This window comes from Gasterosteus aculeatus, chromosome 20 (assembly GCF_964276395.1).
Source record: "Gasterosteus aculeatus chromosome 20, fGasAcu3.hap1.1, whole genome shotgun sequence".
NCBI classification, from domain to species: domain Eukaryota; kingdom Metazoa; phylum Chordata; class Actinopteri; order Perciformes; family Gasterosteidae; genus Gasterosteus; species Gasterosteus aculeatus.
Window position 1 is genome coordinate 16,910,965 of NC_135707.1, and position 222,322 is coordinate 17,133,286.

General features: G+C 46.0%; 10 protein-coding genes across 15 annotated transcripts; 5 read left to right on the forward strand and 5 right to left on the reverse strand.

Annotated features, from left to right (window-relative positions):
* Positions 1–3,172: 3,172 nt before the first annotated feature.
* On the forward strand, positions 3,173–15,517 carry fbxl4 (F-box and leucine-rich repeat protein 4). The gene is given in 10 exon segments (XM_040165325.2): positions 3,173–3,785; positions 4,703–4,812; positions 4,814–5,328; positions 6,336–6,672; positions 7,891–8,135; positions 8,363–8,576; positions 9,871–9,942; positions 11,153–11,277; positions 11,450–11,637; positions 12,214–15,517. Coding segments are annotated over 10 exon segments (2,040 nt in total). The 5' UTR covers positions 3,173–3,715; the 3' UTR covers positions 12,378–15,517.
* A 6,383-nt stretch (positions 15,518–21,900) lies between these two features.
* Positions 21,901–25,673, reverse strand: pou3f2b (POU class 3 homeobox 2b). Its single transcript, XM_078095444.1, has one exon. The coding sequence runs from the start codon at positions 25,466–25,468 to the stop codon at positions 24,320–24,322; it is 1,149 nt and encodes a 382-aa protein (XP_077951570.1). The 5' UTR covers positions 25,469–25,673; the 3' UTR covers positions 21,901–24,319.
* Positions 25,674–32,213: 6,540 nt separating this feature from the next.
* Positions 32,214–80,316, reverse strand: LOC120810024 (proprotein convertase subtilisin/kexin type 4). The gene is made up of 11 exons (XM_040164229.2): positions 80,107–80,316; positions 79,387–79,490; positions 70,258–70,371; positions 51,382–51,492; positions 51,136–51,229; positions 49,219–49,404; positions 41,892–42,015; positions 37,527–37,681; positions 33,645–33,722; positions 33,428–33,543; positions 32,214–32,909 (listed from the first exon to the last, which is right to left on the reverse strand). The coding sequence occupies exons 1-11, from the start codon at positions 80,152–80,154 to the stop codon at positions 32,732–32,734; spliced, it is 1,308 nt and encodes a 435-aa protein (XP_040020163.2). The 5' UTR covers positions 80,155–80,316; the 3' UTR covers positions 32,214–32,731.
* LOC144382996 (neuroendocrine convertase 1-like) lies at positions 79,547–159,927 on the reverse strand. 2 transcript variants are annotated; one of them, XM_078095445.1, is made up of 11 exons: positions 159,148–159,786; positions 157,546–157,686; positions 155,310–155,488; positions 142,481–142,573; positions 134,331–134,412; positions 132,716–132,819; positions 126,667–126,772; positions 83,665–83,702; positions 82,885–82,964; positions 82,595–82,683; positions 79,547–80,687 (listed from the first exon to the last, which is right to left on the reverse strand). In XM_078095445.1, exons 2-11 carry the CDS (start codon positions 157,565–157,567, stop codon positions 80,440–80,442), a joined length of 1,041 nt encoding a protein of 346 aa, XP_077951571.1. In that variant the 5' UTR covers positions 157,568–157,686; positions 159,148–159,786; the 3' UTR covers positions 79,547–80,439. The 2 variants fall into 2 exon arrangements, with proteins under 2 accessions (XP_077951571.1, XP_077951572.1); XM_078095446.1 differs by lacking the exon at positions 157,546–157,686 and having other exon boundaries at positions 159,148–159,927.
* A 115-nt stretch (positions 159,928–160,042) lies between these two features.
* Positions 160,043–175,354, forward strand: mms22l (MMS22-like, DNA repair protein). 3 transcript variants are annotated; one of them, XM_040164224.2, is made up of 26 exons: positions 160,043–160,182; positions 160,543–160,756; positions 160,974–161,099; positions 161,331–161,383; positions 161,764–161,851; positions 161,977–162,154; positions 162,311–162,404; positions 162,643–162,773; positions 163,161–163,274; positions 163,362–163,538; positions 164,238–164,300; positions 164,383–164,502; positions 164,611–164,846; positions 166,954–167,170; positions 167,272–167,561; positions 169,963–170,144; positions 170,346–170,496; positions 171,434–171,573; positions 172,141–172,283; positions 172,481–172,637; positions 172,719–172,864; positions 172,962–173,173; positions 173,316–173,482; positions 174,121–174,217; positions 174,302–174,469; positions 174,600–175,354. In XM_040164224.2, the coding sequence occupies exons 2-26, from the start codon at positions 160,584–160,586 to the stop codon at positions 174,673–174,675; spliced, it is 3,699 nt and encodes a 1,232-aa protein (XP_040020158.2). In that variant the 5' UTR covers positions 160,043–160,182; positions 160,543–160,583; the 3' UTR covers positions 174,676–175,354. The 3 variants fall into 3 exon arrangements, with proteins under 3 accessions (XP_040020158.2, XP_040020157.2, XP_077951619.1); XM_040164223.2 differs by having other exon boundaries at positions 160,058–160,182; positions 160,559–160,756; XM_078095493.1 differs by having other exon boundaries at positions 160,101–160,182; positions 160,639–160,756.
* Positions 175,351–197,715, reverse strand: klhl32 (kelch-like family member 32). Of its 2 annotated transcripts, none has more exons than XM_078095494.1 (11): positions 197,331–197,715; positions 195,683–195,804; positions 192,381–192,558; positions 189,061–189,168; positions 185,368–185,466; positions 183,391–183,606; positions 180,700–181,426; positions 180,509–180,567; positions 178,327–178,519; positions 176,982–177,076; positions 175,351–176,740 (listed from the first exon to the last, which is right to left on the reverse strand). In XM_078095494.1, exons 2-11 carry the CDS (start codon positions 195,703–195,705, stop codon positions 176,579–176,581), a joined length of 1,860 nt encoding a protein of 619 aa, XP_077951620.1. In that variant the 5' UTR covers positions 195,706–195,804; positions 197,331–197,715; the 3' UTR covers positions 175,351–176,578. The 2 variants fall into 2 exon arrangements, with proteins under 2 accessions (XP_077951620.1, XP_040020167.2); XM_040164233.2 differs by having other exon boundaries at positions 192,381–192,561.
* Positions 197,716–198,204: 489 nt separating this feature from the next.
* Positions 198,205–206,699, forward strand: fzd6 (frizzled class receptor 6). Of its 2 annotated transcripts, none has more exons than XM_040164231.2 (8): positions 198,205–198,415; positions 199,437–199,838; positions 202,830–203,026; positions 203,102–203,681; positions 203,762–204,181; positions 204,665–204,813; positions 204,896–205,270; positions 205,368–206,699. In XM_040164231.2, exons 2-8 carry the CDS (start codon positions 199,653–199,655, stop codon positions 205,504–205,506), a joined length of 2,046 nt encoding a protein of 681 aa, XP_040020165.2. In that variant the 5' UTR covers positions 198,205–198,415; positions 199,437–199,652; the 3' UTR covers positions 205,507–206,699. The 2 variants fall into 2 exon arrangements, with proteins under 2 accessions (XP_040020165.2, XP_040020166.2); XM_040164232.2 differs by having other exon boundaries at positions 198,298–198,428.
* A 389-nt stretch (positions 206,700–207,088) lies between these two features.
* LOC120811083 (collagen triple helix repeat-containing protein 1) lies at positions 207,089–211,287 on the forward strand. Its single transcript, XM_040166239.2, has 5 exons — positions 207,089–207,314; positions 208,163–208,240; positions 209,760–209,978; positions 210,089–210,305; positions 210,837–211,287. The coding sequence occupies exons 1-5, from the start codon at positions 207,198–207,200 to the stop codon at positions 210,977–210,979; spliced, it is 774 nt and encodes a 257-aa protein (XP_040022173.1). The 5' UTR covers positions 207,089–207,197; the 3' UTR covers positions 210,980–211,287.
* Positions 211,288–211,336: 49 nt separating this feature from the next.
* LOC120811082 (solute carrier family 25 member 32) lies at positions 211,337–214,536 on the reverse strand. The gene is made up of 7 exons (XM_040166237.2): positions 213,977–214,536; positions 213,586–213,736; positions 213,409–213,494; positions 212,753–212,907; positions 212,454–212,567; positions 212,150–212,295; positions 211,337–212,016 (listed from the first exon to the last, which is right to left on the reverse strand). Exons 1-7 carry the CDS (start codon positions 214,170–214,172, stop codon positions 211,890–211,892), a joined length of 975 nt encoding a protein of 324 aa, XP_040022171.2. The 5' UTR covers positions 214,173–214,536; the 3' UTR covers positions 211,337–211,889.
* A 237-nt stretch (positions 214,537–214,773) lies between these two features.
* Positions 214,774–221,877, forward strand: dcaf13 (ddb1 and cul4 associated factor 13). The gene is made up of 11 exons (XM_040166236.2): positions 214,774–215,018; positions 215,317–215,516; positions 215,640–215,747; positions 215,842–215,931; positions 216,036–216,191; positions 216,361–216,438; positions 216,539–216,621; positions 216,752–216,916; positions 217,470–217,605; positions 220,788–220,951; positions 221,487–221,877. The coding sequence occupies exons 1-11, from the start codon at positions 214,949–214,951 to the stop codon at positions 221,572–221,574; spliced, it is 1,338 nt and encodes a 445-aa protein (XP_040022170.1). The 5' UTR covers positions 214,774–214,948; the 3' UTR covers positions 221,575–221,877.
* Positions 221,878–222,322: the final 445 nt, after the last annotated feature.

A 222,322-nucleotide genomic window follows, 5' to 3' on the forward strand; every position in this document is an offset into this window, starting at 1 on the left:
CTCTGTTGTCAATCAAATGCACGGCCCTCGGCCCCGGGTTCTTCATGTTTCACTGCTGAGAGGACTAGATGCATAAAACATGCTGGACTCTCAGAGGTATTCAATTTAATGTGAAGACTGAAATCTTCTGCCATCAGGAAGCCATATTTTTAACAGCGCAAACCAAAAACCTGTCTGAAGTACCATCATTTATGACCATCCGTTCATAAATCACAAGTACTTATTGTGAATGCAAAGTCGCACAGTGCATGAACTGGGAAAATACATGCGATGTAGTGCTACGTTTTTGTTTTGTTTTTCCTGGGAAGGTGTTAAAAACAGGAGGTACAGTGCGAGGCTGCTTATCACGGCCTTCAATCTAAACCAAGATGGGCAGGCGTGCCTGGATATTCTCTCGGCCTCACGAGACGTTTCCCCGTGTGGGCTGACCGTGCTGGGAGAAACGCACCCGTTCACCGTTCCATTCAACAAGCAATAACTGGCTCCTCAGCCTCTATGCAAAAAAAGAAAGAAAATGGAGAGCAGCAGACTCGTTATCTAACTGGCTTTTGACAGCTGCGGCCTAGCGGAGGGACAGGAAGTGTGAGAGCGCGCGTGCGTGTGTGTGTGTGTGTGAGTGACACACAAAGAAAAAAAAAAAAAAAGAGTGCGAGCGTACGCATGTAGCTGTGCATGCGCTGAAACGCGTGTGTCCATCCTCATTTGCATCGGTGTGTGCTCGGCCGTGTGCATGTGAATGTGTGGCACAGTGGACCAGAACAGAGCTCTGACAGTAGCAGGGCCGCTGCTCGCTGATGCCTGCCTGGAGGAGCTGACAGCGGCTCGGCCCGTCAATCACAGAGCATGCCCACTAGCCCCTCCATTCACATCATCCTATCTTGTTAACTCTAAATCCGGCTGGGCACTGTTTATACACTCTGTGTGTCTTTGTACGTGTGTGTGTGTGTGTGTTTATGTGCGTGTCTCGGCGAGAGTGTTGGGGCGGTTTATCCTTCTCTTTGATTTGTTTCTGCGTTATGGTCTTCGCCACATGTTTGAGACGGAGATCAATCCAGACAAAGTGATGAAAAACTGCTGCGGGATTGCTGAGGATCTTGTGTGGGAGTTGATTCTTTTTGATTTTGTAGAAACAAAATCCAAGCGGCGGATTCAATGCATCGACGCCAAAGTGTCGCTGGTTAATCACAATGTTCGAGAAGTATTACAATCAAGGCACCTTGCAAGCCTCCAAAAATGAGACAGATTCAGTTGCACCAGATGTATTTTTATCCAAAGGTCTCCATTACAGGCCAACCATTGTTTTTATTGGGAGAAAGTGATCAAGAGCTCCTGTAGTAAAATGTAATCTCACACTAGGGATGCACACTAATGAGAGCCCGGCTTGTGGTTGGTCCGTGGAGAAGCGTAGCTCTATTGGTTTTGGTCAGAGACATGACCACCAGACACACATCCAAGTTCCACAAGGCTCTTAATTATCAGCTCACAGATGTCTCAAAGATGTGCTTACATACGAGTATGTTGTATAGTTGTGACGGCTGCAGACAATCAGATATAATATTTATATGTGGTCAGTCCTTTACTTTGATGTAAGATTTCAAACCATGTTAGAGGCAGTTTAACTAACATAAAAATAAAACATACACACAATTTGTGGTTGTATTTCATATGATAAGTGTCCATCGTTCAAATCAAATAAATATCATCTGTAGGTCGGTTTAGGGTTTTGGTATAATTCATTTCATATTACAATAACAATATGTTTTGTCCGTGTGTACCTCCATGATGTTTCGAGCAGTTTGGATTTAACTTTATTGCACTATAAACGATAATATAAGCGATTCCTCATAAGATATAGCATAAATGTACTTTATTAACATCAGGATCATTTATAGACATTCCATGCAATATGCAACATTCCTTTACTCCACATGGTCAGATTTCCATTCACTAAATTTGCAATAAGTTTTATTGTAATCTACAATAGTTTTCATTCTGTTCTTGTTACATTATTGTTACTTATCTACCTTGTGGTATCAAACTGTGGATTTTATTTTCTTCTTAACGCAACAACCCTACTTTGACAGGGACAGACATTCAGATATTTGTTGAATATGAATACCGTACAGACACTTTCTGAGCCATTTTCTGTAGCGCTTCATGAGAAATTGTGATTTAGTTCTGTCTTCCATGTCAACTTAGATTTATCGATTGTGAGCTGACAATATACCAGATCAAAAGTCATTTTATGAAATGGCCAACCAAGCATGTGTATGAGGACGCACTTGATACTAAATAGAAATTATTTTCTATTTAGTAATAATTTTCCTTCCAAAAAAAGTGATAGTTATGATCTTAAATGGTTTAACTTGTACTACAATTAACTGTAGCATTATCATAATTGATCAAAATTACACATGTTAATAACCCAGTAACTTTAAAAGAAAAGTCCCCCATGTGAAGGTGCAAAAAATTAAAGCTGTTTGATAAAAACTTTTAAACGTGTTAACTTGTCTTATTGAAGAAAACATATTTAACCATAATGTTGTTTAAATTCTCAAATATTATCCACTTCAGTCAGTCTGTAATTAAAAGTTTAGAGGTTTAGTTCTGATTTAGTATGTGTCACATATCCACGAAACACTAATCCACCAACCTCAACTGTGAAGAGAAAGGGTACACTATTATACCTATATAAATATATATATATATATATATATATATATATATATATATATATATATATATATATATATATATATATATATAGGTATAATATATATATAGGTATAATAGTGTACCCTTTCATACACATGCTTTGTTGGCCATTTCATAAAATGACTTTTGATCTGGTATATTGTCAGCTCACAATCGATATATATATATATATATATATATATATATATATATATATATATATATATATATATATATATATATATATATATATATATATTGTACTGTACTGCATTTGAACAAAGAGATATCCAACGTCTCTATGTAAGAAAATAATCGTGCTAGTCTCCATCCATCCATCAGGAACTAATTATGCATCCATAGTTAGAACACTACTAAATAAACTAACAGCTTTCCTAAAAAATGGCTGATTTATTGGACGGAAGTGATGGGGCTTTTACTGTTCCCTCGTAATTTCTGGCTTCCACCAACTTCAGACAGATTACGACAGTCATCTATACACCGGTGCAATAAATTGGATAACTTCTCCAGAATTGATCACTTATATCCCTACTGACGACAACAACATATGCCGAAATTCACTTTGTTCGGTAAACATAATCCCTTATTAACTCGATACTGTAAACATATCGCAGAAACCTTGGAGGTCATCGTGGATACGATTGGATATAATGTGAGTGTGGTGAGTAGTGGAATTATCCGATAGTTCAGGAAGGCATCACAAGGTAAACGGCAGGAATGTGTTTTTTTTGTGGTTGTTTGTTGAAATGTCCTTTAAAAAGGGAACAAGAGGATTGGTCATCATGACTGAACATGTCGATCTACGTTCCCCGTACATTTAAATTATGAGCCACCCCCTTTGATTGCCCGATTCTGCAGAGCTAGCTACGGAAGCTAACGCTTATGTTTTGACAGCTGAGCTTGTTTGAATTGCCATAGGCTAACTAGCTAACGTTGGCTAGCTAGCTGACGGACGGCAGCTTCTTAACCGTTAGCTAAACAAACAACATAAGCTGTACGGATGCAGCTCCCCTCGTTGAAACACGTCACTTCAGAGAGCAACACTTTCCTTCGAGGTAACGCTAGTACAAGTAAGTGCAACGTTAATGCCTCTGCTACCGAAATGAATTTAAAGTGACGTTAACCTGGAGCGACGGTGTTATGAAAATGTATCCAGCGCTAGTTACTGTAAGCTAACGCTAGCTGGTCGCCTGTCCTCTGCGCACCGTCACAATGATAGCAGAGATCATCATTTACTGACGTAATGCTAATCAGGCTAGCCATTTCTCAGTAGCATTGATAAAGACAACTTGGTAAGGACCAGCCGAATGGCTATGTGCTGTTTGCTACGCGTAGCATTACCTTCAGAGCTGTTTTATTTCACTGCACATACAAGCATTCATGCAAAGGCTTTACCATTAATCCCCAAACATGACACACTTTGATTTAACTATGTGCTAATGTTGGCCCAGTATTTTCAAAGACCTGTCAATCTATTTGAGACTGATACCAGCGGTCCCTGTCCTGTGGAGCTTTTCCTTTTGTTTACATCTGGATCACAGGTTGTCCATGTAAGGCAGCCTTACATTGTACAGCTGATTCACTTCAAATAGGAATATCTGGTGAAATGTTGCTAAAAACCTAAATACTTTGAGCTTTAAGGCTTCCTATCAGTTACCTTGGGCAATGCACAATAATTCCAGCTCGCTGAGACAGTAAGTTAGTTCACCTCTGGCAGGACGCCGTGCGCTTCTCAATAAGCCTTAAAAGCTGATCAACTCCAATCAATCAGCCCTAAAAGCAAAAGTAGAGCAGGATCTGTTGCTTTCCATTATCTTACATGTGGGTGTGTTTTGGTAAGCTTCCATTTAGGTTTAGCTTCTAATCTAGGTGGCACACATTCGCCCCCCTTTAACCAACACTGGGAAGTAGATAAGCGGTACTCCGGTGTGTCTCAGACCTGCTGCCGTGTCGTACTAACTTGTGTTTGTCTCTGCCTTACCTGCAGGTCATGCACGCAGCCGGGCCTCCAGCCTGCGCTCTGCACACTGCCAGCGATTGAGCCGGTGTCCTTGGAGTAGGTGGAGGCTCTTCCTCTCTTTCTCCCCGCTGCCTCCGATCAACCTCCGCGTTCCCTATGTTAACCCTCTTGAGCATGTTTTACTATATCTGTCTGCGGCGGCGCTCCAGGAGCGGGACTCGAGGCGAGGCCCTCACCAGCCGGAGGGCCGTGGAGTCCGGCCAGCGTGCGGTGCTACCGATCAGTGTGGAGGTGGAGCAGTACGCCAAGGAGGTTCTGGACTTCAGCTCCCACTATGGCAGTGAGAATAGCATGTCGTACACCATGTGGAACCTGGCCGGGGTACCCAACGTCTACCCCAGCTCGGGGGACTTCACTCAGACGGCTGTATTCAGAGCTTACGGGACGTGGTGGGAACAATGTGCCAGTGCTCCGCCACCTTTTCGTCGGACCCCGAAAGCCTTCCACAGCCAGGATTATATTGAACTGGGTTTCGAGGAGCCGGTCTACCCCACAGCAGTGGAAGTGCTTGAGACTTATTACCCTGGAACTATTGTTCAGATTCTGGCCTGCTCTCACAACCCCTTCTCCCAGAATCCACCAACCGATGTCAGGTAAAGACTCCCACCAACCTAACTAACCATCGCCAGTCATTCTCCTGCGTTTAAAGTTGGTAATTATTAGTGTTATTAAACTGCAAATTGACCACATGTTATGACTACTGCCTAGCAGATCGAGACAACTGCCCCTCCGGTTTCGCCCAGATGCCAAACGTTGGTGAGCGCACCGACACGCATGAGGGGCCTCGTGCAGTAGGATTCCGAGCGTATTACTGTTGGATTGCTGTCACGCTCCCCATGCGGACATGCGCCTTGTTGATAAGCATTAATATGTTCTATACGTGGCCTTTTAGAGATCAATTATTGACAGAGACCCGGTGTTATTAGCCTACCCAACGAAACGCTCCACGGTTAAATCACGGCCAACCCGGTCAGGTGTGGAACCGACCTCACAGCGTGAGGGAAGAAGATGCCATGAAGTGGAAACTTGTCTGCTAGTTTTAGTCGTGAACCCTGGAGACATTACTAACCTTTTATTTACATTATTAAATGATCATTTATTACTTTGCCTTGTAATTACAAATTGGTACCTGACATTTATATATTCTTTGTGTGTTTTGTAATATACCTAAGTGATTTATGAATAATGTTATAACTACTTTAGGAATTTTGCAAATGTTGGACTGGAATTTTAGAGAAGCACAGTGCACTTTTCAATCAAACAAAGGAAACAGGAAAAGCTAATCTCTGGAAGGCAAACAAGATCCACTGCTCGATGAGTAAAAGGAATTTGATTGATGAACTGCTTGTGATGAGTGTGTGAGGCGCTGCAGGGAAAAGCACCGGGAGCGTGGACAGAAGGTCGGTACTTTAGTAGAACCTCACAGACCGCACGGAAATCACTCAAATCCCTGATTAGTATTCTACAGAGGACGATAGATTTATATCACTAAACTGATTTTTAGTGTTTTATGAGTTTAAAAAAATGATTCATATATGTGTGCGTGTGATGGCTGCGGACTCCACAAACCAACTGTGTTCTACGCTTTTCTTCTGTCCAGGTGGGAGGTGCTGTGGTCAGGGGAGCCCACCAAGGTGCTGACACCCCAGGCCCGTCAGTTTTCCCCTACCATCAAGCACATCGGCTTCCCCACCAACCTGCTGCGTCTGGAGGTCAACAGCTCCCTGCTGGACTACTACACCGAGCTGGACGCTGTGATCCTGCGCGGGGTAAAAGAGAGGCCGATGCTGGCCCTCTACAAGATGCCTATCATTGACATAAACGACCTGAGTGACAGCGAGGAAGAGCTCTCTGATGTGGGCGGTCCTTTCAGACAAGGAGGAGACGGCAAGAACCAGAGGACGGGCAACGGCTACTTTGACAAGCTGCCCTATGAGGTGATTACACACCTTGATGAACACAAGTCGTGACCCCATACATTTTTGACCATGTATGGGGTCACGTCCTGTGACCATTTGGTACCAGCTTGGAGGTCCCATCATGCTAGTGGCCCCCATGTCTGTAGTAGTGTGTGTCGTTAAAGGCAACCTGAACAGCTCATAAGAATCATTGAGTTCTGACAAACGCGTTGAAGGCCTTTCCTTCTCCTCCGTAAAGCTTCTTTTCCTTCAAAGAAAATTGGTACCGGCAGGTCAGACTTCTTATATTATAAAACTGCTGGTTCTTTAGCGCCACTTGTAGATCGGTGGATTAGTATAGAAGTATGAAGAGAAGCAACTTGAATTAATTGGCATAATGTTATTAGCAGGAGCATTACAGCTTTACAGATGAAAAAACTATGTGAATTACAAAAAAAGGCCTTTAGTAAATATTCACATTAGCAAAAACAACACAATGCTTCGGCGTCAACATGTCTGCGGGACGATAACAACAAAAGGTAATGAAGCTGTTTTCCATCACTTTGTGTCTACGTGACCAATCGTGGTCAACGGTTTTTTGTAACGACTGATGATGATCACAACCTACAGGAATGTGTATATATACATATATTGATATATTCTATCAACCAGCGCTGCGCACGTGAACGTTCTGGCTTGGACCCATTTCGACACGTGATCCCTATAAGCCGTCACGGACACAGTCGTTTTCATGCCATGCAGACGTGTTGTTCTGAGACGAGCTTTAGAACACTGGCAGTATACTAGATGTTCCTTCTCTTATCGCTCCTTCCAAACCGCTGCCATTAACCGCAGTCTTCACAACCTCCGCGTGCTTGTTTCAGGAACACAATGCAGCGATTAACTGTCAGCTTGAACACTGTGTATTGTTAATTCACTGCAACACACACGAGCGCGCAGTCATCCTCTCCCTTTGAGACGCACGCCAACACAGTGCAAAACAAGCCGGCTCACCTCTGCAGTGATCCTGCTATCAGCGCTCCGTTTCCCGGGTAAACACTATTTTGATCTGTCTGCCAGAAGGCAGGACGCTATTAACATTCTCCAGACGGCTTTTCTCTGTTCTCTACAGTTCTGCTCTTTAAAGTTCTGCATTTTACTTTGGATTCCTGCTATGTTTTCCTTGCTGACTGAAGGGTATTTATATTTCTTCCTTCCTTCCTCTTCTGACCCCTTCTCCCCATCTCCCCTCCGCAGCTCATTCAGCTGATACTGAGCCACCTGACCCTGCCGGACCTCTGCCGTCTGGCCCAGAGCTGTAAGCTGCTGCACCAGCACTGCTGCGACCCGCTCCAGTACACCCAGCTGAGTCTGCAGCCCTACTGGGGCCGGCTGAGTGACGCCTCCTTGGGACACCTGCAGGGCCGCTGCACCCTCCTCCAGAGGCTCAACCTGTCCTGGACCGGCAACCGCGGAGCTCTCACCCTGACCGGCTTCAGCAGGTCAGGCTGCCACGGGCTAGAAAGCAGTGAGATGACCTTGGAAAACTAGCAAGTGGTCACAAGCATTGTTTAGAGGGGGGGGACGTGATTCTTAAATTCGTGGACAAAAGCAAATACAGTCAAGTTAAAGGGCTTAGTGTCTAAAATAGAGACACTAGTATTGTGATGCATCTGTTTCTCTCTACAGCCTCTCACGCCTCTCCCTCTCCATCTATTGTCCCCCTCAGCTTTATGAAGGCCTGTGGTCTCAGCCTCGGCTGCCTGGAACTGTCCTGCTGCCACTTCCTGAATGAGCCCTGTCTGGAGGTCATCTCTCAGACTTGTCCCGCGCTGCAGGACCTCAACCTGTCGTCCTGCGACCGCCTCCAGCCGCAGGCCTTCGCCCACATCTCGAAACTAACACGCCTCCGCAGGCTGGTGCTCTATCGGACCAAGATAGAGGTAGGCCCGGTCAACAGGGTGTCTGGGGAAACCACCATCAATCAAAATTACATTTTTGTCCTTTTTTCAAATTGGCTTACGATTTCCTTGTAGCCCAAATGGGTGTCCTGGCAGTTTGTAATGTCCAGGTTCATTGGCTACCTTATAAACAAGGCTACATTTATTTTCATAACCATAATCAAGCTTTTGTTGATCAGCAGTTTAAATTGGGGTGTTGAAGGCTTGAGGTTTGTTGTGTTCTACTGGGTCAGTTAACCGAGATGTAGCACTGTTTCTTCATTCACTGTAACAACTATGATGTTACAGATGTTGTGACGTTGTTACGGATGCTAGGCTAATTTGCAATACAAATGGATTGATCAGACCTCTATGGTATTTAGAGGGAATCTTTATCTTACTTTTGTTTCTGCTAGGTAGCTTGCAAGTGTTGCACAGTAAAATACATCGAGTCATGTCTACCACGTAGATGTAGACAAGAATAAGGTGGAGCAGAAATGTTTTGGTTCTTCATATAAGTGAAGTCTATCAAGTGATCATCTCTTATATTTTGAACCCATGGGGGGGGTTCCAACCCCCTTTAGCTACCGGCTGTGGTTTGTTCTCCACGTGTTAATTAGCTTCAATAACAAGAAGATAAATGTATAGTAAAGATTTGACTTGAAATGAAACCATTTCTTTAGAAGCCGTCCCGTGATGTGCTGCTTATTCCATGGTAAGTGTTAGTTTGGGTGTAGCGCCTTTTATGTTGTCGTCTCCTGGGATGAACCCAGTCGACTCTGATCCAAGGGGGCCTCAAAGCCACGCACTGCGTGCCTGCGTTCGGGCTCGGGCCTGCCTTGTCGTGTGCAAACAGCTGCCTTGTCGTGTTTTGCTGTTGCGCCTCAGCGTTTCTCCGGTGCTGGTCATGTTTCACAGCGCCGTTGTGGGCAGGAGGCAGTGTAGAGTTTCGGCGCTGGAGACGTGCAGCGTTCAGCAGGTTGTTTACTCCCAGGCAGACAGAGCAAGCTGTGTGTGTGTGTGGTGTGTGTGTGTGTGTGTGTTTGAGGCTCTGACATCTCGGCTGTCATTACGCTGTCACTGCTCTAATTAAATGGCCGGCTCGCCGGGGAGAGAGACGCTCAATGAAGATGCCAGCGTCGGGCCGAAGCGCACACAGACAAAAGGCTTTCACTTTCCCTGTTGTCGTGATGTCCTGATTGCACGCAGTAGCTCCTCAGATATAACGCGTGTGCCAAACTGGAATGGATCCCACAACGTCTCTGCACCTTTCTTGTCTTGCCGTTGTCCTCTGCAGCAAACAGCCATTCTGAGCATCCTGACCTTCTGCATAGAGCTGAAACACCTCAACCTGGGAAGCTGTGTGAGGGTGAGAACGAACACACACACACATATATATATATATAGAGAGAAAACCCTTCCAAAAGATGGCCGAGGCACCAGTAGTGTAGCTTAACAGAGCGCCGATTTAGGGGAACAGCTCGCCTGGCTCCATTCAAAGGTACAGACATCGGCCAGCAGCTCTGAAGCTCACCAAGGAACATGTTGTGTTTTGCTTGTTAACTTTATACACAACTGAAGTGTAAAGCAAACAGCAAATTGGCTTTATCTTTGGATTTTGTACAAATCAAACCAACGAGATCTAGAGTGGCATGTGGAGTTTTAGGGGTGCAAACTGATGGATTTAGTTAAACGCAGCCAGGCGAGTGTTTTTGAGTCTTAACGTTTAAGAGATGGAAATGTGAGTTTATTTGTCTCATTTAAAATTCTGCCAAAAAGCATTGCATGAATTCCCCAAAAATGTCAAGCTGTCCTTTTTAATAATCTTATGGTGTTAATGGGGGAACAGATATGTAGACATTAAACTGCAATATCATTCTTAGTATCCCACGTTAATTTGAATAAATGAGACATTACAGTAAATGTTCAGTGTATCATGGCGATAATTGTGGGGGAGAGTCAGTGCCTTTTAATGTGTATTTTCTTTTAAGATAATTAAAAAAGAAGGGAAACCGTATTTTTGTAATTTACAGACTGTCAAATTTGCAAAGTCCCCGACTCACTGTGTCACTATCTGAGTTTCCACCCAACATTCGATGCAGATTAATGAGTAGCATTTAAACGAAGCTAAAATAAAATTCCAAATATCATTGCAAGTTTGACAAGTTACACTATGGAACGGGAAAAAACGTAATGCAACAGTATGCCAGTAGTTCAGTTAGCCAAACCCACCGCAGTCTGGCGTGGGCGCCGCGTGGCCTTGGATTCTGTTTGATGAATCCGTTTCTATTCACATGACCTGTCTTGTACACGACACTCTCTCCATTCCAGTTGTAGTTGACTGGGAATCTTTTTATTTAAGATTTTTTTTATTTAATTTTTTTTCCCTAAATCCTGCACTGCTATTATATATAACTATTGCTGCCCTAATTTACAAATCACAAGCTCTGAGCCAGTTGACTAGACCTGAGGAGGCTGCTGCAGATTTTCATAGTTTGAGAGTCCATTTTAAAGCTGAACCCTCAGAAGAGCTTCCATGACACTTCGTAATGTTGAACTGCCGCCTGTCTCTCCTGCAGATCGAGGACTATGACGTTGTGGCCAGTATGCTGGCTGCCCGCTGCCGCTCACTCTGCTCCCTGGACCTGTGGCGCTGCCGAAACCTGACGGATCGAGGCCTGGCCGAGCTGGTCTCTGGCTGCAGGTAGACGATGCTTGTTCGCTGCTGTAAATAACGGTTGTCCTATTAAGTCGCTCATTGAGAATACAGGATCCTGTCTTAATGCCACTATAACATGCTTATCCAGTTTTCAGTGAATTTGCATGCTTTGTGCGATGAGTCATCCCTGTGCTCTACGTGCTCTGTGGGTCCGCAGGATGCTGGAGGAGTTGGACCTGGGCTGGTGTCCCACGCTGCAGAGCAGCACGGGATGTTTCCAGCAGCTCGCCCGCTGCCTGCCGCGCTTACGCAAACTCTTCCTCACTGCCAACCGCACTGTCTGCGACTCGGACGTGGAGGAGCTGGCAGGGAGCTGCCCCTCACTGCAGCACCTCGACATACTGGGTGAGCACACGTGGAAATGTCTGATGGTCAGAATTGATTTCATCAATTGAAGCTGTTAATGTTTTATTCTGGGTGAAGACGGGAAGGGACATAACCCACTTTGTCCATTTACTATACTAATTTAAAGGGTTCCCACATTAAGTTATTTATTTGTAAACAGGAAATCTGAAAGGTAAATGTTAGTATGATTATTATTACTTATTCAGGCTCATGTGTCAGTTGTGCTACAGTAGTTGGGCTGGTGTGTATGGTGGCGCGACAAATAAATATAAGCTCATTATTTGGTTCTTGAACATGTTATGTAGACATAAGCAGTGCTTTAAGTGCGTGTGTCAGAAATCGCTTGGTTATTATTTTATTAGTCTTATTAGTTATTTGCGGTGAGTCCAGATGCTCTCCACATGGTTTTTTGGTCATATGCCAAAACCGCGGCGCTGAGCCATAATCGCATACATTACTTACATGCTCTGGGTCGCCAGAAATCTATTTGATTTATTTTTGAATGATCTTCTTTATTGCTATATTCTTACTCCTCTGTTAATGTCTTCGTCCTGCATCTTCTCATCTAACGTTCAGGTACCCGTTTGGTGAGCGCTGCCTCACTGAAGAAACTCCTCCAGTCCTGTCCACGACTTCTCCTCCTGGACGTCTCCTTCTGCTCGCAGATAGACATGCGGGTTGTCCAAGAGCTCTCCAGCCTCTTCCCCAAGGTGGCCATCAAGAAGAGCTTCACTCAGTGACCTCAGTCCGGATGAAGTAAGAGGAGGGAAGCTCGCCCGCAGACACTGCCACAAAATGAATGAGGCAGGACGGATGTTGTCCGTCTGCCTCCGTATCGCAGACAAGATCTTCCAATGGAGGTGATTTGATATAACTGGTTGAACACAGTGAGGGACTTTCACTAACAGGATTATAGAGCGTGAGACGTTTTTGCTAATGTTCTTTGGACGCTTAAAATCAGGGTTGTTGCAGTAAAACTGCTCCATCTTCCCAGAATCGGAATCACCACTAACGTATTGCCAAGCAACACTATGCCCGGGTAAATGCCACTGGATGCAAAACGTCCCCCCCCCCACAACGAGAAGGGAGAAGGGGTGAAACACGCCCTCATGGGGGACAGTCGGAGAAGGAGCAGGAGCTTTTGGTGGTCACTTATTTATGGTAGCTGGTATTGTGCTAGCGCCTTTTTTTCCACAGTGTGCAGGAATCAAGCTGGCTCTTTTAATGCACGGGGTTCATTGTGAAGGCATCTGCTAAAATGCGATGAGAAGAGATCTGCCTCGAGGGTGTTAAAGATGAAAACAATAGAGTCAACGCAGCATTATTTAACACAATGTGCAAGTATCGCAGTATTTGTTGCTGCAAACCGACCGTAGACACAAAACATGAAAATGAATACACCATCTCAAACTGTCCTTGCACCTGAGATTCCCAGATAACAAGTTTTTATCAAAAAAGAATATGTGAGAACTTGTGAAAAGCATTTGTTGAAATTTCCACATGTGCTATAAATAATATAGTAAAAACACCTACGGTGTAAAATAAAATCTGCACAAGTGAAAAGAGAAGTTATAGTGTGAAATCTGTTATAAAGGTATAAAATAAACATTGAGAAAAGAAGTTAAGTGACCGATCTAAGTTAAGGGTACGCATGATTGTCAATTACTTGATAGATTCATTATTTCAGGTCAAACTGTTAATGTCAGACAGTTCTGATGCAACAAATATATTAATACATCTTCTGAAACCATAATATGAGGACGTCTCCAACCACAATATATGGGTTCTATACAGCATTTTTATATGTATATATGTATGTGTATATATATATATATATATAAATTAGGAATGACTTTAATGGAGATGTGGCATGGTGATGGCCTTCTCTTTGAGCCAATTATATATACAGGACCGCTGTTAAACTCAACGTTAGACTTTTGTTGGATTAAATCTGTAGAGTCACCGGATCTAAAGTACCTGATCCGGGTCCCTTTCTGTTTACATCTGCCCTCTGAATCTAACACGGCGTTGAAGGTGCCTTTCACACAGGAAGCGGTTCGCGCTGCACGCTGATGGGCTCCACAGAGTCGTGCTTTCGTGCTGAAAGGCCCTTTACGTTCCACTGGTTATGACCGAGGCTTTTCAACAAAACTCTGGCCCAGTAAGGACAGACAAATGTATACAATTTTTAATTATTTATCTTTTTTTTTTTTTAAGTTTGGCAATTAGGTGATTGGATTGATGATTGTGTTTGCTTAGCTTAGGTCATTCTTTTGCTTAGCTGTTGTTTTGGTTGTGTGATTATAAAGGATGAGCGCTTTGTCTCCAGAGATGAATGATACAGTTTGAAAGCCACCGGTTCCACGACGCTCTCCTGATGTTGCATGCTTCTCCTGTTGTCCTTCACGCTGAGCTGTCTGTCCCCGCTGTTTGACTACAGCCACCTCTTGGTGTATTTACCTACCTAAGCTTTGCCGATGAGATGGAGCAATGTGGAATCAGTGGGGGACGGTATGTGCAAACACTCTTATGTGACCTCAGTATTTGTCCTGAAACTCAGGGGTTTTAATATTTCATCTGGTTTTAGGTTTTTTTTTTTTTTTTTTTACATGCATTTTGCTGCTCCTAAAACCAGCACGAGTCTTTACAGTGTTGCTCTTCGAGACAAACGCACACCGCACAGACGTGACTGTGACTAAAGTTCTAGCTTATTGGCTGTGGAATGTTTCTGTAATTGTACGATTGTTAAAAATATATTGATGTCCGCGATTATTTCATAATTTAATCATATTTTATTAATATAATTTATTGTCAATTGCTTTGAATACATTTCTTTTTTGTCTTTCTTTTTTCTTTAAAGCACATGCTCCTTGTCAATATTTGTGCCTTACGCTCCTGTTTGAGTGTGGTGTGATGTCCGTGTGGTGTAGGTTGTAGTGAAGAGCTTTGATTTTATGGCCTTCAACCAAAGCAGAACGCAGACACCTGGTCTTTAATCCCACGGCTATATTTGACCAGTTTAAATGCCATTTATTGTAAATCAGCAGTTAATATGCCAAATCATATTCATTTATACTTCCCTGTGTGATAAAAATGTTATTTAAACGTTATTACGTTACCCCTATACGCATAAACAGTACTAAACATTTTGGGAAACTTTTTTTTTTCACAAAGACTGGAAGAGAATCTCCAGCTCTGCACAAATAATGGAAACAGAGGGAGGCTATTTGCTTAAATGGAGAGAAAACGCATTTCCCACAAGACCACAGTTGTCTTCTATGTGGTTTGTTGAGCGGAACACATGCAAAAAGCATTTGACTATAGAATGAATAAATTACCTACACTAGGTCAAGTAAATGAGGTTTAAAGCGGTTTGAATATTTGTTTTGACTAGTGGCCGCAGTGACTTTCTTTGGTGGAGGACAGTAGAGTGCTGAATGACTTGGCCTTCTATGACAACAGTTAAACTACATAAAGTGAGTTTTCCAAATGCGTATTTGGATCAAAGTTAATATCTTTAGATTTTTAAAAACCCAGCTCCTCTCTAAACGCCAGCCGACCTCCTGCTTCCAGTCTTTGTGCCGACAGGCTAAACGTTTCCCAGACCGATCAAACCGACGGTCACCGTCTTACCAACGAAGCCGTTTGGTCGAACACCTGCCAATGTTGGTCTGGCTTTAGCCTCCTACCTTGAGCAAGTGGGACGCTCTGCTTCTCTGTCGTGAATATGCATCAACCTGTGTGCCATCCGTAGGACATGCAGATGAGCTCCCTGTGCTGCAGAATGAAAGTCACTGTTCTGTGAAAGGATTGTGCCTCTGTCACGATGAAACTGGGTGCTTCAATTTCACTAGATTTTAAATAAACTGAATGCGGATGACTCCGTCTGTGCGTGTGTGTCTTTTCAATGTTGCCAGTAGCGGAATGATCCTTTCTGCCATTGTAGAGTATTAATACCGCAGAGAGAAGTGACATTAGCTGGTCTTCTTAACGGCCTTTTAATGAATTGTTTATGCCTAGTTTAATGATGTATTTTGTGGCCCTGTAATGTGCCCTAATGACGGCGAGCAGGGCGGCCTCCGCTGAAGCGTTCATTTGGACGGCCTCCCCAATGATTATTCCTCAGCCAACGACGCCGCCGCCGCTGCTGTGTGCGCGACAACGGATACAAACGTGATTCATGGGAGGCTTTTCGCTCTGCGCCACCGCTTGATTTCTTGCTGTCACGCTCCTCCATAAGGCTGATACATCCGAGTGGGATCCACGGCAATTAGTTCCGCTTTTTATTTGTCTTTAATGGATCTGCAGCAGGAATTTATGGATGGAAATATTGTTCCCAAATAATGAATCCAGCACTAAACACTGTGCAGGTTAGCTGGATAGCACATGGTTGCACTTACTTACTTTCCTTCCTTGTTCTTTTTTTTCTATTAACAAACCAGAACATACCGTGACAAATATTGCAGCAGTATTCTCATACATTCTTCCTCATCAGGCTGAGACTCGACAGGCCACAGACCTGCCTGAGACACCCGTCATTATGTGGATCCAGTTTCTTAGACTCTAATAATGGAGACGTCCTTGTCAGTCCTCACGCTGCTGCTAAAACGTATTATGTTTTGTATGAGCATATAAGAAAGGTCAGCGCTGCTAAATAACTCATAGGCATCTTTTTGAAGCGGCGCTAATGGGGAAAGTTTCTTTAGCAGAGTCTGTGTTGGTGAGGATATTCATTTGAAAACTTGGTCGGATCGTGATACCCTGTAGTAGTTATTAAAATATCGAATCCTGATTTAATGCCAGTGGTGCAAGCGTGCTGCCTCCAATAAACTAGGGGGCAGTATGCAACCTCCAAAGCAATGTTAAACATTCCATTTAAAGTAGTGGTGGAATATCTTGAAGTCGTAAAAAAGCAATTAAACAGTATGTTGGAACAAGTCGAGGTATAAAATGTTAGATACAAACTTTGGTTACAGCACTTTGTGGCAGTTACTTAGAGTTCAGAACCGTGGACAGCGCTGTTTTCTGCGTGCAGAGCTGATGTGTCGAGGTGCAGCTTCACTGTCCTGCACATGAAGTTCATAGTTAGTACGCATAGATAATAACAGGTACACATCACAGGACAACGCACGCTTATCGGCAACATTGGTAAAAAAAAATGCTTTGGAAGTAATTTACAACACAAAAAGTTGTAGAGCATTAATGTAGACAATATAGATTTCTAAAATGATAAAACAGTCTGATATTTGTTATTGAACATGACTTATTACAGTGCTTGGACTACAGTACCACAGAATAGTTTTGTCTAATAATGGACAAGATGTGGTTCATATTTGGAATGAACACCAAATCTCCAGAAACACTGGAGTCTTTGACACGTGAAGAAGAGATCAGGAGATGGAAATCGAGAGGATTTAAAAATATATATTTTTACGGTTTTGAAATTGATCCAAAGTTACAGATCGAAATCACAGGCCGCATTTATTAGTTCTTTCTGCTGCCTTGTGGGTAAAACCTAGAAAATACAAAGAATTAAGATACGAGTTCTCTGTAAAGGAATTAATGAAGTTTGCTGATTTCCCACAAAGGTGAACGGTCAGCTGTTCTACTTCTATGTGAGAACGTTGAGAGCAGCACAACCACCGTGTGGCAACTGCTTTATGTGTATTTTTTCTGATGATATTTGTCAGATAGCATAAAGTTGTAGTAGAGCATGTGATGACTTTAGTTGGTTTAGTATGTTGAATTGTACATAGTTTATTCACTTGATATTGATATCACATGATATTGTCATGGCAGAGTATGTTAGAAAAATGTCTATACTATATATAAAAAATTAAATAAAAATCATAATAATGTGCCAGTATGGTACGTTGAAATGTCTGTAGAGTAGGAAAACCAAATCATATGAAAAACATTGTATTGTTTGTTAAAAAAAAGACTTGAATAGTCATTAATTTATTTATTTTCAAAATCGTATACAAAGAAGTCGTATGTGTCAAAAACGTTACGTAACATTCATAATATAAGTATTAATGTAATTGTATAGCATGTCAAACAAGTATTCAAGAGTCAGAGAAATATGTTGAAAAGGTGTAATTTGCAATGAATCATTGTATAGTGTGTAAGTCATACAATGTATAAATTGTATATGACAAAATAATTATAGAATCATATACTGTATCAATAGTCATAATATATCATAATATAATTGTATTGCCATTAAAAAGTAATTAAAAGCGATTGTACTGTTTGCACAGTTTTCCACATTATAGTTTGTTGGAAAAACCTCCAGCAAAAGCCATGATATGGTATGTCATGAAAAAAGCATTTTTCAAAACCCGAGGTACATTATGACAAAACAAGTATGTATAAGTCATCAACGAGCCAAAGTATAGATTTTTTTTTTAAAAGCTTGCAGCATTAAGCGATTAAAAAAAAAAAAAATTATGTCTGTTATTTTTGGCCTTTTCAAAATATGCTGCATACTGTGTTCCTGAAATTAGCTTATTGAAAAATAAACCAATGCAAGGCCCAAACTGTATTAATGTTTCATGATGTCAGTACTCTTAATATCGTTTTTAAATAGTACAACTCTAGTTTGATTCTTGCTGAAAGTCAAACGCTTTTATTTTAAATAACATTTTTGGTGTTCCTCAAGGTCGAGGGAGTGCGACCATTTTGATCAACTCTCGAGCCACTAGACACACACACACACACACATATATATAAATACGTGTGTGTCACACTATTTTCTAACAAAGCAGCCGCTTAGAGGCCAATGTCAGAGAGGAGGCTGCACAGAAGCTCCATGAGACGGCCTTGCAGGGCGACGAGCATGTATCACAAACAGGCCGAGCAATTATATCCTGAATGATTATGCGCTGAAGGGGAGACACGATTCGCCCCACTGATCAGCAAAGTTCATGTGAAGTTATGATTAAACAATAACTCGTTTACAAATGAATGCACGCGTGCATTTGTGTACTTAAGTGTGCAAAGTGTAATTAGCTGCGATGCATCTGAGTGAGATTGAAGAACAACAATGTCAAATGGTGGAATTATGTTCTGCTCATGAGCTTGTATCACTGTTATCTGTGTGCTGGGGGAGGTGGACCAGGAGGAGGAGTCTGTCTGTGTGCGTGTGCGTGTGTGTGTGTGTGTGTGAGTGTGATACCGAAGACTGATTCATCCTCACGTAATACAACGATGGACATGATGTTTAACAGGGAAACATTGTTCAAACGCATTACATTTGGATCTCTGGGGGTAAATAAAGTTAGCCACAGAAACATTAGACTTTTTAAATAAATGTATCACCAATTGAAATTACCCAAAAGTTGTATTAAAACACTATGTTGTTTGACACAACGTTAAATGACACCATGTGACTTTGACCTTGTATTAATGCTGTTCGATTGGACACGAACCTTTTGTCTCTCCTTTGTCTTGTGGTCATGGCAGGACTCAATGTGCTGAGTCTGCGCTAATCCACGTTGCTTTGGATTGTTCTGTGTATTCAAATTTCAGGTGTTACTTATTCCACTAATAATGTCACCGTATTCAAATGTCTCTCAGTGGTTCCAAAACTATGTATTTGAAGCTGCATCACTGAAAAGGTTTTTTCTTTGACTGATTCAAAGACCACAGAAGTTTACAGGCTAAAAAGTAGTTTTTTTTGTGCTAGACCACTTCACCTCAGACCTTACTGCTGAACATAGACGGTTTATGCTGCTCCCTGATCAATGACTAATGTTTCTTCTGGTACCCCTTCATAAAAAAAATTAAACAGGTGTAAATACACTATGTTAACTTGCTGATGCTCCAAGAGTTCCCTCTTATATTGTTCTGATAAAACTACTGTAAAATACAAGCATGCAATACACTATAGTTTTGAATTCCTTATTGAATTTTTTCGCACAATGCGTTTAATTATGGTTAATAAAAAGAAAAGCATGCGATTAATTAAGTTATTATATAGAATGATGTGAATTAATACCTTCCCAAAATACCTTGTGAACAAAGGCTCTACCAATATGTTATTGTTGCTTCCCAAAACTGTCTATACAATACACCTAATGTTATTCCTTTGGGCAATAAGTATGTTATTCTGACATTTCTAAAATGTTACTTTAATGAAAATAAAGTGATCATTTGGTAGAAACACAGTCCAACAAAAGGCGCTGCAGATGATGACCCTTACTATCTTTGTCGTTATGTCACACAATGCTTCTACATCTCCATCAGACAGCAAACGTTACATTCAGCCTCTGCTTAACATTTCGGCCATAAGCTGGTTTGGTAAAGATGTGACTGTGCTCGTTGATTCCATTGACCCAAAGCCCTCCTATACGTTAAGATGACATCACGGCTTGGACTCACCCTCGGGCCGCTAGGTGGCGCTAGAACACCGATGATCCCTCTCTGCTTCTCCTCGGCTCAACACCAGGACGGCGGAGTAGATCATCTTTTTTTTTTTTTATTCCTCCTTGGGTGCCTAATGGGAAATTTCAAGTCACCTAAATAAAACGGAAGGTGTAATTAACGCGACGCGCTATTAATTGCATCTACCAGAGAGCGGATGAAGGGCGCCGGGGCGCACTTTTTGTGATTACCGGGCTCCGCAAAAAGACCGCGGAGATCCGACACGGGGCTTTATTTCCGGGTGTCGTTTCGTGCCAGGCATCCAAATGGCAGGTCAGAAGTGGGGCGACGATGATGCAGAGAGGGCGACGTTTTATTCTACCCCCCCCCCCCCCCCCCGCGCATCAATAACCGACCCGCAGCAGAGATGTGCAGCGCATTGATGCAGATGTGATCTGTAACCTGCACCGCTGTATTCCAGAGGAGTGTGTGTTTAGAATCCCGCAAAACAAGTCAAAGAACCGCACTGCCAGATGCACCCGGTGCAACGAGTAACCACCCGCGTGAGAATAAGAAATCCCTTTGTCTTCCTCTGCGTGCTGGTGATCTGTTTTTGCCACGGAAGGCCGCTACATGTATCTCACTTTTTATTCAGAAATTAAAAAATAAAAGAAACATCCCTGGCATGTAATTGCAGAGAGGGTGGATTCTTAAAGATGCTTCAGAAAATAGTTATTTCAATACACAGTTGTTGTGTTCGTTCGTTTACGGTAATTATTGCATTGGTTACGTCATCAGTAACCAATCGGATATCGATTTCCGATCGATCGGCTCCTTCGGAGGTAAATCTCACCCGACTGCTGCAGACATTTTGAAGTTGACAACGATCCAATTGTAATTCATATTATTGAGACGCCCGCGGAGGGCAAACACGTCTGGCGTTTTGTTGGTAAACAACTCTGCATTCTGCCCGTTTGCTCCAGAATATAACGAGCCAGAGGAGATGCTCATGCAAATATCTCACCACAGGTTCCGGTGGGAATATTATCGAAAGAATGACGTTCCACAGTGAATATGAAATCACCATCAGGGTCACCGCTGTCAATATCACTTTCAGTTAGAGTTTCCGTGGTGAAATATGTGTTATCTATTGATCCTGAACTCTCTGTTTGAATCCGGACAAAAGCAAAGCCGTCAATTTGGAATAAAATCACGACAATGTCACAGTCTCTCATGCTGTTTAAAGTCTGGTTGTTCTTATACGCTTAACTGTAAAGGGCTCAATTTCAATCAATCAACCCAAGTGAAGCCAAATTAAAAGCATAACATTTTTGTCTCTTATATTTTTTCACTTTATACAAAGATAGCGAAAAAACATATTTGACAAAAAGCAGAGGAATGATCATGAATAAACTAACTTTGTGAATTTTAAGGATGAATTTCATGAGGTTACATTGGAAATAGAATTTGTTTGACATGTTATACGAGACAATACATAATATTGTTTTAGAGTGTGACTGTGAAGACAGAACGGGAAACCCCATAAAACCGCAGGGGATTTGTCACGTTGGAACCCTTTGAGTCCTCCTGAGGACCGCTATTGGTCCTCCAACCCCACTTTGAGAAGCCCTGATTTAACCCGAACCGGAAGCTGAGGTTTTCCCAGCCGAAGCCGGTCCACCTGAAAGCAGCCCCGGGCACAAACAACACATCGTCGGCTCGCAATCTTCCATTCATCAACCCTGATTTTCTCTCAACCATTAATTCCACCCAAGCGAAGGAGCTGGAAGCAGGAAGCCTGTCTGGAGCGCAGATGCTGGAGCAGATATGCGGATGTCACGACAGCAGCGGTTTCTCTTTCGCACAATGGGAAAAAAAATAAAAAATACATTCAGCCTGGACGTTGGAAAAAAGCTGTTTAATATCAACCCCGTTATTTCAAAATGTGCAAGTCTGTTGTTCGTGTGTCAAGTGATGAAACACCTACAGACATTTATCACCTCTGCTGTTTCTACCCCAAGTTCATCCAGTGGATATGACATAGCCTATATACCCCCCAAAAAAAAAAAAAAACAACGACTGGTTTAACAAGCAATTAAATAAAACAACAAAAACAGCGTCGGGTTGCTACAGGTCTACGTCCCACAACTTGGAATTCCATTGAATTATGAGATGAATTTGATTAATTAAAGCTACCGAGGAGATATTTCAACGCCACAAACGTGTCCTGCTTGTGGTTTTCTGTGGGGGACAAATAACTCAGGGGGGGGGGGGAGGTTTTGGGGGATAGAAAAGTATTGTTTCACATGAGACGGAAAATAAGACAAGTCCCTGGATGTCTGTTTTTGCATAAAACCAGACACCAAGCAAGCTACGGAGAACAGATGTATATACATTTAGTTGTGTTTTAGGCTGCGACAATCCCGCTCAAAGGAAACACCAAACGTGTCTCTCTTCTTCCCTCCGAAACACAGTACCTGCTCGGTGACATTTCATATATATCTCGGATTTTTGTGTCAGCTATAAAAGCCATTGTATAATAAATTACAATCTCACTAACAGTGCTGAAAAATAAAATAAAATGTCTAAGAGCATGTTCCCTCTTGTAATACAGCAACATAGACGAAGATAAACAAAATGGCTGAAATGAAACGCATGGCAACGACCTCACAAACAAATTAAAATAACACCCTGTTAATAATAGTAATAATAACAATAATAGTAATAATGTTTTGATCATATGCTGCAGTTTTTGGAACGTCCCTAAAATTTATCTTGGGGGGAAGGGGAATCTATAAAGGCATTTTTATCTTTCTTTTCAAACCCACTAATCAAGATGCGTATCTCGGTTTTTATCCTGATTCATTATGGACAATTCTCTACAACGGTGTTATCGATTAATCTGAACTCCTCGAAGCAGTATACTTTGATTGGTATCTCAAAGCCGACCCTAAAAGGCAAAACAGAGCTCCTCCGACAATTTAAAGAAATGAACTTGATTTCACATGAATAGAAAATAATATCATAATGACAATAAAAAATAAAAAAAACGAGCATAATTCCGGAGACAGAATGAACGTTAAATAGCACACAAACACAAGGCAGGAGGAAGGCTAGACTGGATTCTATGAACTCAAACTGTTTTTGAAAACATCAATCCCAAAAGTGCCCCAGTGGAAAAAAAAGAAACAGGGATGAAGCCATGACTTTTAAAGTTATACAATATTTACAAAAGTGGATCCAAATGTGATGCGAGAGGCGGTGCCATATACGTGTGTAGATATCTCTACAGCTACAGCCCATCCTGCTGTGGAAAAGTGCCAGATAATCCAAATCAATCAATCGCCACGGAGCCCTTCTTGAAGCCCGACGAATGTCTGAGGGGGGAGAAGCATCGTTTAAACGCTTGTTTTGTGTAAAAATAGAATGGACCTTTTTGTTTAATACTGCTCTCTGACTTACGCTGGAGGTCATGCCGTGTATTTAACCAAATCACTGCACTCTGGTCCAAAACTGTTTAAGGAGTTTAGCCTGCGAGCTGCACAAATGATGATAAAAAAATACAAAATGATAATATAATAGTAATAATCTATGTTCGTAACTAAATCCTGAACTCTGCTCTCAACGCATAAACAGGAGCTGGAGGACCAGCAGAGTCTGGATGCTGAGCGGCCGACAGAGGAGACCCGGGCGATGCTCATCCACAGCTGGACTCCACTGGACTGGGGCTGCAGCCTTTACTGGCCCTCCAGTTTACTCCATTAACGCAGCTCCTTTGACACCCCCCCCCCCGTTTTACCCCCCAACTCCCTCCCAACCATCACTGCTGGACGCACAATTTAGAGCTACAAAACTAAACGCCTTTGTATTTTCTTTCCCTTTTACGCACAGGGAAAATGTGTCTTGTGATTTGATATAAAAGTGGCGAATGGAAACCATTCAGCTATGCTTTTAGTCTAAAACAGGTATCCGCCCCCCCCCCCCCCCTCACCACCCTCCCCCCCTCGTCAAGTATAATTTCAATACACAATAGGGGCTACACCTTAAAACTGCGTCGACTGGAGTCACAGTGCTGGGCATGTATCCTCGGAGAACACAACACAGGCTTATGTTCCTTTAGCGCTGGGAGAGGAGAAAAATGTCCTGCCCCCCCCTCACTTATTTCTCCGATATTCACCGCAGATTTTGTATAAGTACTCACTGCAATCTATTATACATAAAACACCCACTATAGCGCGTCATAGTTCAGTGATTTATATATAACATTGGGGATAAATAAAAGGGATAACGGTGTCCTGGAGGAGCGGTCCAGCGGAGTTCATTGGACCGGGGTCTGGACCCCGTGGTGCGGCGGCGTGTCCCCGTACACATCCTCGCTCCCCGGCAGCGCTCCTCCGGGAGGGGTCATGCGTTTCTCCTTCTGTCTCCGGTTACAAAACCAAACCCTCACCACTTCTTTCTCCAAGTGCAAACTGTCCGCGAGACCGATTATTTCCGACGCCGCCGGTTTGGGGCACTTTAAAAAATGGCTCTCCAGAGCTCCCTTTACGCTAACCTCGATCGAAGTCCGTTTTTTCCTTTTCCTCCCCTGCGCCGCTATTTTGTCCAGGCTGGTCGGGCTCCCCGAGGTGGAGTCCGCCTCCTCCAACCACTTGTTCAACAGGGGTTTCAGCTTACACATGTTTTTGAAGCTGAGCTGCAGGGCCTCAAACCTGCATATGGTGGTTTGGGAAAACACATTTCCGTACAGGGTCCCCAGGGCGAGTCCCACGTCCGCCTGCGTGAAGCCCAGCTTGATCCTCCGCTGTTTGAACTGCTTGGCGAACTGCTCCAGGTCGTCCGAGGTCGGCGTATCCTCGTCCGAGTGGTCGTGGTGGCTCTGCGGTCGGTGCTGGTGCTGATGCTGGGACGCGGGGTGGCCGTGGTCGCTGAGGTGCGGGCTGTGGTGGTCGTCATGACTGTCTCTGAGGTTGTGGTGGTGCATCCCCTGCCCCCCGCTGCCCGGGATCAGCCCGTTCACGCCGAAGCCCGGCTGTGAGTAAATAAGGCTTTGGCCGTTCGTCGTGCCCATGCTCGGAATGTGAGCCGCGGTGGTGGTTCTCCACGCCCGGCCGTCGTGGTGGTTCCCGTGCGTCTGGTGCACCAGGTGCGGCGGCCGCGGCTGGTGCTGCAGGTTGTTGCTGGAGTTGTGCATCTCGTCCCGGGCGCCCTGCACCGCGGGTTTGATGTCCTGTTCCGCGCCGAGCGGGCTGGAGGACCACGGGACTCCCTCTCCGTGGGACAGCGCCGTGATCCACTGGTGCGCGTGGCTGAGCGTGTGGTTGTTGCTCTGCAGCGGGTAGTCGCCCTGCAACAGGCTCTGCGCGTCCCGGTACGCCGTGGCTTGTTGCATGCTGCCGGGCTCCGAATGCACGATGGATGCGCTGGAGGTGAGGATGTTGTAGTGGTTAGACGCTGCGGTCGCCATGACTCTCGGAGCCGGACTGGTCGCTGTTATTAAAGGAACCTCGCATTTGACAGATCCTCTCCTGCCCACAGGCGGCTCTCAGGCACTCTGCCAAGTGGACGCCGAGGCGCACCTGGACTCCGCCACGCCCCCGCAGCTCATTGGACGTCAAGGGATGATGGACGTGGTTGCCAGGGGTAACGACGCATTGATTGGCCGCGGGGAAGTCTCCACAAACACTACTCTCTTTGTTGGAGAGGTGCGAGTTGAGGCTCCCGTGGAAGCGGAGAGCCGGAGTGCAGGATGGGGAGACGGAGCACCGGGATCAGCAGTGCAACTGTAAGATACAGTTGATTTACTTATTATGATGATTATGATGTTTTATCAAGGAGACTATTGTTTCCCATTTTGGGAAGATCAAATGATATATGATATGTGTAGGATATGCAATTGTTTGAGGCAGACTTTTGTCAATTGCAATTTCAGAGCACATTTATGTTATTAATTGTCAAGGAAAGATGTGCGTGCAATGCTGATTTAATTAAGAGATTTCACCTTTTAATTGTAGCAACGGTCGTTAGATTTCAAACATGCATATCTTTATCCTCTGCAGATCCAAGAGGCCTGTCTGTAAAATGTGTTTAATGTTTTTAGGAGTGCTGTATACATTTCTGCAGGACGTTGTAGGTTTGTGTTATCTGGTCAACTTGGTTTGTGTGTGTATGGAATAATACACTGCATAAAGATGTCCAATCATTAGTTTTAGGTGAAAATAACAAATTTAAAATATTTACATTTTTAAATTAATTTGCTCGTGAAACAACCCGACCAGGCTGAATATAAATGTGCATGTTGACACGGCAGCAGGTAAACAATCGCAAGGCTATGCACTCTTTTGATACATACAACTATAATACAGTTTGATTTTCTAAATCATTTGGCAAAGGAAAAAACTCCGGCATGATTAACTCAAATCCATTTCATTATAATTTCCTTCTCTGTAAAAAACCTAAAAATACATTTTGATATTATGTTATAATATCTTACTACGTCGTGGTAAAAAAATATATTAAGTCTTGGAAATATATATATATATATGGGCAAGTAGAAACTTCTACCGGCCTATAAAGTAAATAGATCCACTTTTGTGCCCTAAGAAAATATGTTTATTTATATATATATATATATATATATATATATATATATATATATATATATATATATATGCATACATGCATAGATTAATTATTTGCATATATATATAAATTCAATTTAATATTATGTATATATATCAAATGTTTAAACATCAAACTAAGCTATTTATGTGTTTTTCAAATTGTCCCTTTTACAATGTAGTTTGAAGCGTGGCTGCTGCTCCTAAATGGTTGCTTACAACCCAGTTATGGATCTACGTGTGATCACTGAAGCTGGGTTGGATCATTAGAGCCCCTTAGGTCTGCCTTACATCCCTAAAAGAGATTTTGAAGTTATTTTTCCTTCCTACATACATCTTTTTTTTAGAGTTAATTGTGTGTGGAAAGCTCCTCTGCTCATCATCCAGTAGAGTAAGAAAACACACAAGTGAAGAGGAGGATTAAGTCCATACTCAGGCCTCCATGTCCAGGGTTTCTATCCCGTCCCAGCTGCCGTCCCCCCTGTGTCAGCTTCAGGGACCAGGACTTTGTCCAGAGAGGGGACATTCCTGGCCGACCGCTGCTGGTTGCCATAGGGAGAGGTAAATGAAACAACGGCGGTCGAGTCGCTGCTGCCCCCCTCCCTGTTCCTGGACTATCTAAAGGCCTCTATTTAGAGAGGCTCTCTGCTGCGGGACAAAGCCCTGGCAGGGATAAAGGAGGGAGGGGTAAAGAGCACAGGGCCCAGAGAGGGAGAAAGGACTAGAAGAACTGAAAAAGATGAGAGAGATTATGTCTGTCCCCAAAGCTGCTCCTCACACTGCAGTTAGATAAAGCAAACTGTGTGAAGAAAAATACAAACACAACTTCAAAAATATATGGCCAGGCAGAAGGCTTCAACTTGCTAACTTCTGGAGCAGTATCTTAATTTTGAAAACTAGAAAGCAATATTAATTCCTACTGTATAGATGCAATTAAAAAGCCCTTTTTGTCAGTCTGTGGCCTATAACAATTAAATCCACCAGAAATAAAGTAATACATACTAGCCACAAATTAAACCTATAAATCAATGGAGGCAGTTCTTCAATATTCACAATTTTTAACTTCTAAACTATGCAAATGACTTAAACTGTAATTAAACATTTTATCTAATAATTTGGAGCTATAACAGTAAAATTAAATGGCAATAAAAAAGTAATTATCATTATTTTTTTACAATAAATGATCAAACTGCAGTAAAAACAGAAAACTAAATACAGAGTTCACACACACACACACACACACACACACACACACACACACACACACACACACACACACACACACACACACACACACACACACATCATTCTTAGCTTCTTAATTTATACAGAAAGTTCACACAGGGACACATGTCGTGTTTATAGACTGAGGTCTGTGGACAATACAGGGCTGGTAACAAAGGGAAAGTGCTAATTACAAAAGGCTCCAGATTCCATGCTTTATATTTTCTGGATAAAATGTTGATATTGTAGATGGGTGTTTGCCAGCTTTTCTTTTGTATTGATGCTGTTTTTAGTGGCCAAAATAGATCTTTTGAATCCCTGCTGTTACTAACAAAGATGAATAAAGCATGAAATCTAATCGTCCTAAAATGAATGGTTACAAAATTGCATATCAAACACATATTTTGTCATATTAATCATTTAAAGGCAAACCTAAATGTACCAGCCTATCAAAGAAAAGATTGGATATTGCATTTAAAGACATGTAGTCTTTACAGATGTAACAGCAGCTACACATCTGTAATGTTCTCTGATGTTATTGGTCGGTTTACGTTGATGCTATCTGTAAATATAAGGAAACCAGGCCTATAACGGTCAGTCAAGAAACAAAACATGCTCATATTCAATCCATTCTAACTCGAGCTCTTCAATTAAGTATTGCTGATTGGGCCTTTAATGGATCTCATTTGGGCTAATAATCCTTTATGGATGTGAATCCAGCTGCAATGATGGCACATGAAGACGCCGGGATTTAACTCATGGGAGGAAAAGTTTCCAGGCACGGCTCAGTAATTCATCCTGGTAATATTGAACATTATTGTGGCGTAACATTGAAATCGGCCAAATCAAAAGAACATTGTGGTAATTACGCTGTAATTCAAGGAATTACCACATCGCCACACAGGCTTAAATAGTCGTGTTGGGAGAAACGCAAAGCACATTATTTTAATGGTCTAATATGCAAACTATGGCTCGTTTCAATTACATGGCTTAACAATGCATAAATGATGCAAGCCTTGTTATTTGGACTGCAGGGTCGTCAGTTATTCAATCACTCGGAGGGGCCAATGTTAGGGGCCATGATGCCTCCCCTCCTACAGTAAAAACACGGCGCTGAGCAAAGAGGGCCGCTGCCAAACTACATTTAAGGGAATAAAAATGAACAGCAGAGAATGTAAGCGTTAAATTAACAGTAGGATAATTATATGACCCGTGTGCTGTAAAGATTCAATTTCTAACGCTCTAATTAGGCGACTGTCTCCTCATACATCAGCTCACATCCCTCTGCCAATTTCTCACCAGAAAGCGTCCTGTGAGCGGAAATAATTAGATTTTATTAAGACACGGCTGGCGTAATAAAGAAAATCAAAGGATGGGCTGGTTGAATAAGATGTGTTTTTTAAATCATTGATTGTTCCACCCACACAGTCCACTGAGCCTCGCTTAATAGCAAGGACATTTGAGTCCAAACTAGAAGCTGGGATCTGTCTGATAATACTAACTCGTATAATGAACTGTCCACTGCCTACTGGAGGACGAAATAGTCCACATATTCAAAAATCAAAATAGTACGGTTCCACAATTCTTCTTCTCCATACTACCAGTTATAATGAGCCAATCATGGTCCCACGTTCAACTTACACAAGTGCGATGCAAAATCTTGAAAAAGTACACCGACTATGAGTCGACTCTAAAGTAAGAGACATCTTGTGTCTCATTGTTCAAAATCAAACATATTTGCATATTCAGAGAATAATTATTCCAGTAACTGTATCTTGAATCCTGTCTTCGGGGGATCTTTAAATTACTTGTTTTGTCCAAACAACAACCGCAAACCCAAAGATATTAGTTTAGTATCATAGAGGTTGAATAACTGGAACGGTTTCCCATTTGAGATGCTTCAATTATTTAACAAAAAAGTAAAATAGTTGCTTTTTGTTTCATATAAATTGATAGGTACTTTCCCATATTGAATATTGCTATGTCTAGACTATTACAACAGGAGATACAATCCAACGAGGAACAATTAGATTCTTACCAACTTAGCATTTAGTGCCACAAAGTCTCCGATGGAGCATTATGGGTTTATTACAGTCTCATCTTCAGGGAACAACCCCGTCTAACTGTATATTTCTCTGCTTAGTATCCACCACAACTTTGACTTGTTTGTTCTCTTTTACTCTAAGAGATTGTAGCAAAATGAAAGATATCCTGCGTTAGAACAAAGTAACTTTCATCGTTACGCTATGGAATATCTACAGCCATTCAAAACTTTTTTAATCATGCACAGATCAATTGCCACAAAGTAAAAACAAAGACGTCATGTTGCTGAGGTTTATTTCAGATTGTTCGGATATCAATAATTCTCATTCGCCTGGAGTCTTACATAACGAGAGCCCACGCCCAGGCCTTTCATCCGTACTGTAATGGCCGTGTGCATCAAAGAGGGGGGAGATTGACAGGCTGCATGGGAGGATTATTACAGTGGGTGAGTACCGGGTCGGGAGGGATAGGAGAGGGAGTAAGAAATGGGCTGAGGACGAGGAGGAGGAGGAGGACAATGAGAGAAAAGTAGAGGAGGACAAAAAGTGGGGAGAGAGTTAACGAGACGGAGAGCATTAATTGTGTGCATTGTGCCGGGGCTCTTTTGCAGAGTGTGGCTGTGGAGGTGCGGGCGCTAACCCCTCCAGCAGCCCGCCGTGATCTGAGCCAGCTCTCAGACTGCTGTATTCCAATGCAATTAGGCCACTCAAAGGCCTGCTTAAAGCTGCACCCTCCCCCCCTCCACCCCCGTTCCCCAACCACACTCACACACACACTCAGATAGCAACAGCCCCTGTGGGTCCCCTCCATTGTAGCGGGGAGGTGTATTCTGCCCCTCTTTGAGGCCCTGGATGAAGAGACCACCCTGGGGAGCAGAAAAAAGGGAGGATTACCTGTCTTTTTGTCCCTTCCCCTCTGTCTTTCTCTCTTTTGGTCTCTTTATCTTTCTCTCTCTTTTGGTTCAGGAGTTCACCTCTAAATCGGCTCAGAGCTGAGTTTGGGTTAGCTCATCCAGAGAGACACTACTTTTTTTTGTTTTTTTTTAGCAGGAGGAAACAGGAAGAAGAAGAGCAATGAGGCATTTCTGTGATGGATGTCATTGTGGGACTCCTTTAGCAATATCGCTTTCCCCTTCCTCTTTCATTATTCATGCAGTCATATATTTCAACAAGTGGCGCGGGGTGTGTAGCTCACTAGCTCGTCCCCATTGGCACCGGCGCCGCCGCCCCGCTCAGTCGGTCCCCTCTGTGTGTGTGCCGTATTAAGAGAAAGCTCTTTGCGACGGTCCTCTTGGCTGCGTGCCTCGTTCCCCAGAAAGCATTTAAAGCAGATTACCAACCCAACGCTACACCTCCCTGATAAGAGAAGAGAGGGGGGGGGAAGAAAAAAAAAAAAACCTGGCACATTAACACCTGCAATACTACTCAATGGCATCAACAGATTAACGAGGTAATCCACACAATGAGGTCTTTGATTCGTGTGCTTTGGCAGTCAATAACGGCAGGCATAATGCACACTGTTATTTCAGACTGTCCCAGCACGAGAAAACCTGGCAGAAGCCGCTCCCTTTTTTTTTTTTTTTTTTCCGTCTTCCGCCCCCCAACCCGTCAGATGAGCTTTTGAAGAATTTCAACTGGTGCATCTGCTGTGTTTGCCTGTTTCCTTGTCAGGGAAATAACCTGCTGGCTTCTCCTGTGACACAATATGAGGGGAAAAGGGGAGGAATCACAGGCCTTCCGAAGGCTGTTTAAACAGCAGGGCTGAGAAGCTCTCCCTCGTCCCCCCCCCCCCGCCTATTTTTCTGCAGAAAGACGTGCTTATAGGATGTGTGCATGTGTGCGTGTGTGTGAGAAACATCTCATTGCTCATGTGCAGCTCGATTAGCCCCACGTGCCTCGTTCGTCAGACGTGGAGGCACAGCAGATGGCAGGAGACGCTCCATGTTACCACGCTGAGGCACTATGTAACGCTGCTCTAATTGAAACATCAATACTGCCCTGTCAATACACTACTGCTACTTTACAAAACACCATCACCTACACACCTGCCATTGACATCTTGGTTTCACGTTGAGCTGGGAAAGAAAAAAGTTTCAGGCCGATTCCACAAGGACAACAAAATCCCTTTTTTTCCAACACTGTCTGCAATGGTTTGTGGTCTTTTCAATATCCTAATTTCAATTGAACACTTGAGCTGGTTTCTGTTTGTGTACAGAGTTGCGGCGTAGAGGAAGAAGGCAGAAATAAGACGGAGAATCTCCTCTGTTGCATCTCCGCTGTGGCCCATTTTAATGAATTGATAAAAAGTTAAGGGAGTTCACATGGCTGTGATCAGTAATTCAACTTTATTGGAAAGTCAGTAGAGAACAGAGAGAAATTAGGCGGCTAGAAATTAATTTGCTATTTGTCCAACTCAATGATGAGTGACGCAGCCTCTTTAATGAATGGGTAATCCATTTCTTATTGCACCGAGCTGAATTCACCCTTCAATGGAGTGGAAAAAAACAAACATATCTTTCACTAACCTTTGCAACATGCGAAAGCAAAGTGGGGGAAGATGAGTGCAGAGACCTGGTCCACAGACGATTTGTTTTAGCGTCGGGTTTATATGTTTTTGTGTGTGTGTTTCCGGGGGGAGTGATTGAGTTTTACAGCTACTGTAAGTTAGGAACCGCCAATGCATTATTTGGGCCTAAAACAAGGTCCCACAGTCAAAGTGCTGGACATGGAGCTGCCTCGTGATCAACGGGTTTCCTGCGACGTATAAAACAACAATCTTTATTTAACCGTGGTTCATATTTGTTTTTTCAGTTCCTCTCCCCCCCCTCCTCCCCTCCTCACGGCTCACAGCTTCTCCTCCTCCCGGATCTGAAGCGTCGGACTGCTGACGACATCCTGGAGATTCTTTGATGGTAAAGATCCGTTTTCTCTGTCCACATCACGCCTGATGGTGTTGGTCCCATGCAGCTCCGTCGTCACAGCTGAAGGTCGTGACTCGGTGGAGGACGTCTGTCGGATGTAACTGTTGAATACAGTACGAATCGCAATTTGGTCAAATTACACGTATCTACAAACATGAAGCCCCTTAACTATCACATAAGCAAAAGAACGACAGGAAATGCTTTCACACGTGAGGCAGAATGAAAGAATTAATGATCTATATAGTACAATAATTAAATTAATTAAAGATTTTTCAAATACAAAAGTAGACACACATTCTACACAAAACACAAATTTTCTATTTGTACATTAAAAAGGAAGTACAGTGAATTTAAAAACGAATGGAAAATATTGCATTAAATCTTGTTGTGTTGATAAAGGCTAAATGGGAAGTTTAATTGAAAAGTAGTAAAAAAAAGCAGAGACATATTTGTTTAACGGTATGAAAATAGAACGTCACTCAAACCTCCTCTCCACTAGAGAGGCAGAAAACAAGAGCACACAACATTAGATCTGTGTGGAGCGATGGGACGTTCTTTTAATTAATGCACAAACACAAATGCCACATTTCCGTCACGTTTTCTAGAGTTCTCTTCGTACCGTTTCAGATTTGACTGGCGCTCTTTTAACGATGTCGTCTTTTTGCGTCTTATTCTTCTTCTGCTGTCGTTTAAGAGAATAAGCCCCACCGACTTTTTACTTTGATGAAGTCCCTCCTAATATTCGCATTAGTAGTGGAAAGAAACAAGAATTATTCTTCACAGATTTTCTGGATGGAATCAACTGATCTATCTGGACTTGTGGCGCTGCAGCTTACCTGGAACGCCGGACTGGAGGTCAAGAGCTTGTTGAGGGCGGGATTATCCAGGCCTAAATCCCCAGGGACCTTCCACATCTGGATGATCAGATGAACAGATATTTGGTGTTAGAGACCAATAAGTGGCAGCATAGCATAAACAGCCATAGATCTCGTCCTGTTTGCCAGGATATAAGCATTGGATTTACTGTGATTAAGGCAAAAGGTGTAGCTCCAAATAACCTGTTTTAAGGTGACGCACATGATAAAGATTTGAAAAAGAAGAGTTCAAATCAACGGAGCAGGGCGGAGATCTGCTCCCTACTAATAATCCTTTCATTAAAACAGGAAAGCTGTTAAAGCTACGACTTGTAAACTAAGGGGCCCCTTTAATCTGATTATTATGAAAATACTTTGACGTATTTATAGTGGTGCGTTATTCGTTCTTGTTAAGACTCTTTTAGGTCTTCCGTCTGTTGCACTTCACACCAGCACCACTTGCAGCAGGGGCTGTGACTCTTTTGACACCCCTTCCCCCTCCACCCTCCCCTCCCCCCGCTTCTCCCTCCCTCCACGTGGATGTCGTGGGTAAAAAAAGAAAAAGAAAAGAGAAAACACCAGAAGATATCTGATTCCAGCCTGTTAGCTCAAGGGAAAAGAAACACAAAATGTCCACAGGAGCGGCGTTACAGACCGGTGGCTCAAGTTTTTAGGGACTGTTGACGTCTCCGAGTGGTGAGGGATCCCGAGCCGGCAGCTGACAGCGGGGGCTTCAGGGATACAGTATTTACAAGGCACGTGGAAGTGGGAGCGCTGCAACAGACGGCACCGTACATGGCGCTTTCAATTATTTCTCGCAGCATTCAGGAAAATAGAAGCTCAGCGGGGAGAACAGTATGAAAAGCTCAACTATGAAAAAACGAGAACTCCCGAGCTACAATAAATGGCACCGTGCGCTGCTGTTGAAAATAGTCCATTCTCTAATACAGGAGAAACAGAAATAATGCAGTGAAGTGCAGAGACGGGAAGCCATGATGGAGCAAAAACCACAGCATTAGTCATTGGAGTTTGGGTTTGATAGCATCTAAAAGTGTGTTTTCAAACTGAAGTTGATCTGACACCTCATGCAAGAACCACTTGTGGTCCAGGCCCGTTGCACAACTCAGTACAGATAGTCTTCCTTCCTCCACAGGCGGGGAAACACAGGATTATACTGTCCTACCCGGAATGAGTTAATATGGGTCTTAATATGATTCTACAGCCGTGCCAGCAGCTCTGTGAGGCTGTACGCTGCACAGCGGCGCTATGAGCTAAATGCTACCGTCAGTAAGCTGACAGGCCAACGCCTGCAGCACCAGACGAGGCTTTGGACACGTTCAATTCAATCCAAACTTTTAACTGGTACTCTAAGATTTCTTGTTTACCTTGCTCACCATAACATTTGACAATTAGCGCTAAACACAAAAGTACAGATAAAACCAAAATAGGTATATACAAATGTTTAATATATTGCCAAAATCATCCTTTAGGAACGATTGATGTCGCTTCAAATGGCAATCCATGAGATACTTCAGACCAAAGTAGTGGATCGACCAACGGACTGACACTACACTTCATCTGTCACTGTTCTCAGAGATTCAAGAACTTATTTGCATTTATTGTATTCTTTTTTTTTTTACATTATACTAGTGTATCTGTCTTTTCATGAAAAATGACCCAGTTTGGTTTATGCATAATCTTCATGATACCTTTACCTATAATGGGGATACCTTTTCAATGTCACACTGACCTTCCCCCATTTAAAGTCCAAAAGTAAAAGTTAACATGTAGAACTTTCCCCTGAAAACTAAAAACATGAAACGAAAATGTGTGATCAAGTACCAACTTGCCGAATACTTCACAATACGACACAATGACACAATACGAAGATATCTGGATCCTTTGTTTGAGAGACAGTAGCTCATGTTCACAAAAAATAATAAAACATTCCTGGGCCATGGAAATAACAAATGGCCATTCTTCATTTACGTGATTAATTTGCTTGAACGAGACGTTTTTGCTGCAGGTATATTCACCCATAAGTTCTGATCCCCTGACACCACCACTGAATATCAACTTCCTAGACGTGATGTGATCTGCTTTATAAACCGTTAATCCCATCCATCCATGCATCCAAGTGTCTTTCAGCAAGTTGAGATGGCCGATTCATGTCAATCTCAGCAGTTCAGAAGGTTCAGTGAATCAGGTTTGAAACTTACGAATGAAAGTAGGAAAGACGTTGAGGATACAAACACAGAAATGATGTCGCACGAGGCCCAAATGAGTTCATGGTTTGAGGTTATAATAACACAACAAACGTGTTTGTCTGATCTGCTTCCTATTATTCTTGTAACCGTGCTGTTCTCAGCAATTAACTTACTGGGGTGTTTTATAAGCAATAGAAATTATGACAAAACAAGAGGTAATAAACCGAAAGAACATGGTGCAGATCGGTACATTTGGCTTATATATTGTGGCACTGGAATGCTCGCACGCCTACACCGCATCCTTTCTGTCCTCTAAGTCATTAACGGAAACAGATGACAACCAGTTTATCCCAGAGCTGATCTCTGTCTCCTCCTTTAGATGAGAGGCTGTTAGTGAGCGAGCGAGAGGGAGAGCGAGGCTCCCAGACAGAGATGTTTGTTTCCCAGTCTCTGTGGGACGGCCCTCCCCGTCCTCCCACCAGCCAACCAACCAACACCCTCCACCCCCCCCCCCTCCACCCCCAAAACCTCGTGGATCAAACAAAGGACATCATTTGTAGGCCAAGTATTTTTCTGAGCGTCTCTCTCTCCTTGGCTCTGCGCACCAATCCAATACAGCCGTAGGAAAAAACAGCCCCGGTGCGTGTGTGTATATGCGAGTGTGTCTGGGCTGGGGGTTGGAAGGTCTGTTTGCCTCTCCGCCGAGCATCGATTTATCCTTTTCTCCAATTTATTTCTCCTCCTTGCCTCTACGATCCATTCAGATCTGCCTCTAGGGGAGGAACTCGGGGTAAAGACGTTGTCAGGCCTCGTTGTTTCCTCCTGTGAGCGGCTCAAACTCCGCCTACAGGCCCGGGGACCGTGCAGCCCTGCAAGGACATGTCAGGCATCAACTCGCACACAGACCGAGCTACCTGTTGTCCAGCAGGACACTTGTCAGAGCTGTAATTGGCCTCATAATGCAGCCTAAAGGGCGTAGATAGAAGGCTTACATGATTGTGAGAGGATAATAGTCTGAAAGGGAATTATAGTTGTTTTAGTTCGGACACTGTGCTGAAAGACGGGTCAGTGGACCATACAATGTCCTCTCCTTTGAAAGGGGAGGCATGCCCTGCTCTAGTTTCTCTAACAACTGCAATAGCTCCTCATAATCAGGCCAAGACTCAGCGTATGAGCAGATATGATCAGAATAACAATATCTCAAGTCCCCGTTCAACTGTCTCTGTGTGTGTGTGTGATTCTGACATTTTCAGATGTTATTACGGCGACTCGAGGATTTGTATCCTGAAGCGTCGGCACTGTCGACAGCGTTGAACAGAAATGCTGCATGTGCACAAATCCCGCCGTCGTACCGTCCCCCCGCCCCCCTCCCACTCACACACAAAGACAAACACACACACACACACACGTATGGCAGAGATCTGCGAGCCATTCTTCAGTGTCAGAGTGAGCGACGCCTGGCACATCCTTACACCTGAAGTTGATCAATGCCGATATGTCCAGGGGGAAATTGAAATCCATAGGAAATTAGGCGGCACCAGTGATTTATTGGAATAGTAAATCACAGTGTGTGTGTGTGTGTGTGTGTGTGTGTGTGTGCGTGTGTGCGCACGTGCTTGAAAGATGTGCGTTCCCGCTCTGTGTACAAGTACTGTACCTTGTGTCTGGCTGGGACACTGATATCGGCAGCGCGCACCTTCCTGTCTCTCTCCATTTGGTAGACCCATTGAATCAGCTCCAGAGGTCGGTGCGCCTCCCTGTGAGGGACGGGGTGACGCAGCCCCATGGACACAATGCTCTGCAGGGGTCCATCTGAAAGAGATAAAGCATTGGACCGCTGCTAAAGCTTGCTATGGCACCGTTCACCTCAGTAGCTCTGTTTTGAAACAAGTGTGCAGTACAAGTACATTTTGCACGAGTGTTTGAAATCTTGCCAAAGATAATATTTAAATAAGCCCTTTAAATGCGTTCACTGCACCAGATTAATACAAATAAAATTCTTCCAAGGTCACTTACAGATTTGAATCCCTGAATTTTTGCTATTCTATACAGCACTTAAAGTTGCACATCTCGAGCTTCACTATGTTATCTTTTTTTTGTTGTTAGTGGCGCTGCTGTTTACTATTTAAATTGCCTACAGATGTACGAGGGATTTGCTAAGAAATGGTGCAAAGTGTATTCCGGTGCTACTATTTGCAGCTTTATCTCATTGATATCCTCCTCACTGTTATCTCCACCACTGTGTCAGAGCTCTATCACACTATTTAGTTGGCATAATACAGGGCGCCTCTTATTGTGAAGGAGTCATAATAAAATGTTTGAAGACCAGACTAAAGAAGTAAAAATTGTCAGTTTGGCGAAGAACGCACATACACAGCTATAACAAACAGAACCTTCTCAAATGATGCTCTGAGCAAATATAAGACCATTTACAGGTAAATCCTGCTAAGCTTATTATTAACAAAAAAAAGATCCAAAAAATCATAATAAATTGATTGCAGAATTTCTTTGGCAAAATTGATTGAATAAATAAATAAATATTCAGCCTTTCTAATTTGTTGCATTTGTTCAAAAGGAAAACAGATACTGCTATTCCCGCTTCGTCTATCACATAATGTCTGATGCTGATGTGAGTGATTAAAACAACTGACTTTCTGCTTAACCTAAACTAGCTGCATTAAGAGCAACACTAAGCTCGACTTTAGAGAGTTTCTATTACGCTTTCTCTGCTTGTTAAAGTAATCTGATCCATTCAGGGCGGAAACCATAAGACAGGCACACTTGCAGTACAACGGGAGAATCTCAAATATCGGAGATGGCATTCATGCGTGAATGTTCAAATGAATCCACGGGGATATTGTCAGAAATAAAACAGAGACAGTGTGTAGCGTGAACCCCAATTCAAGGATTACCGGCCCCCACACACACGCTCCCACACCCCTTCACTTGCTGTTTTTTTTTTTCTTCTTCCAGGTACAATGCTTGTGTTCCAGCTTGTTTTTGTCCTGCTTTAATTGCTTTTTTTCTCTTTTTTTTTTTTTTTTTGCAGAGAAGAAGAAAAAGACAACAACAAGGCGCCGAGAGCTGCAGCTAATGGAAAGGCTGTAATTGTGAATGGGGGCATTCATCTGGAGACGTCGTCCGTGAATTGCGCCGCACAAAGCGCAGCGCCGGGCTGCTCAGATCACCAGCTAGTCACCAAACACGCACACACACACATGCACACACACTGACGCACACACCGAAGCCCCTTAGATCACTGGTGCTCGGAGGAGGAGCGTAATCACACCTCGGCCCGGGAGCAGGACAACGGGGAGGGGAGAAGGAGTGATGGACTGGGGGCGGGGGGATTTATACAACGAGAGGTGAAGGAGGAGACAGGGTTGTGAAATTGGAGTTTCCGACCATTTCATTTGGACCATGCAGCCCACGAGGAAGATCAGATAGAGCCACATTCGCTTGACCCCCCCACACACACACATGCATACACACAAGCAAAAAAAAGCATGGTCTCTTTCCCACATAGGCAAGGCTGCACGCACATACAAAGTGTAACACACAGACATACAAAACTTAACAATATGTGTGTAACTTCAGATCAGAGAACTATCTAACGAGCGCTGCGCCTCTCTCCTCCAGCTGAAACACACACACACACACACACACACACACACACACACACACACACACACACACACACACACACACACACACTCACACACACTCACTCACTCACTCACTCACCCCCCTCGACCAAACAAACACCATTAAGCCAAAACCCACATAAAGACGGCTGAAAAAGACGCATCAAAGTGACGGTACGTGTAAAGACAACCCTCATGTCCGCGCGGCGGCTCCTGTACCTCCAGAGAAACATCAGGAAACGACAACTCAATTAAACACACCGTCCCTGTTCAATTACTGCCACATAATCACTGCATTTTAGCGTCACTTGCCACCAAACCAACACAAACACATGCAAGCACGCGTACAGAGTCAGAGAAGCAACGCACACACACACACACACACACACACACACACACACACACACACGCGCTGGAGCTTCATCCTCCACAGCGTGCGCTTAAAGCTCGGTTGTAAAACAATTACATGTGCAACTGTGTCCACTGTACTGTAAACAGCGTCATTCAGTTTCACAGTGTCTGTCCTGTGCTGTTGCCTTTACTTTAGCAAAAAAGCACATTATAAATGTTATAAATGTCTTAAACTGTCGGAATACAGAAAATTACATCTGCAAGTAGGTCAACTGAGGTGTGAATGAAAGGAGAGCTCCAGCGTTTCAGCCAATTCTTGACAGGCTGAGATTCTAGACATCCATTGCTGTTATGTAAGAGACCTGCATTAAAACCTCCCCTCTGTTTCTTCATGTAACTGTTTGAGAAAGCTGTTGAGTCAACTGATTCTCAGATTTCTGGTGCTGTTAATACAGTGCATGATTCTGAGAGGTGTTTCTCATATTATGTCAACCCTTTTTACATAGAAGAGCCTCATTTGGACCATTATGAAGCCTGCATTTGTTGTAGCTGGGTGAACCAAATATAATGGCAACTGTACTTTCACTACAATTCACTATTATTTGTGAGACATGTGAGATTCATGGGCTCAGGTGGGTTATATTAATCATAAAAGATTCATAAACAAACTTTTGTGCAAACCATTCTTATCATAATTTGATTAAAAGAGGGGATTTTTAGGGTTGGTGCTCGACGTCTTGGCTCTAAGTCTTAATGCAACAGCAAATAACCATTCTAAACAATAGTGTTTAAATGTAAAATAACATCAATATATCCAAATTGATGTATTCTAAACGCAGCATAACAGGAGTTTGTCTAAAATTTTAAATCAGAAAGGAAAAAATGTTGGAATGAAACATGGAGCCGGCAAACTACTGCAAAATGATGGAATTGGGGAAAAGAGTGAGGAATGGCAACACTGTAGGAACCTGTTAATGAGTAGTGTGTGTGTGTGTGTGTGTGCGCGTACATGTGTGTTTGTGGAAAGCAGATTGACTAACAGCTTGAACTTGGGTTTGATCCAGAAGCACGGGGAGAGAAACATGGATGGATGGAGAGAGAGGGAGAGGAGGAGGGAGAGAAGGAGGGAGAGACATCGATTTCTCAACAGAGACATCAGCATCTTGACAGAAAGAGCCGAGAGAGCAACACACACACACACACACACACACACACACACACACACACAGGGTTCCCACTGTCCTCCGTGACCTTTCCGTGTCCCTCCAGGTTTCCTGAACCAAGCTGAAATGACTGAAAAAGTGAAGCTACTACAAAAATGTAAATAAATCCTTCTACAAAATGTCCAAACATTCAAAGGTACATTTGTGAAGGTCCTTGATTTCTCCTGATTATCTTTCAAAAGTCCATGGTATCCCAGGACCACCTTGACCGGAAGAACCCCCCCCCCGATGACACAGACCAACAGCATGGTGTGGTTCACGTCTCTCTCCCAGCATGCAGCGGTGATTCTAACAACCCTAAAACCCCCGACAGGGAGACGCAGGACGCTGCGGTTGCTTCATGCTGGTGTGGCTAACGAGAAGTGTGTGTGTTTTCGAGGTCTCGGGCACCAGGAGAGCTGACTCACACCGTGGGAGAGGAGCCGGCATCGGAGAGGTGCATTCAGGGGTCACTCTGTAATTACACATCACGCCCGTGGTCCTGCGGTCAGGGGCCCCACTGACCTCCTCAGACCTCGGTGAGAGGCTCAGAGCGTCAGCGGAAGGCAGCTGGAGGTTCGGAGCGGAGGGTTTGCAGAGCTTCCAGAAAACTTCTGTCATCTCATATTGAATGACTCGTTTCTCTTTTTTTTTTCCGTTTTCATTTGCTGCGTTTAATCAGCTGATACATTGATTCATTTGACTTCCAGTGGGTGTTGTTTCTAGAAAGTACACCGTGTCAAACCTCCACAGCAACCCCGCCTCCATTCTCACCTCAGCTCGCACGTGTTCAAAGCAGCGCGAGCGCTCGACGCTCTCACGTACCGTGCGCGGCCCGGCGTGGGCGGTAGGTGCCGTAGAGGATGAGTGTGGCGCTGAGCACGGCTCCGGATGCCTGTTCGTCACTCGGCCTCGAACAGCTCATCGCTGTGCCTTTGTGGTCGGTCACCTGGTAACAAACAAAGTGGAAAATCATTCCAGCGATAAAAAACAACAACAACACACTCTTCATCGGGAGAGTGGAAGTCTGCTCAGTTTGTCCCAGACAAAGAACAGGGTTCTACTTCCGGTCCAAATCCTTTTCTATGAAGCTCCATGAATCCCAGATAAACAAGCTCGTCACATGATCAGTGGCGCCTGTTTCCTACACAGTAACGGGGCATCTGTGGGGAATTATAGATCAGCTTGTGGAAAGGCTCCTTTCATATTTTAAACCTTAACCCTTTCTCTCTATGTTAGATGGAATAAAACAACTAATTATGCTCAATACTCGTTTTTGTTCCTCTCTTCCAGAGCTGAAATCCTTTAGTTTGTTTTCATTCAGCTTGTCGCACAGGTGTGATGAATCGGATCCATTCTGACGTCATTGAACGTTGACTTCAACACCAATGACTTGTACCTGCCCTTATTGACTTGGATCCTGAAACGTTTGGCCGTGCAAACCATCCGACAGATCATCGCAATTAGAAAAAACAAATCCGTCAAATTTGAATTCTTACTATATTTTATCAGCTGCTTACTATAAAAGTTCAAAATCACTTTCAGCATTTGGAGTCTTTGGTATTTACAAGAGAAAAATCATGAAAGTGAAAAGCCCCTGCCGCTCCTAGCTCAGCTGTCCAGCCTGCCTGTGTGTGTGTGTGTGTGTGTGTGTGTGTGTGTGTGTGTGTGTGTGTGTGTGTGTGAGTGCACCCGGCAGACCAGAGGCCGGACATGTCGGCCCCCCAGCCGAGTGCTGCATTGATTTGTTGTTGGTAAACAAACAGCTGGATGCTACAGGTGGATCGACCCGCCTCGCAGGCCTTTCAGCCTCCCAGCATGCCTTTCTGCAAGTTAGACATGGCTCACAGTTGAGCTGCGACCCCTCATGCCACCTCCTGAGTCAAACATTTTGAGTTGCTCGGATGTTTTTAATTGAGCTGAAGTTAATTTTTAATGCGTTTGCTATCTGGACAACAGGAAACACGGAATTATTTATTTCTTAGAAGAAAAATATCCCATTGTCCTGTTTGGTGACGACGTCAGCCACTCTATGCTGTAATAATGACATATTACATATTAACTACAGAGCATTAAAAAGTGAGATATCCGAGCAGAGACAAAACCAGGGCATGAATGAAAGAGAAAATAAACTGAATTTGAGACAAAAGAGAGACAAAGAAAATGAAGGGATTAGCAGAAGCAGAGGCACTGAGGGTAGGATTTCAAAGCAAGGGAGACAAAATACAGAGAGAGAGAAAAGGGAGGTGGAGGGATTAGTGATGGGGAGCGATGGAAGGATATGGAGACGGGTGAGCGCCGCGGAGACGAAAGTGAGACCCAGCGATAGAGGATGAGCCTGAGAGGAGAAAAGAATCCACAAGGTTACAGAGTCAGGAAAACAAAGAAGAAAACGAGGGATAAAAGCGTCGGAGGAAGACAGAGAACAACACTGACAACGACAGCTATGAAGGAGGGGAGTCCTAAACACGATTTATACAGAAGGGAAGCTCGACGAGGACGGTTTGGAGACGGAACTGATAAGATTTCTTCCTGTTGGAGAAGGTTGCACTGTTTAGTATCAAAAAGTTGTATCAAAAATGTTTCCCAGGAGGCCGTGCAGCCTTTAAGCCACCAGAGCCTTCTGGTGCTCCAGCTCCAACACACAATTCCAACACATAATAGTAAATAACGCAGTTTTAGAAAAAACGGTTAGTGGATTAGAGGAGATGAGGAGGGCATTTGACTGTATGGCTTGTGCGTGTGTCTGGTTGTATAAATCAAAAAGTGAACCAGTGGCATCTTGGCATACTCAGCGGTAATGGACAGGATAATAAATGAAATATGTCTTTGCTAATTTTTCTAACTAATCACTCCTGGGTTTTTTTTGGCAACATCAACAACAATAATAGTCAAACTCAAGGAGAATCCAACCATAATTGTTATTACATACTGGGAAATGTCATTCATTTCCCGCTCTACAGAACATCTTTATTGAGAAAGACTTACTTATTGCTACAGAAAAAGACATAAATAAAATAGATACGTATTATTACTTCCCTCACCTCACAGTGTGGTATCTGTGAATGACAGATGTAAAATCAGTAACACGTGAAGTAACAACAAAAGCATTCAGTGGCTAGTTTTGACGGAATAAACGAGAGCCTCAAAATAAAAGCCTAGGAAGGGAACCTGTGCGTGTTGGCTGTGCTGAGGGGGGGGGGGGGGGGGGGGGGCAGTCAGATGGGAGGGGACGAGGTGTCTTGCTGTGACTACATATGTAAAGCAGCAGGGAAGCAGCAGCGTGTCACACTGAGGCTCTGGCCCAACCTGGGCTCCTCGCTGATCCCTCCAACACATCAATCATCCAAAACAGGGCCATCATGCCCACATCGCATGCTGAGAGACACACACACGCACACACGCACACACGCGCACACGCCTCAGCACGCACACACTGCAGCGTGCTTAAACACAAAACCACTGAACAAACTCACACAGCGTTAAACCAACACAGGTTTATTAATGGTATACACACATACTGCACAAATATGTATTGAATAGCAAACACATGCATTCATATACAGTATCACAGTGCGCGCACACACACACACACACACACGTGCAATTACACAAGTGACCATTCTGCAACACAATTCAAGAAAACCACACAAAGAAAGTGCACATCGTAAATACAAACACCTACAGTGCAAGCTAGCACGCCCCCCCACACACACACACACACACACACACACACAGTCACACTCCTTCTGCCTCCCAGTCCAACACAAAGCACCCAGACTAACAGAAATAGGTATCCTGTGCCTGCAGGGCGCCCTCGCCCCCCGACCATCTGTGACGGGTGCCAACACACAGTGGGTGATATTTACATGGAGACCCCCCCCCTCTTACAAACAGGCGTAAAAAAAAAGAAATACCCACAAAGGGCCTCACCGATCGCTTGATCTCCCAAAACTCATTAAACATGCAGAAATATGCAAATATATGCACCTCTAGAAATCCACCTTGGGCCAGAGTGAGGGATCGTGCACGCGTGTTAAGGTGCGTGTGGCTGAGGGTACACGTTGGTGAGAATGAGCGTTCCAGTCTGGCAACTACATACAGAGGCTGTGAAAGCGCGCAGTTTGGTTACTTTTACAAGTAATGCAACTTTAGAAAGGCAGACTAACATCACGCCTCCACGAGGGAGATGCAAAGGCGGTCCTCTACCTTTCTCCTTGGTTCTGGTCGATGCGATTTCACGCTGGATGTCAAGTGGTGGCCAAAGCTGGGTTGCAAAATTCCCCTCCCACGTTGCCCTGTTTGCTGAAGTAAAGTAACAACACTAGTTTGGCAATTATTAAGTGAGGATTCAGGATGCGCTTTCCACTGTGCTGAGGTGTAGAACACAACCAGTCAATGGAATAGATTGTCAAGAAATGTGTCAACATGGCATAAAACAAATAAAACGCTGTTATGTAAAAACATCCTCATGTATTTTAGTATAAAGGGTGCACAGGCACAAACGATGTTGAGTAGTCCGTTGAGTGTGATTGAATTGATCAACTGTAGTTGGAGATTGTTTGCAATTTCGAATGGATTTTAAGAATATTTTACATTTTGCATTAAAAAAAGTAACATTATATTATAGACCCGCGCAGCCCGACGTTGTCATTGCTCGGGCCCTAAATGTAAAAAGGTCTTATCATCATGACGGAACTATTCTTGTAAACAGTAGAATGTGTAACAAAACAAGCTAAGTCAGAACCATGAATGGTACGGATTGACTAATACATGGTTCCTACTGGCTGCATGTACAAATCAAACTACATAGTTCCTCCCTTATCTGCTTGTTATTCCATCATCAGTTTGTCACTGCGTGTGCAGTTTGTGCATCTCCAGACAAGCACCGGGGCTGATGAGGATAAACATATGATCTGTCAGTCACAGCCGGGAAGAGGGGCTGCCAGTGTGTGTGTGTGTGTGTGTGTGTGTGTGTGTGTGTAGCACAGTGCCGCAGGCTAAATAGTGCCATTATATTCCTACAGCAGCACTAGTCACAGTCAGCTTGAGAGATATCGCTGCTCAAAGACCGCTGCACACGCGCACACGCACACACACACACACACACACACACACACACACACACACACACACACACACACACACACACACACACACACACACACACACTCCCTGTGGGCATGGCAGCATGAAGCCAGGTGGGTTAGAACGGAAGAAACGTATTTGTATTTATATATCTGTGTGTTTTCATCTGGGTATATTGTGTAAAGCACTATAGTGCAGAAATGCTGCCCAAAAGTCTGCTCGTCAACATTATGAAAGAGACGTTTTTCTCTCACCTCAAGTAGTATCTAATAAGGCTTTCATGAAAATACATTTTCCTTTCATCTTTCCAGTCTGTGAGATGTCTCCACACCAATACCACGGTGGGACTTTGCGATTGTCTTTCATATTCCAATAAAAAAAGCAACATTTCAGTTTCATTTCGACATAAACCCCTCACAGTTTGTTCTGTTCGGTTGTAATGCACAGATTCCTGACAGATATACTTCCTTGAAGGTCATCTTTCATCTCTGTAGGAACCACAAACACGATTCTATCCACCTGCATTTTATTCAGGCAGAGATCTCCGGAAAAAAACCCCAATTAATCCCAAACTATCTGCAGGGATTTTGTATTTGGGTGAAACCATGAATTAAACCAGCCAGAACTAACTAACTAACTACACAGTTTACTAATAGATGAACTTTCATATTGTCACGTTTCACAGTCCTATAGCATTAAGACAGAAAAGCACTAAAGGAAAAGACGAGAGGGAGGTGTGTGTGTGTGTGTGTGTGTGTGTGTGTGTGTGTGTGTGTGTGTGTGTGTACGAAGGAAGATGAAGGACACACAGGGTCAAAATAACATTTGATATACTTCCATCTGCTTATGAATGAATCCTTAATGGTTATCACAGATATTAATATTCATACAGCATTGATGTTAAATTCCATCAGTCAGATCCGTGCAATTTAAATCCATACTGTACATTGCTGGCAAAATCCATCCTTATATTGTGGAACACCGCCTGCAATACTGTCTGTGATAAACAGCACAGAGTGAAGGCACCACAGATGGCGGTAGAGCGAGCAGAGGGGGGAGAGAGAGAGAGAGAGAGAGAGAGAGTATATTTCCAGCCATGTGGTCCCGTCTCCTTCACAGCGCTGGAAGGTCAGCTGAGCCTCGAGCCATAACACTCGCTCCCTCTTCACTTCAGTCGCGCTTTTATAGCGGCAGCACCACGGCGCTCTTTGACAATTGTCATCATGACGAATCAATATAGACCCTCCGCAGAGGCTCCTCTTCCTCCTCCTCCTCCTCCTCCTCCTCTGCTGCCCCTGAGTTTTTAAAACAGTGATCCGGCAGATAGTCCGGTTAAAGTCTCTTCCCAGGGCCTCCATTTTATAGTCCACCCTTCACTCTCCAGCAGCCAGTCCAGCACGTCCTCTGTCTCGTCCTCCGTTTCTCTCTCTTGTCCTTTCAAGAGTTAATTGGCGTACCTCTGCAATTTTCTATTTTTGCAGCGGCACAGACAACGTCAAAAACAATCAAATAACAAGAAATGTTCACAATTGTGACAAACACAATGGTTGTATTATTCCAGGTGTTTGGAATAGTCCTTCCTGTAGCTTGTATTGGCACAGTGAGAACGTTTTGGGTGAACTGTGATAGTGAATTGACTGAATCTGTAGTTTCACAGTTCATCTTTTAGGTGTGTGTCTCCTTTTCCTTTTTCTCTGTTCCTTCTTGCCAGAGTTGTAACACTCACACGTCCTATTTTCCCCACCTTGTAATTGTTTTTCTACATGTTTCTCTCCATTCCGCGGTAAAGTTGACAAACAGCGTAAAACCAATCAGTGTGTGTGTGTGTGTGTTTGCGGTGTGCCAAGGCATGCGGCACGTAAAATGCGAGCGTTAATTCGTGTTGCGACTCGCCTCGGCCCTCCGTTAATGAGCGGCGCCGTCGTTACGGCGCCCGGCTTCTCCGTGTTTCCTCCCCGTCTCTGTGACATACTGGGCCTTCGTAATTGGTCACAGAGGGGACAGTAAATCTGCGCGAGGACGTGGGAGAGACACAGCGACGGTGAGAAAGAATGTGTGCGTGTGTGTGTTTGCAGGAAGGTGTGTGTGTGTGTGTGTGTGTGTGTGTTTGCAGGAAGGTGTGTGTGTGTTTGCAGGAAGGTGTGTGTGTGTGTGTGTGTGTGTGTGTTTGCAGGGGGTGGGTGTCTTTCATCTTCACAGCTTTCTATCTGTAAACCTCCAACTGTTAACAAGGACTGACGCCTATTTTTATGAACGCACACACACACACACACACACACACACACACACACATATATATAAAAAGAGAGACCCCCCCCCAGCTTCTACCACCCACACTTCTATACAGTAAATGACCTCAGCGCTCTACTGTCTATGAGTATGGATTCTAATCAGACGTCGGCAGTATTGTGTCTGTCAAACCCGGCCAAGGTTACTTAACCTTCCGTCTTAATTTCCCTCCCATTTTAGCTCATTCTTCCGTATCAAACATCCGCACATCTATGGGAGGAGGGAGAAGAAGAGTGTGTGGAGGAAAATGAAGATTGCCATGCTCGGCTGAAACTTGCAGATGAAAGTAGAGTATGATTCACATTGCTGCAAAGTGAACTGAACCGAGCTGCGCTATTTTTAAACTTCTTTATATCGCAGCTACTGGAGGGGGACCATATGAAGCGGAGCATTTTATTCCTATATCATGAGAGAAGGTATGTGAAATAAGCTAAATAGGCGGAAAATGATGTTGAAATGTGCATACAAGCTTTTTCAAAAAGATATTTAGGAAGAAGTCATTTTGAAGAATTGAGATTTTTGAAGGGCACCTTCAATAATACATAGAACAAACAATACATACTTTTTTTTTATCATCGTTTCTCCTTTTTTTCTAGACTTCAGAGTAACTAAAACAGTGATTACCTTAAAAAGCTAAGCAAAGCATGGTGATGCTTAGCAGGTACCACCTTTAGCATGCTAACCTTCACTAACTAGCACTGCTGCTGTTGCTAAAGATCAACAACTACAGGGGAAAAAAAAGCAGCATATCTGAGAATACATTTCCCTTTGGTACCTTGAGGGACCAGAGGCCCCGCGGGTGCTCCCCCCAGCAGTGCACCGTCATCAGGGTCCAGTTTTTCAGGCCTGCAGCGGAGGCGTCGTTGGGCCGCGTATCCAGCAGCAGTGATACGGTGCCAGCTGGAGACTCCAGACTGATGGAGAGGTCGCCGCGGCACACGGCGTCGATGCTCACGCTCACCTGCTCACAGACGGGTGGCAACAAACGGGAAAGAAGCGAGGCGTGAACAAGGACAAAGATGGAGTGGTACAGATGTAGAGATGAAGCAGTGAAAGAAAAACACAGTGTGAACACGTTATCGTTCAGGCTTTCTCGTAAGTTAGACAGCCTGATAGGGAGCCACGAAGGCTGGTTTTTATTTCTTGGTAAACACACTTTACTTATTTATAACTTGACTTCTGACCCAGAAAAGTTTGACACTTGACATCTTTCTTTTTGAGAGTTTGATGACAGTTTATACCACTCGTGTCTGTAAGCTGAGTTAAATATCAAAATAGAGGCGGTTAGCTCATCTTAACATGGGGGAGATATAGAAGAGATGAATCTGCAGTTTGAATCCAAATTCAAATTCAGGTTTTTTTTTGCTGTGCATGCAATGATCTGTCAATAATATGAGATGAAGACAAAAGAAGCAAAAAGAAACAAAAATGTCTGAGGGAAATATGAATCAATGATTTAGATAAGCACATGCAACCCCCCCCAAAGCCCCCACCTCCATGATTCCCACCCAGTAAACACTCTCTCTGTCCCTGTTCATCACAAGCAGCACATCTGGTGTGACAATGGCACATCGCAGAGAGAGAGAGAGAGACACGCCAAGCCGCAAAAAGACTGACAGCCCGCTCCTGTTTACAGCGTGTTGCCACGGCAACACGTCCATCAATCACACCTCGCAGCGATGGCCTGACCCACGCTTTCTGCCAGGGAGCAGAGCCGCAAAGATGAAGCCATTTCAATTTACATGCCGACACACTTCCGCTCTCTCCCTCTCTCAATCTCTCTCTCGCTTCCTCGCTATTTGTAGGTAAGTACACACAACAAACTCACAAACATCCACTACTTGAGCAAACTCAGATGTGCACGTACACGGACACGAGTGACTGCTGCGACCGTCAAACATGAACTGACTGATGCGCTCAGCGGAACACAGTTTTGCCCGTTTCTGCAAATGACATCGCCGAAGCATTAAGCTTCACAGTCTGATCCTTTTTTTGTTTTGTATTGTCTTTTCTCAGACAGGACACATTGACACAGAAACACAGAAAACCATTTCCATGAATTGTTCAAGCTTCCATATTTACAGGCAGAAATGAATACACTTTGTTTGTATTTCTATAAAGTCAAGGGACATTGAAAGGCTGTAAAAGACAATTAACAGTAGATGCACAACACACAAATACAAGAAAACAGACCATACGTCGTCCTTCATTTTAAAAGATTTTTCCTAAATTTTTTATATACTCTTTCTTGCACAGAGTGACGTGAACATATGCTTGACGCACTCGTGTCTGTCCTTTAGAATATCAATCTACAGCCAGTGAACTCAGCTCATAGCAAAGAGACTCCCGGAAAAACCCAACCAGGACAAGTTTGGGTTTTGCTGGTTGCCTGGAAACCACAATTTCTAAAACTCATACAAACACAATTTAACATGTTAATCGGTGAGTTTGGTGCTGGCTGATGGGTTTTGGCACCTCTGAAGAGAGCCCGACTAGCTACACTGAGCTAAGCTAACCGATTGGTGGCTATATACGATCTAACGGACATACGAAACAGTGCTATTGATTTACTCATCAAAGTAAATATCTTACAAACCAAAAGGTCAAACTAGTTCTTAAGGTCTGCTCCAATAAGAGTAGTTATCCATAGAAAGAAAACAAATCTGAGGGTGTCTGAAAACTGCCACCTGACCTGAACGTGCTCCAGAGTGTTGATGGCATCAGTCGTCCCGAGGCAGGCAGCTGATTGAAAGTCCACAGTCACCAAGCCCCCCGGAGAAAGGGTCCTGAGCAATGAGAAAATCATGGCTTAAGTCACCCCAGACCTTATTGTGGCACGTTTAATAGATTCTTATAGACATCTACTGTTACAAATATGCAGATACACACTAAGCATTGATGAAGACGAGATGGGTTTATGGCATCGTAATAGTCCAACCTGGTAGGAGTGAGTGGGCCTCCTTGCATGCACTTCCTCTGTGGCATGACAGTGCTGAAGTGTGCGGCCTGCTGTACCATCAGCCCTGCATCCAACAATCCAAAACCATACCTGCAACAAGAAGGTGTGTTTATGTGTAGGATAAAGAAAAGCATCCTTATGTCCCTCGCACACACACACACACACACACACACACACCCGTGAGCTGGAGGCTTCTCACGTAGGCGGCTGAAAGTGCTGCAGGATGCGACATGAGGAGGCAACAAGTCATTGACGAAGACGATGTCCTCTGACACAATGGCTTCCTGCTCCGTCCTGGATGAGGCTGAGGGCTGCTGTTGGTACCGCCTGTAATTGCCTGCAGGATTGATTCTGAACAACGTGCCATCTCGCGGACTGTAATCAAGCCTCATTATTCATTCTTTATTCTCTGGGTGCCGGAGACACAATGGCCGACCCTTAAAGCAGCGTGGCGACGGTATGACCGCCGCCTATCTTACTCCTTCTCCTCCACTCTGCCTCTCCGGCTTCACCGCCTCTTTACGTGTCTATTGAATCTTTCATCTTTCCTCTTCGCTGTGTGCTTTTCACAGAGCGGCCTGATATTCAGTGTTCCTTTGCCTTTCCAAAGTCTCACTCTCCTCCAGAAACTGCATTTCTTGCATCACAACCCTCCTCGGCCACTCCGGCGATGCCGCAATCTCGTCTTAATTGTCCCTCACATCTTTGATTTTCATGCACATTATCTCTTTCGGCTCCCTCTGGTTAAAATCGCAGCCCTCTGACTGAGTAACAGGGCTGTAACAACCTCCATCCTCCCTACACCCCCTCCTCGTGGAAATCCAGAGGGGGTGACAAAGAGCTAATTTCTGCCATTATTACCATAGAGACCGTATGCCGTTAATCTGCAATAAGTGAAATTCATTATCCTGATGACGGGGTCTCTGGGAGCAGCGGAGGGAGAGACAGAGACAGGAGAGAGGAGAGAGCTGATCAATAACTCAATCTGCTGCCCTGCATGGTGCTCCATCTCCTCCGTCAGCGTGTCTGAGGAGAGGAGGCAGGAGCTGCGGCGCTCCTCACAGCACGCCGGGGCGATCAATGGACGCAATCTAATCAGGCAACACCGCCGCCGCCGCCGACTTTTAGCATGTGGGGCCAACATAATGGCATTAGGCAGCAAGTGTGAAGGGTTGAGGTGTGCCGCTAAAGTTCAAGGTCACATCGCGGAGGGAGGCGTTTGTCACAGAACAGACCAGAGAAATGAGGAGAGGACTGACGCGCATCCTTAATATAGAGCTAAACGCAGCATCATTTGGCTCTCCAGGTTCCTAATGTGCTCGTGGTAGATGACTGGAGACAAAAGTGGTTTTTATCAAGTAATCAATGTTTGTTAGAAGTCACCAGAATGAACTGAATTACAAGAAACTGTTTACCTGAATCCTCTCAAATACGTGTTCAAAGATTCAGTGAAAGTTAAAAACAAAAATTACAAAACGGTTCTTGGTGCATTTGACACCGTAGAGAGGCACACAGTGCTTTATAAGTAGAGAGAAGGGTCACATGATACGGGTTCCAAGCTGGAGTCATCTCGTTCATAAAGACACCTGTCTCTGAAAACAATGCAAGGGTTGTGTTGTTTTTGTGGCGGTTGTTGGACGGTTGTTTGGGATGCAGGACGGCGTGAGTAACAGATCCCAGAGACGGCTCATCAGACGCCAAAGTCATTAATAAGTCTTATAGAATCTAAGCAATATTATAATTATTGTATGTGTCTTAAAAACTAAAGGAGTCCTGGTATTTCTGAAAATTCTTCACCATTGTTCAAAATAATGTTCAAGATCAGATCTAAAGATAATTTGATACAATGTTCTGTATTTTCATTTCATCCAACAGACACTGACAAAACACCGGTGACGATCAGGGCCAGAGTGTGTACTAAATTGTACACGCAAAACCAGAGCAATAACAACCGATCACCAAAGCTATTTGACAGTCGGGGGAAAACTGATCATCTGAAACTGTTGGGGAGCCGGGCTTCCCATCCTGCTCGATTAAACATACCTTCCCCAGCCCGAACCCGTTGGCCAGAGCTGTGCACCTATTAAGTTCTACAGCTCCCACAGATCGATGGGGCTCGCTCCAGCTCCACGGCCGTAAACCCGCTATCTGATTGAGAAAGCTTCAGGAAACAGGTTCAGCCACGACAGAACATGATGAAGATAGACAGATATGATGTCACCTGACGTGTCCGTGAGACACCGCCGCTCCGAGAAAGACTCCCCGACCCTTTGCATCCATCTCATCATGTTCTCATCATCTCATCACCGCTACTTTAAGCAAGTGCCTTGTGTGTAAATGTTTACAGACTGAATAGATGTCGTGATGTGTGTGAGTAGGTACATCACAGGATTTGTAATACAGTGTTAATGAATGTGATTGATATTTAACGTGATAGAAACCCACAAAATGCAATTTGTGTCAAGCAATTAGTCACAAAACACAGTCGTCAAATCCTCAAGTTGTTCCTTCTCCACCTCCTACGTGGTCGGAGTGACAGCTGATCTTCTGTCCACGCAGCGCACAAGACCCCGGCCCCCCCGCCTCCGCAAATATCAAATCTCTCGCATTTTCTCTCTCCGCTATTGCTTCTCTGCAGCAAATTCCCTCGCAGACTCTCACTTCCTCATTCTTATTATCCATTGGGATGAAGGCCACTCCCCCCCCCCCCCCCTCCATCCCCTCCCTCCCCTCCGACCGCTCCATGGGGCCTCTTTGTAACTGTCGAGGAACCCCTTTCACTTTTTGTTGAGCGGACCTTGGCGGGTCTTTTCTCCGTTGATATTCACACCATCTGCCAGCAGCAGAGGAAGATGCACGCAGGCCGACCAGCACTGAGACGTCCACATCTCCAGGGCTGAGCGCCTCGCTGGCTGCACATGGCCTCAACAACAGTTTTTTACAACTGGTATACGGCAAACAAAACTGTTTTTTTATTTTATTTCAGCAACCCAGGGACCTGGCTGCTGCCGCATCACCCCTTGTTTTTCAGTGGTACGTCCTGCTAAGTCCCCCCCCCCCCCCCTCTCAATAAAAGTGTCTGTAAAGAATCACTCAAGCCGCACTAAGCAGCTGCCTGTGAGTTAGGTCATTTTCCCAGGAGCCACAGAGTGGGCATTGGCAGGACCTCAAAAAGAGGGGACACCATCTGTTCAGCGCCTGAAAAGGTTGGTGACACCTTCTGTGGTACCAACAACTTCTAATTAAGTGGCCAGGAATGCAGCAGCAACTCCATGGCATGATTGGTGGGCTCGCCTTAGTTATCCTGACGACAACACAGCAGACCCCCGGTCGGTTTCACGCATCTCGCCATCACATCTGCCCTGGGCTAATGAAAAATGAGCAAAAAAAAAAAACTATAAACACTTGATGGAGGTGACACTTGACTGTAGAAGTGAACAAAAACTATATTAACGAGCGTTTTCTATGTTGTACCCCTTAATTGAATGTTAATTAGGAGCATAGAGAACTGCATTAGCCCTTTGCTCGATCCCCGCGTGGTTTGTTTCTGTTATATCATGATGCACTAATTTCATTAATATCAGGATTTTAATGAAATAACAAATGGACTTAACATTCTTCTGATTTCCATCGCTCTTACAGCCAAATCTGCTCCACAGAAATGTTACTAATTAGGCCTATTAAGTAATTAAGAAGAGGTCTTAATTATATCTGCGCCACTGGGACCAACACGGCTGTAACCATGAAATGCTGCTCCGCGCCGCTTTGTTGGGTTGGATGTTATACAATTTAATCCATTTAATTGTTCTGAATGTGTGTGTGTGTTTTTTAAAGAGAAAACTGATTTTGGATGTGTTTTTGGGCCGTATTAAGCTCAATTTGCCTCACTGGAAATTAGAGCGAGAGAGAGGAAAGACGCGGCGGCCTTCGAACGGCACAGCCTTAAAATGTCAAGCGAATTATCTTAGAGTGAAAAGTTTAATGAAATATATTGCGCTGAGTCAAATGAGGGGTTTGGCACAGGCCCGGCCATAGTCTCAGGAGAATGGCCACCAAACGGCCGTCTCAGTCGCTCCAGCCATCAATCACAGCAGCAGCACAAGGAGACGTCTCTGGAAGCCGCGATGATCGATACCCCGTGACCTCACTCTCAGTGTCCACCATATTTTGATTTGTAGCTTGAGTGTTATTCAAACACAAATTCAAAAGAGGATGAAATTCAGGAGAGAGCTTTTGTTGGACGCCAACCAAGGTGCAGTCCTTTTAGATGTCTCTGTCCTTGTGGGGACTAAGGGAACGGGGGGAGGTTGTGTGTGTGTGGGGGGGGGGGGGGGGGAGGGGGGGCTGCCGCTTCCCTCCTGGGTCCCGAATGCTTTTCTTACCCTCCGGACAAAGCAAACACGTAACCACAACCCTTTGTTTGCCTTTTCAAAACACACAACTTTTCCGATGCCACATCACTAAATGTGAGGGAGAAAACAAGATGTACACAAGTTGTTTTTGTGTATTTGTTGAACGGTCAAACATCTGCTACATGAGTTTGTCATGGAAGCCACAAAGAATTCAAAAGTTTGGTATTCTTTAGGTTGCATGAAATGGTTAGCAGCTATCCATAAACAGCGACATTACTCATGTTGAGGGTTATGCACCCTCAGCTGGAACCCAAATATGCAAGGTTGCATTACAAGTCTGTGACAGAAAAGGTTTTCTGTCACAGACTTATTTTCATCAGTCCAAAAATCTTTTTTAAAACAATTCTCTAAAACGGATGTCCTTGGGTCACCAAAACGTGCAATGGGGCAAAACCAAATAACATTGAATATTCGTGGTCATCGCTTATTGCTTCGCGTGGCAAGACTCAATGCTCAGTATGCAGGCGAAATGGGATTTAGCTAATCATACCGGTGACATAATTTAACTCGGAGCGAGAATAAAGGAAAGAGTTGAGCAGGATGAGTGCAGAAGCAGTTGTGGAACTTTATTCTGAAATGTCTAGCCCTCTAGTAAAATAGAAAAATTGCTTCTTGTACATGAATTATGCATTAGTAGAGGTTTGGAAGAGCACTGCGTCTCTACAACCCCCCACCCGTCTTGTAGCACAGTAGGGTGGAGTGTGTGTGTGTGTAGGGGTTTGGGTGGAGGGGTGTGCAGGCACCCCTCTGTCTGCCTGCTGCAGCCCCCCGCCGGGAGACACGGCACCCCCTGCAGGAGGTGCAGCGCTCCGCTTCCCCCGTCCCTCGGGGGGGAATCGCTGTATGTCACGCACTAACACACACAAACACACACTTTGCTCATTCAGCCCAGTTTATCTGCTGACCCATCAATCAAATGCACATCCACACACACACACACACACACACACACACACACACACACACACACACACACACACACACACACACACACACAATTACCATTAACATTTTGCAACTGCGCACACGTATAACGGGGAGTAAATACAACAACTCGCCAGGCTTGCAAAGGAAATAAATACTTTCAGTTGAACTGCTTTCCCCTCAAAAGTTCTAAAAGGAAGTTACTGAGAAATAAGGACAAGAGCTCAAAGCTGAGACATCACATGCCTTAATAAACCTGTTACCTCTAAATAATACAGACAGACCCCAAAACAGCCTACACTTCACCTCAATAAGACAACAAATACCCACACATACATCATTGCAAAGCCCCTCCAACAATAAGTGGTGGTGGGATCGTTAGTCTGTGGACGAGCTACACGTTCCCTCGCCACGCCGAAGCACATGTATATAGACAACAGCTGCAGCGAGAGAGGGATTGGCTCTGCAATGAAAGAAGAGGGGGTCTGGATAATTAATTAATCTATCTGGCTGGGCCAGTTTACAACACCAGGATGGATGGAGAGAGAGAGAGAGAGAGAGAGAGAACCCGCTGACCTGCACAACCTATAGCTGCGTTAAAGAATGCATTGGGAGGGTACACGCCCCCATTTCACAATCAAACGCACACTCCGTATACATCAGCCACCTCACACACAAACACTGTGAACGTTGATATTTATCCAGATTTATGACAGACTAACAAGGTTATTGATCTTCAGTCCATCAGCAGGCTGCTCTCAACATATTTTCCAAACATGAAGCTTTATTTACAGTGATAAACGTGAGAACACAACGCACCACCTTCTGATAAAATCATTTCCCACTGAAAGCATCAGCTTTGTATTACTGCATTTGAGATCTAATGTGTCTTACAAGGACACTGGCTATTGGAGTTTGGGGGAGTTTACATTGTTAATGAGTAGAACTAGTACTTCATTGTATTCTTGTTAGTAGCTTGTTCCATCCCATTTTCACATCTGGAACTTTTTAGGGAAACTACCTGTGTTTTGACCCTCGGACTGCAAAAAAGAAGAAGATTCTTAGTTTTACAGGAGGAACAAGGATCTGAATGATATACAATAATACTATATATATATATATTGTAAAGGTGTGTCTATTTGTACCAAACCAAGGGGGGTCGGCGCCCAGCCTCAAGCAGCTTGAACCAAACCAGTGCGGTACAACAATCACTTTGTTTCGAGAAGACACTGCTCAGAGAATCGTGTCAAAATACACTTGTGTCTTGCTACGTACTGGCAGAGTGAGACGAGGAGTGTGAGAGAGGAGTGTAGCTTCACACAATCCCAGACAGTTTGTCAGACTCGGGAAGCGATCTTGAGAGTATTCTTTCTCCCTTTTTTCAGAACGAGCTTGCCTTAGTGGTTGTCAGATCTAACAACAAGATTGGAGGATACAACACACACACACACTCACACAAACACACTCACAAGCCTCAGCTGAGGAGGGAAGGGGCAGGTACATCACGTCTATGGTAATAGAACAGCAGATGGAACAGGCAGGCACGAGCAGCACGGTGTGCTTTGACACAAACGCGCACACTCTTGAGCGCGCACACATGTGCTTCAGACAGCGCGTTGCAAAAAACGCATCGGCAGAACCGCGGGACAACGAGCTGATTTCACCTCGGGGGTGACGAAATATTACGTCAGCCGCAATCCACATGCATGCTTAACAAGATGCAGGTTTAACGTTCTCCTTTCAATCCGGGGAGTGAAGGCCAGCCGCAGATGTCTCCTTCCTCATTAGAAAGAAAGAGACTTGGTCCTGGAAAGGGACTGTCTCTTTCCGTCTCTCCTGGGCATCGTGAGGCGACGGCGTAGCCACTGGCCCCCGATAATCTGAGGGATAAATCATCTTTAGTCGCTCTCTAACGGCCCGGCAGACAGACAGGCCTAAGTACCTGGGAGGGTGGCACCAGGACCTTTAAAAACCTCCGGTGATGACGAGTACTGCTGTGAAGAAAACAGTTCGCCGCCCCGAGCTTCGTCCTCTCGCTCCACCCCTCCCTCCGAGGCTCTGGCTGCCATTTTGGCTGCGTCTCAAGGCGCGATTCCGGCTCAATCTCATGTCACAGTTTTGGCCGTGGTTCAATTCTACCGCTGGCTCCTGCTCAGCCTCCATTCTGGCGGTGGTTCAAGCTCCGCGGTGGCTGTGTGTTTTTGGGGGGGCTTCGTTGTGGCTCTGTTTCAGCAGTGCCCCCGCCCCCCGCCCCACCCCTTCGGCTGCAGCGCCCCAGGTAGCTGGCCTCCCGCCCAGCCTGCTGATCAGTGGGAGATCCGGGCTCAGGCCTTTTGTTTGGGGTGGCATTTTGCCTTTGTTTTCCCATCTCGCCTGTAATCTAAACACCCAAAACATCTCATGCTTGACAAATCGGCCCTGAGACGAGGGAGCAGCGGAAGACAAACGGCTGGAAGCGGTTCAAGCCGAGAAAGGACTGATGGTGTCCGACTGGGCCTGACCTCCCAAAGGTTAAAGACACGTTCGCTTACAAAGCAATCAATTACCCAGGCTGTGTGGGCGCTTTTAACCAACCTCCCCTCCCGCCTTCCACACAGCCGGCGTTATTGATGAGGGTCCCCGCGTACAGCACACTCCAACCTGGAGTGTGCATTACATTTCACAATTGAAATAAATCTCAGATTATTGGTGTTGCTGCCTACCTGAACCCCTCTCACGCTTTATATCATCTTTCTGCATCCGCCATCTCCTTCCTGCCCCCCCCCCCCCCCCCCGCCCTCCCTCCTCTCTGCAGGTTGTTGTAGCAGGTTTATTCTGGTAGTTGGGCTCCGGTGGCCCCGGCAGGCCCCTCAGCTGTTCCGCTGGGTTTGTAATTACCATTTCATTAAGACTGACAGTTTCCAGGGTTGAAGCACCATTTCATCCGGGTCTCGTGGGGAAGACGCTTGCCAAATTTCCAGCGTGAGTGGCAATTATCTCTCTTCGTGTCTGCAATTCACCATTTTGTACTTAGTGGCTTGACAACGGCTAGGAACGTTTTGCGGGAGTAATAATAGGTCTGGGATATTTACACTGTGGCCCACTCAGGCTTAGCTCTGTGAAGAGCCTCGTATGAGCTATCAGAAGAGATGAAAACAAACTGGAGGGAACACTGTGGAGACAGTCACTGGAATCCTGGAGAACTGATTCAAAGTTGAATTTACTTAAAGGTAATTCTGCTCAGTGTCTCTTTTGGCAAAAATGACTAAGTGGTGAACCAAGTTGCTAAGTGGAGCAACTTGGTTCACCTATAAAACTACTAACGAATTATAACGTGTTTCCTGCCACGCAAGAAACAAACACAACGTAAGACTGGATGTCATGTATGAACACAGTAGCAACGTTTGGACAAACGTGCGTATTAAAGTGCGAAATTACAGATAATATATTCACATATTTTTTTTTCTGCATGCCAAGCTATGAGCATGCTAAATGGCGCCGTGTCTGTGCGAATTTCAGATTGTCAGTTAAAGAAACATGCAGAAGTCGTTGTACTCGGTGCGGCATTGCGAGTATTTATGACGACGAATACGGGCCGGGTGAGCAGGTTATCTTTTATTAAACGGAGGATTTTGTGCACCATTTCCTGCGGGGTTGTAGCTCTGGGACGAGATGTGTCTGTAGAGCAAATGGGAGACAGGAAGTGCGGGAGCGTGTGTGTCAGTCTACGTGTTTACTCCTCCCCCCCCTTAAGAACAAAAAAAAGGCGTCCGCTGAGTTATAGTGACATGACTCACGCGATGTCTGCTACGAGTGACGACTGCAGCTCTTTTAATTGCATGTCTCCTCTGAATGATGGGACACTTAATTCCAACACATTCCACACAATTGCTTTTCACACTGGCAGAGGCCTGGGGAGGCGGAGGAGGGTTTTCTGTGGCCATATGGAGCGGGAGGCTGAGTGATCTGGAGCTTCCTGCCTCAACCCCCGAACCACAATGGCCGCTACGCTGTACCGGAGCTGCAGACGGGCAACATGAAGCGGCACGACTAACGAAACAAGTGCCGCACAAACGCAAAACGCACACATGCCCGCAGCTGGGATGTGGTCGGCTTTAGTCTGGGCAGAGCAGCACAACAACAAGCACACGGATAATCATCAGTCGCTTACTTGCGGTCAAACACACACATACACAACACACACGCTCGGCCTCAAACAGACTCAGATATGTTCTCTGTCACACACACAGTAGCATGATATATTCACATGTATCCTCTCAGATAAACACGCTGACAGGGGGGCGTCCACACTTTGTCTCTCCCACACACACACACACACACAGCGGCATAAAGTGTGTTAACACTCCTGCCAGCTCGTGGTAGCACCATCAGGCACCTGCTGTCCTGTGAACGGGTCACTGCTCCTTCGTCTCTCTCATCGCTCAGTCAAGTTGCTGCGTTTCTGTGGAGTCGGGTTGGACAGCAGCTTCCGTGACATTGCATCACTTGCATTGAGAGTCATTCACTTTGTATGTTTTTATGGCAGGTAATACGTTCCAAATCAAATGATTGATTAGCAAATTAGCACTAACACAATTGCATTAGCAACCCGTCAAATGGCTTTCTGTAATATTTCAAACTAACAAGTATGAGCTTAAAACTTTAAAGCCGGACGATGACAAGATAACGATATCATCCTTTAATGTGCAGCACACACACAACATATACCTTTTAAAACGATTCAACCTGCTGTCAAAACTGTCACGCTCCCCATGTTCTGATTCAAGCACTTGTAGTTCCACTGCTGTTTTCCTGCACCTGTCAGTCAAACTGTGTGTGTAGCGCTGACGTGCTGCTAGAAGGAAAGCTTCTCCGGGGAAAGTCCCACCAGACAATAGTAGTTCACATATTCAAGTTTGCATGACTCATAATATGATAATGAATATATGCTGATTATAACTTGAAACATACTGAATTAAGGGACCTCCGATATGTAACTGTTAACCGTCAGCTCAGCCAGAGGAACTGTTCATTGATGTGACCCTGGAAATACCTCGGACCCCCACAGACCCCAACCGGCCGCCGTGCATACAAAGTAAAGAGAGAGAGATACAGACAGTACATATAGAAAAAGACAGCAAGCCCACTAATGCACTTAGTAGCCAGGCCTCGACTTAGAAAATCCCGTAATTACTTAAATTGATATTTATTAGCTCTAATTAGAGAGGGACACTGGGGGGAAAACAAGGTTGTGATTCCTGCAGAAAGATCAGAGGGGGGGAGAGAGAGAGTAGAAACAACGAAAGACACCAAAAGAGAATGGTGCTCTAATTGTTCTTTGTTGTATAGTGACTATTTAAAGAGAAATAAAATCAGCTGACACTACTCACATGAATGTGGAGCAATACACGTTTTGGTGACTTGACATCTTGCAGCACTGTCTTAGCAAAAAAAACACTGCAAAGACGTGTCTTTACAAGCTTCCATGTGGTTTCCCCCTGGAAGCCGATCCTGTTATATGTGTATCATTTGTTCATGTTTCCTTTTAATAACATTAGATATTTACACAGCTGACCGGCATATTTAGCATTCTGAAAAGTCAGCTAGAGCGCAACGTAAGTTTAGTGTTGCTAAGAAAAGGAAAAGTCCTAAACAGAGTAAATTCTGACAAATGCCATTTATGTGTCAGAGCGTTCACTCGATATATATCTCTTCTTTGTGTTCACATTAACTTGTCCAGTTGTGACTGAGAACCAAGACAAGCGGTTCTGCTCTGCCAATCAGTGGCAAACAACCACACGATGCAATTGGAGCCCAGTCTGGCCAGTACTGGACTGGGAATATGCGTTTCCATCCCAACACCAGCCTTCCAGTCCCCTCATCCAGCCTTCCCTCTTACCGGCACCGTGTTTGTGTTTCTAGGGGGAGCTGGCCGACCCCTGACCCCGGGCTAATGAGAGCGATAACGAGGATTAAAAGGGGGTGACTGGGAAGGTGTCTGAGAGTGGGGTTTAAACAATTACACCGGGCTGCCAACATGCCTTTCTTCATGACTCAGGAAATTACAGTACCCCCCCCCCCCCCTCACCACACGCTTTCAGCCAGCACACAAAAGAAAAGGCTTATGGAAAATAATAAATTATCGCAGGGCCACGTTAACTTGGATATAAATCGCCGGGCAATTATGTTTTAATAGCCCTTTAAGAGAATGAGTAATTGGGCTGACACTGCTGGGGTTGATCAGGCTCAACCGTCGCTCTGCCTTTGTGCCCGACGGAGGCGATCCGGACGTCTGAGTGTCGCTCGACCTGCAGGATGAGTCAGTTAGTGGCTCCGGTAACCCGGATGACTCTTATCATCGTGCTAAAATTAGAGCCGCACTTTGGTAGAGTTCGTACTATTGTTTTACTGTCCAATTCTTTATCTGTTTATGCCAAATAAAACATACAGTACACGTCGAGGTGATAACAGCACACAGTAAATTAATATATTTTAACTTCGAACAAGGTTAACGCACGACCGTGCGTTAATAATTTCCTGGCCTATAGAAGCACTACTGTGCATATCTTTCAGCCACATAATAGCCTGCAGTCATTATAACTTCCAGATCAGTTTAATCAAGAAGCGGTCAAAGAACTTTGCTAATAGGCTTGTCATACTCAGAGCCGATGTACCGCGGGGAAATATTTGTTGAAATTTATTTATTTTCCATATTTACCAAAATACCTTTTGGCTGCTGATTATTTCTATATGTAGTTATTATACAGACATGTGATATTGTTAAAGAACCAATATGCTGTCTGTAGTTCATCGCTAATAAATCACAAATTAAGCGTAAAGTCCTATTTATTTTATATCTTCCAGTACTTACGGTCTCATCTGCGTGTGACTAAACAATAAAGGTTCACTTCATTGGCTGTATGTGTGTAACCTATGTTGTCATATTTAATGTGATAGAAATCCTTCATTTGACTAAATAAAGTTATTTCTGTGCTACTGGGCCACCCAGCACATCAGTTCCCTGCTGAGTGGAGTCCAACAGGCTCCAGTTGTAGCTCCAACTCCACCACTTCTTTTCCACACAAGTTGTTTATCTTCAATACGGCCGTGTCTCCCGAGGGGAATTCATGTATGCAGACATTGAATGCGATCCCAATTATTTTGTGCAGGGTTAATTTCCTTCTGTACACATGACATCCATCGCAGTCCGTCCATCCTGAGAGAGGGATCCTCCTCTTCTCACTGAGGTTTATTCCATTTTTTTCTCCCCATCGAAAGGTTTTTCTTCTATTGGGGAGTTTTTCTTGGACAGGGGTTGTTGCATGTGTACAGAGTGTAAAGCCCTCTTTAAAGGCAAATTTGTAATTGCGTTAAATTAGTCCTAATGCACATAGTCAATATCTGTTCAGATAGAAGTTATTCATTTACATTTACTCCTCAATTTAAATATGCATTCAAATAAAATGTTGCCCATCATTTTATTGTTGAAAGAAGATTTTTTTTTTCCCATAACAAGAAAAACAACATATAAATGATTTACACCCACATACAGACGGCCAGCTTCCTTTGACCTCTGACCCGGACGGTGACCTGCGGATGATCGCATGTGTCTTGAATTGGGCAGCATGGGGGGAAAAGGAGGAAGGATCGATGCGAGAAGGAGGGAGATCACAACAGGCCAACCTGGTGAGTCGAGAACCAACAAATGAGACGAGAATAACACAAACAGCAGGGAGAGAAGAAGAAAAAAACACACAAAGAAGAAAGAGAGAGGATAGAAAAAAGAGGAGAAAATAGTGATGGAGCACTGAGGCTAGACTGAGTCTGACACAGTGGAAGCAAATAATGAAAAAAAACAACTGGACCGTATTGCAATGAACCAGCAAATGGTGGGATGAACCTATATTTATCTCCTCTACTTTCATCGTGGGCTGAAGACAAACGGGGTGAGAAACTGATCAGATGAGCATCTGTTAGGCTTGGCCGGTCTGCAGAGACGTTTTTTTTTAAACCCCATTTTTCAATCTGCTCTCCATTACTGTCAACGCTCTACAGGCACTTAAAGGGCTGTTCCACAGTAAAAGGGGAAACGGAGAGCTGTATATGCAAATGCGGGCAACTGCACCTCAGCTCCTCCGCCCGTTAGCGGCCCCTTTTAGATGGAGGCTCTATAATTCCTGCAGCCACTGTAAGTGCTTTGCACTGACAACTCGTGCAGCCGGCCCCTTCAGGACTAATTGAGTAAAACACTCAAATGTTTGTTTTTTTCCTTTGATCATAGCTCCTGTTATTAAGAAGTGAAAGGGTGATCTATGTAGCGTCACTATCCTTAGTATATCGTAACAGAGACATAGAGGTCAACTAATATGTGTCCCTCACAGTACGCATACTGAGGAAAACTCTTGCTAGCGAGGGTAGCACGCTAATGAGGGGAATGTCATTCGGCGAGTTGCCCCGTTAGCGGATCGCACTACTTATTGTTGTGAGGTAGGATCAACCACAATTAGCACATCATCTAGGGGCCACAAGCGAGACTGACCATGGAGAGAAACGATAGATTGTTTCAATTATCAATTCTTCATGCATTAGTTAAAAAACTATATATACAGTATAATATTATATATTTAATCCTTCCACTTTCCACCTTTTTTTCCGGGTGCATCCACTCCAGGAACCTTCTTTCCTGCTGCTTCATACGTTTTTTTTATGTTTCTTACAAAATGTATTGGCTGTTGCAAATTGTCAGTATACAATGAAAACATCTCAGCATTTGGTACCACGGTGATTTATATAGATAGAAAAAAACACTTCATGAAAGCGTAACTTTACACAAAGGGAGCATTCACCCCATCATTCACCTGCTGTTTTGTGCATCTATCTTTCTAAGTGTGTCAGTGTGTGCATCACCCTTTCTCTAGCTGCCATCTTCTCTGTGCTCCTCACCGAAGCTCTTTTATTCCCTCCTGAGCGGCTCCGTCACCCGTGTCGCAGGGGAACAAGGAGAACGTGGCGTTTTCCCCGGATCAGAAATTTACGAGCAATTAAAAGTCGGCGGACGCGCAGCATCCATCAGCGCTGCGTGCTGCTGCCAGGCGGACTCGCCATAAACCATCGGCTATATACTTTTATATCTGTTTTCCCTCCAAAGAGGGAAGGTTATGACAAAATAATGTTTTAGTGTCGCGATGTAGACATCTTTCCCGGAGCAGGCTGGTTGGAGGTCAGAGCCGCTGAAAGGGAGGCAGAGCGATGTGTGTGTGTGTGTGTGTGTGTGTGTGTGGGTGTGTGCGTCATGTTTAAGTTGTTTTTGTCTTTCACCGGGGACACCAGCCTCACAGTGGGAATAACACAGGTTGGTCGATCGCTTATCGAGGGAAGAGTGACCTAATTACTCTGCACAGCTGATTTATATGTTTATGCTGATGTAATTTCAACAACTGAGTATTCCTCCTCAATAAAGGCAGGAAAAAAAAAACACAACACACAAATACACTCAAGCACAATGATCCATCGCGACACAACCAACACACAACAAACTGTCATATATCAACGCAGTCCATCTTTCTCTGGCTTCTGACAGGCCCGGGCTCATTTGCATCCTTAATTGTGTTGTAATGTACTTTTAATTTGAAAATGGAGGCAATTAATTATTTTGATATGGAACAAAATGCCGTAAATGTAAACATTCTAATAGTTCTCTGTGAACAGAGAATCATTTTTCAAACGAGGGATTGAATGCTATCTCATTCTTTAATGCCATACAAGTTTTCTTTTGGGGGGGGTGGGGTTAAGATACTGTTTCTTCCACTCTCGAATTCTCCTTGATATTCACTTTGTCTTTGCAGAAAGGGGCAGCAATTCTTTGATCTACTCCACCGCTGTTATTCTCCATCTCCATCTCCCACTGGATAATTACTGTAGTAGCACCTTTGCTATCAGAAGAGATTAAGTGAAATTAAGCCTGTTTGGACATTCTGCTTCTCCTCTGCACGTTATCCCCGCGGCACAAGCCGCCAACACCGGGCTCAGTTTCTATTTCTGGGTCAGAGAGGCTTCGAATAGAGATGTGAATCGCAGATTATTATTTTTCTTCCCCCCCCGTCAACCATGTGATCAGTAGGTGTCGGCGTTCAAAGGATGCGAAGCATCGCTGGAGGAGAGCAGAGGAGGGGGAACATCCATTTGTGGAAAACTGACACTTTCGCTCCCTCAACCTGATAAACTGGCCACAGAAAAGGAACAGGATGGATGCTTGTTGTCCCCCCCCCCCCCCCCGCATTCCCTTTCTCTACTCTCTCACACACCCACTCTGTCCTCCTATATCTTTAAACCCCCACCCAACCACCACCCCTCACCCCTATCTCTTTCACTCTCTCCCTCCCGATTCTCCCGAGGGTGCTGGGAGCTCGCTGACATCACAGCAGGCCTGACAACAGCCTATAAATTATGAGTGACAAGCTGTTGGACCAATAAAAGCACCACCGTATTTCATGCACAGTAAATCTGATTGCAGATTGCTCTGGCGTGTGGCGGCTGACATGTTTATTGTCGTCATGGCGGAGGGTGAAGGGGTGCTGGTAGGGGAGGGGGGAGGGGGGGGGGGTGGCTGTCGCTCCCCAACATCAGTTTCTAAAGCTCCCAGTCTATATGGAGGTCAAACAGATGGGAACTCTGGGATGCAGGCAACCCTTTCCATCCCACCCGACAACCCCCCTAAATCCCCAAACACACACGCGCACACACACACACACACACACACACACACACATCAATGGCAACTCAGCAGAGATCTGTAAGGCCGCTATTTTTCCTTCAGCTTTCACAAAGCCCTGCGAGTGCTTCTTTCAATGCAACCATCTGTCCTCAATCCACACATGCTCCCTGTGGCACTTTTAAAGAGGTGATACTCAATATCGCCACGCTTAACTTACACATTCATCCTTCTACAAATGTAGGTATTCATTAATAAGGTATAAACAGTTGCTGCTCACTCGAGGCCCTTACTTTGGTAGTCTTACCAAACCACATAGATGGTAAAGATTTATTCCGACCACAGCGGAACGACTAACCGCAACGTGTTTGGTTTCATTTGGTTTCTGTTCACTGTTTGAATGAGGTGCATTTTAGATGAATCAACAAGGGCAGTAAGACCCTATTAGTTTTGGTGCGGAGGATAAACTTGAATTCATTGTGAGCGACTGTATAATTTCCTTTGTTAACAATTTGAATTCCTCTTATTAATTTGTCAAAAGGACCACGTTTACTTCAGCACATCCACGTAACAGGTGGAACATTTACACTGAAAGTGTTGGTGATCTGATGGCACACTTCTGATATATTGGCCATGTTGGCTGTATGGTCTTTAGTAGTCTTTCATTAGGATCCCACAGAAACATCTTGTAACTTTGTCCTTTATGAAGCAGCTTTTGCTTTCACTCAGCGGGCTTTTGCTATAATAAACTTTTTTGTGCTGTTTTACGTGTTTAACCTGCACAGTTGTCCAGTTTTGTCCTGAAGGAATTCGAGTTGAGTGTACAAAAATCTGTAGCAAAGGACATATGACACTTATCCAGTCCACACCTTCGGAACCCAATGTTAAAAATCACTAACTTCCCATTATAGCCATTAAGCATTAAGTGTTATCTTCAGTTTTCCTAAACACGCTTCCTCTCGTTACAGATTTCACATCTAATCTAACATTTTCTAACAACCTCATTGCTGGTAAGTGACCCCGCGCTCATTGGACTGTCTATTCCATCCGTCCTTCCCCATGCAATAAACCATTCTTCATAATTAGCGTGGCCGCTGCAGTATGATCTGGGCATTAGTCCTCAGCCGCAGCCCCTAAACGGACCGATTTCAACAGACGCCCGCTGGTGTGATCGGCATCATTATATTTGAATTAATCCATTCTTCTCACAGCAACACAGTAATTACAATCTACTTTGTAGAATGACGCGCCGTGCTGAGGGGATGAAGGAGAGGAACAGGCAGAAAAGAGGGTAAAGACGGGAAAAGGAAGGACGGGCATAGAAACTACAAAGAGAGGACGGAGAGTCAGAGGCAGGACGAGGAGCGGAAATGTTAAGGTGAGCGTGACAGAGAGCAGAGGAGAGACCTTACAAACGCTACGACTGATTACCGACGTGCCACCGCCCGGCCGACATAGTAAAAGCACTGTGAAAGGGTTTATATGATGTCTGGAGGAGCACAGGGCTCCCTCCCTCCCAGATTCACTCTTCACACAGTCAGACGGGGAGAAGCTCCGTTTCCTGCAGCCTCCGTCTCTATAAATCAGTCACGGAAACGCAGACGCACTGTGGGTGTGATAATAACATTAGAGGATTACAATGACACTCCTCCCCGAACAAGATCACCTGCCTCAACTGTCAGAAGACAGCTGCCTTTTGTGGCTGGAACGCTTTATACGAGGAGTGTGTGGATGTGTGTGTGTGTGTGTGCACGTGGCAAATACAGCAGTGAAGAAGAAGTAGAGAAGGATGAATTTTAGTGGGTAACACCAGGGTTTGATGCATAAACTATTATCTTTAACAAGCTTAAAAGATGTTGTGTTACAGTGCCTCAAATATGCAAGTTTTCCATGTTGAAAATGTAAAAAAAAACCTACAGTGTTGTAGGATTTAATTGAACTGTGTGCAAACATTAACCCAAACCTTTGTTCCAATGGATAGAAACATTCCCGTTGTGCACGTGTCAGCGCTGTGAGGGAATGCACGGTGCTGTCAGCAGCAGATTCCTTGTGGTACCCTTTTATATATATATTTCAACCGGGTGAAGAATTATTTAGGGTCATAAGTTATCAGAAACACAAGCTGGGCAAACGTGTGTGTCAGGTCAATTGGTGTAATCTACCAACTGATTAAAGGCCCGCTAGATAAAAACTAAATATGATTATAAAGGGACGTTTTTTTGGCAGCGATCAGAAGGGCCTCAAAGTCTTTCCTGGTTACCTGGGAACCACACAGCGCTCAGGAAACAACTGCTGCGCCCCCAAAATGATTCTGGCACATCCTGTAAAACCAGAACGTGTCATGTTTACACCGGTTTTTGTATGAATTAAACGTAGGAGATATAACAAGTTTTACTGATGCTGCCGGGTTGATTTCTGTTAACTTCCGACTGAAGCCGGACCAGCTGTTTCCCCACGGCGTCCTCATGCAAAGTTAAGCAGCTGCTGGCTACAGCCTTCTATTTACTGTACAGACATGAGTGATAGCAATATTCTCATTCCCGTGTAACTTACCAAAACATTGAACAGCTGCTTTAAGGAGACAACCCAAAAAAATGTGCACGTGCTGCTTAAATAGCCATAGCATCACGTAATCAGAGGCTTCAGCCAAGCATGCTAACTCACATCGCTTTTAATAGGACTGAACTACTGTAAATTGATTGTTTAATACACAGATCAGCTTAAATATAAGCCACTTAAAGAGCGGGCGGAACGCAGGGCTTAAATGTAACTCCAGCGTTGATACCATGTGTGTGTTCTTTGAATGTTGGCGTGCACGCATCGCCGTACCTGTGGTGGACATGGTGTCCTGCCGCGTTGATGTTCCAGCCAGGCTCTTTGGGGTCGGGGATCTTCGCCGTGTTGGCGATCAGATGCTGCACGTCCCTCCACGTCAGCGCAGGACTAGAGGAGGAGACATGAGACAGGTCACATGATCAGACACAGCCTTCCCTCGGCGGGTGTTCCACACCGACTGAACCAGCCGTGTTTAGAAAGGGCTCGGAGGACTGTTTCACGCGACTTAAAGCACATCATTTCAGGCTCATGCAGGTTTATTGATACATAAACTGACACGGCCATGCCGTCTACTTCTCTTTTTTTTTTACATCAGGTCCTCTGAACACAAAAGCACCTGTTTAAGTCAAGCTCACTTTTTTAATAACGGTGTCACTAAAAACTGTGAATCCAACAAAGACGATTTGAGACTTTTACAAAAGAGCGGAGAGAGTTGAATGCAGAAAAAAAAGTCTTCTTTTTATTCCCAGGCAGGGGATTTCTAATAGAGCGGACTCAAGTGTCATGTCAAGCAATATACTAATGGAATCCAATTAAGACCTTTAAACTGCGCCCAGAGCTCGAGGATATTAGCTCAGTTTTCTATAACAAAAGACCAAAGGGCCATCAACGAGGGCTTCTTCGGGATATAAAAAGCATAAAGGAAATTGGTTTTTTTTTTTGCTTTATCCACTCATTATTGTTCCCTAAGAAAATGAGTTGAATGGAGTATAAGAAAACAGCTTGGCCACCCGTTCTGAAAGCCCTTTTCTTTTTCTGAGAAGAAATGCCTTCACAGTTTTCCCAACATCTGTACACGGAAAGTCGTCTGTCCGGTACAGAAGAACCTGCACGGAGGTAATTAATTGAAGGGGAGGCCACTCAGTGTGACTTCATTGTCCCCGTCATTAATAATACAGCGGCGCCGCGCCGCGCCTGTCGATACGGACGCGTTAAGGTATTCCTTCAAACAAGCAACTCTATAACGAGTAGCCTCTTCATTATTGTGCTGTTGCATGGCAGACATCTCTGGATATATCAGGCATTGATGGTAACATGTATTCCGTTCACGTATTGGGGGGAAAAAAAGCGAAACAGAACAAAAGCGAGGGGAGAAGCTTTCATTAGCGGCATGAAACAAAACCCAAGCAAAGCAGCGAGAGCAGGCAACTAAAACAACACGATAGGAATAATACCAGTAACACTAATAATAGATGGATGGAATAAAACAAAACACAGTACACAAACAATTATTTTGAGCTTTGATTTCAAAGGGATTGGAGTGTGTGTGTGTGTGTGTGTGTGTGTAGGGGAGGAATAGGCTTTGTACTTTTGAACTGTTGATGCTCGCTGCATGCGTCTGTGTGTGTGTGTGTGTGAGTGTGTGTTGTGTATTATACATCAGCAGCAGCGGCGGCAGCAGCGTGATTCTGTTATGTGCACTCCCCCACCTCCATCCTCAGCACCACCACCACCACCCTCACCACCCTCACCCCTCTGGTGGAATCAGAGAAACCCCCGTGGCCCCGGCTGGTTTGCATAAAGCAAACAAAATTAAATTTGCTTTGCTAAATCAAAGCATGTATGGTATTCCAAGCAGCTCTCTCAGGGACAAATTACTTCAAACGGCCTCCTTTGTATCATAACAGAATAAAAAAAAGGGAAAAAAAAAGAATCAGCCCAATCAGCGGCTCTCCAAAACCCTCGACTCGGGAATTAATTATTGAACCGAGGGCTTTTCTCTCGCAGTCCGCGACACAGATCTATTTATTTTGGAAAAGTCGTTTTGCTCCTAAAAACACAGCATTGGCTCAAAACTCAGCTTCTCCCTTAATGTCCTCACAGCCCCTGAATGGACGTGTAAATAGGTTTAGACCACAAAATGAATCAGAAAACCCCCGACCGGCATCCACCACAAAACGGCTTAAGTGTTACTTATGCTGTAATGGACTTCAGATAAACTTACTTATCTTGTGAGGTTTCTTTCACATGTACGGTGAAATATAAATATAATATACCCCTTTGAATCAATGCGGGAACATGCTTTTGTCTCCTTCTGTTGGTTTCGGTTTGGCTGCAAGAGAACACCAAACCACTACTGAGGCAGCACAAGTAGAAGACTGTGAGCTGAAGCAAGGAGCCCTTTAAGACGGTTATTTGCTGTTGGTAGTTACTGTAATTAATACATTAATCATTTCCATTATTTTTGAGAACATTCAAAAGTACCAGAGCCATAGCGGTCAAAGAGCTTCAGCTGGCGGCTAAGCAGAAACATGCTAGTGCCAGGTACATCCGGGTCACGGCTGTGCTAATGTTCATGCCATGGCTTATTTGAAGATGTGATTACAGCAGAGCCTTCATTAGTGTTACAGGCTGTGTGTCTTTTACCACTTTGAAAATGCATTAGTGTGGTTGCACAGCTCAGTAAATGTCAAGGTGATTTGCTATTGGTCAACGTGGTGGCTTCATAAGTCAAACCCGTGGACAGCATGGCCTCTGGAGTCTGTAGCCTGGGGATAAAAGATAATGTATATCCACATTAAGACTTCCTCGTCTGGGTACCCGTCATTGTCCGGCAGGTGTCTCATCTCTGTGAGCAGATATCTGCATATGAATGCATTATACGGCTAAGAAAACGCTTCATCAATGCTTTTTTTCGCCCTCCACACAAGAGAATGCTCTTCAGATTCTGTTTGGAGAGCAGATCTACGTTTATGTAGATGAACCGAAGGCGACCTCAACAGGAAGTATGCTACTAAACTCTGGCCTGAGCCAAACTTTAAAGCTAAAACGTATCTCAAATAAAACACTGCACTGGTTTCTTTCTTCATGCGACTCTCAATAAGTACAATCCAAAGTAATATGAAATCAGGAAAAACCAAAAACAACAAATGCTTGTCGGCGAATGGCGCAACTTAACTTTGAAGGATCGGAGAAACAGAGCTAACGTGGCTACGCTATCATAGCACGTCGTCCATGGAGCCGATCTACGCGGCTCCGCTCACAGCAGATTGGGGAAGAGCAACGATGTGTGAGCCTCCTCCGGAGCCTCGCCAAGCCTCACCGAGCGGCACAGCAGCCGTCACAGCGAGCACACAACTGTTTACAAACCCCCAGTTAATCAGGCCTCATTGACTGGGCCGCTCCGATGTGTCTGATGTAATCTATTAGCTGTATGATAGTCAGTGTCTCAGTCCAATCGATAACCCTGGGCCTCCATATTGCTCCACTGTGGACTGTTACGCCTCTTTACTGCTGCTTAGAATGCAAGCTTAGTGACTATAAAGTGTGTGTGTGTGTGTGTGTGTGTGTGTGCGCAGATGTTTGTGTCTACGCACGTGTCCTTATGGGTAGCTGGTGCCCTTCTGTGGCTTTCAATGTTATAGTGTGTGTTTAAAGTAAAGATTGTGGATACATACAGTTCGTCATGCATAGGCAGGTGTTAATGCTGTAACATGCATGTGGGGATTGCGTGTGTCTGTTGTTTCATTTCGTTGACATTTGTAATATCCAAGCACCTATACACGGGTGTATTACTGCACTATGGTGCATATGTGTGTATTAATGCGGCTTTACAGTAGATGCCATGTCTTGACGTGCATCTGTGCATGTGCGTGCCGTGTTTGTGTGTCTGTGGCTGGTGTAACCGGCTTTCCAATTAAGTTGAACCACAGGCCGGATCAATGCTAGTCCTCTGTGTGCAGGAATGAGCAGCCCTGGGCCCTCGGAGCATGCTCACGAATAATTTATCACTCACACTAAGCCCAGGCAGAGAGGAGGAGGAGGAGGAGGAGGAGGAGACGGGGAGCACAAGGACAGTGTCCAGCCCAGGGGACAGAACGCAAAAGACGGGCCAATCGAGGGGACGGACAGATGAAAAGAAACAGAGAAACAGATCGGCACTCAGAGGAGGGGGCTGTCAGCTACACATCATTTAGGGACTTCACACTCAAAACCAAGTCCTGGTCAACAACCATCCAAGATGGAATCCCGCAGGGAGCAGAAGCCCCGCACTCAACATGCAATAGAACATGCCAGATGAAGAAGACAATGACATTTGTAATGGTTCCTCCGTTGGATCCAACAAGTCCTCAGAACAAAAAAAACTGGCAGAGAAGCGGCAGCCGTCTGAGCCCTAACAAACGGTATAGTTCAGGTTTGGTGGTTCGAGTTTGGGTTTTAAAGAACGACTTCATTAAGTTCAAGGGACCTCGGACGATTACGTTGTGTAGGTAAGGGAATGGCGGCGGCCCCGCCCCCTCCTTCGACCTAGAGATGGTTGCTCTACAATGTCACTGACTGGAGAAGCAGTCATGTAATCGAGCTGAAGGAAAGAAAGATAAACACTCTATATTTCTCAATACCAGCAAGCGTGCAACATGACCTGTGTTCATGAGATGTTTTCGGCGAGTTGCATGTGATGCTGCATGCTTATGAGTTGTAGTGTCATAATGGCACGTAGATTGATGCGTTCAAACTCACACTTACATTTTCTTGACTAAAGCCCAGCATGTCCCATGTTGTCTTTCCTCTCTATTTATTTAAAGAGACGCTGAAGGACACACTAACAGTCAAGCTTGTTAGTCAGCTGGACATAATGTGTACAAAACAAGCAGGACTTTAAACCCCACCGTCTCATCCCAGGAAGCACACCTTCCCCTTCCACACTTTGAGTTAACATCTTCCGCCGAGCCACGGACCGGCTTTAGTTGAAAGGCAGAGAAACTAACACACGTGCGGACAAACAGCTACACAGACACTCCCGACATGTGGAGACAAACGCACACCGCCGGCACTCGCACACTCATGTGCACATCCATGCACAAGATGGCAGACCGACCCCCGGGGTCATAACTGCACAAAAACCTGAGTAGATGCCCGGGAATGCAGAAGACCAACGGCAAGGAGCACACACAGAGTGTCCCCACCCGGTGGAGAGTCAGGGTCTAATGTTTTCTCCGTCTCTGTCTGTAGTTCGTCTCTATTAATCTCACGGCGGCGAGGCGTGGACTGGTAAAACGCTCCACATTGCTCTGTAATCTTCTCTTAATGTGCTGCACTCTCAGCCTAAGTGAACCCATTTGGAGTGACTGAGCAGACTGAGATTCCTCCCATGTTATCCGAACAAGTGTTACTAATGGCTTTATCAATTAGGCCAAGTCCAATAGCTGCATGCCCGCAATCTCCTTTAAATAAACTCCACCGGTGCATCCCTGATTCCTCTGCTTAATGAGTAGATGTGTACACAAGCACCCGTGCGTGTGTGTGTGTGTGTGTGTGTGATGGACCGTTTAGATCACTATGTCTGTATTTCTGCGTGTGTATATGTGTGTGTTGGTGTTTGTGTGCGTGTGTATGTCTGGTTCAGCACTGAACTGACAATTAAGAGTCCATTTTTTTCCAGGCTAATACATACATACAAAAGGCAGGGAAGACAGAAAGAAAAATATTTTTCAGTTGACATAAAATATGTTGCTTGTTTAATATAAATGAATCCTGAATTTATCGCGTGTCCAATTTGCACCAACTTAAACTGTGCGTGTTACACCAACACAGTGTAAATTAGATCAGACATACAAAGAGATCCTTCGTAGTTGGGTGTGTAGGATTAGTTACTGGCTGCCAACAAGGTCTATATGTTTTTTTTAACCCATTTATAATGTGCAGGAGAAGTGTGCCTCTGTATGTGTTGGTGTGCTCACCTCTGGCACGTGGCTGTATGAGTTTAGAACAATTAGAGCAAGTGGGTTCACTTTTCCAAGAGCTCTCCCTACTGAGAACACAGAACGCGCTGTTCATTACTTCTCTTGTTCCTGCAATGGAGACCAGCAGGAAAAGGGAATTGAGTCAATGATCACAGATCGCAGATTATTTTTAGATTATTTAAGGCCCCATGCTGAAATTAATATTCTTTATATAAAGCCCATGATCACTTTTCACAAGTTAAAACCGCTTCAAAGATTGTTTCCACATTTTCAACTGCTACTGTGTGATTGACTGATAGTATTGATATAGATAATAGATACAAGTTCATCTTTCCAGACAGCACAAATAAAGAGTGGACAGAAAAATGTGTAATAATCCTAAAAGGGGAACCAACGCAAAGGAGCAAAGGGAGAACCCGCACGGATGAATGGATGAAAGAAACAGAGTGACAGAGAGGCTGACTCTGTGATGAAGTGAACAAACACACAGTCAGAGGCAAGAGAGAGGAGCAAATAATTGATCTGTCCTTATGCTTTGTTGGACAGGCGTCGAGACGGATGGATGGAGACAGACGGAAACACAGTCAGACGGGTCGCTGGTGGCAGAGAGACAGATCGACAGTGACACCATCACACTGTCAGGGACCAACACTGAAGGCTCCCCGCACAACATAGACGACAACACGCTGTTTGCTAATGCAGGCTCTCTGGCATTTATGTATCTGCACTGTGTGCAAATATTACCAGCAGAATACCATAGTTTCATATCAGGAAGGAGAAATATGATTGGTTTTGGGATCAGCTCACTTTTGTTTTTTAGTTTAAAGAGAAAAAAAGATTGGAAGTAAAAAAAAATATTGAATACTATGTTGAAAATTAAGAAAAGGGTGTTGGGGTCATAACATGATTATGAAAATAATTCAAAATATGTGTATTAAATGTACCCTTTGAGCGGAATCATCAGGTGCATATACTGTATTTCAGGCAGGTTGTGATGAATGAGGTAAAAAAAAAAAACAGGTTCGCATGAGGGGAAGAGACGGTACGGCAGAATATAGACGAGTGTGTTCGTGTGAAATGTAGAACAGAGTGAGACACAGAATGAGCAAGTGTGAGAAACACACAGCGAGAGAGAGAGAGAGAGAGAGAGAGAGAGAGAGAGAGAGAGAGAGAGAGAGAGAGAGAGAGAGAGAGAGAGAGAGGCCGGCTCCTTAAAGACGTGAGCAGAATGCTGCCGATCGCAGCCAGCGAGGTGATATATAGTTTAGTCAGTAGCAGCGGGTCACGACAAAGCCTTTAACGGTAATGTCCTGGGAGTCGCCTCGCCCGGGGGACCCGCGCTCCATTTTACAGCCAAGCGACTGAGACTGAGACGCCGCGGCATGACAGCTGGAGCAGTAAAGCCGGCCTCTAGTACCATCCATAACATGAAGGAGGCGTAGACGCCGCTGATACCGCCACAAAACACCAGGCCCGGGGGCCACACCGACAGCTGGCGGGTTGGGAGGGAAGCAGGAAGAGAAAGGGGGCTCGGGAAACGGTAGGAAGTGGCAGACGAAACAAAAGGAGAGGAGAAAAGGGATCGGTGATTTGCAGTTTGCAAATTTGCAGATTCAGACCAAAACAGGAAGAAAAGAGCCAAAGATGATCTACAACAAAAGAGGGACTGAGGGTCTTTTTAGACGCGCACCACCACCCTGAACGTATCGGCACATTGCTGCATGCAGGAGAATGCAGGATATGCAGGTGTAGGAAAACTGACTGTCCTGCCACCGCTGTAGTCCTTTAGAAGGTCTCATTGATGTGTGAGTTCACAGCGAGCAAGTGGGTGCTTCGATGACCTTTCTATCAACCAAACGAATACAGGCATCCGAGGATGGAGAAGAGAATAGAACAAATGCACCAAAGGAAGTCACTAAGTAGAGATTTGGGGACTTTTGGCCGTACATACCGACACAAAAACAGACAATATTAAATAAAACATCAAGCCTGATGGTTAATTATCATATCATGAACCAGCTATATGGCTGCGCAGCTTTGGGAGACTGGCTTGTCACACTGATCAGCATTGAGATGCTTCTCATGTCGTCACAGATTTCAATGCAGTTTTTAAATCAGGAAAAAGATATATCGCAGCCGTAAATGGTCAGCCAGAGCTCCGCGATACCTCAGATTGGTTAAAATCGTGTGTAGGAATATATTCCTAAAAACCACATGGTTCAAACAAAGAGAGCGCTGCCATATTTACGCCTAGAGATCATTGCAAAATCTACCACCGATTGATCTGAGCTGCATCGAGTTATTTAAACATGAATTCCTACATTTGACAAATTTGTATTTAGTTATTTCGGCATCCTGTCCATCCGTTATTCTAATTAAAGAAAGGCAAATTGATGTATTTTGGGTTCATACAGCTGTAATAAACCACCTTTATGGCCTGCTTGGTACAGTGAATACAATAAAATTTGTGACGTTATGAACCAAGTCGGTTGCTTAAGCCCCCTGGATAAGTGGGACCCCTGCAGCATGCACAAAGTAGAAATGGGGTTCATTTTCTTCATGGTTGATAGAGGAAATAAATGGCTTTGTTGATATCCGTCTCATTGAGATAAGCCACGCCTCCTCTCGGGCACGTCAAGCATGAATGACGCAAATTAAGCAAATAACCACAAATGAGTCCGCGAGTAGCAGGACGTAAAAAAACTGCTTGGTGTTTCATGTCAACACCATATAAGCCCACCCACATTTGAGAGGCCCAATTAAATAAGAAGGATATGATTTCATGCCTCTTCAAACTGTACACGCCTCGACTATTATATTTCCCCATCAGATCTGTTGCAGTATAGAAGCTGAAGACGGAGCGTCTTACATTTCACTTTGACTTTAATAGAGCTGAGGAGATGCGTGCAACAATACAATGGTAAAAATTAAGGGTTTTGATTCATTTCAACGTCTAAACGTGCTAAACTGGTATGTGGTGGTGAAAATGAAATGTCAACAATGCGATCGTTGAATAACTGTTAAAGCGATGTACTGTAGGAATCGCTCTCGAACAAACCGTATTCATTTAATACAAAAAACAATTCATTGATTATCACAAATCCAACCGGTAAGTGAAAAGTAAATAATCAATCGGCTGAATGGATTCACAGGCGACAGAGGAGGTTCCTGTGCTTCCAGAGCAAACACAGCGCAGCATATTAAAAGGCAGACGATTGCTGGAGGGAAAATTACTTCCAACATTCATTCTCCTCCAGAGCAGAGAGGAGAGACGGCGTCTTAAGCAGCGACGCGGGTGCAAGCGGCAGCGCTGTGGACAGGAGCGTCTCACGCGGCGAGCATTGACATTGCTGGAGTGTCCTTGAGCAACTCTCTGGGTCCCTACAAAAAAAAAAAAATCAATACGGTGTTGGAGTACGGGGCAGAGAGAGGCACTCACTTCACTTCCAACGCCAGCGCCAGGATCCCTGCAGCGATGGGGGCAGCACTGGATGTTCCTGGAAAGTACGTGACACAGCCGTCGTCCATGTTGGTCACGGTGACCTGCGGGGACAACAGACTGAACGTGTCACAAGCCGCCGCTGTGGGTGTCGTACCGGCACGCAGAGTGAAAACACGTGAGCTGTTCTGTCCAACTACCCGCCCCCCTCCTCCTCCTCTCCTCCCCAAAATGGATTTCTTTGGGGCCACACTGCACGAAGCAATACCAACAGGTTTACAAAAGACAACAATAAAAGAAAAGAAGGAAAAAACGTGCTTCAGGTCAGAACACCGGCTAATGAGAGGTGGGAAGGAGCCGGCGCAAAGGTCACCACCCTGATCCACTTGTCTGTTTCCCTATATTCCTTCCCGGCTTTTCACAGCTCCCTCTACCATCAATACCGCCTCTTCCTCTCCACTACAGCCATGGTTTACCTCCAATTAACACTCGTTTGCTTCTGTGTGTGTGTGTGTGTGTGTGTGTGTGTGCGCCCAGCAGTCACCGGGTTATTTGGCAGGCCTCTATAAATATCCCACCAGTCGCTGCTCTTTAACAGGCTCCTCGCAGCTTGCGGAGCCAAAGAGCAGGGCGCCGCTGGCACGGACACAAACACACAATCTACACGCACTAACGCTGAACACTGTCGTTAGATGTGCTAGGCAGTCTGTGCACACCGACCAGAGGGAGCGGCCCCCCCACCGTGGACCCCGTCAGAGTGACGGCCATCACGCCGGGGCAGGGCTCGCCGAAGAAGGCGGGCTTCCCCGTTTCAGAGACGCCGCCGACGGCGATGTTGTAGATGGAGTTGACGTAGCCGTCTGCGCCGCAGTGGTCGCGGTGCGGTCCGCCGTTACCCGCCGCCCACACGAAGATGCTGCCCTTCCCACGCCGGCCCTGAACACGCAGGCGGAGGGACGTGACAGGAAAAGAGGGAAATGGTGGATTCCCACGGAGAAGGTTTCTAGCGGTCAGCAGAACATTTTGAATGTCACATATGGAAATATTCCACGCTCAAGACGGGTTCACGCGGCCTGCCTGTCGTCTGACAGACGGCCGCGTGAAACCCGGCGCCGATGAGAGCCGTGCCTCGTGGGTTCCCAGCCGAAGGGCCCGCGCCGTCAAGCTGAGTGGCCCGTCCACCGTGGCCCCGTCGTCTTGGGGGCCCCAGCTGCAGACGTAGATGTCGATGAAGGCCATGTTGTAGGTCAGGGACGTGGCCTCCATGGCATCGGTGACGGGGCCGTCCAACAGGCGGATACCTGGACGGATCGGAAAGGTCACACGCGGATCAAAGGCCGACGTCATCTTGCTTTCTGACACAGACACAAAAGTGGTGTTTTTAAATTGTAAAAGTAGGTCATCTTTGAAGAAGCGTCGTCTTCTATTCACCTCCAGGGAGGTAACAGGGCGACGCAGCAACTTCATGTGCTATTGAGGCAAAAGTAGCGTCCCAATAACCAGCGTCCAAATGATTTTAACAACAAAGTGTAATACAAAAATAATATAAAAATAGGAGCTTGTGCTTCTAAAAGGATGTCAATAACAAAAAATCACGACACCTTTCTGGTGAAATAAATGACATATAAATGTAAATACGCTCTACAAAAGCGCCATGAGAGGCGTTATCGTTAATTTTTATACATTTTGTATGTATATTTTGTATTTATACTTTTTTATGTTTCTGATAAATGTACGCCTGTCATAACTACTTTTTTGTTTGATCCCATATTATCACCAGAATAATTATGAACAATAACCTTGTTTTAAGACAATCTAATGCCACTGAAATTAGAATAATATATATTGCAATTCCTCCTGTCAAAGATCACTGAACTTAAAAAAATATCATTGCAATGTGAGATATGTTCAATAAATAATGTAAAACCAATAGAATAAATAAAATGGGCTCATGGGCTCTATTAGGAAAAATGTGATATGACTATTTTGTTTGTATGCCCTTTTACATTTCCGAAACAACTGCAACTAACGACGCATTGAGCGTAAATGCCATCTGTGGAGGCCTGCCACACAATACCCTGTGCGAGTACAAGAAAAGCTTTTTGTTGCCCTGGATACCAAGTTGTGTAAATGGAGAAAAATGACATTCTTCTTTGAACCTCTGGAGGAGAATCTCTCCCTCTCCTCCAGCGAGCTTTGTCTGTCGGCTGGCTGGAGGACGATGGGCACAAAGCTGCGACTGGAAATCATTTCACTTAGTGGTAAGAGCGAACCAAAACAGTGAAGACAAGTCAAAACAAAGGGCTGACGGAAAACATAAAGACTCATGTGATGATTCTCAGTGGACTCATACTAGAAGCCATATGATATATTATCGATTCATAAACAGTGATTTTAGCCTTTTAAAGTCTTCACCAAGTTAAACAAATGTCCTTACTGAAGCGTATCGCGTCCTCCTCATTAACTCTATGAGGTAAAGTATAGCATCCAAAAAAAATCTTTGATTTCACACCAGAAAATGGGCCAGCTTGTGTATTCATTCATCCCTCGCCAATGTTACATCCGACACGAGAAAAGCCATTACTCGGGCTCACACTAAAAAATGAGCAGTTAAACGGGGTCAGCGCGCCTCAATAGCGGCCGGTCACCGCGCGGCCTGTCGCCGCCACACGAGCTCAAAGCACATGCAATAGACAGCATAGTCTCATACTGTGATCCAGCACACACGCAGGATTGAGTAATTTTCTGCCAAATGTAAAATAGTCATTGCAGAATATTGGCCAAAAAGTGTGCATTCTTAGTTCAGAGTTATTTGAAGGTATTGGAGTTGTTTGACATGGCTGGGTTTAAGGCATCCTGTAATCCTTTATTTACAAGAGGATAAGTACAGAATTAGGTAATAAGGCAATCTACCTTTAGCATCATTACGGGTGAAATCATTAAAAAAAAACATTGCCTGTGAATGTTGAAGAGAATGTTAAGCTTCAGATGTCCAGATTGAGTTGCTTTATGGTATTTTCTTAGTTTATCCTAAATGGAAATAAGATCATTTTTTCCTTTCATTTTTGCACTTTAGATAGAAACTACTTATAAGAAATGACTGACCCGCCACAAGCGTTAAAAATGCCATGACATATTCTTGGCCACTGCAGTGCTCCCACAATGCACCGCCTCCCACTGTCTTGATGAAGCCGTATTTTTTCCTCACCTCCGATTCTGGCGTTGAAGGCGATGCCCACACCGCAGTAGGAGTTGTTGGCCTCCATGGCAACTTCCCCCGCACACCGGGTACCATGACTGAAAGGCAGGGGGGATTAGATGCTGGCCACGCACTGATGTGAGGGCTTTTTGTCGATGACCTACTCCAAATTAAGCCTGGACCGATAATTACATACAGTCCATTCTGCACATTTCTTTTGAAGGCATATTAGTGCTCAGTTTACACTTTTTACCTTTCATTCACTCTCAAGAAAAGACACGTAGGGAGACGGTCATTACCTATTCTCCTCGTCTCGGAGTGGCATGGGATCATGTGACAGACCGTGTGACGCGCGCACGTCAAAACTGGCAAGGGCCTCCTGCAATCCGCGCAGAAAACAGAGGGAACACAGTGCAACACTCGGGACGAAACGTCACAGCGGCATGAGAGGAAGGGAAGGAGTCTCATGAAAACGTCTCGATACTGACACTTGAATTAGTCGTCCGTCAATCCCCTGTCACTGAGGAGACGCCCGTGACGGCGTCTGGCTGGTTTACGCGTGCCCCATAAGGCGTGAGCGCGTCGGAATGACTCCTTTGCCAGTGTACATAGGCATTCGGGAGGAGGATGTCTTGGCAGCGCTGTACAAGAGCAATTATGCATCGCTCTCCAGCCAAGCTTATCCATGCCAGACAATCTGCTCTGACAAAGTACAAGTTGGCCTGTGTGCTTCAAACTGCCTATAGGATTATAAATGACAAGGCGGGAGCAAACAACACAGCCACTGGCCATATGCTGTATGGGGAGTCAGAGTAACACCCGCCTAACAAAGTCAAACTGCTTTATTGCTTTATGAACGTTTTACTGTGCTGGCTTTTAGGTCATAGAGAAGTCGGGCAGTGAGAAAGTCAATACACAGATTTCAGTCTAATTAAAATCCAAGCATGTTTGCGTAACCAAGCAGCAGCAGTGGAAGATTGTAAGCTCATAACAAGAATACAGAATCAGAAGGAGATCTGCTGTACTTGACATCACCAGAAACATTTGGTGGAGAGACGTTGATTTTCAAGTTTACTCACAAAGTTCTTCTTCAGGTCCTTGTTTGTGTGATCAATACCTGAAAAGACAGAAACAAAAAGAAATGTTCTAAATTAGACAACTGCGATCTAGGTAGTTGTTACTGGGAGGAGCCCTGTGATAAAAGTCTACGAAGCTTAAAAATGTCTTACGGCAGGTTTTTAAAAATTTGAATTTGGAGTTGCTCACTAATTGGTTTAATCATTTTGGGAAGATGTATTGGTGATGTCTTCCTTTCAAAACAAAGATCCTGGATTTGCTGTGTGAGGTACTTCCCATCAGTGATGCACTCCTTTCTTTTAAACTAAAAAGATGTCCATCACTCACCATGTACACCTTTCACTATCTTTTTTTAATGATAGTGAAATATAATATAATAATGATGACATTACTGTCCTCCTCTCCTCACAATCCCCACCACCACCTCCTCCTCCTCCTCCATCCTCTGCTGCATCAGGGCTCCTGTGGTCTCAGCAAGAGCCCAGCGAATGAGGGCCCCAGGAGGGCCGCGCCGGCTCTGCCAGACATCACTCACTCTCTCTCTCTCTCTCTCTCTCTCTCAATCACGCACGCACAACCGCACACACGCCCCCCCCCCCAACACACACACACACACACAAACACACACAGGACCTGCCAGTCTTTGTCCCATGCAGGCAGTGCCTTTGGGTTGTCATGGCAACCAGCAGTGGGCTTTACCGTGGAGCCCTGATTGTGTGGAGCTGTGGCGGATGGAGCTCTGGGGGGGGGAGGAGGGGGGAGTCTCACCGTGCCACGCTGTGCCATGTGACTGATGTGGAGCCTCTACTCCACTGTGGATCACACTTCCTCCTTAGAGTTGCATTCTTTCTACATGTTTGGAATTAGGATCTATTTGTTGTCATCATGTTTGTAGCAACTGTGGTTTGAATGAAGACAAGTGGATCAACAGTTGATACTATATATTTTCTTGTTCTCAAGGGCCCAAGACGAAGCTCTCTGGCGAACTTTCCTCCACGCTGAGCCACGTTTTATATGGATACAGAAGACGAGGCCAAGTGATCACGCAGGTTTTTGCATACTTTGATTTAAAGAGTGCGCACTACGCACAACATGATGTCAGCATATAGAATTCAAGTCATTCATTACAGAGTGATAAGATTTCAGATCCTCCCTCAAGCTGCTCTGTTTTCCCAGTTCTTATAGGAGACCCTTACGGGGCAAGGCCTCGCAAGGGACTCCCGCTTGGTCAGATGACATCAGCAAACCCCAGAACCTCTAAAGAGGTTGCATTTATTAGTAGAAATTCATTACAGGAATCATAAATTGATTGATTGATTGATTGACATCCCAGACAGTGTAGAAGACCTATCAAAGTGGAACTTTCCTAATATGTCCCCTTGAAAGTGAAGTGATGCAAACCTGAATGTGGAACATTGTATAAAACAAATGCAGCTCTTCAAACAGTGGATCTCTGATGTTACGTAAAAATAATTGGTTGCCGGCGGGAGGAAAAAAAACCTGCTTTATTAAGTCCTCAGCTTTGTTTTAACTTGATTATTAGTAAGACGCCTTAGTGTGCGTGATGTGTGTGTAATGACATGGCATACAGACGACCTCATCTTGTTGGAAAGTGCGACAGATACGTCTCTGGGTATTAATGTCTATCTGATCTGGAGGTAAGAAGTAAGTGCATGAGAGAAGGATGGAGGAGAGGAGAATAGAGAGGTAAGTGAGAGCGTGTCACTGTTGGACTGGGTTTTATGCGCCGGATTTCAAACCGAGGATCGTGTAGGGATTAAAAAAAACATTCAAATAAGACCATGAATAAAAAGTGAACTGAAAAACCTTAGCAGCTGAGAATAGGTGGGTTACAAGCCCACAACTGTTAATTAAAATACCTCTGGCAGGGCAACAAAATCTAGATTTCTTGTGTCTCATTTTCAGGATTGTCAGGACAATCTGCGTCTGCATACTGAGAAATTGGTCGTAGACCAATAAGAGCTTTGCACAATATATAGCAGTATTTTTGAATGGATTTTCTTTACCTAATGTTAACCAAGGCAACTTTGGAATGACACTAATAGTTTGTACGATAAGTTTCTTCCGGCTCCCCCATAATGAGATATTACTAAAGAGCCTGGCCTTGTTTTTCAACCATACATTGTGTTCAGCAATATGTCAAATGAACAGAATATTAATTTATCCTGAAGCAGTGTTCCTTTGGTCCTTTAGGACCTTACGGAGAAGCGGTTTCAGTGCAACAATTCTGCAAATCTTCGAAAGGTTGTCAGACAAATGAGAAAAGTTTACAATTTGCTCAATTATTTCTCCTATTAGTTACGGCTCTGTAATTGTTATACTGCATCTCTGCCAACCACTGGCAGAGCTCAATGGCCTGGCACCAGTATGCCTGCGCATGCTTCTCTGCAGCAGAGATGCGTGTTTGGATCGTGTTCGACTTGCTTGTTCGGGCGCGTGCGTGCTTGCAGGTGGTATGTCACAAGGGTCTATTTAAGGATAAAAAACAATTGCACCTTCAACTATTTAAAAAGTATGGTTCAAGTGGCAAAAGGCAGGTAGCACCATGCTGCCATAAATACAGCCATAAACACACTAGAATACAGCCCAAGGTCTTCTGAGTGTGAAAGTAGAAAGCCACGTCCCACAGTTAGATGAAACACTGTAGGTGGTGGAGCCAATGCAAAACCTCCCATGAATACAAATGCTTTGAACCTGGCTGACCCAGTCTAGATTGAGATTGTGCGTGTGTGTGTGTGTGTGTGTGTGTTTGTGCTCGCGCCCGTCGGCTGCTCTGCATGTGTGTCAGCATTCAGCGGCAGAAGCTGCTCTCTATCTCCTCGCTCCTGCAGCATTCACGCCGGTCCTCGGGGTCACACACACACGCAAATCAGCCATGGAGATTTTGTCGGAGGCCATTTTGAGCCGACGGTGATTCGTGCCTGAGCCGCCGCTGAGACAATGAGACCTCACTTTCGGGAGGAGGCACCCGGGACACCTGGGGCCCCCGGCTGGCTCCCCGCCCATCCCTCTCCTCATACAGCAGTTACTGTACGAAGATACAACGGATGGTAATAATCAGTAGCCCGTGTTACTGATTGGAGTAAGAAGCAGGGAGGAAGTGAGCCATAAAAATGACACCAGTAGTTCTGCAATGAACCGGCACATGAATTAAAATTTGCGTTAGTAAGTGTGGAAAAGGAGAGAAAAGGTGGTTAGTGGTCTGTGTGTGTGTGTGTGTGTGCGCGCACAGAGACAGGGGGGTGTGCATCACCAACCACCGAAGGTGAGACTTCCTGGCCCTACACCTCCGTCTCATTAATCAGCTGGGTATTTAAGAAGGGCTGGAGATAACCCTTGCCTGTAATTAGCTGGCTTTGTCAAGGAGGCGTGTGTACCTGTGTTTGTGTGGGCTTAAGAAGAAAATGGCAAAGGAAGAAAAAGAGAGAGAGAGAGTGAGAGTGAGAGTGAGAGTGAGAGTGAGAGAGAGAGAGAGAGATCTCGGGGCAAAGACAGAGTTTGATACAAGGATGTAGAAGGAGCGTGGGTGATGGAGAGCCTGCACGGAACGAGGGTGGAGCGTGGCAAGGGGTAGAAGACGGGAGAGAGGAGACATAGGAGACAAGTTGGAGTTCCCACTGGGTGGTGGAGGAGGTGAGAAAAATATATAAATGAGAGCTGTGGTGAGAGAGGACTGAAGGCAGGATGAGATGCAGGGAGAGACGGGGACAGAGCACAGGGTGGGGATGTGGGAGAGGTCGACTCCTAAAGTGGGACATTAGTATTCAAGCTGTACGCCTCCACCGCCCCCTCACCACACCCCACTGCCCTGTCTGCCCAGCGGCCACCTCTCCTCCTGCTGGGGAACCAGACATGAAGCTGGAGGTGGCAGGAGGAGTGCGTGCGCATGGGGACTTGGGTTCATTGAAACGCTTCCTTCAATGGCGATCTCCACTTTAGAGCGGGGGGGGGCCTTGGTTTTTTCTGCTGCGCGTGGGCTTCAGTGTACTTTCAGGCGTCGCGACAGCGTTATTACCGGTGAAATTCGTGATTGAAGCGACGGCTGCAAGTTTAACATTCTGCTGCCAGTCAGTGAACGACTTCAAATGTCTTGTTACTCAAAGCAAAGTGCAAAAGGAAATGGTGCATTTGTGGGGACAATTTTTCAACTGTGGATTAAGCATTATTTAATTTCATTGACTAAAATTATGTTTAGAACTTGACTTGTAATCTATGGACCATCTGTGTTATATATAGTTATGTGTTATGTTCAAGCAGTGAGATCCTGAGAAATCTTGCTAAATTAGAACACCTGCAACAATAATAGTGATACACACTTAGCGTTATTCTGCGCGTCTAATAAATTCTTCATTTTCCATCATATGAAGAATCCTCGGGGAGAAAGGTGGGGTTTTGCCCTCAGGGGCTGATGGACGCACAACACAGTGCTACGCTTCTCCATCAAATAAAGTTATAGCTGCAGCGTCTCTATCGACGACTTCCTCTCGTTCCTGCAAAGCGGCCTCGTCCTGCGCTCGCCTCCACTGCTCGCCTCTCATTTAACTAATTAGATTCACAGAGAGCGCTGTTGACAAATTCATTTTGAAATCCATTAGTCCCAGGGCGTTGTTTAAACAACGCGCACGTTAATGTCCATCGCTTTAATGCCCCTGATTCACATTCTAACAGCCGTCTGATAAATCAGGTTATCTGCGACACCTTCTACGCGCCGTGAAGAGCGGAAATTAGAGAATTATTAACTATCCGCGGCGTTCTGTCGTGTCCGGGTGTGTTAGGGAGAGGAGGAGAGCAGATGACAGAGCGGAGGAGCGCGAGAGGGAAAGAGAGGGAGGAAACGATGGAGAGAGAGAGAGATGGTGGAGGCTGAAGGACCGGAGGGAAGAAGTAAGAAAGAGATAATAAGGAACACGAAGAGCAGCAGGACTAAGTGACTGAAGATCTCAATGAGACTTAGACAAACATTAAAGAAGAGGCACTCTGGGCAATATGTGGAAAAACATACAAAATGTGAATTTAACATTCTACTTTAACCCCCTTGTGTTAAATAAAGTCAATATTGAATACACATCACACAACCTTTCTAAGCGCTGCACAAAGTCGACACAAGATGTCAATTAGGGGTCATTTTCCATCAGGCTGGGATGAAGCAAATCAAGCTTAAAAAAAGAAAGACTTACAGAGTTATACACATTGTACATTATTAAATACACCTGCTATATTAAATATACATACATCTATATAGTGTCTGTGTCATGGTATAATTAAAATACTAATATTTAAAACAGTTATTGCAGACCTAAAAAATGGATAAATGTAGGATCCATTTACTGTATTTATGTATCGTAATACGAGCCGGCCCGTAATCTTACTCGCTGGCTGTATTGACGGACTAATCAGTAACCCGACCGCATAGTTACCACAAGGCTACTTCAGGGTCTCCAAAAACATTCTCCAATACGAGTTGTTGTAACCAGGAATTCAAAACTGCATTGAAAAGGATGCACAGGTGCCTGTTGTTTCAGGTACCGGTGAGAAACACGAGCGATTTACTACACTTTTTACAACCCTGGTCGGTCATCACCGGGGACGATAGATGGCAAGGATGTAAACACTAGTTTAACACCGATATTGGCATGAGGATGTATAGGAGAAAAAAAAAACTACAGAGCTGTAGAATTGATTCTACCCTCACGTCTGCAAAAGTAATGCAGGAGATAACATCATAAACCTGGCCAGCACTGCTGCAGGCAAAGAAACGGAAGCCCCCCCCCCCCACCCCAACCAATACAGGTGCATTGAAATCACCCTTTTCCAATAGGCTCCCTTTCATTTTGAGGGTTGTGATGTAACCTGGAGACTCATCCCGTTACAGCAGGGGGATCTCTGCGTCGCCTCAGCCTAAACACAGTGGTGACACAGATGAGGCGGCTGCATTTTGAATTCATTTTTCACACAGTGCTTCTGTCCGAACAGCCTCTGAAAACCAAACCCGGCTGTGAACGCGGGCGTCCTTCCTCTGCACACTCGTTCCTCCTCCTCCTCACCGACTGGATCGACCCCCTGACATGATCCGACTTGGACCGTCCTACTCCCTCCTCCTTCCAGTTGGCAGTTCCAACTCCACTTTAACCTCCTCCTCTGTCTGGCCACCGGCTCCAACCAAGTCCTGGCTGCTTCTCCGGCTCTTCCTCCTGTTCTGAGCACCTCCCTCCTCCTCCTCCTCCTCCTCCTCTCAATGCCCGCTGATCAGAGAGAGCCTGGTGTCAGTAGCCCTGCCTGTGGTGTGCGGAGCAGTGTGCGGATTATACACACAGGCCTGATTAGCTGCTTGTTTACCTACCAGCACCACCACTATGGCGACCACAGGGCTTCAAGGGCAACACCAGAGGATCGTCTCCCCCCACACACACACACACCGCAAACAAACACGCTGTGTTAAGCACTTATAGTGTGTGGGAGAGTGTCTGTGTGTGTGTGTGTGTGGTGCGAGAGCCATCGTGCCCCCATAGAGTTGCCCACCATGGCACAGGGCTCTTAATTAAGGCGTGTGTGTGTGTATGTGGGGGCGGAGCAGCTGGCAGGAGGCACTGGGGCCGGAGAACATCTGCAGGAGGCCACAACACTCATGCACACACACACACACACATACACACAGACTGACACACACACACACACACACACACACACACAGGCCCCTTTATTCAGCCATAGCTACACACATCACTGCAACTCACATCCCCAGAAGAACACATAACTACACAATCGCCACTGCCCCCATACCAATGGGACCGTCACCATAGCAACCCGGGACTGGTCACCCCGGTTTAGTGAGGCGGGCGACGGCGGGAGAGAGTAGAAGATAGGCAGGCGATAAAAAGAGCAAAAGACAAAGGCACTAAACCCTCCACCACAATCACCTCGGCCTTGTTTTGAAACAGAAGGGTAAAGAGGGGGAGCAGGAAAAAGAGGAGGCGATAATCCAAATGCGTCTCATCCAGCGAGCAGCTCTGGATGCGAGGAGGTCAGCGGCTCCACGGGGCCTTCTAGTAGCCGTTCTCCTTTTTCAATAAGTCAAGAGGAGCTGTTCAGTCGATGTCATCACGTCGATAGAAAGTGAGAAGGTGGAGTCGGGGTTTTGTTTTCTACGGGGCAAAGGCTGAGGGGAAAGGATTACAGGATCATATCGGCCTTACGGAGTTCCCTTTGTCTCCTGCCGTTACCCGGATCAGCCTGTGTAAAGGATTCACTTCCACATCAAGCCTTTTGCTTCACTTTTCACCGCCGCAGGAAATGTATTACAATACCAATCGCATAATACCAATGTTCTGCACATGTTTTGAAAAGTGGAAAAGCCAGGAAATGAAGAAAACATAGATGTGGCGCAAAAAGGTTTTCACTCACACCTGAAAAGTCTATTTATTTTCTTAGCGAGAGTGGTGTTTGACAGTGCAGTGTGTCCCCTTCCAATAACTAAACCGCCTACATCAATTTTGAGAAATATCAATACATGCAATAACATCGGTGAATCTGCCTTACATTTGGTTTCTTAAATGGTGGTTGTCTGTCGCTGTGTGTCAGCCGTGTGATGGTTGGGGGAGCTGCACAGAGTGAACCCTTCCTCCGCCCCGCGTCTTCCCCCCCGTGGCCCTGAACAGGATAAGCAGTTACGGGTAATGGAGTATGTATCAAACCTGGAAATTCTTCTTGACAGTGGGGTCTGTTGTGTGGTGAGGCCGATCAACCTTGACAAAAAGACATCACAATTTCTGAGGGGCGGTTTCTATATAAAAATAATAATATTATTAATATAAACATTATATGTCATTTAGCTGACACTTTTATTCAAAGCAACTTACAATAGGTGCATTTCAACCATAAGGATTCAAACTCAAAAGAACAAGAAGTGCAATTTCATTAAATAAGCCGATTTACAAAGTGCTATAGATAAGTGGCGTTATAAGTACAATTTAAGTGCTAGAATTTGTTAGTCTTTTTAGTGGAGGTAGAGTCTGAAGAGGTGTGTCTTTAGTTTGAAGACGTGAAGGCTCTCTGCGGTCCTGATGTCATCAGAGAGCTCGTTCCACCATTTCGGAGCCAGTTTGGCGCTCAGTGAGGGAGGGACAAGCAGTTTTGCGGGTCGGGATGTCGGGTGTGACCATGTCCTGGATGTAAGCTGGACCCGATCCATTCACAGCATGGTACGCGAGCAGCCAGTGACGAGAGCGGAGGAGTGGGAGGATTTAGGAGGGTTAAAGACCAGTCGAGCTGCTGCATTCTGAATGAGCTGCAGAGGTCGAATGACGCTGGCAGACCTGCCACTTAGAAAACATCCACATTTTTTTCTGGAATATTCCATCGTATTCTAACTGTAAATCATGATTATTTTTTTCCTTTCCCTACAATGCCTCTAATTCACCATTTTATGTTTCACATGGAAAAGCTGGTGTCTGAACTTCCATCCCGGTGGAGAAATGAATGTTAGCATGAGCAACGGTTATGAGTTTCCCTGAAAGATGAAGCTCTTGTCCGTGGCCTCATTTGTTCACAGTAATTGCAGCAGAGTATCACTATTAATGGTATAATGATGCTTAAAGATGGGACACGGAGCACCTTTAAATCATCTCCTGTTTGTGTTTTGCATGGACGCCCCATCACCGCGTTGCATAACAGAAGGACGGGATTATTAGCTGCTGAAGCTGATTTGTCAGAGAAATAAGCCAACGTACAAATAATACAACTCAAGTTATATGAATGTGTTGTTGCTTTGGGAGGCATTTAGCGGTTCAAATTTCATACAAAGAGCGACGGCTGGCAGAGATGAAGGCGGGGGCTGATGTAAAGGGATCTCTTGCTGCTGCAGGAAAAAGGTCAATAGCACCAGTATGATCCCTGGAGTCTCTAACTGTCTGTACATGAATCGGGAAATGGTCCGTAACCACAAAGGCTAACGCACACACACGCACACACACACACACACAGCCCTACCAACATCCTCTAGCTTATTTATTTATGTCAGTCTCTGCATGAGGCAACAATTGTGTGTGCATACATCTATAGCCTTGTGTGTCTGCATGTGAATAACTACATGTGTGATTATTTTCACATGTTCATGTGTGTGTGTGTGTGTGTGTGTGTGTGTGTGTGTGTGTGTGTGTGTGTGAGATGTAGTGTAACATGAGATTTACGCATATTCATTAATCAATATTTGTGCTCCTTTGCTGTTCTATGCAGCATCGATTTGGAGCCAGAGCAGAGGCGCTTGACCCTTGATCCCAATAAAACAATAATTTGCCTCTATAAAAACCAATGTGTCCCCAGTCTGCACTGACTGCGTGAGCAGATATTGATCACCAGAAGAAAACTAAAATATGACAGAGTGAGTGCATCAGAGCGTATTTCCTGCATTAGAAAAATGTAGATCACTAGATGCCAGCAGCAGATCTTGAGGGAGTTGGAACACAGGACACAAGGAGTGAGAGGAATCAGCAGTACATACAATAATAAGGCAACAAGGTGTGTGAAATGTGAGATGTGAACTATGCCTGTAAAAAAAATCCAAATGAGCTTGAAATGTTGCTGCGCATCACTTACATCAAGCTAAAGTGAGATCACACTTGGTGGAAACATACATCAGCTCCCTTTTTACATTCAGGGTGAACTTGGAATAAGTTTGAACATCATGTTGGAGCGCTATGCTCCAGAAATCACAAAGGGTGAATTTGACACGGCTCTCACACCCTGTGATTGGCCACTCGTCTGTAGCAACAGCAGCGGAAGCGGAGATAAGAGGCATCCAGTGGCCAAGCTGAAATAATTAAAACTGATGTGCACAGCATAACCCCACGCAGTGTTAAACTCTCCAGGAGACTGCAGAGATTCACTGTCGGAAAACGCTGATGATATCTTCCAAATCCGCATGAATTGTTAGTTTTTTTATTGGCCACTGGGGGCCAGCGGAACGAGTTGCAAACACTGTGTGCACAATTATTAGGTAAGTGAGCATTTTGACCATATCATCATTTGTATGCATATTTCCCCACTCCAAGCGGTTTAAACCGGAGTGCTAATTGGATTTAAACATATGCGGTGATGTGTTTTGTGTAATGAGGCAGGGTGTGGCCTAAGGAGATCAACACCCTACATGAAGGTGTGCATCATTATTAGGCAGCTTCTTTTTCCTCAGGCAAAATGGGCCAAAAAAAAAAAGATCTGATTCTTGAAAAGTCAAGAATTGTAAAAAGCAGCACTCTTGAAATTGCGAAGCCGTTTGGACGTGATCACAGAACAATCAAACGTATTGTTGCAAATAGTCAAAAGGGTCACGAGGAGCGCGTGGAGAAAAAAAAGACGCAACTTAACTGCCAAGGATGTGGGAAGAATCAAACGTGAAGGAACCCATTATCCTCCAGCGTTGCCATATTCCAGATTTTTTAGAGGTTTTATGGACGGATGAGATGAGGGTGACTCGACGGATGGATGGGCCCGTGGCTGCTACAAGGGGGAGGTGGGGTTCTGGTATTAGTAAAGATGAGCTGGTTGGACTTTTTCGGGTTGAACATGGACTAAATATCAACTCCCAAAGCTACTGCCAGCTTTTAGAAGACACGTTCTTTAAGCAGTGGTACGGGGAAAGGTATGTTTGTATCTTTCATGGAGACCATGATTTTAATGCAAGACAACGCTGCATCACACCCATCGAAATACTCCACTGCATGGTCAGCCAGTAAAGGCTCAAAAGGTGAAAAATACTGACATGTCTCCCTTCCTCACCTGACCTAAAGCCCATGGAGAACTTGTGGAGCCTTCTTGAACAGGAGACTCGCAGAGAAGGAAACAGTCCACCTCTATGGACGGCGTCTGCAGGCTGTGGTTGCTGCTGCACAAAACGTTAATTGTACCGACTCCATGAATGGAGTTTATTATTCTCACTTTAACAGATGGAAATAAACAAGTGAGATGGGAAATCTTTTGTTTTTTATTTAGTTGCCCAATTATTGCGCACGTAGATATTCTCCTAAAAAAGCCAAAACCTCACTTTTACTCTTAAATATTCAGGTTTGGGGTTTATTTTTATTGACCGAAAGCACTGTAGTTGTTCAATAAAAAAATAATCCTCAAAAATACAACTTGCTTAATAATTGTGCACACAGTGTACAACTCATTAGTTATTCACACCTCCGCAAATTCACAATGAGACACTTGAGAGAGAGAGAGTGGTGTAGAGTACAGTTTGTTTGGGTCAGGGGTCAGCTATGTGTATTCATGTACATGTGTCCCTTAATACAGAGGTGTAAGAAGGGTCTCCAGCACATTTATTAGGTTACAGACGTCGCTGGTGATCGGTCAGTCTGCTGTAGTTAGTTCATGTTCAACTGTGCGAGTTACTTGGTAACAGGGCAAGATGGCTGTCATCATATAATTAAAGTGTTCAAAGTGTTTCAATTTTCCCCGTTTAAACTCAATTTACATCGCAGGAACAATTCAACTTATTATGTCAATATTTTTGGAACCAGAACCTTGACTCAATTATAGGACGTCAAATTAAAGGGATAGGCGTCCTAATGTCTTCGATGCTGTTCATTCTTATATTTTTGTATTTCTTTTTTTCTGAAGGAGTTATATTTGATGTTCACTCTGCAGGGAGAAACTCTGCAATGCAACTGAAGCACTGGTTTGAATTCGGGAAGATTTGTTGGGGAGAGAGAAAAAAAAAAATCGAGTTTTTTTCGCCATAACTAAACCAGCACAGTCAGACTGAGAAAATAAACATGTTATGATTAATTTACGGGCTCTTACATGGAAGATCATAATTAAGGACGTAATCTGTGTGCGCAAACACGGCGTGCGCACACGCGCCCGTGTGAGTAATAACCGTAATGAAGGCCTGCTCTGGTTGCAGCCAAACTCGGCATTAATGATGGACTCAGATCGGCTCTCGCTTAGGGATCAAATGCGCCGTCTGCTAAATAATGTAGCGTACGGGGCTGACGGCGGTCCCATATGGACCAGAGAGAGAGGTGGACGTATAGCAGGTACCGCAAGTGTGTCAGCGACCGCTGTTAAATACTCTGGGGCCGGAGGGCCGATCACTGCCAAATGTAGACCCTGTTTAAGTGTGTGTGTGTGTGTGTGTGTGCACACATTTGAGGTCGCGAGCTGCAGTGCGCGTGGAGACGAGTGTGCGCGGCTGTTTGTGACCATGTTGGCAATGCGTGTCACTCATCAATAATGTACGGCTCTTGGTTCTTCCCTCTTCAAAGCTAGTGACGCTGTAGTGTTCCACATAATTAACTCTAACACACACACACACACACACACACACACACACACACACACACACACACACACACACACACACACACACACATAAATACAGTCAAGGACACAGCAGACAAATATACAGATGTAAATTATCTGAAACTCAAAGACATCCACAGAAAATGAGGACAAATTTCTACCTACTCTGTATTATGTAGTTGTTGTATAAAATGACTGTAAATGTTAAGTTGCTGAATCAAGGTTCAATTCTCCGTTTAATAAAGGGGCATTGCAACCAAAAGTTATAAAGAACTCGAGGCGTCTACATTGCTTTAGATACGTTTGCTGGAAACTGGTTCTGGTTAGAATAAATTGTCTAGGAGAGAAAACAACAGTTAATAAGAGCCAGAAAGCTGCTCTTATCCTTATTGTCATGGTAGTTTTGAACGAGTGGAGGGACAACAGGTCAAATATGTGATGCCTGTGCATGTGTGGAGTCTATGTCCTGATACCAGAACAGAATAGACTCATTTTGGAGTCTGATTGATTCTTTATTCACTCTATTCCATTAATAAATCCACATTATAGTCTATATGTTCACATGGAACATTTCATCTGAGGCAAACTGACCTGAACTTCACAGGCTCTCAAGGTTTTCTTCAAGGAGAACATGTAAGACGCTGCAGAATAATTCAGGTTCTCATCTACTAGAAATACTACTAGAAAATTAAATGACCAGAGAAACATATATTCAGTAGATCTAACAAAAGAAAACATTTAATATCGCTGCGTTTAGGGGATTCTTCTGAAATGTTTTCCTTCCAAATCCTTTCCAGGTACGAGGTCATTGATGCTAAACATATCCCTTAAACATTCATACATACATCCATTCATTGATTACCGACAGTGTGTCCTTGTTTGGGGTTTTTTTAAAGAAAATTTTTCTGATTCCCAGTTTGATCGATTAAACACTGTCAATATCTGTCAATATTCAGTATGTTTTTAACTGTCAACAATGAACCAATCACACTCACAACTAGTTCCTGTGCATCCAAAGTACTTTGCAAAAATCCATGTCAGGTTAATAGCAAAACTAACTTTGCTGAAATCTCCATTTTTGAGACTTTTGGGATTGAAGGATCACAGGTCCATCAAGGCAAGTGACTCATCATCAGCACAACTTTGCGCATTTAGAAGCCCACTGTGGAGAAAGCTAAATGAAGACAGGGACTTACTGATGATAACTAATCATGAAAAATAATCATGCTTGAAATCCAGTGATACATTTTTAGTGTCGGATTTCCCACTTTTAAGTTTTCATTGAAAGGGATTAAAATAGTCAGAAAGTCAGGGTGGCGAGGATCTATTTTCTGACAATTGTGTGCTTTGAAATTGTGCTTCAGCGAGAAGATGTATAAAATACACACAGGGAGAGTTGCAGTATAAAATCCAAAAAACACACACACACACACACACACACACACAGAAGCAAAGAGTGAGTGGTGTTGATGCCAGCTTGGAGTGATGGTAATATCAGAGACTGGAGGAGCTGCTAATGAACAGTGCGAATGGGAAGAAAGGCTCCAGCTCAATCCACTAATTGCCTTAAAAGCTTTTCATACAATTTACCCTGTCAACAGAGATGGTGGTGGCGTGCATACGTGTGTGTGTGTGTACGTGCGTGCGCAGGTGGGTGGCTGGGATGTGGGCTAAGAAAGAGAGATAATTCTGAGAAAACATATTGTAGGAAAGAGAGAAAGAAATGCACAATGGTTTCACACCCACGCAGGCCCAATCAGCCTCACAGCCTCACGAGTACACCAAGATGTCTCCTTTGTACGAAGCCAGCAGCGACTACAGCCAGACATGAATCAGACCCCCCGAAAAAGACATTCCAACACACAGATTTCTGCATATACACGGCCGTATCTTTTAAACATGCACGCGCTGCATTGCTGTGCGGCGGGGTGCCGCGGCATGGCCCGCCTCTCATTAAAGCAAAAAAGCCTGCAGAGTGCTTTAAGCAGCATTAAGGGGACGGCAGAGTTGTAAACACAGGTAGCTCTGCACTACGGCTCCCCGGCCTATTGTTCATAACAAACAGCTCAAGGACCGGAACGACACGCGGTGCAGCACTTTATAAACAGAAAAGTGCAGTAGTCTTCACTAGATCGAGATGTGATGTACATACTCTGATGCTAATCCGTCCATTTGACAGGGACCAGAAGATCACGCCCACTGACCTGCTCAGGGTTACAGTGAAAACAAACCAGAGATTCACCCTTTTTTAAGCCTTTTTCCGCTTGGCTACGCTACATTTGCAGGTCATTTTCGTTGCTGCCTCTTGGATCAGTGCATTCGATATGGCACCTGGTCACTACGCTACAGTCACACCACTTACAATGGCCAAAGTTGGGCCCAAAATCAATAAACTTCAATTGGGTCACGTCACATAAAGGATCAGGAGGCTAAATGAATTACATGCATTTATTTGGTGCAGTTCTACTCCGATTTGGAAATGCAAACGCTGTGATTTCCAACGTGACAAAAGATCAATTGATTTGTGAAATGATGGATTATAGAAAGAAAAAACATTTGAATATTAATCATATTAATCATCCTACGTCATAAAATGTTGCAGCGTGTTGAATGTGAATTGGTTACTGCTCCCTTCGATGACGGACTCCTGACGAGCTGTGAGCCGAGGACTCTGGACTCTATATTGGAAGACATCAGTTCAGGCTCTGGGGACTTTCCCTATTTTCTGACATTTTTGAAAATATTCTGACACTATTTTTCTTAAGAAAATTAAAGTTGCCCCTATGATGTAGTTAAATCTTTGAGTTACTTGTTTTTTAAATCTTCTTTTCCCCGAGTGTTTAGCACCTGTTTTGCAACTAAATTCCGTGTCACTTTGTGGTGTGAAGGGGGACCAGGAGCTTCACACTACTACACATGCATGTGTGCACGCACCAACACACATTACAACCACTAAACACACACACACACTCACTACACGACACACATTACACTAATGCCGACAAACTATAGGCATACATTCATTCATTCCGTTTCCACAGTTATATGTCCATTGAGGAGATTCTGCGCAGATCCTCTTCTCCGTAGAGGTGTTTTTGATGGGATGGCAGCGAATTGTGAGACCGTGGCAGGTGATGACCAGTGAGAAGGCTGCATGGGGAGTTTAGCAAGGGGCATGGCTGTCCTAGGGGGGGTACAGAGGTCAGAGGGGGGTCAGTCTGTCAGTCAATAGATGGATGGAGAGGAGGAAGAAAAGGCAGGTAGATAACCCCAAAGGGCTGATAGTGACAAACAGAGCTGGAGGGGATTTGAAAGCGGGGGAGGGGGGGGGGCACCGGAACCACCTACACATGCAAACACATCCCGTCAAGCCAATAAACCGCAGCCTGTTATTGAGCCGGCCGGGGCCAAGTTGTGACACAATTAACCCGTGAATCCTCAGCGGGCTGCTGGATGTTCATCCGGAGCGGTTAACGAGGCCAAATGTAAGAGAAGTGGCTTTAGTAATGAGACAGGATAGCCGTGCCGTGAGCCAGCCGTTAGCGGGTCAGCTCTCACCGGCCCCGAGGACGACATCTCACTTACAGATTCAGGTTGGACCTGCTCTGCTTTGAATTACTTAGTTAAGTTTCTGGAACGGTTGCAGTTGACCGCCGCTGGACCAAAGACCCAAAGTCCACTTATCTCTGTCCCACACACACACAATCATGGGTGTCAGCCGGGGGGGTCTGGGAGGCAGCGTAGAGGATGCTTGATGCTTTGAACAAAGTGCTGTTGGGAATGTCTATCTGAACTGGAAAGCTCCATTCCCACAGTAGGACGGCGAGGGAGGCGTCCGATTGGTCTCCTCACAGTTCATTGGTGACATTGTTCTAGCTGTTATTAATGAATTAGTGTTTCACCGACATCACAACCTCAACTTTATAATAAGCAAAAGTACAACCACGGAGGCGCGGCCTGGATTGTAAATGAGCTATAAATGCAAATTTAAATTCAGCTCAATAAATGGGGCAAATTGTTTTTAAGGAACCTGGGCGCAGAGGGGCAGACTACTTGAACACATCACTCAGACGTTTCCAGCGGCCCTTTGAACGGGCGAAGCCAGAGCCCGGAGCAGCTGCAAGTAGACACCTGAGGTCATAAGCTTCCTAATGTTCCGACACACTTCCCTCGTCCGCGTCAGCAAACCAGTCCTGCAGCTGCCTCTCATCAGCGCGCGCGGGAGGTGATGAGGGAGGGATTTCACATTGAAACATCTCGGCCAAGTCGAGTCAGCCACCAACAAGAAGGTGTGTTGGGTAAGAGCTTTGATTAGTCACTTTTATTTATTTTTTTCAATCATCAAGTCATTGTGAGGAATGAACTTTATAGTAGCTTCAGCAGTAAAAGAGAAACTGGAGCAGTTTCAAAATGGGGAACGTTTCGTTATTTGTTAATAACGTCTTTGTATTGTTTCTACATGTCTGTAAAAGGTGAATGATACATGACTTAACAACCGTATGACAGGTGATAAAGAGCCTCTTGGATAACTTTGGTACATTTACAGAACTGTTTCACTCATTAACTCATGAAAGAATAAAACGTAAGATAAGGAAGGTCAATAAATGAACCGTAGTTGACTGACGATGAGGGAGCTCGGCTTGTTTGGACCTCGCTGACGTCACAAAGGGCACAAGAGCGGCTACAAAGGTTCCAGAGGGTTAGTATCCTTTAAGCCTTTTGCTCTACCGTGAGCAAAGCGGTTAGTACAAGTAAGAACCGACAGAACCAACTCAACCCAAGCCTGAGTACGTCTAACGGCACCGCCGGAGAAGAGCCGCACCGCATTTCCTTTTCCGCTCAGCTCCATTCGCCTCTTCTCCTTATTCTCCATCAGGGCCGTTATCAGACGCAAATGTGCGGTGAGCGGAAAGAAGAACGCAGAGAAAATAATTACCCTCTGCCTCAACCAGCTGGTTTGTTCATAAACACACAATTAGGATTTCATGGCAGTCCATTATATAGCAGCCACTCCAGGGCGGAAAGCTTTGCCAAAGCTCGATCACTGGAAACATCTTAAACACTCGGAAACAGCTACTACCTCAGCTGCTGAATGCAATTTTCTGATTTCTTGGCAGCTCCTCAATAACAAAAAAAAAATCAATTACGCTTTGACAAATATGAGGAAAAACTCCCGTAGAGCCGATGAGCTCGTCCTGGAAGAGCTGCGTCTTCATGGCGACGGCACATTCAGGACTGGGAGCAGGGCGGCAATCGTAAGCCGGACAATCGCTTGCTGGCGATTTATTTGTTTCTCAGATGTAATATTTCAGCACCGATGATTGGATCTTGATTTAATGTGGGGAAATCTGTGCTATCGAGCAATTTGTAAAATTACAGGGCTTGGCGGCAGACTGTTGCTACAATTACCCGAAATGGAAGAAGATTATAGAGCGAAGGGGATATAGATACATAGAAACACCTGCATTATATAACATAACAGTTTAAAATATTTATGCATCATTGTCGTCTTTTATTAACACGCTTACTTGTAACAGTGACCTTTTTTCCTTTGTGCTGAACACGTCACTGATAAGCCAAAACATTGTTCATGCAGGAAGACATGTTTACTGTTGTAGTTTAGATATTTAATTAATATACACACATATCGGCTAAAAAAAGACAACAACATGCCACAAACATTTAGGAGGCTTTGTCATGTTCCACAATGCAAATGTGAGATCACAGTGTTGTGACCAAAATCTCTGCCTCCCTCGTCTACATGTGCCCACTTCTACTGTCGGCTTGTTGTGCTCCTCACATTAGCGCGCACTTAGAAAATGGCACCTGGTCTCTCACCATTTAGCGATGCCACCATGAGTTAATCCTCCCTCTGGTTGTTAAACTCTTAACAAATGTTTCAAGATGATGTATTCAGTGATGATGGCAAATATATATCCCTATAAATATACACTGCATGACTGCTTACCAGAGGGAACATGAATTCACTCAGAGCAGCGAGCTAAGAGGCAACTCAACAAATAAGCTTACACTTTGAAGGAAACGTATTGGGGTTTTACCCAAAATAACTCTTTGCTTTTCTATTTAACACCAAGTCTCTCGTGTTCTAATCGCCTCGTAAGGGCAATTTGACTCCCGCTTCTCTGGAATACGACTGTGCTGCTGCACAGCCAGTCGCTTTCACATGATAATTGTGGCGTCCGTCATCTGGCTCCGCATTGATAACACGCTTAGTATTTCAGACGGACTTTTTGTATTCGATGAACGTGGTTGGGGGCCGGTGGGCAATCGATCGGTGTATTCCTGAACAAGGCGTAACGCCGGTGACACACGTTGTCCTCCGCCTCTCCTGTTCTTTGTGTCCAGTTTCAGCCAACGCAATTGCCTCATAATGAGGGGAGGGGGCCTGGGAGTGAGTGTAGCGAGGACGTAGACGGGGGGAGGTTTGGCACCATATGCACATTTCTTTACTCGATGTGCTTAAAAATAATGTTCCTCATTGTCACTGGAATGTGAGATTAAGACCGTTTAAGAGTTGTGAACTGATTTTTTATTTTTATTTTTTTAAATGTGCTGCTGGTGTGAAGGGGGATTTCTTTTTGTGTAGTTGCGCGAGTGACTTTCCTTCAGTTGCCCTGTTTCTTCTGACTGAAATACCATCAAATGGATGGACTCGGTGATACTGTTCCTCTAATGCCACTATGACATTTCTGCTTGCATGAGTCAACAAGAAGAGAGACAACCATAGACATCTCCTAATGGTGCCATATGGAGGTTTTGACATTAACAATGTAGAACTGTGTTTAGCTTGTGCACGCGCGCCTTCTATGCACATCGATGTTCCTCAGAACAGCACAGTTATGCTCACGAACCCTTGCTATTTGCCTTTAAGTTGCCAAGGATCTTCATTTCTGACACCACTCTCCAACAGCCGCTCGCTTCAGCGCTACTGGCACATTTTTAATTGCATTGATTTTGTTTACAAAGAGAAGTACAGTGGTACTAGCTGCTGTAGACTGGCGATGGATAAATAGATGGTCATTCCCTCTCTGCCGCTGTAGGCAACTTCATTTTCTTGGGTAGTTTCTGTATTTTTCTCATTAATTCTGATCTTCCAGAGCCGTTCAGGCAAGAGTCAGTAAAAATACTTCCTATTCCACAAGCTGAATGCTGAAATGGTGGAATAAACCCATTATCCCATAGTCCATAACTAAAACAACACTGGGATTATGAAAAATTTGCATTTCAGTTGTTGTAATGCGTAACTCAATACACTACAAACCGATTGTGTTTTATTCAATATATAGTACATTATTGTCCAGCGTCTTTCACACCACGACACAAACGTTTGTCTTAAATCGCATTGTTCACCAATTACGAATTTTCACTGTTTAAATTCTCTTAACACATCTCAGTGGTGCTGCACCACTGAGATGTGTGCGCGCTGAAATGAAATTCCATTATCACATAGACAAATTACTTTTCCGGGGTGGGACTGATGAATGGGAAGAAGAACAGACGGATCGAGATCTGAAAAACATGACCCTCATTTACTTTCACATTCAATGCTTTGTAAACCACATTCAGCCACCACAGATTTAAAATGCAGCCCAGCTTAATGGTACATTTCACAGAGACTACAACACCTGCTTGTCCAGTAATCGCAAACGCAGTTGCCGCGCTGTGGGTGGAGACCGGTTGAGCGGCGAGCAGACGCGTTTCCACCCGGTCCATCAATGGCGGCTTCCTGTGGACGCCGTCGTCTCCACGTTCTGCGGAGCCGTGCACGGAGGATCCGTGAGCAGCTGTCTGCAGCGATTACGCCCACAACTAACCGACACAAAGGATCAAAAGTCTCCGCGGAAACAAAGGGCTCATGGTGTCAACGTTGACTTGAGCAATTTCCTTGTTACTGTAAAACCATTTTCTGCGGTGGTGGACCACTGGCTGCATTGTTGTGCTCGCCGTGCGGTGACCCTGAAGCGTTCAGGAGACACACTCTGTTGAAAGAGCGGAGGGACTCAGGCAGCAAACAGGTGAACACTAGTTAGCGGCGGACTGACGGCTGCGCGGCAGCGGCCTCCAACCGGAGCGAACACGTCTCTACGGGAGACAACCTTGGTGCATTGTGGGAGTTGTGCCTCGGCAGGGCGGCGTGTCACTTCCTGCTACGAGAGACCTCAAATGAGCAAAGTCTCCCGGGATGTCTGGCTTTGAAACTGTGAGCCGGCGTAGATTGTGGATAGTGGTGAGCCCAACGGGGTGTTGCGCCTGACACACACACACACACACACACACACACACACACACACACACACACACACACACACACACACACACACACACACACACACACACACACACACACACACTGCGGTTACACAGCAGCCGAGCAGGATCCTTCCTTTGTTGGTTGGGAATACATACCGAGAGAGTTCAGAAACACACATCCTGATATACACACACGCGCACACACACAAAGAGCAGATTTATACAAGCTCAGTCCCGCGGAGGGAATCAAACTCCCCGATGCTTCTGCTGCAAACACACGGGACAGAGATGAAAGACTTTCACATCCGCAGCGAGCAGCCCAGGATGGATCTCTCAAACTTCACGCGCTGACTTTGTGCTCCACTATCAATGCCTGCTCGGTGAACACATTTCCCCGAGCTTATCCGCCGCGCGGCTGCAACATCCTCAGCCTGCTTCCTCGGGAAGAGGTGGACGTGTTGCTGCGGTCGAGCCCGGGCCACCCTCAACTCATCCGAGCCCACCACCCTCTGGCCCTCTGCGATCAACGCTGTCCTCCAACCTGGACCCACATCAAAGCCCCTCCCCCACCCTCGCCGGCCCCCCGCCAGCCCCCACCTTCTAAGCTGAAGGTTGGCTGATCCACAGGTAACCTTTTTTCTTTTTTCATTCCCCATCTCTATCTTTCTGCCTCTTTCCACCCTCTCCAGCACTCTCCCCCTCTCAGAACCAGAGAGCATCAAAGACTGCTGGGCCTCACGCCGGGGGCTCCCTGCTGAGCAACCTACCCCGGACCCCCCGCTGACGTCAACCCCCCCCTAACTCCACTACACCTCCACCCGCCACTGCCTACTTCTCGCTCCCTGCAAAACCTGCACGTAACACACACACACACACACACACACACACACACACAAAAACACGCACACGGGTGCATCCACCTCCCACCAGGACCCCGATCAGCAGTAGCTGCTCCACGCTGGCTGCACATACTGTAAACAACAAGCTGTCAACAGGGCTCAAGTGTGCCAGCCATCTGATGTGACCTATGCAACAGAAATCCCACTGTGCAGTGGGGCTCCGGGCACAGCAGGGGGTTGGTCAGGGGGCACTGTGTTAGTGTATGCGACTGTTCGAGTGTGCGTTTGTGTGGCAGTGTATGCGACCCGGAGGGGAGGGGGAGTTGAGCTTGGGGCCGAGGGACTTTGTTGCTCTCTAAATATCTTGCCGTTTTCTTTAACCAATTTGCGACCACAGAGAACATATTGCGTTTGTAGTGGGAGGTTTGAAGTGCATTATGAATAACTAATCATTAAAACAGTTATAAGACGAATACAAGACGAAGCGGATACATGAGAGGTGTGTGGGGGGGCTATTTCCTCTCCACACGAGACCGCAACAACTGCTCGCGTTAGTGAGTACAAGCTGCTGCTGTTTCCACCAGCAACATGTTTGATACGACATTCAAATAGTTCAAGAAGTGATGTCTAATGAATTGAATTACTGGCGATGTCACTTGGACTGCATCGGCCCTTTTTTTAAAAGTCCATCCTGAGTCGGACAGTGTTGTTGGTGGGCAGTTATCAGCGGATGACACGGCCATAATCATAAAAACACGGTGTGGACACACGTCCTCGTTGGATTGGATGAGAATATGTGCCCAAACTGTATGTAATCAAACATTGAGGTAACCGATACAAATCAAGGATGGATTCATTGTTTTGCAAATGATGTCAAACAAGCAGATATCTGCAGCCTTGATAATAAGAATAGGCTGAATAGAAGTGACCTGGATGTATTAAGATGTTAAAAGCAATTGATTGATCAATTAAAGAATGTATTCATCCCCACTGTGGAATTTCATTTGCCACCAAAAAACAATAACAGAGACAATAATTAACCCCGTCCGCAGTGCACAACAGACACAAATACATCACTAGAGTAAATAAAAGTCATATAATAGATGATTCAACAACATAAAGAAATCACCTCTATATTCTCTATCCAAGGATCTATCAATGGGTGAACTACTAAAAACAATGCTGAACTCCTAAACGTGTCCCCAGACGGTTGCTGTCCATGGTGCTGTTGTATATACATTTTGAATTGAATGGTGTGTGGTGATTTTTCAGTTGCCTCATGCTTTAGTTGCTGCATGCAAACAAGTATGACAATGAACATAATCTAAACACTTTCTTGTCACGGTTGCACACGGTACTTGAAGTAACCACAGAGCAACACATACATTTGTAAAAACATCAATTAAAAACGAAATTGTTGTTCATACATGTACATATTGTACAAAACGGGGCGTGTATTTAGTCACAATTGTGAATTAGTACCTTAAAAACAGCCGGAGTCCCTTACAATATCCTGTATCCATCTTTCTTATAATGCCAATAAAGGGCTAAAATGGAAGGCCACTCCTGCTGGATTGATAATGACATAATAGACTAGTGAGCTACAGGAAATGGTTTAACCACGCACACATTGCATGGAGGTTGGTAATATTCACAGCCAACATGAACCAGGAACAGAAAACTCATGGGGAATGCATAATAGATATGAAGAGTGAGAGGCTGCGTTAAAGATAACTGAGCAGGCAGTAAAAAGCAGAGACAGGAGAATCCTCGCCGCGAGATAAGACGCTGTGACACCACTGCGTACTACTCCTCTCTTCTCAAACCCAGATAGAAGCCCGACATCCGTTTTGTCTGCGCATCCTGTCTTTTGACACAACGGCACTCAATTGCCGTCTCTCTGCCCGGCTATTGTCTATAAAGCTATTATTAGTGTGACACCCCCCCCCAAAACTGTCTCCTCTCACACAGATGTGTGGCTCTTAATATTGCATCTGTCTTGCAGAAGGACAGGAGCAGGGGAACTGACATGTTTCCGCCTGGGGTGAAAAGAGACACACACACACACACAGACACACACCAGTGCGCAGATAGGCACAAACCCAGGCACATCGAAGACTGCGTCAAGCTCACAGCCTAATTATGGGGGGGAGGGTGGGGGAGCATTCAGTCACACACCGGAGTGCGGTTCAGATCAGAGCCGGGGTGTTATCTGACACTGATGGGGGAAGCCAGGAGTTAGTCTGTTAAAACGCAGTGACGGAAAGCTGCTGACAGGAAGCTACACAAGCCTATAAAAAGTCCTGTGTCTATTCCCATGTTCGCTGGACACACGAGGTCTGTGTGGTGCTGAAGCTGCAGTTGAGTTTCCCTTTTCCCTGAAGCACAGGCAGAGTGTGAGAAAGACGAGTTGCTGTTGTTTACCAAGACACACCTCTCCAAAAATGAGTCACAATCATACCCACACATACTTTATATTTGAAGTTGGGGGAGGAAGTTTTGGCCGGTATCAAAAATCCACAAAAACCTTTAGGCTTTAATTTAACTGTCAATAAAACTGGTTTGTTGAGACAAATTCTTGAAATCTAAAATGCAACTAAAAGCTGGACGTTGATGTGTATTTTCATACAGTAAGATCAATACATGAATTAAAATCCATTGTTTTTTGGGTCGGACCCAACTAGATGCCCACCTGATTTATTTTTCAAAATAACAAGAATAGTTTATTAAAATAGTTTTACAATAGTAAAAGTAGTAGGAATGACCCCCTCCTGTTACTGAAGCCATCACACGAGATAGAAATCCAATCCTGTTTTCTGCAGCTGCTTTGTAAGATTTTCTGGTGAAAAGACAAAATCCCTAAATGAGAATCCCCAGTAAACGGATGGAGGTTGTAGCTTCAGCTACTGTTTCAGTGTATTCTTCCCCTCCGTTACTGAATGTTGGACTACAGCACCCGGCCAGGTCTTATACGATGCTGCTGCAAGGATTCTCCAAAGATTCTATGTAAATCCTTCTAATTGGCACTTCAAAGCCAGTTTTATACTATATCCGTTTTATTTAACTTAAACTAAATAAGTAACCACATCTGATTTAAGGTGAATAGCAATTCATAAAACATCCAAGCAAGGCGCTCAGCGGTTCGTACCACCGAACCCCTCAAAGCATGCTGCCGTGCAGAAAGAAGCATGCGCTTTGCAAAGAGCACGTTGTGCCGTATGTATCAGCAGTTTCCCTGTAGAAGAAACGGGCGTGTAGCTAATTAAGGCCACTGTCTGCCTTGTTCACGCTGAACCTTATCAACCTCTACATGACACAACATCACTGCACGCAGCTCCGGACTGCAGGAAGCGAGTCGCGTGGGAGTGCACCGTTTCCTGTTCAGTTCCTCTTCCGTAAAGCTCACCGTTCACTTCCGTCTCCCGCCGCTCGCTTCACTGTAGGACCAGTATTCTCATTTGACCAGTTGCAGGAAGCAGCGGCCTGCATGGTCCTTTTCAGCGTGGAACATCCTTCACTGAGGACGCATGTGTGCGTGTCTCTACCGCGAGGGATGAAAGGGCCGGTTTGATAAATGGCTTAAATAATGAGGAGTCCCAGGAGCTCCAAACTTAACTACAGTGTAGTGCAGCTGTGATGGAGATCTACATAGTTACACATGCACACGCACGCACGCACGCACACAAACTGCAGTGAAATCCATAAGCCGGCGATCTAATCTCCAGATCGTACATTGGTGGAGCTCTATATGCTCCCACATACTGGCCGGCATCAAAGACATGCATGAAATAGAGCAGTGAACGGCGGCGGCGGTTGTTGTGTGTGTGTGTTGCTCTGCTCAGCTACACAAAGCTTACAGTTTGATACAGTCGTGGTATCAGTCGCTGTTGTTGTAAGCAGATAAGACCTCTCCGGTGGGGGGTTTATTGCTGGTAGCATGACTACAGTTGGTGTTTTCATGAGGTGGAAGATAACAATACTGTGAACCCTGTTTGGACTTGCACATGAATACTGTTGTTGTTGTTGTTTTTCTTGACACACATTCTAGTTTGTAAATTCAGAGGCGTCTAGTTTCATGGAAGTCAAAAGCTGCCAACAAGAAAACAGCGGCGCCGTAAAAGACGAGCCAAATAAAAAAGTATTGTCTTGCTGCCAGCGATCTAGGCCATCTGATATCATGCACCTAATCTCAATAAAAAGAAAAAATACATTTCACCACTAAGCGCAATCAGCCTCATTAAAAACAAATATTTAGCTGCAATCAGCTTAAAATAAAGAAAAGGTGTCAGCGATCTTCGCATCTCATTCCATTGAGTGGCTCATTTACCCAATTCCAACTCGACGTGCATGAAAATATCTTTGCTATTGATTATGCCCAATAGATTTCACGAAAGCAGCGGGAGACATTTTTATTATTCAGCAGGAGTGAATGACAACGAAAAAAGCAGCATCAACAGGAGCCAAAACATGCATCACTAATTTGCTTATCTCCAGGCCTGTATTATTTTACCATCATATTCTACTTATAATATTCATAACAGGATTTAGAAGACGGGAAAGACTGTTGAACTGATGTCACAACGCACCTGTGAGCGGCAATTGTCAAATGCACGAGGCCTAATATCCTTAACCTAACTTAACAACTTTCTGACAGTAAATAGTCCCCAAAACAGTTTGGACTGTTGGTCACATGAGTCCGATCTACCAACTACAGTCATGTTGACTCAGATATTGACTCATCGTTGGATCAGAGCATCACTAAAACCTGTAGCTTCTGTTAAAACCACCGTCTTTTCCCACTAGTTTCCTTTTTTCTCTAAACTCAAGAGGGCTGACTCAAGTAAACTACAGAAGAAATTAGGCCTTCACTCTCAGCTGACACCGAGAAATTAAGCAATCGATCAAAAACTTTTGGGGATTTTTCAAAAAAATAAAAAAATGTAGGCGCAGCAGCACAAAATGTTGTTTTGTGTAGGAGCTACTACCCTCGAACGAAGTCATTTGTTTCAGTCTCATAACATTGCAGGACATGTAGCGGCTTTAAATGAATGCATATGCACACACACACACACACACACACACACACACACAGGTTGGATATTGTGCCGACACATCAGAGAAGAGAAGAAACGGTAGCAGACATAATGACCCAGTGAGCCGGGGAGAGAGGCAGCAGTGTGGGTCGGGCTTCAGCGCCAGGCACAGGGTACAGCACCCTGCATGAATATCAAAAAGCTCCCTCCCTTTGACCTTGAGATTAATATTTAAAAGCTGGCTACAGTCTATACACACACACAAACACGCACACACACAGACATGCACACACACACTGCGCACTGTGTGCCCCGCGGCCAGTGGTGCACTGAAGTCTACCTCATTAACTGGCTGTTCTGTTCGGATTCTTCAATGTATAAATACTGTGTAAAGCCAGAGCTGATCACATGTTGTATAGATGTGGTTGAATGACAAAAAGGTAGGAATACTTTTGTGTTAAGCGTTTTTGCATATCGCCGTCTTGTGTTGTCTATTTGTGTGGTCATTTTTGCACCATAAATAAGTGAATTAAATGGGTAAAAAGACCACCAACTGGAAGCTAACATAACAATACAACACATTAAAAAAGAATAAATATATTTCAAGATAACCCATCAGCTTTATATTAATTCAATAGCCTTTTCTTAACAGCAAAAATAATAAACAGCACCAGCTAATTATGCAATAAAAGCATTTGAAAGGGATCTCTGGGAAAGTAAAGCAGGGAAGGAAAAACAAATTAGCAAACAACTCCCATCGAGATGTCTGTATTTGCTGTTTGCATGAAGAGATAGTCTGTGAAGACCCTGCGGATTCATCATTCATAAAATTGGGGGTTTTGGGATCAACTATGAGCTTGTTTCGGGGTTGTGACTACTGAAAATAAAACTAGAATTGTTTCTGTGTCATAGATTTTATCTGGCTTTTCAGCTTTACTGCAACACTAAGTGCCCTGTGCTATAAACACAGACTGCTGCTTGTTCTTTCATATGTAAAATGCATTTTATTGATGTGCACTTGAAGAAAACGTCCCCATCACAGATTACCTTTTTGCGTTTCACTAATAGAGAACACACGTGGCAAACAGCGTTCTATACAGAAAGAAAATCTGACCGCCACTTTTTCCAACTCCCACACTCGTCTCACTTTCTCTCCCGGGTCCAACAGACAACATCCACACAAAGCACACACGTACAATCAGAAATCCCCCCCCACACACACACACACACACACACATATATATATCCTCTGTCCCTGCTTGGCAGCGCTTTCTTCTCTTTCTTCCAACCGGTGGGCCTCCACCCCGCTGGTTGGAAGAAAGAGACTTCTGTACACCGCTGTGAGGGTTGCAAACAAACAAGGTGATGAGCGGACGTGACGTCTAGGCCTCCGCTCCTCTCTCTCTCTCTCCTGCTCGCTCCATCTTTAGCTCGGTGTGTGCAACGCAATTCTTCTTGGGGACGACGACGGGAAGGCATCCTTGCTGCAAACGCGGGTTTATTTTGCCAAGTGTGTGATCAAATCATCTGTGTGCGTGTGTGTGTGTGTGTGTGTGTGTGTGTGTAGGTGCACCTGTGAGAGTCTGGGCAGCAGTAGCTGTTTGGCTCACTGCTTGTATTTGATGTAAAAATGATGATTTGGGTTAGATGGGGCATCGTTAACATTAAATGATTATTCTATGAGTAATGCGGTTTCTTCCTTTGTAAAATACATCAATACTCAAATTCAACTGAAATGTATTTACCGATCTAAAACTGCAGCATAAACTCAGAATCTCTCCTGCATGCCTCACATCTTCAGCTCCACCAGATTGGACATTTCTGTTGTTAAAAGGAGCGGATTCCTTGATTTTTGGGCAACTGGTGGATGCGGAGGAAGGTTGAACAGCGTTCAACAACTAAAACAAGAATCCCAAAACGATTCGTGATATTCGATTGTTGCGTAATAGTAGAAGGTGACGATGCAAACCGCCAACGGTCTCATGTGCTGATCAGGAGTTTAAAAAAAACATATATATATATATACACACAAAAGAAAGCCGGATCGGACACAGTCGCGACACCCTGAAAGCTTGTGTGATGAACAGAGTGATGCTGGTAACCGTTGCAACTCAAGCTGTCGACCAGATGAAGGAGCTGCATCTCTGACTCACATGCAAACACTGCGACCAAGATTAATAAATCCACCCAGACATTAAAAATGAATGAACATTGATGACTTTCTAAATAATCGATGCTGGTGTTGAGCTACACGGTTCCAGCATGCTAGCAGTTCATCAGAGGCATCCTTGAGATCTTTCGTCATCTGTAATTGGCTTTTTCTTTAAACAGATGACACAGATGGGTGACCGGAGGCACTACACAGGTGTAAATAATAAAATCAATGGCGGCTGAATTCCATTCGTGACGCGCATGCCGGCTCACTGTCACGGCCTGCTGGGGCGGCCGCGGGTGATCACGCCTTAACACCTGCTAGTCGGAATGTCTGCTGTGGAGAAAAGCCGGTTTACAGGATATGTAATATATCTAGAGGTTTACAAATGTGTGCGTATTGAATCAAGCGAAGCGTGGAGTTCTGCATCACATTTCAGAAGTCGGCTCAATGATGGCCGAGTGGATACAATCAAATCAAACTTTCCTATTAGTATCAATTTAAACATTGATAGGTGTTGATCAAAGAACATTTTCATTGAATGTGCACACGGGGTCAAATTGTATCATGGTTCTAACCTGAATTTGAATACTTTTGAGAATTCTTTCTGTTACTCTGCTTGATTGACATCAATAATGTTCAAGTGAATATGATGATTGAGGATTTACACTTTTACTTGCTTGGAGCAATGTGTATTTAAAAAGATATTTTTTTCAACTTGAGAGAAACAGTGATCACAGCTATTTGATTACCAAATTGATAGGTCCTTAGGGAAATATGAATGCGGTTTGTCGAAGTAAAAAACAATTATTGGACGGTGCATCAGTTCTAAACTAAAGTATTGTTCCGCCTCTTAAAGGCGATATCAGTCAAACCATGTACTGCGCTTTTGTTCCAATTTCTTAAAGCTTGTGTATCAAAGCTACAAAGGAAGAGCAGGCAGTAGGTACAGTATTGACATGTCACACTTTCGACATGATACCATAAAACGCCTCTCTTTGATTTCATTCTTCTCTCCATCTTCTTACGCTCTCTTTGCCTTATCTTTACTTCCGGTGCTGCTGTCATTCTCTCATACGCTCCCTGCCACTATCTTCCCTCCTTCTTTTTCTTTTTCTTATCAACCCCTCTCTCATCTTCAATCTCTCTCTCTCTGACATAATATCTGTTAGTATCTCCCTACTTACTTCCTGTACTTTTCCGTTCCTTCCGCTCTCACCACATCTTCACTCCCTCTTTTCCATTTTTATATCCTCCGCTGGCTGCATCTCCCACAGCATCTATGAACCCCATCCCTCGTCTCTCCACTCCCTATATTTATCTCTTCCTTATCTGGATCTCGCTCTCCTTCTCTCCATGCATGCCTATCTGTCTGCATCTGCTCCCTCTCGCTCGCTCTCAATGGGCCCTGCTCTCAGAGAGGGAGGGAACAAACCTGAAATGGTAAATTGTTTATTTTCCGACAGCTCGGTTGCTGCATTAAGCACCGCCCCCCCCGTTCCCGCTGCAACCACATGGCTGTAGGAAAGTCAAAGAATGGAGCTTTAAAAAAAAAAACACAACAAAAACAAAAAAAACAAAAAGGAGTCTTATTCATCACGGTAATTGTGTGGGCGCTTTGGGCATGCGGGCGGCCGGGTGCCGATGAGGGATGGCGCTGCTCACGGGCCTCCCGAATGTCCATGAATCACCGCCAGAGTCGCTCGCCGGCCCTCAGCCGCCATAAAACAAAAGATGGAGATGAAAAATGCAGCAATTAAGTGATTTGATTTCTTCTCTACCCTCCTGTCCTCCTTTCTACCACCTCCCTCCCCCCCTTTTTGCCACACGCGCTCAAACGAGAAAGCATATTCAAAGGGAGTTTAAAAAATAGAGAGTTCTCCTTTGCAGACCCTGGTATGCACATGCAAACAAACATCACTGGTACACACACACCAATGTGCAAGTAAACACACACAAATGCATGCGTACAAAACCTAAACGCACTCATACTTAATTTCGGTCGTTGTCACACATGCACACGGGGGAATGGGGATTTTCTTCTTGTACATTTAGTTTATTATGTGTCCAGCTCCAAGCTTCAAGGATGCTGACACGCCTGCAAGATTTTAATAAGTAAGTGAATCATCTTGAGAAGATTGATGCGACAAATGGGCTGGTATGAGGGATCTTTAACGGTGCAACGCATGTAATCTGAGATCATCTCTGACCAATAAACTTCCACAGCCATCTAGATTACAAAAGGCCTGCAGTTGTAGTGATTAACAATCACTATGTGGCTGCATGCAACTGATAGTGACAGAGTAAAGTGTCTTCTCATTACTTCTGTGATGTAGTCTACGATGTAGTCTCCGCTACAAAAGCAACACAAAGTACTGTGAGTTACAGCTGCTTTGTGGAAAAAGGTGCTATTTTAAGCAAGACAAACACGTTGGCATTGTTAGTTTGCTAGATAGTAAACAGGATATTTAACAAGAAGTGACGTCACAATGACCTTGCAGCCGGTAAGTTGTTCATTTTGGGATGACTAAACTAAACGGTAAACCCTCTACAAAAGTAGTAGTACAGGGTTCTTGGCAAAGTCGACCTTTGCGTCAGCACATCCATGCTACAGGTCAGTATTGAGGGCTCTGTGTGGCTTACGAGGGTCAATCAGTGTGTCACAGTGCAAACGGGTTGTTTTGCAAGTCTCTGGTATGTGTTGAGCTCCAAAAACACTGGATCCAACAATTCTCATGATGCAAACCAATGTTCTTGGTCTTAACCTAACCGAGACTTGAGAAAGCTCATCAGGGACCAGAAAACTAAGCTTTTCTCACACTGAAACCAACAGATACTGCAGCTTCAGATGCTTGGGCCCACTGACAAGCAATGAAAATGTCTTGACTGAACACATTTTCACTTTGAAGCCTGGGAATGCCACTTTAAAAACTGGCTACTAAGCTATTCCTACTACCAACTTCTAGCTAAATGTGATTCATGATATCCTTCCCTCAACTGCCATTAATCTGAACAAAATCCTTACATTGTGGCCCAAACAGCATGTCTATTAAACTGGATCGTGTATATAAATACACATCCCTTACATAGCTCTTTTAAGGACTTCCTGTTGTCATGACAAAAGAAATAACTTTCGTTAAGCTACACTGAACTGCAACTGAAATCCTTAAATGCAAACTTGACGGACAATAATTAATAAGCACTGCAAACTTTCTTTTGAGCATCGCCGTCTCTGGAGCCAACATATTAGAACAATTTACCTCCTACACGCTGCAGCGAGGAGACTATATTTAAACACTGCACTATGAGAAATGTGGTCGCTTTAACATTGTTTAGCATGGGGGGGGGGGGGGGGGGGGGTTGCTTAATGGGAGTTGGCTAAGCATGTGTAATTAAGAGCAGGGGTAAGTGGTGAGTTGCATAGAGCCCAGTGCGTTGTGTGTGTGTGTGTGTGTGTGTGTGTGTGTGTGTGAGGGATATGGTAGCAGCATCAGGACGTGATGGAGTGCTTCGTGGAGCCAAACACCCATTCAGCAAGCTGTGTGCTCATTAATCCTGCCAAACTCCACTTGTTACATGCGCGCACAGGAAATCATGAGGCTAGGTAAACAGGGAACTGCTGCGATCCATCACTGCACGCCAGCCAACACCGGAGCACCCACTGATATGCGAGTGAAAACACACACACACACCCCCAAACACACATATACTTACACTGATAAAGTGTACGTGCAAAATGATAAGCTCTCACCCAATGCCAACCTACAGTCCTACCGGCAGCTCTGCAGGAACCTGACAAATATGCAAAGATGAAGGGAAGCATCGTGATTCAAAGTCAAATCCGCCGCCTTACGGAAAGCACACACACACATCACCGCTTCTCCCGTCAGAATGTTTGCTTTGCGTTGAGATGTAAGGGAGACAGGGCTCTCCTCCATAAGTTACAGAGAAATCACATCATGGGGCTGCAGAAGCCCTGCACGCTATTAGAGGAAAGAAATACTGCCACAAAGCCTGGAAAGAAATCAATAGAGCTTGACCCCAGTTTGACCTCTCGTTGAATGGAGAACTTATGGTACCACGCTGGCCTCGACATAAGCTTATTTGATGTGTATTTTCACAACAACGGCTCCCTCCGCTCTCCCTCTCGCCTTCCTTTCTTCTCCCTTGTCTCTCCCTACTTGTTTCAAATGCTTTGTTTCCATCTCCTAAATGCTTGCGAAGACACACACCCACACACACACACACACACAGCTACATGGACACACACATCACATGACAAATGCAGTATATAGGGCCAGTTACACAGACCAGTGGTTAGACGCAGTGTTGAAACAGATCCGTTATATCTATACGCCCGCCTGGCTGGAGCATTTACTGGAGCCATCAGTGAAACGACGTACCATATATCTTTGACAGAAAGAAGAACAATACTATTTACACCAATTTAGCCCGAGGAGGGAGGAGGGGGTTGAAGGGGGGGGGGGGGGGGGGTCGGGTATTTCCAGTTAATGGGCAACTTCTTTTTTTCTCTTTTCCCTTTCTCTTTTTATTTTACCATACAGATTTCAAAATGGCCACCCGTCAGGGAGACAGATGAGAGCCGCTCCCAGGCTGCTACTCACATGCTAATAAACTCTATTACAAGGCGCGTAAAAAACAAAAAATACAAGGCAGCGCCTCCACAAAACAAGTCTGCGCTCTATTCACTCCACTCCGTCACAGACACTCACGCTATAGGCTGCTGAATAAGATACTAAATCCTCACCCAAATAGACCCCACCACAAAATAACCAGAACCGCAGAAGAAGGAAATCATCATTTGTTGTTTTTATGATATCAGATTGTACCGTCACAGCCAACTCTCTCCGTTTCTCCTCGCCATGGTGCTGCTGCAGAGTTCAAACGGTTGAGCAGCCCATAATGTTTACCGGCGCGCTCTCGCGACTCCAAAGGGGCCGCCTGGGAACGCGGTACCAGACGAGGTTAAAGGTCGCGGGTCACGCAGGGTGACAATCAAGGGTTAGTGGTGGTTCAGGTTTGGTCTGGATGTAAAAGGTCAACAGGGTCAGGTCAGAGAAAGTGCTGGCTGGTTATTAAAAGCTAACAAGAAATGTAGGGTTTATTTCCCCCCCCGAAAAATAAGAACCAACATGGCTTCAAAAAATAAATGGGATACTTCCTGAAAATATCACCCTTTCCTGTGATTATTTTTGACAACTCTAACAGGGCTGACCTGAGGTTATGACTGCGAGGTCCGAACGAAGAGGAAGATGAGGGAAACCCATTGGGGTTTTTCACGGTGTTGTAATGTAACAGCGGCACCGATGTATGACGCCCACACGCATCATTAAGTGAATCCACGCAGAGAATCCTGCAGAACGCTGACCTGCACTCGGGTTAAGGAATGCAGCCTCTATGCTCTAGCTTTGAACAAGATGCTGACAATGATAATGCTAGCATACTTCTTAGCGTGTTGGCATGCTAACATTTGCTGACGTTTGGCTATAAACTAAAGTATTGAACACGCAAAGATGTTGACATGACAGTTCTGGACCATCTGGATGATGAGGGAAATGTGAACGTCCAGTTGTGTTGCTGTAATGAATGGCATTTAAAGTGTAGCGTCGCTGTGATTTCAAGATGGCGTCTTTCCACACTGTGTACATCTGAGAAACAAGACAAGCCGAAGAAGCCAGAAATCCTGTGTTGCAGCAAATATTTTCCTGGAAAACTAAAGCAGATGTTGAAAAGATATCTCGTACTGACCAAAGAAGCATTAGTTATATTCTCAATACGTTATGATGCTGAAACTGCCCGCCAAACACGATGTTTAAACCGTAATACTGACTCAAACAACTTTTTTTCTACAGGGCTCTCGCATTGAGCAGGGCAGTCAGCTCTAGTCACGCACTCCCGCCACACATCCGATTCCTCACGCCAAGAAAGTCGACCGCGGAAAAGAAAAGGCCTCCACGTGTCAAACAGAAGGGGTTGAGTGGCAAACGGACCACTTAAAGCTCCGGCTGTGCTAAGCTAGCTGCTAAGCTGCTTCCATCTCAAGGAAACAGTATTGTATTCATTAATTAAACATTAACATTAAACATTGATTAATCACCATTGATCGTGATTGATGGATTTCAAAATGTGTGATTAATTTGTTTTTGTTTTTTAATCTATTGACGGTCCTAGAAAAAAGCAATGTTCTCTTTAGATCTTTTTTCCCCCATCTCCCATTTCAGCTTATTTTAAAATCAGAAATGACCCACTGAACACTTCCAACCACTGTATTAATGCCTGACTGACAGAAATGCAGCTCTGCCTCCCTCCTGCCCGGCCAACGCAACACAAATAGACTTGCATGATGAAGCCCCTGTGAATGCAGACCGGTCAATCACAGGAAACCCATCCATCAACAGGCAATATACAAATGATTATCTCCCAGAATCAAACTCTCGAGCGTGAGCAAATACACACACACACACACACACGTACAGTAGATGAAGCAAACAGACACAATCGAAACAAACATAAACAAAAGATACACACATGCACATAAACATACACACTGCCCATCCAGACTGTAGAAGTCATCAGGGACCTGTAAAGCATTACCCTTTGTGTGACTCGATCCACTCTAGAAATAGCCTCTGTAATGTATTCTTACCGCCACCGTCTCTTTCGCACAATAGTGCCCTTAATAACACACTCCATTTCTGTTGGCATAAATAAGGGCTCCATTTCCATCTTATTTCATGCAAATGAGACCGCCGGCGCCCAAACAGGTAGTGGGAGTAGTGTGTGAGTGGAGTGTGGAAGTGTGTATTCGCTGAGTGTCGTGGCATGATTGTGGACGAGTGAATTCAAATGAGCGTTGGAGAGACCCCACAATGTGCCGACGACTCCCACGCCTGCCTGCCGACGGCGTGACAGACAAAGTCACTTACGGGCCCCGCAGCCTGCACAGGGTGCCATTACAGGGGCCTACACAAAACCAATATTTATCCAGGCAAATGGTTCTCTGGAGAGAGATTACCGATGCAGACACAAGTGCTGCACACCGGTAGTGGGCGCTGGTGCAGCCCACCACCGTGACATCTCTGTGATTTGATGATTCCAATGGTTGGCTCCCCCAGCCTCGCAACCACCGGGAGGCTTTTGGATGGATAGCGTTTCAGACTGGGGATCATGTGACTAAACAGATCGCTTCAAAGTAATAGCACTGCTGTGACATCACTGATGTGGGCGTGGTCACTCTTTGCTCTGGGCTCGTTCGTCGTAACTATACACAATTTACTTCTCCATCCTGCCTTCAACACCTCTGCCTCTTCTCTCTGTGCTTCCATCTTAATTCCAAAACGCCTTTCGACCTTTTTCCCCAACGCAGATTGTATCCGGATCAGCCTTTGAATGAAGCTTGAAAGAAACCAAAGGACATTACGGAAAATCTGATCCAAAGGTGTTTGAAAGTTTTGATTTCCACAGATGTGTCTCAGTCTGCACAAAGCAGGACAGTCAAATATAACCTGTTAATCTATGAGATTATTGTGGCAGAGATTCATGGGATAAAATATTTTAACGCATTTTTACTTCTGGTGACGCCTGACACGAAACTGCCTGCAGTCAGTCAGATCGGAGAGCCCGAGGCGCTAGTTAAAGAGAGCTTTTTGCATTGGAAGTAAAACAAACACAGGCGCGACATGCAGCAGAGAACTGTGCAGAGGAATTACTCCACGTGTCAAACAGAAGGGGGGGGTCCACCGATAGGGCCCGGAACATGTTGGTAGCTGCTAGGCTAAGCTAGCTGCTAGGCTAGCACACAGCCTGCAGAGGACCACCACTGTGTCCTTAAAGACAGTGATTGGGGGAAACGTCCTGGTTAAATGTCGGGAGATTGTCGGCACATCAAAACACAGCAGTCAAATGATGGAGAGTTGAGAGCAAAGTGCACGAGGACAGCAGGACGACTCGAACGAGTTCCACCTACTGGAATTCTGCCTCCAAGATGATCAAATGTGGGTGGTTTTGAGTTAAAAAAATTTTTTACAAACAATAGTGTCTCAAATACACGCTTTCTAAACTGATCATCAACTTGTTCATTTATAAAATGTAGTCTTTAGAAGTGGGTGTCACTTTAGTGACAGCTTTTTTTCCCTGGGCTTTATCTCGGCGTTTGAGTTTCTCTGCTGTTGCAAACGTGAGGGCATCTCTTTCTGTGCGTGAGACGGCAGGTGTCGAAAGCAGTGGGAGAAACGTTCAGGGACACAATGCAAGATACATTTTCTTTTGTTAAACTCCTTGCAACCAAAGTTAATGAGGATTACATGACACGTTTGGGAAGCGCAGCGCTGCAGGAGCACTTAGTGAATCCGGGGGATGCGGGGAGTGGAGGGGGACCGGAGAAAAGGTTTACAGGGGTGGACGGTGGTCAGATAAAACAGCTCCACACTCGCTTCAAGGAAAGGTTAATGTCTCTCTCTCGATATCTCCGTCTCTGCCTCCCTCGCTTTCCCAGCTGCGGTCCGTGTGACTTACGGCAGGTCCAGACTGCATTAGATTAAATCATAAATTACCCCCTCCCCACCCCCATATCTGCATCCCCTCCTCCGCCTCCCCCCATCTCACTCTTCTCTCTCACGTCCTCTCCCCTATCTCAATCTCGCCCTCCTTTTATTCGCTTATATTCCATTCCCCGTGTATTTTCTCCTGCTCAAATCATTATTCTCTTTTCTTCACCCCCCCCCCCCCCCCCGTGGTCTGTATGTCTGTTCAGAGGACTGGAGGGACTTTGGACAGCAGGCCATGTGGGTGATTGCCTTCTAGTGTGATGTGTTGTGTAGTTTTATAGTGTGTCCTTGAGTGGTGCAGTGTGCTTTAGAAACTTCACACTATCATGGTATTGCATGTGATGTCCCGTTTACAAAAAAAAAAACACACCTTGGTTGGTTTTCTACAGGTTAACGTTTATTCCCATATTATAAAAGCACTAGAAAACGCTTATCTTATCAAGCCAGAATTTGCCTTTTTAGTCATTTTATTCCTTTCCAGAACCAAAAACACAAGGCTCCAGTGGAATAACCACATCTCAATTTTATATAAATAATCAATTTAAGGACTAACTGTACACTGCGATACAAGAAACCACCTTTGTTTACCTTTCCCTCTGAAGATCATCAATCTGTGACAATGCCTTTCTGTGTGGGCCGTGTCACTTTCAATCTTACAATTCCATATATGTAGCTATATAGATTTAATTCCAAAATAATAGAGCATATTAAAAAGAACAGGCAAAACAACCGACAGTCCCCAGCTAGAAAAGATAAACAGATTTGAGGTTTGCAATATTTGAGTTATTGTCGTCAACTGAAAGAAGGGGTTTCTGGGTAATTGTATCATGCGGAGGCTCCTTGAGGACCCCTGTGCACTCATCCAAACACTACATGTTGTGTACATTTGTTTTCCTGTTCATCAAACTGTGTTTGCTTCTGCTGGGTGGATATCCAGAGAGTCTCATTTTGTTTATGTCTTTATTTTCTGCCAACAAAAATAGGTTTCCTGATCTCCTGTGTGTGTTTTTTTTGTCCTGGTAAATGGGGCCCTGCCCTGTAGTAGGCTCCTTTTGTAGTGCACACATTATTGTTCATCGTACAATGACAGACACCTATGTGGACGCCTGCACACATCGTCGCTTCTTGTTTATAGACTTACAGGCACAGAGGCGTGTTCCAGGCTTAACAGCGTTGGTGGGATAAGTAAAGAACCAGGCAAAAAAAAAAAAAAAAAAAAACCTTCCCGCCATTCAACCGCCACACACTTTGCTCCACCGCTCGGCTGGAGAAAAAAAAAAAAAAGAGAAATAAAATAGAGTGACCCTGCCACTAGCAGCTCTCTTTTTTCCCCCCGCTGTTCTCTTCTTCCTCCCCCTAGCCGTGTGAAATCAAATTTCCATGTGGCTCCCGTATCTGTTGCACAGCGAGGTGATTTATCAGGGATGCAAAGAGCATGCAGAAACAATCTTTATTACATCCATTTCCTGCTTGTCAGCCGGGATCATGTTGGCTGTTCATTAAAGGCGCGGCGCAGGTGAGGAGAATGCATCCCGATGCCTTGATAGATTGTCTGCTCCCCTGTGGTGACAGCAGCTGGATGGATTGAACAGTGGGGGGCACGGAGGGTGGAGAGAAAAGCGCTGACTCCGTCGCTCTCCCTGTCAGACACACTTTTACATACTGGCCAGTGTCATTTCTACCAAACGGCCGCACGCGCACACTTCTGACACTCGTTGGACCCGAGCCAGGAGCCACGGACGCGTAAACAATGTGCGCACGATCTAAAAATAAGGAGAAGAATGAAAAAGAACTGCCTGATAAACTCCTGTGAGGATAGAATATATACACTGGGAATTATTTTATTTATTTTTTAAGAGATTTAAAACATATTAATTATAATAACAGCAAAGAATTACACCTACATAACAGGTACTTCTGAGTGACATGGAGACATATTTGTTTGTTTCCCAATACTGTCAATGGCTTTGTTGCTTGGAGGCAAAAGATAATCATGCTCTTAGTGCGCCTCAGTGGCCTTTTTCAAATGTGGAGTGATTAGGGAAATTATGGCCCGTTTTGTTTACGCTGCATAGCGAAAATGCGGCCGGTTTGTGCTCAGGTTCTAGTAACAATAATATGAAGCCTACAGTCCCTGCAGCCGTGTGGAGCACGCACAAATCACTACCATGCCGTTGCTTCAGTAGGAATCAATTAAAAGCCAACGCTGTTCTTTTCACCTACAAATTTAAAAGATTGACGTTTTTTAGTAATGCATGGTGAGTATTTTGGATTATTAATAATTCCAATACGGTGATAATGGCAATTGAAACTTTAATCCAGTTTGGTTAAAAACTAAATAAATGCTAAATGAATTTTCTTTTGAAATGCAAGGTTTGTGTAGGACGCGGACATTCCGCATGAGCAGACCGCAGATTAAATGCTTTTCATGCAGTAAACACACCTCATTAAGTCAATAAGCTGAGACTGTAGCGTCTCAAAAGAATATAGCTCTGCCTCTTACAGCAGCGACGTAAGCCTTCATAATCAGCCATAAAATGTTTTATCACACCTCCTACATCAACAGACAAACAAACATAGTGTGACAACATACAGTAAATACAGCTTTACATCGGCGCGGTGCTCACATTATTCCTACAGTGGAGTGCTTTCCAAGGTAAAACTATAAAACCATCACACCATCTTCCCCCTACAGTATTTCCTCGGACATAAAAATGAAAGAAGTGGCACAATGTTTTGTACAGCGCACTAAAGTAGAGGGAAGACTTGCCTCAAATGGATGTTTACCTGCATTCGACATGCTATGGCAACAGTGCTCATATTTAAAAAAAAGAATTCTTGCAAGCATTTTCTTGCTTTTTGGAGTCATGAAACTGTCCTGCATGGTGGGAATCTTCCCTCTCTTCTTTGTGTACTTTGCATCTCTTTTTCCTTCTCCCTCACTTTCCCAGTCTAATTTGCGTCTTGTGCCTCTCTGTGTACCAATGACATGTAATGACAATGGCGTGAGCGCCGATCAATACTGTAGTGCCTTGGGGCCGGCCGGGCCAGGAGGGGCCATTGATAGCAGGGGTGGCGGTGGTGCGGGAGGAGGGTGGGGCGGGGTGTGGGTGTGGGGGCTGGATGCCATTTCACTAATGAGTCTATATATTTAACCTCACTCACGGCTACTTTATGTTTGTGTGTGCCGTATGTGTCAGTGGAAGTTACAACGGGCCCAAGAGCACGCTAGCTACCAGTTGTGAAGCGCATGCATATCAGCTCACCGCCTTGTCACGTGACCAAACAGAGACTTGGCATTGGACGACATCAACATACACGTAGCATTGACTTTGTTTTTGCCACCGGCTATGTTACCTCTCTTTATTCCTGCCATGAACGGGTCCTGAGGCCTCACCAATCAAAGCCTGTTCTAAAGACGTGTCCATATGGACAACAAAGTTGCTATTCATCAAACATGTGTACGCACACATTTACATAATGAACAAAGATGAATAGCAAACGTTCCACATTAATCTGCTCGTGCACGTACGGGCTAGGTTGCAAAAAGAGACACTCCAGAAATGCCTCATATTATCAACCACATCCCTTTTCAAAGTATTAGAAAGGAAAGAGATGGCATCACATGTTTTTGTTATTTGTCCAGCCAACTCTCCAAAGATATTTAATCTACTGTGCTGCTGAAAAAATTCTCAAATTTAACAGCCTGAAGCGGTTACATTTCTCTTACTTTTCCCTGAAAAATTACTTGCCAATTCCTGGATCCACATATCATTGTAGCTCGGCTTCCTCCCTTGTTACATAGTTACCGTTGTTAGGCAGCGAGTGATAGAGCGAGCACAACTGGTCAGGGTCTCGGGGCTGCGTGCACGGGAGGGTGACGCGTCGCTGGTACCTTACAAACGTGCCACACCATCAATCAAACGCGTACGATGAGTCAAACACAAACTGAAATCCTGCTCAGCTAAACAGCTTCGTTTCACACTTCCACCAATTACACTGCCAATTTGCTTTTCTTCTTCCACTGTTTAAACTTCTTTAGAATTACAGAAAATGTGGCTGGTTTGGTTCAATTATGTTTGCACGCTGAAATGTCATTCAGTGATAATCTATCAGGTGCTCGGTGAGGCGTCACTGGAACATCAGGAGGAAGTAGAGATGTTAATGGTATATATTGCTCTGAATACATTTATACCAATGAGGCCCTTCGGTTGTGTTGTGTAAAGTTCCTGCTGAAGTCCACTATGTGCAGTAAAATAATTAATGTAATCAATTATAGAAGGTTGTAGAATGTGATCCAATGCTCGCAGAGGGCCGAACTCCAATTACATTACCTCTAACAACAGAGGGATTGGATTGAAGGGTGGAGTAAGGTGGGGGCTTTGACTCAAAGCAAAATAATTTATTTCATTGTGATATTAAAATCAATAGGCATCGATTGAAAGGTGGCTAAAGGTGAACGTGTACACAATCCTTCAGCTGTGAGAGGCAGACGTCTGACAGGAGGAACCGAGGAAGAATGGTGGGGATGGGGGGGGGGGGGGGGGAGGAGGCGCGTTGGCCAGAGGAAGGAGTCACTCTAGTTAACAAAGAGGGAAGAGGAAAGAGGGAACGACCACGGAAATGAAAGAAAGAGATGGAGAGAGAAGGAGAACGGGTGAGGGAGCTCTTGCCTGGTGCAATCAATACAGAGAGGTGGAGCAGAGTACAATAGCCTCCGAGGAGAGGGGATTCAGTGGTGCAAGTCGAATACTCTGTCTTATGCACACACATTATAATACATGCTCGCCTCCTCTCTGAATCCTTTTTACTCTTGCTTTCGTCTGACATTTCCCTCTATATTTCCATCCTCTATTTAATTTCTTCGTCTTGTTCTCTGGCTGGCTTGCTCACTCTGTATCCGCCCTCCACCCCTCGCCGCCACACACACACACGCACACACACACACACAGACACACACACACAGACACACAACGAGTAGCTGTCTGTAAGCGGAGGGATGCACAGCGAATAGAAGACCTTCTGTCCACAGCGCTCCACCATAATAGCAGCGGCTTACATCAAAAATCAGACAGCAAAGTAACAATCAACACATATTCAAGCAAGGAGAGGCATGGACGCAAGAGGACAAAAGATACAAAGAAAAAAACACACACATCCGGGCAAATGGGCCATATCTTGGAATAGCGTCACGTCTATAGGACATTTTCTCCACTTCCACACATACTGCTGAGTCAGAGCCACTTGGTGCATCCAAGTACAAAAGTGTCACATGAACACTTTTAACACACACTTAGCAAACAGTACACTCCAATGCTACTCCAGCTCTATCAGCACTTGAGACTAGTGAGGCTTCAATTAGTTCTTGATGAATGAGCCCATAAGATGCCGCTCTCTCATTTCCCTTGTTGCCAGATATCCCGGCAATCAGAGAGAAATGAATTCTCATTGTGGCGTGACTGAGGCGAAGATGACGGTGGTGGAATGGGGGGGGGCAGAAACATAAATCAATCACCCACTCTCGACTGAGGGTCTGAGTTCGGTTCAATCACACCAATCATGAGTCTCTGCCATCCTAAAATCTATTTGAATAGCAACAAATGTGTTACGCTGATATGTGAACTTTCCACATATTCTTGATGTCGTCTCTCGGGCTTTTTGTGCTGAGCAGATAGGTGTGTGTGGTGAAAAGGATGCTAGTAGATGCTCAACCAGAGAAGAAAGAACGCTCCATTAGATCCTGCTACATGCCAAGATTTGCTGTTTGTAAAGGCGAAGCATCGTGTAGCTTTGTAAGACGTGTTGCAGTGAAGGTCGGACTCACCATCGTCGACGATGCTGACCACTACTCCGTCACCGGTGATGGTGTTCTTCCAAACCGGCATCACATTAAGGTCAAACCCACTGAAGCTGTACTCGCCCTGTGCAAGCTGAAAAGACAGACACACACACCATTATTATCAAAATTATCAGATATTTAGTGTTATAAAGAACCCAAAATGCATTGCTCACTAACAGTAAGTATAAGAGCACTGACTGCAAAGCCAGCCGTTTGCAGGATTTTTGTCTTTGTTTTTGTTTTAATTTGCACCGGTTTGTAAGTTGTTGTTGAACTGAGGTTGTATTCATACATATACACACATAATCCAGTGACACATCCCTGCATGTAATTGTACTTTCTGCCCGCTCGTCCCTGTAGAGCCTTTGTCTGCATCATCCTGCTCTTCTTTGTTAGTGTGTGCCTGGAATTTCTAACGCCCCCCCGCACCCACACCCCCCCCCCCCCCCCCCCTCTTTCCCATGACTCGTCCTATGGATGCTACTGCGGCGTCCTTCCCCTGAAAGAAAGGATTACGGTGACATCGGTGTGCTTGAATGCTAAATTAACAACACGCGTTGCATTCCTCTGCGGCGTGTTGCGTCACTGCTCGGTGCCGATAGGAAGACTATGGAGGAGACCTTCAGGGAATGATTCTGCTGTGGGAAATTATATAAAAGCCTGTGTTCCTCCTGAATTGAGCGATTACACTTATGCCGTGTTGATGACGACGTTGTTGATAAAAGAGACATATCTACCAATTAAGTAAAGCACCTGTTGAGAAACGTATATTCACAGTTTTGCTGCTGCATCTTCTGTCGTATCCTGCGTGTTCATTTCCAGAACAAAGCAGGTCTTAATCCAAAAAACCTCTGTTCATATTCAATATCTCATTGTTTATCATATCATCTCATTGATCCATTTCCCATCAGAGGAGAGATGTGGTTTTATTGTGGTCTATAGAGAATCTGTAATGTGTGTGCATGAATGGACATGCAGACACAAGTTAAACACATGTTTATGTGAGACAAGATGCACACATCCTTGTGCAGGATTGCACTTGGACAGTTTGTGTTTTCGTATTGACCACAAGAAACCATCAGAGTTCATGGAGAGAGTCACAGAAACCGATATTTCATCCTTGCACACCCAAACTGCAAACAAACAAAAAAACATTAAAAAAAAGAGAACTCCCATGAGCACAAGCGTAACATTCACTTGAACACCATCCTACAAAAAGAAACACACACAAACACTGTACCTACGCAACTTGAAATAGTCCGCCGTGAACACAAACTGCCCAATTACAAAGAACACAATAGACGCACACAAATAATCACACACCCATAAAAGCAATGAACTGTCTTCAAAAATGTCAGCAGCTGCCGATACACACACACACACACACACACACACACACGACCAATTTAATATTCAAAGTGAGTTTCAGGAGGCTCCATGGGGAAAGAAACCTGCTCAGTGGGGGATAAGTAGTGTGTGTGTGTGTGTGTGTGTGTGTGTGTGTGTGTGTGTGTGTGTGTGTGTGTCTGTGTGTGTGTGTGTGTGTGTATCTGCAGAGCAGCAGTGCACCTGGGAATCATTTCATGTTCACCACTAGCAAACATTTGGGAAATCCACTATGTTTTGAATCCTGGCGATTGTGTCTAAAAGAAGATTTGTGTCTTCATTTTAGAAAATAAGGGGCCCTGCACGTGTGGTAATGTTAAAGTTCTCTCACACTGTCGTTTTTACAGAGAATGAAGGTACATGCAGAAATGCAGAAATGTCTAGTATTTTGAAATGTATAAAAGTAATCGTGAATCGTGATAATGCATTGATCTTGTATTGGCCTCTCTTTAGTTGTGTGTTGTCTGGCGGACATCTGCCCCGGGGCCTCTTAGCAGTTGGACAAGCCCGCAATATCTCTAACAGGAGAGACATCAGATGCCTGCATCACCTCAGCCGGCCCCTTTGGACCATTCGGATCAATATAATTTCAACATGGCAACCTGCAGGCTTTCTGAATTGCCAGAACTTCTTGGAGGCCGGACCAAAGTCTTCGTGTTTGGAGCACAGACAGCAGTCAACAATTGTGAAAGAGGGCAGTTCAGCCCCACTGGGGGAGTTTGGTTCCAGAAGCAGTTTGATGCATGGAGGTGAGCCCGACTGAACCTGGTCCCGACTGAGCACCAAGTGTCAAGATTTAGCCCCCAGACCTTCGTCAAGAATGTAGGAAAATACTGCGGGCAGTCAAATAACAAATGACTACAGTTACAAAATTAAATTGTTCAAAATCAAAAGGAAGTCAAAGTCACAAAGGGATGTATAAATACACCTGTGAAAGGAGAAAAGTGTTGATTTATTTACTATTTGTACTATTTCAGTCTTTAGACTGTTTCAATGTAGCAGTCTCTTGATATAGATTTATAAATGTATTTATAAAATGAATTTATATTAGAACATTTTTTATATATATATATATATACGGTATATCTTTTTAGAATAACAATAGTCGCCTGATGGTAGTTTATAAATGTATGTACGTGAGTGTGTCTATTGAGCACGAGCGTCCGCGTGTCCATGTGTCCATTTGTGCCTGCAGTGTGAGAATAAAGCAGATGAATAGAGGCAGCTAGCGAGCTAATGGTTACTATAGCACAAGGACCGGCCCTGCGCATGGATAAACACACACACACACGGCAAAAACAAAAGATACACTTTTGTGAACTTTGCTATACAGCGGGAGAGAACAAGTATTTGATACACTGCCGATCTTGCAGGTTTTCCCACTTACAAAGCATGTAGGAGTCTGTCATTTTTATCATACTCTTCAACTGAGGGTGACGGAATCTAAAACAAATCCAGAAAAATTACATTGTGATTTTTTTTTAAATGATTTTGCAGTTTATTGCATGACATACTCCTCATGCTCCTACATGCTTTGTAAGTGGGAAAACCTGCAAAATCTTGAGAGCACACAAACACACAACTTCACTTTTTCCATGTTTTGTTACAGACTTATTCCAAAACAAATTCATCAAAATTCTACACACAACACCCCACAATGACAAAGGGAAACAGGGTTTGCAGAGATTTTTGCAAATCTATTAAAATAAAGAACGCAAGTGTAACATGTAGATAAGTATCCGCAGCCTTTGCCATCACACTCCAAATAGAGCCTCCTGTTTCCACGGAGCATCCTCGAGATGTTATGGGACCCTGCTATATTCAGTTGGTTGGACACCATGATTTCCATCATCCGTAAATGGAAGAAGTTGGGAACCACCAGGACTCTGTTGGCCACAGAGCCAAACTGAGCGATCGGGGGAGAAGGGTCTTAGTCGGGGAGGTGACTCTGACAGCGCTCCAGCGTTGCTCTGTGAAGAGAGGAGAACCTTCCAGGAGGACAACCATCTCTGCAGCACTCCACCCAGACGGAAGCCACTCCTCGGTAAAAAGCACATGACAGACTGCCGTTTGCCAAAAGGCACCTGGAGGACTGTCAGACCACGAGAAACAACATTCTCTGGTCTGATGAAACAAAGGTTGAGCTCGTTGGCCGGAACGCCAAGCGTCATGTCTGCAGGAAACCAGGCCAGTACCACCATCACAACCTCCACCTTCATCTTTCAACAGGACAACGACCCAAAGCACACAGCCAAGACAACAAAAGCAGTGACGACTCTGAACGTCCTCGAGTGGCTGGCTGAACATCTCTGGAGAGATCTGAAAGTGGCCGTGCACAGACGCTCCCCATCATAGCTGATGGAACCTGATGGAACCAGATGGAACCTGAACGAGAGAAACTGTCCAGAAACAGGTGTGCCGAGCTCGTAGCATCATATTCAAGAGGACTTTAAGCGCTGCCAAAGGGGCTTCAACAAAGTACTGAGCAAAGGCTGTGGATAGACATTTTGATTAAGGTTTTTTCACTTTATCATTATGGGATGTTGTGTGTAAAACTTGGAGGAAAAAAAAAAATTGAATCCATAATAAAATAAGGCAGTGACATAACAAAATGTGGAAGAAGTGAAGCCCTGTGAATGCTTTCCACATGCACTGCATGTGCTCTCTCGCACACTCACACACACACACACACACACGTACATTAAAAAAAGAATAGACACACACAGATCAACAACAAAACAAAGCTTCCCCTCAGCTACACAACACAACTTTATTGATTGTTCATGGATCACATTATGATGCATGGGCTTTTTATAAGAAACACTAAACAGGTTAAGCAATAAAGCCAACCCTACCTATATTGCTGAGTATTTAATTGAACAATGAAAAATAAACATAGAAAAATTTACTTCATTTCTATTCTATCTCACACACACACACACACACACACACACACACACACACACACACACACACACACACACACACACACACACACACACACACACACACACACACACACACGGTTTTAATGCACAGAAAGCACGTCCAGGATGGTGTATGGATTTCAGCAGCTTTGAACAAGCTCCTCTGGATTCAGCCTAAGCAAAGATACAATGCAGTCAACCTGCCTTGTGTGTGCGTGATTGTGCACACTCCTCACCTACGATGTACACACCAGCTTGTAGCAAACATACACACAACACTACGTCACACGCACACGTCTGGTCCTGGCAGGCTACCAACCTTGAGCAGATTAGTGACCCTCAATCAATATCCACATCCACCAGGGGCTGATAAAACACAACGGAACGAGAGCAGGGGAGGAGGGCGAGAGAGAGAGAGAGAGAGAGAGAGAGAGAAACAACTTAAACGATTTACATTTTCGTTCTATTGTTTAATTAGGTACTCAAGCGATATAAGTGGGGCTGGCTTTATTGCGTAACTGGTCTTTTGTGTTGCACTCTTAACAGAACACGTTAGGGTTGTGTCCGATATAACATCCCTCCTCCGCTCTTCCTCCATCTATGCCTCCACCACTCTCCGCCCCCATCCCGACTCCACCATCATGCCTCAGGCGCTGACGTGTCAATCAATCGGTTGCCCGTTGCCGTGGCAAATCTCTGACCCCGCCTCTCCTCCTCCTGGCTCTTGTCAAGTCGCATCCGCCGTGTTGATTGGCCGAGCACTGACGGCCTGCTATGAAAGGCGTGCGCGAGTTTACGTTGTGGCAAAATCACACCACTAAATAGAATATAAGTACCAAATATATGGTAATAGTTATTGAAGTTTCTGTGTGAAAAAAACACAGTTGTACTATTACCTAACAAATCTTGGGTGGGAAAACAATGTCCGATTACATGCTTTGAACAAGCATTGAGAAAGGTATGGTCGGCCAACTATTGCGAAGATCCCTTAGGAAATGTGTGTAGGAGAGAACCCGAAGCTGCTAAGTAACAAACGCAACAGGGGATTCATTGGTCGTCATTGTTGTGTATTAAGCAAAAGGATTAAGAAGAAAAAACAACAACGAATCAGGTATCACAAGCATTCAAAAAACACCCGGTCTGCATGAACGTGCTACATTGGAACAAAATGATCTTCAGGATAAGCCTGCTGTACAACCACAAAATGATGAATCATCACATTTTCAAATGATCTCACCAGGAAGAGTCAACAAAAAAGAAAGGTAAACGTAAAGTAATATTTTGTGCAACAATTTTACTACAACAACTTTTTTGTACCCAAACATACTGGTTTTGTACGGCTGTTGTTCTGCACTGACACATCTTTCCAAACCTGGTGGACAAGATCCCGCTGAAGCGATGAGCTCGTCTTGTTTCAGCACAGTTTGTGTGTCAGTGTTGCTCCGAGGCTCATCACTCCCCGACATCTGTCTCAGTTCAACGTGGACAACCCCGTTCACCTCCTCGCTCTCCCTTCTCACCCCCTTTCTCCCCTTTCCTCCGTAATCTGTGTACCTCCTCTCTCCTCGGCCTCTCCCTCCAGTCACACATGAAAGCCTGCCTGACTTATGCCTGTCAGCGGCACATCCTTCACTACCAGGACGAGCGCCGGGAGGAGAGAGGAAGCGCCTGGATAACACCAATGAACTCAAAAACACACACAGACACACAATTAAACCCACCAGTTCCCACTGCATGGGCCAGAGCGGGTCATTGAAGGTGAGGGACTGGTCACTCTTATTCTCCTCAGGCTGCCTGTCGGATGCAGACTCTCCCCTCTGGAAACCTGCAAGCACACAGACCCATCATGTGTGTGTGTGTGTTTTGAACTCTGACATCAGGAAGTCCCTGGTCTCCAACCAATGGTGGAAGGCCTCCCAGACTCCCCTTTCTCTCCAGTGAGGTGGAATACTGTTGGCGGATTAGCATAGCATTAGCATGTCATTAACATGTCATTACGGCGCCACAGCTTGGCTCGCTGTCTGTTGATGTGATATCAGCTCATCAAGGCCTGCACCTTTCTCTGCATACACTACATGCACATTCATCGGCACTTTGTCTCACACTTTCTTCACAGTTTCACCTTTGCACAGCACTCTATATTGCTGCTGCCTCGCACTCTGGACACGATGGATATGAATCAGCTTGTTTCACGGTTTACTGTATGAGTGGCGATTTGAATTATTATTATACTTGTTGGTAATGAGAATCCCACATTCCTGAAATGACTGCAATACAACATTGCGCACGAACATGCAAGCATTAGTATTAATTAGCGGTGAAATGGAACATCTATTGATCCAAAAACATTTGAGTCGGTGTGCAACTTTCTGCAGTTCATAACTCATGAATCAAGTAGATACTTTCACATTGGCCCATTACACTTAATTTTCTTTTTATTACACGCCTTAGCATGTTAACAACGTACATTTTACGCATGAGTCCCCAGGCGTTTAACTCCTATACGGAGTGCTGTCAGTACCTCATACAAAAACATTTCGGATTTTCATTTCAACTCCCTCTAACTTCACGTGCAAGTTCTGCGCTTCAGATAAGTGTGTGTAAATGACCAGCGTAAACATGATAGAATGCCACCTCGGAGTAAATTAGCGATTCTTCAGGACAGTTGTGAATTTATGTAATGAACGGCTCAGTAATGAGGCTACACGTCCTGCCCTATAGGTCCCATATTCAAGTCTTTCCTTCTTCGCAGCGTCAGCAGTAGAATTCAGGGGCCTCCTGTTAATACCGTGTCACCTGAGGGGTCACTGCAATAAATAAGACCTTTATCCAAAGAAAAATCTTTCTCCAAAGCAAGGCCATCAATGACCGAGGTTCATGGTCGTTTTGCACTTTGTGCAGATGTCAATATTGATTTTGTCGATAAGTGTTTGTTATACAACAGAATCGATAGACAATTTGAATTCATTTTGATATTGTTAGATCGAATGAAAGCACTTAAACTATATCAGCCTATAGTTTCATTTGCAGTCAAACAAGCTAATAAAAATAATTATGAAGGGATTTCAAACTCAAAATAGCTTGAAAAAGTGAAATAAGCCAAGTGAACGCTTAGGCTAAGCTAACTGCAGACTGTGCATGACTTAAGACCGGTTTGGAAAACTCATAATTTGCGTTTGCACGTTTCTGCAGTTCCAACCACTGGGGAGTCAGACAGCAGGCTGTTAAACACAAATGTGAATACTTTGGATTGGAAGCAATTTGCAAAGGGCTTCAAGGCCCTGGAGGTCAGCAAAATCAGTACTGAAAGCCGGTAAAACAACTTTAAAAACTTACTGTGAGTGAATTTGAAGTCCAGTCCTTCCACAGGAACCCGCTTGTCTCTGTAATGACTGTGCTGCCTCGTCACCTGATGAACCTGGCAATCACACCACAGAAATCCTAAATATGAAATAATGCAGAGTGTGGTCAGTCACTAGAACATTAACACATTTAACTGGGTTTCCCTTCTGTAAGTGTAGTGTCCACACCGTGGCTTTTGTCCAGCTACTACTACTACTACTAGTACTATCTCTAACAGTCTTCAGCAATTTGTGAAGTCTTCTTACGTCTTCGATTCATGTGAATAAAAGCAAAACATTGAGAAACACGGAGCAAATGGCGTGTATTTGTTCTATGTTTGGTTTTGTTCTGGTCCAGAAGAGAGGGAGAACCCACTGCACAGAGAGAGAGCGAGAGCGAGAGAGAGAGGAGAGCGAGAGAGAGAGAGCGAGAGCGAGAGGAGAGAGAATGGTGTCTTTATGGAGGAGAGTGAAAGGTTTCCTCTTCATTAGTTCAAAGAGGACTCGCTCGCTCTCTCCATTGCGCTCCCATTGTCCTGGGTTAAAAGCAACGAAAACACCCCCACCTCACCTGCACCTCTGTCCTCTCCAACGCACACACACACACACACACACACACACACATACACACCACACACACAGACACACACGGACCATTCCAGTCACAGGCTGCGGCTTTGATCTGATAAGAGGCTGGTCCTTGTGAAGGTGGGCGCACTAAATCAAACAGCGGATCACGTACACACACGCACACCAAACGCACACATATCAGTGTCAGGCCGCTATTGTCCTCTTACACTTAAATCAGAGTGGAAGAGGTTGAAAATAAATACTACTGAGAGGCGGCTCCAGTCTTTTATGTCCTAAAAGCCTGCTTGCTTTATTCCGCCTTCATGTTCTTCAATTAGACTCAATTAACAAGAGCTGGTCTAAACTATCCAAGGAAGGAGAGGAGGGCGGTGGGGTGGGGGGCGGGGGGGGGGGGGGGGGGTGGCGGGGTCTGGGGCTGAGCTGAGAGCGCCACAGCGTGATATTAAACAAGGGATGAGACCCAAGATGCGACGTGGACGTGATGTGTACAGTTATGCAAATGTAATCAGATTTGAGTTTAGCGGTTTACATTTCGCTAATATATTCAAGATGAAATGAACCTAAAAAAGTTAAAATAATGAGCTGAGCGTCATGCCTGGATTATATAGTGCACACATTTTAGGTGATGCCTAATTAAGGGGGATTTTTTCCCCCGAATGGAATAAAAACATCTGGAAGCTTGAATTCAAACCTCATGCAGATTTTAATGGAAACAAGTTCCTTTTTCAGTGACAGGTGCAAATTATATTTTTGTACAAAATAAATAAAAGAAATTAATAACTAAATATCTAGCTCATTACAAACAATTGAACGCTTTTCTTTGCAAGTTTAAGGTACTTTTATATTCAAATTCTGTAATTTAGCTAACTTTTTGCATTATATCAAAGTTAAGAGTTAAATCAGGAATCAGGAATCAGGAAACATTTATTAGCCAAAATATGTCAAACATACAAGGAATTTGTCTTGGCGGTTAGTGCGCGACAGTAGACAGACAAGACAACAGTGCACAGGTAATAAACGTTTCATTTCCAGCTTTACATACGACAAAACATGTGTAAAACTAAAAGAAACTTAACTTTAACAATATCTACACCAGTTTCATGTTTTAAATGTTTATACCAGACATTTATTCATAGTTGCTGCCCGGACAGTGATCCAAACTGAATGGAAATTCAATATATTAAAAACAATGACGTAATTCGTTAACTATTTCACTCAGACGCTGCATTCCTGAGTTGTTCTCTGCAGAACTATACTTTCTATTAAATGGTTTTATTTTCACAGAAACTGTTGGGAAAACATTTTCTCTAAATGACTTATTAATAATTATTACACTTGGACGCAGACTATAAGGGAGTGGCTGCATACGTGTGTGAGGCCGCGCGTGACACAACTACCTTGTAAAACCCCTCCGGAGGAGGAGCAGCCAGAACGCGGTGATCAATACACATGATAGGGAGCTAATCGCTCTCTGTCAAACCAGGCCCTGCCAGCTACTAATGGAGCACACTCACTGGGGAACGTCTGTGTCCGTGTGTGTGTGTGTGTGTGTCTGTGTAGGCAGGGGCCGTAATGGCAGATTGAGACTCTTTAGGGAGTGTTGCTCAAGGTTAGACTCCGGGGACGAGGGGCAATTGACCACACTGTCTGTGACACTGACCCCTCCACTGTCAGCGCATTCATCATCCAGCTGTGACACATAGGCAGCGAGATAAAACCTCACTCACACAATGACATCACCAAACAGAAAGGTACGTTCTACAAACAGAACTTCTTTAAACGGCGCATGCAAAGTAACTGACTGATGAACAGGGTTTGATATCAGTAAAATGTAGACAAAGGCAGGATTAGAAAAATATAAACCTGATCTGAATTTTTAAAGGTTTTCCAACAGCGAAGAAGCAAAGAGCAACGGAACATGATTGAACGGCTGAAAGAGAACTGACAGGAGGCACAATGAGACAGTGAGGACAAGAAAGACAGTAAGATGGAGGGAGTAAAAGTGTGTGTGTTCACAGATACAGCTCCATAGGACAAAATTGATTGATTGAGGAAGGAGGTAAGAAACACAGAGTGAGATGTGGGTCTGTGTGTGTGTGTGTGTGTGTGTGTGTGTGTGTGTGTGTGTGAGATACTCCCATGTCTCTATATGAATGAGTGGATGGCAGGCGGCTGCAACCGTGTGATACGAGCAGAGCTGCACAGATATCAGCGCTGACATTTTGGGCTTCGCTACCCACTCACGGCCCCCCGGGAAACGGATGGCGATGGCGGCGGTGGACACTTGCCCCGCCCCCACCACCTCCCTCCGCCTGTCAGTCACAACGCTGCGCCTCCTGAGGCTCGGTCGGCCCTGGTTGCCCCCTTTGCTGGACCCACGATGCCACGCAGCAGCGAACACGCCACATGACCAACCATCACACAGACCCTGATGCACCGCTGATCCCTATCTGGACCTCCACCCCCACCAACACCGCCCATCTACTCCCTGCCTCTTCATTCAACCTCCGATTCCGAGCTGCCAGGCTGATACCCGCTTACAGAGAGAGGGAAGGGGGGGGGGGGGGGGTTATGTGTGTGCTACCGCCCAATACAAGACGAACAGCGAAAACAACACTGAGGCGCGTAGAGGAGAAACGTGTGGGCTCCTCCAGCAGCGAGCAGCAAGGGCAGAGCGAGCACACACACCGAGCGAGAGGACAAAGATGAAAGGGAGATACACTTTGGCCCCTCCTCTAGCCGTCTTTTAGGAAACCTCGCGCTCTCGCCCCCCCCGCCCCTTCCCTTCCCCGCGCCCTCTGGTGTGTTGCTCACTCCATTGTGTCAGCCTTCAGAAGTGCTCAGTTTGAGTGGCAGGCCGTCACAGATCAGTTCCCTGCTAAAGCGGCCCGGCAGGCCGGGGTGACGGGCCAGGAAGGGATCTAAGTGGGGTTTATCAGCGCTTCTTAACGCCTCTCCGGCTCCCTGACACAAAAGAGAGGGGGTATTAAACATCTAAAGCAAACCAAAAAGCGTGAAAGCTCCTTATAGGGCCGCGGGATTGCGGATGTGACTAGAGTTTTATTTTTATTTTTTTAAAGGAATGAAAAATAAGGAGGGGAAAAGCTCACAAATGCTTCAGCAGTAAGAATTCATTGGAGGGAAATGTATAGGTGAGAACGGTGAGAGAGAGACCATCTGTAAAACTAGCCGAGTGCTTTGTATCTCCACCTGTTTTCTAGAGGAGGCCGAGCGTATATGACAATATAGTACATTTAAAATTGAACATTACAAGGAGGGACCCAAGTAGAAGCAAAATACGTACTGATAGTACAAAGACAATACACTTTCAGTCTGGCCCCATTTTTTGTTTCAGAAGCATCGAGTCTCCTTCTCTGTAACAAACCTTCAAAACAAACAAAGCGGCTTCAGGACCGATCATCAAACAGTGAACAAAAGACCAGGTGTTGGATCGATAATAAAGGAACTGCACAGAGGCTTCCAAGCACTGCAAACCGAGCAAAGCAGTATGAACGCATTAAATATAATGATGCTGGTCCGTAAGCTAATTGGACAATACAGCAACTCTTCCTGCGGCAAAGCAAGGCAACTTTATTTGTGCGCAACATTTCAACAACAAGGCCAAAGTGCTTAACATAAAACCAGTAAAGATCAGATCATATCATAAAGGCAAAATGAAAGGAAATAAAAGGACATTTTAAAAATGGTTAAGAGCATGGATTGAAATATTAAAAAGCAACATTGAAACATTAAACCAGGCTAGAAATAGAATGCAGTGCAAATTAAGACACACAACTAGTAGTAAAATTTAAGAGTGCAGGAAATACTTGAATCTGGTTCAATTAAAAGGCAGCCGCAAAGAGAAAAGTCTGTAATGAGCCACCGATGTGAGACGCCCTCCAGACAAGACGCGGACCCTTTTTCACTTTGTCATCGTGGGGAAGAAGCTCCCAATGGCATAAATGATGGCTGACATTTGTCCGTTTCACTTTCAGGCTCCTGCAGTGGTGCGTGCTGGTTTACCGTCACAGAGCCAGCTTTCATTTTATTAGGAACACCTGTATTTTTTTTCTTCTATGACAAGTCAAAACCTGCGCCAAAAAGATAGAATACTTTTTTGTGGAACAATTTGGAACTTTGCCACTGGATTTTAGTCAAGAACATCAAACCTAAGTGGTCCGCGTTGAGAGCCAGAGGGGCTACCGAGAGCCCCCGTCCTGCCTGTTGCTATACGTTAACCAGCCCTACTCTCTCCGTGTCCTCGAGGGGGGACATCCTCACGTGCAATAGATATAAATTTGTTCTATTGGCCCGGAGTTCTCAGTGCTAGGAGCCTCGCCAGCAGCTACGAGGCTCCTAGCGAGGCGCCTCGCCAGCAGCTACGAGGCTCCTAGCGAGGCGCCGCTTCCACGAGGCTCCAGCTGAGACGAGCCGGACAGTCGTTAATAGGTAGACAACAACGAACAAACAAACAAGTCCAGAGGACTGGGACAGTGGTTGTCTGTGTGTGTCTACGGAGTACGTAGCGCACCAGCAGGGACCAGTGAGTGTGCGTCAAGAGCTGGCAGGGGGTTCGTATTGTAAAAGGTCAGCGAGTTCGGTCTGAGACATGTCTGGCTGTTTGAGAAGGAAAGCAATGGTTAGGGAGAGGGTCAATGTGGGGGAGGTAAACGAGACTTGTGGGGGTTTAATATCTCCGGTCGGAAACGAAGGGATTACATGGCGGGCCAAAACCTCCTCTGAGAAACCACTTTGGACCTCGGCTTGTGTGTCACCGTGTTGTGAGGACATAAATAGGTTTACGCGGTTGGAAATCGTCCTCCTTTTGGGGGACGAAATGCAAGTCCCGAGAACATGACTCCATTATAGTGGAATTATCTGGATCACGGTCAGTTCAATGCTAGGTTTAGATTAAATTAGGATCAGGCATGAAGCAGAACAACAAATCAATGCAATGTTGCAACCACAACTGTGTGTTTGTGTGTGCGTGCCAGAAGTAAACAATGCTTCCTTCTAAAGTGCCACTCTGCACAGATGAGCCTCAGTCCTATACAATAACTATAATAAGATTCATATTTACGAGCTTAACAAACGCTTTACGTTGTCATGGAAGTGAAGATACTGGAAGCTTCACGTTTATTGTGCAATGTTTCAAGACGTTGAACTTAAAACAGAGTAAACCTCATCTGCTGATCCAGTAAGTGGACTATGAGTACTTTCTCAGTCTGTGTATGAAACAGAATGCGGGAGCAACATTCTGTGAGGCCGGCTAGTTGAGGATGGAGCTGTATTGAACGTTAGCTATTGTTATACAAGTAAACTATCAATATTCTATTGAGGCATATTAGCGTCATTAATGACATATCCTATTGGATTTTGGATGATTGTAGAAGAAAGTTAGTATATAACCAAACGAGAGTATACACAATACGGCTGTAAAAGGTGGACTGTCACACCTAAAATCTCTCTTGTTTTCGTAAACCACAACTCCACCACTCTTAAGGCCTGTGCTCTTCTGGAGGAAGCTGCCTGGAGCGAGTGGGAAGTGCCGTCCACGACTCCGTAGTAAAAGCTGACTTTTTGGCACTTTTCAGATCAGCCCTCAATTTCAAGTGCCGTCTTCAACTTCTCCATTCTCGTGGTTGTTGTTGTTGTTCTGTTCTCCTCGTTGCTTGCTTGCAAATACCATCAGCTCGCCCTCTGCTTCCACAAATGGAAGCGGAGTATAATCTCCAATCACCGTTCCCGTTTGCTAACCCTGCTGGCTAATGAGACGATGAGAGATGCCTTAGATCAAGTACCCCTGCCCGTCTCTATTTTCCCTACTGTTGGAATAAAGGTAAATGAAGAATTGCTCAGCACACGCATGTGTATTTCAAAGTTGGAATAAAAATAGTTTTACAGCAAATCCACTACACGGAAGAATTTTCGGTCAGGAAATACTGGAAATTTTCTGTACCTTCCTCTTGTGTTTGTTGGACAAAAACTATGCTTTCTGACGTTTCTTTACGGTTTCAGCGGATGAAACCTGGACGTCTGTCCAGATGTTCCAAAGAACTTCATTTTGCCCGTTAACTTTTAAAGAAAAGAAACAAACTTCACAAAGATCAATGAAAAAACAACTAAGGTCAGTTTACTTCCACTACATCCAACACATGGAAACACCATCTTCTTACGCTTTTGCTGCACAAGGAAGTCAAACTTCCATTTGGAACAAACCAAATTCCTCAGAAGAGCAGCACACACACACGCGTGCTACCTGGACTGTTACGTTACCCCGTTGTTGGTCCGAGGTGGGTGCATTACAACCAGGGACTTGGCAGCAGAACAGCAACTGTAGCCAACTCACAGTAATTACGTTTGGCATCACATAACCCATAATACATAAATACATCTTCCATATAACCCTCCTAATATTGACTATTTTTGAAGAATAGAAAACGGACAGCGTTATTTTAAACAACCAAAAAGGCATTTCGGGATGCAGCCGTGCCTTTTAGGAGATGCAATGCCTAAGTGTGCAATTGTTCATTATCCTAAAACATTATTTGTGCAATCCATTCAATTTAAGACTCATTAGGAAATGCGGGACGTTTTCGGGGTGCAAATTCATTTTCACCTAAAGTTGAACGTAGAAAAGTAATTAAAGTCACAGTTTAATGAAATCATGAACCATACATGGAGTCACCGGAGACGCATAAATTACTTCAATTAATCACACGCACACTGATTCAGATAACTCCGACTCCCAAAGTTGGGAATATTCACTCTTTGTCCGTCCATTTCTCCGGCTGGCGTGTCTCGGCGCATGCAAGCGTGTCCTTCTGAGGGACTGAATGGGCTGCTGCTTTGTACGCTTTTTGTTCGTGTGTGTCACTGCCTGCCCCCCCCCCCCCTCCAGAGAACGGACGGGGCCAAAGCTGCATCCCTGACCCTTCTTCCCGGCCCTCCTCCCTCACCCTGTGCTGTCACGGGATGTCTCCGTGGATGACGGTTTCCATGGCAACGAAAGCCCCGCGAGCAGGCTGCATTGTGCCCTCCGAGGGGGACGCAGAGCGGCTTGTTGAGGGCGGAGGGGGGGGGGGGGGGGGCATAAAGTGATATTGGATGGAACAGGCACAGGGGCTACACGATGAAGGTAAACAACTTTTAGCCATTACTCACCACATGGCTCTGGGTTTTTTGTTTTTCATCCTTCACGCTAATCAACACCAGGCCCTGATTAAAACAGCAACGCCAGCTAAATGAACTTCCATTTGCATATACATGCTGTGTGAAATCAGAACCGATGCCAGAGTGTGAATTCACCTTGACGTGGCCGTGTTAAATGTATCAAACAGTCACGTCTAAGTAGCTGAACGCTCTGATTTGCTGTAGTTACAAATCCATTTCCCGCTGCGTTACACAGACAGTGCGAGTCGGGCCAAGAAAAAAAAACAAAACAACAACAACATTTCAGCGGCTTGTTTTGGGAAACCTGCGGCTCGATGCCGTCTTCAGATCCTGAAGTGCGGTGGGGATTTTATTTAGAGGTGTATTTGATGGAACACTTACCCCTTCTGCTGTAGAAAGTGTGCTCTCAAAGGCGGCTCTGTCACGGCGCCCCCTGCTGTCTCTGAGTGTGTACACATCCTGCAGGCTGCCAACCTGTCGGCATAGAAACATGCGTCATGGTCGGGATATAAAACCATTGAATGGTTTACAGAACAGAGGCTTTGCTCAGTCAAGCACCTTTTATACAAGAAACTGTCAAAATAATGTGCCCTCGTAAACTTGCATGCATGAGAAATCATGAAAAAGGCTTTTCATGGTTACAGAGAGAGCCGCGTGTTTGGTGTGAGGGTCCAAAGCCGTAACGCATTCAGCCTTAATCACCCACATGACCCTTTGCACAACATGATATCGGCGTATCCCCTCCGGCCATCTGTCTTGTGTGGGTTTTCCTGTTGGATGTGGGCCGAAATCAAATCGCACACAGTTTATCTAACCTTATCCTGGGCTTTTCATTTCCAAGCCTTATAAACTGAAATCGTATTGACCGCCTGGGAGAGTTAGAACTAACTAAGTGAAATCTACTCAGCGGCAGTTGTGTGCCCGACGCACAATGTGTGTTTGTGTGCATGTGTGTCTGTGTGTCTGGCTGATACTATCTCCCTTCACATTCATTCTCTCTATTCTCGGTCCCTGAGGTGCATCAGGGCTGAGACTGCAGAGTAAATTGTCCCAAATTGAGTTCCTTCTTGCCGGCAGATACAGGCCACATCCCGACCGTTTAGATCGAGAGAGGCAGAGAGAAAGCAGGAGAGAGAGAAAACAATCACAGCACACATCACCCGCTTGACAAATTTCACTCTAATTTCTCTCTTTGCCTTTCCCTTCCACCGGTCCTCCCCGTAACTACCCCCCCTCCACCCCTCCCCTTCACCCCCCTCCTCTGTTGATTTCCCTGCTGCCCCTCGTTCTTCCGTCGGTGCATTATTCTTCTGCTTCTTCCTCGGTGCGTCTTCCCTCGTCTTTGTCTGCTTTCCCCGTTCCCTGATGATTCCCTGACCTCCTGCTTGTTCTTATTCCTCCTTCTTCTTCTTTTTCCGTCCGTTTGCACTCGGCCCCCTTTTCCGCCTCACTCCCACCAAGCAAACTGGTCTCCCTCCCCGGCGTTACCTTCGTTCGCTCCCCCTGTCCCTCCCTCCTGCTGTACCCGGTGACATGGTGGCCATCAGCGCAGGCCCCCCACTCTCCGCCCGCCCCCCCCTCCGCCTCTGACAATAATCACACAGTAAGTTTTTAACGCTGGCAGCCCAGCTGAGCTGAACTGAGCACACACGCGCCTCCCCCCCGACGCCGATCCACTCCATTTAACTCAGCAGGGGAGCGGCAGCGTCAAAGCCTGTGACAGCAACGGGGACGCCATCGGGTTTTTGGGAAGGGGGGGGGGTGTTAATGGAGGGCTGGCGATGGAGCAGTAGCTGGAGACAGATATGGAAATGGAATGAGGAAGGGTGGCTGCAGCTGAAACTGTTGCTGCAGGGCATGAAGGGGAGGGGGGGGGGGGGGGGGGGGGGGGGTTACGGTGCAGACTTTAGGTTTTGGACTTTTGGGTTTGGGCAGGAGGGGCTGTTTTTTCATTTTGAAAGAAGTCCCTATGCGCATGATTTTTTTTTTACTTTTACAGGCAGCAGGATGACAAAGTACTGATCCACTGCCAAAGTATGTTAGATATACAAGGAATTTGACATGGCAGTTGATTAGATGAGTTAGTTTAAAGTTAAGGCCTTTATAAAACAAGATAAGTGACCTTTGAGCTCAGAGGGGAAAAAAACAAATTCCCTCACAGAATCAGTTATGGGACACTGTAATATGTATTTTATATTACTTCCAATCATTCTCACAGTTGCATAGGGACAAATACAATTGTAGTACTGATTTTTTAGCTTAAAAAAAAACTATAATTTGCTAAGATGCTCAGGGTGAGACTGATGTGCATTTGTCCCAATCCCTTCTGCGCAGGACGTTCTGTTCAGTATGCAACCTCCTTGACGTCACCTGTGGCTTAGTTTGTGTTGTCTTCTCATGAGACGCATGTACAGTTGTAGACTAAGCCTCTGATAGTGGTTGAGGTATTGTTGCCTGGATAATAGCAATTTAGGTGATGATAAACAGACAACAATTATATAGCGCTTATGCCTAAACCTCTTTACAATGCTAAGTGGGTAACCATGCACGGCATCGGGCGGCAGTGGACAGAATTTAGGGCCAACCCAGTGATTAGTGGACGACCCGCTCCATGCTGAGCCACGGCAGCATCTTGTCTCCTCACTTTGAAAAGTTATTTTTGCTGAGGAAGGTTCCCAACTGAGAGAAAAGACCCGGAGGTATTTAAGTGGGCGCCATGGCAAGAGCTGTTATCTAGTTCTCTGATGCTAAGAAAGTAGCGTCAATTGTTCCTTATTTAGCTTCTTTAGCATACGAACCACTGGACGTTCCTTTTCAAAAAGGAAAGGAGATTATTCCGTCCCACATTTCCTTGCGGCGGCAGTATTTGAATAGCAACGTATCCTTCGGCCGTTCACGACGAGGGCCGAGAAACGAATGAGACACTTAGGTACCTTTGCACTGATATTGATATTGATTGATATTCCTTGGTTTCACTTTTTGTCACTAACATGACAACTACGTAGCTTAGTGATAGTGGAGTCAGATTCCCTAAACACCGCGGTTGTCTTCTCCTAACTCCTCATGAATTCCTAACCACCTTCACTTGATGGAAAGTGGTTAGGAGGTCATTTTCGGCACTATTGGAATCCAGCCCACTTCTCACCCTGAGCCGTTTCTATAGGAACGATTTCCTCTTTCTTCTGCAGAAAGACACATCCTAGCGGTGTCCGTCACTGTCAATTTCCCATTCACTCCCGCCGAACGGAGGTGTAAATCTAGGGCGGGATAACTCAAGACGAATGCAAACGAGCAAATAATTGGCGAGGCAGCTGAGTGAGAAGATGTGTTGTTTGTCGTTTGTGTGAGTCAACCCTTTACAACTGTGCAAGCAGTCAGTGGCCCATTGACACGGAGAAGTTTACAGTGTTGACACTGGATGCACATAACGCACACATGTACAAACCCCCAAGGTTTAACTGTACATGAAAATGAGGAACCATTTCCATCTGAAACAAAAACGCACACACACTTAAAAACGCACCAATTCAAAATCACACACACACACATCGTAGTGCCCTGCCAGAGCAGGTTCACAGCAAAACAATATGAGGCCAATCAGGGGACGGTTGGTGTGGCTCTCCCTCTGCTAATGAAGGCACTTTGAAAAGGTAATCTAATTCACCAGTAGCAATTAAGGCGGCGAGCGCCTTGTCACTATCAATTATCCGCTCCTTCGCTCATGTTCTCCGGTGTGGACGCCGGGCCTCACTGACACACAGCACTGTCGGACAAATCAAGCCCATCAGCCAGCCAGTCAGTAAGAAGAGGTTTCAGACACACTCACAGAGATAGATAGATACTGTATGCTTGAGTCATTGCACAGTGAGCTAAGTAAGCTTGACGGGAATCGGGGCGTCCAAGCCGTCTGCAGTCACAGGTGGATCTATTACACAGCGGATCCATAAACAGCGCGGGTGATGGATCTTAGATACGCACGCTGTGGGGGGCACGACGGATTCATCAGATATTGGTTATTTATCAGGACTCTTGCTAGAGTGACACGTGATGTTTTGAATGCCAGGGCCCCGGACTGTTGACATTTACCTCCATCGTGCTGCCGCGGCCCCAACTGTAGAATTAAAACCACCTGTGCATCGTGCTCCATTCGGGTCTCGATGCGTTCGTTAAAACAATGGAGGGAAATGATGTCATAAGACTTGTCAACCGGTTATAAGAAATCATATATACATTACAAGTCAAAGGTTTGGACACACTTTCTCATTCAATTCATCGACACAAGTGACAAGTTAAATAGTTTTAATAATTACATTACAAAAACATTACAAGTGCTGATCGGAATAAACTCCCACATTTTACCTGTTCATTATTGGCTGTAATGCAGGGATCTAAGTCAACTACTTGAAAGTCCTTTAGAGGTTATTTTCAAAAGCAAGAAGCGAAGGCCGAATCCGCGACACTGACATTGGAGACCGCGCACCACGGCCTGTCGCCCTCGTCTCGGACTAAGGACAACATCTCATATCAACTAGACCTTCGGAATCCAGACAGAGATATGAGCCGACAGACGGGTCTATTGAAACGGCTCTTCTCGGGCTCCTGATTGCTTAACTGAATCTCTCCGACGAATGACCTCGGTCCGAGGCGCTGGTGAAGAGGGGATTAGCATAACAGTGCTGCTGTAAGGAGAGCGCGGCGCCGCTTTCAGAGGACGACACGTGGGAGCTTGACTACGTCGCTGCAGGAAATCAAACTTACTGCCATCGGAAATGGAAATTCAATCGGAGACGGTGTTGTTTAAGTGTCATTTCAAGTTCTACGCCATCATTAACAACTATTGTGTGCTCAAGCAATCATTTAGCTATTATCTTGATTGAAGAGAAAGTATGTTTTAAGAAAAGGAGACAGCTTTGGGGATTAAATAAAACACTAGATTGTCAAATCAAACGCACTCTCACGTAAGGATTTGGTAGCTTAAAGTTCCATAAATGTCTCCATTCACAGGCAAAACACAGAAAAGATGAGAGGAACAAAAGACAACATTAGCTGAACACAAGGAAATCCAAACCAGAATTTACAGAACCGACTTTGTCTGCGTAGATTGAGAAGTCCCGTGTAACCGAAAGAGGACGAAAACAGTTTGCTTCCCGGTGGGAGGAATCATACATTGAATCTATTTACATCGAGCGCGTCTGCAGAGGGTTATTTGAGTTCATGCGTGAGATGAGCTGTGAAAGTAGCTGTATGAAACAGCGGTTCACACCTGACGTAACCTCCTGTCCACGCTTAGAAAGACTGCAAATACGACAAACTCAGCTCCAACATGTCAGCTCAAATAGGACAGAAAACAACCATGTCGGTCTTCTGTATTTGTAATACAAAGAAATACGGCAGGGAGACAATACACTGATTGCAATCAACATAATGTACTAGTCACAATTAGTAAATTATAGTTTGCAAATAATCTAACCTGCATGTTTTAGGGTTGTAGGAGCAAAGCCACAGACCGTGCACGCAGCAGCCAACTACTAAAGCAAAGGACATTCTCGCTGTAAGGCCACACCGACGACTATTAATCAAACTATTAACAGGTCTGTGTGGATTTCGATAGGCTGCACAGTATATTATTATAAGGAAAAAACAAGTAACCCAGATTAGCTCCAAGTCTGGCTGCTACTGCTGAGAATAAACAGCAAGAAAAATAAAAACAAGCATCAACTAAAGAATGTTTGACGTCAGAGCGAAGACGAAGAGCAGCAACTCATCGATTACAAAGCCGATTTGTAAACGTCCCATAATGGCTTTTTATTTGGTTTTGGTATCTTAATGTGCGCTGGAAGGGACAAGAGGAGCAGGAGTAAAGCCAATGAATAACTGGGGCTCAGTTGAGTTGTAGTGGAGACTAGATGAGGAAATGAAGTCATGAAACTAGATTGACTGATCATTGAAGATCACAGCGGCTTGTTGATGGAAATGCCAAATGATTTCAGTGTTGTTTTCCCCATTATGGCATCATTTGTGTTATCTGTCCGAGATTTATGTTTATGGAAATAGGTTTTTGATACTCCACATTTTCCTTCAGTTTGTTATCGATAAATTACGCCTTTGCTTCCTCTTCAAGTGTCCAATCAGATTATCGCACCGCACAGCGTATGATTGAAGGACGCGGGCATCACAAGTCAAAACAACTCACTTGAAGGAAGAAGCAGATTTAAGGCATCGTGAGTCACACCTGCTCAATACGAGCGGCAGGTGTTGTGATCTACGCATTTCATCTCGTTCCTTAATGTCTGTTTTTCAACGTTTTGTATATTTGTCAGGATTGCGTCCTTTTATTTATTTGTTCAGTTCTTCTTTTTTTTTATCTTGACTTGATATGAAGCGTTTTCGGATTTCTGAGAATTGTTTGAAGCTCCTTTTACCTTTTTAAATGCTCTTTGTTTGAGGCCAATCTGCAAACATCCACATTAAAAGTCTGATGCATTCCGGCACACCGGTCCATCCCCACGTTGTTGTTGTTGTTGTTAGGAAACAATGAATGTTCTACACATGATACCTGAATTAACGCTAAATACCGCTCACAAGTTGGCAGAGCCGAAAACGGTTGCAAACGTCTTATGAACTGCTTCAATATACAATATCAAAGAGAAAGCGAACGTCAGACAGATCATGTCAATAACCAGCTGGTAAAGAGTTAAAAGGAGAGGGAATATTTTTTTTAAAACACCAGTCTCGATACATTTTTATTCTGCCCACTGTCTTTGGATCCTAATTAAGACTTTATTACGCTCAGGTCACGATAACGGTGTCAGTGTCGTTTTCTTTGGTGGTTTTAATTCCAGAGATGAATAAATAAATCAAATACATTATTGATACTATGGTTATGATTATGAATGGGTTTTCTTTCTGATATGGTATTATAAATTGCATCATTAATTGATTTCTGACAGTCCATAACTTCATTGTTTTTCTAGTTTCATATTACTTCTCTCTCCCGCTTACTATTCATTGCAGCTTCAAGGCTTTTGAGGAATGTGTCAAACCTGAAGACACAATAACTAACGCTAAAACAGCACAGACGAGACACGCAGCCAGACAGCGCTGACAAGCCATCGCATCCGCTTACTGTTTTGGGTCGTGACGAATGAACACAAAAAATAGTTGATACTCGCCTGTGATTATTTCATATAAAAAATATTCACACTGGCAGTGATGCAAATTAAGCAGACAGATGCAACAGGTTTAAGAAGAAAAAAAAAAGGTTCCAACTGATTATCACAGCTAGTGGGATCGTAAAGTGAACACCATTTTTTTGCAAACATATTTACGTGGGACTTAATCCTCTGGCGTGCAAAGGCCTATAGCCTAATTCCAGCATCTGATCACCAGTTCAACAGAGCTGGACTCAAACAGCCAGAGATGGAGGCAAAAAGCATGAGAGGGTACAAAAACAGACATCCAGAGTCATTGAAGCCCCCCGACGGAGAAAACAGCAGCCGGTGTCATGCTAAGCGCCCTAAAGGAACAGTGGCCCTGCACGGCCCCGAGTACGGAGACGCAGAAAGGAAGGATGGGAGGAGGGCCGGCTGATGGAGGGGGGAAGCTGGGGGCTAAATGGGGTCAGCGTTCAGCCTGGTTGGTTACAGTATTGGCAGGATGCAGGCGACGAGGGGGAGTGAGGGGTTAGAGTCCTCGTTAAAGTGACCAGTGTAAATCTCAGCGGAGAATTCCACTTTATCACAACTCTAACACGCCTAGGCGCCCGGACAGGTCCTCATAAAACAGTAACGTGAAACCAATGAGAAGGGACAAAAACTAGACGAGACAAACGGGAGGAAAGATCGTTCTAAGAACAATCGGAAGAAAGACAAATTTCTCAACACGACTACAGTTTGAAAAGAAAACAAGGGGAATGACTGAAAGGGCCCACGTTCCACTGTCCCGTTTTGTTACACACAATTGGTTTTATTATTATTTATAGCAGTAACTTAGCTAGCTTCTCGAGGCCCGAGGCCTTTAGCTGGTTATTAGCAGTCATTAGCATTCATCACCTGTTAAACTATGACAGGTTAAAGGCTACTGTAGAATTGCACCCGTTCTTTGTTGGTCCAAAATTGTTGGTGCACATTCAACTCAATTAATGCCCTTAAAAAAGGTCTATTTATCTAAAATGTACCAAAAAGTAACTGATACTCGCTGATACTATTTTTTTTTACAGATGCAAGCAATCCTTGCTTACTCCTAAAATGTGGTACTGGAAAATTCCCTGTATTTTACAGGCGCATATATATGTACACACACATATATACGACAGTCAACAAACAACACATTTGTCAGAGAAAATAACTCAATTTTCTACAGACCACTTATTTCTGTCCTTCATGAGACCCACTCAGTTAAGAACACCTACAAAATACAATCTGCTCTTTCACAGAACTTACAATTTATTAAACCCTGAAATGCAATTTTCTCAGAAATGCATTTCAGGGGTCAAAATTCAAGCCGATGTCCACTGTCACATTACACAGGTTTGGACTGGATTCTCTGTGGTTTTAGAAACTTTTTCGTTAATTGTGCATTGGGTAGAAGACGTGGAATAACCGACACACATAAAAAGTTCATGGACAAAGCTTATAAGGAAACATCGTCACATGGCTTACTTTCACTCTCTAAGCTCTTTTTTTAAATCCACTCCAAACTAAAACTGGTCCTAAAATCACGCTGTAAAGCCATACAACGTGCGATTGTCACCTCAGAGACTATTGTGTGTTCCCATCCACCATCTTCCTTTATCGCCCTCACTCCTTCCCCATCGCTCTCTCCATTTCAATATTGAAGAGAGTTTTATTAAGGGCTAGACTCGGGTGTGCTGAGGCGCTCTCAGTAATTTTCCTACAAAGTGCTTTAATCCATCACACGGCCAACATGTGGCCTTTGCAGCCATACATCATCTCAGCCCGGGGAGAGAGAGAGAGAAAGAGAGGGAGGGAGGGAGGGAGTGGTAGCGTAATTTCTGCTCTGCTCCTCCTCCCCTTCTTCTCCTTCATCTTCCACCAGAGTTTCCCACCTGGGAGGGAACCACATCTCCTCCACATATTCCTTAGTCAAGTCCTTTTTATAAATGAGAGTGAGGCATGAGCGAAGATGGAGCGAGAGAGGGGAGGTGGGGGGGGGGGGGGGGGGGCAGTAAGCAAAGAGAGAGAGAGAGAAAATGAAAGAGATGGAGATAGCCGTGAGTGAATGAGTGTGTGATGGAGAGAGAAAGAGATAAGGAAAATGGAGAAAAGCTTACTGGAATGAATTAAAATTGGGGACAAAAGCGGGTGAGGGGGAGTCAGAGGGTGTGTGTGTGTGGTGCATGCAATGTGTGCGCATGTGTACTTGAATGAGCAAATCGAAATAGGGAGGGAACAAGTGGAGATGGGGGAGAAAAAAAAAGAAGAAAAAAAAATTAAATAAAAGTGCCGCACTTCCCAGCATGCAGCTGGTGCAGCGTTGCCCTCTGCGTTGCCCCCGGCCAACACCTGGCTTTCCATTTCGCTGTCTCCACCCAGCCCGCGCCGAGGAGCGGCGGTGAACCCCGGGCAGCCTGACTAATGGAATGGGCCCTCTCGTCCAAGCATTAGAGGATTGGTGTACCTCTCTGCGCCCCCTGGGTGCCCCCCGGTACAGAAAAGGGAGAAGACGGGGCGAGGGAGAAGACTGTGGCGCATTGGCCTTTGTTTGCCACACACACACACACACACACACACACACACACACACACACGGCCTGTAACACATCATCCGCGGGCAGTCCGTCCAGAGTAAGGCGAGACATGGCTTAAGAGTCTGACTGGGGACATTTCTGAGGGGGGGGGTTATTAGATATTCGGAGTTGGATGCGGCGCTACGTGGAAGAACAACCTCTCTGAACGTGTGCGACGGCTGATCGCGACGCGTTTGTGGGATTTCATTTAGACGGTAAATCCAGCGCTCTACCTCAATTACATCTGCTTTACTTAGATGGAAATAACACCTTGTGAGTACAGAGGGATATGAGGGGAGGGCAAGGAGGGAGGGAGGGGGGGGGGGGGGGGCATGGAGCAGATTGAATCTCCCGATGAGCCGATAGCACGTCCGCGGACAGCCAGCCAGGCTGCGCTGCAGTAATGGTATGCTAATAATATGCTAATCTGCGAGCAGTATTCCACCTCACTGGAGAGAAGGGGAGTCTGGGAGGCCTTTCACCATCGGTTGGAGACCAGGGACTTCCGGAAGTCAGAGTTCAACACACACACACACACACACACACACACACACTTAATTCTTGAAGCAGCGATCTCAGCTAAAATAAAAACAATGCAATGCATAGACCTAATCCGCCTCTAATCGGATTTGCAAACTCTTAAGTAAGCAAGAAATAAGACCTGTAAACAATGCAGCATCATGTGATGTAATAGAAATCTGGGTCGGCTTTATTGTAAGTAAGCCTGCAAGCTTCTTTTTGAAATCAGCGTGTGCCATCAAGCCGCTGTGCTGTTGTTCTGTGCCGGCATAAAGTGAAAGAGAAAATCATCAATTTCAGATAGCGATCAGGTTCTTATTTTCTTTGTCATTGTGTGTGGATCCCTGCACCTGTAATGGCTGCTATTACCTGCCTAGTCAAAGCATCCCTTTCTCTCTGGCTCATAATGATTGCATTAAACCGCCACAACCTTGGCTGGAGACGAGACTCCCCCTCGAACAAATGTAATCTTTGAATCCACGTCGGTACTGCCACACAGCCGCAATAATCACCAGCTCCCTGGGAGAGCTGCATTTGCCTTGTGTTTGGGTTTTTTTCTTCCCCCGACTAAAATGTGGCCACGTTTCACTGAATCACGATTTTACACTCCCATTTAACAAAAACAAGGAGCGGTGACAAAACTATAAGCCATCTTTAAACATTTCTAAATGAGCGAGGTGGAAGACGAGTCAGAGATAAACAGCATCTCTGACGCATTTACAATTCATAAAGAGACCAGGGGAAAGGCTCCAGTGAGTCTGCTACCAGAGACACCTGCGAAAAAAGCAACAAACTGTAATGCATCACAGCGGATCTGTGCGTGTGGCATGAAGACGTCATCGCGGGTATTTGGCTTTGTTTTTGCTCGGTGTTCCACAGTTGCAAAATGGATATGTCAAGTCTGCGCAGCGGCGAGACGAGATGACATTTTCCTGGATGCTGAACACTAAATCAAAGAGACCAACAGTATGTTGAGTGCCGGCATGGAGACATTTGATTCCCATTCCGCTCGTGCTGCATTACTGCTGGAATCCTCCCAAGCTGGAGCAGGGGATTGTCAGACTTTTCATTCCACTTCAATAATTACACACACACACACACACACACACACACACACACGGCAAATTGTCAAGTGCTGGCTTCTCTTTGATATCACTATATTTACAATAGGTTTGACTTAACAAAGGCGATTTGGTGTCAGTGACATTTAGCATCAGCCTCTGGCGACAGACAGGTAGGAGAAAACCAGTCAGCTGATTGGACCTGGTGGGTGGGGGGGGGGGGGGGGGGGTTGTTTGAGGCTCCTCTCAGGGTATGTTGGCTTTGGGGTTGGATGTCTTATTAACACGCTTACTGCGTATCCTTGACAATGGATTACTGCAGGATCGACTGCTGCAGGGTTGATGCACAATTTTGCAAATATGAGATCAGAACATAAACAGAACCACACGGCCTCAACGCGCCGCGTTCGTATGTGAATTGATGTGTATGAAATAATGGTTTTGCGTTTGTATCAAACATTACAGGGAGTCACTGCATCATCAGTGGTGTAAGCAAGAGCAGACAACAATGCAGGTAAAGGCAGAGGTGGTTGTGCGCATGCATGAGGGACTGGCAGAGAGGAAGACAGAGACGGGGGTGGACTGTCCAATACACTCGTGATAAAAGGTCAAAAAGATGTTTTATTCATGAACCAGGCAGCAGCGGCAGAGGCAGCGGGGCCAAGGTTGAAATGAGCTAGCGTCCCCGTTCCCCAGGGCCAGCGCTGCTCACAGCCTCACATCAGGCCGGCGGAACCTCCCTCCAACTCTTATCAATCATGTCAAAACACACACACACACACACACACACACACACAGACTGTACATGCCGGCCAAAAGAACACATGCACAATAGCCTTTAATCAATGAAGAGACACCAGATTTCATGGGGACTCTCGGAGAGGCTGGGTGTGATGGAATGTTTTCTGACTGTAGGGCTCCATCTACACCCAAATGTTAAAAAAAAACGTTTTGCTTTCGTTATTACCCAAAGAAGTGAAGTTTTGGGGCTTAGTTATTTTTTTTGTTGGATTATGGAAGCGCTACGGACCAGATTAGGATGAATCTTGCTGGATGGCTGCATCGGCCAAAGAAGATATTGGAGCAGATCTGAATCCCACGGCGGATAATCAAATCATTGTGAGTTTAGTTAACAATGCGAGAAGGCCTCGGCGAGGTCTGCACTCTCCAACGTGCTGGAAGGGCGTTGCAGGGGGAAAGGAAGAACCCAGTACATTGGAGTGGATCCGAATCCTATTTACTCATATTCCTTATCCCAGGAATCTGTGTTGGCTCTTTGAAAAGAAGGAGTTAAAAACAATACTCTACTTTCAGAACCCTGAATGAAGCACATGTATGGAATGTATGAAGAGAAGAAGAAGTTCATTTTAAAATATGTTTTGCTCTTTTGCTCCTTCTTATCATTTCTGTCCACCTAACCAAGGCGACTGAACCCTTCTTGCTATTGCAGCCATTTTTTAGGTATAAAAGTAACATTATATTATGGGTATGGATAAGTTACACGAATCAAAGCAAATACCCAATCACCTCCAAAGCCTAATGCACATTTAATAGTTTCTCACAGGCGTAAACTGAGGTTGGCTGGATAGAAGTGAGTGTGTACTTATGTGCACATTTTAGAGCACGTGTGTGTGTGTGTGGACGGCCCACTCTATGCAACTCTATGCATCTTTGATCAGATATGAAATATTCACAAACGTTGCTGTAATTTGAGGAAAGTCGGATATCTCTCAAATAGGCAACAGCAGTCAGCACTTTGCCAGCTCTTTAAAAGCAAGAAAAAAAAATTTTAAAAAGAGAAAAACTGAACCTGGATTTAGAAAATAGGAAATCCAGGCCCACATGTGGAGGCAACAACAAGGGTCTCTTAAACACGCACTGACCCGCAGTATGAACTCCAGTCCGTGCTGCTCGGCCAGAGCTCTGGCGGCCGCGGGGCCTCCGTCCACTCGAAGCGCGTAGAAGACATGGCGGTTGGTCCCACGATGCCCCTCTGTGGTCACTGGATTCCTCTGCAGCAGCAGGCAGCCAACAACCAGCAGGGCTGCACTGAACATGGAGCCTTTGGAAATGTAAATGGAGGAGGAAGTGCAGAAAAACTTTTTACCAATTCACATCAACAATGCAGGTTGTGGGACAATTTGACAGCAATTTCCTCAATTGCATTACGATGTCCGGAGTGCGTTTGGAGAAGTATCATCAGTGAGACACTGGCATGAAAGCCATCAATAACATTTATTCAGTGAAGAGATGCCTTGCAAAAATGGCTGACATGACACATTCTAGCAATTTTTGTTTGCCCGAGAGTCCAAATCTCCAAAAGATAATGAATGTACTATTATATATGACAGGGAGAAGCATTGGATTATCACGTTTGAGACGCTGAATCGGTATGATATTCAACAGTAGTCAAACTGTGTATGCTCTGGCTCCGTGGCTCTTCACACCGAAGACTAGAAACGGACATTAGGAACATCTACATTAGAAAAAACAAACACCTACGATTTCAAATATTACCATAACACTCTGAATACGTCTAACTGCACAAATGAGTTGATCGAGTGTGGGATTGTGCATCCGAGCGCCGAGTATTGAACATTGGCAATCGTGAAGCAATTTGCCCACGGCCAACTCCTCTGTGCTCTGCCACCTACAGCCTCCCACCTGTAGCCCCGGAGAGTGGAACGTCCAGGAGAAATCTCTCACCCGGTGCTGATGAAAGCTAGAACTCTGGCACCGGGGGAAGAGGGAGACTAACGCACTCTCTCCGGCTCCCAACCCACACGTTTAATCTCCCGGCCTTGATGCAAATGCGGCTGAGAGCAGAGAAGCGGCAGCACTTTCCGCTGTGCAAACTAACTTTGCTCTTTAAGCAAAACAGGAACTTTTATCTGTGCTTCCTTTGAGCCACCGCTTTCCTGTGAACGACAACGCCACAAAAAGCTTTCACCCGCAAAACGCTTCTCAGTACCGACTCAACACGGGGGAAAAAAGCACCCGATGCACATTAGAAGAATAGTGCACCCCCACATGCCCCGCCCCGGGTTATGTCACGCACGTTAAATGTTGACCCGGGAGGTCGGTCACGGTCTTTATGCACACATTAGTTTACACTGAACGCGATTAGGAGAGCAATCATGGAGGTTGATGTGTTCGGGCGGGTGTTTTCTACATGTACAGCTCTTACACACTAACAGACTGCCTCGAATTAGAGCCGATCAATTGATTAGTCAATTGGCAAGAGGTCATCTTTTAATGGTTTAAGTCTCATTTCAAGCAGCTGCTTATAGCATTCTGGGGTTCCGGCTTCCCCGATGTCAACATGTGCCGTCTCTGTGCGAGTCTGCAGTCACATCAAACTGAATATTTTAGGATTTGTGACTCGGAGTCGCACAAAATCAGCAATCGGAATTTGAAAACTAGGCCATGCGATTTTTTTTTTTTTTACTATCTTTTGACATTTTACAATAAATAATGCTTTTACCATCCAGGTGTTTTAGGAAACTCATTGCTACAACAACACTATATGCACAACCTGTAGGATGTATATTGTTCATAAACACAAACAGTTTGGTTGTATAAATCAAACGGACCAAAAACTAAAACCATTATAGAAAAAGATTCGATCCATTTATCTGTCAGAACCCATACATACTCTGTAGCTCTTTGTACTACTACAATACCACCAGTACTCCTACTATATACCTCTTTCAGTAAGGGAATTAAGCAGAATACTGGCCAACTAAAACTAAATTAAAGTGACTTGCCAAACAGCTGCTGTGTAATCTCACCGGGCTGCCAAAAATATGTAGCTCCATTCGATAGAAACAAAATCAGCAGATTAATTGATGAAGAAAACTAATAGTTAATTTATAGCCTAAAACCATTGTTGATATGAAATGTATTGTCAGAAGTTGTGGGTTCTGTTGAGGCGGTTTCATTGCCAGAAACCCCCACTGACACAGTGTCTCCAAACTAGAAGATTAAGATCTCTCGCACTATATATAATTCTGTTTGTGTGTTTATCGGACTTTCCTTCAAAAGCAAAGTGCCTCCTCCTGCAGCAGCAGCACCCCCCCCCCCTTCAAACACAAAACAACAAACAGTGCAGCGGACTACCGTTTAAAGTCTGCAGCATCATTCAGCTCCAATCTCCCAGGCCACTGATTGAAATCGATAACCTCACAGGGGCTCGGGCCCCAGTCAATCCCAGTGGAGGTGCAGGGCCGCCAGCGTACACCCCACCCAGCGAGGAGCAGGCTTCGGGCAGAGATGGAGTAGACAGGGAGAGAGGGGAGGAGGGGGGAGGGTAGTTAGGCAGAGCACAGGAGAGCCACGTTGAACAGTGTCGGGGCCTCAGGCCCTCGGGGCCCTCTGGGACGCTGATAAAGTACCTGGACATTTTTATAGACAAACTACTTATTTCCGTCCTCATATCGCTCAGGAAGACTGATAACTTTATATTCCTCTCAGGCAGAATAATGAAATGAGGGAGGGGGCCCTTTCAGGAGTTTAATTGATCAAACTGTAGCCACAAGGTTTTTTTTTTTTTTTCTGGAGATAAAAGGGACTAGCAGTCTCCCCTGCACAATGTAGAGATCTTTTAGAAAGTAGATGATGGGGGGGAAAAAAAGAGAATGTAACTCATTATGCAAAGTCATTACAAGCCTCTGACCATGCTCCTTAAAAAAGGGGGCAGTTAATGGTTGAATTATATGGTACAGGATTTCCAGAGGTCAAACTACCGGTCATAGGATAACATTATTTTACTCTGTCCAGATTATTACAGCAACCAGAAGTTACCAAAGGCTGTTTTGAAGTCAAACTATTTAAAGTGTCCGACAAACAGTAAAATGTCGGTTCATAGCTCACTGGGCACGGGGACCAGGACGTGGTGTTAGCAAGCGTTTCCAGTTGAATAAGATAGAACTCGTTCTTTGTCTCGCCAATTAAAACAATAAACAGTAACGGCATCAAACAATTTCCTCACGACTTTGGTGATTTTTTTTTTTTGCCAAAATCTGGAACACGTTACCACATTGGGATACATGCACCGTTGAACTGAAGAGTCGACAAACCAGATGCAAACAGGCAGCGATTCATCACATTTAAAAAGAGGTGCACCTTGTTTGTTGGGATCTGCTTTTGCATGTGTTAAAAGTAGCAAAAGTCGCTGGGATACGATTAAAAACAGCAGTAAAAAGGGCATAGTGATACACAAGAGCAGGACCCCACTTTTTGTTTGTTTTTTACATTGACTGTGCAGAAATGCCGTGTAACCCCCCCAGCAGCTGTCCTGTGGGGGCCATAGCCCACGATCCATTATTATGGTTGGAAGGCAAAAGGTCTCGTGAGGAACCAGGTGTATCCTCACTTTAGCTCCGCCCATCTACAACATGCACGAGGTCCAATCAGGGAGAAAATGGACACCTGTGTGGTCGGATTTTTCCGGACCATTATTGTACTTGAAAGTGGGTCCTCGTTTGGGAGGATGCGGTCTCTGTAGAACCCTCGCCCACACGTAAACCTCAGTAGTCACGCACTTAATTACGTTTATCAAGTCTAATTAAGTTTCCTATCATCGAATGTCTGTAAATCTCAATTTACTCAACATGGTGCGTCAAAGCTAGGAAACTGCCTGAAGGAGCGGGGGGGGTGTTTAGACCTCCCTCCATTTACTATGGCTTTGCAGTGATAGGAAAAAAAAGAGTAAGCGTTTACCTTTCTGTTGGTGGCCACAGAGCCCTCACACAGACGGACTGTCTCCTGCTGAAGGCAGAGCGGGTTTTCGCTGCATCGCACAGGAACGAATCTCCCGACGCGTTCATTTTTATTGTCTCCGCTGACTACCGGCTATCAAAACGTGCACATTTAGAGCATGCAAAACAGCGCACCGATAGCGCCTCTCCGCACTGGGCAAGTCAAACGTGTAGAAATAACGACCCGTAAGTCGACAAAAGCGAGCTCATCCACGGCGAAGGGGGGGTTTTGGAAAGATGCGAGAATGCATTAGAATGCAAGAAACGGTGTGATGGCGAGGGGGACTGTAGGGAGAGACAGATCTGCATATGGAAATTAGGGTTAGCGTGGATAAAATTCGACTCGAACCGCTGCGTTATTTAGTATTCATTTAGTCGAGAGCCCCGCGGTGAGAATGTGAGGGTCAAAGTAACTTCGGGTCTAAATAAGTCGTGGCAAGGAGCAGGTGAAACAATTTACAAGCACCTGTGCTCCTGGCGTGAGTTTCTATATATACTACATCAGATATATTTGATGCAAATTAAGCAAACTTGAACTCCGAGTGTATGTGATACCAAAGACCAGATAAACATATTAACAAACGTTTGCCTAATTAAACTACATAAAAGTCCAGTGAGGGTAAAGCAAAAAAAGAGAGCTCGTCACTGTGACTTTGGAACATTTTTCTTTGCTCTTTCATAAAAAAAGTCGACAAATTCGTTAAAACAAGCAAAATATAGTAAAAAAAAAAAAAAAAGAGCGCATCACCACATGGCCCGCTAGTGCGGCGGAGGAAGCGTGCAACGGGGACACCGCTCGCTTCCTCTCGGGGTGACGCGGCGGGGTCACGCCCACTCCCAACTTCCGTCCAATCACTGGACACGCTGCGAGCGTGCGCACGCGCGCAATGGACGCGCGGGAGAGACCGAAAACCTAAACAACGCAGTCATGACAACCGCGTAACCTCCGCTCTTCGCTTTAGCTTTACGGAATAGTACACGACTCAACCAGCGAACGGTTTGTAAACTTCTCGTAACAGCCGCGTGTCTTTCGTTGCCGCCGTGTTTGGTTTCCCTGTTTGAAACGCTTCTGTCGTTGTATTAATAACGATATCAGTTCACGTTGCTATACAGTTTAACACAGACGTTTCCTTAAGAACCGAATATAACTTAAACACACACACACACGTTCTGGAGACAGTTAACACTTTATAATAAAAAGCAGTTATTTTACACACTGTGGGTTGCATTGTGAAATATCTGCTTTGACATCTAGCTAGCATGTGGCTACTGACTAGTTTTGAATCAAGGCTAGATCGATTGCCAGATGTTTTAGTTTAGCCAAAGTGTAAGCTAACGTGTGTTGTCTCAATCCAAGGTTTTCTTCATTAAAGGTGCTACTGACAGCTCACCGGCACCATGGAGGACGACTTCAGCCAATCCCTAACCCCGCCAGTGTCTCCATTCGCATCAGGCAGCCTGTGTGAGCTGACCCCAGCCCGACCGCCGTGTTTCTGCTGCCCCGAGACCCAGCAGGAAGCCTCAGCAGCGCTCGCCCCTGATGGCTACGCCGCCAGAGGCTCCCTGAAACGGTACAGTCACTGTCTGCCTGTCTGTCTGTCACTGTCGGTCACAAAGCATCGAGACGGAGAATGCGTCTCATTGAAAATTGTTGACAGGTCTGTGGGTTTTTCCGAGTAACTGCATTGAATTCCTTTCCACGGTCAGCTCGGTAGTGCTCGTTTGTCACAGGAGAGCAGAAGAAAAGCCTCAATTAATGACTTTTATTTGACTGTCTCTGCTCGGTAGGCTGCTGCTGCGTCTTGACCCGGCCCCGGCAGATTATGAGACGGACACGGTGGAGATCTTTGGCTTCCCCTGGGTCACGGAGATGGCATTGGTGGAATCTACAAAGCCTCTTTTTGGTCTGTTCAGGTAAACCGAGATGTCAAATCGGTTATGGTTTCTTTTTAAAACAAACCCAGTTTTGATGTTAATTTTTGTTGCCATAAAAGCGGATCAACCTAATCTGAATGCATTTTTCAATGGCACCCAAAGCTAATAACAGAATGGAGAGCCCTTTTTTGTCTGTTTTAAATACTATGCACTACGGGTCACTCACATCCATATCACTGGTCTTAGTGTCTTTCTTTTGTTATGTTTCAGACAAAAGGTTTACCGGCTGGAGTCCTTGGTGAAGTCCAGCTCGCATGACTTCGGTAAGTTTGTGCTTTATGTAATCTGCACTGTAGCAAATACTCAGACCTTTACTTTTCAGCATCCATTTCTTCTAGAAAAGGTGAGAAAAAACAACAATTGAACAGTTTGTCTTAACTGTCACAGTATCAGTTAGAAAAATGACGCAATGATGCAAATAAGGTATCTAAGATTAACCGAGGAAGCGGCAGCAACAGATGTATATGTATAGATATATGTAAAAATGTGTGCATGGGTTCGCTCTTCTGAAGTTCGCTCACTAAAGAATCCGTTTCAACATGTTAGACTGTTGAGCTCAATTCTAAGAGTTTGTCATGTCTGATATCTGATGCTTTACATACGATTGAGAAATATTTCCCACAACTTCCCTCGTGTGTTGTAGGTCAAGCGGGAAACCTCCACTATGAAGCAGAGGATCTCAGACAGCAGTGTGTTTCTTTTCTTCAGTATGTCAAAGTCTTCCTGCACAGGTAATTTCACACATTCACTGTTAACATCAGTACCACAAACCCAAATGTCGCTGTCGCTACATTTTATTGCCGCTTACACCTTGTTTGTTCATGTGGACATAAATCGTCCTTTTGCGTCTGTCCAGATACCTGGAACCCTCCGGCTCCCTGGACGCAGGTCCGTCGCACCTGTATGAAGAGCGGGAGGCTCAGTTCCCCTCTGCTCTTCTGGAGGAGCTGTTTGGCATCACCCTCCTCATAGGACGACTCAAAGACCTGCCAGCCAACGTTCAAAGTGCCTTCACAATACCAAACCCGGGAAAGGTGTGTGTGTGTGTGATGCGCAGTTGGAAAGGAGATCTTTTCTTTTAAGAGATATGACTGATGGCTTTTTTTATAGCCCTAAAGAGTCTCCTTATTCAGAACTATGCTTAAAGCGGATGTCCTACTACTGACATTAGAGCTTTATTTCTCCTCCAGATTTTCCCTCCCTCTTGGCATTTGTTGCACCTTCATCTTGACATCCACTGGTCAGTCTTGGAGATCCTTCACTTACTTGGTCACAAGATGCAAGGTAAGTGGACAGGAAGTAGACGACGCAGTGCAAATATAAAAATGTAATATTTCACTTATGTTGTAGAGATTTGTTGTACTTTGTAGTATTGGAATCTAGAGACATAATGATGGTCCACCGGCTGGTCCGTGGCATCGCAGTGGGCAGTAATCTCCTGACTTGCAGCTCATTTGAAACGTCATTAGCATGGAAACAGGCTTTTTAGTGCTTTTTTTTTTTTACCTGTCCTCCTCTCCAGGCCAGGTGGTGTACGCCCACCAGTTTGTGAACCTGACGGGAGAGAACCTGACTGACACCAGTCTGTTTGAAGAGCACCTGTGCAGCCTGCTGTGTGACCTAACTGGTCTGGCCATGGGCAAATACAGCAAGGTGGGCGGCGGTCCGCCACTCATTAGCATCTCAGTTGAGATGTACCAGCAGTATTTCTAGGTCCCTTTATGTTTGTTTGTTTTTTTTAGCTCAAAAATAAAACCCATGCTGTATAAAATATGTTAATTCCAGCATTTAGTGCTTGGTTGATAGAAAATGGAAATAGGCTGCAGATGGCCCATGCAGAATATCAGTTTGGCTTCTGTGCCTTACCTCAGAGCATGATCCCTTTTTAAGGTGTAGAAGTACTGGACGATGACAATAACGTTAAAGCACACTTTTTGCATGATGAAACTATTTGTGTAAGCTCCTGGTGAATGGCCTTCATGTAGAACAGAACTGCAGTTGGGAGCGTACAGTGTTCAATGGATCCGGTTGATGTTGTAGGTGAGGCCTACAGAGGCCCTGAGCAGCTATCACCACCTGTGCTCCTGCACCAAAGAGCTGTGGGTCCTGCTCATGCACCTTCTGGAACACCGGCACAAAGTGTTGCACACACAGGTGGGGCAAACCGAGACACGTTCTCTACTCGCATAACGCAATGTGAGTCTTTCCATTCACAATCGGCCCGTGTCTGTCTTGCCGCAGTCTTTCTGGAGCTACATGAACTCGTTGCTGAGGCCGCTGGTGTCCGGTAAGCCAGCAGCAGAGCAGTTCGGTGGCCTCCCGACGCATTGTAAGGACCCTCTGGGATTCACGTGGTGGCTGGTCACTCACGTCGCAATGTTAGGCCAGTACAGTCGGAGCGGCACCCTCCAGTACGAGGTAAGAGGCACAGAATCTTTCATTTCACATGATGATGTTGGTGCTTACGCGTCATCATGTTGGGATTGTTTTGATTTTTTTGAAGTGAGTTGTTTCGGGATACTTATTAGCCGTGATTCCTACTGTAGATGCCGGTCGATACTGGTCGCCCCGTTGTAGACAATCAGGCAGGGATACTGGCTTCGGCACGTAGCCATGTACCGCCATCCACACGGCCAGCAAAACAATAAGAAGGACTTTAAGCCACCTAGAAGAAAGGACAACCACAAAAAAAAACCTTCAACCTTCTTTTGGTCAGAAAAGAGAAGCCGTTCAATACTTCTGTTTTCTATTCAGAGACACAGGATTATTTTAAAAACAGTGAGTAAGAGTAACAAGAGTAAGAACACAGGAGTTACTGGACTACTGCTGCATGAGTCTAGTGGCTTTGAAGAGAGCACAGATTATTAAGCTTCAGCTCATAGGAAAAGGGCTGTGTGATGAAGTATTCTTAATATGGGTACACTACAGTACAATTGATAAAGATATTCCTGGGTTCTAATGTCTAAATATATCTATATATATATATATATATGGTTTATTATATATTATATATAGGTACAGGATACAACCCCAGTTCAAAAAATCCAAACTACCGCTATAATATATTTAGTTCGATATCTTTTTAAAGAATCTATCCTATTCTATCTGCACTCACAGAAACCTGTGGGGGATAATTGGACTTTTGTGGAGGAGTTGCTCAAAGTTACCTGCAACCCCAAGGTCAGTACTGCTTCAAATTCCATTCATTTTGTGCGCGCGTGTGTGGCTTTAGTAGTAATCGTGTGTATGTGTCTCATAACAGGGAGGTCTGCCAGAGGAGCAGGTCAGGATGCACGTCCACTGCTGCCTCAGTCTCTGCCTGCTGTGGGAGCCGAGCACCAGCGCCGTCTCCGTCCTCTGGGACTACTACAGCAAGAATCTGGTGAGGACCGCGGCATTACAGAGAAGTCATGTGGCATGTCGTCCTCCGTGTCCTCACCGACGCCTGCACAGTCTCCCTCACCAATCACGTTCTGTCCCTCCGTCCCAGAGTGCTTCATTCCTCGTACCCTGGCTCGGCATGTCCGGCGTGGGCACTTTGTGCAAGACGCCGATGGCCCTGTTGGAGCAGGCCCGCAGCTGCTGCTCGCCGGCTCCCCTGCGCTCCCCGGGACACACCCAGCTGTACCGCTCGGCCAGCTCCTTCCACGTCTTCCTCCGGGTGCTGGCGCTGTGCCTCGGCCAGGGCCGAGCCGGCGGAGTCCCGCAGAGACAGATCAAAGGGAGGTGAGTACGGAGAGAGGAGTCCGGGAGCCTTTGTGGTTGTCGCTCCTCCACGCTCCCTCCTCGTCGTGTAAAGTCGGTCTCAGGGCGGCCCGCGCCATCCTTGTTTTGGAGAAAGGGTAAATGGGGAAAACGTGGAATAGAAGCTGTGAGAAACGTTTACTAATGAGGGCCAGGTTTCCGTATGCGTTCCCCTTTCCTCCGTAGATCTTCTTGTGCGTATGCACGCACACTTGCATGAATACACAAACAACATGTGTGTTTGCTTGCCATCATGCATTTCGGGCTTGTTTGTGTGCGTGCCAGGTGCACAGCGGTCTCCCGGTGCGTCTTTGATATTTACTCAGGCCCCCCCGGTGGAGCAGGTGTCTCAGGAGTCAACCACCTGCTCTTCAGTACAAACCAGAGCCAAGAAGCCTCCCACAAGTGCACGCGTGTACACACACACACACACACACACACACACGAACTCTGCAGCTGCTCCCCAGAGCGGTGGCATGGCGATCAGTGTGTGAGGCTATTGGATGGTGTTAGAGTGTCTTTGTGAGGGGAAAGTAAGAAAGCGAAGAGGAGAGATCACAGGCTCATGTGCACATCAGAACGGAGCGCTGGACCATCCCGGGTCCCGGACCGGCCGGGTGCCAGAGAGAGAGAGAGAGCGAGCCGTGGATAAATCCGCCTAATGACTTCCCTCTGTCTGGAATGTGCTCGGTAGCACTGCAGACACGGGGGCTAATTAGCTAACGAGCGTGGCGGTTAATTCGCCTTAACGAAGCTGTGTTGGTTTCCAACACAGCGAGAGAGGGGAGGGGAGAGGGTGGGGGTGGGCTCGTGTGGCGTAAGGGAGTGGAGAGATGTGGGTGGTAGGCAGTCTGGCAACAGTCACACTTGGGACAGGTCCAGTTCCCTCCTCCCTCCACCCGCCCCCACACCCCCGTATTGCTCCAACACTTCGCCAGCGCCCCTACCCCCGGCCCGGGCTCTTTGGGACCCCCGCGCTGCCCGCATTAATGGGAGCGACGGCGAGCGCGTTGATCTCCAGCGCTGGCAGTTAGGAGCATCTGCTCGATGGGGGGGAAAAAAGCTGTCCGGAATAAACAAACAGGCTGGGAGGCAAGTTGGGAGAACACAGATAAATCCTCGCTTGTATCCCCGATACGCGTTACCCCTTCATCTATTTAAATCTTCCTCTTCTCACACTCCGACTGCATGCTCGGCCACCTTTTGCCCCTTTCGGGCTCCTCCGTGGGTGTTGCTAAGCTGACTTGGGTGTCCCTCCCTTTTAAACCAGTCACACTTCTTACACTGAGTTTGTCTTGGGATGCTGTCTGTTTGTGTTTTTGACCCAGCAGCTGCTCCACTCGCCTGTGTGGGCCGCTTCTTTGCTTGGGAGGTGGAGTGAAAAGGAAAGGGAGGGGTGCTCCTGCCTTCTTTGTTTTCCTGCCGGCATGCTGGATGTGTGGCAGCGTGTGTGTGTGTGTGTACTTTTATTGATCTCACTCTGGTGTTGCAGTAAATTGGTTTGGCTGTGGAGAGAGGGACCAAGCGCCTACTGCTGTGTGTCTGAGTGTCTCTGACATTTAACATGATCTTTAAAGGCATTTCTCCACACTGCCCGCAGGATCTAACAGCGCGCTGGGTGAGAGAACCACCAAGCACGCTGTTAGATCCTGCTTACTCCCCCTCTCAAGTTATTTTTTCTTTTTTTTTTTCTTTCTCCCCCTCCACACACACACACACACACACACATACAGGCCATGCAGGCGAGCTTCTCCCCTGGAGCTGAGAGGGCGATGGGAGGCAGGTGGTGGGATGCACGCTGGGGGCGGAAGATCAGTTAGTCAGCATTTAAAGTCAGAAGGTTTCAGACGAACAAATCACCTCTCGCACTGACCAACTCTTGGTCAGTGCGAGTAAAGAACAAATTAAATTGGCCTTTTTTATTTTAACCCAGATTAAGCGATATTATAAAGGGCAGACGGTCATTTAGAACCAGCCCTTATCTTTGACCACTGTTTCCTCCAGCAGACCACATCATAGTGCCACACTTCTCTCCTTTTCTTTTTCCTTTTAACTCCCACTACTTTTAACTCTCCTGTTTTTTTTTCAGGATTTTTTCCAAGTTCTCCTCCAAGAAGATGCAGGAGCTACAGGAAGCCGGCCTCATGAACTTCCTGCTGCTGTTTCTGGTGGTGGCCAGGCAGGTGGAGCTGGAGGATGTGGCGGGCAGAGCCTGTGAGCTGCTGGGTTTCCTCCCCTCTAACTGCCCCCCCGGGCACCGCACCCTGGTCTGGAGGGGACAGCTGTCCCTGCTGTTGTTGTTCCAGGTAGAGTTCGTACATTCGGATAATTCGGATAAATCGCCGTTTTCTGGTAATTTACATATTCCACCGGGTGTTTTTGTTGACATCACCTGCGTTCCTCCCAGGAGAGGGGTCTGGATGTTGGTGCGCAGGCCACCTGGCTGGCCTCGTCCTTCAGCGAGACAGCCAAAGAGTTCTACGACAAGACCACGGAGGTCTCTCGCAGACTGGCCCTCTGGGGGCCCCTCGGGTCGTACCTGGAGGGCGTGGCCGAGGTCTTCGAGACGAGCACCAGCCTCGACCTATCGGAGGAGAAGCTGCTCAACGAGGGCTTCGATTGGCTGCTGCGCGCCTGCCGCCTCTCGGAGCTGAATTCGGCCCTGAGCTTCCTGCAAGTCGTCCTCGCGCAGCTCAGGTGAGACCGCCGGTGTGAACGCCCACAGGCCCGCGGGAAGCTCTCACCCCCCCCCCTCCCTCGGTTTCTCTCATTCCTTTCTCTCGCCGTTAGCTGGACGGATTCAGACAAATGTTTTCCACACTTCTATGAAAACTTGCTCAGAGGCCCCGGCAGAGGAGAGCGTGTCTCCTGCTCGTCCCGACCCGGCCTCCAGAGTCCACTCGCTTCTAATACGGACAATGGGTGGATTGTGCTGTCAGCAGGAATGAGTGTCTGTATAAAGGCTTTGTGTTGCATTCAGGGCCCCCCGCCCCCCCCCGCCCCGACAGTCAGACCCAGTAGCCCCTGTGTCACCCTCACCGGGTGCCGGCGAGGCTCCGCGTAGAGTTACAGCCACGAGGGACCCTGCGTGGACCCTCCTGTTGGTGGCGCTGGGGCCGTGGTCAGTAGGGCGGCGGGACGAGTTCAGCCGCGGGACACGGGTGTCCGTTACTCGTTCGGCCTCCGGCGGAAGGTCAGAGAGCCACAGCCGAAACTGTGTGTTTATTGTGTGCAGGTGGAAACCGATAAGGGAGCGTAGATCGGCACATCAGAGACTGGAAGGCTTTTCACTCAGGAACTTTCCCCGTAGATTTTCAGTTTAACGTAGTAATTAAGTATTTACATTTGCACACAGTTCAACGCGATGGACAAACGGGACAAATAGAGAAGGTTAATAAAAGAGCTGAAACACGCACACCTGCCTGTGCCCACACAGCAAAAGGGAAGCACTAACCTGAGTGTCATCGTCTCTTATTCCAGTGTTCTTCAAACATGGTAGCTTGTTAGCTTTGACTAAATTCCCAAACTTCTCATCTGAGATCTCTGGGTTGGAGGGCACACATTTACACATTAATGGCCAAGAAGAGAGAGAAGAAGAAAAATCCCAAAGGCCGTCTCTGTTGTGCCCCCGACCACGCTTACCCATTTAACCAAATCTAAAAAATGTTCTCCCTTTCCAATCCGTCCCACCAAATTAGACATAATTCTTTTAAGTCCTGTCAATTCTCGGTATCTCTTTGTGATTAATGCCCTTTCTTTCACAATTAATGGGCAATTATGAAGCCTAGCAAATTCAGCCCGCGCATCATTATGTCCGCTGAGAGCCGGCGTGGAACCCGCACACATTAAGAGGATTATCCTGCCCGTGGACGCCGAGGCTCCCGACGTTGGCTCTTGATAGCCATCGTCATGGTGCTGAGGCGGGAAGCCAGGCCGGGGCGTAATTCCCCAGTTCTATTCCTTCCCACGGCGCTCTGCCGTGGCAGTACGGGGGTGTCGCTGGTGGGCCTTGGCACACCACGTCGGATCTGTTTGTCGGGACAAGTAATCCTCGGGTCTGAGGAAGCACGAGGACCCCTGTTTTGCTTCCTGAGCATTAAGACCTTTTACCGGATATTTTAGGGGAAATTCAACTGGTCTATTTCACTAACATGTTCTTTGATAGGACACACGGACAATCTATTGCACACAAAGTCAGCTTAGGCCCAAGTGTGTTGTTTGATATCTGTCATTGTTAGGATGCTGTATTTTGTATTGTATCTGTCTGTGTGATGGGGGCAGATGGGGGAAGGGTTAAACAGGGTCCCTAATGGTGTGTTGCCGTGTGTGTGTGTGTTAGCGTGTGTGTACACTTGCTTGGAGGAAGCCGCAGCGAGGAGGATTAAGTGGGGTCTCTGATGATGTCTTGTACAATGAGGGTTGATGGGTGTGAAAGGCCCATTCCGCAGTAGTAACGAGGCTAATGAATTCAGACTCTAATCGATTGTCTCAGCTCTCCCTGGATTAGATGCAACCTTGCTGGAAGGGAAGGCGCTGCTGTGTGTGTGTGTGTGTGTACCATAGGCAGGCTAAAGTGCGTGGTTGAGGATGGTATAGAAGGGGGGTACTCTTCTTTTTTCCTCCTTCCCCATCCCGGCCGGGGCGAACGAGGGGGACAGGAGGATCATCTCCAGTCTAAATGAGATTACAGCTCCTTCAGCTGCTTATCTGGGCTAAAGCCAGCCACTGTGGGGCTGCGGGTAGCGGCGGGGGCCACAGCCAGGGATGAGCCAGAGGAGCCAAAGTCTGGTCTGTGTACAGGGTGGGGGGGGATCAGCATTAGGCCGCTGCACTCTAGGCCTATGATATCCTCCTCTCCTTCCCCACCTCTGCCTCCACGCTGCAGCGCACCGCCGCACGCCCTAATCCCCCAGGAGAGAAGAAAGGCAGAACACGTGAAGAAGAAGAAAGAGGAGTGAAAGGGAGAAACAGGGGAGCGAAAAAATAAAGGGATTTGGGAGGGCGGAGTTGGATGGTGTTGCACACACCAGCACACCGCCGACTTTGGATTTTGTGTCAGACAGATTTGTTTATCTGCTTCCTCTGTGTGTCCTTCCAGGCGGGTCCATCAGCGCAGTGTCCAGTCGGCGCCCCCCCCGGCCTGGCCTCCTGGTAACGGCGGGGCGGTGAAAGAGCGCCACCTAGCGGTAGCAGCCGCACTCTGGGCGCACTTCTTCCCCTTCCTGCGCAGCCTGCGCCTGTCCCAGACCCCTCCGGCACAGCTGGCCGACGCTGCTGCAGGTCGGTAACGCCCGCCAGGAGGAAGAGGTGGGGGGTGGGGCGACCATTTCTGAGTGGAGAGGATTTGTCAGGGAGAAGATGTGTGGTAGTTAGGAAGGAGGATGAGTTGATGATCACAGAGAATGAATGAGTCAGGACCACATTCTCACGCTGCTTTCAAGAACTTCCAGCAAAAAGGGAGATTGTTTTCGTCTTCCTCAGGCTTCACCCTGCTGGCGTTTGATCTGCCGAACTCCGCCCCCCAGGACCTGCAGCACCACCCGGTGCAGTCCATCATGCAATGCTTCGGCTGGGACGACATGGTTCAACCAGTTCTGGTAACCCGCTACCTCCCCCATCTGCTCCAGAACAGGTACAGTTGCCCTTTGGGGGGGGCCACACTTTGTGCCTCTTAATGCCGTGTAATCACAGCGCTCCTGAGGGGGAAACCATCAGGTCGGTCAGACAGGGAGGATGAACGCCTCTGAAATGACCAGCTATCAAGCTCCATCGCAGTAGATGGCCCTCAAGAAAATATTTCTCCCACAACTCCTGCGGGTGTATTGGTGCCATCTGATGATCAGATGAGGCGGGGAGCGTCCTTGGTACGATCGAAATGGGTCCGAAGGAAGAAATTGCTCCCGTGCCTGTAAACTGCTTCCAAACTGTAGTGCATCTCCACGATCACACTCAAGGGCACGATGTGACTGTTTCAACCTCAGCGGTCCTCTTCAGACGTTTTGCCAAGTGATGTTCAGGTGCTCCGCCTGAATATGAAGCCGGAGAACAAGGGCACCCCTCTTATTTATTGTTTAGAAGCACCGGCCCGCCAAGCCTCCGTCCAGCACTCTTTGAGCTCTTAAAGCTGTGTAATTGCTGAAAATGAACTAACGTTTTCTTTCTCGCGAAAAATGTAATTAAATGACCCCCCTTTTAGATATAAACGTTCACCTCCTTCCGTCCTTCCAGACTCATCAGTAAAAGCCGTACGTCGACTAAAAGGAAATCTGATGGCATGAGGCGTTTATGTGTTTCAGACACAAGTGGATCTCAGCGTTTATGGCCTGGCGTAGACATTCTCCTGTCAGAGGACGACAAAATATGACCACTTCAGCACAATGGGGCATCCGGCGTGAATTTTAACATTGACATTAATGTTGGCTGTTCTCCCGTATATGGCTTTGGCCACGCCCTTATTGAATGCTTGAGGTTTCTGTACATCTTCATCAAGTAAAGAACGGTAAATCCAATAGCTGTAAAAACTTCACACGTCACACCGGCGGGACTTTACTGTTGTCTTTATTTCCCAGCGAGCTGATGTCCTCGCTGAGCCGCGATTCTGCCGCTGTGGTGTCGGGCTCGGCACAGAGCCTGTCGGTGAGGGCCTGGATCCGCTGTGTTCTACAGCAGCATCTCCAAAAGGACCCGGACGGGTCCGACAGCAGAACGGGTAAAACATAACAACCATCCATTAAACACCAGGCTGAATGCACTTCCATGCGGGTGCACGTGGGCCTCCTGGGGTGCATGCTGGATCAGCAAACTGGGAAGGTCTCATACTCCTATTCCACATACATATTAAGTACATCTGGTGATTTTTCTCTGCCCCGTCTTCACGACAGGTGTAAGTAATACAATGAAAAGGTTTTGCCTGGATAATCTTCTTAAATAGTTTATTTACATTTTTATTCTGTAAAGAAGTTTCCATGACTGTTTTTGGTTATTGTTTATATCACCTGTGTTAATCCTCAGTTAAGGAATATAAGCATGCACACTGTCCTCTTAAGGACACAGCCTACAAGTACGCAACAAATACATTGAATATTCTTTTTTAAAATCATTTAAGGCGACAGGCTACGCCAACAACAAATTGTAGGAAACGTTTCTGTACTCAAGGGGAAATCCTTAATCTTCACACCTCGTCTCTGCTCTGAATCGAGAAGCATTCCCGTCTCATTGCAGCAGAATGTTTCTCATCTTCTCATTTTCCTTACGTCTTGCCCTGCATCGCTTCCAGGCCGCGACGTGGAGGTTCAGCTGTGTGAGCTGACGCGACTCGTGCTCAGACTGCCCGAGGTGGACGGTCTTCTGCAGAGGGCCGGCCTCCATCCCACAGCCTCGAGGCTGCAGCCCGCTGCAGCCCTGGAGCTGTTTGTCAAGGTAACGCATGGCCACGCGGGTCTCTGAAAGATATTCAATGTCCCGACCCTGTCCCCCCCCCCCCCCGTCCTGAGAGACCTGAGGAATCCAGCGGATCCTCCGTCTTGGATCACCTTTTACTACGCGTGACGTATTCGTGGCCACAGCAGCCTGTATTCGCACGGATTCCCTCTCATCTGCTGCGTGGTGGTGTGCAGGCCGTCGGCGGCGTCTACGGCGGACTGCAGGTTCTGTCCGAGCGCTCGGCGATGGTGACCAGAGCCCTGGACTACATCGGCGACATCCTGAAACACATCAAACCGTCTCTCGTCAGCAGGAACCAGGAGGGGCTGCAGCTGGTCTACTGGGCCGTCGGTAGGTGCACAGTGGAGCACTCTGTTGTTGTTGATTTTTATATTTTGTGTCTAAATCTGGTTGTTGGTCTTTTCGATTCAGGTTGCATAGTGAAGCACTGGAGCCCCCTGCTGGCCACATCTAAAGCCCAGCAGCTGCTGTTCCGCATCGTGGACGGGCTGCTGCTTCCACACAACCTCACACAGCAGGACAAAGCACTCAGGGAAAGCCTGCCGCTGTATTTACAGGTTAGGACAGACCGATATATATATATATCCCCTTTTTGTCCTTTCTTTGTCGAGATGTTTCCTCATACTGGCTCCTTTTAACTCTGTTCCCGTGCAGGGTCTGTCTGTAGCTTGCAGCGTGTCTCAGGCGCAGGGCGCCCACCTGAAGCAGCAGCTCCGCTCCGTCACCTTCAGGTATCTGAACCATTTCCTCCCCGCCTCGCCCTCCGTGGGCGTCATTGCCAACCACCCGGTGCTCCTGAGCGCCTGTGAGGCCAGCCCGACCCCCCGGGGGGCTGCGCTGAGGAGGACCATCCTGGAGGTGCTCTGGTAGGTCTCTGGCTGCCCCGTCAACCACCTGGCTTTCACAGTCATCCGTTGTTTTTTGGGACGTAACCCGAGTTAATTTCTTGGTTTCCCCCAAAACCATAAAAAAGACTAAAATCTCTCATCCTTTTTTCCAATCTTCCAGCGAGAGCTTCCTGCGGTTTAAAGGTCACGCCCCTCCGCCTCGGCTAGCCGCAGTCCTGGTGTTCCTCCTGGAGCTCCTGAGACGGAACGGTGACTCAGACCCCGCCCTCCTCACTCTGCCCCTCCCCTCTCTGCTGCGCTGCGTGATGCTGGTCAACGAGCCGCAGGGTGAGATTTGAACAGCAAATCTGGAGCTCATCGAGTGCGTTTTTTTCTACGTTGCGTGTGGCCGCCTTTTTTTATTTGATACAGAGACGCATTCTTTGGTGCCGCGGCCCGCAGGATGTTCTTGGCAGTCAGTGGAAGAAACCAGCCGGACGTTATGAAAGGGAACTTTCAGTTGTGTTCATAACCATTCAGGAGGTTTTAGGAAGAGGCTCCGTATGTTACCCGATACTCACAATCTTGGTGCCGGCCAATCCGGGCCTCCATTAGGTTCTCTGATGCTTCTCGTGATGTCATACAGGGATTGTGAGCCACTAAAAGGGCCACCGCTATTTAGTTGAATTGCAGCAATTTTTCCGTCCTTCTTTTCTCGCTCAAGGTTCTCCAAAATATTTCTGAGCAGGACACACACGTTTGCTTCAGCTTCACTACCAACTCAATAAATGCAGTAATCATTGTGCTTACTTACTATCAGTGAGATGGTTGTAAACATGTCCGTAACGCTTACAATTTTCATCAATCCTCACTTTGGGGCAAATTATGCGGAAGGGGGGGAAACCCAATCAGGTTTGAGCTCATAGTAATCGCTGAGGGGCTCTCTAATCGTGTGTGTGTGTGTGTGTGTGTGTGTGTGCGTGCAGTGAGGAAGACGAGCACAGATGCCTTACAGCTTGTGGTGGAGCGATGTGCTGCCGCGTCTCCAGCCGGGCCGTGTGACCAGACCGTCGCCGTTTTGCGGTAATCAACAACAACATTGCCCCCCTCCCCCTCGCCCCAACAACCCCCTCCATCCCATTAAAGCCTCATTTCTTCCGCTCCCAGGGCGTTTGTGGAGGAGAACGAGGGCGTGTACGACCGGCAGGTGTACGGCGTCCTGGAGACCGTGTCCCTTTTGGACCCCGCCCCGGTCCGAGCTCTCCTCCCCATCCTGTCTCTGAGTCTGAGGAACACGGAGCGCAAGAGAGGGCTGGGCAGGAACATGGCCTTGAGGTGAGAGAGCGCATGGGTCACACCAGAGTTGTCTAGGCAACGAGTAGGGGAGAGAACCCAGAGGTGTTGTGTGGCTGCGTCCCTCATTGACTGTGTCCACTAACCCGTCTGCTCTGCCTCTGTGTGACAGGAGCGCTTACGGGAAGCTGCTGTGCCTCCTCGGAGAGAGCGGGCAGGCAGAAATGACCAGCCTGGAAGCCGACTGAGACAACGGCGTTGTTGTTTTTTTTTTACGCTCCAGCTCCAGAAACCACTTGTTAGTAACACAGCCTTCTCTCTTTAGTTTGGGAATCCAGCCGTTACTGTCAGTCCCTCGTGTGCCGGAGCAGCATACCAGATATATAAAACTGTGAAAATTTAAAAGGTGTTTTTTTCCTCTTACCTTTTGGTGCAAATGATCTGGATTGTTTTGGTGTGAGTCCAGCCCGACTGGGGGGAAAAAAACAGCAATATAACCAAGACCTCTTTGCTCAAGATAATCCACCGCTTCATAAAGGCGCACTTCTCTTTATACCGAAAACCACTACAGAAGGAAGCGTGCGTCGACTCATGGATGGGAGAGAAAATAGTTCCTACATGAGACTGCTCACAACGAGGTCTGTGGATTGTCTTCTGTAACCAGCCGATGATTTCTGTTCAGTTTTTTTAATCAAACTAAGTGTCATATATTGTGTAGAGAGTCTCTACGACCAATATCTCTGTGACTCCCACCCCAACAACCAGATAAACAGCACCACGGGACTTTTGAATCATGTACTGAAGTCATGATATCAACAGGTGTTGTGGAATGTACATATTGTATAAAGAAACCGGTGCAGCTTTGCATTTTGAAAGATGGGTTATTAAAGTAATAAATGTGACAATAAATATGAACACGCTCATAAAGGTCTCTCCCATTTATTTATTTTTTATTTCAGCTGCGTAGTGAGAAAAGTGAGTGTCAGCGCAGATTATCCGTGCTCGTACCATCATGTGGCGGATCGCTCTCTCTACCCGGTTGGCTCACGTATCTAATGAGAGAAAAGAACCAGGGAGGAAACACGAGAGCAGTACTGTTTGTTCCCATTCTCCATCCTCCTGCTAAGTCGCGGCGATGTCTCACGACGCGGCTTCAGTCTCCCTCCTGTCTCCCACAATCAGCGAGGTCCCGTTATCTGTCGCTGCGCGTCATCTCTGCAGCCTCGTCAAAAGGTGGATGTGCGCTATCCCTTCATCAGGGCGGCGCTCCGCTGCACCGCGTTCCTCTCCGCCCGCCGACATCAGAGAGAGGCAGCAGGAGTGAGGCTTTGGATTAGTGGTCGGTCTGCTGGGTAATTCACCTCGTTCCCCTCAGAGCTGTGAACAGCCCCCATCGAATGCATCCACATGCACGTACATGCGGCTTTTTAAGTCTGAAAATGAGCCATAGATTCATCTGTGCAGTGGGATGTTTTCTTGCTTTGTGTTTTAACATCGTATAAACCCTTTTTTAAGACATTCTCTGGATGACGATAGACATAAATTTGAACCTAAACTGGGTTTTTTAACCTTATTTAAAGGGTTAAGAAAAATGACATGGTTGTTAATGTGCTTCAAGCTTTTGACACAACACAGCCTGCCGTTTCTAAATGCATGCGAGTCGATGAGGAAACGCTTCTCCATATGTGGAAAAAGACCACCGACGCGGTCGACAGTGATTTTAGACAATAAAAAAGACAATCTCTTCAACCCTTATAACGGGTTAGAAAGAGGACAGTTTGTTGGAACTCCTGTGGACATTTGAGCAATTCAGTAAAGTTCGCTTCCCACAAGTCACTTGTTTTGTTCCCGTCTTCTCAGGGAATGGATCCCTTTGGAGTTGGGGTCAGTCTTTGGGTAAATACAACAGGTACGCTGTATTATTGTGGCATCTGCTTGTTATTTTTTTATGCTTTTAGATTGCTAGAAGGCTGCAGAAACACCTTGTCTCTTGAGTCTCAACGTATGAAATGAATGACATCTGAGGTCTCGGCGAAGTCCGTGTACCCTCCTGTGACGCCACAGCAGGTACGTCTTTGTCGGCCGTGTTCGCACATACTTAGTGTTTATATAGTTTTTCTTTTGGGGGGGGGGGGGGGGTTGTATGGGGGTTTAAACTGCACCGATCCTGTGATGTGGTACTTGTAGGGTCTGCAGGTTGGGGCAGGTGAAGAAAGGAGCCGGGAGGAAGCAAGTCGCTATCCCGTTGGAGGCGAATGGCAACGTCGGCCCGTAGAAAACCTCCTCCTTCCCCTCTGTGCTCAGGTCCAGCACCTGCAAACGGGACATGGGTGTCAGCTCGGTTTTTGACACTTTTACACATATTATTCGATGAGCTGCTGTTTGTATTTCTGAGGGCCGCCTTAAAACGAATATGCCCCATCGATCTACTCATTGTTGTGTGTGTTGCTGTTTCACTGAACTCTGTCAGCAGCTTGCTATCAACAGAACACCCAAATTCTGATCCCAGTGTGAGGTTTGAATAAACATGCATGTAAAAAGCCTCATCGCTCACTTGAATGCATGCCAGAGGCTCGTTGGTCCAAATGGAGTATCCTCCAACCACGTAGATCCTGTCATCGTGGACGGCCACTCCAGACTCATTCTGGCCTGCAGGGGGACAAAGAGGCGACACGGTGCTTCACTCGGCCGGCTTGGAATACGGTGGGTTGTGCCTCTGTAGGTCCAGGCTGATGGAGGTGCCACTCCATCCCACCTCCATCAGCCCGGAGGCTGCAGCTGCAGGATGCCCACGGGTCATGAGCTGTATAGCATCCTACCGCCTCCTCACAACCAGCGGTGATGCATTATGGGATATGTTTGCATCTAATGAGAGGAGGAGGAAGCAGAGCGCTTTACTCGACCTGTGTTTCTGTGTTCGAGATGAACTTGCATTAATTAGTGTTTCTCACATGAAATATTCACTACAAATAGTTTGATTCAGAGATGAAGTGTGAAAGCGAGTGATGCGGTTCGACTTTGACACTGAAAAGATCAGCTCATGTAGTTCACATCTTTAATCAGACTGAATTGACAAGCCTACATCAATCTACATCAAGCTTATTCCTTGTTTGTGTGCTGAAAGTTTGCTCGGGGCTTTTAATGGAAAAGTCGACTGGGACTATAGTAACTCTGCTTTATACTTTCCTCAACTCAACTCCTGATGAACAGGTGAACATCTGGATCTCCAGCGCTGCTCTACAGATTTACAATGTTGCATGTGTGATGGTTCATGGTTGAGCGCGGTAGAACTCCCTCAAATAACAAAAGACAAATAGCTGAAGGAGGCTCCTTGAAGCTGAGGGGAACTTCAGTCAGGCGACAATCACCACGAACAACCCCTCTGTCACTTGTTCTAGCGCTCAAACTGTATAAAAGACATCGCTTGATATCGGTGGTTCCAAAGACGTTTAAGTGCTGCTCTTGGACACACATACATTTACATAATGCGCTGATGACAATCGCCGCGCTCCCTCTCGGTGGACTGAGCTCTCTTTTCGGCGTAGCGTGAGCATCTTTTGTTCGTTGATTCCTGGTTTTCAGTAAAGTGTCCAATGTCTCACTCAGGAGACAAGAGGACGTTCTCCTCTGCTCACTTAAAGCAAAAGATGTCAGAGCGGCATCAGTCTCGTCTTCTCAATAGTCAATAAGCATCACTGTCCCTTTAGTGTTTTACCCAGACCGCTGTTTCCACGTGATGTCCACCCATGTTTTAATCTACCTCACACTGGGAGGAAAGCCGTCCGTAAATGGTCACTATCAACTGATTGATCTTCATCCGGGAGTGTCGTGCTTGGTCTCGCGTGTGCGTGTGCGTGTGCGTGTGTGTGTGTGTGTGCGCGCGCCTTCACTTGGCCCACCCGTGAGGAGGCTGAAGGAGCAGCGCGTCCACTGGTCCAGGTCCATGCTGTAGGAGTCGATGTGGCGGACCAGGATGCGGTCGTTGTTGTAGTCCAGGTCGTTGCCGCCCAGCACGTAGAGCTGCCTCCTCACCGCCGCCATGACGTGGTACACCCGCCTCTGCAGCATGGGACTGCGGGCCAGCCACTGGTCCTGAACGGGTTGGAGGAACAGCCCGAGGGAGGGTGAGGAAGGGAGGAAGTGAACGATTAGATGCAGGTGAGACGTGGTATGAGGAAACGAGAGAAACAGAGAGGGTGCAAAGGGAAAAAGGATGAAAAGGAAGATTAATATTTAAGCATATCCATGCATGGGTAATTGATGTATGCTCGGCGCTGGATAAATAACGTGACACCAGCGCTCTGCTTTGTACTAATGACTTCCTTCCCTATTTCTAATCATATGTTTCAGCCACTCCATTTTACACCGAGGATCCCTGCTCATTTCACCGAGTGTGTCGAAGCTTATTTTGTGTGCGTGCGTGCATGTGTGTGTGGTGTGGGGGGGAAGGGGGAGAGGGGTGAGCTGACGGGTGGCCATCTGTTGAGGGTAGAGTGGGTGGGGGGTTGCTGTTGCTCTGGCAGGTGAGTGTAGATTCGTGGCGAATACAAATGAGACCCCCCCCCCTCCTCCCCACGCTGCAACGCGCACAAACACACACAGACCCATATGCGATATGCGACTTATATTCGCGTATGCACATGGCGCATACCTGCGCAGTGTGCACACCCTCACCGGGAAGCAGCGCTCTTTAACAGCTGCCGCTTATACGTTACACCATCAGACAGCTGTGAGATTTACAGACACAGAAACAATGTTCGAGTGTCACCATTCAACGCTGCAGCCACATACACGGGACTGTTTTGCTTTACAGTTGGGATAAAAGGTGGTAGTATTGCAGTACTAGTGCTACAAATCCCAAATATACGGCTTTGTCCTGTGGGTTGTATTATAAAATGAGGTGAGATGTTAGTTGTGTAGTATTTTTATGTGGTGTGAAAATCAATTAGCAGCCTCTTGACACCTGCCTGTTGTGTAATCCATCTCAAAATATCTGCATTTATTGTCTGAAAAAGGGCCATTATTCTTGCATTGAAGCAAAATCATTAATTATTCTTTTTAAGCAATATGTTATTTAAATAAGTAATAACATTTTTCTATACGTATTTACAGCACAAACTCTATAGGGTACCCGTCAGTCAGCTTTGGGAAAACTCCAACATCATCAAATCGTGAGAGACAAGAGTGAACAACTTTGGATACGAAGACAACAGTCTGTAAATTACAATATGATTACAGTATTAGGCAAATAAACTGCTCACATATCATTCGTAACACAGAAGGAAGCAAGTCTGACAACTAAGTTTACAGCCCTGAAATAGCGTGGGAGCCACAGATTCACCGACTTGCACGAAGAAGGAAAGGTGATATTTTTTTCTCACTATAGCAACACGAGTTGTGCTGAAAACATCTGACCAACGCGTTTGTGTTGGAGCCTGATGACGGTTTGCAAGCTGCTCCAAACGTCTGTGGAGTACACCAAGAAACAATGATGCCAATGCTAATCCATAAGTTGTATTCTCTCTAATGGCCAACAGGGGGCAACTCATCTGTTTGTAAAAATAATGCTAATTATTAATAATGCTGAAACATGAGTGTGTGGTCTCAACCTCTTGTTAAATACATCTTGATGTTCATTTATTGAGGTTTATTTAGACTGAAGTAATCCACACAGCAGGCTACGCTTTGGGTGGGACTATCTTGTGATTGACAGGTCTCTACCCAGCTGTTTTCCTCTCAGAACTTTAACATTTTTACAGTGTGCTTTCAGTTCATGAAAAACAATTGTAACATTTTGGTCGGCAAAAAAAAAAAGTGTTTGTTTGTTGCCCTACTTCGCTTCATCTTCTCGTGTCACGTCTGGTTGCAAAAAGCCAAGATGGCGACGGCTGACTATGTCCCCGTGGGATCAGAGCAGTGAGACTGCATCACGTCGCCCATCGCTAACATGGAACGGTTGATTCAAGCAGCTTCAAAACTCTACTTCATGCTTTGGAATACTGTCATCAGTAAAATACTACGCTATAGGAATATTTATATGATATAAAAACGCAGCGGATTCTTTTTATTCGTCACAGTTACCTGTTCTGGGTCGTACACCATCAGTCGGTTCTGGTACTGAGCCGTGTTTGTCACCCCGCCTGCAACACAAAAGGAGCAACACGTCTGACTCCATATTCCATGACTACGTATCAGAGGTGTGTCTGGAGGTGAAGGTCATGCACGTGCACGAGAGCATCTGGACTCTCGCCTTCCGCCACCCCTTCCTGTACCTGACACCCAGAGCAGGCTGTCGGCCACGCAGCCGGCGTGGCAGGACAGCGAGCGGTCGAAGGCTTGCACAAACATCCACTTGTTCCTCTTGGGGCAGTAGCGCTCCACCGAGGGCAGCACCTGCCTCAGCTCGTTGCGGCCCCCCACTGCGTACAGGAACTGGCCCAGCACGCCCAGCACAAAGTGTTCCCTGCAGGCCTTCATGGGGGCGATGTCGGTCCAGCAGTTCCCCCTGGAGTCGTATCGGCAGGCGGTCCTCACGGCGCACGTCCTCCCGGTGGCGTGCTCCACCTCCCCGCCTACCACGAACAGGAAGTTGCCCATCACGGCCACGCAGTGGTGGCTGCGCCCGGTGGGCATGGGCGCCAGCTCGCTCCAGTTGGAGCCGCCGGCGACGCGCACGTGCTCCTGCGCGGCCGGGTTGAAGTAGCGCAGCTCCTTGACCCTGCTCACCTCCCGCTTGCGCCCGCCGGCGATGTAGAGGGTGAGGGACTGGAAGCGAGGCCTGGTGCGGGCCGACTGGCGGAGGGGCTGGGCGAAGGTGGCGTGGTGGTAGTCCAGGGCCTCCTCCACCAGGGCGGCGGCAGTCGGGCTGGACTGGACCAGGGAGTGGCTGCGGGCGAGGTGGTGCAGCGTGGGGACGTCCATCAGGCCGTAGCGGACGTGTTGGAGCAGATCGGCGGCGTACTGGTGTCGGCAGTCGTGGTCCAGCCACAGAACGACCAGCTGAATGCGGATGGAGAAGAAGAACTGAGTGATTTCACAAAAACGGGTCAACCAAACCAAACATTTTTCAATGAACAGTTATTGTTTCATCATCATATTTAGGATTTATTCCCTTGACTTTGGATAATTGCCCCTTTATTATTATTATGAGTATCAGTAAGAACAAGGTAAACCAAAGCAATGTGATATCTAAGTGAAGGGATGGCCAGGAGATAACTCCCGTTTCCACCTTCTCCCTGCACAAGACTTTCCACACAGTCCCCCAAAAAAGGGGGGGTGGAGAAACAAGAGACACAAGACCAGAAGAACGAAAACAGGATGGAGAGAAACAAGCGTAGGCTGCTAATCATATTTCATTTTTCTACACTCTTATGCTATTAGGGCAAGACTGAGGCCTGCTCGCACTGCACGCACACACACGCACACGAAAACACACACACACAAATGTACACACCGTAAATACCCACAGGCGCCGTCCTTTGTTAAATGCAGACCGGGTTGAGAATTGAATTGAACTTGATAGCGGTGAAAGGTTATTTAGTTGCAAGGAGGTGTGAGCGTGGGCGGGATGATTGGAGATGGACCGATACCATCTCGGGGAAAACAAAGCGCACAGATGGAGAAAGTGGTGCAGCAGAATGAGGACCAGCACAATGTGGCGTTCACCCCAGGACGACCACCGACCGGATCAGTCTCACCAGCGGCATCGCGCCACAAAAAACGCAGCATTTGCTGCACGATGCAGAAGAAATACAGAGCGTGTGCTGAGCAACTCTGGCTGTATTTCTCCTCAATTACGCTCTGAAGTTGTGAATATTCTAGAAAACATGCAAGTCAGGGTTGTCTTTTAATACACTCTGTGCCACACTCCTGTCTCCACCTCCCTTTCTCCGGCGCTCACCCCGCCTCTCTCTGCTCTGAAGTGACAGTATGTGTGTTTCTGAGTGAGAGCGTGTGTGTGTGTGTATGTGTGTGTGTGTGTGTGTGTGTGCGCCCGTGCACTACGGCAGCTGACTGTGAAGGTCACGCTGCATCACGCAACTTCCTCGGGGCACAGAATAAATCAACTCCTTCTCCCTCCTTCCCCTTCGCACAAAGAGTGTGTGTGTGTGTGTGTGTGTGTGTGTGCGTGTGTGTGTGTGTGTGAGAGAGATAGTGAGGAAGAGAGGTAAGGGGAGGGTGGGGGGGAAGAAAGACACAGCGAAGGATGGCAAGAAAGGGGAGGGGGGAGGGGACAAAGCCAGAGAAAATGTGATTTCCAGAGCGTGAGGGTCTGTAAGAAAACCCTGAGTGACGATGATTGACTGCCAAGCTGTATCGGCGTGGTATTGGCGTGCACCCCCCACCCCCCACTCCACCCCTTTAGGACGACGGCCCCCGCTCGCCGTTCGCTTCCGTCTGATGCCCAAATTAACCTTCTGGGCGAAGTGAAGGAGGCCCAAAGCAGCCTAATCAGAGGCTGATTATGGCGGCGGCGGCTGGCTAAAGGGTCAAGGTAATTGTGCCATCAGAGGCCTGATTGTTTTCAATCAGACGGGCGGCCGAGTGACAGCTGGGGGATTGGGGCCCTGATGGAGCCGCGGTGGGCCTAATCAGAGAAGAGAAGGGGGGACAGACACAGAGAGAGAGAGAGAGAGAGAGAGAGAGAGAGAGGGGGAGGGAGGGAGGAGGGGGAGGCTGATTGGTGCAAATGAACAGTCAAAACAGTAAGTCCGCAAGCCGAACTCCATGCACACGTGCACGCTCGCACGGGTGCATGGGCGTGGGCGCGCACGCGGCCCAAAAGGTCCTGTGGCATGTCCTCGCCGATGCAAGCGCGACGTGAGAAGCAGCTGGGCGCGTTCATCGTGCAGCTCATTGGTCCGTGTCGTACGTTGCTGTACGCGCGTGCACAGCAGTGTTGGTGCGTGGGGGGAGACACACACACACACACACACACACAGACAGACACTGACTCCCAGTACCTTCCAGATCTCCTCCTCGCTCAGGGAGGTGAGGCGGTCGCTCTTCAGCACCTCCCTGAGGAGGCGGTAGGGCAGCTGCAGGGCCTCGTCCTGCCGGCTGTGTCTCAGCTCGGACAGATGCTCCACCAGGAAGCCCACCACGGCCTCCTCCAGGGCCGGGAGGTGGAACAGGTCAGCCACGCGGTACAGCTCCAGGTAGTTCACGCTGCTCAGTTCCTGCGGGGGTACATCCATAGACCATGCGAAATGAAGGCTTATTTCACCAGAACGGTTGTTGTGATTCAGTTTTGAAGGTGTGTTTATTATTTACGCAATTTCACAGGAGGCTTCATTTTTTGCCGGGGCTTTAAAAGAATTTGGTACATTGCTGATCGATGTGTAACTTACATTTGTAAGCCACACATGACTTTGTTACTTGGGCCTAACATAGTTTAAATGACGTTGTTATAGAAGCCAAACGTGTTTACAGTGGGGAAGAAATAGAAGAGAGGGAAGGAGGTAAATAAAGTATATCAAAGCCTGACTGGTGGAATAAGACTGCCATCTGCTGGCCGTCCTTCAGCACACGCAGAACATTACTAGTGCTCAACCTGTGGTGAAACGATACCTTCATGGATACACCGCCGGTTTTAAAGTGGAACATTTACACTCAATGTCATTTCACTGCTATTTTACAGAGATAAGTGACTGTTGTGCATATTTTATTTTTTTAAAATCTGCGAATCAGGCAAGAAACCGAATTAGATAAGAGTTCCTCATTGAATATTAGAAGCAAAAACACACTCACACACATAGGACTCAAAATGTCTCACGAGCATCAATTCAAATAACTTAAAGAGCTGCACACGGCGGGGCCAGTATCAACCACCTATTAAACATCCAATTCACTGAATGCTGCACATCGCTGGAGGAGGAGGACGATCTGATGCATTTGCTTGTCAATCAACTGGCGCTGCGTGTATTGGAAAATCAATGTAATGGTTCCGGCCTCGCCGCCCACTATGCACTCTAACCACATACCAAGTAAAGCGGTCGGCTGACGCAAACAACAATGTAAGCAGTGGTGAACAGGGTGACGCAAAGCTTTGTATCAGTTTATAGTCAGTGTCAGTCTAGTCTCTGACAGAGCTGAAACATTTTGGACCACCAGATGGCCCATTTGAGCTGAGTTGCTGTCAATGAGTACAATATAGAGTATGAAAAAACATGAATGTCTGGTGGCCGGGATTAAAGACGCTCAAGATGAAATGTAATTATCGCCGTGTGTGATGATGGGAAACCACCGCAAAATGCATTGAGGCTCTAGGGAGACACTGAGCATCAGACACCTCGGTGTGCGTCTGCTCTGCAATGAACTCTGAACTCGATTTAGGTGCAGCAGCTTTCGGCTGCGTACTCAGAGGAATCCAACAGAATAAAGCACAGTCAATAATAAGCAGCAGGGGGCCCTCAATCAGGAGGCACCTTAGCTGACAGGTATCCACCCCGATTAAGTAGCACGCCACATCTGACCTGTAACCTCCCGGTGGGGGAGGAGGATTCACACAATTATTTTTCAGAGAACAGATTGGACGTTGTCAAATTTCAACAGACACAACTGTTTCTTTTTGTCCACACAAAGTGACTTTTGACACCAAACTGGAGTGATGTTCACTTGTAGGAATAGTTCAACTGAGCTGTTAGCCCCTGTTTCCAACCTTTGTGCTAAGCTAACTGTCTCCGCCACGTAATAATTTGGGGTTTTCAGTCATTGCTCTATATCAAATTAAAAGAAGCACACGGTATTGATACAGTTGAATAACGCATGAATATAAATAATAGTGGTCCATTTTCTTGGTGTTGCCTGAAGATGGGATCAAATCATTGAGTGGAACTCTATAATATTCCAGGACTTGCATTAACCTGACCTGTATGTGAGTGTGCGTTTGTGCGTGCTCATGTGTGCTTGTGCGTGCATGTGTGTGCGTGCGAGTTTACCTGGATGAGGTAGTGGGAGCAGAGACTGAGGAGCTCCAGCAGCTGCAGGTGGCTGCCTGCAGACAGGACGTCCTGGATCGCCGCTGGCTCCAACAGGATCTGCCCACAGATAAGCAGGGTCATTCACTGCAGTTGGGTTGCAGTTCATTATCAGGATCATTATCAACATATATTAATAATAATAATAATAACTTCATGGAGATATCAATAGTTGAGAATGTTTTTCTCACAGAGTGGGTCGACACAACGTCGGTTGGACTTTGGTTCTGAGTGAGAATTGTCAATGTAACGGATATCCATGACTTTTGATACAGATATTCAGGGCATAGTAATACTTTTCTTTTAACACCAACAGAAAGTTGGTATTTGTTTTTTCATGGAAGTAACAAATCCTTTTCCCTGTTTGGCACACAGTGATTAATTCTCTGATTTCTGAATATTAATTGACTGTTTGATTGTGAAGCATAAACACCAAAACTCCAGCTCCTCAAATGAGTGTTTTTTACTTTTCTTTGTCATACATGCAAGTAAAACTATTAACTTTATATATTGTTTCAGGTATTTGGGTTTATTTTCTAAATGTATTATATTTTAAAGACTTTGTTTGAGCAGCGCCTATCTGTCTCAAACAGAGAGTATTTGATGCTATTTTAAAGTTCTGAAAAACTGAATCACTGATTGGACGACTACAAACGTGGCCGAGAATGCGTCCCTGAGTTAGTCTTCGTTAACTGCACGGAGTGATGCTGCAAAGGATGCTTTGAATATCCCACCACTCCCTGTATCCACCGTGTGGCGCTAGACAACATGCATCAGCTCTATAACAAGGGCGAGCAAGAGTGTAAATGTCATGTAAATGTAACATGTGTGAATGTGCTCTAGTTTTTGTAACAGAACAGACTGTCTGTAAATGCAAATGACTTAAACGTCTTTCAGTACTTAGAAACAGTTACATGAGAAAGCAGTTCAGGCTGTAAGTGGAACCTGAACTCGCGCTTACGGAACAGCTCGACCTGAGTCACCAGAAACTTTAAGCCCAAAAAACCCCTTTGTTTACATGACGAAAAGTGCGTCGCCGCGGCCACACGCCTTCCACCAAACAACAAGATTTTTATACATTTAAATCACTAAGGTTTTTAGATTGTACAGACCAATTTTGTGGTCTATCCAATACTTTACGTAGGAGGAGTTTGTTGCTTTAAATACAAATACAAGAGGTCCCTCTGCGGCGTTGTCTGTGTGGGGGCCCTAAATATGTTTTCTTAATAATATGAGCAGTGTGACCTGTTTAAACACCTGGCTAAGCCAGGCACTGTCCTCTAAATCTTTTTTTTATTTCTCTGAGAACTCCGTTAGGTTATGTGACTCAGGTTATTTAAAATATGTTGCATGGTGAAGTAGAGACGAGGCGAATAATTGTGACGGACTCGGTCCAACGAGCAAGAATTGCTCTTGCGCATATTCCGGCTGGTATTTCTGCACTGATTCTGCCAAAACGCCTCCTGTTGAGCTGACAGAATAGCAGCTCAAATGATCTGCTGAAAAGCCTCCTTCTGTCTCCTCCATATTACCCACCCATATGAAACATAAAGCTGCGTAATACAGCCACCTGACAGTGCCAGGGAGCACATTGTGTACTCGATGGAGGCTTAGCCGCCTCTTTTTTTTATTCTATTCCCAGCACACAAACCAAAACCACATGGAGTTAAATGTTCTCTGAATCATTGGAATATTAACCCAATCAGACTAAACATGCCCCGGGTTGCCTCTAACACGGCGGATTCACTCCAAATAAGATGTGCTTTGCTTTCAAAGGGCAGGGACAAACCTTTGATAATCCATTGAGCAGCGCTGCCCCACATAGCTACAGAGCCGACTTCATCATTTCCCTCCCTCGCCTCTCAGTGGTCGGGAATATGGTCATGCAGCTTTCCCGGGTATCATTTTATGACTCAGGCCTTTTGGGGGATTTTTGAGATCACGAAAAGGCAGCTCCTGATCTGAATCCAGACAGAACAAATCTGTATCGAAAATGTGCAGGTTTATCTACTATAACTATAAGAAAAAAAACATGACTATTTACCCACTTCAGCATTCATGCAAACAGATCATTGGAAGTTGTTCCCTCCTTTTCATTTCCTTTCTGCAGTTAGCTGCATCAGCGCATTTATCCCGCCGAGTAAAACTCTGAATCAAGGGCGACGAACTCTCAATTTTGTATTTTTGTATTCTTGGACTCAATTGGCAGCTCCAAAAAATGTGACTGTGAACAGCGCTGCTCTCTTTTCCACTCCAGTCAGAGCACGAGGACCAGTGACAGCGTGGCTGCTTCAGTGTGAGAGCAGCGAGCTCCTATGCAAACCCCAGTTTATTGTAGGAGTATAAATGTCTCCTCAAGGATCCGAGCCATTGTAGCCGCGCACAAACAATCACTCCCTCTTTACCAGGACGGGTGCAGAGATTTACTGCCTGGTCTTGTCTGTGGGTGACAACACTGCATTTGTCAAAGTGGTTGCGATGTCCGCTGTCATCTCGCCGCGCACTGGAAATGTCAGCGGAGTTACTTGACTTCGGGGCTGAGAGCATCGCCAGGACTCCCCCCCCCCCCCGTCGGCCTGTGACATGTGGCTGAAGGATTTTTTAGTAGGTCATTATTCACGGTGTGGGAGATAAGCATATTGCCCTCATCTCATCTGCTATCATCTCAACTGGGCGGACGGAGGCTCCGAGCCAACCAAAGCAGGGCGGCTCGCAATCCTGCTGTTGACCTACTTACGCTGGCTAACCGGCTCCCTCTTTGCTCATTTCCACTATGGAAATAAAATTAGGAGTAATTACAAAGTTTCCGGCCTCTCGGGTCCACTGGCTGAGCTGCTAGGCTGCTTTTTGGACTGAGCATCGCCGGAAACTGAAGTAAAAAAAAAAAAGGTTATTAAAAACGATGCTTTCTTGAGGAAGGGAGGAGGCGAGGACAAGTGACCTCACCAGCGCAACCACCTTAGAACCACCTTGCTGCTTTACAATGGAAATGCAATGCCGCCCTCTTTACGTCTGGCTCCTTGAATCTGTGTTTTTGTTGTTTGGATCCCAGAATGACATTGAGCCGTGTGAGCACAGAGGGCAGAGGGATGACATCACCTGCAAACAGCTGGATCACAATGTATCCGAAGGCGCGACGCCTGGAAGTCCCTGCTGCCACGATTAAAGTGCTAATCTGCGAATGCCCTGTTTTGATTTATTTTTGGTGATATATTTGGCAATGGTGAAACCTACTGTAACGTGTAATGATAATAATGCTAATGCTAATTATACTAAATCATTCAACTCAAACCAGTTGAATAGTTCCATTTTGTCTTTAACACTGCATTTTAATGGTAACTAGAACACTGATAATAAACTCCAGTTGCTTGAAGATTCTTTGCATTCAATTCAGAGCACTTTTGTTGCCTCCACATTGCTCTCGACATTGCGATGGCTAAGCTCTGATATGTAAACAATACTATATATTCTCTGTCCAGGTATTACTCCACTACAGTATGTCTTACAGTATAACTGTGAATGGGTTTTTACATGCAAACTATTCTGTTTATAAAGTAGGATGCATCGCTCTTGATGAAGTAAATACATATCCCAACAAAGCCCCAGTGAAAGGGGCTGGTTGGGTCGGCTGTGCTGACGGGTTCTAGTGCTCACCTGCCCAGTGTAGGCGAAGTCCAAAGCGTGCTTCAGTCCAACGCCGGTCACCCCTTGCAGAGTCACCTCGTCTGCCTCACTCTCCACCATGCACAGGCTGAACATAGCCTGAAGACACAAACACCAACACAGAGACATTGTATCTGCCATTTGGTGTCTGGTATTACATATATATATATATATATATATATATATATATATATATATATATATATATATATATATATATATATATATATATATAAATGTAACTTGTTACAGCATTGACAGACTGAGAAATTGCGTTTGCATGTGCACATGCTGATGAAAACAGCATCACGGTCCATCTAAACCTGCCAGACGCAACGTCCTCGGGCCCTTTCTGTATCGATTGGCCTGCCTGGGCGCCCGGAGGTAAGCAGAAATAATTAGCACAATCACTACTTTCACATGCGCAGGAACGCGCACAAACACGCCTGCACGCTTGTGCACGTGCACAACACACGCACTCAAAATAAAAGCAGCGGGACGGAGCACGGAGCCGTGGATCATCAGCGCGCGCACTCAGAGCGACGGGGGCGCAACGAAGATCTGCTCTGACCGTCTTCTCAAGGTCATGGAGCCTGTAGGGTTCATATTATTGTGGGGGAATGAATTGCTTATGAAAAGTAAATCCAGCTGCTTTAGACAATTTCTCTCTCCACGGTAACCGCGTTACAGTGATCTGAGCTCCCAAGTTCACGTCACTCAGCACCGTCTCAACCCGGAGGCTTGGTGTGTAACAGCGTAGAGAGCCTCGGGCCAGCTAGCAAAGCGTCTCTTTCCATCGCGAGAAACAACTTTCACTTCACGTCCCAGAACTCATCGGATTCTTCCCTGAAGCACAGCACCCATGAACTTTAAAGAGGCGCCAACACCCCCCCCCCCCCCCCCCCCTTCCTCTGACGAAGGGGCCCATGTGTGTTGCGAGAGGTGCTGTGAGAGACGGGGTCGACTCGAGGGCACGGCTGAGCTTTAACCGAGGCCTGCGCATATCTCCTCAGAGCTCGGCCCTGTCGATTCACCGCTGCGCTAATTAAAAATCCAACGGGCGGCCGAGCAAAGGAGGGCCGGGGGCTGAACCTGATGTGTGTGTGTGTGTGTGTGAGTGCGTGAGGGTTAAGCAGGCAGAAAGTGAAACATGTAAATAGAGGGACTGCTTCTGCATGGTTGCTCCTGTGATGTGGGTGAACCGTGAGGCTGAGAGGGAGCACCCTGAGAGCTGGTGGCCTCCAGCATGAATGCTGCAGAAATGCATCACACGAGACACATAAACACACACACACATTCTTCTCTGACATCATAACAAAAAACAGAAACAACATACGCGCACTGTTTTACCGTCGTCAGGCTAACAAACCCTCCAGAGTCCGCACAGATCCAGAGGAATGCAAGTTAGACAAGCTGCCTCCACACCGAGCACGGGACGTGGGCTGTCTCTCGAAAAAATACATCATTTAATCAATCAACCATTGAAGTCCCACTTAAATATTATACCAACAAGAATATTTCAAACTGCATGACTGTCGATATTTTACAAATGTCCCTTCTCTCAGGTGTCTCCAAGCCCTAAACTGCAGTTTTTAAGCTGAGCTTGTGTCAAAACGGGAAAATTAAGGTAAATCAAGAACCCATAAAGCAGGTAAAACAGGGCTCAGCCAATTCTTCATTTACATCCTAGTGTTGTTCTATCAAACTGGTGTTTCTCAAGTAATCCAAAGAAAACCAGTTTGAAACCATGTTTTTTTGTTTTTTTTATTCTCCATTAAATGTCTGGAAGGAAAAACGTTTTCTATGGACCACTGAATGTACGGCTGAATGTCTCCGTTCACGGGCAGATTACCTTCGGATCAATTCAAAGTGGGGCATTATCAAATCAAGCGACATTGGAGAGGACTGATGGTGGAGTACTGCATAGTCCATCTTGATACAGGCCTGTCCCCACGAAGAGATTAAAGTGATTACAGAGTTCTGCATCGGACAGGTTTGGCATACAGCGTTCCAGACAATAACAGCGTTTGAGACGAGTTCTCTCTCGCCTGCAGGGCTCTTAGAAAAAGAATCGTCTGTATGAGCAAAAAAAAAAAGAGAGATTCAGTGGGCGTGTTTGTGTTCTCCCTGAGGCTGCTGCGTGTCGCTGGTGTGACTGATCTTAGCCGAGCCGTTCGGACCTCTTAGTGACTTGATGGCATTGGAAGTGGCAGGTGACACGTTCAGGACGCGTCTCAGGTAAACAACTCACGCTTGGTCAGGTATTTCATTACGATCCCTCAACATACTAGATAATGTGCGATCATCCCTGCTGCGTGTGTGTCTGAGTGTGAGGCCCATACAGAGAGAGAGAAAGAAAACACACAGTCAATATTCACAAAGCCAGATACTTTCATCTCCCCAGAAAATGAGGGAAACGAAACCCCAGCGGTGGAGTCAAATGACAAACTGATGATAATGTTGTGAGGCCCCCACAGAGGAATAGGGGGGCAGAGTGACTTTCCCTGCTCACTGTAGCAGGCTGATCTAATAACCCGTGTGTGCTGGAACAACAGCGTTGCTCGACTCAGCTCGGACATTAAGGTGCGTCAGTTAAAGAAACTAATTAAAATGAAAGGCACAGCAATAGCTAACAGGACAAAGATAAAGCAAGGAGAGGAGTGCGAGTCGCCCACCTTCAACTCTCTGCTGAGACGAGTAAAAATAACCTACGCACACACACACACACACACACACACACACACACACACACACAGGAGGAGAAATAATCCCCGGACAACTTGGACATTTTTAATCTGTCGCTCATATTCAGGAGGGATTATTTCTACTTGCTGATCTGCTCGGTTTCCCCGAATCAGATCTCATCGGTGCACTTTTCCCCGTGCGGGCCATCTCGGCAAATCTCCTGTCTGGCCGTCTGACAGCGTGCGTCTATCGCAAAGCCACCTCCCTTAACTCCAATGGTCAGACTCCAGCCAGACACTGGGGAAGCATCCAGGTGCAGCACGGGGAAGGACGATCTGCTGTAGCACGTTTAATCTCGGCCGAAAAAGGTTTTACCAAACACATGTGCAAACATCACTATTTGCACGGTCTCAAAATTGAGTTTCTCCAAGATCTTTTTTTCTTGTTGGTAGCGTGAAACCCTGTTGGCAATGTCACCTCTATCACATCAGCATATTTAAATCAGTCCAACCATGAAGCGCATGAAAGACTAAAGCAAGGGGTTTAATTATAACGACAGATCATCCAACAGACTCATTCATCAAACAGATGCATTTTCAGAGTAGACCACGTGGTACAGGACTCACCCTGAAGTAATCACTGCACGCTGCCAGGACGGCTTTGTGGGCGTGGAACTTCTGCTCGCCGGCGACCAGGGTGACGTCACACAGCAGGCCGTCCTTCCTCTGCTGGTTCAGGGCAGCGAGGACCGAGTCCTGGTGGGACTTTGACTGACAGAGCCTCTGTCCTGTCAGCATCTCCCTGCTGCTACACACACACACACACACACACACATAACATTTGTTTGCGCTGAGCTTGTTGATAAGATAAAGCTCTGGTTCTATTAATAATAACACTAACAATACCATTTGGAATAATATCTTACAAATGAATAGCACTACTTCTGCTAGATCACTCTAGCAATTACTTCATTAATCAGGAAGTCTTGCAAAGTTCCCAATATCTCAACAACAGTTGGATTAATAGCAATGAAATTGGCCATTTAGAAAATGTTAGCATGCTAACGGCTACAACGGTTTACAGCTTAACGGCAGCATTAGCATGGCCATGTTAAGCGTGTTGCCACTCTGGTGTTAGCATTTAGCTCTCTAGAGCTTCCGTCTGCTCTGAACTGAGATTTCAGTTCATTTTCTTCTCTCATATTTTTATGGCAGAGCGGTTTCTCATGAAAGAAATAACTGATTCTAATTTAAACCGTAGATGTTGACGTCAATGTTTTCATCGCACTAGAACCCTGTGAAAGTGCACGTGCTAGCATCACATGTTTATAACAGTAAGCAAAGTTAAAGGTACGGTAATTTTTTATATGCACAAGGTGTGTAGCTGCACTTATATTATACTTTTTCATATTTGATATTGTACCAAGAATGCAATGAAATGAAGAAACGACATTTCTAATACGACCCAACACTTTCTGCCCCATATCGTGTGTCTCATAGTTCTCAGATTGTTTAGCCACAGAACCAACTGACTGTGTGGGACCCATTGTGCAGCGAATATAACCGGTTATTCCCGGTTTACATCGGTTTACACCCAAGACACCTAACCCCTAATTGCTCCCCAGGCAAAAATGGTTATGGTTATCAATGCAATGTAAGTCGCTTTGGGTAAAAGCGTCAGCTAAATGACATGTAATGTAATGACGCGTGTCTGTGCCCTTACAGTGTCAGCTGCCACTCTAAAAGCTGCTGTCTGCAAAGCGGGCCTGCTCTTTCACCTTCACGGTAAAACAGAGGAAATAATGGCTGACGTGGGTGGGTGGGTGCATGTGTGCGCGCTACGGGCCAGAGGTAGCATGAGTGATGAGTCAGGCTGTTGGATACTGCCGGGGAAGGGAAGGGCCCAGAGAGAAGAGGACAAAACTGCTGTGTAGGGTAAGAAGGGAGGGAAATTACGGCAGTTAGCAACTAAGAGAAGCCGATGGGGATGATGGAAGCTCTGAAAACAACTGACATGAAAATGAAAATATTGTTTTACAGCATTCATCCGTTTGAAGCTATAGTCTGTAATGTACCGTGCATAATGAAAAAGAAATATAACAGGCAAAAGGTCAACTTTTTATGCACCATTTGCTGATAAAGGTTTTGCATGATACAACAAATAGCTTCTCTTTTTATCATATCATATTCATACAACCAGGGCTGTAGTGGAGGGTACACGCACGTAAACGCCGTTTACGCACCTCTAGAATTTGGAAATAGCGTTAATGCACCTATAAATAGCGTTTACGCACCTCAAAGTTCCCTGCGCCTTGTATTCTTCCGAATAATCCGAAATAAACTTGGTGTAATTTTAAAACAGCTAAGACTACGTTTCCTATTGTTGAACATATAAACGCCGTAGTCTGAATCATTTGCATCTGCGCTGTGTTACGGTCTGTGACCATCCAATCAGTGCCTTGCGGCTGCAGCAGCGACACCAATCAGGATCCAGGAGGTGTGTAAACACACGTTGGGGGGGGTGTAGTAGTCGCGCGCTCTGTGTTCGCTGGTCGTGCACGGTAAAAGAAAAACGCCTGATGACGCGTAGATTAGAAAACAAGTCAGTTCTCAATGTGAAAAAAAAAACGTGCTGTATAGGCTATTTATGATGACATAGGTAGTACATGAGTGTTCCTTTAACTCATGTTGTCAGTGTAATTGACAGGCTGCTTAACTGGTTAACTCTTAAATTCAACATATTTTTTCTATATCTGTGCAAGGCAGGACCTGACGTGGAGGACAAGGAGGCCCTCTGGGCACTACTGTAAAAAGGAGACTCCGTATGTAGATAGTTCTTAATCTGCAATTGTGTTGTTGTGTTGTGTTGACATACTTTTCTTTACTGTTTTCTTAAATGTAATAAACTACAAACTACTAACACATGTATTCATTGTCATTGATTGTATATGGCTTTTACTGATAACATAATGTAATATAGCCAGGACAGCCTTACGGAGTCGCAACGCTTTGTGTTGCGTTGCTTCGCATCGCGTCGAGGTCTGTATGATCACAAAATTCAGAGTTTAGTGGTAATTCAATTTTACCACTGCAGCACTGCATACAACAATGGTATTTGACCTCTGCATTTACCTCATTCTAAGTGTTTGTGGCAGCAGTGGGCTGATGTTTCGCTCCCCTGTGCAAAAAGGGAAGCAGCTTGGGCTTCAGCGTCTCACTGAAGGACACTTCCACATGCAGACAGAAGGGATCAAACTTCCAACCTTGTGATTACAGGACAGCCCCCTGATCCTAAGCTCCCCCACACATAATACAACTGTCCCCCTAGGCTTAATACCACTAAGAAGATAACCACTTTCAAGCCGCAGTGTGATGGCAGCATGGTCTTTGTCCTGCTGACTCTGGAGAGATCCACGGTAGCTGATGAAAACCACCAACGCGTTGACATTTGGAAAATCTTGATCTGTGCACACATAAATTGCATGTTTCATGGGCACTGCAGCTTATTTGGAGTCAATCCCACAGGCACAATCCTGCTGGTGTAAATACTGCACCATACCCACAGCTGAAAATAATCCTCAGTAAATACAGAATTATGGCCGATTAAAGCAGCTATCCTGCTGTTTTAAGTTGAACTATTTGCTTTTTTTTTTGGTGAAGATAATATCCATAATCAGCTTTTTTTGTTGATTTTTAACTGTTATGTCACTAGAAAGTACCTAGATGGATCCCTAGTGAAACCTCCATTACATGTGAACAAAAGGGAGCCACACACACCGGACGGAAGACATGGATCTTCCTCAGGTTACAGCCTAAACAACAGGAAGACATGAGCATGCAAGTCTTTGCTGACATTTGTCAATGCATGTGCACCGACTAACATTTCGGCATAAGCCTTGTGCAGTATATGGACGAACCAGGCCCCTTACCTGAGGCTGGGTTCAGAAGGCATGTTGCCGGACAACAGAAGAGGAGGTGGCGGTGGAGGTGTGGGAGAGGCGCTATGTGGCTCCTGGGGACTGCGGTCTCCTCTCTGGGGACATACATCAGCCTGACAGGACGGAACAGCACGTCAGCTTCACTCATCCATCCACGGCCGCGCTGTGACAGCCTCCTGTGCGCCGTGTGAAGGGGGATGCGACCGCCCGTCAAGCCTGATGCTGACTTGTTCCTTCTCTCCCCGGGTCCCGGCCTTGACTTTGTCAATTGTCAAAGCTGTTCTTCTGAGCCCTTTTTGTGTGCAGCGTCGCCGCCGTGACAGCCGCAGGCAGCATATTCGACTCTCATAGACGGGGATAAACAACGCTCGACGCTTCTACAAACAAGCTCGGAGTCCAAATCACACCAAGTCCCTCTGGGGTAGCTACAACCTTCACACGATGTGAGACACACCTGCATCTGATACTCCTGAGAGATAATACCCAGAAGCACAACAGGGAACCAGAGGTAGACGCGGATGGACTGACATCAAGCTGCCCTGGTTCCTGTGATTCATAATGCTTCTCGCTCGCCCCAGAATGTGTGCGGGTTTTATATGAAGCAGCCTGTATGTGTGTGTGTGTGTGTGTGTGTATTTATGTGTGTGGTTCGCCTTAAGTGCGCACAGGCAGGGCCGAGTGTAACACTGGCTACTCTTGAGAGTGTTCTAGATCTAGTGCGCGAGATCTAGTTATCGATCTGTTCACGAGTGACCTTCAGACGAATGGGCGTGGGCAGCTGCTCCTGACTGATGAAGGGGAGAAGGCCCCTAAGGTCCTGAGTCCAAAGACCCAAAACACACATTGCGTGTTTCTGCTTCTATATGCTTTTGACGGTGTGGTTCTAACAGAGAAACAAAGCAAATACGCTCGTTATCAAATCTCATACACCACAGGAGCCAATCAGGACTGATAGCCTTTCTCTCTATTTGTCGTTGGAGATCTCCCTCTATATCTTCGTGTTTATAAACGTCCCCAGTAGGAAGCTTGTAAATCGCAAATGCCATTATATTCAGCAACACGTGCCACACCATGGGATTCTTTTGCATTTCTGTGATATGATACTGACCACAGAAAAGATGGAAATGATCTATAAATATGGATATCTCTACGATCTGATGAAGACAACATTGTTTCCTTCTGAAATCTCCAGACTAGAAATAAACACAGTGCTAAAATGTCTTTTCACGCATAAGAGGACATTTATCCACAGCGCAAAACGAACTGGACATGAGAGGGAGGAGGGGAGGGAGGGAGGGGGGGGATTTAGGGAAGGTTTGGGTTGCCAGAGAAGCAGACACACCACTAATGCATTAGCCTAACTATCACTTCCCAAAAGCTCCCCCAGCTGTCAAAAAGTCTCCTAGCAACAAGCCAGCGCCTCGCTCCACAAACTGTGCGGTTGGCGAACAACCGCCTCCGTCCACGAGCAGAATGATCCTGTTGCATCCATCACATGGCGCACGCAGACAATCCACGGCCACATGCACACAGAGCACCTTGCGGATTGGCAGGAATCTGCTGTATTCCACTATCCCTCCCTCCCCTCTCTCCCTCTCTCCCTCTCTCCCTGGTCTTAATGTGCCACGAGCTTACGCACCTCATACGAATGCGTTGTGATCCAGTCCCGTCCCCCTCCGGCTGCGCCTCCGTAACAAATGTCATCCGATGTCCGAGGTCGGCGTTGGTCTCTTTTCCCATCCAGGGCGAGGGGGGGAGAGAAGGGCGCACCGGCGAGCAGATGCGCTCGGTTGTCGCGGGCACTTTATTGGCTACACTGTAGCTCCTAAATTGTTACATTATAACCCCGCCTCTACGCGGCAGTCACATGAATGTGCACACGGAGGGGGATGCAGCGCCCCCAGCTGGATAATTGGGACACGGCGAGCTGTTTGAATGCCGGTACGTTGGCGATGCGCGCCTGCAGGGGACCCCAGGGGTCCTCGTAGGATCCCCCGCAGTACACGAGGAAGAGGTGGCTGTAATTGGTGGCTCCTCCACTAATGCGTTATACGAAAAAGCAGCTTATAATGGGCTGTTTATTAAAGCCGTTATCATTTCATAGCCTGTGTCACATTGTGTGGCTGTATTTCCTCATGGATATCTCACATCATGCGGTGTTTATCAAAACGGCAAATAGTCATCAAAGGACGGGGCCTGCTGCTGATATGGATTATGGGGGAGAGAATCCGCCAAAGAAAAGTAGTCAATAGAAACGTTAACTTTATGAAATAAACTGCTGTTACACTTCACATTCAGTTTTTCTTATTTGGGGAATTCCTTGCATTGTGTCTCCCTGACATTTGGCCTCCTGGTGTCCCATCGTTCGTGTGTCCCGTCTTCTCACGCGTTGCGTTCACGTGCAAACGTCAAACCACCCTCCTGCTACAGCGCGGTGTATTCACGCGCCCCGCTGCGTTAATTTACAACGAAGACGTTTTTTTTCATTTCACTTTTAACGTTTTCCAGTCGGAGCGTTCGGGTGTACGACACGTTAGACAACGCCAGGGTGTTGCGGTCTCACACCGGGCCACAACAAACAAGCGACATTCCCGAACGCCCGTGAAGGCGTCTTGACTTCCCCGCAGAGACGGAGAGAAGGAAACACGCCGCGGACTCTGCGCGCACGGACCCCCGCCGGCCTTCACGCAGCCGCTCGCTACACGGACCGCCGGGCGGTGTGTGGTGAGTGCTCGCGGTTCGTGCGCTACACGCCTAGTTGGTTGTGTTTACTTTCTCGTACAGCGGTTTGTTTTCGCGAGTCGCGCCTGTTGCGACGTTCACCGGACGCTCGCGCCGCCTTTGGCGTCTTTAATTTTCGGGAAAATGTCTTTCCTGCCCGCGATGGACTTCCATTCTCTTTACAGCGTTTAACTCAAAGGGAAACGCCAACCAAAGTCCCGTGTAATAAACCCGCTTACTACATTTTACTTACACGTTCGTGTGCGCTTGTTACGTGAAGTGCTGGTGAAAAGTGTCAACTTTACTGTCTCTTTAATCGCTGCTAACATGCTAACCGAAAGTCTTATGCTAATAACACAACTCACGTAACTCACGTTAACTAACCGCTGCTCACTGTGCACAGTAAGCATTGTTGAATGTGGCCACTTAACATAAACAGCTGTAATATTAGATAAACTATCAGCATGTGATAAATCATCTGCAATTCAAGCACGGACTTAAATGTCTTTATTCTCTAAAATGACGCAAAATGTGTGGCCCGAAACTACTGCTACTCCGCTTTTGTATCCAGAGGATTTGTGGTCAACAAGCTGAGACTCATTCCGCTGAACGGGCCCGGCTCTCCTCCTTCCCCACTCACTTACTAAGTGAATCCACCAAGAGGATTCGCTGGATCTCAGTCCCCCTACTTGCATTTCACTTGTGTGTCTCCAGACTGGAGCTCCAGGACCTCAGTGTAGAGGTGCCGACCGAAAAATGCTCGATTCACCTTCCTGTTCCTTTTGTTGAGCTTGATTTGGTCCTTTAGGTGATGAGCACAATTAGAGGTCGTTTGATGCTTTGATGATGGGACTGTGTGTCTCCTCTATAATTCTGTGCTAAATGCAGTAATAACCACTTCTCAGCTGAGGTTCCTGAAGACAAATCTTCATCAAATGTGGGGTGAATTTGTGCTCCAAAACAAGTTCATGTGTTGTGGCGCTGAAGGCGTTGCTTGTTTTTAATATAAGTACTTTATTTCCAGGGATGCGTGATTCCATTCTGTGAGCCGGAGGCACATGCTGACCAATGATGGGAAACCTGCTGCTCTGCCCGTGGGCTCCACTGACGTGACCCCAGGTCAAATGTGGATGACCGTTTGAGCCGGGGGGGGAATTCAACATTGGGGCCAGGATACCAAAAAGAATCCTGTTCTAGTCCACACACACACACACACACACACTTCCAATCAGCCGTAGCGATGCCGATGCCCGGGCCGCTGTTAGCGTGCGTGTGTCTGGTGTGGGTGGGAAGCTGCAGGGCCCACAGCCTGTTTACCTGCGAGCCCATCAGAGTGCACCGCTGCCTGGGGTTGACCTACAACATGACCTACTTCCCCAACATGATGGAGCACTACGACCAAGACATTGCAGAAGCTGCTATGACGGTGAGTCCTCCTCGTGCTAATTATGGCCTGGTCGGGAATTAGCCAACAAACTTTATGTTTACTTATTTTATTTATGGAATGGCAGTTTGTAAAATATGCTGTTACATTTTCATTTTTAACAAATTGTTTGAATTTTTTTGTTTTTTTCTTCCACTCTTAATTTAAAGACCCAACAGATTGGATCCGGCTTCTTTCATAGTTTAAATTCTAGCGGCCGTCCCAAAAATAACATTCCGAATATGAGGTTTGAGCTCTGAGGGGGAAGTGGAGCACACGGATATTGATTCAATCTGTGATGCTGTCATACAGTCGGGAATGAGTTTTATGTTCCCACAATTAAAGAGCTTTAAGGGGGAAACTTCATTTTAAGGGGTTTTCACAGCTGTTGACCCATATTTTAAAGAACGAATCATTATTCACAGTTTTCCATGGATTTACAATTACATCAGCTTCGTCTGCTTATAAATAACATTATAGATCACATGTTTTATGACAGTGCTGTTATTAATGAATATGAGTGAGTGGCTTTAGTGTAGAAATGATCAGTGTTCGCGCACATTGAGCCATGGTGACTGTCTTATGATGGTCATGAACAGGAAAACACGATTCACCAGCCACAGTCCAACAACAATTCCTGCCTGGTTGTTCCAGATGTTAATATACTGTTGCATAGTATTGTTGTTAACATGGTAACCATGAATCTATAGTCTTGCGTGGAATTCTCTGTTGTCATAACTGGGTTTTAATCAATGTCGCACCGTGTGTGGAAAAGGAATATCTTCCCACTGGAACCTAAAGTTAAGGCTACTTTGACAAGAAAAGCAGATTCATTCTAGAGATTTAAAGACTTCTTCGTATTTTGCTACAATGAGAGGACAATTCCAGTGTTGACTAGTGTCTCTCCTCAGCTGTGAACTGGATATCTGCAGGGATGCATTAAGGGCCCCGGCATTCCAGGCTTCGGTTACACACATTTGGTGTCAGAGTGTTGAGCGTGAACCGCGATCTGTTGAAGGAGTCTTTTGTGCGGCATCTGGCAAAGGTAGAGGCTTCCTATTTCACAGCAGGCAACCTTGGCCGCCGGCACCTTTGCCGACTTTGTTGTGAGGGGCCTTTTGATTGGCGGAGGAAGGAGAGGGGCCACACCCAGCGTCCCCCGCGAAGGAACCGGCGAGCCCGCGGCGTGGCGGGCGCTCCAGTTTCCGCTGGAAGGGAACTGCTAACGCAGGACGGAAATATGTGCCTGCCGGCTCTGCGTCTGTTGTCGCACCCGAAACTGCTGTGTTTGCTGCTGCTCGTCCTTCAGCTATTTACCATTTCGCTGTGCTTGATAGTTAGTGAGCTATTCAGTCACCTATTCTGCCTTGCGGGTTATTCAGTAAAGCGCTTTGCTTTGCTTGCTGGTCAGCGAGTCGGTTGTCGTAGCTGCCCGCCAGCGAGCTATTCTGCCTGGACTTTGTTGTGAGGGGCCTTGGGTTCCTGGAGGAAGGGGAGGGCCACACCCAGCCTCTCACACAAAAAGCCTTTCCGGCATACCGCAACAAGTATTCTCTCTGTTAATCACTCACCCCCCTCCCCCCCTCCCCATGTACACGGTGTTACCTCTGCGGCCGCGTCTCCCAGGTGACGCGCTCGCACGCTCTGGCCTACGCCCCACGAGTCCCGTCAGAAAGCGCGCAGTGGTTTATCACAAAAGTCTGTAGTCAAGCAGACTTGGGCTTCGTTGTGGGATCAGTCCGGCCTATCAGGCGGATTTCCCGGAGGAGGGATAACCTTTTTTCCGCCCCTGGTCTCTGATTCCTCCATTGTGTGTGCCAGCTTTTAAACTCACACAAGTCAAAGCGTCCAAATGCGAATGAGTAATTGAAGTACTGTACGTACAAGGAACAAAAGTAAAAACAACAAAAGCAGTAAAAGTTTGAAAAGTGATTTTCTGTCCATTTTTTAATCCTTGAAATACTTAATAGGATTTTCCTTTTTTTTTTTTAAGGGGCCGAATCCGCAAAACTTCCCGCTGCTGAATTGAGGGCAGTTTTTACAGTAACTCTGCGCAAAGCAAATAAAGGTCAGATTGTTGAGCAATGGGGAGGACTTGAGGAGGAGTCCAGGACCTCCGCTGTCGAGAAACAAGGACGCTTACTGTCAGAGGGGGCGAGCCAGGGCCCCAGAGACACAGGCCCGCTGCCAGGCTGCATTTCAGGAGGAAAAAAAGTGCAGGGGAAGCGCTGAATAGTGGACTGTGTTGGAATGTATGCGTTTGTTTTGTGTACAAATATTAGCTGAATGGGCTGGTGGTCCGTGCCCGTTGGTCTGATAATGGTCGATGAGGTTAAGACAAAGTCTCGCTCGGCTGCTAAAACGTCCCATGTGGTCTCGGCGCGGTTCTGAGTCAACTAAGTAGACTGGCTGATAATAACGATATAGAATATACACTTAACGAAAACCCCAAGTAATTAGAAACATGGGCGCGGACGTGATCTGGACCTGTTTTAACTGGAATCAAGTCGTCCTCGGGGTGCGCCGGGGATAAATCCACACGTTGTGTAGCGGATCCACTAACACAGTGGCTCAGCAGGAGAGTAACTTATCAACAGCTCAGTGCATTCCAGCCCACCCGGCCGCTGGTTGTGTGTTTCCAAATGCCCGAGCAGTCACATCCTGCCACATATAACCCCCCTCCCTCGGCGTCTCGCCCCTCATGCTTTCCACGATCGCGTTGAAAAGGAAGAATATGGGTCCCAGCCAGTGAATGGGCGTCTTTGTGTGGCGCGATGTATCGCTGCCGATCAACAAAATGAAGTTAAGGCCTTAAGAGGCGAAATTCAATTGGTCCAGTTTTTCCTCAGGAAAAAATGAGATATTGCTTCTGTGGACCTGACATGATCATGTTTTCAAACAGTGTTCAAATCTAATATGAAAGCACATCGCCTGAATCTGTTATTCCCGATCAGGGAACCTCAGGGAAACGTGACTACTCTCTCTCCTCCCCAGCCGTTCATGCCCCTAGCTGGGCTGCCCTGCTCTCCAGACGTCCACCACTTCCTGTGCCAAGCCTTTGTCCCAGCATGCAGCGAGGACAACAAGGTGATCCGTCCATGCAGAGAGCGGTGCGAGTCCGTCGTGTCGGACTGCGAGGAGGACGTCCGAGTCTTTGGCATCACCTGGCCGCCCGAGCTACAGTGTGACAGGTGAGGAAAAGCCCTCCACAAGAGAGAAAGAACGCAACAGTTCACTAACGCTTAAAAAAAAAATCTTTTTACTAGATTGGAGCCATGCGGCTCTGCCGGTGTTCCGACGCTCCCCGCGACCACCGCGATCAGCTCCTCCTCGGCGAAGCGGGACCTCGGTTTCTGGTGCCCGCTGCAGCTGAAGACCAAACCGGGCCACGGCTCGTCTTTCCTGGGCGCCCAGGGCTGTGCCCCGCCTTGCGCCAACATGTACTTCAAGCCCCACGACGTCGAATTTGCCAAAAACTTCATCGGCGTGTGCTCGGTCATCTGCCTGGGCGCCACGCTCTTCACCTTCCTCACTTTCCTCATCGACGTCAAGCGCTTCCGCTACCCGGAGCGCCCCATAATCTTCTACGCCGTCTGCTACAGCTTTGTGTCGCTCATTTACTTCGTGGGCTTCCTGCTGGGGAACAACGCGGCGTGCGCCGGAGGGGACCTCCCCGCCGGCGTGGACACGGTGGTGCTGGGCTCTCAGAGCAAAGGCTGCACTCTGCTGTTCATGCTGCTCTACTTCTTCACCATCGCCGGCATCGTCTGGTGGGTCATACTCACCATCACCTGGTTCCTGGCCGCGGGGCCCAAGTGGAGCTGCGAGGCCATAGAAAAGAAAGCGGTGAGGGGCGTTTGAGGGTATCCGACAAATGTGAGTGTGGAACGAGCCGCCGTGAGGTTGCTGATCCGCTTGTCTTTTAGGTGTGGTTCCACTCTGTGGCGTGGGGGATCCCCGGGGCGCTCACCGTCATGCTGCTGGCGCTGAACAAGGTGGAAGGGGACAACATCAGCGGCGTGTGCTTCGTGGGGCTCTATGACCTGGACGCCCTGCGCTACTTCGTCCTGGCGCCTCTGTGCGTGGGCGTCGTGGTCGGCCTCTTCCTCATCCTGGCGGGCATCGTGTCCCTCAACCACGTGCGGCAGGTCATCCAGCATGACGAGCGCAACCAGGAGAAGCTGAAGAAGTTCATGATCCGCATCGGCGTGTTCAGCTGCCTCTACCTGGTCCCGCTGGTCACGCTGTTGGCCTGCTACACCTACGAGCAGAGCCACCGCAGCAGCTGGGAGAACACCTGGATCCACGACCGCTGCCAAGAGTACAGCATCCCCTGCCCCTACAAGGTAGCTGAGGTCTGAACACGTCCACTTGGCCTGCACCTTGTTATGGCTGACTGAAAAGGAGCGCTGAGCTGATGTTGGCGTGTGTTTGTGTAAAAAAAGGAGCAGGTCAAGTCAATGTCACTCTAAATGTTCAAATTAATAATGAATGCTTGAAAGGTCTCAAATAGTTTGCCAGCTATTTGTGGAGAATTAGCTAAAAGACCCAATTAAAAAAGTATTTTTTGGCCTGAAAGGAAATTCTTATTACATTATAATATATTGTCAGTCGCAGGATACCTATATATTTTTTATATATTACTTTATCGCCAAAATGTGATGAGTAAAATATTTTAGATCAATATGTTTCATAATAAGAACAAACATGTAAAAGAGAGAACCCAACTACAGTAGCTCAGTCATATATATTACCTGTAAAGTTACTTTTGTTAGTTCACACACTAACTCGCAGGAGTGTGACAGCTTGTTTATGTCTCTTTGTTCCAGACTCAAGAGCACGAGCGGCCCGACCTCTCCCTGTTTCTGGTGAAGTACCTGATGACGCTGGTGGTCGGGATATCTGCCTCCTTCTGGGTCAGCAGTAAAAAAACCTGCTCCGAGTGGGCCTACTTCTTCAACAGGACCCGCAAGAGAGAGTAAGACGGCGTCTCCTGCCGCGTGTCCAGGTCCCATGGGGTGCAGTTTGACCCCAACCGCTCCGTGTCCTCTGTCCCACAGCCCCATCACTGAGAGCCGCCGGGTGCTGCAGGAGTCCTGCGAGTTCTTCCTCAAGCACAACAGCCGCGTGCAGCACAAGAAGCAGCAGTACAAGCCGAGCTCCCACAAGCTCAAGGTGGTCTCCAAGTCCATGGGGACGAGCACCGGCGCCGTGCCCACCAACGCGTCCTCCGCCGGTGCCGCGCCGGGCAACCAGGATCCCCGCGGCCGCGGCTCCCCGTCTGAGGCCTCGGCGAGGGAGCACCTGGACAGGGGCACCTCCAGCCGGAGCTCCAAGAGGGGGGAGAGGGACGGGGGGGAGAGACGCAGCAAAGGGGGGAGCTCCTGTAAGATCAGCAGCCGCTCCGAGAGCGTGCACAGAGTCCCGGACGGGAGGTGAGTGAGACATCTCGGCAGCCTGTTGTTTGTTGTCATAGGGAACGTCTGCCTGTACAAGCGATGAGCACAGAGAATCCCCCATGTGTCCCTTCAGGATGACTCCGCGCAGCGAGCTTTCCGAGGCCCGCCACGGCCCCGGAGCACAGCAGCACAGCGCCGCCCAGGACCCCGCCCGCCCGCGGGCGCACCCGCCGCCCGAGGACAGCAAGGACGCAAAGGACGGCACCTGCTGAGGGGTCCGCGTCCGTCCACAGAAGTGCCCGTCCTTGACTCCGCCCGTCCCCTCTCGTCTCACGAGCCTGTGCGTGATGGCATCGGCCACGTCGCAGTCAGCATATTGTCACATACCTCGAGTATTTAACATGCGGTGTGCTGCACAGCAAAATTCTTAGAGTTCCTTTTCTTGGTGTTAAGGAAAAGTGTATTTAACACTGAGCAGATTTATTTGACACTTATTCCAAGTTAAATTGTTAAGACTTGTTGAGTGTTGATTTAACACTGACAAGATTGGGACAATATAAACACCAGCTTCAATCTCAGAGTCAATTTAACTCTGAAATTTGCTGTGTAGGACCAGAATGTGCTTCAAGCAGAGGGTTAGTGTATTTATAGTGGTCGTCGTTGCCACATACTGAAATGTTGCAGCGGCTCAGCTGTGATCCACCCAAACATCTACCGACGTGTTGGCGGGGATTCAAACTTTAGGTCAACTGTTTTTTGTAGTTGTAGCTCCATGACATAGGGCACATCTTAGAGAATGCAATATTTATGTAAATATTCTATTTTGTTTTTAGATGCCAAGTCACTGGACTAGTCGCTACACTGAGAGTCATGATATTGCCAAACGTTCTAAGAAAAGACTTCTTGTGGTAAAACCATTTATTTTAATGTCTTATTGTTTTTGCTACAACCTCTTAACTGCTCCTCTTGACAAAGGCGCAATCTTAAACATGACTTGGTTTTCAGACGATGTTGAATTAGTCATTTTCTTCACTTAGTGTTTGTTTTGCGTTCGAATGGTTTCTACAGCAACAACCACACATGGTGCAGACGTGTCTCTTTTTGAAGAAGTGAATTTGGATAAAGTATAGCTTTAAGGTTTTCCACCAGAATGTGTTTTCCTTTGAGTAGTTCCGTACCTTCAAAGGACTTCAAAGAAGCTACAGATGTTGTGCACATGGGGTGTGTGTGTGCGTGTGTGTGTGCGCGCGCATTCATATGATTTGGAATCCAATCGAGGAAACAAATGAAACAGCTTTGCACTATTTGTGAAAGAAGCACAAAACACTAATGATTATTGAATAGTCACAAACAGAAAAAAGGAGAGAAATTGGGTCTTTGTTCAGGAGTTATTCTTAGCGTATAGTCACAGATCATAAGTTCCTCCTTAAAGTGCTTCCAGATCACCGTCTGGGGTTTGTCCAGACATGCTGCCGTGTGTTCTTCATTTGGGATTCTGTGCCTTTTTATATTTGGGAGAATTAAAGGGGAGTTCTCTTCACCCTTTTCTGTTCCAGCTGGATCTTCCCATTCTGCCATGTGGACAGGAGGTCTGTAGTGTAGTCTATGAATCGCTCTATACAGCTTTTGTGAGACATTTTTTACTGTATTTTTTACGTAGCCGATTTTGTCAGCTGAATTTTGTATCAATCCAATTTAATTTGAATAAAAAAACAATCATTATAAAATGATGAAAAAAAAGTGTGCCTCAGTCTCTGCTGTTTGTGATTAAACACTACTTCTACCTTTGCGCACGAATCCGTCCAAATGATGACGCGGACTCCCCCCCCCCCCCCCCCCCCCCCACCTTCCCTCCTCGTCCTGCCCTCTGGTCCACGGAGTCCAGCTCCTTCCCTCCTCGTCCTGCCCTCTGGTCCACGGAGTCCACCACGGTCGCCTCACATCGCGCACGGCCGCAGACACGATGTCTCCTCTGAGCGCGCGCCCGCTGCTGCTGCTGCTTGTCTGCTTGTCTTTGCCTCTGTATGCGGTGGAAAAGGTGAGAAATAGAGGATACCGAAAGGATCCTGACGCCGACAAGGTAAGATCTGTGATCATTACCAGAGAATAAAGTAGAGACACGTGTCGTTCCACGAGAGATGGATGCGCTCTGGATAGATTTGGTGGCTTTCCCTTATTAGTTAACGGTAATTTACAGTAAATGCACTCGGGTGGATGTATTGCAATGTGTCGCTCTTTGTGTCCTTTTTTAATGCATCTATATGCTTACATTCACGAGGCACTTGAAGTTGCTGAAACTCCTCCTGGATAACTTTGCCAGTGGGGTTTTTAAACCACCGATTCCACAGTAAAACGGACCATCTGCAGATTCATACTGATGTGGCCACAACGTTGGCAGAATGAGTCCCTGCAGCTTCAGCTGTTGTGTGGTCAGCTGGTTCTCTATTATTCCAGGTCAGGAACAGAGGGAAAAAGCCCCAACAGGAAGTTTGGGTCCAGCTCATTCCGTCCGTCCGTCTGTCCCTGTCTTTGTCATCTATCTGGTTTCTTACTGGACTAAAACCGGTTTTTGGTGTGGGGGGCGGGGGGATTCAATTAATTTCCCACTGACCTTAATCTTTTATATCATTGTCTGGAATCACATAACCCTCCTTGCTCTGCTGAAGGTGGAAAGTTAGTTCTGGAACAAAGTGGACGCATATGTCCCCCCCTCCCCCTAGATCTCTAGGGATTTAAAAGACTGAGAGTGAAAGTAGTGTTTATTTTGCTGCACTGACTCCTGGAAGTCTGCATATCTCACTTTGAGAACCACAATAAGCAGTTGCTCCCCATTTTTCTTTGAAAGCCTTGTTCTGCAACGGGGAGCAGCCCAGTGGCAGCATCTGATGAATCGCTCCTCATGTTCTTAATGTGACCATTTGTATCCAGTGCACTGGGAATGACGCCGAAAAGGCCAACTGCACTAGACACTTTGGAGAAGGAAGACCTGCTCATTTGAACAACATGGTAATCATTCAAATCTTGTTTTCCGCCCTCTCAAGATCTTGCAAATCTAAAATGCTAAAATAAAATCCCCAAGCCGACCGTCATATCCCTGCAGTGGTTACTCCCCGAGAGCCTCGGCCCGTGCTTCGGTGTGGACTAATGCATGAAATGCTACTGATTGCCTAGTGGCTGACTGCACTTTCTAGGCGGCAAATGCAGCCTTTGTGCTTCAGTTACAGTAATTTGAACAGTGTGCTACTAACATTCAGTAGAGCTGGGCTGTGGGATCAGATCAGAAACTACAGAAACAGCAGACTGGAGGCTAATATAAAAGTCAGCTGTGTTGCAAAAAGAAGGAAGAAAAAAAGACAGAGGTTTCATTCATTAGTCTGCTCTGAAATGTCTCCAAAAGCCCAACCCTTAATAAAACGGGGACACTTCTCCTTGCAGAATACCACCCAGACGCACTCTGTATTTCCACATTTTAGCCGTGCTGCTTGGGACTTTTGTCCCTTTCCCTTGAGGACAAATTGGAGGTCTATTACAGCCCATTCATGCCAAACCACAATACGTTGGTCCCATCAGACTTTGCCCACTGAGATGATGTCAGACATCTCCAGGCCGCACGCTAATGGCTACAGCAGGCGCTAGCAGCAGCTGGTGTAGGAATACGGTCTTACATTAAAAGCCTTTTTCCTGATTCATGTCATCAAATAGATATTTATACCTCATAAGGGGCTTGAGTGCCAAAAAGACATTGAAACTAGTAGAAACTCTTAGTTCTCCTCTCCTGCCTTTCTTTTTTTTTTAATACCTTTTTGGCCACGTGCCTCTCAAACCGCTCCACAGCTGAATGCTGAGCAAAAGGGCAGCAATGAGCCAACGAGAAAAGTCCACAGCCGAATCCCTTCAACGTCAGCATTTTGCTGAAGGCCGAGGACTACGTGTTTATGTCTGAGCCCGACAATGTTTGTTTGCAGATCAAATCACCCAAATAAAAACTTAAGTGTACGAAGAAAAAAACAAACCCTCATGAGTGGACGCAGGCACTGTAATCTGTTGGGGCAAAGCTTTTTGGATCGTCATTGTTTCCTTGTCTGTATGTAGTGGGGAAGTTTTGCCCGGCTTGACCCCCCTATGTGTGTGTGTGTGTGTGTGTGTTTGACTCAGCATCTTTTAGAACATAGCAGGCGACTCGGCTAGACCATCAATCACACCACCCGCTGTGTGGCCGAACACCTCCCATGTCCTCCGGTCCCTCTTTAACACGCGATCCGTCTTCCACTTGCTTCACGGCTTGCTGGTTATGTCGCTCTGCTTCGGTCCGGGTCACATCTGTTTTTCTTCACTTCATTCCAGCCCTTCGGCAGTGTGTTTCTTTGTGCGGCTGGTAGATGAGGTGAAATCCGGCTTCGTGTGTGTGTGTGTGAGGCTTAGATGAGCGACAGCGTTTAGGTGCAAACCGTTAACAGAAAGTTTGACAACAACGGACTACCGATGTCATCGCGTGTCCTTCATCCCCACGTCCTCTTCGTTGCAGTTCCCCAGTTGCGTGCAGGGACCGGCGGGCGGCCCCGGCAGAGAGGGCAACCCCGGAACCAACGGCATCCCGGGGACGCCGGGGATCCCTGGGCGCGACGGGCTCAAAGGCGAGAAAGGCGAGTGCGTCAACGAGATCTTCGAGGAGCCCTGGAGGCCCAACTACAAGCAGTGCGCCTGGAGCTCTCTGAATTACGGCATCGACCTGGGGAAAATAGCTGTAAGTACGACGGGGGGATTTGTTTTTACAAATTAACGGAAACTGTTAGGCAACCAACACAATGGATGCCAACCCCCCCCCCCCCCCCCCACCCCCTTGGTCCGTTGCAGGACTGTACGTTCACCAAGCTGCGGTCGGACAGCTCCCTGAGGGTCCTCTTCAGCGGCTCCCTCAGACTCAAGTGTAAGAACGCGTGCTGCCAGAGGTGGTACTTCACCTTCAACGGGGCGGAGTGCACCGGACCCCTGCCCGTAGAGTCCATCATCTACTTAGACCAAGGAAGCCCTGAGCTCAACTCGACCATCAACATCCACCGGACGTCCTCGGGTACGACTCGGGGGCCCGTGCGGAAGCACCGTGGCCCGCTGGGGTTTTGGCTTTTGTATGCCTATGATGCTTCATGTTCAAAGCGACATTTCAACATTTTGGGAAGAGTGAGTTAGCTGGATGAGCTTTAGCGATAGCCAGTTAGCTTAGCATAGCGTACAAGGGGAAACCGCCAACCTGGCCCCGTCCAAATGGGACAAAAAACATCCAACAGCCCCTGTAAAGCTCCTGAAGTGACAAGTTTAGTCATATTAAGAAATAAGTAAACATACCATGTTGCTGTTTACAGGTTGCTGGACTGTTTATAGCCAGCAGCACTTAGGTTTTGCACAGCGCAAAGTTAGCAAATTAGCTTTGTGCTAAGCTAAGGCCACCAGCAGAAGGCTTAAACCAAATTGTTTAATTTGCTGGTCGACAGTCTTCAAATTTGGAAAGTTCATCACTGTGTCAGAAAACAGGCTCCTGTCTCTTGGGTTGTTCCCTGAAATTAATTAGCACTGTCTTCCTTTTTATTTTGGTCCCCCTCCGCAGTTGAAGGGCTGTGCGACGGTGTCAAAGCCGGATTGGTGGACGTGGCCGTGTGGGTGGGGACCTGTTCCGACTACCCACGGGGGGACGCGTCTACCGGCTGGAATTCAGTGTCCAGGATTATCGTCGAGGAGCTGCCCAAATGAGATAGAAGGTTGCGTGTGTCCTTTGGTCCCCCTAAACCATCAGGTACGGTTTGATGAGGCGTCACTGAGGGGAACTTCAATGTTTTCTTTTCAAATACTAGCCGACAGGCATGTAGAGAGGAATAATGTGTTATTCGGTCTCCCAAAAACAAACTCTGTACTGTAGCCTTTTTCTGCTTATGGGTGCTGCTGTTTGTACACAGTAACCATGTAAAATACATTGTGACAAGACATGTAACTATGTACTCATTTGACATGTTTATATTCATTATTGCTGTTAATAAAGTAATTTCTTGCTTTTTTTTAAATGTAACTTTCTAACTAGCTTTGAAATGCTCTGTGATAAACTCAATGCTGTTCATACATCACATGTATTTATATAAATCCAACACAACAACGCAGATAAAGCAGTTGGGCTGCGGATACAATTTGTAGCCGGGACATAAACGAATTCTGCGGATAAACAAAATCATCCACAGTGCTGCTGTGTGTGTTCACATGAATCAATAATTTAAAAGACACAAACTAGTATGAAACACACATGCAAATGGAACCCTGAGATCTACAATTCTGCTGCTGATAATCAGCTGGTTTTCCCCTCTCTGCTGCCAGAACATAAATAGTAAACAACTACGATGACATCAGACGCATCATAAAAAAGCTGCATGTCCTCTGGCAGGTAGAGAAGTGTTTGTCATGCATCTAAAAAAAGAAAAAGAAAACAATCCCCCGTTGATTCTGTGGCTCAGACTTGGCAACCATTTCGCTTACTCGGTGCAAACGAATGCTTCTCACATCTGCACATTTACACGTAGACCGCGCCGAGGGTGCAGCTGTCCGTCTCTGAATGCCGACCGAAGCGCCGGCGTGAGCTCAGAGTCTCCTCCTGTCCTCGCCGCCCTGTTGGGCCTCACTGATTTTGTCCCAGGAGGTAGCGAGACACATTCTCATAAACTACAAACGTGATGCAGCATGCCGGAGTGACTCGAATCACGTTGGGGATGATTCCTTTGTAGAAGCCGACGCCGCCTTCGTTCCTGCAGAGAGAGAGAGAGAGAGAGAGAGGGGGGGAAAAAACACAGAAAGATGATCGCTGCTCTAATTGGACATGAGTTAACAGCCACATTTGGTTACAGCTAAACCCCCTCTAGCGGAGGATCGGGGTCCTACCTCCATGTCCGTGTGATGACATCAAGGACTCCTTTGTATGTATTGTGCTGGTCCTGCAGACGAGCTCGCACCACCTGATATGGGTACGTTGTGGCCACGGCAAATATTTTGGATACTGCTGCCATTGTGATGTACTCCAATGAGCTCTGCTTGCACAGAACAACCACCAGGGAGAGGGAAGACAAGCGGGCAGGGTAGAAAAAAAAAAGGGTAAAAAGAAATGATGAGCTTTGTTTGCCTCCGTTATTTTAAAGCGGTGAGCGCGCTGCCGGGCGGCTCGTGGCCGGCGGGGCGGTCGACTCACCAGCTTTGCATCTGAAGGCACTTTCTTGTACTTGTTGTAGCCTCTCTTGAGCTCTTCGTAGGCCATGAACTGCAGCGCTCCGTGAGACGTGCCCAACAGACCAGGGACGTAACCCTAAGACAAGCACATGACCTTTCAGGACGCACAAACAGACCAACAGATCACTGAAAATGGGACGTCGTCTGTACGACAGCTTATATAGTCCATTGGTGCCCTCTAGTGGTGATTGATGAATCAATAAAAAAACTATTCCAGCTTAGCAGGGTAAAGGTCAGCTATAAAGTCCTGAAGTGTTCCACCTTGTACAGCCCTGGCACTCCCTCGTGGCGGTAGATCTTCACCAGAGCATCGATCATCCCCTTGTACTGCTTCCCGGTCGGGTCGGCATCGTACTGGAGCACCAGCCGCGTCTTGGTCACCCAGATGGGGTTGGTTAGGGTGAGCGTCAGGATGCCTGGGTGACGATAAGAAGGCAGTGTTGTAATGAGGCTGGACGCACGTGATTGTTTAAGCACAAGCAAACACAACTCTTTCAAACAGCGCTCATGTTTGTTTCATTTTTTTACGCATGTGGCTGCAACTGCCGATGCCTTTGAATCACACACCTGAATGCCACTGGAGCAAAATTGAAATGCCAAAATGAATCCATAGTTGTTGTTGACCACTTCATAAACAAACATTTTAACAAATGCCTACTTTTAGTGAGATTATGAGTCACATCACAAAACACCCCCCAATTCCTGAATTAGGGACTTGACTGACTCCTGCTTACTCAGACGACATCCACAGTAGCGCCATCTAACCTCAAACGGAGAACGTTGTTAAACCTTGACCGGCAGGCAGCAGATCCACGCGAACAAAAGCAACACATGGGCCAATGTGCTGGGGCCAGCTGGAGGCAGTGCCATCTGGTTGTTGTTGACAGAAGCAGTGCTCAGATACATGTGGGACGAACCTGCTTGGGCTGCAGACACCAGGTGCTCCGTGGCACTCAGTTCAGTTACGCGGCCCTCCTTTGCGTACCCCTTGATGGCATTGTAGCTGTACGGGTCGGGGTGAAATACTTTTTTTTTTTATAACGTTTATTTATTCATGTTGGAGATATGATCCAAAAGTTGCATGCTTTACGTACAAAAAGAAGTAGAGACCCCAAGACGCTCCGGCGCCCCAAATATTGGGTGTCACTCCTTGGTAGAGTCCTCGGAGTCCCTCCTGCTGCCAGACACTCTTCATACAGTGGAGTATGCCACTGTACTTGGGCCTCATGTGCAATCCATCGCTCACTGAATTGAAAGGACATCAGAAACATGGGTTATGGGCACCAGCAGGGTGCCATAGCAACACGGTAATGTCGGCATCACGCAACGCACGCATCAAGTCTGCACATTTAGTTAAATTCGATGAAAATCTACAGTTGGTTCGTACTCGATGTAGCTGCTAACTGGCAACACGGTTCCGTACTGCACATGATTGTGATTATACGTTTACATCAAAGAGCGATAACAGCAGTAAAGTGTAGTTACCTGCGAACCTGATTTTGACCAGATCCAGCGGGTGAAGCATCATCGTTGACACCACTCCTCCGCTGAGCCCCGCCAACAGGTTCTCCAGCTTCACGTGGCTGAAGACCTGGCGGACGTGTCCGGCCGGGGACACGGCCGCGGCGGGTTTGGGGGACCCGGCCTCCGTGACGGCTTCGTGATTATCAGCGGAACCCATGTTAGCAGGAAGCGTGGGTCTACCGGGCGTTTGGCGTTGACGGTGGCTGGTTCCTGACACGGTAATCAGTCGCGCGCTCCGTCACGTGAGTCCGGGAAGTATTCCTCCGTAGCGCCCAGACGACAAGTCACCGGCCCCGCTGTACCGACGCGTAACACCCTCACGGCCATCGCGTTTACAGGGTCAACCACATGTGTAACACGCGGGGACCCGCCATGGCCGAGGTGACGTTACCGGGGATGTACAGTACCAGCGCCACTACTCGACCTTGCCAGTAATTTACTACATTTCAAAACCAGGAAATTAAGAGTTGTGCTTCCGGTAAAAACCTTCAAAATAAAATAATTCAGGCGAACGATAAACCAGCATTTGTAAGATAATTTTGTTTTCTGTGAAAAGTGGCACCCAGGGTACTGGGTACTTTACTATGTAAATGCTATCAAGGTAAATGTGCTTTTGTAATAAGTGTAAAGATAAAGGCCTTCTTCAACCAAGGTTGTAAAATTCGGCTCACAGCCTAGCCAAACCTTTAATTTGAAGGAGTTTGATGACCAAATTGGCGTATTTCCGGTTGTTTCTTTGGCAAATTCGGCATCTTGATGCTCTAACCAAAGTTCTCAGTGACGAAGGCAGTAGCCCGGACATCCCACAATGCAACGCGGTCAAACGAATTCCTTCTTCATCAACACATGGCCTCTGATTGCTAATTTTTTTCTCGTCAAACCGAAGACTGTCTGCGATTTTTAATTGTCTTTCCACTTGAATTATTCGACCAAATGAAGGTTAAAGTCCTCTCGAGGAACCCGGATGATTACGTCCGGGAGACCAAACTAGATATTCAACGTGGTAAGTAATGCACTTTAATCTCATTTAGGCTAAAGCACAGCATGCTATGGCTCGCTAGTGTTTCTCAGCAAACATCAGCCACGCGCTAGTTGTTTTTACCACAAACACAATGCGAACTATATGAGGAGACACATTAGGAGACTGTCCTTGTCTGTAAGCTTCCATTTAACAAACGGGATGCATTGAAAACATCCAACACGTGACTAAAGCTAAGCGCAACAACATTAGCAGCTATTTACGGTTTCCTTTTTTACAGTTCATTAAGGAGCGACTGCTCTCTCTCTCTGTCTCTCGTTAGTACCCAGAAACTATGACCCGACCCTGCATCCGTTTGAGGTGAGCAGAGAGTACACCCGGGCCCTGAACGCCACCAAGCTCGAGCGGCTGTTCGCCAAGCCTTTCGTGACCTCTCTGGATGGACACCGGGACGGGGTCAACTGCATGGCCAAGCACACCAAGACGCTCTCCACCCTGCTCTCTGGCTCCTGCGATGGGGAGGTGTGCATATGCATGCATACGTGCATGTATCTTACCGTGGCTAGTGCCGTCCTGTGCTACGGTGACTCGCACTACTAATTGTGCAACGCACTCATTGCTGTCATTGTGCGCCTCCGTCCTCAGGTGAAAGTGTGGAATCTGACCAAACGCGAGTGCGTCCGCACTCTCCAAGCACACGAGGGTTTCGTCCGTGGAATGGTGGTCCGCTTTTGTGGGAGCTCCTTCTTTACGGTGAGCGCTGACCCTTCAACATCTGAGAAGATCTTTTGGGATTTGGTCTTGTGGTTGTTGTGGCGCGTGTGTTAAATGGCTTCTGCTGTTACAGGTTGGCGACGACAAGACGATCAAGCAGTGGAAAATGGAGGCGCCCGGTTACGGGGAGGAGGAGGAGCCGCTCAACACGATCTTGGGCAAGGTGGGATCACTGGGCCTCTTGAGGCTCCATTGTGATAATTGAACAATATAAATATCCCATTTCGGTTATTTGCATAACAAAAACCGAGTCTTGTCCATTTGCAGTCGGTCTTCACCGGACTGGACCACCACCAGAAGGACGCCGTGTTCGCAACGTGTGGCCAGCAGGTGGACATCTGGGACGAGCAGCGGACGAGCCCCATCCGCTCGTTCACGTGGGGCGTCGACAGCTTCAGCGCCGTCCGCTTCAACCCCGTGGAGGTGAGACGTCACTTGAGCGTCACACACCCCCGACGGGCATCCCTCCCACTGTGACGGCCCCTGCGCCCCGTCCTGTCCTGTCCCGTCCCGTCCTCACGCCCGTCGAAGTGGTTATCTAGAGTTGTTTTCAATCAGGCACCCGGCTGTAACCGTTTGTATCTGTTCCCAGACTGAACTCCTGGCGAGCTGTGCCTCTGACCGGAGCGTAGTCCTGTACGACATGCGAGAATCAACGCCGCTGAAGAAGGTGGGTTCTGCCACCCAGCTGCTGCGAGCATGAACCTTTGTCCATTCTTTCACAAAGACATGATTTTGTATCTACGGTGGGTTTTCATTTCCTTGTGTAGGTTATCATGACGATGAGGAGCAACACGTTATGCTGGAACCCGATGGAAGCCTATTATTTCACATGTTGCAATGAGGACTACAAGTGAGTCTGAGATTGTTGCAGTAATTCACACAATGTGCGATTTAACGCGCCGTCCTGTGACACTGAAACGCTTTCCGTTAAAGGGCAGTTTGACCGAAGGGCCTGACTTTGCACCTTTTTGTCTCATCAGCCTCTACACATACGACATGCGCTTCCTGGACAAGCCAATCACCGTGCACATGGACCACGTCTCCGCCGCGCTGGATGTTGACTATTCGCCCACTGGGAAGGAGTTTGTCTCGGCCAGCTTTGACAAAACCATCCGCATATTTGCCAAGGACGGCGGCCACAGCCGGTTAGTACGACCTTAAACACCAGCTTATGCACGATTACTGTGGTCTGATACTGGTCCGTGTTCAGGGACCGTTTATGTTCTTCTGACTGAACCAGAGTAAGTAGAAGTGTTCCATGTCACTGTGGTGCCAGTAGTTTTGTCTCTGGGGCCTACGCAGTTTATTTAATTTACTCCATTCTTTTGCTATTTCTAATTTTGAGCGTGTGGAAAACCCTTTATAGTTAAATGAATGGTCAGTAGAAGTCAACAGTCAGTTTGTCCTACATTGACGTGTAGCGCTGCAACGGATCACAAACCTCACAGTTCGGTTCAGATTGTTTTTGGGCTTTGACAGCAATGTGTGTAAACAGGAGACTGGTTAGTTTCCCAGTTCTGAATATTAATAGTTTATTTGCTGGTGATATTTATATTTGGAAGTTTGCAGCTGTCTACTCTATAATTGTCAGGGAAACACTGAAGCTCATGAGTGAACTTATTCCTCATCAGAGTGGTAATCCTGCACATTGTAAAACGTTATCCTGTAGATGCATTGACTTGTTTCTCTTCTCTTTAGGGAGGTCTACCACACCAAACGCATGCAGCACGTTATCTGCATAAAGTGGTCTTTGGACAACAAGTACATCCTGAGCGGCTCTGACGAGATGAATATCCGCCTGTGGAAAGCCAACGCGGCGGAGAAGCTCGGAGTGGTGAGTCCGGCCTCCTCGTCTATGCGGCTCGGGTCCATCACGTTTCAAAGGCGCCTTAAGTAAGCGGCCGCTGTCAGGCGTCCCGGGTCTTCCTCCGGTGTTTTACCGGATCTTGTGCAGCGAGGATCGAACGTGAAAAAAGAATATCAGACTTTCTTGGGCGCCCCCCTTGTTATATTAAATCAATAAGGTACGAGAGGCTGTACTTTATTCTCCAATAATGTAACATTTCGGGGGGGGGGGGTTGTACAGCCTCAAGTACCTTAGTGGTTTTAGCACTAAATAGTTGTAGGTACCAAATGTGTGTGTGTGTGTGTGTGTGTGTGTGTGTGTGTGTGTGTGTAAACAGTTTTGGGTCCTGCACTCACTCACTCATTCACATCGCTGATGACGTCCACCTTAATTGTCCGGTTGCTAAGCTCGCATTGCTTAAATGATCATTTGTAGGATTTCTGGGGGTTTTCGGGATCGCCACAGAGCAAAAGCTAACCTGCTACTCTGAGTGCAGTGATGCGGAACGCTCGGGTCAATGTGACTGTACATTATCGCCCAATAATGTAGCCCTCGTCACTCATTCTCAACCAATCAGAACGCTGGATTTCATCTACCCGTATTATAAATCGGTATATTGTACATGTAGTGCCTTCAGAAACTATGGCCCTTACATTATGTCATGCTCAGCTTTGTCATAAAGCTCTCATGAAATGCTGAAGTATCATCCACTCTGGCAGAATAATATGGATCAATGCCGTCGTCTCCAACAGCCGTCTTTCATCCCTAAACGGATTCACCCTCGCTTATTCTCTTAATGCAGCTCCGGAGTGGAAGATTGCCCACTTTTGGCACTTGTTTTAGCGTTGCTGTGTGAGAGAAGATTTATCCGCAAGCTTAGCACTTAAAGAGATCAGACAAGGGCTGCTCCTATCAGCATTTTGGATCGGCCAATCACTTAAAGCGGCCCACTCTCAACATAATGAAGCATTAACAATCGGGTTGCACTGAAGGGGTCTTTAATTATCAAGAAATGCAGAATCAAGGATTTGTCTGCGTCGCGCTCAGGACTTTATCAGCAGCTGTGCGTATTTACGCATGTATATTATGGCTGGGCAACCATAAATATTTTTAATATCAGGATTTTCTGTGATTAATTGTATTTATATGCACAAAAAGGTAGTGTGTTGCGCACTATTTCTGCAAACAAAGCAGTATACGTTGAAATATTTATTGTAAATCGAAGCTCTGGTTTTATTATATGAAGTTATTTGCCACTGCCAGATTACTAACGTTTTATATATCTTCTACATGTTTCTTTCATCGGGGGAGCAGCATAAACAGTCTGTATTCACACACAAAGTACACAGCTGGGATTAACTGCAGGTGTCTTGTCTTTAGCTTCAGTTTACCAAGTAATCAATATGCTTGGTCATTTCTGTTAGACAATGCTCCAGGTTTTCAACAACATTTAAGATCCCTGTTACATGTTTTTGCAAAAAAGGGTCAAAATTCCCGAGCTTCACTTCCCATGGAAACTTCTGGAAATGTACCGCCTCGTTTGCAAGCCTAACCGTCACTCGTCACTACGCATTGATTTTACTTTGGAGTGCCTGTGTTTACTGCTCCAGTGATTGAATGGTGATTTATGACGGTATTTGATGAAAGACGTCTGTATTATAGGACGTCTGTCATAGTCTGTCATGTGTAGAGGTCTGTGAGAGGTGTGTGTGTGTGACCCCCACCATGGGAAGCGTCTGTGTGGATCCGTGTGCAGGCGCCACTCTATGTCAAAATTCCCACCGTGTCAAAACCTCCATTTCCCACAATGCAACTTGACCACCTGCAGTTTGCTGGAGACTCTTGGGTTTGTAGCTCCAAGGCCTCCAGAAATGTTTTCTCAAATTTTCAAACAAGCTCCTTTTTCAAAGAGTGAATCTGAAACAGAATACAAACAATAAACCAAATTACGGCCAAACTTTCTACTAACTGATTAGTTTTCCTGTGTAAGATGGTCACTGCCAACATGTGCTCATGACCTGCATGGATCGTATTGACTGTGCCTGCTTTGAGTCCAGAGCTTCAGCGGGACGACGGCTGCTAATTGAACCCTGTTGTCGCCCAGTCATCTTTTGGAAGGGACCTTGTATCCATCATACCAACAGCGTGTGTGCCCACCCCATCAGTTTAGTCCAACAGTATCAGCATCTTCTCCGGCAAATTGAGTCTGAGACAAATCATTGCTTTTAATCAGAATAAAAGCCTGTGAGGGGGGGGGGCTCTCCGAGCCAAGGCGAGTCCCGGCCGGTTTATCGGGGGGGGGGGGGGACGCATACGGGAGGGAGGTTGTTGCGCTTGTGTCTTCACTTTTTAACGGGCATTGATTCTGTTTTGAATGCGGTTACTGCAAACTGTAGCGCCGGGCCTTTTATGATGCAAAGGCAGCGCACTGCAACCGGCGGTGATTAATAAAACGCTGCATGCAGACGACGTCCCGCGGTCAGCACAAACCCCGCGCTCATCATCGCCTGCGGGAAATGCCCACCATTACCAGAATGGAGGCATTCAGGAGAACCTGGGGGGGCTTTAAATGACATGATTCATGCTGACACTAAATGTTTGAGTGCAACAATTCCGAACGGTGGCGAGGCAGCTGACTCAGAAACGCAGCGCTGAGGAAAGTCTCCCCGTGTTGCTTGTTCTGATCTCAAGTACGAGCCCCAGAAAGAGACGGGCATCACATGAGGGGAGGGGGGGGGGGGGGGGGGGGGCGAGACGACGTTCTGCGCGAGTTCTAAGGCCCAGAAAGGGAGACCTGTGCTGACTGCTGTTAGCTTATAGCTTAGCACAACGTTGAAGCGCTTACTTTGGGTCTGCACGGTGAGATGCTAAGTCAACAAATAACTTTCAGTCCAGCATTGAGGAGAAAAGTTGCAGGGGCAGATGGAGATCATGTGACCAAAAAGCTTCTGAGCACCTACCAAATATATATTTGTAGTGGCACTGCTGTTACGCAGGACGATTTATGTAATGGTGTTTAGTCTAGAGGACCGTTGCCACGTGTTTACTCCTATTTGTCCTCTTCTCATTCATGTTTTAATTTCTTTATTGCGTCCTCCTTTTTTTTTAATTTTATTTTTTTTTGTTCTTCCATTGCGTCTGCCTGACTCGTGCTCCCTTTTGCCTCCCAGATGTCCCCCAGAGAGAGAGAAGCGGCCAACTACAACCAGACGCTGAAGGAGAAGTTCCAGCACCACCCGCAGGTCCGACGCGTCGCTCGTCACCGGCATCTGCCCAAGAGTCTGTACCACCAGACCAAGGAGCTGAGGGTCATGAAGGAGGCCCGTCGCAGGAAGTACGTGTTCCTAATGCATTTTAGTTTTTTGTTTTGGAGCCAGCGCCTTGTCTCTGAGCGAATGGCCACGACGCAAAGGTCACGGTGGGGTCATGGCGACCCGGGCGGCAGGTGTGACCTACGCAGTCCCACCTGCTCAATGGAAAGTCTGGCTCGTGGGACTGTGTCCTCTGACATGGGCTCAATAGCCCTTACATACTCATTTACAGCCTGTATGGGGGATTGATTGTTCCACTCGGCCCGGCTGTCCTGTGATTCATACCTCCGTCTGCGGCTGCTTTTTTTCCTTTTTCTAATTACCGGCGGTGGGTTTACACGTCAGACGTGTGTTTGGACTGTGGGTGATTTCCTGGCCGTGCTTTATGCATTTATTTTCACGGGGCAGTGGGTGACGTAGGTGTTTGGTCAACAGTCTCATATTAACCCCACCCCACCTTTCCCCACATTGTTTGCTCATCTCTGTCCCGCTCCTGAATATTCTCAACGGCAATCTGTTCACGTCTCCTTTTCCTGTTTTTTTCTCTTTTTTACACAGGGAGATGAACGTCCGCAAGCACAGCAAGCCAGAAAGTGTTCCATTGTTAACGGAGAAGGAGAAGCATGTTGTGACCGTGGTCAAATAGGCCCCCCCACCACACAACACACCCCACATGGGCCGTGCTCTGACTTCTTGCAACGAAGACAGGAAATATTTTACTTTTCAGTTTAAGGGACAAGTTCTGCGTTGTTTGAAGCCTGAGAGCACAGACTGTAAATATATATAACATGTGTTATGTTCTTCTTGCCGTGGGGTCCCACAAAGTTCTGGTTTTCTTATGAGCAACTTTGCATTCTGCATCAACTATTTTTAATAGTCATGTGACTTGGTACATACAACGGAATGGATTTCATTTGTCATTTTCATGAATAAATTTCCAGACACATGCTACTGTTGCTGATTATTACAACGACCAGAGATGTGAGGGTTCCAACATGCTTCAAAAAACATTTTCAGGCAAAAATGTTTGGCGACTGTGCACTCAACTCAAGGCCTCATCCTGGATGGCTACACGATTGTTCTCGATGTCTTTTTGATGTGTTTTAGTTTAGTCTCTCAACGATCCGGCCTCTCTGAAAGTGAGCTTTAAAATCCCTCCTGCCCCTCCCACCGACTATTACGCAATGTGACCGATAATGTTTTCCAGATTAATAAGTTCAGAAGTTGTCAATGACAACCCTTTGTTTGCATCCCACTGACATTGAAAAGGGTTCCATCTTCAGGGGTCGTTCTTCTATTTTGACAATTTAAAGCTTATGTGCAGCACCAGTCAATGTTTGGACATACCCCCCCCCCCAAGCATGTAAATACATTTCTCCATGTAAACAACCATG

Excerpts from the sequence above, each read along its gene's own strand:
- pou3f2b (XM_078095444.1), bottom strand. The coding sequence starts at position 25,468 with ATGGCGACCGCAGCGTCTAACCACTACAACATCCTCACCTCCAGCGCA.
- klhl32 (XM_040164233.2), bottom strand. The coding sequence starts at position 195,705 with ATGCCTTCTGAACCCAGCCTCAG. Across the intron at positions 180,568-180,699 it reads CAGCCTGCTCTGGGTGTCAG|GCGGGGTGACAAACACGGCT; the intron begins GTACAGGAAGGG and ends TTTGTGTTGCAG. Across the intron at positions 176,741-176,981 it reads AGCCTCTGGCATGCATTCAA|GTGCTGGACCTGAGCACAGA; the intron begins GTGAGCGATGAG and ends TCCCGTTTGCAG.
- mms22l (XM_040164224.2), top strand. The coding sequence starts at position 160,584 with ATGGAGGACGACTTCAGCCAATCCCTAACCCCGCCAGTGTCTCCATTC. Across the intron at positions 160,757-160,973 it reads GCCAGAGGCTCCCTGAAACG|GCTGCTGCTGCGTCTTGACC; the intron begins GTACAGTCACTG and ends TCTGCTCGGTAG. Across the intron at positions 167,171-167,271 it reads CCCTGCTGTTGTTGTTCCAG|GAGAGGGGTCTGGATGTTGG; the intron begins GTAGAGTTCGTA and ends CGTTCCTCCCAG.
- fzd6 (XM_040164231.2), top strand. The coding sequence starts at position 199,653 with ATGCCGATGCCCGGGCCGCTGTTAGCGTGCGTGTGTCTGGTGTGGGTG. Across the intron at positions 199,839-202,829 it reads TTGCAGAAGCTGCTATGACG|CCGTTCATGCCCCTAGCTGG; the intron begins GTGAGTCCTCCT and ends TCTCCTCCCCAG. Across the intron at positions 203,027-203,101 it reads CCCGAGCTACAGTGTGACAG|ATTGGAGCCATGCGGCTCTG; the intron begins GTGAGGAAAAGC and ends TCTTTTTACTAG.
- LOC120811083 (XM_040166239.2), top strand. The coding sequence starts at position 207,198 with ATGTCTCCTCTGAGCGCGCGCCCGCTGCTGCTGCTGCTTGTCTGCTTG. Across the intron at positions 208,241-209,759 it reads CTGCTCATTTGAACAACATG|TTCCCCAGTTGCGTGCAGGG; the intron begins GTAATCATTCAA and ends TCTTCGTTGCAG. Across the intron at positions 210,306-210,836 it reads CATCCACCGGACGTCCTCGG|TTGAAGGGCTGTGCGACGGT; the intron begins GTACGACTCGGG and ends CCCCCTCCGCAG.
- LOC120810024 (XM_040164229.2), bottom strand. The coding sequence starts at position 80,154 with ATGGCCGTCACTCTGACGGGGTCCACGGTGGGGGGGCCGCTCCCTCTG. Across the intron at positions 51,230-51,381 it reads GGCCCACTCACTCCTACCAG|GACCCTTTCTCCGGGGGGCT; the intron begins GTTGGACTATTA and ends CTCATTGCTCAG. Across the intron at positions 37,682-41,891 it reads CCCACGCCGGGCCGCGCACG|ATGGACCCCTGCAGAGCATT; the intron begins GTACGTGAGAGC and ends TATCTCTTTCAG.
- LOC120811082 (XM_040166237.2), bottom strand. The coding sequence starts at position 214,172 with ATGGGTTCCGCTGATAATCACGAAGCCGTCACGGAGGCCGGGTCCCCC. Across the intron at positions 213,737-213,976 it reads GGTCAAAATCAGGTTCGCAG|TGAGCGATGGATTGCACATG; the intron begins GTAACTACACTT and ends CTTTCAATTCAG. Across the intron at positions 212,296-212,453 it reads TGCCTTCAGATGCAAAGCTG|AGCTCATTGGAGTACATCAC; the intron begins GTGAGTCGACCG and ends CTGTGCAAGCAG.
- dcaf13 (XM_040166236.2), top strand. The coding sequence starts at position 214,949 with ATGAAGGTTAAAGTCCTCTCGAGGAACCCGGATGATTACGTCCGGGAG. Across the intron at positions 215,019-215,316 it reads CAAACTAGATATTCAACGTG|TACCCAGAAACTATGACCCG; the intron begins GTAAGTAATGCA and ends GTCTCTCGTTAG. Across the intron at positions 216,439-216,538 it reads AATCAACGCCGCTGAAGAAG|GTTATCATGACGATGAGGAG; the intron begins GTGGGTTCTGCC and ends TTCCTTGTGTAG.
- LOC144382996 (XM_078095445.1), bottom strand. The coding sequence starts at position 157,567 with ATGATGCTGCAGACTTTAAACG. Across the intron at positions 142,574-155,309 it reads GACTGGAGTTCATACTGCGG|GTTGGCAGCCTGCAGGATGT; the intron begins GTCAGTGCGTGT and ends CTATGCCGACAG. Across the intron at positions 82,684-82,884 it reads CTCCGAGACGAGGAGAATAG|TCATGGTACCCGGTGTGCGG; the intron begins GTAATGACCGTC and ends CCTGCCTTTCAG.